Raw genomic sequence first — 288,358 nt, 5'->3', positions numbered from 1 at the left:
GGGGTTTCCCGGTAGGAATGCTCCGATGCTTAAGTTAGTATTGTGTGCAAGAAGCTGAATGAGAATGAACACTAAGAGTGCAGGTTGCGCTAGTCATTCAAGATACCTTGTTCCTTGAGAATAAGCTCCTTATAACTGAATTCCGTTGCTCTAAGCCCTCTGACTTCTGACAGGGCAGGTATAACCACCACTGTCAGCCTGCTACAGCTGTTACAGGAAGAGCTGAGGTGGCACGCGTGGGGCCGTCGTGCAGAGTACGTGTCTGTCAGGTGTGGGACGCCTTTCTAAAGGTGGCAAGCGCGGCAAGGGGACATGCCTGCTGTTCGCAGGTTTGTTGGGTACGGGGGTCGGGCAGGAAGCCCTCCTATGGTATGTTGAGCTGTCCTCCTGCGAATTGCCCTGAGCTGGGCTGTCCTTTAAGTGACGGGCTGCCTGCAGCCGGTTATGCCGAGCTAGCCGACCCGAGGTCTTTGTGCCTCGGGGTGTCCGAAGAAGAATCGGTGCGTTCTTGCTTGGGAGTGGCCCGAGGTCCATTGGGAGGAGCTCGGGTCTTAAAAGGGGTCAGGGGTCCCGAACTCGGGACCCCCCGAAGTGCCTTAACCCCGGGGAGGAGGTGTGGGTGAGGTGGCTTTCGGCGAGTAGTTTACCTGCCGACTTGCCGTGCTGAACTCGGTGGGACTTCCCCCCTGAGTTGTGCCCACGTCCGTTATGCTGTCATACTGAGTCACTGTTTGAGCAAAGTCACACGCACGTGTACCTGAGCTACGAGGTCGGGCCAAATCACCCTCCATCAATTATTATTATTATTATTATTATGCAGAACATGAGCAAATGCATCAGTTACTGAATTGGTTTATACTTTTCCTCTTATGGTTTTCAAACCAGATAAACTTATAAATAAATTTAGGGTTCATGCATCACCAAACCAGAAGATGATTTACCGTTTACGGGCCCCTATTATTATCTATAAACGGGTCGTGATTAATCCAATAATACAGTTAAGCATCAATATTAATGAGGTTGTAGTATTATTGCCGCCTTAGGTCAATAGAGCTTTATTGGTGAGAGAGGTAATTGGATCTGGCCATGCATGTATGTTAATTAAAACAAAAGTTAATAGGTTCTCAACCATCGTTAGATGGATGAAAACTGTCTGAATTATCAACCAATAACCAATCAAGTGGATTCGTCAAACGTGGTGGTCAATGGTCAATCAGGTGTTATATATCAAAACCATGGATGGGTTTTGTTTATACTATATCTTTCTCATATCATAAATTTTCCCTGAAATAATGCTCTAATTAATGTAATGACTTGCATGCATGCATATGCCGAAATTCTCATTGTTGTAATATAAATGGCAAAATTCTAATTAAAATAAACTCCACTGAAACATGTTCGAATTTAATTTTCAAGTAATTAAAACATTAAATACAACACTTGATGCATGACCTCGATCATAGAAAATGTGATTCTGATACAGTAACACTTTCACTGTCCACTTATGATGTAACTTTATTTTAATTTTGTGGGAATATATGTATTAAGTAACTAATTCATGAATAGTACATATGTATGTAGCACGTGGGGCCGGGTTTGATCAGATTGTGATGGGATCAATGAGCAAAAGTTTGATGTGAGTTTTCAACCCTGTAGTGACGTTGGTGAAGGCATCTCCATGCTTGTAGACGACTTCTATAAGGCGTGCAAGGTTGACAACTGGGATTAGCAGAGGCATTGGTGCGGCAGTCGGTGTGATACATTCCTCGTTCAAAACCTTCCATGCCTTTGTGACAATCTTACGTAACTCATTGTTTGCCTCTTCCCTTGACACACCATACTGCTTCATATAACATTCAATGGCAGAGCAGACATGCCCTCTCTCTTGCTCAAACTTCAAAATTTCAAATTTATAGATAGAATCAAATCAATACAAGGTTAATTAGCTTAATTTAAGAGCTCTATTTATTATTAAATTAATGCTAACTAGCTAGAGCTATATATATATATATATATACCTAGATTATATTAGATGGATGCATACCTCGTTAGTCATGATGTCATCCGAGAATCGACCGATGATACATGAACTCTTAACAGCATCAGGTGTCTTTGATAGCCAATCAAACACCTCTTTTGTTGCCATTTCTCCCATGCATGCGAAGATTACATTTGTCATCATAATGTATGTACTGGTAATTAGGCCAAGCTTGCTAAACTCTTCAAATGTAGGAATATGCCCTTCTTTCAACCATGTGGCTTCAATTTGGTAGGCTTCAATCAAATCCTTCATCTGGGGTTGGTAGCCGGGGCAGAATGAAATTAAAATTGAAGTTATTAATTAAAAAGAGTGCGTACGTGCGGTTAACTTGCGAGTTTAATTATGATTTCTTATAAACTATATATATAGAGCATTGCCATCTAATTAATTATATTGATCATCCTTTGAATTTATCAAGATATATATAGAGAATTAATGGAACAAATAAATAAATTAATCACAGCCGGCCATTAATTGCTGCTTAATTATGTGTAACTTACCGCTTCTTTTGCATAAGAGACACAAAAACATCTTCCTTCCTTTCTCATCTCTTCTTCAATTTCATTGTAAATATCTAAGAGTGTAACATATATCACTTTCATGTATTCCGGTAGCTTATCAGTTTCATTGGCATCCCACCTAAATATATAAACATGATGAAACTATATAGAGTGAGAAGGGCAATGAAGACATCTAACTAACTAACTAATAAATAAATCAACTTGTCAAAATTTTGAGATAGATCCATGTTAACTTAAATTGTGGTCTCATCTCAATTCAAACCTTCGGATTGCATCCGTAAGGAGCTGGAGTTCTTCAAAGGTACCATATGCATCGTAAGTATCGTCTAAAATTGTATTGATGGCAACTATTTTGGCGAGAGTCTTTCGTCCAAGAGAGTATTGGGGTTCAGGAAGAGCTCCAGCTGACCAAAAATAGCACTCTGCCAGTCTGTCTCTTGCATAAGGTGTCTTTGATGTAAAATCTATATTCTTCCACCACCTGTAAGTAAGTGTTAGAGATTATATTAGAGCAGATACAAACATATATATATATATATATATATATATATATATAGTTATGAAGGTTATCACCAACTTAAATTCTCAGAGAAAGCTGGGAAGCTTACCTTGATACTTGGCTTAGCTCGTTGAGATATAACAACTGTGTTCTGTTGAAATCTAACTTAGCAAGCTTGAGCAGAACTTGATTTCGTGATTTGTCTTCTTCGTAGAAAGAGATGTAATGTCGTGCCTCTATCTTAGGTATTCCCCTGTGGAGAGGCTGCTCTAGGGCATGCTTCACTTGTTTTACAAGAGTAGGGGAAGTTGTATCCGTAGCCACAGTCGACTTGAGATGAGCAGTGGTAAAAGCAAGGGCTTCATCTAGAACTTCTTCTCCACGTTTCCCAAGGTATGCAGCTTCATACAAACTCAGCATACCTTGTATATCTCTAGCCAAGCTCTCTCTAAGCTTTCCATCTTCATCTTTGAATTTCTTGAACACATCTGCTTGACCAACAGAAATAGGAAATGAGACCAAAAAACATAAGTCATAGATTATGCAGGGATCGATTGAATTGGGTGATGATGGGTCATAATTCCGAACCTGACCCAATTTGACCCACCATCTAAACTCCATCATCCCTTATTCCCATAGCCACGAACCTTCCCCCTTCAATTACAATTACTAGGGTGGGCCATGGGCTCCAAAATGAAGTTACTACAAGTAAGAACCCGTGCCATACTGATACTGCCAGTCAATCATCAGTGTATGTGTATCTATCATATATATGGGTTATTAAACCCACCGAAACACTAAATACGTACTGAGAACTAGAGCTGTTTAATGAATTGAAACATTAATTAATAACCATCCTGATAATTGATATGTTTTTGTGAATTTATCATACTAGGAGTATTTATTAATTGATGGTTTAAAAACTCTGCATATACCAGATTATGTGCATATCTAACAGAAACCTGCAGAGAGAAATATTAATATTGGGACTTACCACATGGTATGTTATAACCATGTTGCCTGAGTAATCGAAACAGAAGGGCAACAGCATTGAGATTATCATCCATATCATTAAAGTAGACAATGTGGGCATCGAATATCTGTTCTAGCATCTTGTTTATCTCTCTCTCAAAATGATACCCCAAGCCAAGACGTTGGACTGCGTCAATCAAACTCAACATTTCCAATGGTTTATTGGCAGAATTCCTTAAAATGCTCCTCACTTCTTCTTTTAGCTCTTCAACTTGTTGATTGTATGACTCAAGTTTCTGCACAAGCAATTCTCATCATGTCAAAAACATTATAAATTGAGAGAGAGAGAGAGAGAGAGAGAGAGAGAGAGAGAGAGAGAGATGCAACGACCATGTTATCACAAGTGTAAGTAATGAAACGATCTCCCCAAATGCTTGGGTGGAAATTGGTGGTGTGACGAATGAGCTCTGTTTTTTCGGCTTCCGAAGAAGAATGCTGGGTGGGGGGGCATGATGAAATTTGGGAAGACATGTTGATACAACCAAACAGATGTGCTTCAAATGAATGAATACTTGTATGATGGAGATTAGGCTTCTATGGTCAGGTATTTATAGATAGATATGTCGACTGGAATATGCTCAACTCAAAGACGATGCTTCAATTGCCATGACAGAAAATTCAACCATTGTAAAGAAAATCACCGACACTCTCACTAAGGACAATAATTGAGCATTAAAAACGTGTTTGAATGAGAGGCACATTAGCTATGACAAGTATCGTACAGCTATTAAGTGGTTCAATCACTCTACTTATCTAACGTGCCTACTAGATCCGGACCCGGCCATACTGCATGCTCCACAATCCCACATGCACATAACTTGTCATTGGGAGATGTTTTCGATGCACGGTCTGGATGTACTGTAGGGCACGTGTAAGGTACTGATGTGCTCTCCAATTCTATTGGAGGTGGAAAGGTAAAAATATCTCATTACCAGTCTGGATCTGCAACATCTCTCCTACTTTAAGTGTTATTATTCATTTCACTGTGGGGTCCCCTATGTCTAATATCCTATTTTATGGTTGGTGGTGAGATGAGTACTGGTTAAGGGGGTGATTTCATTTCATTGGAGGTGAAAAGCTAGAAATATCAGTACTTACCTCATTTGATATTTTTAGTATTGCTTATGGTAATAGTGGAATGGGAATTGCTCCTCATACAGGATCGCCTCACAGGCACATCCACCATGAATTTTTGAAAAGTAATTTACTCATATCCATATTTGTACGAGGGACTTTTAAGATATTCAAGTTTTTTTTTTCTATGGGGACTAGTTCTCGGATCAAATAGTTTGGCCATCTGGTCCGTATCGACAGTTCAACCATCCAGGTTTGTGGTTCGCTGATCAAATCAACGGTTGTTGGCCTAAAGCGGTTCTGGGGTGAAACAGAACCAGTCAAGTTACCGATTCCCAGTTTTCCAATCTAGTTTTGAAAACATTATTGATAGAAGGTTGGATTTTGAGAACCCAAATCCTTTCCATACATAAAAATGTAAAACCCTTCTTTATCTTATCCTCTTCCATATTTAAGGATGAAATGGATTGGATCCAAAAACTGCATCTAATTTCTTATTATTTTTTGTTATAAATAATAAACAATTAAAATGGCATTAATAAACATCAAAATTTTTAATTATTTGATTAAACATATTGAAAACACATAAACGGAAGAAATAAGTGATGCCATGATGCCATCCACTGTTATTGTCTTTGTTAGGAATGTCATTACCACCATTTTCTTGAAAGAGACGTGATGCCAGAGAAAGTAGATTCTATAATATCTTCGACGTTGGTACGAGGTAGAGATGAAGGCAAAGATGAATGTGGAGAAAAGATTCATCCTTTGACAGCTTTTAGGGAAAAAATGTGTAGAATAATCTTGCTATCAAAGATAGAACAAGAAAAAATGACTCCATTAGATTATAAATACCGAATTAAAAATCGGAAGCAAAGTTGAAGTCGCCGTTTACAATTACAGATGGTCTCCAATCACAGATGATCAGGTCGTGACCGTCAGGTTGATTGGCTCCTCTAGACGTCACAAATCAACCAAATATTCTCTCATTCTGTTCAAGATCAAAACAACTTCAAGAGCACGGCACCTAAACCATTTGGGCTGGTTAACATTGACTATGTACGTAGGGCCACCGTTTACAATGGACAAATGGTCAATATGGTTACAAGTGTTGGAGAGGTTAGACCGTACGTTCTTCTGCAACCCCCACATGATTATAGAGCTTTGTCCCAATACATTGATTCCCATCATAGCCTGACCCAACCTCCAAACACACCAAGGCCTTCTCATTTTCCTTTCCTTCCCTTTTGGACGGAACATGAAGACTGTATAGAACCATAACAGCTACCAATTGAGTTTTTCTAACTGGCATTTATATAAACGCCACTATATATTATTTTTAATGGCGCTTATTAAAAGTGCCATTATATCCATATCAAAAAAGCCATTATATATATTTTAAGTGGTAATTATTAAAATGCTATTAAAAATATATTTAAATTGCCGCTAAATATGTGGTTTTTAAGTGGCATTTATTGTTTTGCCATTTAAGTCATCTTTAAAAGCCATTATATCAACAGTTTTTTTAGCCATTGATTTCACTTCTACATCAATGGTGTAGATTTAACTTCATTGGAGAAATTAACAAGAATTGGCGTGCAGATACCAATTTCTTCCCCTGCCCATTCTTCTTCACTCTAGCAACGCACATCTCCTATACCAAAACCGCAAAAAACCCTAATTTTTTCACTTTAGACTAGTTTGTTCTTCGCTCTAGCAACGCACGTCTTTGGGAAACCCCTATTGAAAGATGCTGCTCTTTGTCTTTCTAGTCCAATCCTAGAAAAAATGCCACCAATCGACCTTGTAACTACACTTTGTTTCTTATTTTTCCATGTCACTAGATTTTCTTGTACAAAAGTACAATACCCACTTGTGGACTTTATATCAATCACAACATTTTCCAAGTTAGTATCTATATAGACTTCCATTCACTATAAGAAAAATGACTTTTAACGACAATCAAAATTGCTGATAAAGGTCCATAAAACTGCTATTAGATACTTTACCGACAGCCAACAAACAACCGCTAAAAGAATTGTCGCTATAAGTTCTAGTGGCAGTTTTCATGAAATACAAAACTTCTACTAAAAATATTTTTTGCTAAATTGGCTACTGCTATAAGTCTGATGTGTGATTTTTTAGCGGTAGTCAAGGACATCTTTAGCGGCAATCACAACAACCGCTAAAGCCACACTTTTTTTTTCATATAACCTATTTTTTTAATTTTTTCTAATTTGCTTCAAATAACATATTTTCTCTATATTCATTTAAGTTAAAATGAAATACAAAAATATAAAAAATCAATTATAAATAAAATTTTAAAAACTATTCTCCATTCAAAATATTTGGATCACAAATACATCTTAATTTCAATTGCATCATGCAAGGTCCAGAAATTTTGGTTGTATTGGGTGCACCCATAGGGTTAAGCACCTTTACAGGTATAGAGTATGGCACAATCATCGCAGTAAGTGGTTGGAGAGAAAACGGAATTCCATTGCTCATATTCCCAATCTTGGATTCATTTCCTAGTGGAATGTTAGAATGCTTTTTGCCTTGGACATCTATGGCGCTTGTTGAATTAGTAAGCACATGACCTTCCTTGGGAACCTCACAAGAGCTTACTACCACCCATGTTCAGCTTGGTGCCATCTTCATGGTGCAGGGCCAACCTTGAAGTTGAGTACTAGTGTGTCCAGAAGCGTGTCGTTAACCACTTCGGAACACCAGTTTTAATATTTATAAATTTTTTCTGATTCTCAAACAATTACAAACGCAATAAATGGTGAGAACGAGTTGTTTCCACAGGGAAGCGAGGGAAAAAAACATTATTTATTTAAATTCGGGAAAGAGAACACAATTAAGAGTCACAGAAACATATAATTTAATTAATTAAACCGAAATTCATTAAAATAAAATTCGAATAGTGTTAGAAGTGAAAAGTGCAGAAAAATAAATAAATAAAAGGAATGAAATAAAAAGTCTTTAATCTGATCAGAGGTAGCAGTCTCTAGATCTCTCATTTGACCCTCAAATTTCTCGAGCTAGGCCTTCTATCTTAATTGGCCAAATTCCAGATCTGTAGAAAAGAAAACAAGCATCAAATTGAATGAAAGTAAATTGTAGAAAGAAAAAAAAATGGAACTGGAAGTGAAAGAACAGAAATTAAATCTAAGACTACTAGTTGGGATCCAAATCTAGAGGTGATATTAGTGGCTTAGGTGAACTGCAAACAGGAACCCCTCCTCCTGCTTGGGTGTCCTCTTCTTCCTCTACCCTTGAACTTCTCAAGATTAGCCTTCTGTCTTACTTGTGACCCGGCTCCATGCCATGTTAGTGCACATGCACCTGAATTACGTATGTAGTACTCACAAAAATTTCAAGATTTACAATAACAGCATGCCATTTAGCTAGCTTATTATTTTTTAAAAGCCTAGTATAATTCAAAAGGGGGGAAACTTCACATATGGCATGTCACCTCAGTTGGACGTCCAACCCGATCCAGTCAAATGTGAGTCCACTTATAAATGGATTGGACTCAATTCAGTCTAAATCCAATAAAAACCAAATCCAATCCAATTCATTAAAATGTTAAATCGAATGAAATATAAAAAAAAAATTATATAAAAGCATTTTTAGTATTAAAAAAGCATTTTGATAAAAATATCTTCATAAAATTGCTTTTACAAAAGCACTTTATTGAAAGTATTTCGAAAAGTGCTTCTATAGACTTTTACAAAAGTATTTTTATAGAAGTGCTTTTGTAAAAATGCTTCTATAAAAGTACTTTTGTACAAGTGATTTTCTAAAAGTGCTTCTATAAAAGTGCTTTCGTAAAAGTGCTTTTATAGAAGTATTTCTATAAAAGTGCTTTCGTAAAAGTACTTCCGTAAAAGTTCTTTTGTAAAAGTGATTTCATAAATGTGTTTTCGTGTAAAGTACTTTTGTAAAAGTGCTTTTATTAAAGTGATTTTGTAAAAGTGCTTTTATAAAATTACTTCTGTAAAAGTACTTTCATAGAAGTACTTTTGTAAAAATGCTTTCGTAAAAGTATTTTTATAAAAGTGCTTTCGTAAAAATACTTTTCATAAAATTACTTTTATAAAAGTACTTTCGTAAAAGTGCTTTCATAAAAGTACTTTCGTAAAAGTGATTTTATGTTGTTTTCAATTTTGATTGATTTCAAATTGGACAAGGGTTTTGCCGCATGATCGAATTATTAGAAATTTGGTTTATGTCTAATTCAAACCAATTTATTTTGAATTGACCCAATCCAATAATTATAATGGACCGTCCATATCCGATTTGATAAGGTTTGGAAATTGGACCCAAACCAAAACCAATCGATTGACAACCCTACTTGTGATTGAGAAGATTAGATGGATTAGATTAGAAATATAGATAGTAAGATAGATAGATAGATAGATAGATAGATAGATCGATTTGTATCGTTTGTCCATCGAGTTACTATATATGGATAGATTAGATAGATAGTTAGATAGATAGATAGATAGATCTGTATCGTTTGTTCATTGATTTACTATTTATGGATAAATTAAATAGATACATACATAGATAGATAGATAGATAGATAGATAGATAGATCTATAGGGTCTCCTTATTTTAGAAATACTATTTTTAATAAGGAAAATTCCTTTTAAAAAATTATTGTAGTCTATTTGTCGTCTTATAATTGCGTAACTATGACTGAAGTGTATGTGTGGTTTTAACCAATTTTGTGTTTTTGATATTTATGATAGATTTCAAGTCCATGGTTTGTTGTGTTTCCCCTTTTTGTATGTATCTTCCCTTTCTCAACATTTGCTAGAAGTATTCATCTCAAGTGCCTCCTTAATACACGGTGGAATGAACTTAGGTTATGGGTGATCAAGTTTGTTAGGCCAATTTCTTTGCATTTCTGGATGTTCTTATAAAGCATATGGTTAAGAAAGAGACAAATTTCTTTCTAACAAGTAAAGTTGTTAAAAGGAACAAGTTGAAAGATACACTTCATTGTTTCTTATATTATTGGTCACCCCATTCACCCTAAACATAGTGCTCTTAGACTCCTTATCCTTAGATGACCTGTAGCTAGATTATAGAATCAACACAACTCAGCCTAAGGGAAATGATGCATAGCTAGGTTAAACAACAAAATCAACATAGCTCAGCCTTAAGCTCAAGTACCATGACATTAACCTGGGTCCAATTCACTTTCTATATCATCCTATAACAAGATTACAAGAGAGATCTAAATGACATTCGATTGCAAAGATATATCACCCTAACTATATTCAAATCTCTGGCACATTGTTCATGACATAGTAAAGATATATCACTCATTGTTCTTGACATTTGGTCTAATAGTAATGTAACTACATACACAATAAAAGGAGGACCAACATTTAGTCCACACCCTAACTACATTATAAATCCCCAACCCATCGTTCATGGCATAGCAAAGATATATCATCCATTGTTCATGACATTTGGTCCATTAGTAATTTAACTACAAAAGCACACACAAAAAAAAAAGAGGACCAACATTCAATCAACCATATTAATGGAGAATGCACTATCAACCCACCTATTAGTAAAGTATGAGAAGATATCAAGCCTGAGTGGGTTGAGTTTAAATTATGCATTCTTCAAAGAAAGAGGAATAAAAGAGTACAATATTAACAGTTGTCAAGTTTGGGTGTGAGTAATTATTCAACTATCCAAAATGCTGTGGAACTCAAAAGCAACATGTCGGTGAATGAGGTTTTAAGCCTATGAATATCTGATTTTTTGGTTGCTCTATTCTTCATCCTACATACAAGATTTAAAAGAATGTCAATAAACAACATAACAATCAACAATTACATCATAAGTAAAATGTGAACTTGATAACCCAACTTGTCTGATTAGTGGTGCAATAGGTGGATACTACAACCCTACTCTACCACCTCTCCTTCGTTGACTAGATTGTAAATAGAAAGGGTAGAATTAGTAAAAATATTATAGTTGGCGTAAGAGCCATGTTGGTTAGTTCATCCTAGAAATGAAGTGACAAGCCTACCTAGTTGATGTAGTAGCTTGTATATCTGGGTGCCTCAAACACCTTCTACCACCATTATTTGGATTGACAACCCTTCTTGAAAACAAAGAACCAACTTCATATGTGGAAGGAATATGAGTGGTTGGAAACGAGGAACCCACACCATGTGTACTTGCATTTCCTCTTCTTGCACAAACAACTCCCCCTCTAACTAAGCGGAGGGTTTAGGCTAGTCAAGCACAGGCCTTTAGACTTGTCATGTAATTAAACATATAGTTAGTATGTAGAAGATAAAGTATTGGATATAAGAGTTCATATGAGATGTTTGTATAAGTTTACCTCTTGGGTTCTACTACTGGTATTGGGTGGAGGAGCACGAAAGTTCCTTCTATTGTGTCCAATTGTCAGAAACAATAAGGGGGCTCTAAGAAAATTTATAAATAATAGGGGTACAGCTTAACAATTAGCTAAATAGTAAGGGTAATTTAAGAATTTTCCCTAAAACAAATTACTGTTTTTTAATTTTAATAATAATAATTGTTAAAATTAACAATAACAATAGTATACTTAATTTATAATAACAATTTCTAACATTATTAAAAATTTTAAACACTAATATCATAACTTAAAAATTTATAATATTATAAACTTAGAATAATATTATAACTTAAATTACGCATCAATAACAATTTACTAATTAAATAAAAATTTAATAAAAGTAAAATTTATTAATTTGAATTCAACTTTGAAATAATGAAAAGTAAACACATGAAGCTGGGTTATCCTACACCTACCTAAGCCCCTCATTTTGCCACATCGTTAGGTTCTTAGCCTTTGGCCACATCATCCTACCTCTAGTTTCACCGTTGTAAGAGAAGTGGATACTTCCCAAACATTAAATGTATAGAATAATTAAAATAAATAAAATGATCAATTTATTTTGATATTTTTATTAATATATAAATTTTTGAAAAGTATAATTTATTCAACAATCGATAATTAATGAAACATTAATAACTAATGACATTTGCTGAAAATTTTGGATATTTAAATATTAAATTGATAGTTATTAGTATTATCTAAAATCAATAGTTATTACCTAAAAATCTCAATAATTTTTAGATAATTATTTAATTTGGAAATTTCAGAAAAGTAATTTTTATAGATTGTTAGTAATTTGCTATCATTTTTAGGTAATTTCAGAAAATTAATGATAGGTAATATCAGAAAATTAATGATTTTCGAAATTAATTTTGGTAATAAAATTATTTATTGATATTCTCATTTACATTAGTTTTTGGTAATTGTTTTATAGTATATTGAAACGTTATTTGGGAATTTTAACTATATTTATAATTTCCATAAATATTCAGAAAATTTAATATGTTTTGGAGATTATTAAGTTGAAGAATTTTAATAATTTCCATAATTAATTACTATCAATTTACTTTGGTTTAATTTCCATAATTATTGGTAATTTTCATTGGGTTTTGGTATTTATTGGAAAATTTTAGTTTAGTTATTTCCGTAAACTAATTTTCATGTTTTTGGTAATTTAATTTAGTTAAAGTTAATTTAAAAAATATATAATTTACAGAATTTTATATTTTCATTAATTAATTATTCATAAATTCAAAATTTTTTGAAAATTAATTTATTCATATCAATTAAAAAATTTATTCACAAATTTTTGAAAAGTAATGTACTCATATCAATATTTGTACTAGGGATTTTTAAGATATTAAAGTTTTTTTCTTTCTATGGGGACTAATTCTCGGATCAAATAGTTTGGCCATCCAGTCCAAACTGACAGTTCAACCACCCAGATTTGTGGTTCACTGACCAAATCAACGGTTTTTGGGCTAAATCGGTTTTGGGGTGAAACAGAACTGGTCAAGTTACCGATTCCCAGTTTTCCAGTCCAGTTTTGAAAACATTATTGATAGAAGGTTGGACTGGAAAACCTTTCCTTACCTTATCCTCTTCCATATTTGAGGATGGGGTGGATTGGATTCAAAAGCTGCATCCAACTTCCTATTATTTCTTGTTATATATAAATAATAAACAATTAGAATGACATTAATAAACATCAAAACTTTTAATTATTTGATTAAACATATTAAAAGCAGATAAACAATCAAAGAGAAGAAATAAGTGATGCCATGATGCCATCCACCATTGAGTCGGTGTACTGTTATTTTCTTTGTTAGGAATATGTCATTACCACCATTTTTTGAAAGATACGTGATGCCAGAGAAAGTAGTTCCGGAGAAAAGATTCATCCTTTGACAGCTTTTAGTGAAAAAATGTATATCCCCTTCGAGATTTTGATTCTTCCTTTGAAAATATTGCAGGCGAGTTGAAATATCGCAAGGATAAAAGAAAAAATGACTCCATTAGATGTTTTCGGATAGAATAATCTTTGATAACGAGTTGATTGCAGCAAGGCATGGAGACCAGATTATAAATACCGAATTAGAAATCGGAAGCAATGTTGAAGTCGTCCGCTAACTTCAATGAATATTCAGAAGTTTTGACAAAAACAGCAAAGAGGAACGTAGAGAGTCAAGGTGGTCTCCAATCACAGATGATCAGGTCGTGACCGTCAGGTTGATTGGCTCCTCTAGACGTCACAACCAAAGCAGTCCACATTCAGGCCTCACAAAATATGGTTATAAGGAGACCTCCTGTGGTACCGTAAAGTTGTGATACTGTCACAAATCAATCAAATATTTTCATTTAAATCTGCACGAGGTTTATTGGAGACATCAGCGACCTTCCTTTTTTCATCCTTTGGGCTGCTTAACATTTACTATGTACGTAGGGCCACCGTTCACAATGGACAAACAAATGGTCAATATGGTCTTTCATAAGTGTTAGAGAGGTTAGACAGTACGTTCTTCTGCAACCCCCACATGGTTATAGAGCTTTGTCCCAATACCATAATTCCCTTCATAGCCTCTGACCATGCATGCCCCAATAACTCATGACCCAACCTCCAAACACACTTAGGCGTTCTCATTTTGGTTTCCTTCCCTTCTGGACGGAACCTGAAGACTATAAAACCATAACAGTTACCAATTGGGAACAAACAATGAGAGGCTCCCCTCTTTTTTGTATATAGCACAACAAGAAAGTGAGGATTTACTGGCGTTTTTCTAACTGGTATTTATATAAACGCCACTATATATTATTTTTAACGGCGTTTATTAAAAGTGCCACTATAACCATATCAAAAACGCTATTATATATATTTTAAGTGGCAATTATAAAAATGCCATTAAAAATATATTTAAATTGCCGCTAAATATATGGTTTTTAAGTGGCATTTATTGATTTGCCATTTAAATCATCTTTAAAAGTCATTATATCAACAAATTTTTTAGCCATTGATTTCACTTCTACATCAATGGTGTAGATTTAACTTCATTGGAGAAATTAACAAGAATTGACGTGCCAATACCAATTTCTTCCCATGCCCATTCTTCTTCTCTCTGGCAACACACATCTCCTATACCAAAACCATATTCATCAGAAGCCACCACAGCAAAGAACCCAAATGTGTTTACTTTATATCATCAGAAGCCACCCATGCCCATTCTTCTTCTCTCTTCTCTCTAGCAACGCACGTCTTTGAGAAACCTGAAGGGATGAGAGATCCATCGTATGGACGCCCAAAGATTGCGGAATAAGGGGTGAATTTAAAAAAAAAAAAATTCTCTCCCTTCAACTGGGAATCCCATTCCCTATTTAGAAAATCATATTTTCAAGGATCATTCTTGAACCATAAACTGAACTAGATGTGAACCAAAAGGAGTAGGAGAGGATTATACCTGATACGGAGAAAAAGCATCCCCCAACGAAGGTGTTCATGCCCAAGGAAGGATCCAAACACTGCTCCCACTGAAGATGGCGCAGTGCAGGATGGAGCAGAAACAACAGTGTTCTTCTCCAAGAACTCTGTCCTTCGCAAGAATCAGTAGGATGGCACGTGAGCACAACTTCCTATCAATCCTTTCTCAAAGAACTGATGCCAAAATCGAATCTTGACTTCTCCCACAACTGGAGATCGAACTAGCAAATAGGGCGGCAAGAATAGGGAGGGGGCAAGAAAGAATTCTGCAGGGCTGCTTAATTCTTTCTTCTCTGATTTCAGCACTAAAGAGGATCTGAATCTATGTCTGTTTAGGCTGCCACCCCCTCCTTCTTTTGTTAACCTAAAAGATCAGCTCCTAATCCAATTAGGAGCAGCTTATCCAAAACATATTTGGATAAGACCTCTCTTTAGGAGATAGGGATAAACCCTTATCTTATCTGCAGATTAGATTAGCTTTTTCCTAATCTCATTAGGAGGTTTCTAAATCTGAATCACATTCAAATCTGGACTCTATGAGTGGATAGGGTCAAGACCCTATTCTATCTGCTAATCCATCTCAGAATTCACCCCATAATTAACTAAATAAATAGCCCAGATCGAAATGGGCTTTAGGCCCATTAAGCTTATGTGCTCACTTAACCTTCCTAATTGCTGCCCAATTGGGCTTCCTTGTATGGCGTGGGACCCAAGCATTGATCTTCACATCAGCCACATGGGTTCGGCCCAGCCTTTGTTACAAGGCCTGGCTGAATACACTGTTAAGGACAGTGCACCCCCTGAAACTCATCAAATGGGCTCTATGGGCCCAACACTTACCCTAAGTGGTCCCTGGGCCAAGCCACCTTGTAACACCCAGGGACTGTGGGCAGATGCAAGATTAGCCCATCAGGTATTATCATCAATGGTCTTACACTTAACCTCTCAGCCCATAATGATCATACACTGCCTGACAAGAGAGGACCTCTCCCTCGGCTGCAAGGAACAGTTTTGCACTCTCCAATTAAATGGATCCCGGGAATTAAAACCTTTTGCAAATCATTTCGAAACCATAACATATATATATATATATAAATATATTTTGCAAAAACAAATCTCAACGATTGAAATCGGCTGCCGACAGTCTTGGTTTCCATCAGTGAGAGTGCATCCCCGATCATTACCTTGGTCTGACAAAGGGGATGATCCTGTCACTATGATCACCCACTCAGATGAATTCTCAGACTGTCCCAACATACCCAGGTTTTGACCCCCGCTAAGGATCTCACTGATTGGTATATCAAAGAGCCCAATCCGACACCTAGTGTAGTATCATAATTGAGTCTAGGAGTCGGGTGTAACTTTCCAGTTTTGTCCATCAATCTCCAAGGTCCAGGGCAATACTAAAAATCTGGTCCAGTTCAAAGATTCAATTAATCCTACACTGTATGTGCCTAGGGTCTCTCCCTGGCAGCTGAGACAGGCCTCCCCAACCGACTTGGTGGCACCACAATGTCAGCCTTGTCAGGATAGGTCTCCCCAGACCGACCCACTGGCTGTGAACATTCTAAACTAACACGAGTCTCATTAAGTGTCCAGTTTAAGGGTATTACACAAAAACATACCGAGGGAACATGAATCAAATATGCACTTTTATTCATTTACAATAAACTCATAAAGTACATCATTCTGATTGAAGCTAAGGGCATACAAAACTGTCTAACAGCTCCCACTTGCACTTAGGTCCAATCAGGTACTAGCCGGAGTCCCATGCTTTCCACGTGTTTCTCAAACACTTTCTGTGATAGTGGCTTCGTCAATGGGTCTGCTACATTTTTCGCTGATGCTACCTTCTGAATCAGGACGTCCCCTCTACCAACAATTTCCCACAGTACGTGGTACTTCCTCTCGATGTGCTTCGACTTTGAGTGGGCTCGTGGCTCCTTAGCCTGAGCAATGGCTCCATTGTTGTCACACAACAATGGGATGGGTGATGTGCTAGACGGAACTACTCCCAACTCGTGAACGAATTTCTTCATCTAGACGGCTTCTTTGGTAGACTTTCTATCATCTGGATCCGACTGGAAATCGGCATCTGTATACCCTTGGATCTGTAGTGAGCTACCGTCGAATAGTAGACAAAACTCTTTTGTCCTTCGAAGGTACTTAAGTATGTTTTTCACAGCAGTCCAGTGCTCCTGCCCTGGGTTAGCCTGAAATCTGCTTACTACACTCACTGCCTGAGCAATGTCAGGACGAGTGCAAAGCATGGCATACATGATGCTCCCTATGGCAGAGGCATAGGGAACGTCTTTCATGTCATCAATCTCCTCAGAAGTCTTGGGAGACATCTTCTTGGAGAGAGTGACTCCGTGCCTAAAAGTAACATTTCCTTTCTTGGAGTTTTCCATACTGTATCTTTTGACTATTTTGTCAATGTAAGCAGATTGGGATAATCCTATTATCCGCTTCAATCTGTATCTATAGAGTCGAAGACCCAGTATATAGGAGGCTTCTCCAAGATCTTTCATGGAGAATTGCTGTGAAAGCCATACTTTCATTGTAGTTAGCATTCCTACATCATTCCCAATGAGTAGAATGTCATCTACATACAGAACCAAGAACGTAATCTTGTCACCACTAGTCTTCCTATAAACACAGGGTTCATCCGGATTCTGCTCGAAGTCAAACGATTTGACAGCAGAGTCAAAACGGATGTTCCAACTTCTAGAAGCTTGCTTAAGTCCATAAATGGATCTATTAAGTTTACATATCATGTTTTCCTGACCTGCAGCAATGAAGCCTTGCGGCTGCTGCATATAGATATCTTCAGTAAGATCTCCATTTATGAATGCAGTTTTGACATCCATCTGCCAAATCTCATAATCATGGTATGCTGCTACAGCTAGCAGGATCCTAATGGATTTAAGCATGGCCACAGGCGAAAAGGTTTTCTCATAATCGTTGCCCTCTTTCTGAGTGTACCCTTTCGCCACCAGACGAGCTTTGAAGGTCTCAACCCTACCATCGAGGCCCTTCTTCCTCTTGTAAATCCATTTGCAATCGATTGCTTTTACCCCGGAGGGTGGATCTACTAGAGTCCAGACTCCATTGGTCTCCATTGAGTCCATCTCTGCTCTCATGGCCTCCACCCACTTCTGGGAATCTATGTCCAACATAGCATCCGCGTAAGTCACGGGATCCTCCTCACTAGTCGAGGTTTCCACCAGGTAACTATCCTGGTCATAACCATAACGGACTGGTGGCCTGGATATCCGAGTGGATCTTCTAGGTTGGTCACTACCTGGAACTTGTGGGACATCTCCCACTGCTCCTGAGCTCTCCTCATCAAGAACAACTTCCTGAAATGGGAGTCCAGGATGTAATCGGTTTCCAAGAATTGTGCATTTCGACTGCAGAACACTTTCTACTCACTTGGGTCATAGAATAGGTAACCTACAGAGCCTTTTGGGTAGCCTACAAATAGGCAACGACTGGTCTTGGATTCCAACTTGTCTGCACTCGTTCTTTTAACGTGTGTTGGACAACCCCAAATCTTCAAGTGTCTGACACTTGGTTTCTTTCCGGTCCAAAGTTCATATGGAGTATTCGAAACCGATTTGGTTGGAACCCGATTCAGCACATAAATCGCAGTTTCTAATGCGTAACCCCAAAAGGATGTGGGTAACTCTGAGTGTATGAGAAGCGACCGGACCATATCCAATAAGGTCCTATTCCTCCTCTCTGAAACACCGTTAAGTTGTTGTGTAGCAGAAGGAGCTAATTGTGATACTATCCCATTGTCCTTTAAGTAGTCCCTGAATTCATTAGAGAGATACTCGTCACCTCGATCTGATCGAAGGGCTTTAATTTCTCTCCCTAACTATTTCTCGACCTCTTGTCTAAACTCTTTGAACTTTTCAAAATATTTAGACTTGTGTCTCATTAGATACACGTAACCATATCGTGAAAAATCATCTATGAAGGTGATGAAATACACGTGTTGATTTCGTGTCCTAACACTCAGGGGACCACATACATCAGTATGTATTAGGTCAAGTGTGCCTGTACATCTTTCAGGCTTACCGTTAAATGGTCGTTTCGTCATCTTGCCTTGTAGGCAAGGCTCACAGGTGGGGAGATCTTCTACAGTTAGAAAATCCAAAGGACCATCCTTTACCAACCTTGTAATTCGGTCAACACCGATGTGGCCAAGTCGGTAATGCCATAGACACGTGGGATTAACTGTATCACGGGCTCTCTTCTTGGGGATTTGAGCCGACGTAGTTTCGGTTATGCTAGTTTCTAGAGAATGATGTAGAACATAGAGACCATTCTCCAGTTCCCCATATGCAATGAATCTGTTGTTTCTTTTAATAGTAATCGTATTACTAAAGAAGATAGAATAACCATCTGCACACAGTTTTGAAACAGAAGTCAAATTTCTCAAATTTTGTACATAAAGACAATCTCTTTGTACAATAGTTCATTCTCTAAAAGGTAACTCCACGGTTCCTATGGCCGTGGCTGCAACAGTTGCATTAGTCCCCAAGTAGAGTGTGACTTCTCCTTCACTCAGCCTTCTGCTTACCTTGAACCCCTGCAGTGAGTTACACGCATGAGTTGAAGCCCCGGAGTCAATACACTAGGATGCAGAAGCTACCAATAAATTGGTTTCTATAACAAAAGTTTCGAAATTACCTTTCTTGGATTCCAGGTAGGTAGGACAATTCCTTTTCCAGTGGCCGGTCTTCTTGTAAAAATGATAGGCATCTAATGCCTTGTCCTTCCTCTGTTTCTTGGGTTTGGCAGCCTTCTTCTAGGGCTTTCTCTTTGCCTTCCTTTTCTTGCCATGTTTGTCAGTTTCAACAAGCATGTTAATGGGCTCATCCTTTTTAATCAATTCTTCGACCCTTTGCAACATATTGCTGAGTTCCTGCAAGCTGACGTTCAGCTTGTTCATGTTGTAGTTCATGATGAATGGATTAATGGATGGAGGCAGAGAGTTGAGAATAGCATCGATCTGTGTTACTAGATCCAGTCCGGATCCAAGAGCCTCCAGTTCGTTGATATAGCCCATCATCCGAAGACAATGGTCGTGAACTTGTTGGCCCTTGGACATCTGTGCGGTCATGAACTGTTTCAAGACCTTCTGCCGAGTAGAACAATTCTGCTCTTCGTACATTGTCTTTAGACTGTCTAGTACGTCCTTAGCTAGTTCGATCTGATCGAACTGCCTCTGAATTGGATTGTCTAAAGAGGCAATGATATAGCAGTGGGCAAGGGAGTTTTTCTCCTCCCGTTCTTGGTATTCTCTTCTCTGGGCCTCGGAAGCCCTATCTCCCGGACGATCTGGGGCAGGATTCTTGGCTACCTTATCCAACTTTTCAGAGGTTAAGACCAACATAAGGTTCCTGTACCAGTCAACATAGTTTGGGCCCTTCAACTTGTTGTCATCAAGTAGCTTTGCAAATGATCCGTTTACCATTTTTTGATAAAAGAGCAAACATCAGTCCACTACCTAATTTGATTCATGTTCATTACATAGATATGGATTTTAATCTACGTTCCATTTCCATTTATTCATCTCTGAGATTTCCCTCCTTTCTCAGTGACGGAGACTACATGTTGTCTCTGGAAATGTGGGAAATCACATAGGGTGCATGGAGCCAACTGTTTCAACTGCATAACCCCACCACCTTTCTGTGAAGGATCATATCCACTCATCACATGAGCTTTCCCTTTGGCCTCTGTCAGACAAGGTTCAGAGCCGTTTTCAGGTAAATCTTTCTGACCAGTGAGTGCTTACCCATCATGTTCGTGAACGCCAAGGTACCGTGAGAGAGTTCCCATTTTCTGGTGAAGCCCCTTCCACATCGGTCTATGACGCCCCTATCATCTTATGAAACACTCAGACAAGCCCAACAGCAAATGGATAGCCCATTTTCTGGTGCGTTTCCTCATTACTGAATGACCCATCCTCATGCTAATGATGGAAGGCCTTTAGAGAGTTCATCATATGAATCTCCCTATCACATGCACTTATATTAGCTGGAGGGAACAGTTAGTTACGCCCCAGTTCAAATTTTAGGTCAAACCAAAGTGGCTCCCACTGACTTTCGTAAAGCCAGATTTCGGTGGGCCTAAATCGGCTAGGGTTCCGCATGTAACCTCTTGATGAGGTGTGGGGCCCACCACTGAGGGAGGTCATCCAATGACTAAAAGGGACACCATGACAATGATGTGCATTCAGCCATGGTGTGCGCAAGAGCCATTGTCGATTGAACATGGGCCAAGCACTTATGGCCCATGTACGTAGCACATCACACATTCATACATCACATGCAGGGATAAATTGATCCAATCAATTAATCATCTGTAAGGCCCATTTGAAGCCCGTTTTAAATCCATAATATTATCTAGGTATATGGGTTGAAAGGTTCAGCCCATATAGCTTTATGTGTTAAGTGGGCTTTTATTAGTTTTAAGTATTTAAAACTGGGCCCTTACAAGTTGGACCGAATTAACCATTTAATTAAGTATCAATCCTCAGGCCCATTAGTGGGAAAATTAGGGCTGACTTTCAGCCTTGATTAAACGCTAGATTCGATCCAAACAGTTTGAACCAATCTAGGTTCGAATGGGTCTAGGGTTTGATCTTTAATTAAATCTTTAATTCAAGAAAATAATCTGAAATTAAATACTGATAAAAGAAAATCAAGAATCAGTCAAACAGGGCTGTTCGCACAATCCACCCTACAAAATAGAGGTTAGATCACAGTTTGCAGTTTCATAAACTGCAAATCGCAGATTGCAATTCTCCCATCTGCGAAAACTCCTTCTCTGCGAAATCTCCTTTTCTGCGTCGTGATCTTCGATCCAGGAATAAAATAAATAGAAATCCTATTTCTATTAATAATTACATCAGATCGAATACCTATACATTCAGTCTAAAAAATAAAAAAAAAAAATTATTTACAGACCAAATGTAATGAATAAATCAAGAAACTGCAAATCTTGCAGGTTCCCTGCGCAAACCAAGAATTCGATCTCCTCTTGTACGAACAACCCATAAATCAAGAAAATCATAAAGAACAGTTCTAAATAATAATCAGATTTATGTAAAATTAACTTCAGATTATTCGCCCATTAATTTTGGGAACAAATTTCCCAAAACCCATATCTGCGCAAATCGGGTAGAACACCTTCTGCCCATTTGCGCAGGTTCAAATCTGAAGCAAATTGGTTCAAGATTTGAACCATGGCTCTGATACCACTAAATGGATGAGAGATCCATCGTATGAACGCCCAAAGATTGCGGAATAAGGGGCGAATTTCAAAAAAAAATTCTCTCCCTTCAACTGGGAATCGCATTCCCTATTTAGAAAATCATATTTTTAAAGATCATTCTTGAACCACAAACTGAATCAGATCTGAACCAAAAGGAGTAGGAGAGGATTATACCTAATACGGAGAAAAAGTATCCCCCAACGAAGGTGTTCACGCCCAAGGAAGGATCCAAACACTGCTCCCACTGAAGATGGCGCAATGTCGGATGAAGCAGAATCAACTGTGTTCTTCTCCAAGAATTCTGTCCTTCGCAAGAATCAGTAGGATTGCACGTGAGCACAACTTCCTATCAATCTTTTCTCAAAGAACTGATGCCAAGATCGAATCTTGACTTCTCCCACAACTGGAGATCGAACTGGCAAACAGGGCGGCAAGAACAGGGAGGGGGCAAGAAAGAATTCTACAGGGTTGCTTAATTCATTCTTCTCTGATTTCAGCACTAAAGAGGATCTGAATCTGTGTCTGTTTAGGCTGCCGCCCCCTCCTTCTTTTGTTAACCTAAAAGATCATCTCCTAATCTCATTAGGAGGTTTCTAGATCTGAATCACATTCAGATCTGGACTCTATGAGTGGATAGGGTCAAGACCCTATCCTATCTGCTAATCCATCTCAGAATTCGCCCCATAATTAACTAAATAAATAACCCAGTTCGAAATGGGCTTTAGGCCCATTAAGCTTATGTGCTCACTTAACCTTCCTAACTGTTGCCCAATTGGGCTTCCTTGTATGGCGTGGGACCCAAGCATTGATCTTCACATCAGCCACATGGGTTCGGCCCAACCTTTGTTACAAGGCCTGGCCGAATACACTGTTAAGGACAGTGCACCCCCTGAAACCCATCAAATGGGCTCTATGGGCCCAATACTTACCCTAAGTGGTCCCTGGGCCAAGCCACCTTGTAACACCTAGGGACTATGGGCAGATGCAAGATTAGCCCATCAGGTATTATCCTCAATGGTCTTACACTTAACCTCTCAGCCCATAATGATCATACACTGCCCGACAAGAGAGGACCTCTCCCTCGGCTGCAAGGAACAGTGTTTTACTCTCCAATTATATGGATCCTGGGAATTAAAACCTTTTGCAAATCATTTCGAAACCATAACATATATATATATATATATATATATATATATATATATATATTTTGCTAAAACAAATCTCAACGATTGAAATCGGCTGCCGGCAGTCTTGGTTTCCATCAGTCAGAGAGTGTCCCCGATCATTACCTTTGTCCGACAAAGGGGCTGATCTTGTCACTATGATCACCCACTCAGATGAATTCTCGGACTGTCCCAACATACCCAAGTTTTGACCCCCGCTAAGGATCTCACTGATTGGTATATCAAAGAGCCCAATCCGACACCTAGTGTAGTATCATAATTGAGTTTGTCGGGTGTAACTTTCCAGTTTTGCCCATCAATCTCCAAGGTCCAGGGCAATACTGAAAATCTGGTCCAGTTCAAAGATTCAATTAATCCTACACTGTATGTGCCTAGGGTCTCTCCCTGGCAGCTGAGACAGGCCACCCCAATCGACTTGGTGGCACCACAGTGTCAGCCTTGTCAGGATAGGACTCCCTAGACCGACCCACTGGCTGTGAACATTCTAAACTAACACGAGTCTCATTAAGTGTCCAGTTTAAGGGTATTACATAAAAACATACCGAGGGAACATGAATCAAATATGCACTTTTATTCATTTACAATAAACTCATAAAGTACATCATTCTAATTGAAGCTAAGGGCATACAAAACTGTCTAACAAAACCCCTATCTAAAGATGTTGCTCTTTGTCTTTCTAGTCCAATCCTAGAAAAATGCCACCAATCGACCTTGCAACTACACTTTGTTTCTTACTTCTCCATGTCACTAGTTTTTCTTCTACAATAGTACAATACCCACTTGTGGACTTTATGTCATCCACAACACTTGCCAAGTTGGCATCTATATAGACTTCCATTCACTACAAGAAAAATGACTTTTAGCGACAGTCAAAATTGCTAATAAAGGTCCATAAAACTGCTACTAGATACTTTACCGGCAGCCAACAAACAACCGCTAAAAGAATTGTCGCTATAAGTTCTAGTGGCAGCTTTCGTGACTATCGGTACAAATACAAAACTTCCATTAAAAATATTTTCAGCGGCAGTCATGGCTACCGCTAATAGTAAATTGGCTACTGCTATAAGTCTGATGTGCAATGTTTTAGCGGTAGTCAAGGACATCTTTAGCGACAGTCACGACAACCGCTAAAGCCATACATTTTTTTCACATAACCTATTTTTTTTTTAATTTTTTCTAATTTTCTTCAAATAACATATTTTCTCTATTTTCATTTAAATTAAATTGAAATACAAAAATATAAAAAATCAGTTATAAATAAAATTTTAAAAATTATTCTCCATTCAAAATATTTGGATCACAAATACATCTTAATTTCAATTGCATCATGCAAGGTCCAGAAATTCCTGATGTATTGGGCGCACCCACAGGGTTAGACACCTTTACAGGTATAGAGTATGGCACAATCATCATAGTAAGTGATTGGAGAGAAAATGGAGTTCCATAACTCATATTCCCAATCTTGGATTCATTTCCTAGTGGAACGTTAGAATGGTTTTTGCCTTGGACATCTATGACCCTTGTTGAATTAGTAAGCACATGACCTTCCTTGGGAACCTCAGAAGAGCCACTACTACCACCCATGTTCAGCTCGATGCCATTTTCATGGTGTAGGGCCAACCTTGAAGTTGAGTCCTGGTGTGTCCAGAAGCGTGTCATTAACCACTTCGAAACACCAGTTTTAATATTTTTAATTTTTTTTGATTCTTAAACAATTACAAACGCAGTAAATGGTGAGAATGGGTCGTATCAACAGGTATGCAAGGGAAAAATCATTATTTACTTAAATCTGGGAAAGAGAACAAAATTAAGAGTTGCGGAAACATAGAATTTAATTAATTAAACTGAAATTCATTAAAATAAAATTCGAACAATGCTGGAAGTGAAAAGCGCAGAAATATAAATAAATAAAAGGAACGAAATAAAAAGTTTGTAATCCAATCAGAGGTAGCAGTCTCCGGATATCTCGTTTGACCCTCGAACTTCTCGAGCTAGGCCTTCTGTCTTACCTGGCTGAATTCCAGATCTGCAGAAAAGAAAACAAGAATCAAACTAAATGAAAATAAACTGAAGAAAGGAAAAAATGGAACTGGAAATGAAAGAACATAAATTAAATCTAAGACTAATGGTTGAGATCCCAATCCAGAGGTGGTAGTAGTGGCTTAGGTGAACTGCAAGCAAGAACCCCTCCTCTTGCCTGGGCATCCTCCTCTTCCTCTACCCTTGAACTTCTCAAGATTAGCTTTCTGTCTTACCTAGGGGCAGAATCCAACCCCTTCTCAAGAGCCCTTGGGTCCTTTTTATAAAGAAGGATGGACACAAATGGGATTAGAGAGAAAGAGGGGGGGGGGCAGCAGTTAGGTTTTAGCAAAGATATGGGCGCCCTAGGATTTCTAATGAAGGGTTAGGATGGTTTTGGTTGATCCTAAGGTTGAGAAGAGAAGGAGAGGATGCCCAATATTATGTAGGGCCGAGATCTGGGCGCCCAGAAATGGAGTGTGTGTCGCCCAATATGATGTACATCCGACGATGATGGACCCGCCGATGATCATGTTAATTACCCCGCGGACTAGTCTTTCCTCTGGCAACTATCGTGGTGGTTGCTCATTGTGCCTATTGACCATGGGGCCATTCCTCCTCTGGTCCCCCTGTCGATCTAGCTGCGGGTCTGCTTGTCCCCTCTCTTCTCACAAAACGAAGTTCTTCAGGTACCCATGGTGGATAAGTTCTTCGATTTCATCGCGGAGATTCCTGCAATTCTCCGTGTTGTGTCCATGATCTCAGTGGAAATGGCAGTAGACATTTGGGTTTCTTGTTTTTGGGTCTCCCCTTAACCTAGGAGGTTATTTAACAAAGGAGGAGTCCTTAATAGTCATTAAGGTCTCTCTTCGCTTAGCGTTCCAAGGCGTATAGCGCATTCTCTCCACAGGTGGGGTCCTAGAGCACCGACCTGACTTGTGGGTGTGCGAGGGGGATTGGCTTCTTGAATTGCTTCTTCCCCTGCTCGGAGACTTGCTTTTCTTTCTTTTTTGCCCACCATTGCTCGTTCCTTCATTCCCTCTCTTCCTCTTTTCCGACAGTAGATTGTTGATCTTTTGGTTGATCTCCTCCCCAGTACCGATGAATTGATCTGCTAACCTGAGGAATTCGGTGATATCTTTCGGTTTTTTAGCTACCACGTGCCACTTAAACTCTTTATGGGTGATTCCTTTCTTTGCCACAGTGAGTCGCACCGCTGAATTGAGGTTTGGTATCTGCAAGCAAGTATCGTTGAAGCGCTTTATATAGCTCCGGGTTGATTCCCCTTCCCTCTGAACCATGTTCAGAAGGCTTTCTTACGACTTCGGGCACTTCCTACTGGTAATGAAGTGTGCAGTAAACAGGTCGGCAAATGGGACCAGCTTTTGATGGAGCCCGGTGCAAGGTTCCGATACCATGTTCGGACTACCCTCCTAAGCGTAGTAGAGAAGGCCACAAACATGTAGGACTCATCAGCCCCAGCTAGGTGCATATGAGACTGGGAAGAACCCACATGATCATTGGGGTCGAATGACCCATCATATTGTTAGACAGTTTTGTATGCCCTTAGCTCCAATCAGTTTGTTGTACTTATGACATTTATTGTAAATGAATAGAGTGCATATTTGATTCATGTTATGTGGTGTGTTTCTGCGTAATACCCTTAAAACCGGACACTTATGAGACTTGTGTTGGTTTAGAACGTTCACAACTGGTGGGTCGGTCTGGGGAGACATACCCTGATAAGGCTGACACTGATGTGCCGCCAAGTCGGTTGGGGTGGCCTATCTCTGCCACCAGGATGAGACCTGAGGTACATGCAGTGTGGGATTAGCTTGAAACCTTGAACCGGACTAGAATTCCAGTATTGCCCTGGACCTTGGCGATTAGTGGGCAAAACTGGATTGTTACACCTGACCCCTAGACTCGATTATGATACCGCACTAGGTGGTGGATTGTGCCATCTTTGATATGTCAATCAGTGAGACCCTTAGAGGGGGTCAAAACCTGGGTATGTTGAGATGGTTCATGAACCCATCTGAGTGGGTGATCATAGTGACAGGATCAGCCCCTTTGTCGGACAAAGGTAATGATTGGGGAAATGCACTCTCTCTGATGGAAACCAGAACTGCCGGCAATCGATTTCAATCGTTGAAATTTTGTTTTGCAAAATATATTTATGCGATATAATATATATATTACAGGTTTCCAAAATTGTTTGCAAAAGGTTTTAATCCCCGGGGTCCATGTAAGAGGAGAGTGCAGCATTGTACCTTGCAGTTAGGGGAGAGGTCCTCCCTTGTCGAGCAGTGTTTGATCATTATGGGCTAAGAGGTTAAGTGTAAGGCCTTTGAAGGTTAAACCTGATGGGCTAATCTTGCATCTACCCACAGTCCTTGGGTGTTACAAGGTGGCTTGGCCCAAGGACCACTTAGTGTAAGTGTTGGGCCCATAGAGTCCATATGATGGGCTTAAAGGGTTCACTAGGCTTTCTAGTAAATTCGGCTAGGCCTTGTGACAGAGGCTGGGCCGAACCATTGTGCCTGTTGTGTAGATCAACGTTTGGGTCCCACGCCATACAGAGAAAGCCCAACTAGACAGCAATTTGGAAGGCTTAAGTGAGCACATACTCTTAATGGGCCAAAAGCCTAATACGAGCTGGGCTAATTAGATTGGTTTGAATGGGGCGAATCTGAGATATGGACCAGCCTTGAAGGATAAGGGAAAGTCCCTATCCATTCAGTGAGAGTCCAGATTTGAAGATGATTCAAATCTGGAAACTCCTAATCAAATTAGGAGGGCTGATCATGATCTGCAGATTAGATAAGGACTCTACCTTATCACTTAAAGGGGTCAACATCTCCTAATAGGATTAGGAGCTGATACCTTTAGGATTATAAAAGGAAGAGGGGGCGGCAGCCTCAAGACACACTCATCTGAGATACAGATACAACACAGAAGAGAGAAATCAGCATACAGTGAGACTATGCCAATTTCTCCCTACCGCCATCGCCTTTAGCAGTTCATCTCCACTCACGTGGGAGTCATCAAGAAGGGTTCTTGATTTCAGTTCTTTGTGAAAGAATTGAAAAGAAGTTGTGCTCACCTGCCGTCTAGTGGGTTCTTGCGAAGGATCCAGTTCTTGTGAAGAACATTGCTGATTCTGCTCTGTCCTACACTGCGCCATCTTCAGTGGGAGCAGTCTTTGGTGACTTTTCTGGGCGTGAACACCTTCGTTGGGTGATACTAATTCTCCGTATCAGGTATTTCCTTCTCCTACTATTTTGTTCAGATCTGGTTCGGTTTCTTGATTCAAGATTGATCCTTGAAAATTAGCTTTACAAAATAGGGAATGTGATTCCCAGTTGTAGGAAGGAAAGAAATTTTTGAAATTCGCCCATTCTATTCCTTTTTATCTGGGCGTCCATACTGGATCTTTCCATTCCTTCACATACTTGTCTAACGGGGGCACCTTGAAATCTTTCAGCATTGGAATTGCCAATAGGTGGATACTACAACCCTACTCTACCACCTCTCCTTTGTTGACTAGATTTCAAATAGAAAGGGTAGAATTAGTAAAAATATTATAGTTGGCATAAGAGCCCTATTGTTTAGTTCATCCTAGAAGTAAGGAATTTTAAGATATTCAAGTTTTTTCTTTCTATGGGGACTAGTTCAAGGATCAAATAGTTTGGCCATCCGATCTGAACCGACAGTTCAACCACCCAGGTTTGTGGTTCGCTGACTAAATCAACGATTTTTGGCCTAAATCGGTGTTGGGGTGAAACAGAACCCATCAAGGCACCAATTCCTAGTTTTCCTATCCAATTTTGAAAACAATATTGATAGAAGGTTAGATTTTGAGAACCTAAATCCTTTCCATACATAAAAATGTAAAACCCTTCCATACCTTATCCTTTTCCATATTTGAGGATGGGGTGGATTGGATCCAAAAGCTCATCTAATTTCCTATTATTTATTGTTATATAAATAATAAACAATTAAAATGACATTAATAAACATCAAAACTTTTAATTGTTTGATTAAACATATTAAAAGCACATAAACAATCTGAGGGAAAGCAGTTCCTATAATATCTTTGACGTTGGTACGAGGTAGAGATGAAGGCAAAGATGAATGTGGAGAAAAGATTCATCCTTTGACAGCTTTTAGGGAAAAAATGTATATCCCCTTCGAGGTTTTGATTCTTCCTTTGAAAATATTGTAGGAGAGTTGAAATATTGCAAGGATAAAAGAAAAAATGACTCTGATGAGGGCGGATTTGGCCCTCCAATGACATTATGACACCTGGCACCTCAAGACAACTAGGTGCAGCCTCTTGACAACTAGACAGCTCACCACAGGTAACTCGCCACAGGCAGCTCGTCACTTATAGGCAGCTCGTCATAGGCAGATCTCCACAAGCAGCTCGCCACTAGGAAGCTCACCACCCAAACAGTGCAGCACTAACAGGCAGCTGGCCACTAGGCAGCTCACCACCATACAGCACTTACAGGCAGCTCGCCATTAGGCAACTTGCCACCAAGCAGCTTGGCACCTCACAGACAGCTCGCCACCAAGCAGCTCGGCACCTCACAGGCAACTCGCCACGATGCAGCCTAGCACCTTACAAACAGCTCACTTCCTAGTCAGACTGACCACCACATGACAACCTCGGGGAGCTCACCACCGTACCCCGCATTTTGCGGGATTATGACTTGTAACGGCTATATTAGCTCACCTACTCCCCAATTCAGACGGAAGTGGGCAACCTTACCGGTTGGTGGCGTTATCCCCACCTAACACGAAAACAGGTCCCATCACAGTGGGAATCCAGGAACTGCTCCACCAAACCCACGAGCACTCCAGTATATAAAGGCCTCACCCCCCAAGGAAGAGGAGAGATGAGATGGATGGTAACCCCTGCTCTCTAGCTCTCGCATTCTCTAATATCATTCTCAGCTCACTACTAAGTGCTAACTTAGCCATCGGAATGACCTCGCCAGGTAAACACCCCCGGGTTCTTTGATTCAGTTCTTGCAGGTTCCATAGTTCTCGTCATTCACAAACATGAGAAACTCATCTCCTGCAAGGAGGATGGGTTCCTCAATTCCCGCCGTCTATAGAGATGACCAGATCATCTCCTGCAGGGAGGATGGGCTCCTCAGTTCCCGCTGTCTACAAAGATGAGCAGAACATCTCCTGCAGGGAGCAACCGGGTTGCGCTACGCTAGGGAGCTCCACTTCAGCCTCTAAGTCATCAGCCACCTGGGAGAAGACGAAATGATGAGGTACTTAAACAAAAAAAATGATACGTGACCAAAAATTGTCACATCAATTGGCACCGTCTGTGAGAAATGCTACAAAAAGCTAAGTTCTCATCCTACAAAAAGCTAAGTTCTCATCCTACAAAAAGCTAAGTCCTCCTCCCAAAAAGCTAAGTCCTCACTTTTTAGAAACTAAAGCTCTTGCTTTATAGTTTCCATTTTTTATGAACTCAAAAACTATGCAGAAAGCTAACAGACTAAGCAGCTCTACCAACTTTACTTTCAATTCAGATAAAACCTCACCAGTCCTCTTCACGAGGTCCCCTCTACAAAGACGAGCTCTTCGTGGCTTCCGCGGGACTTGGCGGTCAACAGACTACATGGGTACCCTTGCTGGTCGAGCCTTCCAAGGCTCTCATGCGAGCTGGTGACCTAAAGTTAGTGGTACTGCCCTCGAAGGTTGAGTTCCTAGTAGTTTCTTGTAGGAGTGGGTGACCGGCGTCACGAGGCTGATGCAGCGCAGTCATAGCTCTAAGGCGCCCACCCGGCGGCCTGGCGTTCTAGCCCTGGTGTGACATGGCGACCTGGCCCTGGCGTGACCTGGAAGTCTGGCACAAGTGCGACCTGGCGACCTGGCACATGCGCCGACCTAGCGACTTGCAAGACGTTCTCTTCGATGAATTCAGCATGCATATCCTAACACTCCCACAATCCTTGCAAGTTGGCCCATGTGTCGAACGATCTGGAGGGTGGTTACCTCCAGGAATCTCGAACCACTTAGATGCCCTTGCAGAAATCTCAGATATGGTGCGTGAAGCCTATGCCAAACAATGTCTGTATAAAGGCACCAACCCCAGAAGCAAGTAAGCAAGTTATTGCTCTCAGACTGTGATTTTTAGCTCGCAGTCTACTATGAGAGTACTGACTTAAGCATCAGAGCGACCTCACCAGGTTAGTCACCTTGGGTCCTCTGACATTTAGTTGCTTGTAGGTCTCTAAAGAGCAATGAAGCTCACCAATCCAGCTTGGCACCTGATTAACTCAGTACCTCACAGGCAGCTTGGCACCGGGTCAGCCCAGCACCGCACAGGCAGCTCGGCACCTCATAGGCAGCTCAACACCTCATAGGTAGCTCGACACCTAGGCAGCTTGCCACCAGGCAGCTCGGCACCTGGTCAGCCCAGCACCTCACAGGCAGCTCGACTCCTGGTCAACCTAGCACCTCACAGGCAGCTCAGCACCTAGGAAGCTCCACTCCGACCACTGAGTCATCGATCACTTGGAAGCAGACCAAATGACGAGGCACAGGTGACCCGGCGGCCTGGCCCTGCGCTGACCTGGTGCGGCCTGGCAGCCTGTCCAAGGCGCGAACTGATAAAAGACTTCCTCATCACTTAAGATCCAGTCACCTCTTCGGCATGGGCGAGCTAGTTCCAATCGCCTCCTTGGCATGGGCACTTAAGACCCAGTCGCCTCGCCTCCATGGCATGGGCACGTAAGACACAATCGCCTCTTCGGCATGGACAAATCAACAAGAGTGGACTATAAGTTGCTCCCATAGACTAAGGGCTAAAGTTCTGAACTAGCAAAGACCTCGACACCACATAAGACCCAGTCGCCTCTTCGGCATGGAAAAAATCCAGGAGTGGACTACGAGTTGCTCCCAGAGCCTAAGGAACTGAATCAGCACTTACGAGCTCATCGAATTCCAGGCCAAAAGGAGAAATCTACTCCCTTCACCGAGTTACTTTCAGCTCAGGAGTGGGGGGCAAATGATGAGGGCGGATTTGGCCCTCCAATGACCTTATGACACCTGGCACCTCATGACAACTAGGTGTAGCCTCTTGACAACAAGACAGCTTGCCACAGGCAGCTTGCCACTTACAGGAAGCTCGCCACAGGCAGCTCGTCACTTATAGGCAGCTCGTCATAGGCAGCTCGCCACTTACAAGTAGCTCGTCATAGGCAGCTCGCCACAGGCAGCTTGCCACTAGGAAGCACTTACAAGCAGCTCGCCACCAAGCAGCTCGGCACCTCACAGACAGCTCGCAACCAAGTAGCTCGACACCTCACAAGTAGATCGCCACTATGCAATCTGGCACCTTACAGACAGCTCGCTTCCTAGTCAGACTGACCACCGCATGACAACCCCAAGGAGCTCACCACCATACCCCGCATTTTACGGGATTATGCCTTGTAATGGCTATATTAGCTCACCTACTCCCCAATTCAGACGGAAGTGGTTAACCTTAGCAGTTGGTGGCATTATCCCCACCTAACACGAAAACAAGTCCCACCACAGCAGGAAACTAGGAACTGCTCCACCAAACCCACGAGGACTTCAGTATATAAAAGCCTCACCCCCCAGGGGCGAGGAGAGATGAGATGGATGGCAATCCCTGCTCTCTAGCTCTCTCATTCTCTAATATCATTCTCAGCTCACTACTAAGTGCTAACTTAGCCATCGGAATGAACTCATTGGGTAAACACCCCCGGGTTCTCTGATTCAGTTCTTGCAGGTTCCTCAGTTCCAACCATCCACAAAGATGAGCAGATCATCTCCTGTAGGGAGGATGGGTTCCTAAGTTCCCGCCATCTACAGAGATAGGCAGATCATCTCCTGCAAGGAGGATGGGTTCCTCAGTTCCTGCCATCTACAAAGATGAGCAGATCATCTCCAATAGGGATCAGCCACTTGGGAGCAGACGAAATGACGAGGTACTTAGCCAAAAAAAATGATACATGACCATAAATCGTCACATCTGACTCCATTAGATTTTTTCAGATAGAATAATCTTTGATAACAAGTTGATTGTAGCAAGACATGGAGACCAAATTATAAATACCGAATTAGAAATCGGAAGAAAAGTTGAAGTCGTCCTCTGACAATTACCTTTTTACCCTAGGTGTTAAAAGCCGCTTCGATGAATATTCAGAAGTTTTGACAAAACAACAAAGAGGAACGTAGAGAATCAAGGTGGTCTCCAATCATAGATGATCAAGTCGTGACCGTCAGGTTGATTGGCTCCTCTAGACATCACAACCAAAGCAGTCCACATTCAGGCCTCACAAAATATGGTTATAAGGAGACCTCCTGTGGTATCGTAAAGTTGTGATACCGTCACAAATCAATCAAATATTTTCAGTTAAATCTACGTGACATTCTGACATCTTCTTGGCTATAATGTTTTTTTTTTTACTTATTGGAGACATAAATGACCTTCTTTCATTCTGTTCAAGACCAAAGCAACTTCAAGAGCACGACACCTAAACCATCGAAACACTTGTCACAACTCATCCTTTGGGCTGGTTAACATTGACTACGTACGTAGGGCCAGCATTCACAATGGACAAACAAATGGTCAATATGGTCTTCCATAAGTGTTAGAGAGGTTAGACTGTACGTTCTTCTGCAACCCCTACATGGTTATAGAGCTTTATCCCAATACGTTGATTCTCATCATAGCCTCTGACCATGCATGTATTAGATAGTGTATGCCCTTAACTCCAATCAGAGTAATGTAAATTATGACATTTAATGTAAATGAATAAACTACATATTTGATTCATGTTATTTTGGTGTATTTCTGTGTAATACCCTTAAACTGGACACTTATGAGACTCATGTTAGTTTAGAATCTTCAAAGCCGTTGATAGATCTGGGGAGATTTATCCTGCCAAGGCTGACACTGAGGTGCCGCCAAGTTGGTTGGGGTGGCTTGTCTCAACTGCCAGGGTGAGACCGGAGGTACATGCAGTGTGGATTTTCTTGAAACCCTGAACTGAACCATAATTCCAGTATTGCCCTAGACCTTGGAGATAGATGGGCAAAACTAGAATGTTACACCTGACCCCTTGACTCGATTATGATATTGCACTATGTGTCAGATTGGGCTGTCTTTGATATGCCAATCAGTGAGATCCTTAGAGGGGGTCAAAACCTGGGTATGTTGGGACAGTCCGAGAATTCATCTGAGTGGGTGATCGTAGTGACAGGACCAGCCCCTTTGTCAGACATAGTGAATGATCGGGGATGCACTCTCTCTGATGGAAACCAAAACTGTCGTTAGTCGATTTCAACCATTGAAATTTGTTTTGCAAAATATATTTATATAGAGATATACATATATATATATATATATTATGGTTTCAAAATGTTTGCAAAAGGTTTTAAATCCCGGGATCCATGTGAGTAGAGAGTGCAGCACTGTACCTTGCAACCGAGGGAGAGGTCCTCTCTTGTCGGGCAGTGTTTGATCATTATGGGCTAAGAGGTTAAGTGTAAGACCATTGAGGGTAATACCTGATGGGCTAATCTTGCATCTGCCCATGGTCCTTGGGTTTTTATAAGGTGGCTTGACCCAATGACCATTTAGTGTAAATGTTGGGCCCATTAAGAGCCGATGGTGATGGACTCAAGGGTTCACTGTCTCCTACAGTGAATTGGGCCAGGCCTTGTAACAGAGGTTGGGCTGAACCCATGTGGCTGATGTGTATATCAATGTTTGGGTCCCACACCATACAAGTATATCCAACTGGGCAGTAGTTTGGAGGGTAAGTGAGTAGATGGACTTAAAAGGACCTAAAGCCCAATTCGAGCTGGCTTAATGAGATTAATTAAAAAGTGGCGGTTCTGGGATTTAAATTAGCAGATAGGATAAGGGATTGTTCCTATCCACTAAAAGAGTCCAGATCCAAAAAAAGATTTGGATCAGAAAACTCCTAATTACATTAAGAGGGACGATCTTTATCTGCAGATAAGATAAGGGATTATCCTTATCTCTTAAAGAGACTCTAGATCCAAATACAAGATTTGGATAAGGAAACTCCTAATGGGATTAGGAGAACCTCGCTTTAAAGCTATAAATACAAGAGCAGGGCAAACCCTCAGTACACAACAAAAATCTATTAGATTGTTGAATTCCAGAGAAAGACAACACTGTTCGACTGCATTGTCTCCTTCTCTCTTCCTCTTTCTGCCATACCAGTTTGATCTCCACCTATGGAAGCGATCAAGAAGAGTTCTTGATATTACCTTTTGGCAGAAAGGGTAATCTGAAGTCGTGCTCACTAGCCCTCCATCAGATTTTTGCTGAAGAAACAAGTTCTTGCAAAAGAGCCATCCTATTGATTCTGCTTCATCCTGCACCGTGTCATATTCGGTGGAAGCAGTCTTTGGATCTTTCCTTGGGTGTGAACACCCTCGTTGGGAGTTACTGTTACTCCGTATCAGGTATATCCCTCTCCTACCTTTTGGTTTCAGATCTGATCCGGTTTGGTTTTAAGATTGATCCTTGAAAATGCAGTTTTCTAAAATAAGGAATGTGAATCCCACATGGGAGAGAGAGAAATTTTTGAAATTTCATCCAACCTTCCTGCAGGGTTCGGCTATCCATATGATGGATCTCTCAACCCTTCAGCATGCCCTAATAACTCATGATCCAACCTCCAAACACACCTAGGCCTTCTCATTTTCGTTTCCTTCCCTTCTAGACGGAACATGAAGACTGTATTAAACCAAAACAGCTACCAATTGGGAACACCCAATGAGAGGCTCCCCTCATTTTTGCATAGCTCACAACAAGAAAGTGAGGATTTACTGGCGCTTTTCTAACTGGCATTTATATAAATGCCACTATATATTATTTTTAATGGCAATTATTAAAAGTGCCACTATATCCAAATAAAAAACGCCATTATATATTTTAAGTGGCAATTATTAAAATGCCATTAAAAATATATTTAAATTTACGCTAAATATATGGTTTTTAAGTGGCATTTATTGATGGCCATTTAAATCATCTTTAAAAGCCATTATATCAACAATTTTTTTAGCCATTAATTTCACTTCTACATCAATGGTATAGATTTAACTTCATTGGAGAAATTAACAAGAATTGGCGTGCGGATACCAATTTCTTCGCGTGCCCATTCTTCTTCTCTCTAGCAACATACATTTCCTATACCAAAACCGCATTCATTAGAAGCCACCACAGCAAAGAACCCTAATTTTTTCACTTTAGACTAGTTTGCTCTTCTCTCTAGCAACGCACGTCTTTGGGAAACCCCTATCTGAAGATGTTGCTCTTTGTCTTTCTAGTCCAATCCTAGAAAAATTCCACCAATCGACCTTGCAACTAAACTTTGTTTCTTACTTCTCTATGTCACTAGTTTTCCTCCTACAAAAGTACAATACCACTTGTGGACTTTATATCATCCACAACACTTGTCAAGTTAGCATCTATATAGACTTCCATTCACTACAAGAAAAATGACTTTTAGTGACAGTCAAAATTGCTGATAAAGGTCCATAAAACTGCTACTAGATACTTTACCGGTAGCCAACAAACAACCGCTAAAAGAACTGTTGCTATAAGTTCTAGTGGCAGTTTTCGTGACTATCGGTACAAATACAAAACTTCCACAAAAATATTTTTAGCAGCAGTTGTGGTTGTCGCTAATAGTAAATTGGCTACTGCTATAAGTCTGATGTGCGATTTTTTAGCGGTAGTCATGGACATCTTTAGTGGCAGTCACGACAACTGCTAAAGCCATACTTTTTTTTCATATAAACTATTTTTTTAATTTTTCTAATTTGCTTCAAATAACATATTTTCTCTATATTCATTTAAATTAAAATGAAATACAAAAATATAAAAAATCAATTATAAATAAATTTTAAAAAATTATTCTCCATTCAAAATATTTGGATCAAAAATAAATCTTAATTTCAATTACATCATGCAAGGTCCAGAAATTGCTGATGTATTGGGTGCACCCACAGGGTTAGGCACCTTTACAAGTATAGAGTATGGCACAATCATCATAGTAAGTGGTTGGAGAGAAAACGGAATTCCATAGCTCATATTCCCAATCTTGGATTCATTTCCTCGTGGAACATTAGAATGCCTTTTGCCTTGGACGTCTTTGACCCTTGTTGAATTAGTAAGCACATGACCTTCCTTGGGAACCTCAGAAGAGCCACTACTACCACCCATGTTCAGCTTGGTGCCATCTTCATGGTGCAGGGCCAACCTTGAAGTTGAGTCCTGGTGTGTCCAGAAGCATGTTGTTAACCACTTTAGAACACCAGTTTTAATATTTATAATTTTTTTCTGATTCTCAAACAATTACAAATGCAATAAATGGTGAGAACGGGTCATATCCACAGGAAAGCAAGGGAAAATCGTTATTTACTTAAATCCGGGAAAGAGAACACAATTAAGAGTTGCAGAAACATAGAATTTAATAAATTAAATTGAAATTCATTAAAATAAAATTTGAAAAGTGCTGGAAGTGAAAAGTGTAGAAAAATAAATAAATAATAGATATAAATAATTAAGAGGAACAAAATAAAAAGTCTGTAATCCCATCAGAGGTAGTAGTCTCCAGATCTCTCCTTTGACCCTCAAACTTCTCGAAGTAGGCCTTCCGTCTTACCTGGCCGAATTCCAGATCTGTAGAAAAGAAAACAAGAATCAAACTGAATGAAAGTAAATTGCAGAAAGAAAAAAAAATGGAACTGGAAATAAAAGAACATAAATTAAATCTAAGACTAATGGTTGGGATCTGAATCCAGAGGTGGTAGTAGTGGCTTAGGTGAACTGCAACCCGGAACCCCTCCTCTTGCCTGGGCGTCCTCCTCCTCCTCAACCCTTGAACTTCTCAAGATTAGCCTTCCATCTTACCTAGGGGCAGAATCCAACCCCTTCTCAAGAACCCTTGGGTCCTTTTTATTGAGAATGATGGACACAACTGGGATTAGAGAGAAAGAGGAGGGCGACAACTGGGTTTTAGCAAAGATATGGGCACCCTAGGGTTTCTAATGAAGGGTTAGGATGGTTTTTAGTTGATCCTAAGGCTAAGAGAAGAAGGAGAGGGCACCCAATATTATGTAGGGTTGAGATTTGGGCACCCAGAAATGGCGGGTGGAGATTAAGGCGCCTAGGGTTGAAAAGTGGAGATTAAAAGGAGTGGGTGGCGTCTTAAAGTGGATGGCTGAGATAGAAAATGGAATGGCGGGCTATGATCTAATGTGTAGGTGTTGAATGATGAGGATTAGAAGTTAGGTGGCGCCCTAGGGTTAAAAAGCTAAAAAGAGAGTATCCTAAAATGAATAGTGGAGGTTAGAAGGGATGGAAGGTGGAGATTTAATATCTTGGGGCGGCTAGGGTTTGCTAAGGATGAAAAGAATGAGTTAGAAGGCGTCCTAAGGTTTGCTAATGAGAGGGGAGCATGCTAATATAGTAGGAGGGGTGCCATTCTAGGTTTAGCAAATAGGAAGCGCCCTCCTGTTCTTAGTTTTTCAACAGAAACACCCCTCTTAGTTGGACTTCACACCAGCTTCCCAAAAACAGAATTTAAGCAATGTAACTTCCCTAGTTTTCCACAAAAGTTGTACAGAGACCCTCAGAGGTCACAACATTGAATCTAACTAGGAAAAGGGCACACTTTGGCTATTCTAAGGCCGAAAATACCCCTGAAATGATGCCCTTAAGGAATTAAAATACAGAGTTATCAATTTCTTAGCTTTAGATTTTGCCGCATCTCAATGTTTCAAATATCGGGTCGTCATTTAGGAAAGGTTGGTTATATCCAATTAGATGACATTTCATGGGCCCAATCACATCGATATGTGTTATTCAAGTGTGACAAAGCGATTCCCTATATTGAGTAAGTTTTTGGTTGAATATGATTTTTTAGATTGATAAGTAAACTTTAATCTTAAAAATTTTAAGAATACTAACCTTAGGTTCATGCAAACAACATGTTGCAATTATCAAGCGTCAACATCGACATACCTGTCTAAGAGAAAAATTGATATAACAAATCCAAAATATAAAATGTCATGAATGGTTTAAGACACATGTAAAAAACTTCTTGCACCATGCAACTTCTTACACCTTGTTTGTAAATATAAGTCCATTTCAAACATTTGTTTTTGTGGTGTTCTTTAGGTTGCAAACCTTGAATCAGAAAATAATCTTCAAATTTCAAAAGAGATTAGATGGTTGGCTAACAGTTCATTGTGTGAAGAACGGAGGTTCAAGAGTTTTGTTGTAAATGGTTTTAGATTTCACAACAAGGATTGTGAACGACGACAAAAGACCCAAAATAGTGGGGTTGTTGTCATGGCAAAGACATCATGTTTTGCCAATTCAAGAGATAGAAATTCAATGTCTGGAGATGTCACTTATGGAACATTAACCGACATCATTGAGTTAAATTACTATGAGAAGTTTAGGGTTGTGTTATTTTGATGTGATTGGGTTGATGTGATACAAGGCAAAGGAATAAAACAAGATGAGTATGGCTATACACTAGTTCACCTCTTGCATTTGATGCGTAGTTCACAGTTAGAGGATGAGCCCTTCATTTTATCCTCCCAAGCCTAACAAGTTTTTTTATGTGAAAGACCCTAATGAAGATAATTGGAGTGTTGTTATGAAGATAATCCTAAGAGATTTATTTGATATGCAGGCTGAAGAGGTTGATGGAGATGATGATTTGGAAGTTGGGCCACCTAGAACACATGTAATGGAAGACACTCCTGATGATAACATTGGTTGGGTTTGTGAAGATGTTGTGGAACAACTGTTGAGGCAACCATTTTCGATGATGAAGGTGATGATGTACATGAGCCTACATATGAGGAAAAGTCAGAGGATGATACCCTTTATGACTACATATGATGTTATTTAGTTTGCATGAATTAAAATGTGGTTCCTTACACTTATTTGTACTTTCAAGAGAGATCACACCTCGTGACTCTCTTTGTGGTGTTGTAACTTTGCTTACATTTTGGTAATGAAATAACTTTTTCAATCTTCAAAAAAAGATGTATGTGATAATAGATATGCTATTCTAATATGCTTGTGCAATTTAAATTATTATGCTTGTATTGTTCTATTACGGTAGACATGCAATTTGAAATTAATTCAAAATGTTTGTTTTCTTTCTCGTAGGAAATTATGGTTGAAGATACTGTTGGTTCAGCTGGTATTATTTTATGAATAACTTTTATTTGGGTCTTATTTTTATCATATTCACTTTGAATATTTTAACTTCTTATGTACTATGAAATGGATGCCTCAGTGCAAAGGAGGGGCAGGGGCCCCACAAGAGCTGTCGACATTTGGAACTTGCCAGTAGGAGAAAAAATCCCCATAACATTAAATGAGCTAGGCCATGGAATTGAAGAAAATACGAAGAAATTAGTTAAGTTTATGGGGGCAATTTCAAGGAACGGCGATCTTTGTACTGGTATGATTTTTTTTTTATTTAGGTCTACTTATTTGTTTGAATTCATACATTTATTGCTAATACATTGGTTTAAATGTGTTCTTTGTAGGGTAAATTTGAGATAGACAACAAAGGTAGAAAGTGGGTATTGTCCTCGATTGGAAAAAAAATGAAAAGATTACAAGTCAAATTTGAAAGACATGTACTATGATCTAGTTACCCCTGATGAGGCAATGCAGAATTGCCCAAATAGGGTTCCTAGCGACCAATGGTAGATTCTTGTCACTTTTTGGAACATTGATGAAGGCAAGGTGTTATCTCTTCATTATATTGATTAATCCATATTGTTTGAGTGTCACAATATACATGGCCTTACACTTGTAGTTTTTATAAAACTGTAGAAACGGAGTGCTATAGCTAGAGGAAATCGGTCTCAACAAAAATACGCACACTTTGGGGGGACCAAGAGTAATGCAAGATTGCGTCATGAGATGGTAATACAATCAGTTAATTATACTACTGCTTGAAAATGGTGATAATGTCTAATGCTTAGTATGGATATAGATGTCGGAAACCAGTGATGGGGCACAACCAAGCAAGGGAGTTGTGTGGATCAAAACACATAGAAGGAAAGATGGAGTACCTGTAGATGTAGAATCAGGAAGGGCAATGGTTGTTTATTGAACTAGTGAACACACACACATTATATATATATATATATATATGATGTCAATTATATGATTTAGTATAAAAACCCCATATTAGCCTCACAACAACTGTGTTGTCTTTTGTAGGAACAATTAGAGAACCTGGCATCACAACGAGCCACAACTTTTGGTGGGTCCTTAATCCCTAATAATGACGACTTTTGTCAAATATTTGGAGTGGAATGACATGGGTACGTACGAACGTATGGATTGGGTGTTACTCCTTCCACTATGAGCATGAGTTGTAGAAATAGAGCATTAGAGACTACATCAACAAGAGGAGGTTGTGGGCATGAGGATAGCAATGAACGAATCAAGCGGTAGTGATGTACAACACCGAGTGGGAAGGATAATATCCATACTTCCTCAAAATCTTCAAGACATGCTAAATGATGATTAGGATTTACCTTCAAGAGGTTCAGAGGTAATACGTATCTCAAAGTACAATCCCAAAATTGGCATTCTCGATGTGTTTGCTGATATGCCTTCTTGTTTGCTGTTATTGTTAGGCTCCTAACCAATCGAGTGCACCACGTGAAGCATCGTAACATGAGCCAGCATCCTTGTCTAGGTAATTCATTTTAAGCCTTCCATCTACTTGTGATAGTCTGAGATCACAAGTAGACCTAGCCAACACCCTTGTACATGACTTGGTATTCCCATATATATATGTATGTATGTATGTATGTGTGTGTATCAATAACCATATAGAAAATATTTACCCTTGCTTTTAATGTTAGACAGTGTATGCCCTTATATATATATATATATATGTATGTATGTATGTATGTATGTGTGTGTGTATCAATAACCATATAGAAAATATTTACCCTTGCTTTTAATGTTAGACAGTGTATGCCCTTACTTCCAATCAAAATGATGTACATTACGACATTTATTGTAAATGAATAAAGTACATATTTGATTCATGTTATTATGGTGTGTTTCTGTGTAATACCCTTAAACTGGACACATATGAGACTTGTGTTAGTTTAGAACCTTCATAGTCGTTGGATAGATCTAGGGAGATTTATCCTGCCAAGGCTGACATTGATGTACCGCCAAGTTGGTTGGGGTGGCTTGTCTTAGTTGCTAGGGTGAGACCTGAGGTACATGCAGTGTGGGTTTTCTTGAAACCTTGAACCAGACCAAAATTCTAGAATTGCCCTGGACATTGGTGATTGATGGGCAAAACTGGAATGTTACACCTGACCCCTAAACTTGATTATGATACTGCACTAGGTGTCAGATTGGGCTGTCTTTGATATGCCAATTAGTGAGATCCTTAGAGGGGGTCAAAACCTGACTATGTTGGAACAGTCCGAGAATTCATCTGAGTGGGTGATCATAGTGACAGGATCAGACCCTTTGTCGGACAAAGGTAATGATCGGGGATGCACTCTCTCTAATGGAAACCAAAACTGCCGGCAGTTGATTTCAATCGTTGAAATTTGTTTTGCAAAAATATATTTATATAGAGATATACATATATATTACGGTTTCAAAATGTTTGCAAAAGGTTTTAATTCTCGAGATCCATGTGAGTAGAGAGTGCAGCACTGTTCCTTGTAACTGAGGAAGAGGTCCTCTCTTGTCGGGCAGTGTTTGATCATTATGGGCTGAGAGGTTAAATGTAAGACCATTGAGGGTAATACCTGATGGGCTAATCTTGCGTCTGCCCACAATCCTTGGGTTTTTATAAGGTGGCTTGACCCAGGGACCACTTAGTGTAAGTGTTGGGCCCATTAAGAGCCCATGGTGATGGGCTCAGGGGTTCACTGTTTCCTACAGTGAATTCGGCCAGGCCTTGTAACAGAGGCCGGGCTAAACCCATGTGGCTGATGTGTAGATCAATGTTTGGGTTCCACGCCATACAAGGATACTCAAATGGGCAGCCGTTTGGAGGCTGAATGGGCACATGGACTTAATGGGCCTAAAGCCCAAATCGAACTAGTTTAATTTGATTAATTAAAGATGGACGATTATGGGATTTGGATTAACAGATAGGATAGGGAGTTATCCCTATCCACTCAGAGAGTCTAGATCCAAATAAAGATTTGGATTAGGAAACTCCTAATAAGATTAAGAGCTGATCTTTATCTGCATATAAGATAAGGGTCTATCCTTATCTCTTAAAGAGAGTTCAGATCCAAATGAAATTTGGATTAGGAAACTCCTAATAGGATTAGGAGGAGCTCTCTTTAAGGCTATAAATAGAGGAGGAGGGCGAACCCCAATTCACTCAAATTGATTACAGATTCAAGAGAGAAGACAGCTCCAGTAAGACTGACGTCATCTTCTGTTCTTGCCTCCCTCTATTGTTGCCGCCATTGCCAGTTCGATCTCCACCTGTAGGAGCGATCAAGAAGCGTTCTTGATATCAGTTTTTGGTGAAAAACTGATATGAAGTCGTGCTCACTCACCCTCCAACGAATTCTTGCTGAAGAGTTCGGTTCTTGCTGAAGAACCACCTGTTGATTCTGCTCCACCCTACGTTGTGTCATCTTCAGTGGGAGCAGTTTTTGGTGTTTTCCTTGGGCATGAACACCTTCGTTGGGAGTTACTGTTACTCCGTATCAGGTATATCCCTCTCCTACCTTTTGGTTTCAGATCTGGTCCGGTTTAGGTTCAAGATTGATCCTTGAAAATGTAATTTTCTAAAACAGAGAATGTGATTCCCATATGGGAGAGAGAGAAATTTTTGAAATTTCGCCCTACTTACCTGCAGGGTTCAGCTATCCATAAGATGTACCTCTCATCCCTTCATTTAAATCATCCCAAGGGAAATAAATCCAAAGAAAATGAGAAGGGAAATGTAGAAGAAAAGGATTCATTATTTGGGTTTTGGTTTCTCTAGGATGTCTTTATTGTTTGTTTTGGAAAAAGAGGAAGGAACCAAAACAACCTAGTTTCTGGTTAAACTAGGCTAACATAATTCAAATTTTTAATTTCATGAGCAAAAATCCACTTCATGATTGATGGCAAATTTTAACCAGTAACAGATCTACCCACCAATAATAATTTTGTGAGCTGGAGAGAGGGTTTACAACTCTTTTATTTTATTTTGTTGTTGTTATTTTTAAATTTTTATGTGTTTAGAATTCCATCTATTTTCCTTGGCCAATCTAAGGATCTTAATTCATAGTTTGACTTTTCTTCACTCTTGTCTCTTATCTAAATTCAAGAAGTTGTACATTTAAGTTTTGTAATAGGGTTCTTTATTTCTGAAATTAGTGTCTCAGTCACTATGCAATTTCATTTCATTACATGCCAAAAGTTTATATCATGCTAACTCTATTTCAGGTTTTCTATGGACACCTCATATCTGTTTTAGGGAAAAACTAGTTTTGATGCTCCTTGTTGTATAGGTTGGAATTGGAAAACTTGATTTCAACATGACTGCTATCCAATTAGTAAACTAGTATGCATGCTTTACAAGAGAAATTAGTTAATCATTTTATATTTTGTATGTTGAAATTTGAATTCTCTCCTTATGTTCATGTGTGCAAGATTTGCATATGTGTGACTTCTGTGGCAAGAGGTTTGAGATACTTGCCAAAATATTTCTATTTTAAATTCTCCATTTGCCCCCTCATTAAAACGTAGAGCTGGTGTCCCAGGTAACTCGACTTATTCAAAGCTGATCGACCTATGGCAGTCAAAAAGTGAATTTTGCAATGCATTTGGTGGAGATTCTAGCAATGGATCAATGTGTTTTAATGGTGAACCAATTTCATTAAATAATGCTGAAACTCCAAGTCCTCCAAATGGTCTGTGCCTTGAGAAAATTGGGAATGGATCTTCGTATCTTAACTTGGTTGCTCATCCTGATGGATCCAACCGTATCTTCTTATCTGACCAGCAAGGTAAAATATGGTTGGCAACTGTTCCCGATGAGGATTCTGGGAAAACATTAGAGCTTGATGAATTAAATCCTTTTGTGGATTTAACAAATGAAGTTTATTTCAGTTCTGAGTTTGGTCTGATGGGTATGGCATTTCTTCCAAACTATGCACAAAATGGCCGCTTCTTTGTTTCATTCAATTGTGATAAGATTAAGCGGCCAGGATGTTCCGGAAGATGTTCATGTAACTCAGATGTGAACTGTGATCCTTCAAAGCTGGGTTCTGATAATGGGGCTTCTCCATGCCAGTATCATAGTGTCATCTCAGAATTCACTGCTAATGGTACCACATCAGAAGTTTCCTTAGTACATATCCATATACTTGTTGGCAGTAGTTATTTCAGTTTGACAGAGACCTAATCAAATTGTAAATTTGATGTGTTTTTCAGGCAACAAGAGCCAATCCTATAGAAGTCAAAAGGATATTTACAATGGGCCTGCCATTTACCAGTCACCATGTAGGCCAAATTCTCTTTGCACCATGTTAGCACCCGATTTTTGCTTGGTCCGCCGCTTGAACCTCCAATTCACCCAAACACCCAAAAACCCCCCAATTCTCTTTGCACCATGTAGGCCAAAAACCCTTCCAACCTCTCTGAAACACCCAAAAACCCAGAAAACCTAAATTCCACCCCGATAGCCCTCAGATCCACCGTTGACCTGTCCGACACCAATCTGATAGCCTCAATCGACCCGTACTTACACCTCAACCACTAGATCTGACCCCACCAACAGACCCAATGAAGGGATGGGAGATCCATCATATGGATGGCTGAACCCTGCAGGAAGGTTGGGTGACATTTCAAAAATTTCTTTACCCCCATTCGGGAATCCTATTCCCAATTTAGAAAATCGCATTTTCAAGGTTCATTCTTATAACCAAACCGGATCAAATCTGAAACCAAGATTAGAGAGGGATATACCTAATACGGAATCCACACAAAAAGCTCCTCCTAATGTAGATGTTCACACCCAAAGAGTGTACCAAATCCTCTCTCCACTGAAGATGACACATAGGATGAGGTAGGATCAACAGGGTAGGGTGTTTTTTAGCAAGAATCGAATGGGGCAGTGAGCACATCTTTAGAATTGTTTCTTCTAACAAGAAACAATATCAAGATCCAATCTTGATCAGTTCCAAGAAATGGAGATCGAACAGGGTAGGGTGTCAAGAGCACCAGTTTGGACCAAATTTGGTAGAAATCGGCCCAAGATTTGGTGTCAAATTCAAGATTTAATTCAAGAATGATGATCTGGAAAAATAAATTAAATCTAGACAATCAAATTATCAAGAAAACGGAATCAGAGGGCTGCACTGTGATTTTCTTGGACATCCTGCAAACCTGCAAAGAATCGATATTTGCAAAATCGCAGATCACAAAACTTCTTTCTGCACAATCTTCTTCTCCTCTGTTGCACACTCCAACAATCCCCAGATGGAAATAAAATAGAAAAACCTAATTTTTCTATTATTACATCACATCGAATTCCTATACAATTTGTCTAAAGATAAAAAATAAAAAAATTATTTACAGACCAGATTGAATAGAAAAGAAATAGCAGGGTGCACCAATATTGGCACCAAAAAGATTCGATCTCCATCACATGTGCAGCCCAAATATTCAAGAAACATTCATAGAACAGTTCTGTAAATATAACAAAATAATAAATATTTATTTTATAGATCATCCGCCCATAATCTAGGAACCAATTCCCAGAAAAAACACTAACTGTGCAAATCGGGTAGAACACCTTCTGCCCATTTGCGTAGATCCAGGTCTGATCTAATTTGGTTCAAGACTTGAACCTGGCTCTGATACCACTGAAGGGATGGGAGATCCATCATATGGATGGCTGAACCCTGTAGAAAGGTTGGGTGAAATTTCAAAAATTTCTTTACCCCCACCCGGGAATCCTATTCCCAATTTAAAAAACTGCATTTTCAAGGCTCGTTCTTGTAACCAAATCGGACCAAATCTGAAACCAAGATTAGGGAGGGATATACCTGATATGGAATCCACACAAAAATCTCCTCCATATGTAAGTGCTCACGCCCAATGAGTGTACCAAATCTTCCCTCCACTGAAGATGACACAACTTAGGATGAGGCATGATCAACAGGTAGTTCTTCACCAAGAACTTGTGATTTTTCAGCAAGAATCGAATGGGGCAGTGAGCACAACCTCAAAATTGTTTCTTCTAACAAGAAACAATATCAAGATGCAATCTTGATTAGTTCCAAGAAATGGAGATCGAACAGGGTAGGGCAGCAAGATCAGGGAGAAAAAGAACTTAAGGCAAAAACAATCAAACTGAGCTGTCTTTTGTTTTGTGTGTCTTTTTTAGGTCCGCCCTGCTCTCTATTTATAGCTTTAAAGAAACAACCTCCTAATCTAAATAGTTGTCTCCTGATCCAAATTTGGACTATTTAATTGATAAGGATAATCCCTTATCTTATCTACAGATAAAGATCAGTTATTCCTAATCAAATTAGGTGATCCTTGATCCAAATCTCTATTTGGATCTGGATTCTTTAAATGGATAAGAGTTAACTTTTTATCCTTATCTACTTATCCATACCCAGATTTGCCCTTATTTAATTAATCCAATTAACCCAGTTCGAAATGGGCTTTAGGCCTATTAAGCTTTCAAGCTCACTTCCTTTTAATGTTGGCTAGCTTAGCTCTCTTTGTATGGTGTGGGACCCTAGCATTGATCTACACACCAACCACATGGGTTCAACCCAACCTTTGTTACAAGGCATGGCCGAATTCACTGTTAAATGCAGTGAACCCCTGAGTCCATCACCAAGGGCTCTTAATGGGCCCAACATTTACACTAAATGGTTCTTGGGTCCAACCATCTTATGAAGGCCTAAGGACTATGGGAAGATGCAAGATTAGCCCATCAGGTATAACCCTCAATGGTCTTACACTTAACATCTCAGTCCATAATGATCAAACAATACTCGACAAGAGAAGACCTCTCCCTCAGCTGCAAGGTACAATGTTGCACTTTTTACTCGCATGGATATCGGAAATCAGAACATTTTGCAAACAATTTGTGAAAACATAATATATAAGTATATCTCTATATAAATATATTTTGCAAAACCCAATTTCAAGCACATTTGAAATCCACTACTGGAAGTTTAGGTTTCCATAAGAGATAGTGCATTTCCCTAATCATTCACTTTGTCCGACAAAGGAGCTGATCATATCACTATGATCACCCACTCAAGTGAATTCTCAAACTACCCCAACATACGTAGGTTTTGACCCCCGCTAAGGATCTCACTGATTGGCATATCAAAGACAACCCAATGACACCTAGTGCAGTACTATAATCGAGTCTAGGGGTCAGGTGTAACATTCCAGTTTTGCCCATCTGTCTCCAAGGTCCAGGGCAATACTGGAATTTGGTCCGGTTCAGGGTTTCTAGAAAACCCACACTACATCTGACTCAAGTCTCACCCTAGTAGCTGAGACAAGCCACCCCAACCAACTTGGCAGCACATCAGTGTCAGCCTTGGCAAGATAAATCTCCCCAGATCTATCCAACGGGTGTGAAGTTTCTAAACTAAACGAGTCTCATACGTGTCCAGTTTAAGGGTATTACACAGAAACACACCATAATAACATGAATCAAATATGTACTTTATTCATTTACAATAAATATCATAATGTACATCATGTTGATTGGAGCTAAGGGCATACACTATCTAACACCCAAGACCTCCCAAAACACCCACCTGTAAAATTTCATCCCAAAACACCTTTTCTTACCCCTCCATTGCACCAAGATTCCATTTTATGGCTCCAAATTGACTGGCTTCTAAATCTACCCGATCCACCCAATTGCACCAAGATTCCATCACATCAGACTACCCAAAAATCCTACATTGTGAAATTTCACCCGAAACTACCTTCATTTACCCCTTCATTGAACAAAGATTCCATTTTGAGGTCACAGATTAATCGAATGGAACCCCTTTCAGATCTGTCCAATCTAGGCCAATTGGGCCAATCCAACCCTACCAATCAATCTAAAATCTCTAAAAACCCCACCTTGCAAAATTTTAGCCAAAAATACCTACATTTACCCATTCATCTAAAAAGATTCCATTTCGACCAATCTCACACTAGCCCATAGACACAACCCCTCTTCAGCACTCAAACCCATCTCAACCCTCCATTTCTGACCCAAAAAATCCCCACCATTGAACCAAAACCCGGCCTGACCCCTTTAGACCCGGTTTGACCCAACTTTTTGAAAATTACCAAAACACACCTGAATTTACAAAACTGCCCCTTAACCTTAATATAAATAATATCCTATCTTCTTCATTCAGACTATTCGGTTCTCTCTTCTCTCCCCGGTTTGAGTGGCACAGAGCAGCGAAGAAACTAGCGACAGCGAGCTCTTCCCCGTCTCCGGCCTCTGTCTCCCTCTTTTCTTCCTTCTTCCTCTTCTTCCCCATTGTTGCTTCACCCCCCCCCCCCCCCCCTTTTTCTTTCTTTCCTCTGTTCTGCTAGTTGCAGCAGCGGATCCTGGCAATAACCTCTCTCCTCTCTCTCCTCCTCTCCTTTTCTTCTCCTTCTTTCTTCTTCTTCTTCTTCTTCTTCTTCTTCTTTGAAATCCCACTGTTACCCACCGTTCATTCTCTCCCTCCTTCGAGTCAAACCAGCAACAACTGAATAGCAGCAATCTGGCGGCAAATCTCTTCCTCCGGCAATTCTTCCATCCATTTCTTTCCCTCTCCATTGCTTTCTCCTTATTCTCCATCAATTTCTCCTTTGTTTTACCAGTTGTTCATTGTACATTCCAGCGAGAACAAGGGAGTTATGTTGCAGAGGTGAAGCTCGCTTTCTATCTGCACTCGAACCCGGCGAACTCGAACAGGGGATTTGAGCCTCCAGTAACCAATGGCCATTCCCTTCCTATTTTACCCTCTGTTCTCACCATTGAACGACTATTCGACTGTTCGACACTCTCCCCAACAAGGACAGAGCAGCGGCAGCAACATTTGTCCAAGAATTTCCTTCAGGCCAAAGCCATACTGAAACCGATTACAGCAGTGGCCGTTCTCAAGGCTGAAGCAGTCCCTGATGAAAACAGAACAGCAATAGTGGCATTGTCAATGATACCGAACTGAGATCTCCCCCGTCGCATCATTCTAACACTGGATGACATCCAAATCCAAATCTAGTAACATCTTTTCGTATTTTTTTATTATTTCTTTAATTTCTCTTTTTTATTGTTCTTAGATTTTCTCTTGTTCTTATCCATTCTATCTCTCATATCTCTCAGATGACTTGTTTATTGTGCTTAATCATGTCAGATTATTGAATTAATTTTGAATTAGAATTACGATCTCAACACTGTATTCTTGTTTTTTCTTTTAATCGCTCCATTATCTCTTTCTTTCTAGTTTGTTCATCTTATCTGTTTATAGACCTCGGTTTGCTCATTATTACTAATTTCATTCATCTTGATGTTTGCCTAAATCGGACCAAGAAGTTTGAATTTCCTCCTTCTCCCAACCATTCCACCGAGTCCGAATGTGGGGTTCTGATAGAAAAGAGGTGAGGGAGTAATCTTTCACTCTTTTGCTCAAGCCCCTGCATCTAAAAGGGGATTGGTCTGTAAGTATGGAAGGGAACACTTTGGACCTGATGGAAATTTGTTATTTTCTTTATTATTGTTGTTTTTTATCATCTGTTTGCAATTATGCTTATTTTGGAATCACCATGTGGGCCCCACCTATTGGCCCTGGGAGAGGAGTGCCTAACCCCCTCCCTCTCCCATCCGAGACCTATCTAGTCTGGTGTAGCTAGTGCCTGGGATTTAGAGTCACTATTAAACCGAACATGTTTTTCGATGTTGATTTTGTAGGTCCCATCACCTCTAATTCCGTATCTGATGGGTGGTAATTCCATTTCTAGCCCAAGTGATAAAATGAGCGATTTTCTGATGCTCACAAACCCATAGGTGGATATTTATACTTTATGATGGGGATGGTGGAAGTACAGGCAATCCTTACAATTTTTCTCAAAATAAGAAATCCTTGCTGGGAAAGATTATGAAGCTTGGCGTAGATAACATTATAACATACCAAGTGAGTGTCAGGACAGAATAGTTTGTCTTCCCCCACCAAAAAAAATATCTTGAGGAGATTGCTATGTTATGTTTTATATTTCATGCATAATTCTTAATTTTTCAATCCTTAAGACTATGTTTTGTTTTCTGAGAACGCCAGTTCTTTTAATGTATGTATGTATTTATATTATTCTTTAAGTATTGGATGATGAGTGGAAAACAGTTCAGTTAGTTGCCAAGCCCAGGTCTGGAACAAGCCTCACCAAATTCAGCTATTATAATATAGCTAGTGTCTTCATGAAAAGAAATTATTTATAATAAAACAAATGACAAGCAAGAGATGCAGTGAAACCTTGAAATTAGTGGTTATATTTCTTGTGCCAAAGTATGGATGAAAAACTTACACTTAAATCTTAACTCATATGTACTTTTTTTATTCTTTATGGGCAGGAACCAAAGATATCATAATGGGTCCTCATTTAGTTCAATCTATTTCACTTTTTCTTTCTTTCTTTCTTTTTTATCAATAACTAGCTTTTTCTAATAATACACATGTGCTTAGATGAGTAAGTATGAATCTGATCCATAGATGCTAAGGGCTGCTTTTCAGTTTTAGAGCCCAGTATATCTACATTATTTCCAGGTTATTTCACTACTATTCCTTTTTGTTTTTGTAAAGCATTTTCCAAGTATACCTTATTTTCCATCTTCATGTGAATGGTTTGCTGTTTATGTGAATGCGTTGGAAACTGTTAAATTTTTTCACATAAATTACATTATTTCGACTATTTTCCATTTTTGTTCTGTCATTGATCCTAGACTACTCCCTCTTTTGTTGGTTGTTCATTTTCCTTAAGAGGAACACATGGACCTTTCATCTATTTTAGCTTTGTGGCATCCCTTAAAGTCTCCTACTATTTATATTGTCAATTACACTGTGCATTATGTAAATACAAAGTCAAGCAATTTCTTGTAAGCCCGAAGTTTGAAGACATTCAGGCAGCTGCTTCTTTTGATATCAGTACCAAGCTTCCTGATGATGCAATTTCTTTATTTGATTTGTCATCTCTCCAGCAGTTTGAAGACTCATTTGGTGCAATGGCTGATAGACCTCTTGTTGGAGAGACATTGTCTGATGGTTATAGAAGGAATACACTTAACTCCAATTTACATCAAGATGCATTTGAGGCTCGTCACTTGGTGCAAATGGAAAAAGAACCAAACCACTATGATCCAGCCGGACATTTAATGACACTGCAGTTGCAAAATCAACAGTTACGACAACAAAATCTATTGTCTCCTCATCACCATTTGCATTTGAATGGGTCAGTTCTAGAGCAATTGCCGGGTTCTGCTCTTTCTCAGAGCCGGAATCCTGTACACCATCAGCAGTCAATGAGTCAACCTCTGACTGATTTAGATCTTCTGAAATTTCAGCTACAACACCACAGGCAGTTTCAGCTCCAACAGTAGAATCAGTTGTAACAGCAGCAACTTCATCATCAGCAGCAAATGCAGTTGCAGCAGCAGCAGTCACAAGTTCGGCAGTTGCTGCATCACCAGATGCAGGATGCTGGCTTTGTGCAGTCACATCTTGATCCAGTTAGAGCTAATAGCATGCTTCATCAGGTTCTTTTCAGGCAACACCTTCTACATGATTTGCAGCAAAAATCTCTTCCTCCAGGACATCCTGATCCATCTTTAGAGCAGCTTATCCAAGCAAAATTTGGTCAGAGCCTACAGAGGGAACATCACAATGATCTGCTGGAGAGCCTATCATGAGCGAAGCATGGACAGATGCTTACTTTGGAACAGCAACTTCTTCGACAAGAAAGGGAATCTAAAATTCAGAAAAAACGGAGTCCAAAATTCAAAAGAAGAGAAAAATACAAAATGCAAAAAAAAAAGGTAAAATCTAAAATGCAAAAAAGAGCAAAAAATCCAAAATACCAAAAAAGGTAAAAAAACCAAAATTCAAAAAAAAACGAGAGAAGTGGAAGAAGAATCCAAAATATCAAAAAAAATTTAAAATAAAAAAGGAGAGAAATTCCAAAAATAAAAAAAAAAGAAAAGAGAAAATCCAGAAAAAAGATGAAAATTACAAAAAATAGAAAATTATAATGGAAAAAATCCAAAAATCCAAAAAAATGAGAAAGAGAAAGGAAGTCCAAAGGATATATAAAATCAAAATGGGAAAAATACAAAATCAAAAAGGAAGAAAAGGAAGAAAAATCCAAAATTTCAAAAAAAAAGAGAAAAACAAAAAAGGGAAAAAATAATAAAAAATCAAAAATACAAAAAGGAAAATAAAAAAGAAGAAATAAAAAATAAGAAAAAAATCCAAACTAAAATGGGAAAGTTCAAAATCTGGATAATATAACCAAAAAGAAATATACAATCCATAAAAAAGGAAAATAAGTCAAGGAAAATTCAAAAAAAAATCCAAAATTCAAAAAAAAAAAAAGGGGAGGAAGAATCCAAAATATCAAAAAAAAGGGGGAAAATCCAAATTTCAGAAAAAGAAAAGAAATATGAGGAAAGAAAACCCAAATCATTTAAATGGGAAAATTAACTATTAAATGCAAAAAAATCAGAAACTAATTAAAAAGAAAAAAAATCATAAATCCAAAAATCAAATAAATGATAAAAAATGTTAAGTCAATTAAGAATTAAAAATCCAAAAACAAAAATAATAATAATAAAAAATAATAAAAAACTAAATAGTAAAAAATCATCTAAAAGGGATAAAAATAATAAAAATGATAAAAAATAAATGAAGGAAAAGAAAGAGAAACAACAAGAAGAGGAAAATTTAAAAACGGATAAAAAGGAAAAAGGAAAAAGGGAAAAGGATAAAAAAAAAGAAGAGAAGGGAAATATCAACAAATAAAAAAATTCAAATTCAAAAATTTTTCAAAACTTTCAAAGAATAATAAAAAGGAGAAAGAATGAGAGAGTGAGAACAAAATAAAGAAAGAAGTAGTTGCTAACTAGGTTATATTAACAAGAAAGCACCATTGAGAGTCCTTGGCCAAATCCTCATCAGATAGTGACCAGATCAGTTACCGAGTCGTGGCTCAAAATCATTTCCAAATTCTTGCAATCATTTCTTAGCTAGCAAATTTGATTGCTTTCCTCCTTAATAGAGCCAAGGGTGTCGGTCTTAGTTCCATTTTGAACTACGTCCAACCTAATCCCTTGCAAAGGGGTACGTAGAGCAGCATATCTCCTGGATCCGGTCACTTCCATAAATAGAATATTATTTTCCCAATTTCTCTTTCCCTTACCCGAGATGCTTACACATAGGAGAGTGATTAGTCCATTTAGGGTTGTCTATTCGTAGAAGGCAGATTCTGCCTCCTCTCAAAGTCCCAAAAGCATGCCTGAAGAAAAGTCAGTTGTTGATCAAGAGCTTTTTAGTTGAACTTCCTAGTAACCTCCCAGCCCGTAGTGAAGTCGTCATCTTTGTCCAAACTGGGGCAAAATTGCAACCGCCAAAAAATGCTACATTCCCTTTGAATAATGCCTGAGTCGGCACAAAATAAAGGCACCATCCTAACCTAGTGCTTTGTCGATTAATCAAAGAAAGGATTGGAGGCCATCCTCGGCCATTCTTCTTTCCTAAGTAATCCGTTGAATTCATAAAAGTCGCTAGTTAACCAGTTGAGTTTATGCATTAAACATTTTTCTGGCAAGCTAGCCAAACCCACAGGATATACCTCAGGGATCATCAAAGGGCTAAAAAAACAAAAAGAAAAAAGGAAAAATAGAGAGAAGAAACAAAAAACAAAAAAAAGAGAAAGAAGAAGGAGAATATCCAAGGAGGCTTTGCTCGACATATACTATGCTCAACATATGCTTCTTCAATATATGATGTGCAGTCAATAATGAAATGAAGGGAGGCCATCCTTGACCGCTTGTTTGACCATGTGTAATAAAATCCCCTAGTTGGCCCTTTGAGCCTTCTATCAGCCTTTTCTTCACAATAAACACTTTCCAACGAGTGGGTGTCAAAACAAGTAGAATGCAATTAGAGCAATCGAGCAAGAGCTCAAAGAAAAGGAGAAAGAAAAAAAAGAAGGGGAGAAAAAATTAAAATAAATGGAAGAGAAGTGCAGAAAAGGATAAAAAAAAAAAAAAAAAAGAAAGTGAACTTTTGGTAGCTTTGCTGAGGATAAAATGCTCAAGTAAAGTAGGGCAATTATCAAGGAAGATCAATGCAAAAGTTGAATTGACAAACGAAAAATCCAGAAATAGTCAGAAGAAACTGGGGCAGTTAATATGATTTTATCACTACGGGAGCTTTTATGATAACACCCACATGTAGTTCTGATTTTCCTTACCCATTTACATTTCGTTCCAAAATGAAGTCCTCCCTAATCAATAAGAAGACACGATTCATGTTGAAGAAGAATATGAAGATCAATCTCCATCCATATGGCTAGTAAGAAAAGCATTGATAAAAAATCAAGAAAAAAAGAGAAAAAAAAAAAAGAATGATGATGAGACGAGACCCTGAATCAAATTTCCCAAGAGGTGATCCATGCATTTGATACCTCCCATTAATTGTTTTTAGGCCTTTTAACCCATCATTTGTAACCTCTATCCTAGACCGCGTTTTGTCCTAATAAGCAAGACATCCTTGATCTTTGAAAAATTGACAAATCAGCACTTGGTAGATCTATTTGGCCGGTGATGAAGGGTCATAGTTGTCACTCACTCCATTTAAGTATTAGCTTCATAGCCCACCATTGTTGTTAACCAAAAAAAAAATAAAAACAAAAAAAGAGAGAAAAAAAGAAAAAAAGAAAACTGGGGCAGACCCCCTCTGGTAAAGTCTTTCTTATAGTGAATTCATTGTTCAATAATTTATAATTCCATTGTGCATGCCTTTGAATTCAATGAGTTTTGAGTAATGACCTTAAAGAGAGGAGACACACTCTTATTTGATGCGAACCGGGCATAGCCCATTTGGACGTAATTACTCTCATATGAGTTGAGTTTGAAAGCACTTTTGCCCTTGAATTTTGAAACCCTTCCTTCTTGCCATTTCATTATTTCATGACCCTTCTGCATTGCTTGATATTTGAATACTCTTTGTACCATAGTTTGAAGAGATGTTTTGACCTTTTCATTACACACTGAGTTTCTATATTGGCTCTACCATCACGTCATATCCTATTGCTTATATGTTGTCTACTCTGATCTCTTTTGTGCAAATCATTGCCTTATCTTTCAAAAATCCCTTCAAGTGTTTATCTCACACCTTGGTGTTCTACTTCTTGAGTCTGTAATTTGATTGAAGATATATCAGTTAAAGTATCTGAATTCCAATTTCATTGATGATATTCACATTAAAATTTCGTTGGTCATGTCAGCCTCTATGCTTTGACCCGCATTAGAAATTTTCGTTGGTTATGTCAGCATCTATGCTTTGGCCCGCGTTAGAAAATTCCGTTGGCCATGTCAGCATCTCTTGACTCGTGTCTGTCTTCCGTTGGTCATGTTATCCTCTATGTTTTGACCCGCGTCAGAAAATTCCATTGGTCATGTCAGCCTCTATGCTTTGACCCGCGTCAGAAATTCCTTTGGTCATTCTTCTGTGAAATTTGAACCAAAGTGATGGGTTATGCAATGGAACAAGGCTGATTGTTACTCATTTAGCAAGAAGAGTAATTGAAGCTGAAATAATTACAGAAAATAATATGGGTAAAAAGGTTTTCATTCCAAGGATAGTGATGACTCCAACTTATTTGAATTGGTCGTTTCTTCTTAGACGAAGGCAATTTCCTATGAAGATCTGTTTTGCAATGACAATCAATAAAAGTCAATGACAAACTTTGAATTATATTGGAATTTACTTATCGCGACCTCTATTTACTCATGGACAATTATATGTGGCAATCTCCCATGTAACAAACAATTATATGTGGCAATCACCTGTGTAACATCAAAATAGGGTTTAAGAATTTTAATTGAAAATAAGGACAATGAACCAGAAGGATATACACAAAACATTGTATATCATGAAGTTTTTAATAATTTGTATTCAGGTATATTGATTATTAATAGTTATTTTTTACTATTTTTTATATATTTTGTATCTAATATATTTCTCAAATTAATGAATAGGTAAGTGACAATGCCTTCAAGAGATTATCAACATCTTAATGAAATAAAATTGGATTCTGATTCTTGGAAGATTAAAGTACGGCTATTACGCTTATGTAAGGCATTGGATTTTAAAAATAATGATGAGCCACAAAGTTTGAACATGTTATTAATTGATGAAAATGTAAATATACATATTTTGTTATATTTTTATTAAATTTAAAATTATTAATATATTTTTATTTGTTTAGTTATTTTGCAGTGAGAACAAATACATGATGTTATATAGAAGAGTTTGTTTTATAAATTTGAAAAATTATTGTACGAGAGTTCTCTATATTTTTTCAAAATTTTTAATGTTGTTCAAAATAAAGAGTTCTACAGAACTGTAAAGCATGCATTTATCATATATTTTAAGTGGACTATTCTGGTTGAACCGGTTCCTAAAGAAATTGTAAAAATTTCAAGACACATATTTGATCTCATTGATTTTGATAACATCAACATAAATGAAGATAATAGATATCTTACTAGTTAGTAAATTTTTAACATTTTTTTCACATATATATGTATATATTAATTTTATATTTGCTGATATTGTACATGTAATTGATAAATTATATGACATATCTGATGAAGAATCTTTTCGTAAACAAAACGGACAAACAATGAAGCAAAGAGAATTGTTTTGGAAAATAACAGGTAATCATCAACTCCTTATCTTTTGTTATTAGAATTACTAATATTGAACTAAATTATTACAGGGAAAAATGTATCAAGATCTCTTTATGGGGTGAGACATGGAGTTTAATTGGCAAAGATTTAATTGGAAATATATCAAGTGCAAATATTATGTTTGTCACTTCAACAGTGGTAAAAAATTTAAAGGTGAATTTAATCATAGTCTCTTAAATTTTTTCCTTATCATTATGTTGAATGTTAAATATGTTTATAGGTGTTATATATCTCTCATCAACAAGTGCAACAAAGTTATACATAAATTTGCAAAATGAATGTGTCAATAATTTCTTAACAATGTATGATTTGTATATATTGTAAAATAAATTTATTATATTTATTGTTCAAATTAACTCATATTTTTGAAAATTTTTTGAACTATTTGATAGTGTTGAATCAAATTCATTGTCAATAATTGGAGAAATACATACAACTGGGAATTATTCTTTATTGTTAAATGAGAGAATTTTAAAAAATAGAAGAACCATTTCAAAATTATTTGAATTAAAGACAGGTAGCACGTCTAAGGTTTGCACGAATGTTTATTAACATAAATGAATTAGAACATATAAATATTTATTATATTATTTATTAATATATTATATTTATTGTCATAGGGCAGTATTTATACTTGCAAAGTATCTATAAATAAGGTTTTACGCAAATGTAGATGGTATTATATTGCATGTATTAAATGTGCAAAAAAATTATAAGACTCTACATCTCATTGATGTTCCTAATTCTTAAGCAAGGTAAATATTTAATTTTTTAACTCTAATAATATATTTTTCAAATCTTAATCATTTGTTTTAAGTTATTAGATTGAGAATCAAGGTGGAGGCGAAAGATGACACAGGTGTTACTACATTTGTTCTATTTAATAAAGAAGCTGAATTTTTAATCAAATATCCAGTATCACATTTTCCTGTAATAATTTTAATTCATTATAGGAAAATGGGTATGAATTATTGACTGCAATTTTTGATGAAGTGATTGGATCGATTATCGTAATTCAAATCAAAATTTCAATCATTTGATTTACAATATCAAAATGTAAACCTCATAATTTCCAAAGTTTTCGTAATTGACAATAGTATTGAAATGAAACACAGTATAAGTGAATCTTCGATTAATGGATCAACTACTACAATTAAAAGTCATCCGAAAAAAAACAATTGTGTAGGATTAGACTTTGAGGTAAGATCTTATATGCTAATGATATTGCATGCAAATAACTTTTACATGTTAAAGGAATATTAACATATTACACACCTATTATAACTAGGATATTGGAAACAACCAAAACTTTGAAAGTGCAGAGAGGATTGATCATTATGCCGAGATTGTGAATGGATATGAAGATTATTACCATTGTTAAAATAGCTAAAAGAAGACAATTTCATGAAAGCACAATCATATTTGTTAGTAGAAATATGATAATGTAGATGATATTTATTTTCTTTCATTATATGACAATTATTTTTCTTTTTTATATATTGTGATTGTATTATTTTTAATATAGCTTTCATTAGACTATTTCATGTATAAAATGTTCAACATTGTATATAAAGTTATTATTTCTGTAATGAAGACTACGAATTTTGATAACTAGCATTATCAAATAGTTTCAAAATTGAAAACTAATTCTCTTCAATATATATATATATATATATATATATATATAACCCCACCATTCAGCCATGTGACTTCTTCAAATTTAAACATATGGCAATTTTTGAGAAGATGTTAAAGTCCATAACCCACTACCACCATTCATATGTGGTAATTTCAGAGAAATTCAATAGTGCAAATGAAGGTGAAGACATGCAAGTGAGACGTGGAAGCCATGCATGGCACTCTCCGTTCCATTGCAAAGTGTCTCGCAATGAAAACTTCTTGAAGCCAGCCAAATGGTTGCACAGATCCAATGTTGATGGATAAATCTGGGCTCTTTATATCACTAAGAAAGGAAGCATTAAATCTCCATACAGGTAAAAAGAAGAGGGGTCACCCTTTCATGAAACTACCAGCTCCTTATGTAAATTTGAAAAACACTATCATTACATACTACATATAATGGAAATCTTTACTATTTTGCTGATAAGCCTTCCATAAGAATTACCAACCCAACCCCTCATTGAGCAATGTCAACTAGCACCAAGTGCATGGAGCTTAAATTATCTCCTAAATCTTAGTGATACAGAACACTCACTCCCATCAATATGGGAATTTGTTTGGTAACTAATGGAGGGAATCATTACAATTATGCTATGTTTGATTTGAAGGAAAAGGTAAGGAAAGGAAGGGAAGGTTTTCCTACCTTTCCCTTTCTTTCTTTACGTTTTCCTTCAAACCAAACATACCCTTAATTCAAACGTAGGCCATGGGAATCTGATGCTAGGCAACCAACTCACTACGAAATTTGGAAGACATTAGTAGTCCATATCTCACCCCTCAATATATAACTACCTTTTTTATCATTGCGGCATATAATCTCTCTTATTTACTTGTAGCATTTCAATATCATACATAAACACGAATATCCTTTCATGGAACATTAGAGGAGCAAACAGCTAGCCCCACTAAGTTCAGATATAAGACATCTGAAAAGCTTATGTAGGCAGACAGACAAAACCAAATGACAGTTACAAATTCCTTAAACCTTGCAAAAAGATACATTACCACCATTTTGCAATACTACAAAGAAGCTCAAGGACTACTTTGTTGCTTGCCAAATCACAGGTCCACCGAAACTTTATCATTCTACATATAAACAACCTTCCCAATAATAACCCTTGGCTTTAATTAGTACTCTTCTATGGACATCCACAAAAAGCATCCAAGAAGAGGAGTCTTGAATCAATTGTCAAACACACATTATAGCACCTACTCGGCTACCATGGTTACTTATTGGAGACATAAACGACCTACTCTCAATTCAGGATCAAAACAACTTCAAGAGCATGTCACCTAAACCATCGAAATACTTGTTGCAATTCATCCTTTGGGCTGGTTAACATTGACTATGTAGGGCCACCATTCACGATGGACAAATGGTCAATATGGTCTTTCATAAGTGTTAGAGAGGTTAGACCGTGCTTCTACAACCCCCACATGGCTAGAGCTTTATCCTAATACCATGATTCCCATCATAGCCTTTTACCGTGCCCCAATAACTCATGACCCAACCTCCAAACACACCTAAGCCTTCCCATTTTCGTTTCCTTCCCTTTTGGACGGAGCATGAAGACTGCATAAAACCATAAGAGCTACCAATTGGGAACAAACAATGAGAGGCTCCCCTCATTTTTGCATAGCTAGTAAACTAAGGCTCAGTTTGGAAAGAGTACAAATGCAAATATGTACAGCGTAAATGCATACAAGATAATATAAAATATAAGGTTTTGCACTCTACATATTTGCATTTGTACTCCTTCCAAACTCAGCATAAGCGAAAGAAGCCCTTCTGGAGTGGAACCATACCACTATTGGGAAAATACAAACATGTCTCCAAAAACTCTCAACAAAAATCTCCTCCCACCATATAACAGATAAAGATTCCCAACTGGTTACAAAAGGAGGAAGAACTTTGGAGATTGAAATCAAAAGGACTTTTGCTACATGAAGGGAATAAGAATACAAAATTTTTTCACAGTATGTCACGCACAAAGGTATCAAAAGTAATGGGTTATAGCTTAGGTTTCCCATAGGAGAATAGACCTCCAATAAGGAAAGGATTGTTGAGCTCTTCATCAAAACAGCACATGATGTAGGCGGAATCCCATAAATTGTAAATATAAACATCATTTTTCAAATGCATATCCCTCAAATTTCTGAATATATCTATCATGCCCAACTTGTCACACAGTTCATTGTGCCGCAAGTATGGAAGCCTTTTTGTGAGAACATCAGCAAGTTGCTCCTTAGATTTGATATAAGGAGTACAAATTTTTCCCTTTTCCAATTTTTTCCTTATAAAGTGCATGTCCACTTCAATGTGCTTAGTTCTATCATGTAGGACAGGATTGCTAGCAATGTTGATAGCTGCCTTATTGTCACAGTAAATGGACATAGGATTGTGAGCAGTAACCCCAAGTTCCCCTAAAAGGTTCTTCAACCGAAGAACTTCAGCCACCCCATGTGCCATATTCCTATACTTTGCTTCAACACTTGACCTTGCAACTACACTTTGTTTCTTATTTCTCCTTGTCACTAGATTTCTTCTTACAAAAGTACAATAGTCACTTGTGGACTTTCTATCATCCACAACACCTGCCAAATTAGCATCTATATAGACTTCCATTCACAACAAGAAAAATGACTTTTAGTGGCAGTCAAAATTGCCGCTAAAGGTCCCTAAAACTACTACTAGATACTTTACCAGCAACTAACAAACAGCCGCTAAAAGAACTATCGCTATAGGTTCTAGTGGCAGTTTTCATGACTATCGGTATAAATACAAAACTTCCGCTAATACTAAATTGACTGGCACTATAAGTCCGATGTGCGATTTTTTAGCGGTAGTCAAGGACATCTTTAGTGGCAGTCACGGTAACCGCTAAAGCCATACTTTCTTTTCATATAACCTTTTTTTTTAACTTTTTTTCTAATTTGCTTCAAATAACATGTTTTCTCTATATTCATTTAAATTAAAATGAAATACAAAAATATAAAAAATCAATTACAAATAAAATTTAAAAAACTATTCTCCATTCATAGTATTTGGATCACAAATACATCTTAATTTCAATTGCATCATGCAAGGTCCAGAAATTCCTGATGTGTTGGGTGCATCAACAGGGTTAGGCACCTTTATAGGTACAGAGTATGGCAAAGTCATCATAGTAAGTGGTTGGAGAGAAAACGGAATTCCATAGCTCATATTCCCAATCTTGGATTCATTTCCTAGTGGAACATTAGAATGCTTTTTGCCTTGCACATCTATGATACTAGTTGAATTAGTAAGCACATGACCTTTCTTGGGAACGTCAGAAGAGCCACTACTACCACCCATGCATGTACAGCTTGGTGCCATCTTCATGGTGCGGGGCCAACCTTAAAGTTGAGTCCTCAGCTTTAGATTTTGCCACATCTTCATTTTCAGCAGTTGAACCATCTTCTGTTGTTAGTACTGAAACTTGTAAAGTTCTCACCGGAGTAAGAACGGCCTTGGGAGGATTCTTTCCATGTGCATCAGCATATTGAACTTCATTCTCATGTTTCTTTTGGTGGTTTATGTTCCCAAACAACATTTTATGTTTATTACCTGCCTCCGCCCACAACTTGCCCCTTGTCTCACGATGATCTGACTTTTCTTCTTCAGTTTTTGTTGTCTTGTTACAAATTATGGGGCAAACAAAAAATGCAAATTATGCCTTGGTTGTTGGATCATCGACATCCAAAAAATGCAAAAGCTCATTTTTTGCCTTTGATCTTGAAGTGCTAACTGAGTTAGCCAAAATTAAGAACCCTTGTCTAAAGTCTAATTCCAAAAGAACTACCATTCTTAAAAACCAAATGACAGTTGCTTACATAAAAAATAACATTGTTGATTAATTTTGCTTGCAACTTTTGGGCCAACAAACCTATTTTTAAATTGGTTTGGAATCCACATACATCACAAGGTTCTTTCACCTTTAATGCAATCAACTTTGAAATGAAAAGAAAGTACTATTCTTGTACCTACGCTGCAAGATGGATCAAAGGATTGAGAACCTATGTGAATGGAATTCAAAACATTTCAAGCAACTCTCAGTATACAGTTATGTTCATCTATATAAATGGAAGACTGTTCTTTCTTAAAATTGTTTTGGTGGGCTTGGTTTCAGGTTGATTGATCAAACGAATGAAGCCATTCTTTCTAAACTTGTTTATAGATTTTTATCGCCAGGTCAAGGCTTATGGAAACTGGGAAGCAATGCTCCTGGTCAAATATCTTAAAAATAATAAGTTGGTGTGTCTTGAGCCTAAGGACAATAGTTGGATCATTGGTCCCAACTTTACTTGACCTTCCATGATTTGCTTCTTCTATTGGTTTTGTTTATTCTCCAACTTCACCATCTTCATTGTTTACGATTTAAATATGCCAGATTTTTCAATTGCATCAAAATCCCTCCCAGTCCCACAAGAACTAGAGTTTATTTCTGCATCTAAGAAAACTGCATTTTGTTTCTGCATAGATGCTTAGCATTTAAGCATGCATACCCACCTAAACGTGGCACTTCCTAATAATAATAACAAAGTCATTATAAAAAACACCACTCATACTGCTACATAGTCTAGTGGAAAGCATCAAAATAGAACTGATCACCACTAGAAAGACTTAAAGGTTTTACATTCAATGATGGGTTAGGAGAGGCCATAACTGGCACAAGCCATTAAATTGGAACCCTTTTTTAAACATGGCATAGGCCATAACTGGCCACATCCTACTTCACCATGGCAATGTCAGACCCACAGTATATATCAAGCATTAATGAAGCGAATGCTTTTTTAACAGGCTGTTCTGGGTTTCATAGTGACCACATGTTTGGTAAAGCTGTGGAAAATCCAAGTCTGTCTCAAAAGTGAAGTCAGATCTTACCTTAAAAACTCATAAGCCATATCCAAGTCCACCTAAGGGTTAAATTCGAGCCTTGACAGACTACAGGGAAAAAAGAAAAGAAGTGATACACCCCCAACACTCCAAACGGATCTCAATTTGACTAATAAACACTATATTCCTCTTCTAAACTCATCCTTTTGCTTCCAACCACAATTCTAATTCAAAATGCTTCTCCATGTCTAAATACATCAGTTCAATCCAAGACCATAGCCTTTTTTGTGCTGAATAATAAATGCTTTTATTAAAGATTAATTAGAAAACATAAAAGAAGCACGAAGAAAGCTTCCCACAAAGAGGCACGAGATGTAGCCTCAAATCAACACAAGAGTAACAGTTTAGCCCAAAAAAAAATCGGATGCATCCCTTGTTTAGCCGAAAACCATAGCCTTAGACCTTTTGGCTTCAATTTTTCCTTTATTTTTCATGATTTTTTACCATAATCAACCCATAATTGGTGAGAATTCTAAATAAGCTTTACATTACATAAAAAATCAACTAAATATATCAAAAAGGATGAACATAAATTTCAACACATTTTATACTGGTACAGGAAGCACCGAAAATTTTCTGGCAAGCTACAAATCAATGGATCAATAATCCCAGAGAGTATTTTTTTCTTTTGAATATATTTTGACATAGACAAAATGGTTTAACACACTGGCATACTTTCTTTGATGAATAACAAAAGCTGATTGCATTCCATAAGTATGAATGACAGAATTAGCTGCCAATATCCACAATGCTTGAATAGTAATCAAGATATAATGACAATACCTGATTGTGGGAGGTGACTGTTAGGTAGTTTTTGCTTGGATGGACTCAAGAGATGTGGCCAAGGTTTAAAATGTTGGTGTTGGTGGAAAGAAAGTAAGGTTAATAGACAAAATCATAAGCTACATAGTCATCCAGTAAACATTAGGAGTCAAAATTACATAATAGAGTGAGTCCAAGTAAAATTTAAACTCATAAAAAGTGCAAGTCATTTTAATAGATCATCCAAGTGATCTATTACACAAACAAAAACCAAGTTTTAACTTCATCTTTGAAGAGAATTTCAAAGTTTGAACTAACACAAATTAAGTGGTAATCATACCCATTAGGCAGGCAACAATATTTCTACTCAACAGATCTATAATATCGTCAAATTATGTTATAATACCATCTCATATACTCCACATAGTACCAGTAGTTTTCACCGAAGAATATATCAATTATAGACAATTATGTACGACTCAAACTGGACAAAAACCGGAATGCTCCATGGGTCCCAGTTTTACTGGTTAATCGGGCAGTTAACCTGTTCAGCCTATAAACCCCCATGAAAGCCATCATTTAACTGGGATCTAGAAAGGCCACTGGTTCCCAGTTTTCACAATCTGAACCAAGTCTTATAACATTAATTATAGTAATATTTTGTGCCAGTACCCATGGAAATAGAAATATGTCATGAAAATATTAGTAAACATGTAGATATTTTAAACCATTGATCTACTAATTTCTAGTTAGGGAAGCCAAATCCTTGGGCAGAATCCTGAATTGCTCATTCAAATGGTTTCCGAGGAGTGAAAATGGGTTGTTGAAAGACTTGCCAAGTCTGCAACTTCAAGGTAATCTTTACAATGGGGATGTCCAGGTCCTGTGATCAATCTGTAGCTGTCGGTTCATGTAATATGTCAGTGAGATCAGACAGTTATTTGTCATTTTCTTGTTCTAATCCTGTTACACACCCATTACCCATTTGGGACATGTATTCTTTTATGTGAATGAAATCCAAGACTTACCTACCTCCAAACTAAAAATAAAACATTATATAATACAAACCAGGCCCTGGTATTCCACAAACAAGACTTTCCCTTATTGCCCCTACTTTTCTAAGGCATCAGCCAAAAACAATGGCATACTTCCCATAAAAAATAAGCAATTCTCTAGAACATGAGAAAGCTTTGTATGCATCATAAATGAAAAGGAGTAAGGACCCGAAATAGGAACATTAAAAATAAAATTAGATTTAATATTCTTGTTTAAGATTTTAACTCCATAGTGTTATAGAAATCCTAAAAGCAATATTAGCCTCACGCATACAATTAAGTTTCAATCACCCAAAATTAACTTTTATTGATCTGTCATTTAATAAGTAAATAAAATATCATACTTTTTGATAGCAAATCAAAATAAAATCTTATGAAAAATAAAAAAGAAGAGTCGATAGGGGGGTAATGCGGTAACGCACTACCAACCAAATCCAGAACGAAAAGGAATAGATTACAGTTGACAAAGCCAAACAAATAAAACCTTTGTGAAGAAACCCAATTCAACGCCCACCCAAAGACTCAATCTATTTTCAAGAGAGTCCAAGAAAAGATTAGCTAGATCCATAAATATTTTCTTGGGATTACAACTAATAAAATAAAAACTGAAGTAAACAAGCAGATAATGTCTTGAAGTTCCTGTAATTCTTTAAACCTAAAATGCATACATTTGTAAAACGCTTGGAACTTTCAACAAACAATAATTAAAATAAGAATTCAGAATCAAAAAGGAAAAGAACATACCTTTTGATTAGTTAGAAAAATAGTATGTTTTCTTATTTTCTTATTGCTTCAGAACAGTTAATCAATTACCTTCTTTGTAGAAGAAAAATTAATTGTAGCGAGAAACAAAACAAATTAGATAGACAAAAGACACGACCAACTTCTCGGATCAAACATAGTCTGTTTCTTTTCAAATTTCTTAGAATAGAAATTACAGAATCCATTCCATTAGAGATCGGATCAGAGAGAGATTTTTACCCACAAGATGTCTTTGCCAATGCCATCATCGATTGGATGCTGCTTAGTGGTGTGGGAAGACTGTGAGAGAAGTTAGCAAAGGTCGACTGTGAGAGAGAGAGAGAGAGAGAGAGGAAAGAAGGAATATAAAATAATCAGCGAAGAGAAGAGTAGGAGGGAAAACTCTGTTTTTTGGCGGGTATTAGTATAGCCACAGTCCATCAGTCTTTAGTGGAAGTTTTAAATGGTTGTCGATGTTGGACAGTTTTTGTATGCCCTTAGTTTCAATCAGTTTTTGATGTACTTTTGATATTTAATGTAAATAAATGAAGTACATGTTTGATTCATGTTGTGTGGTATACTTCTGTGTAAGACCCTAAAACTAGACACTTAATGAGGCTTGTTTTGGTTTTGAATGTTCACAACCGTTGGATATGTCTGGGGAGATTTATCCTGCCAAGGCTGACACTGGTGTACTGCCAACTGTTGGGTGGCTTGTCTCAACCGCTAGGGTGAGACCCAAGGCACATGCAGTGTAAGATTAATTGAACCCTTGAATCGGACCAGATTTTCAGTATTGCCCTGGACCTTGGAGATTAATGGGCAAAACTGGAAAGTTACACCCGACCCCTAGACCTGATTATGGTATTGCACTAGGTGTCGGATTAGGCTGTCTTTGATATGCCAATCAGTGAGATCCTTAGCGGGGGTCAAAACCTGGGTATGTTGGGACAGTCTGAGAATTCATTTGAGTGGGTGATCATAGTGACGGGATCAGCCCCTTTGTCGACAAAGGTAATGATCGGGAATGCACTCTCTCTGATGGAAACCAAACTGTCGGCAGTTGATTTCAATTGTTGGAATTTTGTTTTGCAAAATTTATATATGATATATAGATATGTACGATTTCAAAATGTTTGCAAATGGTTTTAATTCCCGGAATCCATGTAAGTAGAGAGTGTAGCATTGTTCCTTGCAATCGAGAGAGAGGTCCTCTTTTGTCGGGCAGTGCTTGATCATTAAGGGCTAAGAGGTTAAGTGTAAAGCCATTTGAGATAATACCTGATGGGCTAATCTTGCACCTGCCCACAGTCCCTGGGTTTTTATAAGATGGCTTGGCCCAGGGACCACTTAGTGTAAGTGTTGGGCCCATAGGGTCCATATGATGGGCTCAGGGGTTCACTGGGCTTTCCAGTGAATTCGGCTAGGCCTTGTAATAAAGATTGGGCCGAACCCATGTGGCTGGCGTGTAGATCAATGCTTGGGTCCCACGCCATACAAAGAAGCCCAACTGGGCAGCAGATTGGAAACTAATTGAGCATTGATTACTTAATGGACCAAAAGCCCATTTCGAACTGGGCTGATATGATCACCCACCTATGGGGCGGATCTGAGAGTAGGGTTAGCTGATAGGATGGGGTTTTAACCCTATCCACTCTTAGAGACCAGTCTGGTAACCTCCTGATAAGATCAGGAGTGAGTAAACCTAATCTACAAATAAGATTAAGATTATCCCCATCCAAATACAGATTTGGATTAGGATAACTCCTAATAGGATTAGGGGATTCTTAATCAACAAGAAAGGAGGAAACCCAATCAAGAATTATTAGAATTCAAACCTAGGGTTTTTCAGAATTATTCTTCTGAAAAACAGAGATAGGATCTCACTCTCTCTAAGATGAAAACTGCTTCTACGCCAATTCAGCATTAAGGAGCTCCTCCAGCCACCACCACCTGCTGCATAGTTCGATCTTCACTGAGAAGGGAATCAAGAAGTGAGTTCTTGATATCAGTTTTTTATGAAAAACTGATCGAGTTCGGTGCTCATTGTTTCTAGAGGATTCTTCTGAAGAATTCGGTGTGTAGGACGCACTCTACTGGTTCCGTTCCACAGTTGTTGTGGCATCTTCAGTAGGAGGGGATCTTGGTGTCTTCTCTGGGCGTGAACACCAACTTTGGGAGATATTATTTCTCTGGATCAGGTATAATCCATCCCTTGTCTTTTGGTTCAGATCTGGTTCGGTTATGGTTCAAGTAGGATCCTTGAATTTTGATTCTAAAATTAGGGAATATGATTCCCAGTTGAAAGAAAGTGGAAATTTTTGAAATTCGCCCTACCCTATTCCGCAATATTTGGCGTCCATACGATGGATCCCACCATTCTTTCAGTCGATACAAACTTGTATTTTTAGCGGAAGTCATCCATATGTCGGTTAGAAAACTGCCACTAATGCCCAATTTCCTTGTAGTGATTCTCAAATGATTATGTTTGTTGAATAGCAACCTTGTTCTTGGATACTTTTTCAAATACCTAAGAATCCTCTCTACTGCTTCCATGTGTGGTCTCTTAGGGGAATGCATGAATTGGCTCAAGACCCCAACTAAATAAGCAATGTCTGGACATGTCATGGACAAATAAAGCAACATTCCCACTAACCTTTAAAACTGTTTCATATCTTTCAATGGTTCACCATCACAATCTCCCAATTTGTGATCAACATCCATAAGGGTATCTATTGGTTTTACACCTAACTTGCCTGTGTCCTGTAATAGGTCTTGCACATACTTCCACTAAGAAATGAAGATGCCCTTTTTTGAGTAGGCAACTTCAATTCCTAGAAAGTACTTTAGGGGACCCAGACCTTTCACTTCAAATTGAGAGGAAAAGAATTCCTTTAACTTTTGTATTTTTGTGCTCCAGTTTCCTGTAATGATGATATCATCCATGTACACTATCAATACAGCCACTTGTTTTTAATATTTCTTTACAAAAAAGAGTGTGATCAGATTGACATTGTTTGAACCCTACTTGTTGAAATGCCATATAAAATTTATTAAACCATGATCTAGGAGACTGTTTTAAGCCATAGAGGGACTTTCTTAGTTTGCACACCTTTTTTTTTCACTTCCTTTGGCATGGAAACCTGGGGGTTGAACCATGTACACCTCCTCCCTCATCCATATCACCATTTAATAAGGCATTCTTTATATCTAGTTGATGCAATTCCCAATCAAGGTTTGCAACTAATGATAAAAGAGCTCGAACTGAGTTCATCTTAGCTACTAGAGCAAACATTTCATCATAGTCAACACCATAGGCTTAAGTGTATATTTTAGCTATCAACTTTGCTTTGTACCATTCAACTGTCCCATCTGCCTTGTGTTTCATTATAAACACCCACTTATACCCCATTGGGTCTTTCCCTTTTGGAAGATCCACCAACTCCCATGTTTGATTCTTATGGAAAGCATTAATCTCTTCCTTCATAGCATATTTTCATTCAATATATTTTAAAGCCTCTGCCACATTTCTAGGTATGGAGATGCTATCAACTACAAATAAGAAGGCACAGTGAGAGGGGGAAATGTGGTCATAGGAAACACACCTTTGTTACTGATGGGAGCCAGGGTATCAATAGGTAAATAAAAGGTGTTGGGCTTACCTCTTGGGAATCTTTCGGTGTTGGTTGCTCAGTGTTTGGTAGCTCCACACCTTTGTTACTGATGGTGCACAATTTGAATGCTCTTAACTGGAGGGCAGCTCGGACGCTGGTTGCTTTGCTGATCGGTCAAACTGCAAGGAAACAATGCTCAGAGAACCCAAGATACCTTACCCGGTGTGGGCACTCTAATGCTTAAGTTAGTAATCTGGTATGCGAGCTGAAAGCTTAATTGCAAGTAGGCTAGTGAGCAATAAATCGCATGTACCTTACACTGTTGGGGTTGGTGCCCTGATATAGGTGAGCTACCATATACCTTACAAAACACCTCCGAGATCCCCGACCTGTGCTATTAGGAATCCGTTCTGCTCCAGGAGGTGGACTTCGTGTAAGCTGATAAGGCTTATCGAGTCCGTCCGATCCGGGCGAGATGAGGATAAGGCTTGTAGACATGCAGCGTGATTCTGAAGAGGTCAGAGATAACTGGCTAGCTTCTAGAAGTTGGCTACATGTCACCTCGGCAAGTCGGGCCTTCGCGAGCTGCTTGGGCCTCGGTCTTGGACGAGGTGCTCGAGGTACCTAAGATGACTTGGCTCGTTGAGGTGGCAAGAGATGCCAAGTTGTCATCCAGTCAGCAAGTCGCTTCCACGTGTCTAGGTGTTGGTAGGTCGGACCAAGTTACCCTTCATCAGTTACATTGTTGATCTCTACGACGTTTACATTGGAAGACACTAAAAGGAGTAGGATCTGAAATAAAAGGTAGAGAGACGTGATGGACCTGGACACGGACATGCTTTTCCTCTTCTACATTACTCTTCCCTTAAAGAAAAGTAGGGAAGAATGATTCAGACTTAAAGAATGAGACACCCATGGAGACATAAAACTTATGACCCACAGGATCAAAGCACCAGTAACCCTCTTGTGAGGAGGGATACCCAAAAAGATACAAGGAATAGACCGAAGATCCAACTTACCACGGGATAGAGATAAATCATGGACAAAAGCACGACATTGGAATACCCTAATGGCAATGGAAAATAAAGGAGACTAAGGGAACAATAATTGATGAGGGGCCTTATAGTTTAATGCTCTGGAGGGCATGAGCAGCAGCAAGTACAACCTCAACCCAAAAACGTTTGGGAGCATTCATATGTAGCATCATTCCTCGGGCTACCTTAAGGAGGTGTCTATTATTTCTTTCTACAATACCATTTTGTTGTAGTGTCTAGAACACGAGCTCCTATGAATGGCTCCATGAGAAACAAAGAACTTATTGAGCTCTCCATGGAAATATTTCTTTGTATTGTCTTATTAAAAGATTTGAATTTCAACATGAAGCCGTGTAAACACCATCCTCTAGAAATCTCTCATGATCTTTGGGACTTCATCTCTGCTACGCATGGGAAATACCCATGTATAACAGAAGAAATCATCAATCAATGTGATAAAGTTTTTATACCCGCCCTCTAAAGTTATTGTAGTAGACACCCATACATTAGAATACACAATATGGAAAGGAAAACTAGATCTTATATTACTTGAATGAAATATAGTTCCACATTACTTAACTAACACATTTGACAATAGAAATCTAACACTGAACATCACTTAAATAAAAAAGGAAACAAAAACTTCACTATTTCAAAAGACACATGACCTAACCGATTATGCCACAAAAAAAATTGACTATTATTTAATTGACCATGCAACTCTAAGGATGACATCGAGAAACCAACCTTGTTGTTGAGAGTGTAGAGACCATCCATTAAGCTTCCTCTACCAATCGTCTTCCCAAAAGTTAGATCCTAGAAAACATATGAATCAAAAAAAAATGTTACACTACAGTTTAATGAGTTTGTGATGCTACTAGCAAAAAGAAGATTGATGGGAAGTTGAGAAACATGCAAAACATTATTTAGGTTAAGTCCATGAGGGAGGGATATTGATCATTCACTTGAAATGGAGGAGAATGGTCCATTTGCAAGTCCTACCTTATCCCTTCTTGACAAAAGGTTATAAGACTGGAATAGGTATGAGTTACTGGTCATGTGATTAGGTGCCCTTGAGTCAATGATCCAAGGGGAATCAATGGTAGTAGAGACATGAAAGGTAGAGGGCATTACCTGATATAGATGCAAGTGAAGTAGAAGGGTTACCAGTAGATAAATTGTCCATCTGGTGCAAGGGCCTACCATATGATTCCAAATGACTACGGAATGAGTTCATTATATCTTCATTGGGGTCTAAACCAATGAAGTTCTCTTGAGTAGTATTTGTTGACACCTCAACAAATTAAGTTTCTTGGGTTGCCACATTTGTTGTATTATGTGCTATATTAGGCTTCTTTTGACCTTGTGCCTTACCCTATTCTTGGTTCTTTATAGCCCACTTTGGCCTCCTATGGATCTCCCAGCATGTGCCACATGTATGTTTTGAACGCCAGCAGTGGGTACAGAATAACTTGTCCTTATTATCAACTTTCTTTGAGTCATTTTTCTTTCTCATATTATTACCACCCATTGTAGCTAATTCTACCTGTTGCTCCCCTTCAATTGTAACTATCACACTCCGCCTACTTTCCTCAGACTGAATAAGGGCATGCACCTCTTGGACTGAAGGCAACTCTTTACTTTCTAAGATCTGAACTCTAAGTGGTTCTTATACAGGGTTTAGTCCCAACAAGAAGGCAAAAACTTGCTACTGAAAAACCAACTTCTTATAGGCTCTAGCATCATCATCATGTTTCCATTCTATAGCCTGATAATGGTCAAATTCCTTCCATACTAAGGTAATGGTTGAATAATAGGCTGGCAAGCTATGGTTCCCCTATTTACAGGTCGAGGATTCAACTTGTAACTAGTAGATCTTGGCATAGTGCCTTTGCTTAGAATATGTGGTTTTGGTTAGTTCCCATATCTCACTTGAAGTGTCTGTCCACATAAAGTTCTTCTTCACATCAGATTCATGGCTGCAAGAAGCTAGGATATCACCATATTGTTTTCTTGGTTCCACCGATCATGTTCAACAATCTCACTCTTTGGTTTTCACTCTTCCATTTATGTAACCAGCTTTTCCCCTTATTGTTACATAAAGTTTTACACTTTTAGCCCACTCCATGCAGTTCAGGCCATTTAAAGGAGTGATTGGCATAGGAAACATCATACTTTCTGCCCCATACGAGTTGTACTATGGGTTGACGTAACCCTAGATGAGGTATAGTCATCATTCGACATTGGCAAGAACAAGTCTATAAGTCAAAACCAAATTTTACAGGTGAACAAAACCAGTCCTCACACAAGTACTACCTCTCACAGTCACACTTAAGGCACAAAACCTCATAAATTACTTCTGAAATAAAGTGGACATCTTTGAGGTCTACTGGCAACAACTAAACAGTTTAGAACCAGTTCATATAAAAGGAGAACACCGCTGCAATCTACTACCAGTCTAGAAAATTTGAAAATAGTCACCATTGGACTACACACTTCACACACCAATCAATCACAACACATACCTGTGACAAAGGGGATCACACACCCCTGTGCAGGAAATCAATCACAAGAAGTAGTCCTGATCAGACAATTAGGATTTCTTGCCCTTACTATTCAGGAAATCAAAAATCTGGGTTGAATGAATATGATTTAGAAGAAAAAATGACTCCTATTGCCTAAATTTACGCTCTGATACCATGTTTTCTCACAAGAATAGAGAGAGAAGAGAGAGGAGAGAAGAGAGGAGAAGAGAAGGGAAAGAAAGATGCGTGAGAGTCAAAATTTTAGGCTGGCAATGCCCAGTTTCTCTTTTTTAATAATATGATGTAATAAAATAAAATTACAAGTAAATCCCTGACAGAAATAAAACACTTCAATCTAATTAACCATTTGTTTCCACTTTTTAAAATTCCAAATGTTGTCATAAGTGTTAAAAAAATCAAAAGATAGAACTCAACCTTGTTTATTTGGCAATGAAATCCTGAGAGGATCTCTCTCAAGATTAACCAATCACCAACTCTTAATATTAGAAATACACTGTATGGTTTCCCTCTTGATCTATCAATTGTGCATGACCACGTTCTAGTATGTTGTATATATCCGAAGGTTGCCATGTAAATAATCAATCCTATAATTTTATCTTTGTTTTGACCATCAATTGATCAGGTCACCAATCTTCACTACAGAGGAGCAAGGCTGAAGGGAATGAAAAATGAAGTCCTAGCAGCCATTTTTTATGCAAAATACTCTTCAACAAGGTTTTTAAAACTAAATTGGACATTAAACTGGTCAGGGCTCTGATTGCCGGGTAGAATGATCCATTGTTTGAATCGAATAAATGGTCCGTTCTGACAAAAAATAAAAAATAAAAAAACAGCGGAACCCACTACTAGAATTCTTATATTTAGAGGCACTTGATCGGAGGCGGTCAGGGAAAAATGCCTCTAACATATTAATTGAGGCAGACTTATTGAGTTACTTTAGAGGCACTTTTTGATGCCTTTGAAGTTATAATTTTGCGCATTTTTGGCGGACGGATAAAATTAGTCGCCGATTTAGTTTGCCGCCCAAACACCGTTGCGCGCACATCTCCTTTTTTTCCTTTTCCTCTCGTCTTCTCTTCCTACTAATATGTCCTAATCGAAGTCAAATGGGTAATAGGATTCTTGTCAGTGACCTACATTGATTTACCTACATTGGAACTGAAACGGAAGCAGTCAGGGATACGACACCTATTCATCGTCTTAATAGGTTGGCGATACGGATTAAATCTTCTATACCTATTTGCAGGTATGTACATCCTTCAACGCCCTTCGGATTATTTACAGGTTTTTTTTTTTTTTTGCAACTGGTTGGTTATTTGTGCTTGTGGTGTTCGGTCAACTCCTTCCTCTCTTCTCTATCTCTCGTTCTTTCTCATTTGCTATCTTTCAAAAAATCAAAGTAAAATTTATTATCTTTCACATCCGAAGTAAATAGAGCATAGTTTTGCATCCATTCTCACTTTCAGATCGCAAAACCCTCAAAGAGAGAAATAGAGGAGAAGGGTTCTGAACTACGAGAAAAAAGGTAAGTGTAGTGATCCCTACCTTCGATTTCTAAAAAGTGAGAGAGGTAACTCTATTATTTCAATACCCGGTATCTCATTTTGGTATTTTTTTCGTCTTTAGGTCACCTATCTTTTTGGAAGATCTACCTTTGTTTTTAGGTAGATTTGCAAAGGCCACTTTGATCTACCTTCGTTTTTAGGTAGATCTACATTCATTTTCAGAGAGGCAACTCTAATATACCTTTGTTTTTAGGTAACTAATCAACCTCATTTTCAGAGTAGATCTCAGGGGAACACCCATAGTTGAGTTTAATGGACAATATCCAGCAAACCTAGCTAAATGTTGGCTGATTATCAAGTGAAACTTTCATTAGTTTGTTTACTTGGTTCATGCAGCACATCTTTGTAAAGTCCAAGTTTTTGAACTTTACTCTTAAAGCATCTTATAAGCTAATGCTGGTTCTAAATATAAACTTCAAGATAGAAACAGTCTCTAGGCCATAGTACTTGACACTAAACCGGTCCATATATGAGATATGAATATGATTAAAGCATGTAAACATCATAAAAACATATACAAATTCAAAAATACACTGCTATAAAATCACTGTCAACAGTTGTACCATGATTCAAATCACTCCTAAAAGAAAGAAAAGCAATCATGCATATTAGAGAATTACTAAACACCAACTATTGACCCCACCGTCATACCAAAATATAATCTAATTTAATAGATAGGGTAGCAAAAAAATGAAGTTTCCTTTTTTTTTTTTGATTAGCAGAAAGTATATTTCATTTTATTAGATTTGATTAAATAAGTAGGTAGTACAACTTGAGGACAGAAATTTCATTCCCTACTTTGAAACCCAAATTTCATAGCGGCCCAGAATAAATGCTCACTCATAACCCCTTGTTTAATGAGGGAATCAACTACCCATTTTATTACATAGCAAGGGAAGCAATTTGACTTTATTACCTAAAACTGAAGTTTTCTGTATAAAGGAAATTCTATGGACAAACAATAGATCAAGTAAACTGAGAAACATATTAGCATTCCAAGGACCATTTTACCTTCACTTGCTTCAACCTATCTTCTTTGTGCTTTCTTAGGCTAATTATTGCCTTAACCCAATAACCATATTTAACCCTTCCTAATTATCTGTTGAGTTACTGCTCAACTCAGGAGTCAGCTTTGAGGGTGACTCAACCTCCTTAAAGAAGAAGAAGAAGAATATCTCATGCACATTCCATTCCTCAACTGATACTTATAGGCTTAACATGTGAAGCCATGTGTAGTTAGATATTCTCTGGCCTGATGTGGCCTTCTCAGGTAAACATACTGAACAATAGGTTTAGTTGGAGAGGTCAAGTGTGGTTGTGTGGGCCCCAGAGTGTTTCTAGGTTTGCTTGGGTTCAGGCCTGGAATATACCCAACAGGTGTAGTAGGCTGAGTTCTATCAGTACCCCTTGTTGAATTAGTGCATACAGTTTAACATGAATCTGCCACAGTTTTTCCTGCTCCTATACAATCAGAAATAACTACAAGCTAGCATAATAATCATAAATATATGTATGCCCCTTCACTAAAAGCACAAAACATTAATCAGTGGTTATGAATTATGATAAGAAACTGGTATATTAAAAAGAGAGGACATGAGAATCTATAAAGGTTCAGAGTTGCAGCACTTTAAAATTATAGGCCTACAATTTAACTTTTGGTCCTTTGAAACAATGGAATGAGAAGAATTTATGGGGTCATAATACTGAACATGTGACTTGACTCCCATGAAGTTCAAGCTCTCCTCTATCAACTTCAATTGTTTTTCAAATGCTTCCTAGCTACCAACCTATCTCAGACATTCTATTAGCATTTTATGAGCCAATTCAATAATGATGGGGGTGTTGATTCATCTTGAATATAAAGTTGTTGCCACTGTTTTTTTCTTGTCTTTCATTAGAAGCAACTAGCATAGATGAATTGTGGTATCTTTAGCTTTTTTCGGGTCAAACTTTAATGAATCAACATGTTATTTCATGTTGCATCAGAATTAACATATTTATTTTTATCAATAGAAAAAAAAACTAGGAAACAAACTGTAACTTGAGTGATTATATTCTAGATGGAGATTTTCTCATGATCTCATGACTTCAATTTCATCTTTAATTCTTTTAGTTATTTTCAGTTGGGGCATCTCAGACATTCTATTAGCATTTTATGAGCCAATTCAATAATGATGGGGGTGTTGATTCATCTTGAATATAAAGTTGTTGCCACTGTTTTTTTCTTGTCTTTCATTAGAAGCAACTAGCATAGATGAATTGTGGTATCTTTAGCTTTTTTCGGGTCAAACTTTAATGAATCAACATGTTATTTCATGTTGCATCAGAATTAACATATTTATTTTTATCAATAGAAAAAAAAACTAGGAAACAAACTGTAACTTGAGTGATTATATTCTAGATGGAGATTTTCTCATGATCTCATGACTTCAATTTCATCTTTAATTCTTTTAGTTATTTTCAGTTGGGGCCTTTCATGGGACATAAATGAAATATGCAATAGAGCCTGCTAAGGGTTGTTGTTTGCTTTAAATTTGTCTGAGTTTTGAGGAGACAATAAGGGTAGATAGAATAAAGAGTTTAGTTTATTGTGACTCTATCTTTGCTTTTTCAGAACTCCTATTATTGAATTATTAAGGTAGTTCTTACAATCTTGCTTGTCCTTCATTCCAAAGATAATTAGGCTAGTTCTTTTTATTTTTTTCCAGTTAAGTAGTTTGCCCAAATTTCTTTTCTGTTTATTGTTAATGAGGTTGCTAAGGTGAATAGGTCTGGCTTCACGACAAGTGCAACCCAGGTGCTATGGATTTTGGATAGAGCTAGATTCATAGACATGTCTGATTTTTGGGATTGGGATGCATAGGTATGGTGTTTTGGGTTTGAAACTTGTATGAGTGTGGCTTACGTTTTGTGTTCATGGGAGCACATGGGCTAGGTTTTAAGTATGATGTTTTGGGTTCATGGAAGTACTTTGGCTAGGTTTATGGTGTTTTGAGTTCACCAGAGGACATTGTCTGTGTTTAATTAATATTAATATATATGTAGACAAACTTCTATACACATAGGTGTTTTGGGTTCAACTGAGGATTTGAAATAATAATCATGTTTACCTTGAGATAGAAAGAAAGTCCTGTTAGAAAACAGCCCAGGGATATCTTAATTAATGAAAATTTTCAGAGTTACTGATAAAAAAAAAGAGAGAGAAAAGAAAACAGCCCAGGGATGTCCCTGTTGCTGAAACCTGAAATTAAGATCTCCATTGTTCATAAAGAACAACTTTAATGCTACTGAATGAATATATTTATTTTGAAATAAATCCAATATTCTAGCTTTGGGCAAGTGTTGAAGAATGTCTACATAATCCTGTTAAGAAACAAACCAGTTAGTACTTAATCATTTTTATTTGTTTATGAAATGTTCATAGAAACCACAAACTTGAATTTCAGTAGCTTCATCAGAAACATCAGCATCATTCACATACAAACACAGACAAGGATATGAAGCTTGTGTCATTATTTACCCTGTTTTCCATACAACCTGATCACATTTTCAATTATATCTGCTTACCAGCCATCTAGGAGACTCAGGAACAAAAAAGAGACCTAGGAGCAGGAAAAAACATGGAATAAGTCCTTCAAACAAGATACCCCCCAATCAATTAATCCCCTATTAGTATACCAATTTAATCTTTAGGTGTTAGAACTTGCCAGTTAGAGCCAGTGTTCGCCATGATACAACTGTCCCTATTAATAAGGTAACTGGTAATCTAGTGACAATCATGAGCTGCAGAACGCAATGGGTTATTATCATCAGTGCCTCAAAAAGCCTGTTCGATGCTAACAGCTACATGTAGAGATAGATAAACAACCCAAGTGGGTTTCTGTTAGTGTTTGCATAAGACTGCAAGACGCAATAAGGTAACTGTCCCTATTAGTGTTTGCATAAGACTGCAGGACGCAATAAGGTAACTGTCCCTATTAGTGTTTGCATAAGACAGATAAACAACCCAAGTGGGTTCCTATTCGATGCTAGCAGTTACATGTAGAGAGGTTCAAGATCCTGAAAATAGATTTGAGCCTTAGTAAGTGGAAGTGACTTCTTTTTATTGAATCCACAGTTGAATTGCTTAGTGGAAGAAGCTTGGCTTTGTACATCTATCAATTTATCTATAATTACAAAAGGTTCCATAAACTTTCAGGGGCACGTGGTGCCTTAGTCATTATGAGCTTGAACAGTATTATTGGATACTTCTTTTTCTGACTTCGGGAACATCATGGGCATGTTCAAATGCTGTACCAAGTTGAGCACCACATCCAATTATAGTCATGGCCAAATCAATTGATGTTTAGGTGTCTTGGAGGTCTCCAAACATTATGTAATGGCTTCTTTACATTGATTTTGATGGGTGGGTACTTCACATTAAATCTTAAGAGTGGGATAGGAAATCCTTAAATCTCCATTGAATTCCAAAAGAAAGACATGGACAGCCAAACGCAGTCTTTTCCCCAAATGGAGCTCTATTCTCAGTAGCTCTATTATCATCTGTATATTGGGAATTCTTATACTGTTAATAACAGTATTGCTGAACCTAGAATTCAACAAGAGATTAAAAGAAAGCCAAAGACAAAAAAGTTGCTATGCGATAGAGAAAATTAAACTAATAGAGAAAGATTAGAAAAAAAAAACATAATTGTCATAGAAGTGAGATACTTGCAGCAAGCTCCCACAGTGACAATTCACTAAAACACTACTTTTCTATCAATAACAACCATAAACTCCATTAATTGTGAAGAAAGAATGGTAGAGGTACAAATTTAATCGGCAACAGAAAACAGAATTCATTAATAAGTATTGAAGCAGGTAGAATTGGTTGTGAATTTACAATTCAGTTATTGTTTCAATTGGTCAACATTCAGAGCATTTTTAGTTTCCATTTTGTACTTCATTATGGTACCTTGGATTATGCCATTGGTTTCCTTATACCTTTCTTTGAAACTAAGTATTACTGTATCAATTAACATCTAAATTAATTTGATAGCAGAGATGGCTGACTTAAATTTGACAATTATGATATGATTTTCAGAAATTATTGGCATCTGGAAGCCTTGGCTTTAAACACAAATTTTCTAGTGTCAGGTAAAATCCTTGTCTTTAGTTCATTCCTACCGTCTTATGATGAAGTTTGTCATGAATATGGTGCTCTTATGATTTTTGTGTTGAATGGTGGTCTTGGAATGGATGGATGATGAGAGGGAGGTACTCTCAGACATTAGGGGTGAAATGGATGAATGAATGCATACATTGGAGTGTTTTTTTTTCTTTTCAGGTGACCTTACTCCTAAACCTATTCCCTGTAACCATTGCAACCCACCACTGAAAGTGTTGCACTTAAAACATACCAGACCCTAACATGTCTCCCGGCTTTCCCTCAATCTCTTTCTTTTATTTCACTAGCCACAAACAGTATTCCAGTGACTGGGATAGCATCATGTAAAAGGACTAAAATATTCTTTATGACATGGGTAATGCCCTGCTCTCCATGAGGATGAGTCCCTCCTTAGGTCCTTCGAGTTGGGCTTTATTTGGAATTGGCAAGGTGTGGACTTTGAGAAGCATCTTTTGCTATAAACCTAAGGAGAACACCATTATAAGTTCTTCTGGGGATCAGGTTTGAATGCTTAGTTCAACTGTTGACATTTTGCATCCCAACAAGCATGAATTTGTTGTTGGGTAGCCTTTCATAAGACAGAAGGAAAACAACAATACTAGCTGGTATCCTAGTTAGGGTTCTTTTAGTAGAAGCACTCTTGACTTTTCATAGGTTCTTATCCTTTCAAAATAATAATAGTAATAATAATAATAATAATAATAATAATAATAATAATAAGAATAATAATAATAATAATAATAATAATAATAATAATAATAATAATAACCGTTGAAGTTTCCGAGCTAAGGGGCTGTTTGATAACTGTTGAAGTTTCCGAGCTGAAAGACTTGTAGCTTTGTCCTTTGATGGATAAAATGATATTAAATAATAAAATATTCTAAGAGTATAGTAGTCTATTCAACTTCAGCTTCAGCCACTAGGGAGCCCACAAAACCTCTTTAAAAACTACTTCACTAAAAGACAAAGCAATAGGATTTCACTTCAGCTGTTATCAAATGGTCCCTTATAGCTCCAAGCCCAACTTCAGGGTAGACATTTTGGACACCTTGAAGGTAGGTCAATTTATTATTTCCATATTTTATTTTCTTGGTAAACTAAACCACATTTGAGGGGGTAGTTCAGCATTTCTACTTGTTTTAGAAAAGCACTTCATGATACAATTATTATGAATTTCTTCTGTTTTACGAGCCAACAAGTGAAGATCATTCTCATCTACTCATCCATATATCTTTTTAATTTATAGTCATTTGAAAGGCAACAGTTCAAAATTTCTGATTGATCTTGCATTGTGTACTTGAGACAAAGGGAAAGGGTGTAGATGACAATCTTTCTTTTTCCCCTATAACAATGTATTGAATGTATTATTGCATGCCTTTTGGAGGCTTAATAGGAGCCCTAGACATGCAACAGTAGTGTAGCACAATTAACACAAGTATAATCAAGATTCAATAAAAACAGTAGTGTCGCCCATGTTATCATTAACTGAACTCCAGCTTGATTATAACCAGCTGAAACCAGATGTTCCCCCATTCATTTTTGAATGTTCAAAGCTCATTTTTCTAGACCTGTCAAATAATCAAATTGCAGGTCCGATACCTATTCAACTTATGACTAGTCTTAATAATCTTAAAATCTTGAACCTCACCAACAATCAATTTGAAGGACCAATTCCCATGGAAATCATGAAGCTAGCTGAACTTCAAGAGCTGAGGGTAGGAAAAAATAAACTAAATGGTACAATTCCAATAGATATTGGCCTTTTGTCCAACCTCAGAATTCTTGAACAGTAGGAAAATCAATTTCATGGGCCAATACCATCTTCTATAGGAAAGCTCACCATGCTTCAGGAACTAAATCTACAGAAAGCAGGCTTGAATTCTAGTATACTAGATGAGCTTGGCTTTTGCACCAACCTTACTTTCCTTGAACTGTCAGAAAATAACCTTTTCATTTGTCAAGCTAGATGGAGAGAAAATTTGTTAAAGTAAAGAATGTCTAGAACATCATGCATTCTTAACAATATGAACTAAAATTTGACTATGATGTCATTATCCTTAGTAAAATGACTTAAATTTTAACTTCCAGAAAACTTCCTAACACACTCAAATGCTCAATAAAACATACACCTACTAAATCTGACTTGCTAGTGAACATTATCAGCTTTATTAGATATATGTATATACACAATGATATTATCAGATTTGGGTCTTGATTGGATTGGGCTGGACTCAATTCTGATTCAATTATAAATGGATCTTATAATTGGACATGGGTGATGTTTCATCAGATCAATCCTCTAATAGCTACTACCTACCGGGTTCAGGTTGTAGAAGTGCCAAAACGATTTAGGACTTCTATGACGAGGTGGTGGTGAAGCCCAGTGGCAGAGGAGCTTGTAGTACTAGAGGTAGGGGTAGAAGAGGTAGAAGAAGATCAGTGACTACTGGCTAGTCATTTTTTGGCTGAAATGTTTTCAGAGTATACTATTGAGCTTTTGGCTACTCACTTATTGGGCTTCAGTGTGCTTGATGTTATCTTGAGGAGCTGTGTACTCTAGTTCTGGTTTTGGCCGTTCATTCTCTTAGTCTGGATGGTTGTTTTAGTGCCTAGTTCTATTCTATGTTGGAGTGGGTTTAGGCCCTTTTATGGAGTTTTGGTTTTGGTCTTTTTCGGTTTGAGGCCTCGAGCCTCTCTTTGTATACACTTTTTTCAATAAATAATACCTTACATTTTTTAGAGAAAAAGGATCTTATATTTGAGATTTGACTTAGTCTGGCTTAATCAGATCAGATTTTGGATTTGGACTTGGACAATCAAATACAATTGACATCCTTAATGGGCACCTAGGGATGATTGGACACCTTGAAGCAAGACTAATGTTGATGAGAAAATATTTTCTTTTTTATGTTTTAGTGAATTATGCAATAAGTTACTTATACTAAATCATTCTACATATACATGAAGGGAGATGTAATGTGGGACTAAAATTACACCCCTTCCCAACCCAAAAGAAAAAAGAAGAAAATAAAAGACCAGGGCACAAGATGCTAGGATTTTGAAGGAGAAAATAGTAGAAAAGGGGACAAGATGTTAGGATTTTATGTATAATTATTTTTATTTCATTTTTTGTTGCTATATGTGATTAGATAGTCAATGGCTATTAATTTACAAAAATTATACTTATTTACTTTGTTTTTTTTTTCTTTTTGTTGCTTTTCTTTGCAAGTTGTAGAGAAAGAAAGGATTGGATGAAGACTACAAAGAGCATTTTTTTTTGAGATGTTAAAAGGAATTTCTTTTGGACTACTCTATATTTGATTTGTAGGTTAAAAAAAGAAGACATGTACTCAAGGAAGAATGAATATAATGAGGGCTGAATGTTGTGTTTTTTTTTTTTTGTTCTTAAAATGATTATGGAAGTCAATTGGAATTTTATGGATAATGTGTATCTTTTTGGATTTTATATATATTTTCATACAGGTTTTATGTTTTGATTGAATAAATTTTCATGTAGGTGTATTAATTGGACTTATGTAGCAATATTCATAATATATTGCACTTTTTTTAAAAAACTTGTAACCGTTTTAGAAGCAGTCAAAAGTGCCTCTAAATATTAAAGCATACAAATTTTTCTTTTTCTTAGATTTCTTTTAGAGGCACATAAAATTATCGCAAAATCCTTTAGAGGCGTTCAAATTCGCCTCTAAATTGAACTTTTAGAGGCACTTTTAACTGCCTCTAAATAGAATTTTTAGCGTTAGTGCAATAAAGGCAGTCGTATGTGCCTCTAAAAGTCCAATTTAGAGGCGGATTATAAATCCGATTCTAATGCTCAACCAAGCGCCTCTAAAACATTTAGCGATAAGGCTTTTAGATGCATTTACCTGGCTGCCTCCTATAACCTTTAGAGGCATTTTTTACTCTTTTAGAGATAGTTATGACCGTCTCTATAGATGAATTTTCCAGTAGTGATCGTTGAACGGTTCGATCACCCGAGTCAGCAGTTTGTTGACCAAATCAACAATTTTTGGTGAAATAAGGGTTCTAGGGTAAAACGGAACTGGTCATTCCTAGTTTTTCTGATCCAGCCATTTGTTTCAGTCCGGTTTTGAAAACCATGCTCTTCAACACATTTCATTTACCTAGGCAATACACTAATAGAACATCCAATAGCCTCAAGCTTCTCCTTTGCTGATTTTTTTTCTCCAAAGCATTTTAATTAGGGAACATGCAAATGCAAATCTTGTTACATGATTTGTCACTATTCTCACGGTGGCTGAAATGTGGTGATAAGGACCAATTGGAATGTGAAACCAGTCTCGGTCAACAATTTGTCCATTTCATCCTGAAGAGAAGGCTAATTTAGGTTGTACATGTACAAGTTAACAAACAACTCTAGATGGTCTAGGTTCATGAGAGAAATTTGAATAGGAAAAATTGTTACTTTCCCACTAAGAAGTAGGAATGCAACTTTAAGCAAAATAAATTGATAAAAGAAACAAAAAATTGTTACTTTCCCACTAAGAAGTAGGAATGTAGCTTTTAACCAAGATAAATTGATAAAAGAAACCACTGAAATATATACTAACAATCTAAATTGAACCTACTAGTATAAATTATTAAATTAGCAAAGAATTTCTTTAAACGATGACACATCACCAGGAGATAAATTAGCAAAGAATGATTTGGTGGATCAGTTTGGAAGGAGTACAAATACAAATTTGTAGAGTGCAAAACTTTACAATTTCTATTATTTTGTATGCATTTGTTGTTAGACAGTGTATGCCCTTACTTTCAATCAGATGTACATTTTGACATTTATTGTAAATGGATAAAGTACATAATTTATTCATGTTATCTATACTGTGATTTTGTGTAATACCCTTAAACTGAACACTTATGAGACTCGTGCTAGTTTATAATCTTCATAACTGTTGGATAAACCTGGGGAGGTTTATCTTGTCAAGGTTGACACTAATGTGTTGTCAAGTCGGTTGAGGTGGTTTGTCTCAACTGCTAAGGTGAGATCTGAAGCACATGTAGTGTGGGTTTGCTTAAAACCCTGAACCGGATCATTTTCTAGTTATGCCCTAAACCTTGAAGACAGATTGACAAAACTGGAAAGTTACACCTAACCCCTAGACTCGATTATGGTACTACACTAAGTGTTGAATTGTGTTATATTTGATATGCAATCAGTGAGATCCTTAGCGGGGGTCAAAACTTGGTTATGTTGGGGCAGTTTGAGAATTCACCTAAGTGGGTGATCATAGTGATATAATCAACCCCTTTGTTAGATAAAGTGAATGATCGGGGACTGCACTCTCTCTAATGGAAATCTAAACTACTGATAGTTGATTTTAAACTTGTTGAGATTTGGTTTTGCAAAATATATTTATATAGAGATATACATATATTTTATGGTTTCACAAAATGTTTGCAAAAAATGTTTTAATTCCCATGATCCAAGTGAGCGGAGAGTGCTACACTGTACCTTGTAGCCGAGGGAGAGGTCATCCCTTGTCGGACAGTGTTTGATCATTATGGTTTAATCTCACGTAAGTCCATATTCCTTAGGCCTTCATAAGGTGGTTGGACCCAATGATCATTTAGTGTAAATGTTGGGCATGTTAAGAGCCCATACTGATGGACCAGGGGTTCACTGTCTTCAGTAGTGAATTCGGCCAGACCTTATAAAAGAGGCTAAGCTGAACCCATATGGTTTTTGTGGAGATCAATGATAGTGTTCCATACCATACAAAGAGAGTTAAGCTAGCCAACAATTAAAAGAAAGTGAGCCTGAAAGTTTAATGGGCCTAATGTCCAATTTGAACTAGGGTTTAATGAGATTAATTAAAAGAGGCGACTTTGGGTTTATATTTGGATAGGGATCAATAAGAGGATAAGATAAGTTTTATCCACTTAAGAGTCTAGATCCAAATAAAGATTTGGATTGAAGAACCCTTTCCTAATTTGATTAGGAAGCTGATCTTGAAAGGATATGAGTTAGGAGATGAATTCTACAAAAAGAACTATTCTTTTCTATAATTTGCTTTCTTCCTTTGCTCTTGCCACCCTATCTTGTTTGATCTCCAGTTCTTGGAGTGATCAAGATTGGATCTTGATATTGTTTCTTACTAGAAGAAACAATCTTGAAGTTCTGCTCACATCCTTATTTGATTCTTGTTAAAAAATTGGGGTTTTTGTTGAAAAATATCTTTGTTGATCCTACATCACCTTAAGTTGTGTCATCGTTAGTGGAGGAAGGATTTGGTGAAATCTTTGGGTGTGAACACCTACGTTTGGGAACTACTGTTGATTCCATATTATGTATATCCCTCCCTTAATTTTGGTTTCAAATTTAGTGTACTTTATTTCAAGAATGAATCTTGAAAAATGTAGTTTTTCTAAATCAGGGAAAAGGATTTTCGGAAGGGAGAAATAAAATTTTTGAAATTTCACCCAACCACCCTACATGGTTCGGCCATCCATATGATGGATCTCCCTTCCCTTCATTTGTGCCCTACATATTTGCATTTGCACTCCTTCCAAATTGAGCTTAGTAAAAATGATGACAACCTGAGTTAGATAGTGTGTCATGCACAAGAAGTTGAAAAGCAACTTGTCTATTTTTTCAAACAGCCACAGTTTTTCCAAAGCAAGGCACATCTAAACCCCCACCTATATATCTAGCTTGAGAACCATACTAACCAACCATGGCAGGACGAAATATTAAAAGAAAGGTGACCACTTTTAACAATATACAAGAAATTTATAAATTAAGAAAAACTACATAGAAAGAACAATAACAGAAAAACATATTTGGAAACATAGTTGGGATCCATTTATAGTCATAGATTACTTTAGACAAGATAATGGTACAAGGAGAGTCCATGATATATGAACAATGTCCTAATGTTATGATAGGAAAGCTCAAAACTTTCTGATATTTCATATTGATTGATTGAGACAAGATGGTAATGCAAATATAGGAATATTTATTTCACTACATGACTCCACCTTTATTTCTTTTTCTTTTGCTCTTTCTTTGATGGATACATGACTTCACCCCTTTCTGCTTCATGGAGGGACCATATGAACGGTCCAGATAATCAGTTGGATTGGGGGCTGACTGGATTGGCCATGTGCTCAATTCCCCAGTCCATTTTTTATTTGATCATCAGTTGCAATGTTTGGATTCTATTAAATGATTAAACAAAATAAACTTTGTTCCAAGAAAAATAGAATGAAGGAAATATAAAACACAACTAATTAGAGCAGGCCCCATGCCAATACAATTGCTTTAAGAGAAAATTGTCACACTGTTTACAAACCCCTGCCTAGACCAGGTAATTAGTTATTTCCATCTCTTGAGAATGGCAAGGGTCCCCCATCTCTTGAGGGTCTCAAGAGTGTAAGAGTCTAGGGTCGCTCATCTCTTGATATCAAACCTTTCCATTGCATCTGTAAAGAGCTGTAGTTCTTCAAATGTACCATATGCATCGTAAGTATCATCTAGAATTGAAGTCATGGCTATTACTTTGGTTAGGATCATCCAACCAAGAGAGTACTGAGGTTCTGGATACACTCCCATCATCCAAAAATAACACTCTACCACTATGTTTCTAGCATATGGTATCTTTGATGCAAAATCTAAATCTTTCCACCACCTTTAATAAAGATAGATATAAACAAGCCTGAATTAGCTAGAACTTAATTACCTTGAGGGAGTGTATTGTGGAGGGGAGAATAGTGAAAGAAACTCACTCACTCACCTTGATATTTGGCTTAGCTTCTTGAGATGTAATGACTGTAATCGATTAAAATCCAGTTTTGCGAGCTTTAGCAAAACTTCATTCCGGGTTTCATTCTGTTGATAGAAAGAGATGTAATGTCGTTTCTTTAACTTAAGCATGCCTTTGTGGAAGGGCTGCTCTAGGGCATGCATTACTTGTTGTTTTACAAGAGTAGGGGAACTTGTATCGGTACCCACATATAACTTGAGATGAGCAGTGGTAAAATCAAGGGCTTCATCTACAAGTTCTTTGCATATCCCAATATGTGCAGCTTCATACAAACTTAGCATGCCTCGTATGTCTCTAGTTAAGCTATCATTAAATTTTTCATGTTCATCTTGGAATTTGTTGAACACATCTACTTGACCAACAAAAAAAAGAAAAGTAGAGGTATAAAGTTGGATGGAATAGGGCCAGGTTTTAAGCCAACCTAATGCCAATCCTAAATATTGGGTCAAGGGATTGAGCTCAAACCAAACTAGGGCCAGATTTCATTCATTTATTGTAAATGAATAAAAGTACATTATTGTTTCATGTTGATATTGGTATATTTATATGAAATTACCCCTTAAACTGAATACTTATGAGATTCGTATTAGTTTACAACATTCTTAGCCATTGAATAGACTTGGAGAGTTTATCCTACTAAGGATGACAATGACACTGATGTGCTGCCAATAAAGTTGGGGTAGTTTGTTTCAACTACTAGGATTAGACTCAAAGCACACGCAATGTATGTTTGGTTGAAACACTAAATCTGGATCATTTTCCAATTATGCCCTAGACCTTGGAGATTGATGGGCAAAATCGGAAAGTTACAGATAACCCTTAGACTTGTTTATGGTATTGTACTAGGTGTTGGATTGGACTGTCTTTGATATGCCAATCAGTGAGATCCATTGTAGGTCAAAACCTGGGTATGTTGGGGTAGTTTGAGAATTCACTTAAGTAGGTGATCATAGTGATAGGATCGGCCTCTTTGTCAAACAAAGTGAATGATAGGGTTTATCTTCTCTCTGATGGAAACCTAAACTGTCGGTAGTGGATTTCAACTGTATTTGAGATTTGGTTTTGCAAAATATATTTATGTTTTATGAAAAAAATGTTTACAAAATGTTTTAATTCGTAGGATCCATCCGAGCAGAGAGTGTGACACTGTACTTTGTAGCCAAAGGAGAGGTCATTCCCTGTTGGGCAGTGTTTAATCATTATGGGCCGAGAGGTTAAGTATAAGAGACCATTAATGGCTAATTACCTGATTGGTTTTATCTTACTTAAATTCATTATACTTGGGTTTTCATAGGATGGTTGAATTCAATGATCATTTAAGTGTAATTGTTAGGCTCATTTTGAGCCCATAGTGATGTGGTCAAGGGTTTACTGCATTTAGTAGTGAATTCGGCCAGGCTTTTTCACAGAGGCTAGGCCAAACTTATGTGAAGTCATTGTGGGGTCTCACGCCATACAAATCAGGCATAAGTTAGCCATGCAACACCCTTGGGTCGTGAGCCATATAGCTGATGGGCCTAAAACCTATAATTAATATGTTTAATTAAATTGTGGCATGGGGTGAATATGGGCTTGGAAATGGTTATGGAGCATATATGAGGATAAGGCTTATCTCGTAATAGAGTTTAGATCTAAATTAGATTTGGATAATCTCCTAATTTGATTAGGAGAAGTGCTCCATAAAGAGATAAAAGAAAAAGAGGGCAAACTAATCAAGAAGAGTTCGGATCTCTTATCCACAGCTTCCTACCTACATCCTTGCCCATGCTATAAATTTTGGACACATGTCCACTAACATGTGCCTCTTCTTCACATGTGCAGAATTGCATGTGAATTCAAAGGGATGTAATGTTGTCAAAATTCACCCATTAACCCAATTAATTTTTAACCTAAAAATAAATACTTTCCCCTTCCCAAGAATCCTAATAGTCTCATTCTCTCCATTCCTTTCTCTATAGTGTACTATTTCAAGAAACTTCACCAGCAACCGGCAACGGGCAACCAGCAACTGGTGATGTGCTCACCGACATCTTATTTTTTCTATACTCCATCAGTTAACTTTCTTCTTCTATTCTCCATAACACCATGTTCCAAGAGATTCCACCGACATACTGTGACGGTCTGACATAGGCTTAGCCTTGCCTACGCTTGGTTGGCTTACGTTAGGGACATGATCGTCATTTTTGCCTGTAAGATTTTTGGGGTAGAACTACCCTGTGACAATACGACATCCGGAAGTCGACAACTGAGGACATGCTCACTGATACACCGGTTGTTAAGTAACCTCAACCAATACAAGAAAAAATTGAGCATTATTTTCTTATAGTTCTTCTAACTAGGTTCTTCTCAGTGGTAGTTATGTTCTGTTTTATTTGATTCACTTATTTTTTGTTTTCTTCTGGCCAGGCACAATAATCTCCTTAATTTATTCTCACATTATTTTTTCCCATATTGATGGTTTTCTTGTACTATTGCATGGTATTCCAAAGCTTATGACGGGAAAACCCTCAATTTTTTATGTATTGGTTGAGGTTACTTAACCACTAGTGTATCGGTGAGCACGTCCTCGGTTGTCGGCTTCCGGATGTCGGATGTCAGTGGAATCTCTTGGAACAAGACGTTATGGAGAATAGAAGAAGGTTAACCAATGGAGTATGGGGAGAATAAGATGTTGGTGATCGCGTTGCCGGTTTCTGGTTGTCGGTTGCCAGTGAAGTTTCTTGGAACAATATGCTATAGAGAATAGAATGGAGATAATGAGACTATTAGAGTTATTGGGAAGGGGAAAGTAATTACTTTTAGGTTAAAAAATTAATTGGGTTAATGGGTGAATTCTGATGGGATGGACTTAATTTCCATCCCATTACATCCCTTTGAATTCACATGCAATTCTGCACATGTGAAGAAGAGGCACAAGTTAGTGGACGTGTCCAAAATTTATGGCGTGGGTAGGGATGTTTGTAGGAAGTTGTGGGCAGGAGATCCGGACTTGATCAAGAAGACCTCTTAATTTTGCTCTCTCTCTCTCTTCTTCTTTTGTCTTCTAAGAAACCCTAGTTCAACTACAGTTTATTTGGGATTGATAGGGATAAATTTTCCTCTAGTTTTAGTATTGGTTTGGGTGTGAACTTCCACCTTGGGATCTGCATTTGTAGAACCCGTATCAAGTATACATCTTCCTCTTTGTTTGGTTTTAAATCTGGTTCGGTTCAGTGCAAGACCGATCCTTAAAAATATAGTTTTTCAAAACATAGGGAATTCAATTCGCGGAAGGATTGGGAAATTTTTGAAATTTCACTCAGCCATATAGCATGGTTTGGCCATCCATATGATGGATCCTAACCCTTCCTTTAGTCCAACTCAAAATTGAAAATTGCATACAAACATCTCTGCATGTATGTGTATGTATGTATATATAGGGGTGAGCAAAAAAAAAAAAAAAAGAGCAAACCAAAAAATTGATTAACCGAACCGGTCGGTTTGGTGTTTTACAAAAGCCAAAGGTATTGGTTTGGTTTTGATTAACCAATATAGAAAATTGGCAGTTAACGAAACCAACTGGTATACATATATTTCTATATATTTTATATATATATATATATATATATATGTATATTATATATATTATATTTAATATTTTTTATATATTATAAATTAATAAATATGCATTATATATTTATAACATATGATATATTATTTATTATTTAAAATATAATATTATATATATTTATAATTTTTTATTATATATTTATATATATATTTTATAATACATATTGTAAAAATAAAAAACCGACAGTTAACCAAATCGATCAACTAATTGGTTTCAGTTCGATTTTGATTATCGGTTTTCCAAAAATCGATAATACCACTTTAATTACAAAAAAAAATACACGATTCAGTTAACCGAATACCACATTTCTTTCTATCAAGATATGTACGCATGCACGTTAGGCTGGGCAGAGCACTAGAAGCTATACCCAAGCCTAGTCCTAAAAATAAAAATAAAAACCCAGGGTTTTGGACACCAGCTTAACTTGTGCAAAAATGCCGGCTAAATCCAGTCTGGCTTAGGTTGAGACATACAACCAAATTGCATCCTAGAAATGTTGATAGATGAAAACATTATCACATAAGCTGTCGTGCATATTTTCCTTTATAGAGGATCGGGGATTAACCTGATCCCCCGAGTTGGCCACATAACCCATTTGAAACTTGTCCAGTTGTCTGAAACTATGAATAAAGTGGACTGACCCGGGTTGTTTTGGGGTGAGATAAAAGATAAAATATTAGTTAAAATAAATTAAAAATAAGAAATAATAGATGACAAGTGAAAGCCTGATATATTATTATCATAAACCATTATCCAAATTCATGATGGATTGACAGTTGTCAATCCCAACCCAACCCTAACATGATTAGATTCATGCCATACCCTTGCCAATGAGATGAGGTATGGCATCTACTGATTAATCACCCCATTAATCAGGTGTGCAAACAAATCAAACTAAATCAGATACAGGTTGATCCAAATTTGATTCATTTAATTTACACTTGAACTCGAATTGTTCTTATCCATTAGATTTTCATCAGATTCCAATCAATTCCAGATTGCAATCAGATATTGAATAGTATGACATTGTATTTCGTTTATAAAAATTACTTCTATGAAAGTTAAACCTACGGCAATTTAATAAAAACACAACACTTATATCAACTTTATTAATAGATATAATATAAATCCTAAATATATATAACCATATAAACATAGATATTTAAATCAAATTGAATTGATTTGAATTATATATATCAGATCACATAAGTCTATAGATCCATATTCGGCCCAGCTATAAATGGTTCAAATTCAGACAACTCTTAATGGGAGCAAATTCAAATTCGAATTTGAACAATGAAATACTAAATGCACTCCTACCACTAACATCACTAATATTATTTTCAACATTTGGTTTATATGTAGCATAATTATATGCATTATAAATCTAAAAATGAAACCCGAAGAAAAATGAGGCCTTGTCTTAATTACCAAATGGTATATTATAGCCATGTTGTCTGAATAATCGAAACCAAAGAGCAGCAATATGGAGATCATCATCAACCCCGTCATTGAAATAACCAACTTGGGCGTTAGACGACAAATGTTCTAGGATCTCATCGATCTCTTTTTTTGAAGTGATATGCCAATCCAAGGCGTTGGAGTGTGTCAATCAAGTTCAATATTTGGGATGGTTTATTAGCAGAAGTCAGTAGCATGCTCCTCACTTGTTTCTTTAGCTATCTGTATAAACAAAGTATCATACATGTCAAAAACATCCATGTCTGTGTTTATGAGCGAGAACCACACATCCATGTCTATGTGTTTATGAGCGAGAAAGAGAGAGAGATTAATAACCATGGCATCACAGGTGTATGTAATGAAGCGATCACCCCAAATATAGCTGGATCATCCTCTGGTTTTTTAATTTCAGGAGAACGTAGGGTGGGAGAGAACATGGTGAAGCTGGATGAAGCATGTTGATCCCCCCTTCCCCAAGGGATGTGCTTACCGCTGAGGATGTATGAGGGTGTGAGTTGTAAGGCCTCTACGATAAGGTATTTATAGGCCACTACCATCTTGATGTCCAGTGATTACAAGATTAATGTTAGCAAAGAGGGTGTTGTTGGTCAATACATTGTCAGCAAAAAGCAAATGTGTACTCCTATAGTACTTCTCAGCAAAAGGCAAAACAGTAGGGACGGAGCCTAAGGGAAACCTAGGGAAGCCCCCAGAAGATTTGACAATGTGGCAATCCTGTACTTTTGGGCCTAGTGCCACTTTGGTCCCTAAACTTTAAAATGTTATAATTTAGTATTTGAATTTTTAAAATGTGTCAATCTAGTATTTATCCTTAAAAAGACATAAATGCCCTCTGAGTGTATTAATCATTTAAATGTTGACAAAAATTTAAGTCTTAAATCCTTGCCTCTTTTATTTAAGAAAGTTGGGGTGTACAATGCCCAGTGAGACATGACCCTAAATTTCTTAAATAGAAGAGGCAAGGATTTGAGATTATTAATTTTTCTGTCAACGTTTAAATGGTTGATAAAGAAAGTTAGATAAAACTCAAAGGGCATTTGTGTATTTTTCAAATGCCACTTAACAGTTGATTAACAACTATAACAATAGGTATTGGATTGACACATTTTGAAAGTTCGGATAGTGAATTATCGCATTTTAATGTTCAGGAAGCGAGAAAAAAAAACCATTATGCATTTGGGTCTTTTCCCTATTGTTATCCACCACTAAAACCATTATGCATTTGTAATTATTATATATGTACCATTATGCTTGGGCCTACCCTCCCATGTGTAGCCTCCATGAAGCGGGAAGAAAAAGAGCCATTATGCATTCTATTAAACAAAATGAATGGTAAAAGGAACAGGTTTCCTAGTTGGATTTATAAAAGTAGAAGTTCAAATAACCCATTAATATTTGCGGTGAAAAATCAAAGCCTTAGGCTCAGTTTGAAAGGAGAGTATAAAGGAAAATATGTTAAGTGCAAAACTTTATACTTTATGCTATTTTGTATGTTTTGTACTGTACATATTTGTATTTGTATTCTTCCCAAGCTGTGAAAGGAATACAAATGCAAATATATAGAGTAAAAAAATCTTGTATTTTGTATGTATTTATATTTATACTCTTTCCAAACTGAGCCTTAGGATCCTTTTGGTTGTAGTGCAAATTTAGGAGTGCAAACAAAATAAGTGTGAGTCCTGTTTTAGCCTTTTTTTCTCAGATTTGACCTTGTTTTGTTTGTAAGAAGTAAAATGATGTGAATCCCATTTTATACAAAAGATAAATGAGGCGGGAGTAAGGTTATTCATTTAGGGGGAAGGTAGGTAGCAAATTGATATGATCCCCACTTTATATGAGAGAGAATGAAGGTTGGAGTAATTGGCAATTTTAGAGGAAGAATAAACAAAGATTGAATAGAAACAAAGAATGAAACGAAGAAAAAGAAAAAAATCAAAACAAGTCCTAAATAGAGGAAGAAGAGGGAATTTTCGAAAAACATTCTAAAGAATGGGTTAATGGACCAACCCATCTTGACCTTAATGTGTCACTCGACTCATATTAATCTGAGCTTACAGTTATAACAACAATTACTAACCTGCACAGATTTTCACCACCCATGACTCGATGTCGTGCTCTATGCCTCAATTTGCTAAGGGAAAATTACTTAAACCCCCTAGATTATCAAATAATTACCTAAAGCCCCCTTATGTTTTGATTATTTCTAAAACATCATTTGACTTTTCAAATATATATGCAAACACACCCCTTCCACTAAATTTTCTAATAAAAAATAAAACATAATGCTTTAACCTTTTCTTTTTTTTAAATCCCAGTTTGAATGGCAGACACCTTAAAAGAGGGCATAATTACAAATCCTTATATTCAACGTAATATTGCATGCGAGTGATATAATGTAAACATGCGAATAATCCATGATTAGATTCAAGATAATCACTTTATTTACCACATTGTAATTTGATATCAAAAAATTAATGACATCCTATTAATGTGGCTATAAGTAGAGGTGTCAATTGGACTTGATTTGGTTTAACCCAATTCAGTCTGATGTGAGCCCACTTACAGATGGATTAGATCCAATTCAGTCCAAATCTAATACAAACCAAATCTAATCCAATTTATTAATATGTAAATGGATTGGATTGGATCCAATCCAAACCGAATGAAATATCAAAATTTATATAAAAGTACTTTGGCATTGAAAAAACACTTTTGTAAAAGTACTTTGATAAAGTATTTTCATAAAAGTGTTTTTACAAAAGCACTTTATTACTTCGTAAAAACACTTTTAGAAAAGTACTTCCATAGACTTTTATAAAAGTATTTTTGTATAAGTATTTTGTAAAAGTACTTTTATAAAAGTACTTTCGTAAAAGTGTTTTTGTAAAAATGCTTTTGTAAAAGTAATTCTATAAATATAAAAGTACTTTTGTACTTTTATAAAAGTGCTTTCATAAAAGTACCTTTGTAAAAATACTTTTGTAGTTCTTTCATAAAAGTGCTTTTATAAAAGTGCTTTCATAAAAGTGCTTTTATAAAAGTGCTTTCATAAAAGTGCTTTTATAAAAGTGCTTTCATAAAAGTGCTTTTATAAAAGTGCTTCCATAAAATTGCTTTCATGAAAGTGCTTTTATAAAAGTACTCCTATAAAAGTGCTTTTGTAAAAGTACTTTCATAAGTTTTTTTTTGTAAAAGTAATTTCATAAAAGTACTTTTGTAAAAGTGCTTTCATAAAACTACTGTAAAAGTGCTTTCATAAAAGTACTTTTTGTAAAAATGCTTTCATAAAAGTATTTATAAAAAGTGCTTTCATAAAAATACTTTTATAAAAGTGCTTGTGTAAAAGTGTTTTCATAGAAGTGTTTTTGTAAAAGTACTTTCGTAAAAGTGATTTTATGCTGGTTTTAGCTTTGATTGATTTCAAATGAACAAGGGTTTGGCCTCATGATCAGTACTGAAAATTTGGTTTAGGTCCAATTCAAACCAATAAGAATATGAACCAATTTATTTAAGATTGGTTCAATCCAATAATTATAATAGATGTCCAAATCTGATTTGATAAGATTTGGATCGGATTGAGACTCTTAGCTATAAAATCATTGTTTGGTGTAAAAATAAAATCTGAAACTAACAAATGTAAAAATATAAATTCAAGAAAAACATTTCTACCTAGTCTACCTCTCCTTGGACCTTGGAGAGTTGGGACCATCATCGAGTAATGGCCCAAAGGAGAATGCAAATGGGCCTGGATGTTGTATTTCATATTTCAGTACCATTAAAAAATATATTGACCCATTGGTAAGACAACCTGGCAAAAATGAGAATGTGTATATTGTGTCCTACCAAAAAGATAAACAAAAAAAAATGTGTAAATTGTAGGATACAACATTCAAAATCTGTTGAACTCATACCTCCTACGCACAAACTCTTCCAAAGATATTCTCATCAATACACAGCTGGAGTGTCGGGTATGGCTATGGGAACAGTTTGTGGGTTGGAGGTATGAGTTCAAGTCATCATAAAGGTTGAATTCCTGTCGAGGCTGAGTATTCACTCCCCATTGGGTATGGGGAATCCCTGAAAATAATCTAAGTGGTGGGTATTTTACAAATAGGATTATGAGAATTTGGGGGTATTTTAGGATTTGAATTATGATAACTTGGGAGTATTTCAGAAATAGAATAATGGGATCCTAAGATTTTAAGAAATTGGGAAAAACTTAGAAATATTTTTAAGATAATATTAAATCTAGGACCATCGGGTTCAGGGCAGGTTCAGGGAATTATATGCAAATCCTATCCCCACCCTATCCCCGGTTCAGGGAAAAAATATTTTCCCCATCCTGTTTAAGATTAGAGAAAACCCGCCCCATTTGGGGCAGGAGACCGGCTTTACAGGGAAAATTGCCATCCCTATGTTTAGCAAATTTGGTTATGAAAGAAAAAGGATTTATTGTCTTAGAGAAAAAAATCCTTCCCTACTACTAAATTATTGAATTTGATTAGAGAAAATCATGTGTATTCCTTGTCTCCAAATTGATTAGTATCCTCTAAGGAATGTTTAGTGACTAAGTATCTTCTTGTAGTTTTAATTGCTTTTGGATTTTCATTATAAGGGGTATAGTTGAGTTTATAATGGAGAGCCATTTATGTCTTGGGCTTGGAGCAAGGTAGGTTACATCCTCCCTTGTAATCTTTTTTCTTCCCTTTGATAATGGTTAATAAAATTTAAGGTGGCTGCCCCTCCACCTGAAGTAAAATTTGGGGATAAAAAATATTATTACAAAAAAAAAACAAATTTGCTAACCATAAAATGCTACAACTATACGTCCCAAGTATGACCCAATCAATTACAATCTACGAAACATGTTTTAGATATGTGACTGTTGTGTTAGTGCCTTGAATTCCAGTTGCGACCTTTCCTTGACATGAACCAAACAAAATTGAGAAAAACTTGAGAGATTCCATAATGGTCTGTGGTGGAGAAGAACTTGGGCCTACTATATGAACTTATAGAGACAAGTGGAGATCACTAGTATCTAGTCTTGAAGTATATTGGATCTTGTAGATAGGTGGGTCTTGTAGCATAGTCAATCTTGTGGCTTATCCAATCTTGTGGTTAATCTAGATCATGCAGGATTTCGAACTCAATAGTTTTCTAAACTCGTGATCCTTTGTCCCCCTATCTTTTTATCCTTGCCATGGAATGCCTAACTAGGTTGATTCAAAAAGCTAAACTTAAAAACCAACTCCAAGGACTTCAGTTATCTTCCAGATCTCCTTCTATCTCTCACCTCCTTTTTGCTGATGATATTCTGTTATTCATTCAAAATCATCGAGAAGAATTAGATAATTTGAAAATCATCCTAGATCATTTTCAAAACTATTCAGGACAACTAATCAATCTGGAAAAATTTGGAGTTTATTTTAGAAAAAATATCCACTCTTGTCACCAAAGAATGATTAGGAGACAACTCCAAATGAAGAATCTCCATGATAATTCTAAATATTTAGGACTTCCTTTTCTTTGGGGACGAAATAAACATAATCAACTCTCTTTCCTTTTAGAAAATCTCAAGAATAAACTCAATGCTTGGAAGGCTTCTTTGATTAGTCAAGCGGGTAAGAGAATTCTTATCCAATCTATGCTTTATTCTATTCCCAATCATGCTATGACTCTAATTTAGTTACCAAAAAAACAATTTCTGCCATGGATTCTATTATCAGAAATTTCTAGTGGGGTAAATCAAATTCTAAACCATATCCTTGCTACTAGTGTTCTTGGTCTAAGTTCAATTTACCTAAAACCCATGGGGGTCTGGGATTTTGAGATATCAAGCTAGTCAACTTAATTTTTCTTAAAAAACTTGCTTGACGATATCTAAATGAACAACATAAATGGTGGGTTCAAATATGGAAATCAAAGTATCTCCCTGTTAATGAAAATTTCCCCCAGAGAATCCCATAAACTAGTTCTTTTTTCTAGAAATCCACTGCTCCTAAAATTCAAAGTCTTTTTCATGAGGTAGGTTATTTGGTTTTAGTAAGTTCAACAGATTCCATCTCCCAAGTACCTTGTATCCAGAACAATCACTCCTTTCATATGATCCATCATCCTTTAAATACTAAAATCCTTAACTTGGCTTTTAATGATCTCATCCAAAATAGAGAATGGAACTCTTCACTAACCAATTCTCTTTTTGATACCATTCAAGTATCTCACATTTTACAAACTCCTATTCTCCCAATTAACACTCCTACCTCTTGGATTTGGACCAAACATTTTACTGGTAAACTTTCAACTTCAACTGCCTATAAAATCTTAATCCATGATACTTTACCTCAGTTGAATAATTCTATTAAATCATGTATTCAATGGATATAGCAACTATCTTGTCTTCTTTGTTATCAGCTTCTTTTATTGCACATCATTTTCAATTATCTTCCAATAAATATAAAAATTTTTGGGCCAGACCAAGATCAACTTTGTGTTTTTTGTCAAACTCATCCAAAATCCACCAACCATTTATTCCTTGATTGCTCCTTTACTTAATCTATTCTTTTTGCCTCCCCTTGGAATATTATCTTGAATACTACTTCTATACACCACAATTGGATTGACTGCATAATCAGTTTGGCACAAAAATTTACTCATAAACCTGATTTTTACAAAGTTCTTAACTGATATGTTGTTGCATTATATTATATCTGGTTTGCTAGAAATGAAAAAATTTTAAAAAATTCAGATGTTTCCAATTTATGGGTTGTTCACAAAACAAACTCCATTTCTAATCAAAATTTGACCAAATCATATGATTTCAATACAATACAAAATTCTCCTTCCCAGCTGCATCTTCATCTTAAGTAGAATATTGACTGTATTATTTTTAGAGATGCAGAGAAAATTAATTCTTCTTTCTCCTTCGGAATTATTTTTCTAACTATGCAATTGGAGTGTTTACAAGTTGTAGGTGGTAGAAAGGTTTTGACATCAGTGGAAGAAGTAGAACTTTTTGCAATATATCAAGGACGTATATATATGCTCGCCAACTAAGAAAATCCAATTTGATAATCTACTCAGACTCACAGATGGTGATCAATGCACTTAAATGACGACCTGAATTCATAGGAGTGTTCTCACAAGAGGTGTGAGAACACTTAGTTAACAGCTTGTGGGGATCATTCCAGTTAGGAGAAATCTCATATAAATAGCCTTGTGAGACAAGGGTGTGTGATTGTAAATTTTAGGTGCATTGGGAGCTAGGGTTTTGGTGAGAGTTTGGAACATTGTAATTGTAAATCTCCATTGCTGATTAGTGGATTTATTCTCCTCTATCCCCATGGACAGATGCTATAAGCCAAATAACATAAATGTATAAATGTGTTTTGTGTGCTTTGTTTTCCCTTTTTTTTATGTTCATCTCTACTTGCCAATCGTTTTATCATTCTCTTGGGTTTGTTAGAATCCCAACAGTGGCTATAGAATCTAGTGGGTAGCACTAGATCATATTATGGTAATGGGCTACAGAATGGGTAGCACATCCATGCCCTGGCTTTTCAAATTCTTATTTAGCAACTTATGGTTTACAACACCAATTTCTAACTACTTCATATGTTCGTGAACAATAAACAATAACAACATCATATTATGTGCCAAAATGGTTTTTTTTTCTCAATTTTCATTAAACTTAGGACAAACAATGCTTCACATCTGCTATGGTATGCTAGCTTTTTTATTAAAATCCAAATCATCATGTGGTTTATTTTCTTATCTATACTATATAAAGTAGATATTTGCCATATATTACATACAAGTCATAAAAGTTAAATTCAAATACCATTATCAAATCCAAGTTAGTTGTCTTGGGTTACATGCACATGATCAAACTCGTGTAACTACAAACTCTGGGACAAGGTTGGTGGACCTCATGTACACCATATTCTATCCTTACCCCTTGATCCCTTGTAATATAATTCATAATACTAGAAAAAAAGAAAATACCATATATCATATATGGCCAACCTACAAATCTTGACATGTGGCATTGGCCAGATACATCCTGGCCATCCATCATCAATTACTATCAACCACTCCCAATTGCTCATCTTCTAAGGCAACTCCAATTATAAAAAGGGCTTCCACATTGAGGAAAAGACATACAGACTTAAGCTATGAGTTTCCTCACTTGTTTGGTCCAACCCCTCACAATCTCAACTAACTTGACCATCAGAGTCTTCACCCCTGGGATAACTCCTAGGGCTTCTAACGTCTTCTTTATCTTAGCAGGTTGGACCCATTGGCCTCAGACACCAGAAATTACATTGTTACCCTCGGCTCCATATTTGGCAACAACAATTGGCACCGCTTGTGGGAAATGTCTTCAAGACTTTCTCCTATGAAAACAAATTTAACCTAATCAACTAGTGTTTCTGAAATGGGTGACAAGAAAGACACCATTCCTAAAGTTCAGAACTTAATAATGATTGACCAATTTGAGCTAGTCCTGAATAAGTTAGACATCCTAGCCCAACGGTTGGACAATATATGGTGTTCGGTAGGAGGCCACCACAGGGTGGCCGCCTCGTCGGAATCCATAGACAACGGAAAGCGGTCCACTCATATCCCACTAAACCACCACTTGGGAGGCCTGAAGGAGGCTAACCCTTCAAAATCTGACAACAGCAGCTGAGGGGGTGACCCCATGGGGTCCCTCGCTAAGTGCAGGAACCACAATCGTCAGCACCGTCACGTGGCAACCAATTGGGACAATGACGGGTACTCGGGACACTATAGTCCCCCTCCAAGGGTGAAAGGTTAGCGCCACACCTCTCCCCACTGGTTTTCGACCTTCGGGACCTCCTTAATGATTTTCGACCCATCCCATATGAGAGAAAACCAAGACTAGGATGAAGCAATGATGCTATACATCGACCAACGCCTCAAAGATATTCAGGCATAGATTGGCACCATTCAGGATCAGCTTCAGCAAGTAAAGGAGGGCCGGGGTAACACCTCCATCAGCAGCCATGCCTCATTCAGTCGGATGGAGGCCTTCGTGGATTCCATCATCTCCGAGCCCCTCCTGTTGAATTTCAAGGCCCCGACGCTAGAGACCTATGATAGGAGTACAAACCCTGAGGACCACCTAGAAAGCTTTCAGGCCCTTATGCTCCTACACGTATACTTCGACAACCTCAAGTGTCGAGCCTTCCAGGCCACATTCAAGAGAGTAGCACGCTGATGGTTCTCAACACCGACTCCATACTCCATCAGTTCTTGGGATCAGTTCACGGACCTCTTCCTAGGTTACTTTGTAAGCAGTCGATAATGTAAGAAAATTGTCATCTCCCTAATGTCCGTCAAGCAAAAGCGTAGGGAAAGTCTTTAGGCATATATAAAGAGATTCAACCAGGAGGAACTCAAGGTCAAGGACCTAGACACCTCGGTCTCCATGCACACAACCATCAGCGGCCTTTGACCCAGACCCCTCATCTAGTCCATTTCCAAGACTTCGCCCAAGACTAAAGCCAAGTTCTTGAAGAAGGTCCAAAAATACATCACCGCCGAGGAGGCCGAAGCTAACAAATGCCTCCAAGATCCGGAAGCAGGGCCTAGTGACAAGAAGAGGAAGGAAAGGGGTGGCCGCAACGATGGCCCCACCAACAAGGGCGGTAAGAAGAGGTTGCCGGCCCCTTTTATTTGACAAGTACATGCCACTAAACTCCTCCTGAACGCACATACTGATGCAAGTAGGGAAGGAAGAATTCATGAAATGACCATCCAAGTTGAAAAGGAACCCGAGGGGAAATCCCAAGAAGTACTACAAGTACGACCACGGCACCGACCATAACACCAAGGACTGTTACAAGCTCAAGAATGAGATCGAGTCCCTCATCTGCCACAGGCATTTAAAAGATTATGTTGAGGGCAATGCCCCAGCATCATCCTCGCAATAGCCACAAGCCAGGCCTCACACTCATCGCCCACTAGCCAGAGTCATTGAAGACATAACTGGGGGCTCAGCCTCGAGGGAAGCATCTGCCTTGTCTCAAAAGGCATATGCTATGTAGTGTAACATTCAAAGCCCATCACTAAAGAGGCTGAGGCCGGAGGACCTCATCTCCTTCTCAAATGATGACCTATAGGGGGTATTTGTGCCCTATGATGATGCGTTGGTGGTGTTAATGAACATCACCAACTACATGGTGAAATGGATCCTCATAGACAACGGCTCATCGACCAATATCCTATTCTATGAGACATTTGAGAAGATGCAATTGACACCAAACTGAATGCAGCCAATTGAAATGCCTCTTGTTGGGTTTTCCAAAGAAACTGTTAGATTTGATGGAAAGATAACCTTGCCAATCACTATAAGGACCGAATCCCGGCACGTCACTCGAATGATTGAGTTCTTATTCGTGAAAATAGGCTCACCTTACAATGCCATCACAGGGAAGCCAACCCTTTACACACTTAAGGCAGTCATCTCGTCTTACCACCTCACCATGAAGTTCCCCACAGAGCATGGTGTAGGGGTAGTTAGGGGAAATCAACAAGTTTTTAAACAGTGCTACGTTACAGCGTTAAAAGGCAAGAACAAGGAAGCCCTACCACTAGAGGGGCTTAACCTCAGGGACGAATAAGGCAGTCATCTCATCTTACCACCTCACCATGAAGTTCCCCACAGAGCATGGTGTAGGGGTAGTTAGGGGAAATCAACAAGTTTTTAAACAGTGCTATGTTACGGCGTTAAAAGGCAAGAACAAGGAAGCCCTACCACTAGAGGGGCTTAACCTCAGGGGCGAACTGTCCAGTTGATGCCAATTGGCCGAGAACCTTATCTCGGTTCCCCTAAACGAGGCTAAGCTCGAGAAAATGGTATGAGTTATGTCTCACCTCCCTCAAGACACTTTCCGAATTGGTAAGCTTCCTCAAAGTCAATACCGACATGTTTGCTTGGTCCGCTGCTGATAGCCAAGACTTGACCCCTCGATCATTACTCACAGGATGAACATATACCCAAGCTATAGGCCGGTTCAACAAAAGAAGAGGAACTTTGCACTGGAGCATTGGAAAGCCATCGGAGAGGAGGTAGACAAACTACTTGGTGTTGGCTTCATAAGAGAGATACACTACCCTAAACAGCTACCTAATGTGGTCATGGTGAAGAAAGCTAATGGAAAATGGCGCATATGCGTTAACTTCACAAATCATAACAAGGTCTGTCCCAAAGACAACTTTCCTTTGCCAAGAATTGATCACCCTATCGATGCCACCATAGGGTATTAGCTACTAAGCTTCATGGACGCCTTCTCTAGTTACAATCAGATAAAAGTGCATCCCGATGACGAAGAGAATACCTCATTCATCACCAAGCATGACACCTATTGCAACAAGGTGATGCTTTTTGGTTTAAAGAATGCTGAGCCCACTTACCAAAGACTGGTGAACAAGATTTTCAAAGAGCAGATGGGGAGGAACGTCTGGGCCTATGCCAATGACATGGTTGTGAAGAGTCTTAAGGGCTAGCCAGCATACATCGGACCCTGGCGAGAAATTTGGGATAATGAGGAAATACAACGTGAAGCTAAACCCCACTAGGTGTGCCTTTGGGGTCACCTCAAAAAAATTCCTAAGCTTTATAGTCACCCAACGGATCATAGAGGCCAATCCTAAGAAGATACAAGCCCTACTAGACATGGAGCCCCCTCGGTCAATTAAAGAAACCCAAAGCTGGTGCATACCCTTCTTCCGGCCATCAAGAAGTTGAAGGAGTTCTAGTGGATAGAATATTTCTATAAAGCCTTCAAAGAGTTATAGTCCTACCTCGCGTCACCACCATTGCTCACGCGACCCATCTTGAGAGAAACCTTATTATTGTACCTCTTGGTTAGGGACGAGGCAATCAACTCGATGCTAGTTCGGGAAGACAAGGGAACTCAAAGGCCGGTGTATTATGTCAGCAAGGTCCTCAATGAGGCCGAGACTAGATACCCATAAGTAGAGAAAATAGCCTTTGTGCTAGTGGTCTCAACTAGGAAATTGAGGCCTTATTTTCAAGCCCAATAACATCTCGGTGTTCACCAACCAACCCCTCAAGTAATGCTCTCGAAGCCTGAGGCTTCAAGTCAGATAAAAAGAAGTGGAATGCACCTTCATCCATGGCCATTTCCTTGGGTCTTCATAGTGGCTGAATCCAAGGATCATTTATGTGTAAATGTTGGGCCCAGATCGAGTCCATGTTGATTGGCTCAGGGGTTCACTGCTCTGAACAATGAATTTGGGTGAGGCCTTTGTGGAGTCCCACGCTATACAATACCAGGCCTAAAGTGGCCATGCAACACCTAGGGTCGTGAGCCTTTGAAGAAAATGGGACAAAGGCCTAATATTAATTGTCATGTGATTTGGGTCAAACTGGGTTTGATATTGGGTATGGAGCACTCATCCTTTCATTCTCAAGAGGATAATGTTTAATTTTTAAAAGAGTCTAGATCCAATTCAGATCTAGATATCTCCTAATTAGATTAGGAGTATGTTCCATTAAGAAATAAAAGGAGAAGATGGCAAACAAGACAAGACTACCTCTATCTCTAGTTCTTTCTTCTTCTCTTTTGTCTCCCAGGAAACCCTAAAATGACCTAGGCTTTCAAGAATTGATTTAGATCAGTTTTCTTCTTTATTTTTGCAAGGAAAACATAGAAGAATAGCATACTCAATTACCCTGCTCGATCCAAGCATGTTGAATAGCAAATTTGCTAAAATCAAGTGTTGCTAAATTAGTTCTCTGTACACTGTGCCATCTTCAGTTGGAAGTCGGTTTTAGGGCTGATATTGAGCATGAACTTACCACCTTGGGAGCTGTGACTTGTGCTCTCCGTATCAAGTATAATCTCCCTATTCCTTGGTTTCAAATATGGTCTGGTTCAATGCAAGAATGATCCTGAAATTTTAGATTTCAAATTTACTAGGGAATTGGTTCCCTAAAAGGATAGAAAAAAATTTGAAATTTCAGCCAACCATCTAGCATGGTTCGGCCATCCATGTGATGAATTCTAACTCTACCTCAACACTTATATGTAATCAAGGTACTTTAACAAATTCTCATATCAAACCAAATTGTTTTAAGGCCAAACCAAACCAGACTAAATTTGGGAGTGACCATATAATGAAAAACCCCTACGAGCAAGCCATTGTAGCCATACATCTTGAAAGACCTTATATCCTACCTAAAGGGTAAAGATGTGTGGTACTCAATTTGGGTGATTTAGAGCTAAACGGACACACAACACCTATTGATTTGTTGTTTTCATTTACAATGCAATTTTTTACAACTGTTTCACCTCAAACAGTGGTTACCAATTACCATATGTGATTTATATCTGTTTAGTTTGAGTCGTCTAAACCTAGCACTAAGGTGACCCCTAAATCAAAACACAACACCACTATACCAAACACCCCTATGTCCTATTTGTCTAAAGTTGGACTTGGGTTGGGAAACTTAGGCCTTGTTATCAGGTTGGGTTGGGCCCAAATCCAAGGTCCATGATTTATGTTACGCCTCGGTTTGCCACTTTGCCCTGTGTCTAACCCAGCTTCCCAAATTATACTCTAACTAGCGGGGACCCATGAGATACACGGGCTTTACTAAATGAAAATTAAACAATAGAAACACATAAGAATAGACCATTATTTTATATTTTAATTTTTTAAATGGTTAATAATTATTTATATTTTATATACTATTTTTAATATTTTTTGCAATACAACAACAACAACAACAACAACAACAATAATAATAATACTAATAATAATAATAATAATAATAATAATAATAATAATAATAATAATTAATTTTAGCTAGCGTTGTTCATCAAACCGATGAAATTGACCAAACTGAATAACCTGAACCAACTCGACCTGAGTTGGTTGGTTTTCTAGTATTTTTGGTTGGCTTTGGTTCAACCACTCCCCAACCTAACCAGGTTGTGTCAGTTTTGGTTTGGCCATTTGTAAAGAAATCAAAATCAAACCAACCCGACCATAAATATATATTAATATTTTATATTTTAAATATAATTTTTAATATGGGGAAGTGGGAAAATTCCCATATTTCTTAGTCTAAAATATTTTATATTATAAATTTAAAATTTTCAATGTATTTTTTAATAATAACACTATATTTTTTTAAACTTAACTTTAATTTTTTTTAGTTTAAGTCTCTTGAACCAACCAACTAAACCAAAAATCGACCCAAATTGATATAACTAGAGTTGGCCAGTTTTAACTAATGGTCAATTGGTTCGAGTGACCAACAAACTCGATCCATGAACACTCTTAATTCAACTAAATTAATAAACTAATCTCCAATAAATAATAATAGTTTAATCTCCAAAATTTTGTATTGATGAATAATTAATTACTGAAAAGTTAGAACCAATTGATATTTTAACTATTGTAATTGAAATAATTTTCTAAAAATAATTATAGTCAATTTTAGATAATAATAGTAATATTTAATTAATTTCATATAAAAATTTAAAATTAATATTGAAATATTGAAAAATTTCATTAATATCAGTAAATTATTGATATCAATAATTTTATTAGTAATTTTTACTTCTTTATGCCTTTTTAGTGTTTTTTAATAGTTTTAAATTCATTTTTAAAATTATTTTGCATTTTTGGTATTTTTCAGTATTTTTTTGGATAATTTATAGTAATTGTTTTTCATTTTCAGTAATTATTCAACAATTTTCATTTATATTTCAATAAATTTCACATAAAAAGTTAATCAATTTTTTAATAATTCCCAGTTTATTTTTAGTAATTACGGAAAATTAATTAAAACTACTTGTTAGTATTTTTTATTAATTCCAAAATATCTTTCAGAATTAATTTGCAATTAATGTTCATTTTCATAATTATTGTGGGTTTTCCTATTTTTAATTATTATTAATTTTAATAATAGTTATTAACATTTAAGTAATCAGTTAACCAAATTTATTTAATTAATAAAAATTAATTACTAGTTACTGATTACTAATTATTAATAGGGATTTTTATTTATAATAACAACAATTAATTAATTAATTAGTAAATCGAATTGATTTAATTGATATATATTAATAATTAGTAAGTTGTAACCTAAATAAAATTAATTGATGAATACTAATTATTAATTAATAATGAGTACACTAATTATAAAAACAGTAACTGTTAAATAAAATCGGGTTCGATTGGAAACCAAATCGGCAGCACAACTGAACCGGGTTCTGTTAGAAACTTAACCCAACTCGGCAACACAGACCGACCCGACTGCATACGATTGTCTTCTTAACCCGACTGCCATCACGTCGTTCGCTCGACAGGGTGATGACAACAACATATTAGGGATGGTAGGAATGCTTGAAATGAGTGGTAGGTCGCCAAAACGACGCCGGCGACCAATATTTCTAGCAAAGCAGACCCTTTTAGGCTTGAATGGTCGGTTGTCTTTAACGTTTTGAGGTAAGAAAACCTCCCTTGTTTTGTCGGAACAACTCCTACAACCATTTTTTTAAGGGTAACTTTTTGTCTTGAATATCAATAAAAGATAATATTTTTATAAAATAACAAAAATAAGGTAACATTTTTTGAAAAAGATCAGAGAAAGGCAATGACACTGTTCATCGTCTTCCTCTTCCCAAGTGCCCCGCATTTGCATCGGATTCTCGCTACAGAGTCTTCAGCGATCTGGTGGACTCTCAAGTCGCAGCAATGCCAATCAACCCGATCGCGTTTTCTCCAACTCTGTCGAGCAGCCCTGTGATACAGAGTAGAGGAAAAAGACCCAGGAGTGGGAGTGACTTCTTCCAACTACCTAGCTCCAACCCAAGTACGACGACGATGCAGCTTCCTCTAGTTCCAACACCCGGAATGCATGTTAAAGGTAAGATTGATTGATCTAGGTATAACTTTTCTTTCCTTCTTATTTTTTATTTTACTTTTTTTTTTGTCATTAATTAAAAGCAAATGCAAAACTAATAAAGTAAGAACGAAGGAAACAGGGGACAGTAGTTGGAATGCTCTACCATATGAAGACACTTGACAGAAAGACAGACAGATGTTTAGAGGATTTTAACGCTCGGCCCTTTCAGGGCTCAGCTAATCTGGACAAACATTCGCATTTAGAAAAAATAAATTCTAAGAGATTGTATTTGCAGGTGATGGATCTCAGGCTGAGTCTCATGCTGGTGATCCTCAACATCAACATCCTCCAGTCGCGGCAGGGGTTTATGAGACTGATGAGTTAACAACCACTGTGGATGCATTGCAGAACGCCCTTCTAATACTAATCCACAATATGTCAGCCCTTCAAGAGAACGGTGTCACCGCCTGTGCCCCTGGTGAGAGCTCTCAAGACCGGAACAGCAACCGCGAAGGAGAACGCCGCCTGTGCCCTGCTCCGCCTGGACTCACCATCATGATCCCTGCTTGAGCTGTTTATCATCATGAACAGTGTCAACTCATCATGAACAAAGTTAGAGCTATTCAACCAGCAACCAGCAACCGCCTGGATTCACCGAGGCTTTAAATCCAATGTATTCGGATGAATACGGAGGCAGAGGAAGAAGGAGACGATGAACAGTAGTGTCATTGTCCTTCCTAGATATTTTTCAAAAAAGGTAACCTTATTGTTGTTATTTTATAAAAATATTATCTTTTATTGATATTCAGGGCAACAAGTTGCCCTTATCTGCTAAAAACCCTTTTTTTTTTTATGCAAAGCAGACCCTTTTGGACTTAAATGGTTAGTTGACTTTAATGTTCAAAGGTAAAAATCGTCCCCTGTTTTGGTCTGTAACGATTGGTGGTATCTAATGGTATGTTGTTAACAAGTTAGAAGCAATGAAATCGTGTGGGTTCAATTAGATACCGAACCGTGTTCCATAGACAACAAAAATAGGTACTATTTAAACCGGCCCGTTAAAGCGACCTAACCTGACTTGGGTGTCTTCTTAACCCAAAGTGGTTCACGTCGTTCGCTGGACAAAGCGACGATGGCAACATATCAAGGGCGATCGAGAAACCAAAAAATAAACTGGTTTCTACCCCATCTGAATGAATACAGAGGTGAAACAATAGTTAAGTTTCAAATAAATGAAAAACAAAGAAACATACCTGGTTAGCGGATCAGAACTGTCAATAGGTGGAGTTCAGTGGAGTTGAGCGACGGAGCGTGTGTCCAAGCATGATTAGAGCGGAGAGTTCACTTAAAGTAGTAGTCCACACACCTTCAAACCGGCGATGAGACAAAAACACAACTGATCAAAAGAAAAAACAGAGGAACCAATAAACGCCACGAGCAGAATGAGAAAAAAAAAACAAAGAAAAATAGGAGAGAAAAAAATAAATATAATGAGCACCAAGAGAAAAAAAAAATAAAGGGAGAAGTACAAATCAGCCCAGCTCAGAATTTACTAGGCCTAAAGTACAGGGGGATTGCATCCTGACCGTGAATTGATGCCAAATTCACGGGCAAGATGTGGTTTATAGGGGGGACAGGGCTAGTTGTAGGGAGGCTGGAATTCAGAATTCTGCATTGTGTCTCCGTACTTTTCCCAAAAATAAATCGCTAAGAAATGAACCTGTATGAACTTTGTCTACGTCTCTCTCGATCTCTCTATGATTCTGACTACCCCTCTCTCAATCTCTCTATAAAAATATGGTTACTATATGAGCTCTGTCTACACCTCTCTCGATCTCTCTGTAGTTTCTGACTGTTTTAAGTTAATGGTCGTAGGAAGACCTCATTGCAAAGCAAGAGTTCATGGCTGTTGAGGTTGAGAAGTGTGAACAAACAAATAACCGAGAGTTTAGTACCGTGAATGGGTGGGAGAGGAATGAGAAGGCAAAGCCATGATGATGTGGCTTAATAGGAGGCCGGAGGAAAGAGTGAGAATGAATGAAAGAGCTGGAAAGGGGTAAGGGAGAAAGAAGAGAGGTTTGAGGAGAAAAGAGAGATGGGGGAATGGGAGAAGGAGGCGGGTGCTAATGTGGAACCTAATCTCTTTATAATATAGTATAAATATGTGTTTCCTTTTATTCTGTTTCTAAATCTTGTATTTGTATTTGCACTCTACATATTTCTACTTGTACTTTTCCAAACTGAGCCTATATATAGAGGAGAATAATAGAACGTTAGATGTGAAGCATCTCAACCTCTCTTGGCTTAATTCACTCCTCTTATTTGAGACAAGTGTCATTATGGAAAGGATTTCTCTATTTAGAAAGAACCTTTCCATAACAACCTACGTCTCTATGTGTGATCTAATAAATACGAATCTTGCAAAACAAAAACAGATTTCTTTTTAACAAAAGTAACTAGCATGGATCCGTGTGATGTACAGGATTTATTAAGCAAAAGATAAATAATATAAAGGGTTATTTACTAAAATACTCTTATAGTTTCATGGTTTTACTAAAATCTATCCTATAGTTAGCATTTTACTAAAACACCACTTATAATTTGTAACTGATTTAATCAATTTTCCATTAAATGATAGTGTTGACCCTAATGTTCATTTAAATAAATTTAATAAAAAAAAAGAAAATTTAATAAGACACGGACAACCACTCTATTGGCTATATTTGGCCAATTTTGTTTTCTATATAAAAAAGTGTTAAGGGTATTTTTGGAATAAAAAATCATGAGCCTAATGGCAAAACAAACACTCCTTAATGAAAAAGTTGATTAAGTAAATAAGTTGTAAAATATATGGGATATTTTAGTAAAATGAAAATTATAAGGTAGGTTTAAGTAAATATGTAAAACTATAAGGTGTGTTCTAGTAAATGACCCTAATAGAAACACATAAGAGTATACAATTGTTTTATATTTTCAACTTTTTAAATAATTAATAATTATTCATATTTTATATACTACTTTTAATAAATTTTTTATAATAAAAAATAACAATAATTAATTTCAGTTAGGTTTATTCGTCAAACTTATGAAATCGACCAACCCGATTAACTTGACCCGAATTGGTTGGTTTTCTAGTATTTTATATTGGCTTTGGTTCAAAAAATTCCCAATTCGACTAAGTTGGATCAGTTTCACTTTAGCCATTTGTAAAACAACCAAAATCAAACGACCTAACCATGGATATGTATTTGTATTTTATATTTTAAATATAATTTTAATATGAAAAAGTGAGAAATTTCCCATAGTTTATAGTCTAAAATGTTTTATTTCATAAATCTAATTTTTAATATTTGCATTGTAATTTTTAAAATTAAATTAAATTTTTAAGTTTAAATCTTTTGAATCGATTGACCTTTTGTGAAATCCGACCAAAACCGGTACAACTTGAGTGGGTCAATTTTCATAAAAGGTCAATCGGTTTCAGTTGACCAACTCCCCAACTTGACTAGGTCAATTTGGTTGGCCAAATAGCCTATGGCCAGACCCAACCAACTCATGAACACTCATAATTTTAGTTAAATTAATAGTCTTATCTCCGATAAATAACAATAGTTTAATCTCCAATAATTATTGAAAATTTATAGTGAAAATACACAATTATTGAAAATATATTGATAATGAAAATATTACAATAATTATAAAAATACAATAAGTACTAAAAATATATTAACTTAGTCAATAAACAGTATAATCTCAAATAATAGTTTAATCTCTAATAAATATTAATTAATCAATAAGTTATAACAAAAATACAATAAATACAATAAGTACAATAATTCAATAATAGTAGTTTAATCTCCAATAATTGTTGAAAGTTTTCTATTAAATAACAAAACAAAATAAATTTATATATAATCATTGAAAATACATTTATCAGAAAAAACAATAAATAATTACTAAAGCACAATAAATATTAATTTTAGTATATATAATTATATAATAAATACAGATTAAGAGTTTAAAATTACTATTAATAAAGTGAAATTAGTTACTTATAATATTATGTAAAATATTAAATTATTATTAATTTCAATATTATGTTATAATTATTTTTCTACTTTTCAAAATTTTATTAAATTTATTACATAATCTATTTTTTTAAACTATTTAAAATTTAGTTATGTTAAATATTTTGTTATTTAAAATATTTAGTTATTTAAATACTTAAATAATATGTAAAATATTTAAACTCTAAACTATTAATTATTTATTAAATTTAATTATCTACAAAATCATAATTTATACTATTATTACATAATTTGATTATTAATCTTGTAACATATTAAGTTCTTATTAATTTCAATATTATGTTATAATTATTTTTCTACTTTGAAGAAATTTTTTAAATTTATTACATAATTCCATTATTTTAACTATTTAAAATCTAGTTATGATAAATATTTAAATAATCTATAAAATCTTTAATTTGTTTGTTATTTAAATTTTATTTATTTAAAGCTATTACATATTATTAAGTATTTTAAAAACATTTAAATTGATAATCCGAAAAATATAATTTAAATTGTTAGTACATAATTTCATGATATATTTTGTAAAAATATAAAATTATTTTTTGTGTTTTTAATAAATATTTTAAAGCTATTATATAATTTTATTAGAATATTTAGATAATTCTTAAATTTTTTTAATCCAAACTTTCTTTAGATAGATATAGATAAGAAGTAGGGGAGAGGGTAAATAGGAATTAGAGATAATTTAAAAGATAAATAGGAATTAGAGATAATTTTGGAGAAAGTGGGGGATATTAGGGGTGATAGTTTAGGAGAAATTTTAGGAGAAGAGATTATTTAAGCAACTGTTTGGCATTGTTGTCGTTTCCTAGAGAAAAGATGCCACATCAGTGCCACATAGGAAAAAACAGTGCTCTAGGAAATAGCCATCTGTTTGGAACCATCTTTTCATAGAAAACGGTGCTCCAAACCACGCCTTGAAAATCAAGAAGGCATGGCTTGGAGCAACGCCAAATTTGGCGTTTGTTAGAGCTACAGCTTGTTGCTGCTAACAGGGTAGTGAAGTGGCACTAGATAATGGGTAGAAGTGCAGAAAATGTTTCTTGGAACAATGGTACCAAACAGAAAAAGTTGTTGTTTCTCCATGAAATGTCCTACCTAACAGCAACGATTCCAAACAAAAAAAGGCATCGTTTTTTCAGAAAACGGTGCTTCCAACCCACACATCAGAAAACGGTGCTACAACTGCAGCATCGTTGTCAAAACATATACTAAGTGATGGGGAAGTGCATCTCATTGTTTGTTTCAATAGATACTAATGATAATAATGCAAAGGGTAAATTACTGAAACATCCCCTAAAATTTCTAACCATTGATGAAACCTCTCTTTAAGTTTGGTAATTGCAATCACCTCCCTTGAACTTTCTAACATAATTGCAAATAGACTACCTTTGTTAGAATCCTCTAACAAAAGACACAAAAATATCCAAAATACCCATGCAATTACTATTGAGGCTTGTTTCCACAGAAAAACAATAACACTACAAAAAAGAGGATTTAAAATTGCAGCTTAACTTTTGAGAAATTAATATGAAGGGGAGTTTTGAAAAATAAATCAATTTCAGAAAAAAAAATTGGAAAGGTTTAGACTAGCCATTCACACGAAGAGAAAAATTTTAAAATAAATACCTTAAAAAGTAAATGCTTGAGTATTTTGGACATTTCCATGCCTCCTTTTAGAGGATTTTAACAAAAAATGGTCTACTTACAACTATCTCACAAGTTTCATGGGAGGTGATTGCAATTATCAAACTTCAAGAGAGGTTTCAACAATTTACCCTAATGGAATATTGCTCATCATACCATGGATTAGGAATTATCAAACTACGGTTGAGGCTATACCTCTGGCCATGTGAACTTGCTCATCATACCATGGATTAGGAAGGCCTAATCAACACAATTACATTCAGATTTGTGACAAAACTCTAGAGTTTAAAGAGCCCATTGCTTACTCCCTCACCCGAAACAAAAAAGGAAGAACCGGTTTAGTTTGAACAAATTCTGCCTTTCTCGTGAGGAATTTAGATTATTCTTCTTAAATTCCCTCCCAAAGTTTCCGGCATCGGGAATCCAAGTTTGGAACTTGGAAAAAACCATCAAAGCTGTCGAGTTTCAGAAACTCAGCCAAAGCTTAAACCCTCATGAAAGGGGCCTAAAAGTTTTGCAACTTTCAAATTTACCTTTTATTTGACAATTGATATAAAACTTGAATTCATGGAAACATTTTGATGCTTGTAATCTTATAGTTAGTAGTGTGGTATGCAAAATAAGGATTGAAGTAATCTAAACTTATGATCTTTAAGCCTTTGTAAAACATTCCAATCCCTTTAATGGACTTTGCTATTCGTGAAAAGAAATACCATGTTTGGATTAAGTTTTTAATGTTTTGAAATTCCGCGGCCCTGTTTAATATTGGCCCATTTCACACTTTCCAAATTGACTTAAGTGATGGTTAATAAAGTTGACCCCGGATCCAACCCAACAAAAAAAATAGGGTTAGGGTCTCATATTTAACTACTTAAATTTGAGAATGACCCGACCCAACCCAACCAGAAAAACTGGGTTGGGTTGGGTTGGATTGGGTCATGGGTCAACCCGTTGATTTGATTGTCAGGTCTAATTGGGATTTGGGACTCTTTATGCATTGTTAGAAGCTTCCATACTTTAATTTTTAATATTTAGTTTTTATTCTTTATTGTTTACTCTTTGAATTGTTAAATGTTCAAGATTTTTTACTTTATTTTTAGAATTTTAAGGTTAATTCCTTTAATTTTAGCATTTTTCATGTATTTTTCTTTATTTTTCAAAATTTCAGTTATTTTTTTGGGATGACCCGAATTGACCCATGGGTCAACCCTAACCCGAAAATTTTGAGGTTAGGTTATAGCATTTGACAACCTAACACAAAATTCCTCCCGACCTGAAATCAACCCAAACCCAACCCAATTGCCAGATTTATACCATCTTAGCGTTAGTACGACGTCTAATCATCAAAATATTCAGGAATCAGATCTCTTTTCCAACACTATCCCAACAAGCCATTACAATGGAAACCGGATTCAGTCAATGCAAGGCCTGTCCAAACAGCTTTTATAACCTTGCATTGGGAATATCTCTCCATGAAATAAATTACAGAAGTACGGAGATGTTCCCAATGCAAGGCTGTAAATGTCGTTTGAACGGTGTTCGAACGGGTCTTGCATTCACCAAAGCAGATCTCATTATAGTGGCATATGGGGAGTGTCTCCGCATAATGACAAGGGAGATGTTCCCAATACGTGGCTGCAATGATTTGTTGGGACAGTGTTGGCAGCGTTTTATTGGTAATAGATCTTTATCCTCCCAATTTATTAGAATTAAAGTTTTCAAATTGATTAAGGTTGTGTTTGATACCATTGTTGTTTTTACTTGAAACATTTTGAGTTTGTTAATATAAATTAGAATACAATTGTGATTTGAAGTTATTTATAATTAAAATAAGCATATACCTTAAAAATACAGGTGCGAGAGGTTGTTCCCAGAAACATCAACATCTTGCTCAAGAAGTGAAGTCTAATCATTCTAGTTAAAGTAATTCTTACATGTGATGTGACAACAAATATTAGTTACCAATTTGTATCCATCAATCCAAAACAGTCCAATTAGAAACAGTAATAGTACCAAACACAACCTAAGTTGGTCTTCTATATTTTGTAATCTTTGCATAAGAAAAACTGTCTAGTTACATTTTAAGATTTACTCGCCAATGCGAATAATTTTATTTTGTAAACAAATACAACTGCCACATCAGCAAAAACAACATTATTTTGCTGATGTGGCAATTGTTTTTGTTGAAGATAAGAAAAGCACACATATTACCACAATCTCTTTGCTTAGGGGATGTATGGTGCGGAGATAATTTTGTGACTGTTTGGGGTCCATATTAGAGGTGCAAGTACAACTTGGGCTGGTTTCGTTGGGCTTAGTCTAAACCCAAGCCCAACCCTAAGATTGTGGCCCTTAGCCTGAGGCCTGGCCCAACCCTAGCTTCAACCCGAAATTGTCAGCCCAGCCCCAATCCGAGGTGAAACCTAACATACTCGTGTTGGGTCTGATTGGTTTCTTGCTTTGGTAATTAAATAAAAGGTTTTGAAAACCAAATTGGACTGGGCGGTTGGACCTAGGAACTGGTTAGGTTTCTAGGTCCAATTTTGCTCTGGACTATTAATTATGAAAAAATTGTTGAATTGGTCAGAGGACCACTAACTCGGGCAATCGGCTAGCTAAACCATTCAACCCGGGCAACAGTTCATAGGCTTTATGTTTTTTCTACAATTAAAAAAAAATAAAAATAAAAATAAAAATTCCCTTTGAATCCCAAACCGAATTTGGGTTAGAGTTTTATCGAACAAAAATACCATTTTTGAATTTTCATTCTTTCTTTCTCCGTTTCTCTCATCTCACTTGCTTTGATCTTAGATGACTTCTGGTGACCCACGACGACCGGCGGCTAGTGGTTTTGCAATGGTGACATACTATTCTCTCTCATTCTCTATTGCTCAATCAAGCTATCGAGCGGTTGAGCCCATCTACCTCCGAATTCTAACAACGAGACCGGATCTGCTTCTCACACGCACATCCTACCATGCACTGGAAACGTCTTCCATACTTAATAGTTATTTTTCACGGGAAATGTTCCCAATGCACGGTGGATATGCCTGTGAGGCACCCATGTGTGAGGAGCAGATCCGCTTCTCCAACAACATCCAAAGACGTATTACAACCTATAGTGACCTACGACAACCGGCGATTTTGCAACGGCGACCTACAGAGGCATTTCCTTTCTTAGCTTTTGGATTTGCTCTCCTCTACTAGAGAGTCTTTAGTTGCAGTGGCAGTTTTAATCAACCGCGACCAGACTACAACAATATTAACCGGTAGTTTCATTCTCCTCTCTGTGACAGTGACACCACCCACAATCGATGGCGGTGAATGTATAAATGTACTCAATATTTTTTTTATTAGTAAAAAAAGATTGAAAGAATGAAATTCATGAATAATTTCCATTTTGGTTGGATATTTCATTTTTTAGGGATAGGGGGTTGAATGCATGAGATATCTTCGAGAAACTGGGTATTTCCAGTTTGCAGTTTCGAACTGCAACTAGGAATTGAGTATAGCCAAATTGTTGATTGGTTTAAAGGTATAATGAACACCAATCTAGATGTTGATCCTTTTTTAGTCTGGAGTCTCATTTTCATGCAGGGATGGTATAAAGGCTCATCTGTATTTTCTGCATTTTTTACAAATATTTGTATTTTTTGGTATTTTCTGCATTTTATTATTTTTTATATTTATATATTTGTAGTTTTCTATATGATGTTTTTTCCTGCATTTTTTCTTTATATTTATTTAATTTTTTTTGATATTTTTCATTATCTATAAATATATTTTTTGATCTGAATGATTGAACTGTTGAACCGGAAAATGGTGGCCAGAACGGTTTCATCTCCGATTCAGCTTTTAAAACCTTGATTAAACATCTGCATCTAAAAGAACACAGTATAGAGGCTAAAACCAAGCTCTCAAAGTTCCTTTTTTTTTTTTTTTATTCCCACATGTTTTTGATAACATTCCAGACTTCTAGTTCAGTCAAGTATCATGTTTTTGATTTATTATCTCTTTTTCTAATCAATACATACACATCGTTCTGATATATGATGAAACACATTCTTTCTTTTGATCTTTATTGCTACTGAAGATAAAAGGTTAAAAAAACACTATTCCACCATTACAACTAAAAATATAATCAGAATGTACCAAGGCAATAGACAACAGATGGAGAATGAGGGATTAATGGATTTATATCTACATGGCTGTTTGGACTTCAGAGAACAAAGTGAGAGTGGAGGCCGTCAGTGAGAAGAGGTATCGGTAAGATTAACGGCAAGTCAGCGGTTAGAGAGACCTCAAGACTATCGGCAACAGGTCCGTAGTGATTGTTTTTGGCTTCTTCCTGGTGTTGTAGTTCGTGTTTCCTCTTTTCTACGTTTGGATGGTTATTCAAGATTCCAATCCAAGCAAAGTTCGATAAATAGAAAAGTCGACATTTTAATCTCAGAATCAGCTCGAGGTCCAAAAAACCCAACTTAACCTATTGCAAAATTTCGGGGTTGGATTGGGTTGGACCGGGCTTAGGTTGAACGGTTGAGCTTGCCCAAATTTCACTCCTAGTCCACATTTATGTCACATCTGTGTCAAGTAAAATACAAATAAAACATGTTTGGTTAGTGATGTAGGGTGATTTGGCCCGACCTCGTAGCACGGGGACACGTGTATATGACCTGGCATAAGCGACTACTCAGCGCGATAGCCTGGCCACAACTCGGCGTAACAAGTTCGTCGAGGCCCGACCAAACGACTCGGCGGGTGTGACAACCCACCGAGAAGCAAGGCCCAGTTCACCCCAAGCCTGAAGGTGGAGCTCCCTAAGCTCCCCCCGTGCAAGGGGACCCGAGCTCCCCTCGAGACCCGAGCTCCTTCTAAGGGGCCTCGAGCTCCCCCTTCCTAAGAAGGGAGCACCCCAGCTTTCGGCTAAGTGTCCCGAGGGAGAAACACCTCGAGGCAGCACTGACAAAACTCCTGTTCGTACTTGCTTAAGGCTCGCCTCCGGTGCGAGCACCTCGGCGTACCTCGGTACCTCGGTGCAGGGCAAACCTGCTCCAGGTGGTTCGGTGTACAACAGCTCGGCAGACTGCAGGAGAGATCCGCCTGACAACCGTACCTGCCAGATCCGGTGGCAGTGCCTGCATCCTTTGCTAGGCGGCGTTCTGCCTACCATCTCTGAAAAGCATGGCACACCTGACGAGTCCGTACCCTGCAGTAGCAGCCTGCGCCTGCCACCCCAGCCCTGGCAGTAACGGCTAGGGCAGTGGTGGTTACGCCTGATGTGACCGAACTCCGGTATAAGAAGACCCCAACCCTCACGAAACAAAGGTATTGAAGCTAGCACTTTCAGCACTCTTAACTCTCTGTCTTCTTTGAGTTTCCTCAGAGTTCTAACTTAGCCATCGGAGTGTTCCTGCTAAGAGAGCTCCCCGGGAACCCTTCACCTTCCTCTTCCTCTCAAGTGCCGTCCGTCACAGCTAAGAGCCAAGTCTCAGCCAGCTAGGAGTGCCCAGATTGTGCTGCATCATTTGGCGTCGTCTGTGGAAACGCTTCAAAAAGCCTTCCTTTAACTTCTGTGCAACTCTCTTCAAAGAACTCATCAGTTTTACCAACACCTATGGCTTCCTCCAGCAACACCGGACGCTGGAACACCTCTGAGGATCAACCCCAACTACCCACCGTCTGCATCGGGCAGTTCACTATCCCCCTCTCTATGGACGGGGTTCCAAGTCTGAATATGCCTCAGACGGTAGCACCCGTGACTGTCCCACTACCTTCTACAATCGGAACAACCTTCGCTGAACCCACCATCCTCTCTCCGGTGGCCAGCCAAGGTCAGCTTGAGGATCTGATGCAGTGCATGCGAGCCATGCAGGCTCAGATGCAACAGTTCCAGCAACTCCAGTTCCACCAGCAGCAAGTGCTGCACCAAGTTTCCCAGTATCAGTATCAGCAACAGTTTCCTTCACTCTCTCCTCGGCATCCAGCTGCGCAGCCAACCAACCCTCACCACCGAAGTGAACTTCCTTCCCGCCGAGGAGAGACCTCGGTATCATCCCATGGAAGGAAGGAAAGACCCCCTACCCCCGCCTCGCGGCCTGTAGTTCGGTCGGGGGCCTCCTAGCCGGTTAGGCTGGTATCACCTCAGCGCTCGCAATTCGAACCTCCGCTTGCCAAAAATCGGTTCGAAGTACTGGCCGACGACCTGGAACAAGGTCCCTTTGTTCGTAGCTACCGACAGTCGTCCGAACATTTCCCTGGGCCCATTGAACTCAGTAATACCGAGGCCAGCAGCACCAACGCCGAGCCGGCTAAGCAGCGAAGGTGTCACCGAGCTCGTCGAGTTGTCACTCGCGATCTGCCCGAGCTCAGAGGCAAGGTAGAGGTGAGTTCGAGCGAGGTAAAAGCTACACCACTTCTTTCAGTTCCCTCCCCTCTGTCACCAGAGCTCCTTGTTGTCCCCATGCCAAGGGACTTCAAACTCCCCCCACTGGACAAGTACGATGGGTCCTCCGATCCCAATGACCACGTGGATGCCTTTTAGTCCCAGAGCGAGCGAGTCTTGAATGTGTGTGGCCTTCTCCACCACTTTCAAAGGAGTAGCCCGCACTTGGTACCGAAACCTCACGCCAGGTTCAATAAGGAGCTGGGCGCAGTTTGTGCAGGTCTTCACCTCCCACTTCGTCACCAGTAAAAGGTGTCCGAGGACCCAAGAAAGCCTCCTCAGCATAGTCCAGAGGGAATGAAAGTCCATCCGGAACTACATCAAGCGGTTTAGTGATGCTTGCCTGCAGATACCCGACCTAGACCCTGCAGTTCGGCTCACTGCGGCCAAGCGGGGCATCACCCACAAGGAGTTCAGATGGCACGTGGTAGTCAACCAACCCAAGACCGTACCGAGTTCCTCGAACTGGCAAATTGGTTCATAGGGACAGAGGAGGAGATTAACCAAAAGGGCGAGCAGGCCCTTGAAAAGAGAAAAAGGAAACCGGAGCCCCCGGCTCCAAGTGACAGCAAGAAGAAGAAGGACCAAGCTTGGGGGGCAAAGCCAACTCAGCCTTTCCGAGCTCCGACGACAGAAAGGGATTATACGCCCCTCAACACAAAGCGGGCCAAGATCCTCATGGCGATCAAGGATGCCCCATATGTGAAGTGGCCACCTCGACTTAAGGCTGATTCCAATGTTAGGAATAAAAACTTGTATTGTAGTTTTCATAAAGATCACAGTCATAGTACCGAAAATTGTAAAAGCCTCCGCGACTCGATAGAAGAACTTATCCGTCGTGGATATCTGAGAAATTTTGTACAGCATAATAATAATAATAAAGCAGGTCGGCATGGGGAGTAGAGCAAAGAGGCTCCCGAGTCCGGCAGACAAGCAGAACAGCCGCAGAGGCAGCCTCCCGACGAGAGACTAGTCTAGGGGACCATCCATGTAATTGTCGGAGGATCAATTGTTGCGGTCTACACTTCGGCAGCAGCTCGGTCATCAGCCCGCGAGGCCACCAGGGAAGAGCTTAACCCCCCAAAGCGACCAAGGATGGAGGAACCGATCTTCTTCACTGAAGACGATGCGCGGGGGGTCCATTACCCCCATGATGACACGCTCATCATAAAGATTAAGATCAACGACTTCGAGGTTAGGCGCGTCCTAGTCGACTCGGGTAGCTCGACAGATATACTCTTCAAGGCAGCCTTTGATCAGCTTCAGCTCCAGGAAAGCGACCTGAAGTCTGCAAACACTCCACTTGTAGGATTCAGCGGCGAGGAGGTCATGCCTTTAGGGAGAGTCATTGTACTGGTGGAGGTCGGCACCTGGCCTAGTGTGGTAAGACTCATCCACGAGTTCCTGGTGGTCGCGACCCCCTCCCCGTACAACGTAATAGTAGGTCGGCCCATCACCCACGCCTTACGAGCAGTAGTCTCCACCTATCATCTGGCGATGAAGTTCCCTACAGACTTTGGAGTTGGAGTGACGCAAGGTTATCAGCTCGAGTCCCACAAGTGCTACGTAGCCGCCCTCAAAGGAAAGGCCAAGGTAGCAGACGACCTCAAGCTAGAGCAACCCACGGAGCAGTTCGCGGAGCGAGCCACGCCTACTGAAGAGACCATCCCCATCCCGGCTTCGGCAGAGGACCTAGCTCGGGTACTTCTGATCGGCTCTTCTATTGAGGAACCCCTGCGGTCTCAACTGGTAATTTTCTTACTCGAAAGTTTAGATGTTTTTGCATGGTTAGCGGCAGAAATGCTCGGCATAGACCCCAACATTATAACTCATAGGCTCAACACTGATCCTGTAGTTAGGCCCATTAGACAGAAGAAACGCAACCTAGCCCCAGAGCGATGGAGGGCAGTCGACGAGGAGGTCGGGAAGCTCCTTGCAGCCGATTTTATCAGGGAGGTTCATTACCCGAGCTGGGTGGCCAACCCCGTTCTGGTGAAAAATGCCAATGGTAAATGGCACATGTGCGTCGACTACACCGACTTGAACCATGCTTGCCCAAAGGACTGATTCCCACTTCCCCGGATCGACCATCTAGTGGACACGACCTCGGGGCACGAGTTGCTGAGCTTCCTAGACGCCTATTCGGGCTACAATCAAATCAGGATGGACCCAGCTGATGAAGAGAAAACTGCTTTCATAACCGAGTTCGGCCTGTACTATTACAAGGTCATGCCCTTTGGGTTGAAAAACGCTGGGGCCACTTTTCAAAGATTTGTAAACAAACTCTTTGAGCCACTAATTGGCAAAAAAGTAGAGTGTTATGTAGACGACATGGTCGTCAAAACCCAATTTTCACATGATTTAATACAAGATTTACATTCAGTTTTTGAAATTTTGCGTAGATTTAATATGAAATTAAATCCAAACAAGTGTGTCTTCGGTGTCACCTCGGGTAAATTCCTAGGGTACCTCGTTAACCAGCGAGGCATTGAGGCCAACCCAGACAAAATCAAAGTCATCCTAGAAATGAGACCACCCCGGAAATTAAAGGAGGTTCAGAAGCTGAACGGCCGGTTAGCCGCCTTGAGCCGCTTCATTTCCAAGTCAGCAGATCGCTGCTTGCCCTTCTTTAAGGCCATAAAGAGCCAAGGTTTCGAATGGACCGAAGAGTGCCAGCTCGCGTTCAACGAGCTCAAAAGGCACCTTGCTAGCATCCCAGTCTTAACTCAACCTGAAGAGGGTGATGTTTTAGAGATATACCTCTCGGCAAGTGATGAGGTGGTCAGCTCGGTACTAATAAGAGAAGTAGATCGGGTCCAATGACCCGTCTATTATGTTAGTAAAGTGTTGCAGGGAGCTGAGACAAGGTACTCAGAGATAGAAAAGTTAGCCTATGCACTGGCCATAGCAGCCCGAAAGCTCCGCCCGTACTTCCAAGCTCACACCACCGTTGTCCTTACCAACAAACCTCTGAGGCAAGTATTGCTCAAGCTCGAGGTCTCGGGAAGGCTGACAAAGTGGTCCATCGAGCTTAGTGAATCCGAACTCCAGTACAAGCCGCGAACTACTATCAAGGCCCAGGCCTTAGCAGATTTCATCGCAGAATGCACCTTTAGTTCCAAAGTCCCCAAGCCGGTGGAACACGAGGCCCCCAGTGCGGGTGAGCCCAGTGTTCCCGGGCTGGTTGAGCTCGAGCGCCGTGAAGTAGCAACCAACGCGGCATCCCTCCTAGTTAGGCCAAGCGCGAACTGGGACGAGGAACCCTGGATCCTTCACGTAGATGGCTCGTCAAACCGGCAGGGCAGCGGAGCTGGGATCGTTCTGTATGGGCCAAGTGGTGTGAAATTGGAGTACGCACTATGCTTTGAGTTCGCGGCATCCAACAACGAAGCAGAGTATGAGGCGCTACTAGCTGGGCTGGATCTGCCAAAGGAAGTGAAAGCCAAACACATTGTCGTCTGCAGCGATTCACAACTCGTGGTCAATCAGGTTATGGGTGAGTACGAAGCTCACGAGCCAACCATGGTAGCATACTTAGCCAAAGTAAGAGGAGCTCTTCTCAACTTCCGGTCACACTTCATCCAGCAAATCCCGAGGTCAGAGAACGTTGAGGCCGATGCCCTATCCCGATTAGCCAGCACTGGTGATAACACCATGAGGACTGTGTATATAGAGAACTTACCTCGGCCTAGCATTCTCAAGGGGGCAGAGGAGATCGCTCCTGTCGTTCAAGCAGAGCCGAGCTGGATTGATCCACTCACAAGCTTCCTGCTACACAGGACCCTCCCGGCAGATCGTAATGCCTCTAGGAGGGTAGAGCGTCAGGCAGCCAAATACGTCATGATAGACGGACGGTTGTATCGAAGATCCTACACGCTCCCCTACCTGCGCTGCCTGCGACCCTCTGAAGCCGAGCTCGTCCTTTGCGATACTCATGAGGGTCTGTGCGGTGGACACTTGGGGGGTAGAGCCCTCACTCAGAAAGCGCTACGACAGGGGTATTATTGGCCAACGATGAAGGTAGATGCGACTGAGCTTGTCAAAAAATGAGATAAGTGTTAGAAGCACGCCAACAACCACCACCGACCTAAATACCTCACTAGCCTATGGCCATTTGCACAATGGGGGATTGACTTACTCGGGCCATTCCCACCAGCTACAAGACAAAGGAGGTTCCTGGTGGTAGCAGACTATTTCACAAAGTGGGTCGAAGCTGAACCTCTCGTAACAATCACAACCTGAAAATGTGCAGAACTTCTTTTGGAAGAACATAGTGTGTCATTTCGGATTACCTCCGATACTGATCTCAGACAATGGTAAGCAGTTCGAAGACATCAAATTCCAAAACTAGTGCCGAGACATGGGAATTCAGCAAAACTTCACCTCAGTGGCGCACCCTCAGGCAAATGGTCAGACGGAAGTCACGAACAGAGCTATTCTCTGCGAACTAAAGGCGCGACTAGACCGAGCTAAGGGACTATGGGAAGACGAGCTACCCAGTGTATTATGGGCCTATCGTACCACAGAAAAGACCGCCACAGGAGAAACCCCCTTTAACCTCACCTACGGCACCGAAGCAGTCATTCCAGCTGAGATCGAATTTCCCTCGCTGAGAGTAGAAGCGCATGATGACAGGGCGAATGAAGATGAGCTATGCACCAACCTTGGCTTGCTTGAAGAAGTACAAGACCTCACATACATTAGGACCGCGGCATACCAGCAAAGGGTAGCTCGGTACTATAACACCAGGGTCAAAAAGTGGACTCTCCGTGTTGGCGACCTGGTTCTCCGTAAGGTTATGGTGCCTAAGCCCGGTGTTGGCAAACTCGGTTCGAACTAGGAAGGACCCTACCGAGTAAAGCGAGTACTCGGGGAAAGAACGTACGAGTTCAAAACCCTGGAAGGGGAACAAGTACCTCGGGCATGGAATATTGTCAACATAAGGCAGTATTACCTATAAATAACTGAGTAGACCACAAGTCACTCTCAAGGCTTAAGGGCCAGAATGCCGAGCTAACAAAGACCTCGGTGCAATAAAACCCAATCGCTTCTATGCCATGGGCGAACTCCGAGAGTAGACCACAAGTCTCTTGGGGCTCAAGGGCCAAAATGCCGAACTAACAGACTCCGGCATAATAACCTAGCCACCTCTATGATGCGAACAAATTCTAAGGGGCTAAAACACCGAGCTGACCAAGGAGCTCGACACCATAGTACATGATGTATCGAGGGCGCAAGTAGACCAGCAGATTCTGCGATGCTTAGCTCACCTCGGCATACAGCCAGAAGACAGTTCGAGCATATGCCTTACTATGCCTTACTGTGCCTTGCTATGTCAATCACCTCGGTGTACGCCACAAGACAGTTCGGGCATATGCTTCACTATGCCCTACTACGTCAAATCACTTTGCACAATCAACCATGATAGCTCAGATCAAACAACACTTGGAAAAGAAAGATCGCTTGGAAAAGAAAGATCACTTGGAAAAGGAAGATCACTTGGAAAAGAAAGATCAATTTCATTAACAAGTTTTGTACAATGAGCTCGACAAAAAGAAAAACAACCACAAAGACTGAGCTCGCAGGCTCGAAATACAAGGACAATCACTTCAGGGTCTCTTCATCTCTGTGTGAAATCTCCTCAGGAGCTTTGGGTTGGTCAGGGGCGTCCGCTTCTTCGTCACCATCCTCCTCCTCTGAGTCCGGATCCTTTGTGTTTTGACAAGCTATTTCATCCGTGATTTGCGAGGTGGTGATGGCACTTGTGTCAAGCTCAAGGTACGTGTGCCTTATTAGCCACCTGCTGAGCTTAAACCCCTTGCAGTAGGCCTTCCCCAGAACGGCATCGAATTTATCAGATTGGATGTACTCTGCGACAGCCTTGATCTTCGTCTCCTCTACCGCTTGAGTGAAGATCTCGGTCTTCTCTTTGATGTCCGCCTTAAGGAACTCCACCTCATGCAGGAGGGCCTTCTTATTCTCCTTAAGGCCTTCCGCCTCCACCCTGACGGCGTCCAGCTCGCCCCTCAGCGCACCCTTCTCACGTGCCAGCTCCGCTTTGAGGGCCTCCACCTCGCGTGCCTGCTCCGCTATGAGGGCCTCCACCTCTCCCCTCAGCACGTCCTTCTCGCGTGCTAGCTCGTCCTTCTCCTGTGTCAGCGCCGTGATAATGTCCCTCTGGGCCCTGGCGCCACTCTCCAACCGGTGGATTTTCTCGTGAGCTGCCCGCAGATCGGTATGGGCAGTGCAGGAAGACTCCTCGGCGGTCAAAGCCCACTTCAGGTTCCTCTCGAACTGAAGAGCAAGGGCGTGCTCGGCAGAGTTCGCCTGACAAAAGAAGTTAGTTAGTACTGAAGAAACATATACATAAAAGAAAAGGAAAGGAAAAAGAAGAGAACTTACCAGCATAGTGTGGGTGGCAGCTCGGGCTCCGAGCTGAGCAGGGTTGAGCATATCCGGCCAGACCGAGATTTCCTCGTTGTAAATGGCTCCTTTGCTTTTTCGAAGGCCGCATTGGGGGACCAAGATACCTCAGCCCCCATTCGGGCTCCCCGAGCTGGAGACCGCCATCTCGGCTGTATGAATGGGCTCGGCGGAGAGTTCGGCTGCTACGTCAGTAGCCCCGGTGGCAACCTTTGGCTCAGCTGCTTCCCTCATAGCGGGCTCAGCCGAGTTCTCAGGCTCCCTAAATGGTATGGACTCCTCCAAGTCAATAATCGGAGGAGCCCCAGGGAGCTCGGGCTCGGAAGTTGGAGCCGAGGGAAGCTTGGGCTCGGGAGTGGGGGCTGGCGGTGACTCGATACGGGCTCTCTTAGCAGCCCGCTTCTTCCTCCCCTTCATGTGCTTGAAGAGCCGATCTCCCTTGAGTTTGTCTGCCTCCATGGGACCTGCAACAGAGCTCGGCATTAGTACTCGAGTAAAAGAAAGGAACAGGCCAGACAACTAAGGTACTAACTACCTACTCGGATCCAAGCCGGCCTGGATGAGCATACTCTCGATGATGTAATCCTTGAAACTACAACCAAACTCAGCCCACGATTGGAATGTCTCCCTGGTCTTCTTGTCGAGGATGATGCCAGGGTCTTGGATAGCCGCCCTCCAGTGAGTAGGGAAAGGCCACCCCGCAGGGTTCCGGACTATGAAGTAGTCCTGCTTCCAGGCCGAGATTTTGCTAGGAAGCTTATGCATCAACTTGAACCCTGGGTGAGGGGATAAGTAGTAAGCCCTCCTGTGCTTGGGGAGAATGCATAAAGCACTCTTCTTGATGGTGAGGATAGAACTATGTCCAATTTAGGGGGAAGGACATACTCGTAGTAGAGGGAGATGGTCCCGACCACATTACGGACCGAGCTTGGGTGAAGCTGGTCTATCGTAACATTGAAGTGGTTCAGGACCTCCACTATGAGTGGATGGAATGGAAGGCGCAGCCCGACTATGAGCTGCTCCCGGAAGATCACGACCTCATCAGGGCCGTGCTCCCATGGGAAGTTACCTGCAGGTATACTGTAGGTGTACTCCCTAGGCAGGTTGTACTGCTGAATAAGGTGGCGGAGCCTCTCTAGGGTCATGGTGGAGGGTCCGAACCTGTCTGACATCCAACCTCGATGAGAGGTGGATGCCAAGTTACCCGAGGCCTACCGCACCTCGGGGGATTGGACTCCGATAGGGTTACCTTGAGCCGAGGTACCCACCTCAGGCACCTCGGGCTCATCTAATTGGCTATCAAAGGAAGACATAGCAACAAAACCAAAGAAGAGCTAGGGTGACTCACCGAAAAGAGATGGACCGGACTGGGAAGAACTGACCCGAGCTGGAGGCTTTAGACGCGAGCTCAAGACTACGGTTGAGAATTTGTGGCGAAGGAAAATGGTCAGGACCCTCACTATTTATAGCCACTATACGCGGGCATCAACGGTTGAGATCGAAACGATATGACGGTCCTCATGAAAACCGGTTGTGCGACCTTCGAGGCAAAATCAGTTTAGCGCATTTTTTGACATCCGCAAAGTCCATAAGTCGCGTGACGTCCGTGCGTAGACCGTATGTGACCCGAGCTGCGCCTGGTAGAACCGAACAAAGAACCGGTTCAACCGATGAGCTGGCAGATATGAGAGCTTAGGACCCGAGCCAAATCCACTCGGCAGACCGGCAGACTCCCCACGCTGGTTCAGAACCCCTAGCACGGGGAGTGGGGGGCAATTGATGTAGGGTAATTTGGCCCAACCTCGAAGCACGGGGACACGTGCATATGACCTGGCATAAGCGACAACTCAGCGTGACAGCCTAGCCACAACTCGGTGTAACAAGCTCGCCTCGAGACCCAAGCTCCTCCTAAGGGGCCCCGAGCTCTCCCTTCCTAAGAAGGGAGCACCCCAGCTTTTGTCTAAGTGTCCCGAGTGAGAAACACCTCGGGGCAGCACCGCCAAAACTCCTGTTCGTACTTGCTTAAGGCTCGCCTCCAATGCGAGCACCTTGGCACCAAGGTGCAGGGCAAACCTGCCCCAAGTGGTTTGGTGTACAGTAGCTCGGCAGACTGCAGGGGAGATCCACCTAACAACCGTACCTGCCTAACATCTGTACCTACCGGATCCGGTGGCAATGCCCGCATCCCTTGCTAGGCGGCGTTCTGCCTGCCGTCTCTGAAAAGCATGGCACGCCTGACGAGTCCGTACCCTATAGTAGCAGCCTGCAGCAGCAGCCTGCGCCTGCCACCCCAGCCCTGGCAGTAATGGCTAGGGTAGTGGCGGTTATGCCTGATGTGACCGAGCTCCGATATAAGAAGACCCCGACCCTCATGAAACAAAGGTATTGAAGCTAGCACTTTCAACACTCTTAACTCTCTGTCTTCTTTGAGTTTCCTCAGAGTTCTAACTTAGCCATCGGAGTGTTCCCACCGGAAGAGCTCCCCGGGAACCCTTCACCTTCCTCTTCCTCTCAGGTGCCATTTGTCACAGCTAGGAACCAAGTCTCAACCAGCTAGGAGTGCCCAGATTGTGTTGCATCAGTTAGACCGTTTGAATTTACAATGGTCATGCCTCACAATGCAATCAGCTGAAACATCAGATAATGTTTCCTCCAACAGCTACTGGAGTTGTGGTTCAAGCAAAGATTTTCCCATCATGCCTAATCAGCATCCAAACATACCAAATGTGCCACACTACGCGTAGGATGCGGTGTGTGTTTTACAAGCTTTTAAAAACTGGACCAGGCACAGAACCGTTTTAGAGACCGTTTTAGAGACCAGGCACAGAACAGTCCAATCACCCAGTTTGAACGAACAGCCCATTTTAAATTAAAAAGATAATTAAAATAAAAAAATGGCCAAAAGCCATTGTTCAGGTCAATGGATCAACAGTTTGACCACCCAAATCAACAAGTGGTTGATCAAATCAGAACGGTTTTATAATGAAACAGAACCGGTTGCCTGACCATTCTCAGGTCAACCAAGTCCAGCCATTCAGTCTAATCCGGTTTTAAAAACCATGGTGTTTCATCCTCAATCCTATCACCACGATACCAACCATCCACTTTACTCACTAGGCAAAATACTAATACATCACCTCTAATTTTCTCCGGTCCGCAATGTAGGCCAAGTTTGTTTGATTTAGTTTTAAGACCCGAATAGCGCCATAAGCTTTTCATTCTGTGTTTGTTTTGAAAGAAAAAGTAGGGGATAGGTTTCTCTACGTTTTCTTTAAAATCAAACACAGCATTAAGGTTTGCAATGGGTAATAGCTTCATAGCGCACAATTTATTTTCTGTAGTAACTGTTTAATTATCAGTTTATAACCAATCTTTCTACGTGAATTACATTATAGTTATGGCTTGTGCCATGCATCCATGCTTGGGTTGTTGTCTTTACAAAAGACCAAAGACCCGACCCAACTGTTTCCCACACATGAACTGAGACAGTCCAGCGGCGCATCGCCCACACGGCTTTTACATACTGGGATGGACTCAGACAAAATGGGCTGTAATGAGAGCCAAACCAAGCCCATATATTGGGTTGGATCAGATCCAGTTTATACAGTATCAAAACTGTTACTTGGCATTCTTATAGCTAATAATGACAACATTACGTAGTTACAAGGTGGGCAGTTGTCACATTGCTCCTGATGATGGGGAAAAGTACTGTGTTTAATATATTCCGTCAAATCAAATAACAAAAATAATTAAACGTTTCTTAATAACGGTGGACTTTCATCTAAAATAATCTTTGCATATATATAGCATATCCCTGAAAATTAAACAAAGTTTGTTTGGCAGCAAGCATGGTGGTTGGATTTATTATAATAATATATATACAAATTTCTTATGAAAACTATCACCCAAATGCCCTTTCAACTATTTCTTCTCCCCTTCTACTTCATCTTTATTTTTTTATTTAATGCCTAATAGAAATACCAGCTGAAAAACTAAACTGATGTAATGTCCAACGACATCGGAGCTAGCTAGGTGAGTCAAGCTAATTTGCCGTGACCTCATGAGTACTCCATATCCATCCAAACCAAAACCTCTTGTGTTTACTACTTTTAAAATCAGTGATTTAGTGCATAGATAAAAATCACTTCATGTCTACTATTGTGGCATCAAGCATGAGCCAAACTTGTATGTAAGGGTGTTAATGGACTGGTTTTGGATTGGATTCCGTCCAGTCTAAAATTAATTTAGACGGATAGGATGGATTAACAAGATATATTGGATCGGATCAACCTGGTCCAAAATATTTATGAGATTGGATTGGACCTGGTCCGTCTGTAATAAATTTATATTGGATTGGATTGGATTAAGCCAATATCTGGTCCATTGATATAAGATAAGAATATACGTGTCAATAGATCAGGTTTGAATTAAAACCAATCTAAATCAAAATGAATTTGAACAGATTAAACAGTCCAGACGTTGAATTGGACTGGTCCAAATTGGTCCAAAACATTCATTGAATTGGAATGAATCTGATCCATTTATAATGGACTCACATTGGACTGGATCGGATTGGACCAAATCCAATCCAATTGACACCACTAATTGTATGCTTTATTTTCTATTACTACTTTTTAGACCCTATATGGCTATATTTATTGCATTATCAGTTAAGTAGTGTATCAAAGTTTCAAAGTCTTGATGAATCAAAACTAGCTTTAACCTTTTAGCTACTATTATATATTTCCTAACAATCTTGCTAATAAAGATTTTTTTTTTATTGTCAAACATCGATATGGGCATCAGGCAAGAGTGATTGTTTCATACGTAATTTCAAAATAACTAGTGAAGGAAGCAATGACAGCAGGGCGTGATCACTACGTCCTAACAGCCAACTAGTCAATGATGGGAGGAGGATTGAATTTGGGGTTTAACAAATATATGTTGATGGATTGATGGATGATGGGTTCGCTCTTTGCTGAGCCTCCATCTTTGTTTACGAAGCTTATAAAATAGGGATATGGATAATGGGTCCAAGCCTAACGTGGTCAAGCTGTCAAGAAATATGCTACATATGTGAGGACATAAGCCCATATCAATGGACCCAATATAAGATAATAATAAGAATCCAAGATTCAAATCAAATCATGTGGAATCTGATTGCTATATACAATAGAACATAATATAATATTAACTTGGGTTTAGCGGGTAAGCCTGATGGGACTGGGACCCCTCTCCTTCGACCCCTGATGAACTGAAATGTATGTGTTACCAAACACACCTTTATAATAAAGGCGCTGCCTCGGACAAAAATAGTGTGTGTTGGCCATATTTTACACATTCAGTTAAACTTGCCTCGTACCTGCACACCAAAATGGGCACCGGTCATATGGGCTGCTTGGCTGGGTCCTTTCAATTTGTTACTTTTCTTATAGACCACAAACAAACATCATGATGGTAGTCTTGGTCCGACCATATAAAATCTGTCGCGAAACCCTCCGCACTCTTTTTACTGGCCTTTCGTCTTTTATTCTGAATCCGGTTTAAAGTCAGTCTGGTTTTAGGTTTTTCTTGGAAGAAAAAAAAAAAAGGCATGCCCACTAGACCTCTCTTGAACGGGGTGTGGGCCCCAATCATATTGAGCATCAACCCGGTTCAGATGAGCCCGGACCCCGAATCTTCTCCTCACACCAACCTCACAACGCCTGCGAACCACACATCGGTCCCAATACACGGTGCCACGGTGGGATAGGGATGTGAGGTTGGTGTAGGGTGCGGTCTGTCCAAATCCCAATTAGGTTCAGATATGGTTTCCGAACCAGATCCATTTTGACTCTAATTAATTACAGTTTACAGATACACAGTTGTTGATGTTCTCCCAAGGTATGAGACAATCTGAACAAACACAGACCGTATGTGACGTGACGACAAAGAGTGGGACCCACCATCGGATGGTTTCGAATAAGTATAAAGAAGAAGATCTCTTCTTCCAATAATTGATCCGACCGGTCATCAAAATGTCATTTTGATTCTGGAGGAGTGGGAGTGGTAGGCCACCTCGTTTACTTTTTTTATAATTCCCAATTCCAAACGCACTTGGTTTTATATTTATATATAAATATATATGCGGACTGTACTCATTAAGAGCATTAACTATAGTCGCCTGCCTCATTAACTAATGGCTGTTGACACTTGACAGGAGGCCGTTGGATTTTCGGTCATAACTCATAATAACGTCATGGAACCACGTTTCCATTCAGGTTCAACCACTCCGATCCTCGGTCAACTTGGCCATTTGGCCCTTGGGTGGAGTGGTCTGGTCGCAACTCGCTAGTCGCGTTGAGTGAGAATTGGTCACAAAAGGATCCCCCTGCTCACGAGAATCCTGTCCACGCCTACCCACTTTACACCACCCCTGTGAATTGGGAATATCTCCCCCTGCATAATTTTATACAGAGGATGAGATGTTTTCAATGTGTGGCTACGATAATATGGGTCAATTTTCAAGTTCAAACTTGGAAGTTCGAACCCATGTTCATGTATGGTTTCTTCAATGGCCCGATCCTCGTACAAGATCAATGATCTCTTCCAATATCTGTTTCTCAATCTCTTTACCGAACTGTCATGTTCCACAGTAGAAAATTGTGGCAACCAGTAATTGCGCGGGTGCACGGTGCAACCATAAACCTGAATATATCACAGTTTCTAAGTGGGTAGAGAGAAGCTCACGCTCATGGAATAGAAGAGTGAGTGTTAAGAGGACTAATTAATTAGGAGCGCTTTTGGATTTACCACACCTCCTAACTCCTAATTAAGAAGCCAATTGTATACTTCTTCTATGACTGCACCATCCATTTGAGTTCCCAGCTGTGACATTGCTTCTCTCCTATTTAATTTGCAGGGCGTTGCTTGATCAGCACTCAGCAGAAGGAAACAAATTAATGTACGTATGTCGTCAAAGCTATGGCCCAGCCGCCCAGGCCAGTCAGTATTAGTAATGCATGTTATGCATCTTCTGCATACTAGCTACCTTCATTGGACTCGCAAATTTATAATATATCAACCAAACAATTAATTAATGGGGGATGTTAGACAGTTTTGTATGTCCTTAGCTTCAATCCGATTTGATGTACTTTTGTTATTTAGTGGAAATAAATAAAGTGTATGTTTGATTCATGTTGTTTGGTTTAATTCTGTGTAAGACCCTAAAACTGGACACTTATAGAGATTCGTGTTAGTTTTAAATGTTCATAGCCATTGGATAAGTCTGGGGAGATTTATCCTACCAAGGCTGATACTGGTATGCCACCAAGTGTTGGGATGGCCTGTCTCAGCCACCAGGGTAAGACCCAAGGCACATGCAGTATGGGATTACTTGAATCATTGAACCAGATCAGATTTCCAGTATTGCCCTGTACCTTGGAGACAGATGGGCAAAACAGGAAAGTTACACCTGACCCCTAGACTCGATTATGACATTTCACTAGGTGTCGGATCGGGCTATCTTTGATATGCCAATCAGTGAGATCCTTAGATGGGGGTCAAAACCTGGGTATGTTGGGACAGTTTGAGAATTCATCTGAGTGGGTGATCATAGTGACGGGATCAGCCCCTTTGTCGGACAAAGGATAATGATCGGAAAAGGCACTCTCTCTAATGGAAACCAAACTGCCGGCAGTTGTTTTCAATCATTGGAATTTTGTTTTGCAAAATTAATATATTTATATATATTTATGTACGGTTTCAAAATGTTTACAAATGGTTTTAATTCCCGGGATCCATGTGAGTGGAGAGTGTGGCACTGTTCCTTGCAGCCGAGGGAGAGGTCCTCTCTTGTCGGGCAGTGCTTGATCATTAAGGGCTGAGAGGTTAAGTGTAAGACCATTTAGGATAGTACCTGATGGGCTAATCTTTCACCTGCCCACAGTCCCTGTGTAAGTGTTGGACCTACCAAGTATGGCAAACAATGTTGGGAACTGATTAAATTATTAATGTTGAAACCAAATGTTAATTAGGGCTGTTTTCTTATGCAGCTCTTTAATGGCTGAAAAACCCCCATTATGCCATTCAGCCGTTAAATAGGGAAAGGAGCTTGCCCCCCCTCTCTCTCCTCCCTACTTCAATAACTGATTCACTAAAAGTCAAAGCAATAAACCAGTTGGTTCGACCAATTCTACTGTTATCGAATGGTTCCTGCCTTAGGGTAGTTGAATTCACCAGCCAACCTCCGAATAATGAATTTTGAAACTAATTACACATACTATGAACTTGCCAACTTACGTATACCGGCATGGCACGTAATGATAGATTGGATTTCCTAATGGAAATTTTAATGACCAGACAACGATATTGGGACGTGGTAGTTAAGAAAGGGCTATCGATCAGTCTAACGATTGACCAACAAAAAAACTATGTAATATCCGGCCCCACATGGTGGTTACAGCTTACAGGTCAATGGTCATCCTACCACAGTGTGTTTCTCTCCTGCCCCCCAGTACTCTTCCTCCCAATTCCAAACTTCCCTACTAAATGAACACTGTGCTTTGCTTGGGCCAACCTGGTCTGGTACTAGTTGGTATGTTTGGGCACAGCTTACATATGACATAATAGTGTGTGGGTGTGGCTCATCTTGTATGTCCAGAAATTACACCTTCATCTTTTTTATGTATCTAAATTGGGTTTGTAACTGATGATGCATAATTCGGCCGGTCTTAGCTATCAATGATCTTATCTCTGAACTGAGTGGCGGGGGACCTGAAACGGAGGGGGTGAAGAAGCTCCGGGGAGAACCCGGCGTAAGGGCTCCGAAGTTCAAGTTAGAATCTTTCAAAGGCAAGATAAGCCAAATAGCGCAAAGTTAGCATACCTCGTTCTTGGGGGTAGGGAGCCTTTTATAACCACCTCGCGCATTCACTTCCAGGCTTCTGTCAGATCGGGCATAATTATCTCTGAGCTCCTGCCAGTTCGGATGTCATCCCCTCTGGCCGGACAGAACCGCCACTGCTCCTTTTGTCGGAGCCGTCTCTGCGGCTGGTGACGACGGTGGCAGGTGGCGGTGGCAGGAGGCCGTTTGAAGTGCGGCTGTCAGGCGTCAGATCCCAAATCAGTCAGGTGCGTCGCCCTTGGATACGGACGTCCTCGGTGTCAGGTACGTTTGGTCAGTCTGGTGTTTCGGAAGCGAAGTGCTGGAGTGGCGAGCGAGATGTCTTGAGTTCGGTTTGGGGAGTGTTTCGAGCTGCCATGGGCCAGCTCGGGTCACGGCTTTGTGAGGCTTAGGACCCGAGATAGTTCGGGCTCCTTGCAGGGAGCTCGGGTTCTTAGTGGGGAGCTCGGGTTCTTAGTGGGGAGCTCGGGTTCTTAATAGGGAGCTTGGACTCCCAGTAGGGAGCTCAGGTCTTGGTGGAGTTCGGACTCGGTAGTGAGCTTGGACTTTCGGTGCTCGTTTTGGGCGCTCTGCTGCCCCGAGTTGCTTGCTTTTGCCACGTGTCGGGTGATTGCGAAGTCGGGCCAAATTTCCCTTCATCAGTAATCACTAACATTATATCAAAGATCAAGCTGCTGATTACAAGGCTTTATAGCTAGTTCCAAATTTTCTTTTTTTTTTTTTTTTCAATTATTTTGTATAGCTAGTTCCAAATTCCGGATGATACGCTTCTTGGATTTATGTACCAATTGTTGTCCCCACTAACAAGAAGATGGGGAATTGAACGATTTGAACGTGGGTAGTGTGGACAAGCTAAGAAGTAAGAAGTCGTCGTGGGCAAATTTTTATGAAAGCAACAAGCTGAGAGCGTGGATCGGAAATGGTTGAGGTGAGGTTAGGTCGATGCCATTATCATTTCAATAGCTAGCGTAAAACCAGGCTCATTTATATCTATCAAGGCCGTTAATGTAATCAGCTTGTTGCCATGAATGACTGTCTAAGGTTGACGTTAAGGTCAGTGCTAGGAGATTGCAACAGCAGATGCGAGCTTAGTGTTGAGTATCAAGCTATCAAGCTATCAATCGGGTTAACTTCTATTGTTCCGATCCTTTGGAACCCGGCCATTTCATCACTACCAACTAGCTAGGCTAACCTGTTTTCTTCGCCTTGCATTAAGAATTGCTGTGCAGAGTGGGTCCCTATTTTGCTTGGAGAAACAAACGAGGACACCCCCATAACGTAGGTAACAAGGCGATAAACACGTATTGTACGGTTCTACTCACACACACACATAATATGATAATTCAAAAAATAATTTATGATCCTTATCATATAATGATCATCTCTCTCTCTGGTGGTTGATCAGACCAGAATCAGATAAGCGTCTTAAATTAAAGTTTCTGTGCCCCTATGTTTTTAATTTTAAGCTTTTTCAGGGGAGATTGTCTCAAAAATTGTCTTCATCTCTTTTTCTGGGTCTCACTCAATCTCTTACACGAGCAAACATGATACTGAGAATTTATAAAATAATGCTTCTTTTGCTTCTTCGCTGAAGAGCAACAGGGGAACAGTTTCTGATCCAATTATTTCCACTTTGTCTGCTCTTTACTTAAAAGAAACCTTCTGCTCATTTGGCAGTTCTGGTCGGGTCATCGGAATTAACGCAAGAATGCGGCGACTTTTCCGTTCCGGCGAGAAGAATAAGTGGCCGGAAAAGTAGAGATGACCAGTTTTTCTCTAAGGAAAAAGCTTTCGTATAAAAACCACCTTAAACTTGTTAAATATAGTAAGACATTCTCTTTGTGATTGTTGATGCTTTAGTTAATTATATGGTAAAAGTTGGTCCGCTTTTCAGTATTCCCTGTGAATATAAAAATAAGGATTATGCTTATTGCTTAAGGGGGTTGTATACTTGTATTTGAAATTTTGTATTTCAGAAGAGTTTGCTGGGCAGGATTCCTGGCTGGAAAGAAGAAAAAAAATCCAATAAAACAAAAGAAAATGTTAGATTAGATAAATTTTAAAAAGAAGGAAAAAAGGCTTCCTTAGAACTGGAACTGTTTTGTACACTGCTAAATTAAAAACAGTCAAAAGAAAAAGAAAAGAAGAAAGAAAAAAGGATCAGTTAATCTAAGGGAAAGGGCGCGGGGGGGGGGGGGGGGGTTCTACTTTCTAAGGGAGACTTCTTTTTCTTAGATCATGGAAACAGCTCCGTTCATGCTCTTTCATCACTATCACTACCAAAGTAATAGTTGAGGACATCAGTTCTGCTTCTGCGTGCACCATTGCTTATGGCCTGGGACCCACTTCGGGCATTTTGGGCTGAAGTAATTCGAAAGAACCCTTGAGTTCAGAAGCTCAACAATGGGAGCAAACTTTACACACCGTGGTGTCTTGTACTGGTTTATTGAAGCACCTCTGCTGATAGCGTAGTCCATGAGCTTGTCGAAGGTCCCGGTCTCTACGATCTTAATCTCTAGAGGTCCAATAGACTTGTCCGAGACACGACCTTGGCGATACACACTGTTGAGGGATTCTTCAATTGTAAGGCAACAATCCTCGAAAACCGAAGGAGGAATTGGGGTTGTGCTATCGTGACGAAGCTCCCAGTATAGGACGTAATGGCCGGGGATGGTCGTTGTATCCGCATAGCTTGTGTACTCGATGAGCGATGCGTCGAACGGCACTAAATGGTTGATAGCATCCTTCACTGCAGCTTGCAGCTCAACCTCGTCCGTCTTATCAGAGTCTATGCTTAGAACCACGTTCTTGCGGCAAACGAAGTTGAATTGAGGAGCCTTGTTCTTGAACCCGGCAACTCGAAGCACGTCCCCAACTCTGTAGCGATAGAGTCCTGTTTAAGATCAAAATCCATGCTTGAATGTCATGTTGGATTTACGAGAATATATAGTATTCAAATAGACTGAACCCGGCCAGCTTACCTGCATAAGTGGTTACAACAAGCTCATACTCTTGCCCGAGCTTGACGTCAACCAGATCGACCAAGTCTTGCTGCTCCTTCTCGTTCAGAGATTTGGGTACTGAGATGGAAGTGGTGAAGCCATTGTTCCTGTGCACTGGCAAGAACTCGAAGTAGGCCATTGTTGGAATGAGGGTGTAGGAGACTTCGTTTGGTTTGCAGAGAGGATTGAGGTTTAGGCCAAAGTAGCACTCTGAAGATGCGTACATGGTGCACACGAGGGGGAGGCCATTGCTGTAGTAATCCAGGGTAGGAATATACTGAGACATGGTCCCAGTCACTATGACATCAATATATTTGGTGTTGGGCCATAACCTAGTTATGATCCCCTGCCATGCCTCCCTAGTACATTCGGACTCAATGAAGTCTGCAAGCTCGGGGTCGGGTTTGAGAATTCTAAGGACGGCGTCTCTCACCGATGGGTCTGTGATCTGGGGGTTTATAGCTCCAGTTCGGATGTCGTTGCAGAGAAGGGACCAATGTTTCTCAAGGAATCGGATAGCTCGAATGAAGCCGGAAGCAAAGACGGCTCCTACTCGTAGAACTTGCTTATTTTGACAGAGGCCACAAAGCAACTGGGAGTACATGCTCTGGTATGAATCTGGACAGAGAATGGTCTCATTTGGACTGGTGTAGTTGGTGTATGGATCATAAGGTCTATGCTTAAAGTGTAAACTCTTGTAGTAGCTCGTGAGGACCGGCCGAGCTACTAGTCCTCCCGGCGTCTTGGCCTCAGATTTTATGAACAAGAAGTACATTCCCTTGCCTTTGTCCAAACCAGGAACAAACTGGTCCATGACAGGCATCAGAAGGCTGTACAGCAAAGATCGCCTCTCGAGCTCTTCTTCAATTGTGGGCATCAGTTTCCTCTCTCCAGCAGATGTTCCCGAACTAGATATATATATATATATATATATATATTATAAAGAAAAACAAAGCCACCACTCATGTCAAATAACAAATAATTGGTTATCTCCGAAACCCACAACAACACAACAGAACCGTTTAATTAGCCTGTACAAGCAGTCAAACAGTAGTAGTAAGTCATAATGAAGAGAGTGGACACGACACGTCAAAAAACGCACCTAGTCAAGAACTCAGAGATGGGGAGTCCACAGAGGATTGGTGAAGTATCTCCATTAGCGATGCGGTTGATATCGGACTGCAGATCCTCATAAGTAACAACGGGCATGACCTTCTTGAAGGTCTCACGATCTGTACGCCCATTAAGCCCATGTCGCTGTAAGTATTCAACATGGGCACTGCGAGAGAGAATCTCAGCAAGGACCCGTTTCTGAATTTCATCGGCGTTGGTGGTGACATCTTCAATGAACTCAAGTGCGTTCTGGTTCACATCAGGCCTGTTATGGTCGATCACGTAGTCATGGGTTGCCGACGCGGCTATAGGAACTTTGGGAGCTTCTGGCATGGTTTGAATTTCCAAGTTGGAACACTATGGAGAAGGGTAAATAATTGAATAAATGGGTGGGCCGGGGAAGGAAGAGAGACTCGGAGTCTGATGAGATATGAGAAGAGAGAAAGGCAATTGCAGTAGGAGAAGAGCTAGAGCCTAGAGGTGAGATGGTTTGGTGGGCAAGGGAGGAGGGCGAGAGGGGGATATATATAGAAATAGAATAGAGCTAGCGAGAGTGGCTGTATGCCCTATCTATATATTATACAGAGTGTATACTCGTCCGAACACCAGAACAAAGGGTTCTAAGCTCTTCTCTAACTTGGAACTTGGAAGGAACAGTAGTGATGAAGGGAAGGGCTATATGGTAAATATGCTGTATGTAGTTATTTTTTTTTTTCTGTTTTATAATATAATATTGACTTTTCTTACGCTGCAACCTACACTATATAAAATTTATTTATTTAGTTGTGTAGTATCGGGGGAGATGCTGTCTCCTGACTTTCCTGTACACGCGCGTGTGAGTGGGCGTGTGGTTGTCGTATAAGGAAGGAAGGAAACCGTTTGGAGTTTTATCCTCTGGCTCTGGGGATGTCTAAAGGGCAGAGAGAGGAGAGGGGGAGGGGGAATTGGAATTGATGGGCAATATCCAGTAAACCCGCCGCGGTAAAGTACACCGGGTACATGGCGGTTGTTCCACAAGGAAGGGGCAGTGGTAAACAACCAAGCCATAACCTCCGTAATATGTGATTATGTGTCGTGCCAAGGTTTGAGTATAGGAGCTTGTGCTGTTGCTTATTGTGAGTTGTATTGTAACTTGTGTGGGTTGGCCATTGCAAAATAATGGGATGATTATGGTGAGATTAAAATTTTTTATATCATATTATGAGGTGTGCCGGCACCAGTAGTCAGTAGAGGTTCATTCATGGCTTTCTGTGGGCCATATTGTAAGGACAGATGAGTGATGATCCTTTTCGTTAGTAGAAAAGAGTTGTGGACAATTGTGTAGTTGGACAAGTGGATCGGCCCAACCCAGATGTGTGAGGTTCACGGTGAGAGAGATCGAAGATTAATATAAGTCAAAGAATTAGTGCCCGTGGGACTGATAGTTTCCTAATGTGATTCCTTTAAAAAAAAGAAGATAATAGTTTTTTTCTGCAAAAAACCAATAAATATATATATATATAGAGAGAGAGAGGTTGAAAGAGGGAGGGGGGATTGGTGATCAGCATTTAGCGTCAGAACAAATGTGGTCGAAAAAGTGGTTAAAGTTTGATATATAAATTGAAGTAAGAAGGTGCACTTTTTTATCATTATTTTTTGATGGATTAGTTGTATACTTGAAGCGTAAATGCATAAAATAGCAGTACAGGCATCCGATCCATATCCATGTTCCATCATCAACGTCAAATCTATGGTGTAGAAAAAATGTCAGTGACTAATCTAATCTGATCTGATGGGGTCCAATCCAATCCATATTCATATGGCATATTCCATCACCATCGTCAAACCGATGGTGTGGGAAAATGTCAGTGATTGATCTGATCTGATGGAGTAGAGTTAATACGTAGGAAGGGCCCATAAATTTGAATTTGCAGTACTTCTTGTCAATAATCAATGTGACGGGACATTGCATTTTGCACGGGAGATTTCAAATATTTTGGAGTAGTTTTTCATGAAATTATAATTACTTTGGGTTTGGGACGGGGAGGGGGCAAAGACGAAAGTTAGTGAGACTTTTTGCTGTGGCACTTGCACAGCTTGCCTTCCAAAAATTGATTTTTGCTGTGGCACTTGCACAGCTTGCCTTCCAAAAATTGATTTTTGGGCATACATACTAATCCTGCGTCTTGACCGTTGGGTTTTCTTTGCCTGATCATGGATGAATAGTATGCGTATGCGGGCCGGGTCCCACAAGAGATAAATGGTGGGACCGGGGAGTAGTATAGGACGGGCGAGGGAAACAGGGAGAGAGGGATGCGAAAGGCCAACTCAGCCAGAGCCAGCAATTGCTTTGATGTCAGCGGTACGTCAGCCACAGCCACCACGAGAGAAGAGGATCACTGCCTCACTGGATCAAGACTAAGGAGTAAGGAGGCTTCTATTGTTAATTGTACACACTTTACTTTGGGGTTTGGACTTTGGACTTTGGAGGGGGAATGTCTCAGACTCGGACCGTCCAACTCCACACGTGGTCCCTCCGCCCGGTGCTGTCGCCTCTTGTCGTCTCACTTTAACCATTGTCTGGTCCCTCTCTCTCTCAAGTGCGTCACGTGTCACCCATTCATTGGTGTTCTCTCCACCCTTATTTCAGCTGCTCGCTATCACCCAGCCCTGACACAGTCAAAGCGTATATCTATCAGAATCGTAGTTGTACAAATCGATTTTTCTTTTTTTTTTTTTTTTTGGTAATGTGGTAGAAATAGATTAACGATAAGATTTAAAAGAGGGGTGGCGGGTGGACGGGTGGGCGGGTGGGTAATGAGTAATAGCAATGGGCAATGTCTCTCTCTCTCTCTCTCTCTCCTCAAAATTAAAAGCTTCAAGTGGGAGACTTTTTGAGTGCCTTGTGCTTGGTGAAGAGGGAGTGGGCGAGTGCGTTTGGGAATGTCTACATTAGAATGTGTCTACTCCGTGGAACATTTCACAGACTTGCATATATTTGACCTTTGACTTTAACTACCATTTTAACCTCTCGAGCCAAGTAAAAATGAAAACAACATATAGTCCCAGTACGATCAACTTCCTCTCTCTCTCAGAGTACAAATCCCTGCTCCTCTCCTGTTCCCCAGAATCCCAACTTACTCTAATTCCCTTCCTTATTGAAATAATTTAGTTTTGTACTATAAATATAATAATAAACAGTAGTCCAAGTCCAACCCTCTTAGTCTCTTACTCCATATATAACGTACGCCAACTCCCTCATCCTGCTTCTTTTACCACCATCCCCTTTAGTCTCTTACTTGCAAAACTAGCTTTTCGATACTGAAATCCTACAACTTGTTGTGTCCTTTCATATATAGTAGATGGTCACATTAGGTAGGTTGTGATTGACCCAGTTCCCTGTCAATCTGGACTTTTGTAAGTTTATAGCCCAGCATGGAGCTTAGAGCTTAGGATCTATGTATGCATGCATCTTGGAAATGTAGGAGTCAAATTTAGGCAGAAACGTACTGTTCAGTAATTCAATATGGGCTGGCATTGACCCGATCCATGTGCAGTTGTGCATCCCTCCTTTCAATCTATCTATCTATCTAGGTCCTAGAAAGGTGGGTATGGACCTGTAATTCATTCATTCATTCATTCATTCATTATTCATGTAGGTATGGTACCAACATACATAGCCCACTGTGTATGCATACTTGGGGTTTGGGTCTGCCCAGGCAATCAGGACTCATACCTCCATTTTGTTGTTATTAATCAAGGAACAACCAGATAGATAAATAAACCCAAGAAAGGAGGGGGGGGGGGGGGTTGGTCATGGAGCAATTAATAACCTGAAATGTTGACTAGTGGTGGTGCAAAATACAAAATAATACAGAGAGAGGCAAGGATAATATATATTATGCGAATGCAGTGTTTGCAGCGCCAGACTGGCGAAATGTGGGCTAATAAGGGTACAAGATATATATAAATATGGGGAAGGGGTTGCAGAAGCTACTCTAATATGATAACATATGAGCTAGGTAGGTATGGGTGAAACGTTAAAACTGCACTATGTGCATGAGTACTACTGTTCTTTTACATGTCCCAGATCACATGGACTATATATACTTATATATATATAGCCATTCAACAATTAAACCAGATGACGAGATTGAGATTTATTCTAGTAAGCAAAGGTTTTGGTTTGACCAACTACTAGCTATAGTACTGTTGATCTTTTCGATTTTTATTTGTTTACTCAAAATCCTTCTGATGGGCCCTAATCCCAGGTCGCCATTAGCTAGAGAGTACTACTGTACCATGGAAACTGGAAAGTAATATATGCCTCTGATAATGCTACCATAGTACCACTTTTATTCAATTAATTTGTGATTTATTACTAGTACTGGATCGACAGATTTCGATACTGATCGATGGGGGGCAGGAGCAGGACTTTTCATTAATTTTGGTGGTCATGACCATGATTAATTATAACCTCATTAATCACATCGCCTGCCAAACATTGTTCCAGTTGCCTCCTGGCTTTAAACATCTGAATTCTGAATCAGTTAATATAAAATTTCTCAACTATTCCTTCATCACATGCCACTTTTTGCTTTCAAATTATTATTTTTTTCAAACTTTGATGTGTTAAGACTACTTTCCTTGACACTTCAAAAGGCCTCGGAGCTCGTTGTGTGTGTGTGTGGGTTTTCTACTTCTCATCTTTTTCAATCAAGAATCATGGTTTCTTTCAGATGCTGCTGCTTTGCTTCAACCATTGCCCACCCCAGAGACAAGAAATATTAAATAGTAACAATGGGAAAACAAGAAAAAGGAGAGACCCAATTCATGCAATCATGGAGTTAGAATAGCTCAATTCGATCTATTCTAACATAAATTGCACCAAGCAGCAACTAATGCTTTTGCTTTAAGAGTAAAAAGCAAACATCTGTGTGTAGTGCACATATACGTGCGAGCTTCTGCATAAGCGATTGCTGCATGCATGGAGCCATGGAGCCATGGAGGGGAAGAAGCCATTAGCTAGGGATTAGGCATCTCGCTGGCACGTGGGCGAAAGCAACATCCGACACATGCAAGCCGATACATGAACATGGACGCGTATCGGGACGTAACAGGGTGAGGTGGGTACTTGATTTGCCCGGACTTGACCATGCATGCTCTCCACCACAACATATCAAAGCCCAAAGTGTCACTCAGCTTTTATTAAAGCTATCATGTCATGTCCTCCACTTCATGCACTATACAGATCACAGTTGCCAATACTACAAAAACTCAAATCGCTTTCAGTTTTTTATTGCACCCATCGATCAAACAAATTCACCAGAACCCACCCACTATGATGCAACTTCTTCGCAGATGACAATTTCTGTAGTTGCCATGTACATGCTTTCAGCTGCTGCTGCTGCATTTCATTTGGTTTGCTTGGGTTACAGTAATGAATGTTCATCCCTTAATTAATTATCTAACCATTTTATATACTTACTTATTTTTCTGTCTCGTCAGGGTAAAATTTAATTATTCACTCTCCTTTTGCCCCCTCTCACTTTCATGGATAATGATTTTAACCCTATTTTAGCTTTCCTGGTCTGGTACTTTTTTTTTTTTTTTTTCTTTTCTTTCTCCTGGTTGATGACTATACGTGTTGGTACAGTGTCTCCATCTACTTACTGTGATCTCTCTCACTCATGTCGGTCAAGTGCCCCCTAAGGTTAGGGAACTGTTCATAAAATCAACCTCTCCTTGTGAAGAATCCAGAATTATTTCAACTGTCTTTGCGTGTATACTTTTCCTTGTCTTACAAAGACAAGATTTAATGAGAGAAACAAGGGTACCTTGCTAGATCTAAGGTTTGGTTTTTCTGCTGGTTTGGTTGAACAGATAGATATTAGCAGTGATTTTTTGTTTTTTTTTTTTAGTTTCCTTTTTAAGAGAGGTTAGGATTAGTGGTAGTATTGAATACAAACTTCAATTTTTATTTTCATAAAAGAGTAATAACATGGAAAGGTTATCTAGAGATTTCATGATTATAGTAACTTCTCATCCACAGTTCCCAACTGAGATGGTATATATAAAATCAAAAGCCATCTTTATACCGGTTACTATTCTTTATGCACGACACGGTCCAGGGAATGCAACTAACAATATTCCACTAAGAAATTCTGAACATTTCAGTTCTTTTTGCCATGGAGGTTGGGCTTTACATATCAGACACTCAGATTATATCACTTCACAGTGTGAAAACATGATTAAGAATCCAAAGTATGATGAAGTATTGTGTTGGGGTAGACCTAATTAATTAATGTCATAAATTAATCATCAGAAAGTTCATGTATGCAACTACAAACCATTTTGTAATTGCAATTGGCATCCTTTGAGAAAGAATATATATATATATATATATAAGATAGGTAAAGCGATATGTTGCATGCTTTATTCTAAAACCCAACATGATTCATGGGAAATCTAGTTAAACTAGGTGCATGCTCAGTTTCATATATGCACTTTTCTATCTGTATGTGGAGAAAGCCATAAATCAGAAATGCAACTTTTTGGAAGATTCTCAACATTTGAATCTTCAATCTTGGATCGAGTTGGCTTAGGTTTTCATTTGTATTTGTTTTCTGTCTATCAAGCATATGGCAATGTATCAAGTAAACTACAAAGTAAGATACAAGATATAGGACATCGGATCCCATTAGGGAGGGTATCCCGTTTTGGGCAAATTTCGTACAAGCAGAGTGGCTACAAGGCCTACTTAGGAAGTCCTTGCAAGGTACACTTTCCTTAATTAAGAAGACAAAATGATACAAAATTAAGATTACCACCTCACCAAACCAATTATTCTTTTGAGACTAGACTCTGGCACTCTGCAGACTGCACCAGCACCAGAGGAAAGAAAGAAAGAGCAAATAGAAAAGGGAAATTAGAGGAATGACCACAAACCACAAGGTGGAGTGGAACCAATACTAGCTGTCTTGTCGGCACACTTTCCCGAGGCCAGTATTGGAATGGAAGGAACTGATGACCATACTTGGGTAGATAACCTAACATCGATTATGGTCGTTTGGTGAAAGAAGAGATATCATTAATCTAAAGTTGACAACCTGACATGGTGGATTATATTAAATTAAAATGAAAGGGTTACTATGAAGTCTTGTGATTCTTATGCCAATCTTTCATCTTTCTGCAATCAGCACTAAGCACAAGCTAAGATTCCTTTTTTTTCTTTCAAGCTGTTTTTGGTTACCCTAATAAAAAAACAGCAGCTCTCGGTAACTTAGGGCAAGGAGTTCATACTTCATAGCCAATCCAAGAGGGTGGGTGTATGACAAGGACCTTTCTGCCCATCGTTTCATGTCGCCAGTTCGGCCAACAGGTGGGACCTCGGGCGCAAACACCCGCTTGACCACAAAGTACCCCACAGTAACATCCTCTTTTGGAAGATGATTGCAGTCATATGGAGAGGGGGCAGTCTTCAGCTAACTTTTTGTAGGGGATTTTCTTTGCTTTTGCCTTTGAACTTTCCATTTGTTCTTTGAAGAGACGTGTGTGAGAGAGATAGAAAACAGGGGGACCATAAGACCATGTAAGGTGGGAGGCACATTTATTCAGAAGTAGAGGAAAAGAAAACATAGGCAAATAGGTTATCTAACTGTGTCTTGGCTTTAGATGGGTGTTAGGATGACAACAGCTTCCAATAGAAACAGTTGAGAGGGGGCCTGTGGACCATGGTCCCCTGTAAGAACCGCTGGCTTGTCTGGTTATGCTTAATTGGATTATTTTTTACATGGGGAGATGCGTTTTCTGTATGAGTTTGGGTATATATGTGTGAGGTATTGTTGAAATCTCTCTCACCCCTTTCAAACGCATGTAAAAATGGGGAGGTGGTGTGGTATCTTGTGTCACACTGCAATTGAACTCCAAGAGAAATGGCAGGGGGTATGTATGTATGATTGTGTCTTGTGTAGTATTATTCTTTGTTACCACCGTTTTCTCAAATCTCAACTTCAACAAGTCATTTCAGAGAGAGGAGGATAAACATTGCCTCTCCGAGCTGTTAACCTCCGCCACCCCTCCTGAATCTTAAAACATGACCCCCAACCCACCAAACCTCTCTCTCTCTCTCTCTCCCTCTAAGTGAAAATCACGTGCCTATTACGTGGCTATGATGGTTGACTACATGCTTAGTCATAGAAATCTTCCCAGCAGACCAGACAATAGTATTAGTTTAGAAATCGTTTCGTACCTCTATATTAGACCTGGCAAAAAGTTGACCCAACCCGTGAATCCGACCCAACCCAACCCAACCCAACCCAATCCAAAAAAATAGGGTTAGGGTCTCATATTTAGCAACCCGAATGTGAAAATGACCCAACTCGAAAAAATCTGGATTGGGTTGGGTTGGGTCATGGGTCAACCCGCTGACCCGATTGTCAAGTCTAATTGTGATTATTTATGCATTGTTAGAAGTTTCCACTCTATTTTTTTTCTATTTAGTCTTTACTTTTTATTGTTTACTCTTTAAATTGTTAAATATTCAAGCTTTTATTTTATATTTGAAATTTTAAGGTTAATTCTTTTAATTTTGATATTTTTCATGTAAATTTTTATTTTTTTAAATTTCAATTAATTTTTGGGATGACCCAAATTGATCCATGAGTCAACCCTAACCCAAACATTTAGAGTTAGGGTCTAGCATTTGACAACCCAACCCGAAATACCTTGACCCGAACCGAACTCGACCCACCCAACCCGATTGCCAGGTCTACTCTATATCTAGCAACATGGGATGGTGAAATTTTGGATATTGTAATACGTCCTTGTGGGTTATAGAGTAGCTGACCGTCCACCCTCTAGAGTTAAAACCAATAAAAATGATTTCATTTCTGATATTACAGAAAATGACTTCGTTTTCAAATTATTATTAAGATTTTTTTTGTTGAAAATAATTAGATAATAACTATCGCATCCGAGTGCCAGGAAGAACTAAAACGAAATGATTTCACACCACGTGGCTTCCACACCTCCCACTAAATTATTAGGATGAACAAATGTTTTCTCTGCAGAGGGTGTTGGTGTTGGTCCCGTCCTCCAATATGCAAAGCCATCATGGAAGGCGGAGGCAAAGCCAAAATCAAAATCAAATCAAGAAAGGCAACAGACATCAACATAAACACACTTTAGAACCATCCCTGTTTTAGATAGTAATCATGGTTAAGAGTACCTGGACTTGGGTTTGGACTGTAGACTCCCCCTTCCTCGTTTAAAACTCTCATGTGGCCATAAGTAATTTGGACCCACGAATGTTGGCATAGAGTAGACTAAGAACGTGTGTTTTGGGCCCTGAGACCGAGTAATCATGGAAAGAGGGAATCGATATTTCAGATTCTCCCTATCCACTTTCCCTGTTACTGTAGGACTCCCAACGTGCCTCACTAGTCACTAGTAGTAGACATTAAGAGCAATAAAAGAAGACCTTTCCACGACCAACCCAACACCAGAAAGGGATTTTGAAATGACATATTTGCCCCCATACATTTGGAGAGAAGATTTGCATTTCACATCACCAATGTTCTGAGGTTACGACTCAAAACTGACTTTTTGGTCCTACACTCCGCCGTGGAACCATGTTGGATGTAGAACAGTAACCCACCGACAACTATGTTGAACCAACTTCCGGATAAGTGAATTTCTCGGATGACAAACGAGCCCCAGCTGAAATTGACATTGAGCAAAGCTATGAAGCTGTAGAGCCAGCTGATTATTAAGGCCATTCTTTTTTTACAAGATTCTTGTGAAATGAAATTGATACATAGAGCAGATGCTTACCTTATATCCAAGCAGATTTCTGCTAATACGGCGCAGGTATGGATGTCTGTAGATTCCTATCAGATAGTTCATATTTCATGAAGCAAAAAGAAACCCCTCTCCCGAGAATAGCTGGAAAAGCCACTAATCATGGAAAGGATTTTTCTTCTCAATAAGTGCAGGTTAGACAATGCAACCAAAAAAAACAAAAAAAAAAAGAAACAAAGGTTGCTTAGACAAAACGATTCCCCCACCCCGTCCCTAAGAAATAAAATAAAAAAACAAATAAATACAACACAGACCAAGATGATTATGAGATATTTCACTCAAACACTGAAATTTCTCCATTCCAACCGCATGAAGCAATCACATTAGGTACGTGGGGATGGAAAGCAACATCTAAACAAGCCTGCTCATATGCTTTTATTTTCCTGATAAGGTCAGAGGATCTATAGCTGTAGAAGTATATACAACCATCAGAAGAGCCTGAGGCAAGTGTCTCACCATCCAAACTGAAATTGCATTTGATGGGGAACCCTGATACTCCATGACTCTCGTACCTCTTGTACTTGTCTAACTTGAAAGGAGGATTGGACGAGAAGATGGCAATATAGTTCCCATGTGACTGTGCAATGAAGACTGGATCAAAAGGGTGATATCTCACACATGGACAGGTATAGGCTTCCACATAAACCTGATACAGAGGAAAATATCAACTTTGATGGTCATTCTCAGTTAATATCTAGATCCAAACACAATTGCCATCTGCTAAAGACAAAAATGAGAAATGAATTACTGCAATTTATTCTGGACTGATGTTCGGAACTCATTTCACACGATTGGGCAATAAAAGCTAGCATGAACCATACTTGGGAGTCAATTAGATAATGAAACAAGGGAAAATCTATGATACGGAAAGGTATCATATTGGTAGACTTTAACCAATCAATAGCCGATTTATCACTTTTGGTGAATATGGGTTATCTCAGGTAACTGGTTTCAGAAACAACCGATTATTAATTTAGAAAGGAAAAATAGTATCCCTTTCAAAACAGAAAGACGTTAAGGTTTTCGGTCGTTAAGATGCTATTAGCTGTTTGTCTCCCCCATCTCTCTCCAAGTTCCAACCCCCATTGGTCACAACGAACCCGACAAAGGTAATATCATTTCCTATGTTGGTATATTTTTTGGGAGGAAGGAGCTCCCTCGAAGAAGCTCCGTCAAGCGAGAGTCTATCACAAACTCATACGAAACAGTGACATGGTTTAGATGAAGGGCCCAAGTGGGTCAATCAAATCAAACCTGCAGAACATAGGGGATCAAACCATGGGCCTATTTTTGAAACCGAACTGGTATTACCAGTTTCTAGAAAACTGTTAATCAAAACCAAACCAAAGCCGATTGGTCAACTGGTTGATCAGTTCGTTTCATCAGTTATTCGGTTTTTTTATATTAACAATATATATTATAAAAAATATATAAATATATAATAAAAAACTAGAAATATATAAAATATTACATTTTAAATAATAAATAATATATTATTATAAATATATATTTATATATAATGCATATTTATTAATTTATAACATATAGAAAATATAAAATGTATAAAAAATATATATAATATACATAAATATACATAAAATATATAGAAATATATGAAATATATGTATACTAGTTGGTTCAGTTAAGTGCCAGTTTTCTATACTGGTTAACCGGAAGCGAACCAGTACCTTTGGTTTTTAAAAATACCAAAATGAAACCGAACTGACTGGTTTGGTTAACGGATTTTCGGTTCAGTTCGTTTTTTCAATTTTTCTTGCTAACCCCTAGCAGAACATGTGCAGAAACAGTCCCCATACTTGAGCTACAACTTCTGTGTAACCTCTCTCTAGGCTGTCCCTGAGAGCAGAAGTTCAGATCTTCAAGGACTTGGAGTCATTGCAGTACAATTGGCCCAAGAAAATTAAACCAACACAGTTGCAAAGATTAAGAATTTGTTAGAGAATGAAGATGATTAATGCACCATAGCAAGCTTAAATGACTATTTGGAACTATACTCTGATGCAAATTCTACACTGCGAAATTTGATCAGGTACTTCAAGTCTGAGGATTACAATAGTGCTGATGTATACGCAAGTGCAGTCATGGAATCGGCTTCAACATGTAACTCCTAGTTTGAGGAAGGTGTAATGACTCCATTAACGAAGGAGAGCAACAATTTCATTTAGTTGTGTGAGATTGCCATGGCCATCAGCAATTTGCCTCCTGTGTTTCCATTTGCCTCACGGGTGATCTCAATCATTAGTCATCTGTTTATAGACAAGTGATCCACATTTGTGTGCATTGGTGTCCAAGTAGTAGTTTATATCTATACTTATATATAACCCATCTACTTTGTGTGATGGACGTCAGGAGGTGCTCCATAGAATTCACGGAGGCTGTTCACATGTTCGACTAGGAGACGGAGATTGGAAGAAGACGAGCACAGGAGTGGGTAACACGGGTAACGGATAGGTTAAAAAGTCTTTGAGTTTTTGGGTTTTTAAAATATTTTTTAACTGAAGTAAATGAAAAAATAGTTACCTGTTACTTAAGTATATCCAGTACCAATATATATGTGGCACTAATACGGGTTTTAGATATGATATTGTTTCCGGTATCATAGTCAGACCCAAGAAATAATGCCCAACCACCAAAGTATGAACTTGCTCCAGTCACCACCCTTTATATATTCAACCACCACCCAAATGTAAAGCAATATAAACAATGCCAACCAGCCTTGTTTGTCTTTTTTATAGTAAAAATAAAATTTCATTAGAAAGAAAAAAAATATGATACAACCTAGCCAGGTGTCAAGGCAACACCTGCATACAAACTAAAATATCACAATCAACTCAATTACAAGTCAAAATATATTATCCAGATGACATATTTGGAACCCCAGAACTTCACCAAACTTATCCCCAAGGTCCTCTTTGGTAACCTGTCTAAATTCAGGTAATACCAGGACCCATTCTGCAACAGATTTGCCAACAGCCGCCACCATCCCATCCAGATTCCAAGCTTTGTCTTCAATAACTTTACTGTTTTTTTCCTTCCAGATGTTCCAGCAAATTGCAAACAGAATGCAACTCCAAATCAACCTTGCTTTCTCTTATCTTTGGCTATGATGAAAAAATCTCCGAAGGGAGCCTTGACTGAAAGTCTCTTACCCTGAATACAAATGAATCCAAATATTTTGCAAGAAATAAACAGATGGTGAACAGTTTCCTCCTGTTGTTTGCATAGCAAACATATATTAGCCATATTGAAGCCCCTACATTTCAAGTGATCCACCATCAAGATGCTATCCATGGCCACAAGCCATGCAAAGGCTTCAACCCTAGGGGGAACCAGATTTCCCCACACACCTTCAGCTTGATTTAAACTTAAACGGTCCCTACGGAGAGCTAAATAGCAGGACTTCACAGAGAATTTCCCATTTGAGCAATTGTCCTCCCTTCTCTCATAACAGTGAAGAATAGTCACCTTAGCCTCAGCCCGCCTATACAGCCTTGGGCACAAGTCACTCAAATTTCCAACCCCACACCAATCATCTTCCCAAAACCAGATTCTTTCTCCATCCCCATTGCACATGGTCATAATTTTCAATATCAATCTTACAAACCAGCCCCGCTCTTCCACTCCTCAATCTTGAGTCAATACACTCACTTCCACTAAAACTTCATCCAAAATATGTCTACTTCCACAAAAGCCGTATGGGTCTCTCCCTCCGCCTCATGCAACATTTTCTGAGTCTTTTTGATAAAACCTTTGGTAACCATTTATATGGGCTGCTGATTAAGCTCATTGACCTAAAATCTCTCGACTCCACAGCACCATCCTTCTTTGGATTTAAAGAAACAATATTGCATTAGCCATCCTCTCCAGCACCTTCCCCTATGGAATTCCTTAAACATCAAGACAAGCTCTTCTTGTAGCAATTTCCAGCAAGCCTTGATAAAAAAGAAATGGAACCTGTCTGGTCCCAGCACCTTATCCCGATTTATATCTTTTAAGGCTTCCTTAATTTCACCCATCTCGAACTCCCTCTCAATATAATTTGTTGAGAACTCATTCAATTTCTTGGGAAGCATCTGCCCAAGGGACATCAAACTCCACACTCTCAAAGTATACAAGTTTTTCTAGTACCCCACCACCTTCTCCTGAATTTCATTCCATGACTCCACCATTTCCTCCCCCACTTTTATTCTTGAGATAAAGTTCCTCCTTCTAGCATTAGCACTAGCATAGACATGAAAGAAGGCAATGTTTTTGTCACCTACTTTCAGCCATGTAACTCTCGGCTTTTGCCTCCAGCTCTCCTCTTCTCCATGAATTATCCTTTTCCAACTCAGCTTCCAATCTTTCTATCCCCAGCTTTTCCTCCCTAGAAACAGTTCCTCCCCCAGTCTGTCCAAATGAACCATTCCAGAAAGTTTGGGTTGTCAAGCCACATATTTTCAAACTTAAATGGTTTTGGACCAAAACTCACCACAAACATTCTAAGAATTATTGGCTTATGATCTAACATACAAAATGGTAATGCTTCTTGTACCATCTCCTCCACATGCTCCTCCCAATCTCCTAAGAAAAGAAACTTATCCAATCTTCTTAATATAGGTGGGCATTTCCCATTTGTCCAGGTGAACCTACAACCACTTTGTAAAGGATCTATTAGGCCATTCCCCCATTTGCCTTGCTACATAAAAATCACCCCCTAAACATCAACGGCCCCCATTCCTAAATTAAAATCACTCTTCATTTTCCCCATAAATATTTGTAAGCCCCCACCCTTCACTCACCTTCCACCATTTGGAAACAGAATGAAATTGAAAACACTCCCTACTTCTCTCTAATCTTTCCAAGGATCCTTGGGTCCCAAATGACAACCAATCCACCCAATAGACCTACTGCATTCACATCCACCCACTCCCCATTATCAGACCCCTAAATTTCATTATTCATTCTTAGATCAAATGTCTCCAGCTTCATCTCTTGGAGCATCATCACATTTTGATTATGAATTCTAAAAACATTCCTTACTAACACTCTTCTTTTTCTTCTCTCAATCCCCTAATATTCCATGATACCAACTTCATCTTTGGATTCCAATTTCAACCCCCTCCCTCTAAATTTACAACAACCTACCTCTACTCTTCATCGACTATTCCTTCTTCCCTCCCTTCTCCTTCCTCACACACCTTACCCCCTTCCCCAATAGCTTTCTTTTTTATTATATTGTTCTCTTATTCTTTTCTCAAGATGTTCAATTGCCTTCCTCACTACCCCCACCCCAGAAAGAATAAGCCGAGTGACTTCATAATCTTCACTTAACTGTCCACTAGTTGATCAATAACTACCATCCCCTTCTTAGTGTTATCTTCCCCTATAACCTCTTCAGCTTCGACCCCCCTTTGTCTCCTCTTCTCCCTCCCTTGAATCCCCTGTGCACTCCTATTCTTCCGTTTCTCTCCTTTCAACCCTTGCACTATTTTCTATTATAAACCCTATGTTGATCCTCCCTAGGTTTTTCCTCTTCAATCTGCTTCCCCCTATGTCCGCTCCTTCAAACGCAGACCCCTCTTATCTCCCTCCCAATCAAGATCTCCCAATCTCAATGGATAAGCTGGAGAAGATAGATAGCCCAAACTTATATCATTGTTCAGTTGAGCAATGATTTTTAGAGTTTTTGCTTCTGTCTTTCTATGCTCTCTACCATCACTTCAATTGTCCCCTACCCACCATTCACCAAGGTTCAAAGCTTTGATATGTATCAAGTCGTATCTGCCGATACGATACGTATTAGTGGCCTCCCAATACGCCCCTACAAGGGGTGTTTCGGGGTCTGACCTGGTTCAGGGGGTAGATGGGCCTTAAACTGACCCCTCTCAACCAGTTTGAAAAAAAAAAGAAAACTAAAAAAAAACCAAAAAGTGAGCAAAGATACAAGCCTATACGCCTCAACAGATACCGATGTATCGGCCTGTATCAATATTTTGAACCTTTCCATTCACTACTTTTTTATCAGTTTTTTTTTATTATTATTATTTTTTTATTAGTCCTTTCCATTCACTATGTCTCCATCAACATATTCTACTTCCCCCTAAACTCTCTTCACATCCTCGGCTTCGGCTATGTTGTTTATTGATTGAACTCCAACTAATGAAACTTTATGATGTTACGAAAGTTTCTCTTGGTTTATGTCCTTGCTTCAATCCCACCTTGGTGTTAGTTCTTCATCTTACAATACTTTCAGATTGCTACAAGTCTTCCTTTCAACCAAAAATAGATGGGGGATATCTCATCTTCTTTTCTTTTGTAGCAACTATTTTCACGCCATTCTCATACCTTATTGCTGTTAGACAGCGTATGCCCTTAGCTCCAATCAGATTGATGTGCTGATACATTTATTGTAAATGAGTAAAAGTACATAATTGTTTCATGTTGTGATTGGTATGTTTCTGTGTAATTACCCCTTAAACTGGACACTTTTGAGACTCGTGTTAGTTTAGAATGTTCTCAGTCGTTGGATAGACTTGGGGAGTTTATCCTACCAAGGCTAACACTGATGTGCTGCCAAAGAAGTTGGGGTAGCTTGTCTCAACTGCTAGGGTTGGACCCGAAGCACATGTAGTGTGTGTTTGTTGGAAGCACTGAACTCAGACCATTTTTCAGTCATGCCCTAGACCTTGGAGACTGGTAGGAAAAACTGGAAAGTTACACATAACCCCTACACTCGATTATGGTACTGCACTGGGTGTCGGGTCGGGCTATCTTTGATATGCCAATCAATGAGATCCTTTGGGGGTCAAAACTTGGGTATGTTGAGGCAATCTGAAAATTCACTCGAGTGGGTGATCATAGTGACAGGATCAGCCCCTTTGTCAGACAAAGTGAATGATCGAGACTGCACTCTCTCTAATGGAAACCAAAACTACCGGTAATCGATTTCAACCATGTTTGAGATTTGTTTTGCAAAATATATTTATATGATAATATATATTATATTTTAAGAAAAAGGTTTGCAAAAGGTTTTTACTTCCCGGGACCCATCTGAGCAGAGAGTGCAACACTGCACCTTGTAGCCGGAGGAGAGGTCCTTCCTTGTCGGGCAATGTTTGATCATTGTGGGCTGAGAGGTTAAGTGTAAGAGACCATTAAGGGTTGTTTACCTAATGGGCTATATCTTACTTAAGTCCATTGTCCTTGGGCCTTTATAGGATGGCTAGACTCAAGGATCATTTAACTGTAAATGTTGGGCCCATTAAGAGCCAATACTGATGGACTCAAGGGTTCATTGACAGTGAATTTGCTTAGGCCTTTTCTCAAAGGCCGGGCTGAACCCATGTGGGCTTATGTAAGGTCATTGTTGGGGTCCCATGCCATACAAAGTGAACCTAAATGGGATAGCTGTTAGACAGTGTATGCCCTTAGCTCCAATCAAAATGATGTACACTATGACATTTATTATAAATGAATAAAGTACATATTTGATTCATGTTATTATGGTGTGTTTCTCTGTAATACCCTAAAACTTGACACATATGAGACTCGTGTTAGTTTAGAATCTTCACAGCCGTTGATAGATCTGGGGAGATTTATCCTGCCAAGGCTGACACTGATGTGCTGCCAAGTTGGTTGGAGTGGCTTGTCTCAACTGCCAGGGTGAGACTTGAGGTACATGTAGTGAGGGTTTTCTTGAAACCCTGAACCGGACCAAAATTCCCATATTGCCCTGGACCTTGGAGATAGATGGGCAAAACTGGAATGTTACAGCTAACCCCTAAACTCGATTATGGTACTGCACTGGGTGTCGGATTGGGTTGTCTTTGATATGCCAATCAATGAGATCCTTAGAGGGGGTCAGAACCTGGGTATGTTGGGACAGTCTGAGAGTTCATCTGAGTGGGTGATCACAGTGGCAGGATCAGCCCCTTTGTCGGACAAAGTGAATGATCGAGGATGCACTCTCTCTGATGGAAACCAAAACTGCCGGCAATCGATTTCAACCGTTGAAATTTGTTTTGCAAAATATATTTATATAGAGATATACATATATATATTATGGTTTCAACATATTTGCAAAAGGTTTTAATTCACAGGATCCATGTGAGTAGAGAGTGCAACACTGTTCTTTGCAGCCGAGGGAGAGGTCCTCTCTTGTCGGACAGTATTTGATCATTATGGGCTGAGAGGTGAAGTGTAAGACCATTGAGGGTAATACCTGATGGGCTAATCTTGCATCTGCAGTCCTTGGGTTTTTATAAGGTAGCTTGACCCAAGGACCATTTAGTGTAAATGTTGGGCCCATTAAGAGCCCATGGTGATGGACTCAGGGGTTTACTATCTCCTACAGTGAATTCGGCCAGGCCTTGTAACAGAGGTTGGGCTGAACCCATGTGGCTGATGTGTAGATCAATGTTTAGGTCCCACGCCATACAAGGATAGCCAACTGGGCAGCAGATTAAGAGGTTAAGTGAGCACATAGACTTAATGGGCCTAAAGCCCAATTCGAACTAGCTTATTAAGATTAATTAAATGAGGGCGGTTCTGGAATTTGGATCAGTAGATAGGATAAAGGATTATCCCTATCCACTCAAAGAATCTAGATCCAAATAAAGATTTGGATAAGGAAACTCCTAATTTGATTAGGAAGGCTGATCTTTATTTGCAGATAAGATAAGGGATTATCCTTATCTCTTAAAGAGAGTCCAGATCCAAACAAAAGATTTGGATTAGGAAACTCCTAATAGGATTAGGAGAACCTCTCTTTAAGGCTATAAATAGGAGCAGGGCAAACCCTCAAGACATAATAGATAATCTGCTGAATTAAGAGAGAAGACAATATACAGTTCGACTGCTTCTGTCATCTGCTCTTGTTCCTGCTCTTGCTGCCCTACCCAGTTCGATCTCCACCAGTGGGAGTGATCAAGAACGATTCTTGATATTTCCTTTTGCTAGAAGAGGCATTCTGAAGTCGTGCTCACCAGCCCTCCATCATATTCTTGTTGAAGAATTCGGTGCTTGCTGAAGAACTGTCTTGCTGATTCTGCTTCACCTCGCACCGTTTCATCTTCGGTGGAAGCAGTCTTTGGTTTACTCCTTGGGCGTGAACACCTTCATTGGGGGTTTACTATTACTCCGTTTCAGGTATATTCCTCCACTCCCTTTTGGTTTCAGATCTGATCCAGTTTGGTTTCAAGATTGATCCTTGAAAATGCAGTTTTTGAAATTTCACCCAACCCTCCTACTAGGTTCGGCCATCCATATGATGGATCTCTCATCCCTTCAGTGGTATCAGAGCCAGGTTCAAATCTTGAACCAAATTAAACCAGATCTGGATCTGCGCAAATGGGCAGAAGGCGTTCTACCCGATTAGCGTAGTTAGCGTTTTCTGGGAAATTGGTTCCTAGTTTTTGGGCGATTGATCTGAAATTAAATCTTTATAGGTCTGATTTATAGTTAGAATTGTTTTATATTTTTTTCTTGATTTTTGGGTTGTTCGTATGGTGGAGGTCGAATTCTTTAATGGCACAAGAAATCTGCGCACCTGCTGTTCTATTCATTCTTGGTCTGTAATTACTTTTTTTTTTTATTTTAGACGGAAGGTATAGGAATTCAATTCTGATGTAATATTAATAAAAAATAGGTTTTCTATTTTATTTCATTTGAAGATGAAGGAAAGCGCAAAGGAGAAATTTTCGCAGATATGGGTTCAGCCATCTGCGATTTGCAGTTTTGGAAATTGCATACTGCGATCTAATTTTTGTTTTGCAGGGAAGCAGTACTACGAGCAACCCTCCTACTGATTCTTGATTGTCTTGTATCAATTATTTAATTTCATATCATCATTCTTGAATTAAATCTTGAATTAAAAATCAAACCCTAGACCCATTCGAACCAGATTGGACCAAACTGGTTGGACCGAATCTGTGGTTCAATGGGGGCTGTTCTCAGCCCTAAAATTTCATATTTGGGTCAAGGAGTTGATGATTAATTGCAAGATGCAATTCAGCCCACATCTGTAAAACCCAATTTTAATCTGTTAAAACTGCTTTAGCCCAATTCAGCATAAAAGCTATATGGGCCGAACTGCTCTTTGTCGTTCAGCCCATATACCTAGATAATATTAATTAGTAATATTATGAATTTATATGGGCTTTAATTATGGGTTTTACAGTTATTAAATTGATTGGATCAATTATGGTTTTCATGCATGTGATGTATGGATGTGTGATGTGCAACGTTCATGGGCCTTAAGTACTTGGCCCATGCTGATTCGATAAGTGGCTCTTACGCACACCATGGATGAATGGACATCATTGCCATAGTGTCCTTAAGATCATTGGATGATCTCCCTTCGTGGTGAGCCCCACACCAGCTTCCTCCCCAAGAGGAACCGCACGAAACCCTAGCCGTTTAGGGCTCATCTAAATCTGGCTTTATGAAAGACAGTGGGAACCACTTTGGTTTGACCTAAATTAAACTAGGGCGTAATATTTCATTTACTCCGTTGAAATATGAGTGCATGTGATAGGGAGATTCATGTGATGAACTTTCTAAAGGCCTTCTATCATTAACATGAAGATGGGTCCTTCAGTAATGAGGAGATGCACCGTAAAATTGGGCTATCTATTTGCTGCTGGATCTATTGGATTGTTTCATATGATAGGGGCGTCATAGACCGATGTGGGAGAGGTCTATCCTAAAATGGAACTCTCTCACGGTACCTTGGCGTTCACGAATATGATGGGTGAGCACTCACTGGACAGAAAGGTTTAACCTAAAATGGCAATGAACCTTGTCTGACAGAGGCCAAAAGGGAAAACTCATAAGATGAGCGGATGTGATCCTTCACAGAAGGTGATGGGTTATGCAGCTGAAACAATTGGCTCCATGCACCCTATGTGATTTCCCACATTTCCAGAGACATAATTCGCAGTCTCCGTCACTGAGATAGGAGGGAAATCTCGGAGATGAATAAATGGAAATGGAACATAGATTAAAAGCCATATCTATGTAGATAACATGAATCAAATAAGGTTGTGGACTAATATTTGCTTTGCCCTTTATCAGAAATGGCAAACGGTCAATTCGCTAAACTGTTGGACGACAACAAGTTTAGGGGCCCAAATTATGCTGACTGGTATCGTAACCTTATGATGGTCCTAACGTCCGAGAAATTGGACAAGGTAGCTAAGAACCCAGCTCCGGAACGTCCGGGTGATAGGGCTTCTGAGGCCCGCAGGAGGGACTATCAAGAATGGGAGGAGAAAAATTCTCTTGCCCGGTGCTATATCATAGCCTCCTTAGATAATCAGATACAACGACAATTCGATCGAGGAGAAAAATTCTCTTGCCCGGTGCTATATCATAGCCTCCTTAGATAATCAGATACAGCGACAATTCGATCAGATAGAATTGTCTAAGGATATCTTGGATAGTCTAAGGCCAATGTATAAGGAGAAGAATCGTTCTACTCGTCAAAAGGTCCTGAAACAGTTCATGACCGCACAAATGTCCAAGAACCAGCTAGTTCATGACCATTGTCTTAAGATGATGGGATACATCAATGAACTGGAGGCTCTTGGATCTGGGCAAGATCATGTCACCAAAGTTAATGCCATCTTGAACTCTTTGCCTCCTTCCTTCAATCAGTTCATCATGAACTATAACATGAACAAGCTAAATGTTAGCATCCAGAAACTCAGCAATATGTTGTAGAGGGCCGAAGAACTGATAAAGAAGGATGAACCCATTGCCATGCTTGTTGAAGGTGGCAAATCGGGCAAGAAGAAGAGGAAGGCAAAGAATAAGCCTTAGAAGAAAATTAGCAAGCCCAAAAGGCAGAGGAAGGACAAAGCATCAGATGCTTGTCACTTCTGCAAGCAAGCCGACCACTGGAAGAGGAACTGTCCTCAGTACCTGGAGACCAAGAAACAAGGTAATTTCGAATCCTTTGTCATAAAAAACCAATATGTTGTATTAACTCCGGGGCTTCTACTCATGCATGTAATACATTGCAGGGGTTCAGGACAAGTAGAAGACTGAGTGACAGAGAGGTGATTCTTTACTTGGGGACTTCTACAAGTATTGCAGCTACAACCATAGGAAATGTAGAATTGTATTTCAGAGAATGATCACTTACATTAAAAGATTGTCTTTATATACCCAATTTGAGAAGAAATTTGAATTCTGTTTCAAAACTGTGTGGGGATGGATATTCTGTTATCTTTAGTAATATGATTACTATTAAAAGAAATAACAAATTCCTCGCATATGGAGAACTTGAGAATGGCCTCTATGTTCTTCATCCTTCTCTGAAAACAAATATAACCGAAACTACGTCGGATAATAACCCCAAGAAAAGAACCCGTGATACAGTTAATCCCACGTGCCTGTGGCATTACCAACTTGGCCACATTAACATAGATCACATCGCAAGGTTGGTAAAGGATGGTCCTTTGGATTTTCTAACTGTAGAAGATCTTTCAACCTGTGAACCTTGCCTTCAGGGTAAGATGACAAAACGACCATTTAACGATAAACCTGAAAGATCGACAGGAACACTTGACCTTATACATATTGATGTATGTGGTCCCATGAATGTTAGGACACGTAACTAGCACGTTTATTTCATAACCTTTACCGATGATTACTCACAGTATGGTTACGTGTACCTAATGAGACATAAGTTTGAATCTTTTGAAAAGTTCAAAGAATTCAGACAAGAAGTCAAGAAACAGTTAGGGAGAGAAATTAAGACCCTTCGATCAGATCGAGGTGGCGAGTATCTCTCTAACGAATTCAGGGACTACTTAAAGGACAATGGGATAGTATCACAACTAGCTCCTCTTGCTACACCACAGCTAAACGGTGTGTTAGAAAGAAGGAACCGGACTTTATTGGATATGGTCCGATCACTTCTCGTACACTCAGAGCTACCCACATCCTTTTGGGGGTACACATTAAAGACTGCGATATACGTGCTGAACCGAGTTCCAACCAAATCCGTTCCGAAGACTCCCTATGAACTTTGGACCGGTAAGAAACCAAGTGTGGGACACTGGAAAATTTGGAGTTGTCCGACACATGTTAAAAGAATGAGTGTTGACAAATTGGAATCCAAGACCAGTCGTTGCCTATTTGTAGGTTACCCAAGAGGCTCTATAGGGTATTTGTTCTATGACCCAGGAGAACAGAAGTTGTTCCGTAGTCGAAATGCCCATTTCTTAAAAGATGATTACATCTTGAACAATCATTGTCAAGAAGTTGTTCTTGATGAGGAGAGCTTAGGGGTAGTGGGAGATGTCCCACAAACTCCAGTTAATAACAAACCTAGGAGATCTACCCGGGATTCCAGGCCTCCAGTTCGTTACGGCTATGACCAAGAAAGTTACTTGGTGGAAGCCACGACTAGTGAGGAGGACCCCGCGACTTATAAGGAAACTATGTTGGACATTGATTCCTTGAAGTGGGTAGATGCCATAAGAGCAAAAATGAACTCAATGGAGACCAATGGAGTCTGGACTCTGGTAGATCCGCCCCCTGGGGTAAAAGCAATTGGTTGCAAATGGATCTATAAGAGGAAGGGCCTCGATGATAAGGTTGAGACCTACAAGGCTCGTCTTGTGGCGAAAGGGTACACTCAGAAAGAAAGAAACGATTATGAGGAAACCTTTTCGCCCGTGGCCATGCTTAAATTTATTAGGATCCTGCTACCTGTAGCAGCATACCATGACTATGAAATTTGGCAAATGGATGTCAAAACCACGCTCCTGAATGGAGATCTTACTGAAAATATCTATATGCAGCAACCGTAAGGTTTCATACCTGCAGGTCAGAAGCACATGGTATGTAAACTTAATCGATCCATATATGGACTTAAGCAAGCTTCTAGGAGTTGGAACATCCGGTTTAACTCTACTGTCAAACAATTTGACTTTGAGCAAAATCCGGATGAGCCCTGTGTTTATAGGAAAAACAATGGCGATAAGGTTACGTTCTTGGTTCTGTATGTAGATGACATTCTACTCATTGGGAATGATGTAGGAATGTTAACTACGGTGAAAGTATGGCTTTCACAACAATTCTCCATGAAAGATCTTGGAGAAGCCTCCTACATATTAGGTCTTTGACTCTATGGAGATAGATCGAAGAGGATAACAGAATTATCCCAGTCTTCTTACATTGACAAAATAGTCAAGAGATACAGCATGGAGAACTCCAAGAAAGGAAACGTTCCTTTCAGGCATGGAGTCACTCTCTCTAGGGGTATGCCTCCCGAAGAGATTGAGGGCATGAAAGATGTTCCCTATGCCTCAACCATAGGGAGCATCATGTATGCCATGTTGTGCACTCGTCCCGACATTCCTTAGGCAGTGAGTGTGGTAAGCAGATATCAATCTAACCCAGGGCAAGAGCACTGGACCGCTGTGAAAAACATACTAAAATACCTTCAAAGGACAAAAGAGTTTTGTCTGGTATTCGATGGTAGTTTACTACAGATCTAGGGGTATACTGATGCCGATTTCCAGTCAGATCCAGATGATAGAAAGTCCACATCTGGTTATATCTTCACTAAAGGATTGTTGACAGGTGTATTATATGTACTGTACACAGGTTTAGTACCCGCAAGGGTATTTTTGTAATTTTACAATCCTATTGTGTTGTACGGCCAGTATAGTATAAATACAATGCTTCACTCGACTAAAGTAGAACTTTTGAGGCCTCAACTCAGTTGCCTCTTCTTCTTCTTCTTCTTCTTCCTTCCTCCTTTCCTCTTCTCCTTCTTCTCCTGCTCAACATGGTATCAAAGCAGGACCATCCATGCCTGGAAAACAACCAGCCGAGGTCTCTCTCCACTGCTGTGTAGAAGCTTAGTCCTGATGCTCGAAGACAAGGAAGAGGAAGTATTCTCTAGTGCTACTGCTAGTCTCCACTACCGAGTAGGGTTCTGCTACAAGAAAGCTGACTGTTCAACTTCCTAGCGCAGAAAAGGGTTCTGCTACAAGTTTTTTTCTTCTTCTTCCTTCATCCTTCAGCCTTAGGTGCTAGTAACTGGAGTTGCTCGGCTAAGAAGATTGTAGAAAACCATCCCAGATGTACGAAGGAAGGTTCTGATTTGAAGAGAAGTTCGAGTCCTTGACTGTACTGCCTATTTACAGTTCGGGTGACCTAGGTACTGAACTGTTTTTTTCTGTTTATGGTTCTCTTCTTGTACGACTGTTGATGTCCCAAAATCTGAGTAGGGACTGTTGAACCCTAGACCCTAAGTGACTGTTTGGCTGCCCTGGAAAGTGGATATCAGCCGATTAGGTGTGGTGAACCACCACTCATATTGCTGTTCCTACTGAGTTTTTTTTTTTTTTTTTTTTTTTTTTTTTTTTTTTTTTTTTTTCAGCTGAGAAGCTGTATTAAAGTTGTAAAACTGTAGGTCATTCAGACCTGGTTACACTGCAAGTGTAGTTCATATATTGTTCTGTGGACTCCTACACAGTGTAGGTCATACAACCTAGTACTGCTACTGCAGTGTTTGTGCTTGGTTCCCTGTGAAACTGAAAATCTGCAAGTGCCTAGTTGTGAATTGTTGCAGCTCTGTAAGGCAGTGTGCCTTTGGTTTTGTGTACTTCTAAACCTAGAATCATGAATAGTGAAGATTCAGCTACATCCGGAATCTCCACAATGCTGAATGGAATGAGTGGGAATAGTGACCTATCCTTCCCTATGGTTATTGTTCTTCTTGATGGGTTAAACTACCTAGAGTGGTCAAAGGGGGATCAAGCTATACATAACTGCAAGGGGAAAAATAGGCTACATAAATGGAAGAATCAAAGAACCAACTTCTAGAAATGCAGAACATGATAGATGGGATCAGGAGAACAACATGGTTATGTCTTGGCTTTTGATCTCCATGCAACCGCAAATAAGGAAGAACTTCATGTGGGCTGAAACTGCAAATGAGATTTGGGAACAGGCAAAATCCACATATTCAGAACTTCGACACTATGCCAAGATTTATCAACTGCAAGCAGCTTCATCTACTTGTAAACAGGGGGAGAGGAGTTTATCAGTTTATTACTCTGACTTGACAACTGTTTGGAAGGAGTTGGACCATTACCAGAATATTGAAAGGAAGTGTGATGAAGATGCAAAATTGTACAAGAAACTTGTCTCACAGCAAAGGGTGTTTGCCTTTTTACATGGTCTCAATCCTATCTATGAATCCATCAGAGTACAAATTCTAAGTTCTAAGGATTTTCCTTCAATTTAGGAGGTCTATGCTCTTGTCCAGTCTGAAGAGAGCAGAAGAAACTTGATGAACAGCACCGAAGGGGATGCAATTGTGTTGGCGGCAAAGGGGGGTTCCTCTACTAGTGGTGGCCCTTCTTCCAAGAGAGGGGATCTCCAGAAGAAAGCAGAAGATAAGGAAAAATTGTGGTGCACTAATTGTCAAAAGCCCCGGCACACCAAAGATACTTATTGGGATCTCCATGGGAAACCAAAGTGGGCTCAAGATATACCTAAGAAGCAAGGCTCAGATGTAATTAGAAGACTCGGGCAACAAGGTACCAAGAAACACCACATGGCCAATATGGTTACTCGAGAGAATCAGCCCTCCACTTCTACTGTGACTCAAACACCACATGGCCAACATAGCTACTCTGGATCTGACCCAAGGGAGGATATTGTAAACTCCTTCCGTGACCATTTGGACCTTTATGGTAGAGCTATTCACCAGATGGATGCTCCTCCCACCACCTCTTTTGCATCCACATCAGGTAATTCTGCCATAGCTTTCCATGTTGCCTCTCACGACCTTGACTCTCCATGGATCATTGATTCTGGAGCGTCAAAACACATGACTGGTATGTCTTCTTACTTTCAAACTTATCACCCTCTTTCCGGAAGAGATAAAGTGAGACTAGCTGATGGATCATACACTTCCATAGCTGGTCAAGGAACTCTCTCTCTTCCCCTCGGCCTTACTCTTTCTAATGTTCTTCATGTTCCAAAATTCCCTATGAATTTGTTTTCAGTCAGTAGTGTTACAAATTCCTTAAACTGTTTTGTGACCTTTTTCCCTTCCTATTGTGTGATTCAGGATCTAGCCTCGGGGAAGATGATTGGTAGGGGACGTATGGTTGATGGACTCTATATGCTGGAGAATACGGCTGGCCTTCGTGTTACAGAGTCTATGAGTCAGTTCAGAAAGAGTAAAATGTATTTGTGGCATTGTCGTCTGGGTCATTTGTCTTTTGAGTCCTTGAAAGTTGTTTTCCCAGAACTGTGCAAGTCTGTGTCTGTTTCTAATTTTTCTTGTCAAATGTGTCAGTTAGGCAAGCATTGTAGAACTCAATTTCCTCAAAGAAATAGTAAATATGAGTTTCCTTTCACATTGTGCATTCTGATGTGTGGGGCCCTGTTACTTTACCTTCTGAGAGTGGCTACAAGTACTTCATTACCTTCATTGACGATTATTCCAGATACACTTGGGTATATCCAATGTGAACCCGTGAGGAAGTACCAAAAATTATCCAAGATTTTCAGCGGATGGTCTTCACCCAATTTCAGACCGAAATTCAAATATTTCAATCAGACAATGCAAAAGAATTTTTTCATAGTGACCTCACGGAGTTCTTTGCTTCACATGGCTCGCTTCATCGGAGCTCTTGTGCCCGCACGCCACAACAAAATGGTGTGGCTGAACGGAAGAACCGACACCTTCTTGAAGTGGCACGAGGTTTACTACTCCACATGAATGTTCCCAAACGATTTTGGCTTGAGGTTGTCCTTTGTTCTACATACCTCATTAACCGAATGCCCTCTCGTTGGTTAGAGTACAAAGCCCCACATCAGCTTCTCTTTCCTAAGGCCCCTCTTCTTTCTATTCCTCCTCGTGTTTTTGATTGTCGGTGCTTTGTCCAAAACCTATCTCCCACCCGGGGGAAATTTGACTCTCGTGCTATCCCGTGCATATTTCTTGGCTACTCATTCTCTCAAAAAGGGTATCGTTGCTTTGATCCTGTTTCTCGGAAATTCTATGTCTCCATGGATGTTACCTTTTTTGAGGATGAGCCCTTCTTTCATGTTTCTCCTCGGGGGGAGTGTAGGCATGAGGAGAAACTGGTTCAACTGCCTCCTTTTCCTACTCCTTCTCCTCCTTCTCCCCCTTCTCCTTCGGATCCTCCACCTTTCTGTGTTTTTTCTCATCGTCATAAAGGCCAACCTGGTTCAAGTGCTGTGGAGAATCCAGAAGCCGTACCTCAAATGCCATCAAATTCCTTGGGGGAAGATCATACTCACTCAAGTAACTTGACTCCCAACCTCCCTATTGCTAATGATCTTGACCTTCTCATTACCCACAGGAAAGGTGTTAGGTCGTGCACCACTTAACACCCCATTTCCAACTTTGTTTCCTATGAGAAAATCTCACCTTCATTTCATGCTTTTCTTACCTCCATTGATAGTATCCGTATTCCCAAGAATGTGGCAGAAGCTCTCTCAATACCAGAATGGACGAAGGCCATGAAGGAAGAAATTGATGCTCTTCATAAGAATGGCACGTGGGAACTTGTTGATCTCCCTAAGGGAAAGGATCCAGTTGGATGTAAATGGGTGTTCACTGTTAAGCATGGGGCTGATGGAACCGTGGAGAGGTATAAAGCTCGTTTAGTGGCAAAGGGTTTTACTCAAGTGTATGGGGTTGATTATGCTGAAACCTTTGCCCCTGTTGCCAAAATGAACTCTATTAGAGTCATTTTTTCTCTTGCTGCTAATCTGAATTGGGATCTACATCAGCTTGACATCAATAATGCCTTCTTGAATGGTGACCTTGAAGAGGAAGTTTATATGGTTCAACCCCCCGGTTTTTTGGCTCAAGGAAGTTCAAGTTGAAGAAGTCTTTATATGAGCTTAAGCAATCTCCAAGAGCTTGGTTCAGCAAATTTCATACTGCAGTTCAGCAGAGGGGATACAAGCAATGTCAATCAAATCACACACTGTTTGTAAAAAGAGTAGAAGGTAAAATGGCTGCCCTAATAGTATATGTGGATGACATAATTGTTACTAGTGACTGGAAGGATGAAATTCAAAGTTTGAAGGACTTCCTTGCCACTCAGTTCGAAGTGAAAGATCTAGGACCCGCAAAATACTTCCTTGGAATTGAGGTTGCCCGATCAAAAAAGGGTATCTTCATCTCCCAAAGGAAATATGTCCTAGATTTGCTTAAGGACACTGGAAAGATTGGGGCTAAACCAGTTGACTCTCCCATTGACCCCAACCACAAGTTAAGTGACAACCAAGGTGAACCTCTAAAGAATGTGAAGCAATTTCAGAGGCTTGTAAGGAGACTGTTGTACCTTGCTATGACTCGTCCAGACATAGCATATGTTGTTGGTGTCCTCAGCCAGTTCATGCATGCACCTAGGTCCACTCATCTTGAAGCAGCGGAGAGAATACTACGGTATCTTAAGAAGTTCCCGGGTGCTGGCTTATTATTCTAGAAACATGGACATTTGAGAGTTGAAATTTACACAGATGCGGATTGGATTGGATCTCAAAGTGACAGAAGGTCTACTAGTGGTTACTGCACCTTTGTAGGAGGGAACCTTGTTATTTGGAGGAGTAAGAAGCAAACCGTTGTAGCTATATCCAGTGCTGAAGCTGAGTATCGTGCAATGACACACAGAGTAGCCGAAGGTATGTGGATAAGGAATTTATTGGGAGAGTTGGGTTTTCCAGTTGGTAAACCCATGACTCTGCTCTGTGACAACAAGGCAGCTTATAAGTATCGTTGCCAACCCGGTACTACATGATAGAACAAAGCACATTGATGTTGACAAGCACTTTATCAGAGAGAAAATCATCACAAGCGATGCACTCCATACATCAGCTCTGAAGACCAACTAGCAGACATCTTTACAAAAGGGCTAAACCATTCCAGACACCAAGGTCTCTGTGACAAGTTGGGCATGATTGATATCTATGCCCCAACTTGAGGGGGAGTGTTGACAGGTGTATTATAAGTATTGTACAGAGGTTTAGTACCCATAGGGGTATTTTTGTAATTTTACAATCCTATTGTGTTGTACGGCCAATATAATATAAATACAATGCTTCACTCGACTGGAGTAGAACTTTTGAGGCCTCAACTCAGTTGCCTCTTCTTCTTCCTTCCACCTTTCCTCTTCTCCTTCTCCTGCTCAACAAGGATCGTGTGCTGCAGCAAACAGGGGTCCATGGCGGATTCCACAACCGAATCCGAATACATTGCCACAAGTGAAGCTGCCAAAAAAGTCGTATGGATGAAGAAGTTCATTCAAGAATTGGGAGTAGTTCCATCCAGTACATCACCCATTCCATTGTTGTGTGACAACACTGGAGCCACTCGAAGTCGAAGCACATCGAGAGGAAGTACCATGTACTGCGGGAGATAGTTGGTAGAGGGGACATCCTGATTTAGAAGGTAGCATCAATGGAAAATGTAGCAGACCCATTGACTAAGCCACTGACACAAAAAGTGTTTGAGAAACACGTGGAAATCATGAGACTCCGGCTTATACCCGATTGGACATATTTGATTAGAAAACTGTTAGACAGTGTATGCCCTTAGCTCCAATCAGAATGATGTACAATTTATTGTCAATGAATAAAGTACATATTTGATTCATGTTATTATGGTGTGTTTCTATGTAATACCCTTAAACTGGACACATATGAGACTCGTGTTAGTTTAGAATCTTTACAGCCGTTGGATAGATCTAGAGAGATTTATCCTGCCAAGGTTGACACTGATGTGCCGCCAAGTTGGTTGGGGTTGCTTGTCTCAACTGCCAGGGTGAGACCTGAGGTACATGTAGTGTGGGTTTTCTTGAAACCCTGAACCGGACCAAAATTCCCGTATTGCCCTGGACCTTGGAGATAGATGGGCAAAACTGGAATGTTACACCTAACCCCTAAACTCGATTATGGTACTGCACTGGGTGTCGGATTGGACTGTCTTTGATATGCCAATCAATGAGATCCTTAGAGGGGGTCAGAACTTGGGTATGTTGGGACAGTCCGAGAGTTCATCTGAGTGGGTGATCACAGTGACAGGATCAGCCCCTCTGTCGGACAAAGTGAATGATCGGGGATGCACTCTCTCTGATGGAAACCAAAACTGCCGGCAATCGATTTCAACCGTTGAAATTTGTTTTGCAAAATATATTTATACAGAGATATACATATATATATTATGGTTTCAACATGTTTGCAAAAGGTTTCAATTCCCGGGATCCATGTGAGTAGAGAGTGCAGCACTGTTCCTTGTAGCCGAAGGAGAGGTCCTCTCTTATCGGGCAGTATTTGATCATTATGGGCTGAGAGGTCAAGTGTAAGATCATTGAGAGTAATACCTGATGGGCTAATCTTGCATCTGCCCACAGTCCTTGGATTTTTATAAGGTGGCTTGACCCAATGACCATTTAATGTAAATGTTGGGCCCATTAAGAGCCCATGGTGATGGACTCAGGGGTTCACTGTCTCCTACAATGAATTCGGCCAGGCCTTGTAACAGAGGTTGGGTTGAACCCATGTGGCTGATGTGTAGATCAATGTTTGGGTCCCACGCCATACAAGGATTGCCAACTGGGCAGCAAATTAAGAGGTTAAGTGAGCACATAGACTTAATGGGCCTAAAGCCCAATTCGAACTGGCTTAATAAGATTAATTAAATGAGGGTGGTTTTGGGATTTGGATCAGCAGATAGGATAAAGGATTATCCCTATCCACTCAAAGAATCCAGATCCAAATAAAAGTTTGGATCTAATTTGGATCAGGAAACTCCTAATTTGATTAGGAAGGTTGATCTTTATCTGCAGATAAGATAAGGGATTATCCTTATCTCTTAAAGAGAGTCTAGATCCAAATAAAAGATTTGGATTAGGAAACTCCTAATAGGATTAGGAGAACCTCTCTTTAAGGCTATAAATAGGAGAGCAGGGCGAACCCTCAAGACATAACAGATAGTCTGTTGAATTAAGAGAGAAGACAATATATAGTTCGACTGCTTCTGTCTTCTACTCTTGTTCCTACTCTTGCTACCCTACCCAGTTCGATCTCCACCAGTGGGAGTGATCAAGAACAGTTCTTGATATTGCCTTTCGCTAGAAGAGGCAATCTGAAGTCGTGCTCACCAGCCCTCCATCATATTCTTGTTGAAGAATTCGGTTCTTGCTGAAAAACCATCCTGCTGATTCTGCTTCACCTCGCAACGTGTCATCTTCGGTGGAAGTAGTCTTTGGTTTTCTCCTTCGGCGTGAACACCTTCATTGGGGGTTTACTATTACTCCGTTTCAGGTATATCCCTCCACTCCCTTTTGGTTTCAGATTTGGTCCGGTTTGGTTTCAAGATTGATCCTTGAAAATGCTGTTTTCTAAAATAGGGAATGTGATTCCCACATGGGAGAGAAATTTTTGAAATTTTGCCCAACCTTCCTGTAGGGTTCGGCCATCCATTTGATGGATCTCTCATCCCTTCACCAGCAACTACCTAGGGACGTAAGCCACTTGCTAAATGTGCCTAAAGCCCATGATTAATTAGATTAATCAAGTGATTAAGCGGTCATGTGACATGGGCTGTTGAAGTCATTTTTTTAATCAAATAATATATAATAAGTGGCTTAACTAGCCTACTAGCCAAATCATTAAAATTATAAAAAAGTATCCCATATGGGAGTTCCCCCTCATTAAGTGGGGAGTTGCCTCTCTTTAAGTGGGAGGGACAGGTGTCCTTCACCTAGAAGGAGGAGGTAGTTACATAACTACCCCACTCCCTATTTAAGCTCCTTAAGAGACACACAGAGAGACTCTTCGGAGAAAATTTTCACAAGAGATTCTTAAGAAAAGCAAAGATAAGGAGAGAAGAAAAGAGGAAGTACTCAAGGGAAGGGAAGGAAGGAAAAGTCTCACTAATACAGGTAGAAAAAAAGGAAAGTCCTCTCTGTGAATACTTCCTATTTATGTCTTCTTCTACGTATCCTTTCTGTCTCTTGTTTTTTACTTTTGAGAAAGGAAATAGAGGGGAATAAACCATCTACAACCAGGTGCCTCTACTTAGTTGATTATGATCCCTCTTTCAAGTCAAAGTTAGGGATTATGTTAGACAGTGTATGCCCTTAGCTCCAATTAGAATGATGTACATTATGACATTTATTGTAAATGAATAAAGTACATATTTGATTCATGTTATATCGGTGTGTTTCTGTGTAATACCCTTAAACTGGACACTTATGAGACTCGTGTTAGTTTAGAATCTTCACAGCCGTTGGATAGATCTGGGGAGATTTATCCTACCAAGGCTAACACTGATGTGCCACCAAGTTGGTTGGGGTGGCTTGTCTCAGCTGCCAGGGTGAGACCTGAGGTACATGCAGTGTGGGTTTTCTTGAAACCCTGAACCAGACCAAAATTCCCATATTACCCTGGACCTTAGAGATAGATGGGCAAAACTGGAATGTTACACCTAACCACTAGACTCGATTATGGTACTGCACTGGGTGTCGGATTGGGCTGTCTTTGATATGCCAATCAGTGAGATCCTTAGAGGGGGTCAAAACCTGGGTATGTTGGGACAATCCGAGAATTCATCTGAATGGGTGATTATAGTGACAGGATCAGCCCCTTTGTCGGACAAAGTGAATGATCGGGAATGCACTCTCTCTGATGGAAACCAAAACTGTCAATAGTCGATTTCAACCATTGAAATTTGTTTTGCAAAATATATTTATATGGATATATATATATATGTATATATTACGGTTTCACAAAATGTTTGCAAAAGGTTTTAATTCTTGGGATCCATGTAAGTAGAGAGTGCAACACTATAACTTGCAGCCGAGGGAGAGGTCCTCTCTTGTCGGGCAGTGTTTGATGATTAAGGGTTGAGAGGTTAAGTGTAAGACCATTTAGGGATACTAAACCTAATGGGCTAATCTCACATCTGCCCACAATCCTTGGGCCTTCATAAGATGGCTGGACCCAATGACCATTTAGTGTAAATGTTGGGCCCAATAAGGGCCCATGGTGATGGACTCAGGGGTTCACTGTATTCAGCAGTGAATTTGGCCAGGCCTTATAACAGAGGCTAGGCTGAACCCATGTATCTGATGTGGAGATCAATGATAGGGTCCCACGCCATACAAAGAGAGCCAAGCTAGCCAGCATTAAAAAAGAAGTGAGCCTGAAAGCCTAATGGGCCTAAAGCCCATTTCGAGCTGGGTTAATTGGATTAATTAAATAGGGAACAAATCTGGGTATGGATCAGCAGATAAGGGTAAGAGGATAACTCTTATCCACTTAAAGAATCTAGATCCAAATAAAGATTTGGATTAGGAAACTTCTAATTGGATTAGGAGAAGTTGATCCTGACCTGCAGATAAGATAAGGGATAAGCCTTATCACTTAAAGAGTCCAGATCCAAATAAAGATTTGGATCAAAAAACTCCTAATCAGATTAGGAGATTGACTCTTTAAGGTCTATATAAAGGGGGCAAACTGGAAAAGAGTTACACAATTTGATTGTTTTCTTCTTCCAATTCTCTCTCTCTCTGCTCTTGCCGCACCACCCTGTTCGATCTCCACCTCTTGAAGTGATCAAGATTCGATCTTGATATTGATTCTTGGTGGAAGAAACAATTTTGAAGTTGTGCTCACTACCCCATTCGATTATTGCTAAAGAATCTGAGGTTCTTGGTGAAGAACCACTTGCTGATCCTGCCTCATCCTAAGTTGTGTCATCTTCAGTAGAGGGAGGATTTGGTACTCTCTTTGGGCGTGAACACCTATGTTGGGAGGAGCTTTTTGCGTGGATTCCGTATCAAGTATTCATTTCCCTAATCTTGGTTTCAGATTTGGTCTGGTTTGTTTCAAGAACAAACCTTGAAAAATGCAATTTTTCTAAATCAGGGAATAGGATTCCCGGATGGGAGAAAGAAATTTTTGAAATTTCTCCCAGCCACCCTGCATGGTTCGGCCATCCATATGATGGATCTCCCATCCCTTCAAATTAAACCATTTATAGTCTAATTCTCGAAGGTTGATTATGGTTCCCTTCAAATGAAAATGAAGAGCAGAGGGATGAAAATCGTCTACAATCAAATATTCAATTTGATTGACTACGGTTCCCTTTTTGTATGCAAAATTCCAAGGATCAAGGCTGTCTACAATCAAAGTTTCATCTGATTGATTACAGTTTATTGTGAAGAAAGGAGTGAGAAGGAAATTTTCTTTGTATTAAAAAGAAAAGAGGAATGTATTGCTATAGAGTTTCTCAATTGTATTTTCTTTTTCTTTCTTCTCATTCTTGTACACTTGATGTAAAAGAAAAGCAAATGAAAAGTTCTTTTTAAGTACCCTATTGTTCTTTCGTTTTGTTCTATGCGTTCATTTCTTCAAGTCAGAATCAAAAGGTGTTATCTACTTTCTTGTGGGATGTAATTAAGGGGAACAATCCGTATGATTCCCTGAATGGGCCTTACCCAAAATAATAAAAACTTAATCACTTGATTGAGTGAATTATGTTGCATGAGAATTTATTAAAAATTTCACACCAACATGGACGAATATGGGTTTGGATACGGGTCTGCAGAATCCACTCTGATAAGAGGATTAGTCTTATCCACTAAGAGAGTCCAAATCCAAATAAAGATTTGGATTAGGAACCTCCTAATTCAATTAGGAGAGGTGCTCCTTAAGGTTTAAGAAAAAAGAGTTTGATCTGCTCCAAATCACTATGCTATCAGCTCTTTCTCTCTGCTCTTGCCGCCCCAAAAACCCTAATTCGTTCTCCCCTTTGGTGACTGATCTCGATCAGTTTAGTTTCTGATTTTTGCAAGAAAATATCAGAAAATTTTCATACTCACCTCCCTTGTACGATCCAAAGAGTTGGATTGCAGTTTTGCTGAAAACTGTGTTGCTGAACCGACTTCTTTGGCCTTTCTTAGTGAAATGAAGCCCCACCCCCTTTGAAATGAAACCCCCTTTCCAAGAATACCCTTTGCCATTCAGAACCGTTTACTCCAATTTCCCCCCCTTGAATTCTTTGGTTAGTTTTTTAAAAAAGTGATCCCACTCCCTTTCTTAGACTTAAGTTTACCATTTAATGCATGTTTCTTATCTCACCCCTCCCCACCCACTCATCTGACTTTTGGCCTTCCATCTATTTGTCTACCTCACCTACCAACTATCTTCCATGAGAAAAGCCACTTATTCCATCTACCTTTGGCCATGTTTTTGTCCCTATTCATTGAATCTACCACCTCATCTCCTCTTTCCAAGCATCCCTTTGACTCCCCATCCCCGTTTACCTCCTCTATTCTGCAACCAGGCGGCTCTCTAGTTCCATCTACCTGAACCCCTCCTTTGCCAATCATTTCTTCTTCACCAATCTTTTTTCCTTTGGATCTTGTTCCTCCACCTTCACAAACATCATGTTTGCTCCTTCAACTATTATTCTCAACGCATACCACTCCATTGCAAATTCGAGATTTGTCTTATTTGAAAATGCAGAGGCATCCCTAACTTTGACTAGTATTCCCACCATATCAAACTTCTCCCAAGTTCTGTTTTTGTCATCAAACTTCAGAAATCTGATGCAACATTTGTCAATCTCTTTGAAGGTTAGGGTGCTCTAAGCATGCAACAGGATGCCTGCCACTCCGATCCACATTGCACATTTTCTTCTGCCTACAACTCTCTCTCCATCTACCAAGAACCACCAATCCAACCTCAAGTCAAACTCTTCTTTTTTATTTTTGTTTCCAGAACCCACTTTGTGTGTTGTCCACCGTGAAACATCAAGAGCAATAGTCCTACATTCAACTTTCTCAATGTTTTGAAAATCGTAATCATATCATAAATCATAGAGAAAGTTGAATCGAATTGAATCGTGAATTGTATCATAAATCGTAAGATTATTTCTATCTTTTATAAACTTGTCAAAAAATGAAATATAGATATATTAAAAGGTTAAATATATATAGGAAAGTGACTTTACCCTATTTTTAATCTATATCTACCATATATGTACTTAAAACAATAGAATTTACCACTTATACAATAGAAGCCTAAGATGATATAATCAAGTGTGACTTAAAAATCAAACAAATTTACATACAATGGCCCTTTAACTTACATATGATAGAAAATAAACTCAATTTCTAGTCTCTTTTTGTTTTTGATAATTAACTCAATTTCTAGTCTTGAATAATGTAAATAAATCATTTTCTACTAAGGGCTTTAAAAAAAATCTCCCATGGGAAAACTAAACATAATCAAACAAAAAAAAAAAAAAACAAAGTAGGGAGCAAATTCTTAATTGGATTTATTTGAATCGTAAAAAGTGTATAAATCGTAAGATTTATGAATCATATTGTAGGATTCAAACAAAAAATGTAAGATTTTTGCAGAAAAGGATTCAAACATAAGATTCGAAATGAAACCCTTTGGATTCATGATTCAAATTGTAACATATCGTAAATCGTAAGATTTTGACAACACTGACCCCCATGACTTTCTCCCTTCCCCATTCCAAAACCACCCACACTTCAATTTTCTCCACCTCCATTTCCTTTCCCACAACTCTGCCTTCTAGGCTCACCTATAATACTCATAGTCTCTCCTCCATCTTCCCTACCTTTGAATACCTATACCTGTATCGAAATCCTGGATTTTAGGATACTATATATGTGTCCAGGGTGAACATCTCATTCAGATTCTCAGGTGGGCCAACCAGTAGCTTACTATAGCAAATCACTTTCACGGTTTCACCTACAGCCCAATTGAAGTTAACTTATGAGATGGAGTTGATGGCAGCAGTGACTAGCAGTTTTAAAGTGAAGAAAGAAAGCGGTTTAGGGCATACAATTAGGAATCACTTCCTTACTTTTCTTTTCAATTTTATCTATGTAGGCAGTTCAAGATTCAAGTGACCATTTCATGGTGTAATGGTAAAATCTCAAGCTGACAAGCATCAAAATGTGGGTTCGAGTCTGCGAGTGCTCACTTAAAAAATGCCAAGGATTAGGTGTGTATTTAGTCCACCCTTCATAAGACCCCAGACAGCTGGGAGCCTGGGATCAACGTTGGGTAATGGGCTTTTAGGCATTTCAGGATCCAGGAAAATGCCAATTGGCAACGGTTCATCCAATCTAGTTCTTGAAATTAAGTGGGATACAAGGAATACCTTGCATACAATACTTTCATACTAAAAGGTGATACCAGAAGAAACACAACATTAAAGGATATAAAAGTAGTATAACAAAATGCTGATAGAAACAGATTTAGTATGATTGTTTCCATTGAAGGACCAGCAACACCAAACTGAGAAGTACAAATGTAGGTCTCAAGTAAACCAATTGTTACTACATAGCAAAATTTCAATATTACCACTTTATAAACGGAGGACTTCTTAAAACAGTGTTTTACTCACAGATCTCAAAGAAACTAGTGGGCTTCCCAAGTGATAGTGTTAGGTACTGCCTAACTCAGAGACAGTTCAAGGTGTCTAGCCTCCTGATGATGTAAGAGGGAGAAGAAGAAAGGGAGAGAGAGAGAGAGAGAGAATAGGTAACTTCTGTTATTGACATCTATAGCAGCATGCCTCATATAGGCTTACACTGAATCAAATCTTGGATTCTTGGGATCTTGGTTGTTACACTTTAGTTATGCCCACGTGGCTCTCTTGGCTTCCTTCTTGAATAAACCCTGATACAACTCAGGTCTATTGCCTTTGTGGTTACTCCCATGGGTCTAACAGTACCTCCCCCCTCAAGATCAACCTTGTCCTCAAGGTAGAGATGAGGAAACTCTTCTTGCAGTGAATCATATGGTTCCCATGTACCATCTTCTGCTGGTAGGTTCCTCCACAGGACTTTTCTTCTTTAAAAATGTGCTGGCTCCATTTAACCCGACTTTTCTTCTTTAAAAATGTGCTGGCTCCATTTAACCCGACTTTTCTTCTTTAAAAATGTGCTGGCTCCATTTAACCCATCTGAAGTCAGTAATTTTGTGTGTCTCTGTTTGCAGGATGCATCTGGAGAAAAAACTGGTAATGTGGAGCTGTGAACTACATCTGGAGAAAAAACTGGTCAGTAATTTTGAGGCAAGATACATGGAATATTGGATGCAATCTAGATGGAGGGAGGTCTAATTTGTATGCCACAGGACCAATTTTTTCTAGGATTGCAAATGATCCAAAGAAGCATGGAGCCAGCTTGTGCCAGGAGTGTCGTGCTAGTGAAACTTGTTTGTAGGGCTGAAGTCTAAGATAAACCAGGTCGCCCGCTTGATATGAAACATCACGATGCTTTCAGTCATAGCCGGTTTTCATGAGTTGCTGCACCTGGAACAGGTTAGTTTTGAGCTCCTGCAAAATATGATCTCATTGTGTGAGGTGATCATCCACTGCTGCTACTTTTGTTGATCCCTTCTCATATGGTAAAATAGCCAGGGGTTCTCTTCCATATAAGACGCAGAAGGGAGTCATGCATGCTGATACATGGTATGTAGTATTATACATAATTCTGCCCAAGGCAGCCATTTGAGCCATTGTCTGGGGTGATCACCAATGAAGAAACGGAGGTATGTTTCTAGACAGAGTTTTACCACCTCAGTTTGTCCATCTGATTGAGGGTGATATGCTGACGATCTAGGCAAGTTAGTACCCTGAAGCTGAAAGAAAGCCTCCCAAAACTGACTCATGAAAACTGGGTCTCTGTCAGAGACAATAGAGCGAGGGACGCCATTTAATCTAGTTACCTCCTTAATGAAAATTTCTGCAACCATAGCTACTGAATAGGTATATGACAGTGCCATGAAGTGGGCATATTTAGTGAGACGATCCACTATGACCATAATGACTGACTTACCAAAGGAAGACAGTAGTCCAGAAATGAAGTTCATAGAAAGGTCCTCCCATACTTGAGAGGGAATTGGCAATGGTTGAAGCACTCCAGCTGGTGACTGCGCTAGATACTTCTGTTGTTGACAAACTCCGCATGCTGAAACAAAGTCTCGGATGACTTTTCTCATTCCTAATCAATAATAATGGCTTAAAATACATTTATAAGTCCTGAATATGCTTGAATGTCCTCCTAGTGCTGAAAAATGGAAGAGACGAATGAGTTCAGGTAGAAGGGTTGATGATGCTGGAAGGACCGTCGACCTTTATAGAACAGCATGGAATCCACCAATGTATCCAGGTGTTGTAGCTGGATCATGGTTATACGAATTTCACAGCTTTTGCAAGCTAGGATGGGCCTGGGTTTCTTGTTTCAGTACTTCCAACAGTGGGTAGACTGGTTTAAAAATGATCATAGGTTGCAATTCTGGACTTCTTGAAAGGGCATCAACTGCCACATTGGAGACCCCTGTCTTGTATTCAATTGCATAATCAAAACCCCAAGAGCTTGGAGACCCATTTTTGTTGTTCTAAGTTGAGCACCTGTTGCTCGAAGAGAAATTTCAGACTTCTATGATCTGATCAAATAATGAATTTGCATCCTAATAGGTAAGAATGCCAACGCTGTACCACCATCACAATTGCCATCAAATCTTTTTCATAGACTGATTCAACATGTGCTTGCATAGACAATGCCTTGCTGAAGTATGCTATAGGCTTCCCATCTTGCATCAACACAGCCCCAACCCCAACTCCTGAAGCATCACACTCTACCACAAATTCCTTAAGAGAATTAAATGCTGATTGAGCCCGAATGTTCCAGACAAATGCATCTTTCTTCAGTAATTGTGTTAAGGGATCAGCGATCAATCCATACCCTTTTATGAATCTGCGGTAGTATCCAAAGAGGCCCAAAAAACCGCTTAATTCTTTGACATTCTTAGGTATGGGCCACTGTAATATGCATCTGATTTTGTCAGGGTAAGCTGAAACACTACCATTCTTGACCACATAACCGAGGTAGTGAACCCTAGTCTGACTAAACTCGCACTTAGATCGTTTGGCAAAACGTTGGTGTGTTGGAGAATTTCTATGGTGATCCACAAATGTTCCAAATGTTGTGGCCAGTCAAGGCTATATATTAGGATGTCATCGAAGAAAACAAGTATGAATTTGCAAAAATAGGGCCTAAAGACATCGTTCATCAAGGCTTGGAATATGGAAGGGGAGTTAGTTAAGAGTGTTAGACCAAATGGCATGACTAGAAACTCAAAATGCTCATCATGAGTTCAAAAGGATGTCTTGGATATATCAGTTGAATGCACTCTGATTTGATGGGATCCGACACATAGGTCCAACTTGGAGAATATGGATGCATGCCTTAACTCGTCTAATAGTTCATTTATTACCGGAATAGGGAATTTGTCATGAACTGTGATTTTTTTAAGTGCCCGGTAGTTGATGTAGAAATGCCATTACCCATCCTTCTTTACCAAGAGAACAAGTGAGGAGAAAGGACCGGTGCTAGGTTGAATCATGTTTTTATCCAAGAGTTCTTGAGCTTATTTCTCTATCTCCTGCTTCTGAAAATAAGGGTACTGATAGGGCCTGTCGTTGGGTGGTGTGGCTCCCAGTAACAGTGGTATGCGATGGTCATGCACACGGGTTGGGATAAAGTGGTGGGTTCTTGAAAGACACCTTGAAACTCCAACAACAATTGTTGTAGGGTTGCTTGATGTTCAATAGATCTATTCGCCTCTTCTGTTGTGGTTAAATTAGGCCATGAGGAGAGGGTACCCATGTGCATAAGCATAGTGTGACAACATTTCTGAAGGGATGTTAGGTTGGTTTGGGTGAGAACCGAGGGAGCCAACCCTTGAATTTCAAAGTCCATTGTTAAATTGACCTAATCACAAAGCACCAGACCCAATAGTCTTAACCACTGTGTACCTAGGACTATGTCAGCCCCACTAACTTCTAGTGGGTATGGATCATCTGGGAAAATATGGACTAGATTCTGAGGTCAACCCTTGTGCAAACTCCACATCTCAAGTTATTGCCATCGGCTACATGTACCATAAATGGTATGGTGGGCTGAACCGGCAGTCCAAATTGCTTAACCAAAATACATGTGATAAAATTTAAGATGCTAGTGTGCTACCTCTATCCACTAGCACCATTACAGGGCGGCCCTGCAAGATGCCAAGAACTCTCATGGTCTGTACAAAAGAAAGACTTGTTAAGGCTTGATGGAAAATCTTGACTGATTCTCGAACCGGATCCCAAGTGGTATCTGTTTCCATGGGTACTGGCTCGGATCATCTATGACTTCAAGAGGGTCAAGTCCATCAGTTTGTAACATGAAAGCTTGTTGGACCTTACATTTATGTCCAGGTCCGAATTTTTTTTTGCAGTTGAAGCAGATACTCGCTCTCGTCGGGCTTGCATTTCAGCCCAAGAGTCTTTTTTATGGGTATCTGGGTCAAGTTCTTAGTAGTTGGCCCATTACATTCTTGGACCAGTGATTTCCCAAGATACCTTCAGTTCTATTGGTCTGTAAATTGGGTCTAAGGGTCTGTCTGCTTGACGTAATTGGTTAAGCTTTTCTTCATGAAGTTTTGCTAAGCCTACAACTGCCAATACAGTAGAAGGTTGCAAAGCTTTTACCTCGAGGTGTACTTCTTCCTACAGAACGCCGACAAAGCATCTAACGAGTGTTTTCTCTAGCCAACTATGCACTCGCATCGCTATTCTTTCAAACTGGATCTGGAAACCACTTACCGTCCTTGTCTGTTTTAATCTTGATAAGGCTTCGTCAAAGTCCTCAAAGCTTGATGGACAAAAGCAAATGCAAAGGGCCTCGATGAAATCCACCCAGGTCAGTTGGGTATGCGACCATCAGCACCATTGGTACCACTGGATAGCCTTGCCTTCGAGGTAGATGGCAAAAATTTGGCGTGTTGTCGTAGGCACTCAAAAACAAAACCTATACTCGTAAAAGTCCTCAATTCAGACTTTGAATATTCATCGTAGGAATTATTTTCCTGCATCTTCCTAATATCAGTTAATCGGAAAACAAACGATCCTCTTAACCCTTACTACTGAACAACCCCTAAACAAGCGTTAAAGTTTTAATCCAGCAATAGCATTAAGCATTAGAGATTGATGAAGCTAAATAACACAAGCACAAACGGTTGCATTTAATTCAGTCGAGTGTTCTTCCTAGGATCTAACGATTTCTGACGCAACAAATCTGTTGGAAAGTAGAAGATTGACTCTCTGATTGATTCTCCATAATTTTAGGTCCATCAGTTTAGGAAACGTAATTTCCTAGAATCATGGGATATCCTAGAATCATGGGATATTAATTGGAGAATCCCACTGATATAGAAATTAGTTTTTTAGGAAAAGTTAGTTTCCTATTTTATCACCCTATAAATTAGCTTTGTAATTCTATATAAAGTTGTGTATATGCTCCTTCCAAGATAATACAATCAATTCATTTTTTCTCTCAAATTTTCACATGGTATCAGAGCTGGTCACGACTTAATCCACACATAGTATCTCTTTGGTCATCTCTGCTGCTGGTTCAAGAACTCTCTAACAGTATTTGGGAGGTTCTTGAGTGTCCTTGATTCTTCTTCGAGATCGACTACAGATCTGAACTCTACATTTTTGCTTCTTCTGGACTACTGCGCCATCGGATTCATCCTTTTTCTTGGATCTCTTTGTAGAGACATCAGATCAGTCTGAAATCTTAGATCTGGTGTTGCCCAGAGCAGATTTATTAAATCCCTTTGGCTTGGTTTGGATCAGTTTTGATTTTAAGGGGTTTCGATCCACTCTTCACTTTGGTGGAGCATTACAGTTACCTTTTTTTTTTACATTGGCTGAAAGATTCTTTAGGCCTTCATCGCCAACCCTTACTATGTTTTTCAGACCTTCATTGTCTGTTTTTCTCTCTTTCTTGAAGCCCACCCAATATGTCAGAAACCACTGTATCAAATACCACTGCACAATCGGAAGAAGTTTCCTCACATCAAGCACCTGGCGACCTGCAAAACATTCAGGCAGCATATAGGTTGAACGGGAAAAATTATTTGAAGTGGTCTCAGTTTGTTCGAACATATTTAAAGGGAAAAGGAAAGCTTAGCCATCTCTTAGGGATGGGACCGAAGGAAGGAGATCCAAGATTTGATGCATGGGACGAAGCTGACTCCATGATCATGTCATGGTTATGGAATTCAATGAACCCTGAAATCAGCGGCACGTGTATGTTTTTATCCACGGTTAAAGAGATCTGGGATGCCGTCCGACAAACATATTCAAAAGCACGTGATGCAACACAAGTGTACGAAATCAAAGTCAAGACTGGAGCAACTAAACAAGGCAGCAAGACAGTTACCGAGTATGCAAATTTACTACAGAACCTGTGGCAAGAACTCGATCATTATCGGTGCATTGAGACTAAATGTGCAACGGATGCAGCAATCCTAAAGAGTTTTATCGAAAAAGATCGCGTTTATGACTTTCTTGCAGAACTCAACGCAGAATTTGATCAAGTTAGGGTCCAGATTCTCGGCAAACAAGAGGTACCATCTCTAAATGAGACTATTTCTCTGATTTGTGCTGAAGAAAGCCGTAGGGGGGTTATGCTTGAACCCCAAGTACTAGAAGGTTCAGCCATGACTACAAGGATGGAACAACCGAAAATACTGGAAGGAATGAAGACAGATTTGTTCTCTGCACGGGACAACAATGAGTCTCTTTGGTGTACCTATTGCAAGAAACCAAGGCACACCAAAGAGAAGTGTTGGAAGCTGAATGGTAAACCATCGAATAGGGAATGGGGCTACCGAGGAGGACAACAGAAGAGTCGAAGTCAAGCTAACTTCACCACAAATCAGCCGAGCCAAGAAAAGCCTCCAGACAAGACTGAGTTCAATAAGGAGGAGATTGAAAAGTTAAGGGGGCTTCTGGGATTGTTGGAGAAACCTAGTGGTACAGGCTCTCTTGCAATCTCAGGTAAGTTTTGTATTCCTCACGGACTAAATGTCTCAGATGAACCTATTAGGGATTTATGGGTTATTGACTCGGGAGCCAGATCACATGACTCACTCCTCACTACATTTTAGCACTTATACCCCCTGCCCAAGCAATCGAAAAATAGCCATTGCAGACGGTTCCCTTACTACCGTAGGTGGCCTTGGGGATATCCATATTAATCCATCACTTACACTAAAAAGTATCTTTCATGTTCCAAAATTGTCCACTAACCTGATATCCATCCAAAAACTCACTCATGACATGAACTGTAATGTGCTTTTCTATCCTTCTTACTGTATATTTCAAGACCAGGATTCGGGGAAGAGGATTGGACTTGCTAAGGAAAAGAATGGACTCTACTATCTTGAAGAATCATGCAAATCAAATATTGTCCAGGATAAGTTATCTCTGTCATTCCTTTCATCATCCAACAAAGACACCATTTGGCTTCATCACTTTAGACTAGGACATCCATCTTTTGGAATTCTGAAAACTATGTTTCCCTCCTTGTTTAAAGGATTGAGTGTTGAATATTTTCATTGTGATGTGTGTGAATTTGCAAAACACAAGTGTGTGCCCTTTCCAATCAGTAACAAGAGAAGTTCAGTCCCATTCTTTTTGATCCATAGTGATATATGGGGACCCTCCACAGTTCCAAATGTGTCTGGCTCACGATGGTTCGTCTCTTTTATTGATGATTGCACTAGGGTCTCTTGGATCTTTCTTCTTAAATCTAAATCAGATGTAAGTAGTGTACTCCCAAATTTCCATAACATGATCCAAAATCAGTTTGGGTTCAGAATCAAAAGATTTAGATCGGATAATGCACGGGATTATTTCAACCAAACTTTATCCCCATATTTTCAAAAAGAAGGGATTATCCATGAATCCTCCTGCATTAATACTCCACAACAAAACGGAGTAACAGAAAAGAAGAATGGTCATCTACTAACTGCAACCCGAGCCTTACTTTTCCACCAGCATATTCCAAAAACCTATTGGGGGGAAGCTGTGCTTACAGCTGCATACATTATAAATCAATTACCTTCAAGGGTGTTGGGATTTAAAACACCAATGGAAACACTTTCTCAATTTTATCCCGATCTACGTACAACAAATAATCTCACCCCAAGAATCTTTGGATGCATTGCTTTTGTCCATGTTCATACCCATAATAGAGGGAAGTTAGATCCAAGAGCCATCACGTGTATTTTTGTGGGTTATTCGTCCACCCAAAAGGGTTATAAGTGTTACCACCCACCTACTAAAAAATTATTTGTCTCTATTGATGTCACTTTTGAAGAAAAAACACCATATTTCACTCAACCTTATCTTCAGGGGGAGTCTTTGTCATTCATTGAAGATAAGGAGAGAGAATTATTCCCGCTTGGTCTACCTACAGTTTCTCAACACCCAAACTCAGCATTTATACCAGTTCAATCCGTATCTGCACCTATCGAACCACCTCAAACCAAACCAACTTCTTCACCCATTCATACCAGACCCATGATAGAGAATGATGAACTTTGTGACTCTATGAGATTGCAGGTATATTCAAGAAGAAGAAACCAGGATCCTAATCTTGTGCAGGTTCAAGATTCAACTCCTAATCCTGAGAATGAGGTAAATACAGTTCCAGAAATTTCTTCTGAATTAGCATCTGACCAAGATCTTCCTATTGCCCTTAGGAAAGGCACAAGAGAATGGACTAAACATCCCTTATATCCCTTAGAAAATTTTGTGTCCTTTAAAAAATTCTCACCATCACATAGGAGTTTCCTAGTTAGTCTAAACACCATTCATATTCCTAATACTTTATCTGAGGCATTATCTGATGAGAAATGGAAAGATGCTATGAGAGAAGAGATGCAGGCTCTAAATAAGAATCAAACATGGGAAATTGTTGACCTACCACCAGGAAAGAAACCCGTGGGCTGCAAGTGGGTTTTCACAGTAAAGTACAAGTCAGACGGCTCTCTAGAAAGATACAAGGCAAGACTCGTGGCAAAAGGATATACACAAAACTATGGTGTTGACTATCAGGAGACATTCGCTCTAGTGGCTAAGATGAATACGGTAAGAATTTTGTTGTCACTAGCAGCTAACTTCAACTGGTACTTGGAGCAATTTGATGTAAAGAATGCTTTTCTTCACGGTAATTTAGGGGAGGAGATATACAAGGATATTCCTCCGGGCTTCAAAGGAAATCTAAAAGAAAATAAAGTTTGCAGGTTGAAGAAAGCACTATATGGTCTCAAGCAATCACCTAGGGCATGGTTTGGAAGATTTACTAAAGTTATGCTTGCCATCGGATACAAACAAAGTCAGGGAGATCATACACTCTTTATAAAGCATTCGGATGCAGGGGGAGTCACGGCGCTTCTGGTATATGTCGATGACATAATTGTGACAGGAAATGATGAAAAGGAGAAGGAAGCCTTGAGAAGATGCCTAGTCAGAGAATTCGAAATAAAAGAACTTGGGAGATTGAAGTATTTTCTAGGGATTGAAGTAGCCCATTCTAGAGAAGGCATCTTTATCTCACAACGGAAATATGTAACAGATCTTTTAAGAGAGACAGGAAAGATAGCATGCAAACCATCCTCCACACCGATTGAGCCAAATCACAAATTGGGAAAAGCAAATGAAGATCCAGCCGTGAATAGGAAAATGTACCAAAGATTAGTAGGAAAACTTATATATCTTGCCCACACAAGGCCAGACATAGCATATGCCGTGAGCGTGGCTAGCCAGTTTATGCACAACCCGAAAGAGGTTCACCTACAGGCGGTCTATAGGATATTACATTACCTAAAGGCTAATCCTGGCAAAGGAATCTTGTTTAAAAGAAACACTGGATTAACCCTAGAGGCATACACCGATGCAGATTATGCAAGCTCTCCCATGGATAGGCGGTCCACTATAGGTTACTGTACGTTCCCTGAGGAAATCTTGTGACATGGAGGAGTAAGAAGCAGAATGTGGTAACTAGATCAAGTGCGGAGGCAGAATTCAGGGCAATGGCTCAGGGAGTATGTGAATTACTATGGCTCAAGATAATTTTGGAAGACCTAAAGATCAGATGGGAAGGTCCAATGAGATTATTCTGTGACAACAAGTCAGCTATTAACATTGCTCACAATCCCGTCCAACATGACAGGACAAAGCACATTGAGATAGATAGGCATTTCATAAAGAAAAAGCTGGATAGCGGATTAATTTGCACTCCATACGTCTCAACGAATGGTCAACTGGCAGATGTGTTGACAAAAGGGCTTTGCAGTGTGGCATTCCAAGGACTTATCTCCAAGCTGGGAATAAAAGATGCATATTCACCAGCTTGAGGGGGAGTGTTGGAAAGTAGAAGATTGACTCTCTGATTGATTCTCCATAATTTTAGGTCCATCAGTTTAGGAAACTTAATTTCCTAGAATCATGGGATATCCTAGAATCATGGGATATTAATTGGAGAATCCCACTGATATAGAAATTAGTTTTTTAGGAAAAGTTAGTTTCCTATTTTATCACCCTGTAAATTAGCTCTGTAATTCTATATAAAGTTGTGTATATGCTCCTTCCAAGATAATACGATCAATTCATTTTTTCTCTTAAATTTTCACAAAATCATTAAATTCTAGTTGCTTCGCAGATTAGAGGGATCAAACAATTACGGATTTGATATCTAATCTAGCAATATATTGTAACGAATAATAAACTAGTAGGCCTCCTAGTAATCAAACGAAACAATCATAGACATAAACATAGAAGAACATTCGATATTCAAAGCATGAATGAAACAATAAAAATCAAGTTAGATCTCACGGTTTTGGTGGATTCTGAGGCTTTTGCTTCCTTCGACCAAGTATGAGAGTTTAGCCACGCATGGTCATGGTGAAAACTCACGAAAATCCGAGAATAGAGAAGAGAGGGGAAGAGAAGAGAAGAGAGGTTTGACTGCTCCCAATCTGCTTTCTTTTTGATTTTCTTCCTCTTCTTTTCTATCTCTCTACTTCCGCCAAAAGAAGTTTACAAAATCGCATAAAATTTCTCTAGGTAATCAATCTACAAGTCTGACTTATCCAAAAAAGACTCAAAAATAGGATAAAGCAAAGTTCTTGTGTGAATGGGAGAGTGGTTAATTCACGGATGAAAGCTTCATGCCTAAGGAATGTCTCCAACACGTCACCAGTGCAGTTTCAAAGAATTCGGGCCCAATTTTGACTTTGATGCAGTCCGAATCTATCAAAACTCAAAACAGGAAAGTTGTAGAACTTTTCCTTATCTTTCCAACGCATCTTGAATCATTTCAATCGGAGTCCGGATGAGAGAGTTATGCTCAATCTAGCACACGGCACCAAAATTGTGTGAAATTACCCTATTAGCCTTGTTTTTCACTTAACGCCTCCCTCCATGCCCTAAACCAAAATATAAGAATAATGAGCATTGGGGCATAAAATATATATAAAAGACTAAATATTAAGGGCGAAAAATATGATCTTTTTCGTTATCATCAAATCCCCCCACACTTAGACCTTGCCCGTCCTCGGGCAAGACAGAACTTAAGCAAACTAAGCAAACTATTCCACCAAAGTTTAAACTCAATCTTGCTTCATCTTTTTCCACAAATATTCTAGGTTAACTATTGCAAACCGTTAAATCAACACGATCAACTCATACAAGACTCATCCATCAACCAATCCAATTTTTTTTTTTTTGCTACTACAAACCATGTAGTAAACTAGAGAAGACAATTTTTTTACCCCCTCTTTCTTTTTCCTTTTTCTCTTCTTGGTGGAAGTGAGTGCATTTTATGCTCCATCTCACATTTAGGATTACTTGGTCAGTAAGTGCATTTTATGCTCCATCCTACTGTTTGAATTGCTGGCTAATAGGTGCATTTTATGCTCCATCCTACTATTGAATTGCTTGGTTGGTAGGTGCATTTTATACTCTGTCCTACCAATTGTAGCAATGGTAAAATATTTACCCTATATACTTAAACCTGGATTTAGGACTAGCTTAAAAAGAAGGGATGGCTTCAGGTGAATCATGTATTCCCTAATCATATTTCTTTACTAAGTTCACAAGAGTTGTCCAGAACAATGTTTCAATTGATTCCAAAAGATATGAGTTTTTTTTTTTTTTGACATAAACATATGCAGAAAAACACAACCTACATTAAATTTTAAAACGCAACCTAAATCCCCTATTGATGAGAACGAAAAATATCATATTTTTCGCCCTTAATATTTAACCATTTGTATATATTTTATGCCCAAATGCACTCATTATTCTTATATTTTGGTTTAGGGCACGGAGGGAGGCATAAAGTGAAAAACAATGCTAATCGGGTAATTTTACACAGTTTTGGCGCTGTGTGCTAGATTGAGCATAACTCTCTCATCCGGACTCCGATTGAGATGATTCAAGACGCGTTGGAAAGATAAGGAAAAGCTCTACAACTTTCCTATTTTGAGTTTTGATAGATTCGGACTGCATCAAGGTCAAAATCAGTCCTGAATTCTCTCTAACTGCATTGGTGACGTGTTGGAGACATTCCTTAGCCTTGAAGCTTTCATCCGTGAATTAACCACTCTCCCACTCACACAAGAACTTTGTTTTATCCTATTTTTTAGTCTTTTCTGGATAAGTCAAACTTGTAGATTGATTACCTAGAGAAATTTTAGGAGATTTTGTAGGCTTCTTTTGGGGGAAGTAGAGAGATAAAAGAAGAGGAAGAAAATCAAAAAGAAAACAGATTGGGAGCAGTCGAACTTCTCTTCTCTTCTCTTCCCCTCTCTTCTCTATTCTCGGATTTTCTTGAGTTTACACCATGACCATGCGTGACTAAACTCTCATACATGGTTGAAGGAAGCAGAAGCCTCAGAATCCACCAAAACCGTGAGATCTAACTTGATTTTTATTGTTTCATTCATGCTTTGAATATCGAATGTTCTTCTATGTTTATGTCTATGATTGTTTCGTTTGATTACTAGGAGGCCTACTAGTTTATTATTCGTTACAATATATTGCTAGATTAGATATCAAATCCGTAATTGTTTGATCCCTCTAATTTGCGAAGCAACTAGAATTTAATGATTTGTTGCGTCAGAAATCGTTAGATCCTAGGAAGAACACTCGACTGAATTAAATGCAACCGTTTGTGCTTGTGTTATTTAGCTTCATCAATCTCTAATGCTTAATGCTATTGCTGGATTAAAACTTTAACGCTTGTTTAGGGGTTGTTCAGTAATAAGGGTTAAGAGGATCGTTTGTTTTCCGATTAACTGATATTAGGAAGATGCAGGAAAATAATTCCTACAATGAATATTCAAAGTCTGAATTGATTTATCTTTGCATCGATGAGCAGTAGTGAAATTCTGATGTTGGATGTTATCCTAGACCAAGATCCGTTCTTTTGGTTAATTTCAGCATTCTAAATTGCCTTGCTTCCCATTTAAATTTTGTTCTCTTTAATTCTCGCACCACTGCATATAACTTTTACGACTATAGGTTTTATTTTTAGGTGCCTACGACAGCACGCCAAATTTTGGCACCGCTGCCGAGGAGTATTCCAATCAGTTTTGTGCTTCTCGTGATCATTGTTTAGTTCTTGAAATTTTCGAAAAAAAAAAATTTCCTTGTCTATAGATCACTTTGATTGTTTGTGTTTTAGCATAGATTATTTTTTGTTTTATTCATTTATTTATTTATTTAATCGTTCTAGATTTTTATTTTTATTTTTTTTAATATTTTTTATTTGTTTTATGGTATGTCGTTTATGGTTTATTAGGTTTTTCTTAATTTATGCCTATAACCCAATTCTCTAAGAAAGGTAATTTGCAGTTCGATCCGGAAATAGAAGGGACTTTGCGCAGGTTAAGGAGGGAAGCTCGAAGTCATTCTGAAGATAACGAGCCAGCTCTTGATTCCCTATCTATTAACGGTTCTGATTTGAGAGAAGAGGACATCATGGCAGTATTCAAGATAACGAACCTTGAAAGAGCTTGCCGCAACTTATTGGAATCAGCAATCCCTATGCATAACTTCTCCTGCTTTAGATGCTGATGCTAATTTTGTATTGAAATCTGGACTGATACATCTCTTGCCCACTTTTCACGGTCTTGCAGGTGAAGATCCTCACAAGCACTTGAAGGAGCTGCATGTGGTATGCACGAGTATGAAACCCATGGGGGGGGGGGGGGGGGGACTGAAGAACAAATCAAACTGAAAGCCTTTTCGTTTTCTTTGAAGGATTCAGTTGAGGATTGGCTCTATTATCTACCCTCCGGAAGTGTTACCACATGGAACGAGATGAAGAGGCTATTCTTAGAGAAGTACTTCCCAGCTTCAAGAGCAGCCAACATCAGAAAAGAAATCTACAGTATAAGGCAATACAACGGGGAGTCCCTACATGAATATTGGGAACGCTTTAAGAAGTTATGTGCAAGCTGTCCCCATCATCAAATCAGCGAGCATCTACTTATTTAGTATTTTTATGAGGGACTTCAACCTATTGATAGGAGCATGATCGATGCTGCTAGTGGAGGGGCTTTAGTAGATAAAACTCCCGAGGCCGCGAGAAATCTGATTGCAAATATGGCGGCCAATTCTCAGCAGTTCGGATATAGGCTTAACCCTCCAGCAAAGCATGCTAATGAGGTAAATATCTCTTCTCTAGAACAATAAACGATGAAGGCTTGTGGGATATGTTCGACACTAGGGCATCCAACGAATATATGCCCAACTCTTCAAGAGGAGCCCGTCGAGCAAGTAAATGCGGCAGGTGGTTTTCCAGGGCAACCGCAAAGGAAATATGATCCCTATTCGAGCACGTATAATCCGGGATGGAGGGATCACCCCAATCCCAGCTATGGGAATCCACAAAACCGCCAAACTTTTCAGCCATATCAGCTGCACCTCCCTAAACAACAGCCAGCCCAAACTTCGAATTCAGGTATGTCTTTAAAGGATATTGTCAAATCTCTTGCCACTAACACTTTGCAATTTCAGCAGGAGACAAGGGCCAGTATCCAACGTTTGGACAATCAGATGGGCCAGATGGCAACTGCAATTAATCGGTTAGAGGCGCTAAGTTCGGAGAAATTACCCTCTCAAACGATTGTGAATCCAAAAGAAAATTTAAGTGCAATCATTTTGAGAAGTGGTAAAGAGGTTAAGGCACCAGCAAGGGCAGCCCCTGCATTGCCGAACCAAGAAAAGGAGAAAGACATCATTCCCGATGATGAAGTACCTAAGCGTAAGTTTCCACCTCTTTCTGATTATAAACCAGTACCTCCTTTTCCTAATGCTTTAGCAGGTTCTAGACTAAGATGAGCAGTATAATGATTTTTATGAGACTTTTCGTAGATGCGAGGCAAATATTCCCCTTTTTAATGCTCTTAAACAAGTACCTCATTATGCTAAATTCCTGAAAGAATTGTGTACACATAAAAGGAAACAAAAACTGAAAGGACGTGAGAAGGTGAGAGTAGGGGAGAATGTTTCTCCTGTCATTAAAAAACTCCCTACAAAGTGCGAAGATCTAGGTATGTTCACTATCCCTTACATGATAGGTAACACTAGAATTGAGAAGGCCATGTTAGACTTTGGAGCTTCTATCAATGTCATGCCATATTCTATATATGCTTCTTTGAAACTTGGACCTTTAAATAAAACTGGTGTTGTGATTCAATTAGCTGATAGATCTTATGCCTATCCTAAGGGTGTAGTTGAGGATGTTATTGTGAAAGTAAATGATTTGGTTTTTCCTACTGATTTCTATGTGCTAGATATGGAAAATGGTGATCAAACCACTCCTATTTTGCTAGGAAGACCATTTTTAAAAACATCCAAAACTAAGATAGATGTTCATAATGGCACACTCACCATGGAATTTGATGGTGAAATTGTTAAGTTTAATATTTATGATGCCATGAAATATCCTACTGATGATAATCCTATTTGTTCTATTGATGCGATTGATTCTTTGGCACAGGAAGTCTTCGAACTTAATGGAAAGAATGGATTAGAACTGTTGCAGCATTGGATGATTCTCCAGAGTTACAACAGTCGGGTAATACTCCCGTTCCAGAATGGAAGCCTCTCCCTAATCACATCAAGTACGTATCCCTTGGAGACGGAGAGACATTACCGGTGATCATCTCTGGTAGCCTTAGCGCACCACAAGAAGAGAAACTTGTGCAGGTTCTCAAGGAGCATAAGACGGCTATCGGTTGGACGATTGCAGATATCAAAGGAAGCAGCCCGTCTACATGCATGCATCGCCTCTTACTTGAAGAAGAAGCAAAACCTTCCTGTCAACCACAAAGAAGGCAGAACCAACCCATGATGGATGGAAGGGGAAAGCACCGGAAGTTGCAACCACAAGAGTTAGAGGATCCAGTTTATGATGATTAAAAACAGGGAAGTTTGTTTTTCTTTTTTCTTCTTATTTTTGCATTTATAGTTTAGTTATTTCCATCTTTTCTTTGTATTTCACCTTACAATGGGGACAATGTACGTTTTAAGTGTGGGGGAGGGGATTTAGGTTGGAATTTAGGTTGCATTTTAAAATTTATGTAGGTTGTGTTTTTCTGCATATGTTTATGTCAAAAAATAAATAAATAAATAAAAAATAAAAAACTCAACTCTTTTGGAATCAAATGAAACAATGTTCTGGGACAACTCTTGTGAACTTAGTAAAGAAATATGATTAGGGAATACAGGATTCACCTGAAGCCATCCCTTCTTTTTAAGCTAGTCCTAAATCCAGGTTTAAGTATATAGGGTAAATATTTTACCATTGCTACAATTGGTAGGACGGAGCATAAAATGCACCTACCAACCAAGCAATTCAATAGTAGGATGGAGCATAAAATGCACCTACTAGCCAACAATTCAAACAGTAGGATGGAGCATAAAATGCACCTACTGACCAAGTAATCCTAAAAGTGAGATGGAGCATAAAATGCACTCACTTCCACCAAGAAGAGAAAAAGGAAAAAGAAAGAGGAGATAAAAAAATTGTCTTCCCTAGTTTACTACCTAGTTTGTAGTAGCAAAAAAAAAAAAAAAAATGGATTGGTTGATGGATGAGTCGTGTATGAATTGGTCGTGTTGATTTAACGGTTTGCAATAGTTAACCTAGAATATTTGTAGAAAACGATGAAGGAAGATTGAGTTTAAACTTTGGTAGAATAGTTTGCTTAGTTTGCTTAAGTTCTGTCTTGCCCAATGATGGGCAAGGTCTAAGTGTAGGGGGATTTGATGAGAACAAAAATATCATATTTTTCGCCCTTAATATTTAGTCTTTTATATATATTTTATGCCCAAATGCACTCGTTATTCTTATATTTTGGTTTAGGGCATGGAGGGAGACGTTAAGTGAAAAACAAGGCTAATCGGGTAATTTTACACAGTTTTGGCGCCATGTGGTAGATTGAGCATAACTCTCATCCGGACTCCAATTGAGATGATTCAAGATGCGTTGGAAAGATAAGGAAAAGTTCTACAACTTTCCTGTTTTGAGTTTTGATAGATTCGGACTGCATCGAGGTCAAAATCGGGCCCGAATTCTCTACAACTGCATTGGTGACGTGTTGGAGACATTCCTTAGTCTTGAAGCTTTCATCCGCGAATTAACCACTTTCCCACTCACACAAGAACATTGTTTTATCCTATTTTTGAGTCTTTTCTGGATAAGTCAGACTTGTAGATTGATTACCTAGAGAAATTTTAGGAGATTTTGTAGGCTTCTTTAGGGGGAAGTAGAGAGAAAGAAAAGAAGAAGAAAATCAAAAAGAAAGCAGATTGGGAGCAGTTGAACCTCTCTTCTCTTCTCTTCCCCTCTCTTCCCTATTCTCAAATTTTCTTGAGTTTTCACCATGACCATGCGTGGCTAAACTCTCATACTTGGTCGAAGGAAGCAGAAGCATCAGAATCCACCAAAACCGTGAGATCTAACTTGATTTTTATTGTTTCATTCATGCTTTGAATATCGAATGTTCTTCTATGTTTATGTCTATGATTGTTTCATTTGATTACTAGGAGGCCTACTAGTTTATTATTCGTTACAATCTATTGCTAGATTAGATATCAAATCCGTAATTGTTTGATCCCTCTAATCTGCGAAGCAACTAGAATTTAATGATTTGCTGCGTCAGCAATCGTTAGATCCTAGGGAGAACACTCGACTGAATTAAATGCAACCGCTTGTGCTTGTGTTGTTTAGCTTCATCGATCTCTAATGCTTAATGCTATTGCTGAATTAAAACTTTAACGCTTGTTTAGGGGTTGTTCAGTAGTAAGGGTTAAGAGGATCGTTTGTTTTCCGATTAACTGATATTAGGAAGATGCAGGAAAATAATTCCTACGATGAATATTCAAAGTCTGAATTGATTTATCTTTGCATCGATGAGCAGTAGTGAAATTCTTATGGTGGATGTTATCCTAGACCAAGATCCGTTCTTTTGGTTAATTTCAGCATTCTAAATTGCCTTGCTTCCCATTTAAATTTTGTTCTCTTTAATTCTGATTATCTTTCTTTTGAATCTGGTTTTCGTTACATACCCCCCCTCCATCTTTGATTCACGTAGCACATAATTCAGGTTAGATACTCTCTGTGGGAACGATCCTTACTCGCACTACTGCATATAACTTTTACGAGTATAGGTTTTATTTTTGGGTGCCTACGACAGCACGCCAATAGCCTTGCCTTCGAGGTAGATGGCAGCAATTGCTACCCTTTGAGATGTCGTCTTTTCCTGGACCTCGAAATACCACTCGGATCTGAAGATCCAAGAGATCGGGTCTTCTCTAGCATATGACGAGACAATCAAGCTTCCCTGGTCTCCAGTTATGGCCACCTAATATCTGCTACTATTGTGGTTGGAACTTTCTTCGTCACTTTCCTTTCCCCTGTTCTGGTTTGTCTGCTCGCATCTAGTGGCAACCATTGCTATGGCCTCCTTCATTTCCTTCAGGTCATTTACAACTTTGTCCATGGTCGAGGCTCTTGTTGTTGGCAATGCTCTGATACCAAACTTGTTAAGTACTACCTAACTCAGAGACAGTTCGAGGTGTCTAGCCTCCTAATGACGTAAGAGGGAGAAGAAGAGAGAGAGAGAGAGAAAGAGAGAGAGAGTAGGTAACTTCTGTTATTGATGTCTATAGCAGTATACCCTATATAGGCTTACATTGAATTAGATCTTGGATTCTTGGGATCTTGGTTGTTACACTTTAGTTATGCCCACGTGGCTCTCTTGGCTTCCTTCTTGAAAAAACCTTGATACAACTCAGGTCTATTGCCTTTGTAGTTATTATAGATATCTCTCCTCATTCTCTTTTAATCTTCATTTATCTTTTATGTGGGACAACAAAGTGGATATCTTGTACCTGATGGCAAGAAACCATCTAACTCCTCAGTGCTGAAGAAAACAAGTAGAAGTAATGCCAACAGAAAAGAAGGAAGAAAAAAAGGATAGGACAAGAAGTTAACCACACATTACAAAGGTAACCAAGAATGATATACATTTCTGATTCCAAGGCACCCTTCCCAAGACCCCAAACAGCTAGGACCAACGTTGGATAATGGACTTTTAAGGCCCCATTACTTTCAAAGGAATCTGCTAACGAGTTTGCAAATCTTGGTGTCCATCAGAACTATGTGCTCAGCTTGGATGATAAGATACAAGCCCCTAAAAATTACACAGGAGGAATCTGTGTAAACAGTAAACAAACAGGGGTCAGCCTCTAAGGATTTCCCATCAATCTTCTTAGTTAACATTGGCAAAATCAACCTCAATAACCAATCTCTGTTTTTTTTTGGTGAATCCTCAATAACAAATCTCTTGCACACAGGGATTTAAATAGCTTGAGAAATTTTACAAGGGAATGAATCTATGCTGTAGTGTTCTCACCTTTCTAACAGTACCAGAGAAAACATGTAATCTCATGCTAGTGCAGTCCTTAAGTGCATCTAGAATACTCGATGACCTTTGATATCTCAGGCAGTGGCTATCATTGTTGAGACCAAGGTTCAAAATATCAGTAGTGTATTGTATGATATGTATTAGTTTTTTGACCTGGTGAAACATTAAATACTGGGAACTAGAACATATGGCCATGTTCAAAACTTGACACCCGGAAGCATTCTTATCAGGTTCAATACTTTGATGTTTGAACCTTGGTTGAGACCATGGGTCAAAATTTCAATACAATCGCCCCATATCGAGCATATCGTATTGTATCGGGAGCTGCCCGAAACCCCAAATAAGGGGTGTTTCAGACTTTGACCATTTTCAGGGGGTAGGCATGCTTAAAACTGATCCCCTGATGCAAATTTGAAAAAAAAAACTAAAAAAAAGTTATTAAGTAGTGAAATACCTGGTACACCTTTTCATGCGTATTGGGTGTATCGATACTTTAAACCTTGGTGGAGACCAATGAAACTCCATTCCAGGAGAGACCACCAACAGCAAACCTGGTACAACAGATTATTCTCACTATGTTATACCAACATAAAAGAGAGTGGAAATATCTGGAAACCTCAACAGTGAAAGCTCAATGACCAAATGCAGTCAATGACATCCTACAAGGGGTCCTGGAACAAGGCCAAGTTCTAGAGGGAAGCTAATGTGGAAATGCATCAGGCCGCTACCTTGTGGACATTATGGGAGGAGAGAAATGCTAGAATATTTCAAGAAAAGGAAAGAAGTCTTGCTGAAATCAAGGAATGCATAATAACAAGGACAGTCTCGTGGCTGAAATCTTCACACTTGTTGGCAGATTACTCCTTTGACTTAAGGAGAAACTGGGCAGCAGTGGCTTCTACAGTCTCCACAAAGAACAAATCACAAGCTGAATGGAAAGCCCCACCGGATGGAGTGGTAAAATTGAATTTTGATGGTAGCTGCCAAGGTAACCCAGGGCCATCTAGAATAGAAGGGCTTCTGAGAGACAAAGACAGCAACATGTTGTCTTTATTTTCAAGACCAGTGGCTGTCGGTGATTCTGTAAGGGCAGAGATACTAGCAGCGGTACAAGGTATACAGACAGCCAGTCAACTTGGAGTAAACAATTTGATAGAAGGGGAATCCAAGGTAGTAGTGGGCTGGCTGACAAGTCCAGAAACAGCTTGTTGGGGCTACAGGAATCTGTTAAAGAAAGCTAAATGGCTGACAAGAAATATGACTGTCTGGTTTCAGTTGGTCGGCAGATCAGCAAATGCAATGACTGATTCTCTGGCCAAGCAACGGGTGTCAAGGCGAGATCTGTTTTGGGCTACTTTATAATTGTGTTTCAGGCTTGTGTATGTTTAGTACAAGGTTCAAAAAATCGTTACGTATCGGCCGATACGTATCGTATCGGGAGCACCCCGATACGCCCCTACAGAGGGTGTATCGGGGTTTTGACCGGTTCAGGGGGTGGAGGAACCTTAAACTGCCCCCCCTGAACCGGATTTGAAAAAAAAATTAAAAATAAAATAAAAAAAACAGTACCGATACACCCCTACCAGTGCATCGGGCGTATCGATATTTAGAACCTCCAAGGCTGACTGTACTTTCGTTATTTGAATTAATAAAACTACTCTCATTTATCAAAAAACAGACAAGGCCGAGTTATAGAGCTATAATATTGGACGAGACAAGAACAAATAGGATGGTTAGAAGGTATTGACAAGAAAGCTAAGCTTAATTCCTAAGCTATATTTTTCCTACACTACGTTGAATAAAATCCTTAGAAAGACAACTAAAGTAGAATATAATGCAAGAATGAGAAAATGTAAATCCCAAATATTCACATCTCTAGTTGCACATATGCTTGTGCAGATTGGTATTTGACAATGCACTGTGAAAGAAATCATATAGTCTAATTGTAACCTTCATCTAAAATTCAATGCATATTGCATACCATAATTATAAATTTCAATTGTTGTAAACAAGAGAAACTGCAAATATTTCCATGTACCAAAACAAAGTGAAATTGCACTCAGAGCAAGAATAGCAAGTAAATCAGGGAAAATAAATGCAAATCATGAAATGCACCCCTGATTTTCTAGCAAGAAAATGCAGAACTCTTTAATGATGTTATAGAAATCTCAAACATTAAAAGGAAAAATGAGAAGTAATAAAAAGGAAGAAACAATGGTTGGATCTAGTACCTGGTTAGAAAGAGGTACTTGACGTGAGACATCCCAAACAATAATAGAGTTTTCACTGACATTGCTTCTTGAGATATCGCTGGAAGAGATGAAATGTTTGGCATCATAACTGAAATCAACATCCAGGACTGGGCCAAGATTCCGATTGTAGTTGCACATTGCCTTTCCAACTCTTATATCCCAGAGTTTGAGATGGCCCTTTGAACCTCCAGAAAGGAAGAGATTGGAGTTTTCTGGATGGAATTTTATGACCCCAACAACTTGATCTTCCTTAAAAATCTGAGTTTCTATTCCCTTCTCAATGTCAACTAGCCTCGAAGAACAATCATATCCACAAGAAAGCAGAGAGAACCCTTGTGGTAACCACCTGACATCTTTGACTGCAGCATTGTGATAATTGAATATACGTGCTTTCTGCTGACTTTTGCTCCATACATTCCATATACAGACCATGTGATCCATTCCAGCAGAGGCAAGAAGATGATCTGTACAATAATTTCTATCAGCAGATAAAAAAAAAAAAAATCTACATCTGCTACAATCTCATAACTACTTTTTTCTTCACACATTAGATATTTTTTCTCTTTTCTTTTTTCCCTTTTGTTCTTCTATCCAAATCCTGTGTCTGATCCAATTGAAACACCAAGTCAAATATATCAAAATGAAAGTAAACAACAATGTAATTTACATATTAGAGATGCTTTTCAAATAAGCACTTTTTGCAATAAGCTACAAATAAATATGGTAAACCCATGATTAGGGGTGGATTCGAGCCGAGCCAAGCCGAATAGTACCAAGCTCAAGCTCGGCTTAAGACTATTCTACAAGGCTCGAGCTCTAGCTCGAGCTCGGTTCGATCCAAAACCTTGAGCTCGACCTTGGCTCGAGTCAAAAATTCATAAGCTCGAGCTCGATTTTGAGAATAAATATTTTATAAAAATAAAAATATATATATAAAAATATTTTTTTTATTTATAATAATTAATAATTATAATATTTTTATTATATTACATATATATATACATATATATATATATTAAATCTCAAATATATATATATATATACTCAAGCCGGTTGGAAGTTTTAGAGTCTTTTGGTTTTGGGCGGGGTATTAGGCAAGGGGACCCTCTCTCCCCTTTCCTCTTTACCCTAATTGCTGAAGTGTTAGGGAGGCTTATTGCGAGGGTAGACTCTAGAAATCTGATTAGTGGATAGAGAGTGGGGAGGGATAGAGTTCCGATCACTCACCTACAATTTGCAGATGACACAATTATGTTTTGTGATGGAGAGGAGATTAGATGGGTGAGCAATCTGAAGCTGGTGATTAGGGTGTTTGAACAAATGACAAACCTGTTGGACAGTTTTTGTATGCCCTTAGCTTCAATCATTTCTGATGTACTTTTGATATTTAATGTAAATAAAAGTACATGTTTGATTCATGTTGTGTGGTATGCTTCTGTGTAAGACCTTAAAACTAGACACTTAATGAGACTTGTGTTGGTTTTAAATGTTCACAGCCATTGGATAAGTCTGGGGAGATTTATCCTGTCAAGGCTGACACTGTTGTGCTGCCAACTGTTGGGGTGGCTCGTCTCAGCCGTAGGATTACTTGAACCCTTGAACTGGACCAGATTTCCAGTATTGTCTAGGATTACTTGACCCCTAGACCCGATTATGGTACTGCACTAGGTGTCGGATTGAGCGGTCTTTGATATGCCAATCAGTGAGATCCTTAGCGGGGGTCAAAACCTAGGTATGTTGGGACAATCTGAGAATTCATCTAAGTGGGTGATCGTAGTGACGGGATCAGCCCCTTTGTCGGACAAAGGTAATGGCCGGGGATGCACTCTCTCTGATGGAAACCAAACTGCCGGCAGTTGATTTCAATCGTTGGAATTTTGTTTTGCAAAATTTATATATATGATATATACTTATATATGGTTTCGAAATGTTTGCAAATGGTTTTAATTCTCGGGATCCATGTGAGTAGAGAGTGCAGCATTGTTCCTTGCAGCCGAGGGAGAGGTCCTCTCTTGTCGGGCAGTGCTTGATCATTATGGGTTGAGAGGTTAATGTAAGGCCATTTAGGATAATACCTGATGGGCTAATCTTGCACCTGCCCACAGTTCCTGAGTTTTTGTAAGATGGCTTGGCTCAGGGACCACTTAGTGTAAGTGTTGGGCCCATAGTGAAGGGGATGAGAGATCCATCCCATGGACGCCCAAAGATTACGGAATTAAGGGGGCGAATTTCAAAAATTTTTCAATGATCATTCTTGAACCTTAAACTGAACCAGATCTGAACCAAAATGAGTAGGGGAGGATTATACCTGATACGGAGAAATAATATCTCCCAATGAAGGTGTTCACGCCCAAGGAAGGATCCAAAGACTGCTCCCACTGAAGATGGCGCAGTGTAGGATGGAGCAGAATCAGTAGTGTTCTTCTCCAAGAACTCTGTCCTTCACAAGAAACAGCAGGATGGCACGTGAGCACAACTTCCTATCAATTCTTCCTCCAAGAATTGATGTCAAGATCCAATCTTGACTTCTCCCACAACTGGAGATCGAACTGGCAAACAGGGCGGCAAGAACAGGGAGGCGGCAAGAGAGTATTCGCAAGGTGCAGAAATCTCCCTTCTTTTTGTTAACCTAAAAGATCAGCTCCTAATCCAATTAGGAGCAGCTGATTTGGATAAGACCTCTCTTTAGGTGATAGGGATAAACCCTTATCTTATCTGCAGATTAGATTAGCTTTCTCCTAATCTCATTAGGAGGTTTCTAGATCTGAATCACATTCAGATCTGGACTCTCTGAGTGGATAGGGTCAAGACCCTATCCTATCTACTAATTCTATCTCAGAATTCGCCCCTTTAATTAACTAAAAAAATAGCCCAGTTCGAAATGGGCTTTAGGCCCATTAAGCTTATGTGCTCACTTAACCGTCCTAACTGCTGCCTAGTTGGGCTTCCTTGTATGGCGTGGGACCCAAGCATTGATCTACACATCAGCCACATGGGTTCGGCCCAGCCTTTGTTACAAGGCCTGGCCGAATACACTGTTAAAGACAGTGCACCCCCTGAAACCCATCGAATGGGCTCTATGGGCCCAACACTTACCCTAAGTGGTCCCTGGGCCAAGCCACCTTGTAACACCCAGGGACTGTGGGCAGATGCAAGATTAGCCCATCAGGTATTATCCTCAATGGTCTTACACTCAACCTCTCAGCCCATAATGATCATACACTGCCCGACAAGAGAGGACCTCTCCCTCGGCTGCAAGAAACAGTGTTGCACTCTCCACTTACATAGATCCCGGGAATTAAAACCTTTTTGCAAACATTTGAGAAACCATAATATATATACTTTTATATCTCATATAAAATATACTTTGCAAAACAAATCTCAACGGTTGAAATCGGCTGCCGGCAGTCTTGGTTTCCATCAATGAGAGTGCATCCCCAATCCGACACCTAGTGCAGTATCATAATCGAGTCTAGGGGTCGGGTGTAACTTTCCAGTTTTGCCCATCAATCTCCAAGGTCCAAGGCAATACTGAAAATCTGGTGCAGTTCAAAGATTCAATTAATCCTACACTGTATGTGCCTAGGGTCTCACCCTGGTAGATGAGACAGGCCACCCCAACCGACTTGGTGGCACCACAGTGTCAGCCTTGTCAGGATAGATCTCCCCAGACCGACCCACTAGCTGTGAACATTCTAAACTAACACGAGTCTCATTAAGTGTCCAGTTTAAGGGTATTACACAGAAACATACCAAGGGAACATGAATCAAATATGCACTTTTATTCATCTACAATAAACTCATAAAGTACATCATTCTGATTGAAGCTAAGGGCATACAAAACTGTCTAACACATAGGGTCCATGTGATGGGCTCAAGGGGTTCATTGGGCTCTCCATTGAATTCGGCTAGGCCTTGTAATAGAGGTTGGGCCGAACCCATGTGGCTGGTGTGTAGATCAATGCTTGGGTCCCACGCCATACAAAGAAGCCCAACTGGGCAGCAATTTGGAAGACTATTGAGCACTTGGTTCTTATTGGGCCTAAAGCCCATTTCGAACTGGGCTGATTTGATCAGTCACAAAAAAGGGGCGGATCTGAGATTAGGATGAGCCCAAAAACTTATCTAATCTGCAGATAAGATTAAGAAGAGTCCTAATCCAAATATAGATTTGGATAAGGGCAACTCCTGATATGATTAGGAGGTTTTTCTTAATCATTAAGAAAGTGGAGGAAACCCTAATTTCGAATGACTTGAATTCCAACCCTAGGTTTTTCCAAGAGAACACGTCTGCATTCTGAAGATCAGATCTCAGAAAACCCAAGAGGAGAAAAGCAGTTCGTGTTAGACAGTTTTGTATGCCCTTAGCTTCAATCAGAATGATGTACTTTATGAGTTTATTGTAAATGAATAAAGATACATATTTGATTCATGTTCCCTTGGTATGTTTCTGTGTAATACCCTTAAACTGGACACTTAATGAGACTCGTGTTAGTTTAGAATGTTCACAGCCAGTGGGTCGGTCTGGGGAGACCTATCCTGACAAGGCTGACACTGTGGTGCCACCAAGTCGGTTGGAGTGGCCTGTCTCAGCTGCCAGGGTGAGACCCTAGGCACATACAGTGTAGGATTAATTGAATCTTTGAACTGGACTAGATTTCCAGTATTGCCCTGGACCTTGGAGATTGATGGGCAAAACTGGAAAGTTACACCCGACCCCTAGACTCGATTATGATACTGCACTAGGTGTCGGATTGGGCTATCTTTGATGTACCAATCAGTGAGATCCTTAGCGGGGGTCAAAACCTGGGTATGTTGGGGCAGTCCGAGAATTCATCTGAGTGGGTGATCATAGTGACAGGATCAGCCCCTTTGTCGGACAAAGGTAATGATCAGGGATGCACTCTCACTGATGGAAGCCAAGACTGCCGACAGCCGATTTCAATCGTTGAGATTTGTTTTTTGCAAAGTATATTTTATATGAGATATAAAAGTATATATATTATGGTTTCTAAAAGGTATGCAAAAGGTTTCAATTCCCGGGATCCATATAAGTGGAGAGTGCAACACTGTTCCTTGCAGCCGAGGGAGAGGTCCTCTCTTGTCGGGCAGTGTATGATCATTATGGGCTGAGAGGTTAAGTGTAAGACCATTGAGGATAACACCTGATGGGCTAATCTTGCATCTACCCACAGTCCCTGGGTGTTACAAGGTGGCTTGGCCCAAGGACCACTTGGTGTAAGTGTTGGGCCCATAGAGCCCATTTGATGGGTTTCAGGGGGTACACTGTCTTCAGCAGTGCATTCGGCCAGGCCTTGTAACAAAGGCTGGGCTGAACCCATGTGGCTGATGTGTAGATCAATGCTTGGGTCCCATGCCATACAAGGAAGCCCAACTGGGCAACAGTTTGGAAGGCTTTTTGAGTACATAACCTTAAATGGGCCTTAAGCCCATTTCGAACTGGGCTGATTTGATCAGTCATTTAAAGGGGGCGAATTCTGAAGTGGGTCAGCTAAAAGGGTTGGGCTTAGACCCTATCCACTCAGAGAGTCCAAGATCTAAATGAGATTTAGATCTGGAAACCTCCTAATTATATTAGGAGATAGCTGATCTGATCTGCAGATAAGATAAGGATTATCCACTATCACTAAGGGACTTCTAACCCAAATATGATTTGGATTAGCAACTCCTAATCTGATTAGGAGCTGATCCCTTTGAGATTATAAAAGGGGAAGGGGGCGGCAGCCTTTTAGATCATCAACAGCATTCTTCTCTTAAAGAAAGAGAGATTGAGAGATTTCCTGCATACTGCGAATTCTCTCCTGCCGCCACCTTCCTGCCATTGCCATTCCTTCAGTTCGATCTCCAGTTCTTGGGAGCAATCAAGATTTGATCTTGATCTCAATATTTTTGGAAAAGATTGGTTGGAGCTGTACTCACAAGCCATCCAGTTGATTCTTGCGAAGGGTCAAGTTCTTTTGAAGAACGTTGTTGATTCTGCTCCATCCTTCACTGCGCCATCTTCAGTGGGAGCAGATTTTGGATCCTTCCTTGGGCGTGAACACCTCCATTGGGAGATAGTATTTCTCCGTATCAGGTATAATCCTCTCCCACTCCTTTTGGTTCAGATCTGGTTCAGTTTATGGTTCAAGATTGATCCTTGAAAATATGATTTTCTAAATAGGGAATACGATTCCCAGTTGAAGGGAGAGATAAAATTTTTGAAATTCGCCCCTTATTCCGCAATCTTTGGGCGTCCATAGGATGGATCTCTCATCCCTTCAGTTCGCCACTTTCTTTAGCTCTCTTCTCCTTCAGCCGCCACCAACCACCAACAGTTCGATTTCTCTATGAGGGAAAGATCAAGAAAGAGTTCTTGATATCAGTCTTTGCTGAAAGGCTGATTCAGTTCGGTACTCATTGTTTCCAAAGGATTCTTGTGAAAGATTCAGTGTGTAGGACGCACTCTGCTGGTTCTGTTCCACAGTTGTTGTGTCATCTTCAGCAGGAGCAGATCTTGGTGTCTTCTTTGGGCGTGAACACCAACTTTGGGAGATATTATTTCTTTGGATCAGGTATAATCACTCCCTTCTTTTTGGTTCAGATTTGGTTCGGTTTTGGTTCAAGTAGGATCCTTGAATCTTGATTCTAAAATCAAGGAATGTGATTCCTAGTTGGAAGGAAGGTAGGAAATTTTTGAAATTCGCCCACCCATTCCGCAACAGTTTTGGCGTCCATACGATGGATCCTACCATCCCTTTCAAAACCTCAAAGTAAATCAGGGTAAGAGATGTGCGATTGGTATTAATATGAGTGAAGGAGAGGTAGAGGAAAGGGCCCGAGTGTTAGGTTGTGAGATAGCTCAATGGCCACTAAAGTATTTAGGGCTTCCTTTAGGAGATAATCCTAGAAAAAAGAGTCTTTGGAATCCAGTGATTGACAAGTTCACTAAAAGGCTAGCTTCCTGGAAGAAGAACTACTTGTCTCTAGGGGGCAGGATAACCCTGATTAAGTCAACATTGGCAAACCTTCCAACCTATTTCCTGTCTGTGTTCAGAATCCCTAAAGGAGTTAGTAGGGAGTTGGAAAAACTAATGAGGGACTTTTTATGGGAACCCGGGGAGGAGAGAAGGGACCATAGAGTTAGGTGGAATCTAGTTACAAGATCCAAAAGTGAAGGGAGACTGGGGCTGGGAAATCTGCAGAAGAAGAATGAAGTTCTTTTAGGGAAATGGTTATGGAGATGGTCCAAAGAAAGGGAGAACTTGTGGGCTAAAATAATCCCAAGTATTCATGGGTAAGAGGCAGCTGTCTGGGATCCGAGACTATCATCTAGGGCTTCAAGAGCCTCTCCTTGGAAGTCGATTCATGCCATCCTGCAGTCATTTCTTCCATTCATCAGGTATGATCTTGGTTCTGGCTTGTTTGTAAATTTTTGGGAACATACTTGGGTGGGGGATCTTCCCTTGAAAGAGTAGTTTCCCTCTTTGTTTGCTCTATCTAGGTTTAAAAATGAACCAGTAGCAACTTTTGCTACCTTGTCCAATTCTGCAATTGGTTGGAACTTGAGTCTTAGAAGGACTCTTAGAGATTTTGAGTTGGAACCCAATTCGAATTTGCTTAAAATCTTGGATGAGGTAGTTCTTGAACCTTCTTCCAGTGTGGACTCCAGGGTTTGGTCTCTTGTTCCTTTGGGTATCTTCTCCTGCTCCTTCCTTTTTCAAAGCATTGGCACAGTCTAGCCCAGTACCGGGAAGTTTAGGGTAGCCCCATCCCTCCTAGAAAAGTGTAACACTTGTGACCTACTTCAAAAGAAAAGGCCTAATTGGTGCTTATCCCCGCACTGGTGCATCTTATGTAAGAGAGGTAAAATCTTATGGAGATGTGCTAATAGCTGTTGTTTGCTAGATGGTCTGGGAAGAAAGAAATCAAAGATTATTTCATGGAAAAGAAAAAAGCAAGGAAGCCCTCGTAGAACTTGTATATGTTAGGATGGCCCACTGGGTCAAGTCTTTGAAGCTTTTTGAAGCCTATTCAGTAGGAGAAATCATTAGAAACTGGGAAGAAGTGGCTCGGTCAGCTCCTATGTCTAGTGATATTAGACCTGTTTGGACTCCACCAGACTTGAGTTTCATCAAATTGAACTTCGATGGTAGTAGTGAAGGAATTCAGGCCTTTCAGGCATAGGTGGTATTTTCAGGAACAAAGGTCGAATTATTGCTATGTTCTTAGGACCTATAGGCTAGGGGGATTCACTAAGAGCTGAAATCCTGACAGTTCTAGAAGGAGTTAAAAGAGCTAAACAGTTGAATATTAGTAAGTTGCTGGTGGAAGGAGATTCTCAACTGATTGTTAGATGGTTGTAGAAGGAAGAGTCCAGCCTGTGGAAGTTCTCAAATGAAAGAAAGAAAATCAAGCAGCTAACTTAAAACATAATTATAAGGGTTCAATGGGCTAAGAGGAGTACCAACTCCATGGATGACACCTTGGCTAAACAAGGGGTGGGAAGAACTAATTTCTTTTGGGCTATCTTGTAATATGTGTTTTCAGGTTTGAAAGGGAGGGTTAAGACATTTTACCCCTCCAATCTGGTTGTAACTTCCATATCTATTTTAATAAAAGTGTTGTTATTGATCAATATATATATATATATTCTCGAGCCGGCTCGCGAGCCAAGCTCTAGTATGCTCGAGCTCAGCTCGTTTAATAATCGAGCCAATGAATTGGGTTCGAATTCGAGCTCTCGAGCAGCTTGTGAAAAGCTTGGCTCATTGCCACCCCTACCCATGATTAATAATTTTAAACTAGGATGAGAACAGAATTAGCATTTTTCCGTGTAAGCCTCTGCTTAGGCAATGGAGAAATAATTTATTTTGGCGACTGAAGAAATAAATTTTACACAATATAATGGAGTTCAGCAATGTACTTGACCATGTTCTTTCCTCTCATCACACAAAAAGCAGCAGAAAACTAAACAAATTTGCACTTTCATGTAATATTCACATTGATGCAGGACTCAAGAAGCAGCATTACCAGCACCTGAAGGTAGAGACACAAGTATAAAATTGTGGACCAGCTGTTAAACATGCCACAAGTTGGAATTTCTTTGGGTCTTTCTGTGGGTTGCTAATCCATTCCAAGCCCATACCAGGCCCGTATCCAAACAGAAGGCCATACCAAAAAAAAACACCCCAATATTACACTCTTTCCCAGACCCAAACCTCATTATCAAATTGAAATCCGAGACCTTTTGCAAACCCAAATACTGTGCAAATATAAAACAGGTAGTAGGCTATAGGGGATATCATTGAGTTGGTCCCACTATTGGCTGGGCTTAACATGAACCCAACACATCCCGACTACACCACAATCCAAACCCAATCCATGAATAGAGCAGACAGGAAGTAAGTCAAGTGACTGCACACAAGGAGAAGCAAGGCAGGGAAAGATAAGAGGTAGGAAAACACTAATAGAAAAGGAGAATGAGTAAAAAAATTAATATGAAAAAAACGAGACAAAAATGCAAAATCCATATAGCATAATACCAATTTACTAACTTGACACAAGATGAATTGAACCTATCCCAATTGGCATTTCAAAATCCAAACGCAACCCTAACCAAATTAGGGGCATATCAGACAATCCAATATGAGCAGAGCAGGGTAGCTACCCAATTAATCTACTCCATTGACATTCCTAGAGGTTACACGGAAGCAATTGGTAATTTGTGATCACCAAATCAGAGAACCAGGAGAAAGAATTAAATGGGAATTGGGAGTGGAAATTTCTCTAGGCTCACATGCATGATAATTAGTGATATGTTTTTGTAAGATTGTTATAAGTAGTAGCCTTTCAGCATTCCCAAAACTCTTAAGGTAATTATAATGTCTACTTGTTTATTTTGAGAAAAGTAAACTGATTCAGCATTTTGTGCCTTCTGGTGTGGTCCAATCAACCCATTTTTAGATATCTGGGATCTCTGGTTATTTGGTGTGCCTTTGGTCCTGATTGTTCTAAGATGAAAGATCAAAGACAGATTGAATTGAATTCTTTCAACTCAACCAATTATTCTTTGCTTCTTTATTTGTTTTACTTGAAATTCTTTGTTCCATAATTTGAACACGCTTTCTTATTTCCCTTTCTACCAATAACTTCAATTACACCCATCTTTACTAAATTTATACTACCAGATCGAGTCTCAAGTATGACTACATCCATTGTGAACAGCTGTCACATGTCCCCTCATGTCTTAAGTGAAGCACTTCCAACTCAATACAACAGAGAATTGTACCAACTATTATAAGGACTTCCAAATTTCTCCCCCCCCCAAGCCAATTGGGAAGCCAGTGACCTCATTCAGACGGCTTACCAATTACCACCTCAGAAGTGCAACTAATAAAAAATAGGGTAAATTACCAATAGGTACCCTGAACTCTCAAAAATAGACATATAGGTCCATCCGTTCGTATTCTGTCAGTTAAACATTACATAATGCCAAAAATACCCTTCTCATGTAATTCTGAGATCATTCTCAGGTAACCAACACCACAATGAAGTTCTCACATGGACAGCAAATAACATATTCAAATTTTCTGATGATGGCATTCTCTGGTGATGATTTTATTTTGTAGAATGATCTCAAAATACATGAGACGGGTATTTTTGACATTATGTAATGTTTAAATGACAGAATACAAACGGATGGACCCAAGTGTCTATTTGTTAAGTTTAGGGTACTCAAGTGTTGCAATTGAAAGTTCAGGGTACCTATCTGTAACTTACCATAAACAATAATAACCTTACCACATAAAGCTGCGAAGAATGGTGCTAAAACACAACTTGTATTTGAGACCACTTTTTTTGAAGAGAAAAAGAAAAAAAGAAATTTCATTAATCATAAGAAAAACTGCAATCCAAGAGGTGACATGATGGCACCTCACCATACATAACAGATTTAGAACTACAAACGGAAAACTGAGAAGCATTACAAATGAAATTCAAGAACATTCTAAAAATTCTCCCCCAGTTCTGATTTACTGATTTGAGCCCAGTCTACCACTAGTTTCCCCACCACAGCCACAAGTGTTTTGGTATTTTTAGATTTATCTTCAAAAACTCTCCTGTTCCTTTCATTCTAGAGGACCCAGGAAACAGCGAAAGGTATGCAACTCCATATTATCTTTGCTTTCCTGCTACCTCTGATTCATGACCAGGCTAAGAAAAATTCTGCTGCTGATCTTGGATTAAAAACCCTGACCCCAAATAGTAAAAAGTAGAATTTCCAAATAAAGTTTGCAATCTTGCAAGTGTAGAACAGGTGTAGTACAGTCTCTTCATCTGAGCAGTACAAAAACACAGTAATTGGCCAAGCTGAAACCTCTAGGAGGAACAGGACTCCTCCAAACCCCTTCCACTTGAACATTCCATTTCTGCACTCTTTCCACCATAGTCCATCTCTCGAGGAAGTTGAAACCGTTGACTGCTGTAACTTTTTCCAGTAAACTAGTGCACTCCTCTTATCTCCTGGTCCAGTAAAGGTCTTCTAAATTTGGGGCATCAAACAACCTGATCACCCCTCGTCTCAAAGCACTCATCCACCTTGACATCATGATCAGTCAGCCTATATAACTTTGGGCATATCTCACACAATTTCCGTGCTTCACACCACTCATCTTCCCAAAATCTTATTCTTGACCCATCTCCTAGCTTACAAAAGCTTTGAAATCATGGTTGAACTGCATTATTCCTTTCCAGACAATCACCCCATAAGACTTTGAAACCTTCCACGGTTGCCACCCAAACCTCACCAACCCATACTTTCCCACTATAACCCTCCTCGAAAGGGATTCCCTCTCCCTATCCAACCCAAACCTCCACAGCCACTTACCAAGCAAGGCCTTATTGAAAATTCCAACCCTTCTAAACCCCAAACCGCCCTTTCCTTTTGGCCTACACACCTTGCCCCATCTTACCAGATGAATTTTCTTGTCTCCCCCTACCCCTTCCCACAGAAAATCCCTCTGTAATTTCTTAATTCATTCAGCTACCCTTGCTGGAATCTTCAACAGAGAAAGATAGTGTATGTCGGTAGACTTGACAGTACACTCCTAATCAGTGTGATTCTGCCCTCCAGAGAAAGGTATTTTGCCTTCCAGCTCTCCAACCTTTTCTGCACTCTCTCAATTATTGGCCTCCATATCCCAACTTCAGAGGATTTAGACCCCACCGGTAGACCCAAAATTCAAATAAAGGAAATGCAACTCCCAGTTTGGCATTCAAACACCACAGCAAATTGATCCAGTTTCTCCCTCCCTACCTCCCCCACCCCAATTAGCATATGCTTATCCAGATTAACTTTCAACCCTATGAGAATTTCAAAATTACCCAAAATGGCCCTAAGGTTTAACACCTATTCCACTGAAGCATTCAGGAAGATAAGAGTATCATCAGCACACTGAAGATGACAAATGCAAGGACCTTCTAAGCCCACCTTAAAGCCTTCAACCCAGCTGAGTTGCCTTAACCATAAGCATATTCAGAACTTCCATACTAGGACAAATAGCAGCGGGGAACTTGGGTCTCCCTGCTGGAGTCCCCTAGAGGCCAAGAAAAAACTCCAATGAAACTCCATTAATCAGCAAGGAGAACGAAATAGATAAAACACAAGCATACATCCAGTTTCTCCATCTCTCCCCAAACCCCACCACTCTTTGCATCTAGTTGAAAATTAGACCTACAGTAATTCAGATAATGAAAGAAAAGAAGAAAAAAGAGAAAGAAGAAGAAAGAAGTTTCAGCAATAGGATGTGGTAGGGGTGAGCAAAAAAAACCAAAAAACTAAACCAACCGAAAAAACAGACCGAAACCGAACCAAAAAATCGGTTAACCGAACTGGTCGGTTCGGTTTCGGTTCGATATTCTTAAAAAACCGATAATTTCGGTTCAGTTTCGGTTAACCATTTAAAAAAAAAAACAGCAGTTAACCGAACCGACCGATATATACAGTAATATATATTTATATAATATTATATATATTATATTATATTTTTTATTTATTTTTGAAAATCGAATAACAATTTTGGCAGTCTGAGAGACTTTCAAACTTAAAGTTTCAATTTGAAAATTGAAAGTTCGGCCAGAGTGCCTCTCCTAAAGTGCTAGCTGCCTCTACCAGAGTGCCAGACTGAAGACTGCAGTCTCTCAGTCTCGAAAGTCAAAAATTTTAAAGCTTTTCTTCTCTTTTGTCTTTTCAGAAAGTTTCAAGCATTTATTTTCTTTTGTCTCTTCTGTCTCTTTTATCTCTTTTACAATGTAGACCAGAATCCAAATCTTTACCTTTAGTTAGAACTTAGAAGCATTGAACGATCTCTTACAATGAAGAATAACGCTACCTTTAGTCTTTAAAAGCATGGAACGATCTCTTGCAATGAAGAATAGCGCTCTGGATCCCGTCCTACTACTGTAACAGTGAACTCCTTCACTGAAACGCCACTGGCTTTATGGCAGCGACCACCGAAGACGCTGGCCGGCTTTTTCCTAAGAGCTTACGAACCACTCGCAAGCCCGCCGGTATATTCACCTATTTATGAAACAGGGCCTTGGCATTATTACTCGTGGGTGTCTCAGTCTCCTTTGCTTCTCCCTCCGTGATTGTTGTTTGCCGTCGTGGGAGACGACATTGGTGTTTCTAGCTTCGTTTCCGCTACCGCCGGCGACAATGCCGCCTTTCCCGAGCCCAAGCTTAGATGTTCAAAAAATCTAATATTCTCTATGTACCTCCTCAATCTCTCTCTTTCATCTCTCTCACTCTCAGTCTCAATTCTTGTTCATGTTCACTCTCTCCAGACCGTCAGCAAGGAAGGATTTTCACCTTTTTTTTAATATTGAAGGCAAAAAAAACCGAAAATCCAAACTGCAATTAACTGTTCCACCGGTTAACCAGTCGACCGATTGCATCGGTTCGGTTTCGGTTTGGTTAAATTGAAAAACCGAACAGTTCGGTTCGGTCCAAAAAATTACCCCACGGTTCGTTTAACCAAACCGTGAGCACCCCTAGGTTGTGGAAGAAGAAAAGAAGGCTCATAAGACCCATAACTAAGGCCCATAGCTAAGAAACATAACTTTTAAATGCTACTTAAAAATATAAAGAACACTAAGGCCCATTCGGCCCATTCTCACTACACTCCCCCTCAAGCTAAGCATAGATGTCAATCATGCCCAGTTTGCTTACATAATGTTGAAGCTTTGCCTTTCAGACTCCCCTTAGTTAGAAAATCTGTTAGCCGCTCTTCTAATGCAATGAAAGGTAGGCACACCTCTCCTAAAGCCACTCTCTCCCGTATAAAGTGTTTGTCTACCTCAATGTGCTTAGTTCTATCATGCTGAATTGGGTTGTGAGCAATGTTAATAGCAGCTTGGTTATCACAAAACAACACCAGTGGCTCATCACATGAAACACCCATCTCATTAAGGAGAGATCTAAGCCATAACTCAAAAACACCATGAGCCATAGCTCTATACTCTGCCTCAGCTGAAGATCAAGCAACCATTGATTATTTTTTGCTTCTCTAGGAAACAATATTTTCGGCTACTATAGCACAATATCCTAATGCGGATCTCCTATCATCCACATTTCCTACCCAATCAGCATCTGTATATGTTTCTACCTTCATGTGTCCATGTTTAGCAAATAATATACCCTTCACGGGGGTTCCCTTAAGGTAGCATAACACCCTTTCTGCAAAAGCCATATGTGTGTCTCTAGGAGCATACATGAACTGGCTAATGACACTCACAGCACATGAAATGTCTGGACGAGTCATACATAGATAAAGAAGTTTCCCCAGTAATCTATGAAACACTCCCCTATCAGCTAAGAGTTCTCCACCATTAGCTGTGAGTCTATGATTCACATCAATAAGGGTAGAGGCAAGTTTAGCACCAAGTTTTCCAGTCTCAATAAGAAGGTCTAGCACATACCATTGAGTAATAAAGATACCTTCCTTGGACCTAGCAACCTCAATGCCCAAAAAATATTACAACTCCCCTAAATCTTTAATTTCAAATTCAAAACTAAGAAACTTCTTGAGTTCTTTTATATCACTGCCAGTAACCACAATATCATCTACATAAAGTATAAGAAATGTCACCAAAGTGCCTTTTTCTCTTAGCAAAGAGAGTATAATCTGATTGAATCTGAGTGTAGCCAAACTGAACAAGAGCAGCCCTAAACCTGTCAAACCAAGCACGTGGAGAAAATTTTTAGGCCATAAAGTGATTTCTTCAATCTACACACCTTACCCTACATTTCCTTGTCATATATAACAGGAGGGACATATATACCTCTTCAGTGAGATCACCATTCAAGAATACATTCTTAACATCAAATTGATGCAGAGGGCAATCAGATCTCATTGCTAAGGATAAAAGAACTCTCACTGAAGTCATCTTAGCAACTAGAGAAAAGGTCTCAATGTAATCTATCCCATATACCCGAGTATATCCCTTGAAAACAAACCAAGCCTTATACCTCTCAATTAACCCATCTGCATGATACTTGATAGTGAAAACCCACTTGCACCCAATAGGTTCCTTCCCAACTGGCAAGTCAATGATATCCCACGTATTGTTTTTATGAAGGACTTCTATTTCAATACTCAGCATTCGTCCAATCTGGTGTGGCTAAGGCTTCTGAAACAGACTTTGGGATGGATTGAGAGGAAATGGAGGCTAGAAAGGCATAATAGGATGGGGACAACAAGTTGTAGGAAAGGTGTTTGGAAATACAATGAGTTGTACATTTCCTCTTATCTTTTCAAAGCAATGGGTAGGTCAAGGTCCAGAAACAAGGGTGCTGGTGGAAGAGGTGATGGACATGTCCTCTCTTCAGTAACCAAGAGCGCCTAAGACTCAATTGGAGGTGTGAGATCAACTTGTGTTTGCCTTAGCCTTTGCCGCTGGTACCACCTCTGAAGAATAGGATGAGTGGAAACAATTGAAGGACTGGCAGGAGGAGGGGGAGCAGCAGGAGTGGAAGACCTCAAAGGAGAGGATCCCTCCACGGGAATGGGAGTAACTGTGGAAGGCTCAACACAAGACTCAACTAGAGTTGGCAAAGGAAGGGATGAAGAAAACAACTCAAGAGATCTCTCCCCCTCATAAGGATAGCTATAAAAAGGAACCGACTCCACAAAGGTGACATCCATGGAAACAAACTGGGTGTCACTAATGGGATCAAAACAACAATACCCTTCCTATGTGGAGGCACAACCAAGGAAGATACACTTCTAAGCCTTGGGGTCAAACTTGTGTCTTTTGGAACTGGGAATGTGGACACAACAAGTGCAACCAAAGACCTTCAGAGGAATAAAGAAAATCTCAACATCAGGAAAGAGGACTCTAAAAGGAGATTTTAACCCCAAGACTTGAGAGGGCATGCGGTTAATAAGGTACGTAGCTGTTAAAACTGCATCACCCCAAAACTTCACAGGAACATGGGTAGCAAAAAGAATGTTCCTTGCAACTTCCACAATATGTCTGTTTTTCCTCTCCGCTACTCCATTTTGTTGTGGAATGCGGGCACAAGAACTCTGATGAATAACCCCAAACTTCTCAAAATAGGAGGTAAGGTCCTTCTCAAAGTACTCCTTAGCATTGTCTGACCGGAATATTTTGATGCGGGTATTAAACTGAGTATGTGTTCATGGAACTGTTGCACAAGTTTAGGCACTTCAGCCTGGGAGCGCATAAGGTAAATCCAAGTATATCATGAAAAATCAACAATAAACAGAATGAAATATTTATACCCACCCATACATGGTAAATGGTAGGGCCCCCACACCACACATCAGAGTGAACAATATTAAAAGGAATAGTTGATCTTCTATTATTTGAAGGATAAGTGTTCTTACAATGCTTTGAGAACTCACAAGACTCACAATGAAGACTCGATAGACTAATTCCTTTAAATAAATCCGGAAACAACTGACTCAATGAAGAAAAGGACAAATGACCCAAACGACTATGACATAACATAATACGACTAGTGGACTCTGAAACAAATGCAGTTCTCTTAGGTTGTACTAGGTTCTGCTCAAGCAAGTTTAACAAATAGATCCCAATCACCTTCTAAGATTTTATGTCATGAAAAACACAATATGAAGGAAAAAAGGTCACACTACAAATCAGAGATTTAGTCAAATTACTAACTGAAAGCAAATTGGTATTAAGTTTAGGTACATGAAGAACAGATGATAAGGTTAGGGCATTAGAGGTCTTAATGTCTCCCTTTCCCATGATAGGGGCTTAGAGAGCCATCACCAAGGGATATCTTATCCTAGCCAGAAAGAAGTTGGTAAGAGGTGAATAATTGTGAAACACTTGTCATATGGTCAAAAGCACCAGAATCAATTATCCATGGGGTTTTATGAGTATTTGAGATAGAAGCATGATGTGTAGTGGCGTGAATACCTAAGTGAGCATATGCAGAGGAAAGAACAATCTTTAAAGGAGCCGGAGCAGTGGACTCCAAGTGACTGATGATTCGGCCGTACTTCTCATATTCAGCCTTGGCAGCTGCAAGCTGTTCTCCCACTGACTTCTCTCCACCCTATCCTTGTTCACCTTGTGAAGAGGTGGCTACATTTGCATTTCCTCCTTTTCTAGTTTCAACCCTTTTTCCACCATTTTCTTTCTTGAATCTGGCAGGAACGAGCTCTGGATGCAGCTTCCAACATGTATCTTTAGTGTGTTTAGGCTTTTTGCAGTATTCACAGATAACATCTTTCTTCCTAGTGCTAACCTTCAGCTTCATCCCAACATTAGCATAGTGATCAACCTGCGTCTCAACAGTCTGAACCACCTGTCTTCTACTCTCCTCACTGCTCACCATAGCATATGCTTGAGACAAAGTCACCTCATCCTTTGCTAAAACATTTTGCCTCACAGTATCATACTCCGAGTTAAGTCTGATGAGAAACTCAAAAACCTGATTTCTCTCCACCACCCTCCTATATGTTTCTGCATCCTTTGTGCAACCCCAAACAACAGTCTCCATCAGACCAGTCTCTTGCCAAAGAGATTTCAGCATAGAGAAGTAGACTGCTAAGGGCTTCTTCCCCTATCTTAGATTATTCACATCATGCTCCAATTTGTAGGCCAGAACAACATTAAGCTTTTGGGAATAGGTCTTTGTGATACTATCCCACACTTCTTTTGCAATTTCCATCCACAGGTAATGCTAACTAATGTGTGGTTGCATAGAATTCACTAACCAACCCACTACTGTGTAGTTTTCCTGCATCCACCTTTCATAGGTAGAATCATCTTCCTCCGATTTCTTCTTGCTCCTGGTAATATAACCCCATTTTCCTCTACTATACACATGTATCCTAATAGATTGAGACCAAACTAAATAATTGGTCCCATTCTAGCTTCATAGTAGTCACAGCCCCAAAAAGATTCTCCACTGACCCCCCATGTCCAAACCCGGAATCTGTGGAATATTTGGTCTCTCCTCCAGTCTGATTCCCAAGCGCCTGGTTCAAACTGTCTCTACAACTTCTAACAAGGTTTCTCCAGTTATCTAGGGTTTTCGGGAAAAATCTCCAAGAACCTGCCCTAGGCTTCAACTAAGGATGAAAAACCTCCACAAAACTCTCTAAAAACCTTCCTAAATGAGCTGCATAAGTAGCTGATTGATCAACTGACAGTTCTCCATACACACTATGTATGGACAAAGAAAGGAGAAAAAGTCGAAAGTGAGAACCCGCTCTGATACCAAGTTGAAAATTACATCTACAGTAATTCAGATAATGCAAGAAAAGAAAAAAAGAAAAAGAAAAAGAAGAAGAAAGAAGTTTCAGCAATAGGTTGTGGAAGAAGAAAAGAAGGGAAGAAAGAAAAGAAGAATTCGAACCTCTCTCTAGCCCCTTTTGTCACTTTTATTAATAATTTTAAGTCTGAGTACAATTACTTGGATGCTCTTAATGGGGCAGCCAACACTAAAGAAATAATTAAAGAAAATAAAAGAAGGCCCATAACTAAGAAGCATAACATTTAAATACTACTTAAAAGAAATAAAGAACACTAAGGCCCATTCAGCCCATTCTCACTACACGTTTCTTCCAAGAAACCCCACTCCACATGGTCATGAGCTTTCTCAATATCAATTTTACACACAGAACCAAGTCTCCCACTCCTTAACCTAGAGTCAATACATTCGCCAGCCACCAACACCCCATCCAAAATCTGCCTACCTTCCACAAATGCCATTTGAGTTTCACCCACCACCTCATGGATTACTCCTCTCAATCTCTTTTAAATTCACTGCTCCGTCTTTCTTTTGAATCGAAGTAATAAAAGTAGCATTAGTTCTTTTATCAAGCTCTTTCAAATCACAAAACTCCTTGATCATATTTGCAGAGCCTTTTTCCAGGAAGCTCCAACCAGCCTTGATAAAATTGAAATTAAACCCATCTGGCCCTAGGCCTTTATCCCCCAGTTGTGGATCCCACCTGCAATCATCTGAAATAAAGAAAAGAAAAACAGAAGAGAAGAAGAAGATTGAAGAAGATGAAGGAGAGAAAAGTAATGGAGGAAGATGGAAGAAAGGAAAGAAAGAAGAGAGAGAGTTCAAACCCCTCTTCAGCCCCCAATAATCTCTTTTGTTCTCTAGTTGTAAAAAATGAAGACAATTACATGAGTGCCCTTAGTAGGGCAGCCAGCACTAAAGACAACAATAAAAAAAGAGTAACAGGCCGATAACTAAGGCCCACTACCTACTAAGATAAGTCATAAACATAACGTAAAGAAATAAAAAAATTAAGGCTCATTCAGCCCATAATATCTACAATCCCCATTTATCTTCTTCAAGGTTTCTCTTATTTCCTTAATCCCAATCTCCTTTTCCAGCCAATTTGCAGAAAAGTTGCTCAGTTTCCTACGCTCCAAACCTCCTAGGGCCACCCAACTCCAGCCCCTCCCTCTCTATAAGTCCTTTGTATAATTCCACAATCTTCCTTTGTATCTCATCCTAAGTATCTACCAAATCCTCCCATCCTGAATCATTGAAATGAGGTTTCCCCTCCCAGCACTTGCAAAAGCATGGAAGTATGCTCAATTTTTATCCCTCTCTTTTAGCCAAATAGCCCTAGACTTCTGCCTCCAACTTATTTGTTCTTTTAAAATAATCCTTTCCAGCTCTCCTTTCAGCCCTTCCCTTTCCAATTGAGCTTCCCTCGTCGGCACCCTTCTTCTTCCACCCTGTCCAGCCTAGCCATCTTTTCCAACACCTTTTTTCTACTCTCTGCTCTCCCAAACACCTCCACCCTCCTACTTCTGATTTCTTCTTTCAATAACTGCAACTTCTTATCAACATAAACCCAGCTAAGCCCTCAACCTGCATATTTCTCCACTTTCCTCTACCCACTCCAAAATGTTTGGCTCATGCAACCAAACATTTTCGAATCTGAAAGGCCTAGCACCATTCACATCACAGCAACAAAATTCCTTAGAAAAATTGATTTAAGGTCCGACATGCTTGATATCAGGGTCTCTTGCACCACTTCCTGCACATACTCCACCCAGACCCTGAAATAGCAATCTGTCCAGCCTTCTAAGGATTGCTGGAACCTGACCATTTGACCAGGTAAACCTCCCACCACACGGGTGGATCAATAAGCTCACATATGCTGATAAATTCTCCAAACCTTCTCATGCCCCCATTTGTCCTCCTGCCCCTCCCCCTTTTCATTTCCCCCCTCATATTTGGGACCACAAGAAATGCTCCATACCATTTCTATATGAATATATTCAAGTTTAGACCCTGAACCATAAAGTCTCACTTTTCTAATCATGCCCAAAATTTTAACTTGCTACTACTTTTCAACTCACTTGCATAATTAACTATAATTCTCTTATCTTAGTTCCAAACTGAAAATATAAATAAATATATAAATCTTCTAGTCATGTTATTCTATTCTTAAAATCCTTTTTTCACCTTTCCTCAGTCAACTAGACAAGCCCTAACAAGGGCTATAATCTCCTTAAAACCCTTTAAGGTTAGTCCAAACCCTAGCAGTTGCATTTCAAAATTCAAAACCTTACTGAGAATTTCTAGTTCTTTCAAGATTTCCTCAAGTTATGTACTTCCCAGAGAAGGCAGCCAGTAGAGAACTTATTTGTGTGTTTCCTTACATCAGAGTTTGTCCCTAAAGGATTGCTCTTTAATCCCTAAAACTACCCATCCCTTGAAATCTGCATTTATGGAGTCCTAGATTCTTAAACTTTCCCCAACAGATTTTAATATGTTACCATCAGGTTCATCAATCAGAGAACCAGCTTTAACCTGGTCGTAATACTTATATTTATTCATATCCAAAAATATATAAGATCACAATTAGTCAATATCTCCAACTTGACAAAAATGACCAGCGGAGAAGCTTGGAGTAGGGTGCTTCACTTTTCTCTACAACCATTCTAGCCTCCTATATTTCTCCATGGCCGGCGGTAAGGTGTGATGACTGGCAGCTAGCATGCGTCCCCGCTGTGGTTGCGGCAGGGTAACCATGCTCGCAATAATCGTAAGTCGTTCGTTTCAGCCGTTCAGGGTCTCAGGAAGGACGGAAAATCCTTTGCCAAGGTTGCTGGTTTCTCCAACTGGCCTCTTGACGGCACTTCTAAAGTTCTTAGGAGGAAAAAACAAACTATATCGTTGTTGAGGAAGAAGACAACGACTTTTGGCTACAAATTCTAAGACAATGCTTAAGCGGAAAGTTCGAAGGCAATCCACCGTTCTCGCTTGGGCACGTAGCCCTGAAATTGCGTAGGAAGTGGGGAGTTCTGGTGCCGATCAAAGTTAAACGCCTGAACTCTAGGGCCCTACCTTTGATCCTCCCGTCAGACTAGGAAGTGTGTAAGGTGTTGCGAGAATGGTATCGGGGCGTGGAGCTCGACCGCTTCAAGTTGTGGATCGGGAGATGGTATCCAGGGGTGGGGTGTACGATAGAAGAATAATGGAGGATAGATTACTGTTGGTTAAGGATTTTTGGGAAAAACATTCTTGTGAGTGGGTGAGAATGAAGGTGAAGTGGAAAGGTACCTTGCCTTCGACAGTCAATATTTTGTGGGGTAATATAGTTTACGTTGTGGCAATCTGGCCGGAGTTCTTACTAGGGGTAATCTCGTTAGGGGAGAATCAGTGTGACCTTGTAGAAATTCCAGGGGAGGATGTGGCAAACTTGGTGGCCTAAGGGGGTAATGGTGTGGATGGGAATCTGTCCTTATCAGTCGTTCTAAATGACTCTGGTGGCCCTAGGGACAGGGCTGCCTCATCGAAGTTGGGCGAGCCAGTGAAGTCAGGGGAGCGGCGAGGGATGAATCTTCTATCAGGGGAGGAGAGGCAAGGGAGGCAGGACGGAAAGAAGCTTTGGAGACGTGTTGTTCTAGGGAGAGTGTTGCGGAAGGGGAGTTTCGCCAGCAACCGGGAAAGGAGGTGGTGGTGGTGGAGAGCTCAAGGGTCTCAGGGAAGCGAGGACGGGAAGAAACAGCACGGGTGGAGTCAGTGGAGGGGACTTCTAATTGGCTCCTCCGCTAGCATGTGGAGGTAGGCAAGGACAACCTATTAGAAAGGGCAAAGGTGTCTCTTTTAATTTTCAAACACCTCAAGGTGTTGGTGGGCCTCAGGTGGACCCAGCGATTTTGAGAGACTTGGTCCAAAAAACTGTGTTGGACACAATTGCCCCTCTTATCCAGAAGAATAAAAGGAGGTGGGGCCAAACACGTAAATTTGCAGCTATTGAAGGTGGTCAGGGCCGATCTGACCCAGGCCCAAGTGTTCCACTCGAGACCCAAGGGCCCAAGCAAGGGGACATCGCCATGACAGTCTCCTCTACTGATATTGTTGTGTGTACCTAGCAGACAAGGGGCATTAGAGGTTCCTATCTCTGATTCTCAGAAGGGTGGGGTGATCTATGTGGAGTTTGTGGTGCCTCAATCGCCTCCCTTGGAGAGTAGTGGTGTCGAGAGGTTAACGATAGTGGGCCAAGACTCTCAGTCCATACCCATGGGGGCTGAGTCGGTGATTCCACTGGCAGTGGTTGAAGAGAGGCCTATGGAGGAGTCTGGCAGGAGACTACGGTGGGCTGATGATGAGACTGTTGAGGAAACCCATTCTTTGGGAAGTGGTGGTGTGAGCATGAGTGAATGGGTTCAAGACCATATTCTTGACATAGGAAGGTTTCTCAGTGTGACTTTTGAAGGGAGGAAGAAGTTTTAGCCCTGTTCTTGGCAATTAAGAAGAGGAACGCTGGCGATGAGGAGGATGATCTCAAAGCCCTAATTAAGAAGAAACCTAAATTTGTTCATGAGCAAAGGCGGTTAGATTGGACTTTGAATGATATAACTCATTGTAGGGGGGGCTCGGTGAGGGGAGGAAGAGGTGCAAAGGGTGTGCCGAGGGGTACTCTTAATCGTTGATGGTGAGAATCGTGTCTTGGCCGATTACCAAAGTTATAGGAGTCAGACCATTATCTATGAAGAAGTTACGGTTTCAAAGGAGAATGATGCAAATGTTCGAACTGTGCATCATGTGGTCGAGCATGATTTTCAGAATCTGCATGGGGATCGACATCAATCTGGGGAATTGAGGCAGAGAAGTGTGGGTGGAAGTGGTCTATGTAATGAATCAGTACCGCAAACTGACGAGCCTGCTAAGGAGGAGAACAGTGTTGGATTGAAGTCATCGTCATCAGGGCAATGGTGGCCTGATCCTAATGGGAGTGTTGTTACAACTATATTAGAAACAGAATCGTCACTGGACTGGAAGCAGCTAATGGCTGAAGATCCAATTTGATTAGACCATAAAAACCTGTAGGTCATAACTCTCACACAAGTGTCTCATTAAAATATGGAGAGAAGGTTCGTGGAGGCAGGATGGTGGAGAAGAAATCTGAAGGTTGAAGCTAAGGATTTCCTGTTTGAGGAAGAGAAAGGTAGAGGAAAGTTGAGTCTGAAGATAAGGGAAGCAAGGAGGGCTATGGTTCTGTTCACTGGGATAAAAGTAGTAAAATGGCTGCAGAAGTTTGTGGAAGGGGCTAGTTCGAAAGGTAAGCAAAATAACAGCCAAGAGATTGCAGCTGATGAAGGTAAGAAACATATAATTGAAAGCAGAAAGAATGTGAAGGGTTGTTACATAGCTCTGGCTGAGTTTTCGGTGGAGGAAAGAAACAGCTGGTTTGTTTCCCAGCAGGAAAACAAAATCAAGGGTGGAGGGATGTGAATAAGGTGCTCCAGGAATTTTTGCTCCGTGGAGTAACAGCAACAAAGGAGAGTTTAGGAAGGGAAGAAGGGATGTATGAGAGAGCTACTATGACTGGAAACATGGAGCAGGGAACTGTGATCTTAGCAAAAGCCAATGGTCAATGCAAGGTTATGGAATATTCAAAGAAGGAAAAATGGGATAACAAATTCATAATAGAGGCAGGGATACAGAATATTGACTGGAGGAGAATTGCAGATTACCTAATATTGAACCTGAAGCTGAAAAGTGAGTTTATTGTAACTCCCTTTGATAAATGTAAAGCTGTAGTTGATTTTGGGGAGAACAAGGTAGACTTCTCGGCTGTCAACTTCCAGACTGATCTGGGGGCTGTCACAATCTTCAAATGGAATCCTCTCTCTAATGCCAAGAACTTCTCGATTGAAGATGGAGTTCTAGTACGGATAATAGGTTTGCCTTTCCATATGTGGAGGCAAGAAGTAGCAGGATAGTGCTTACGGGGGAGACCTCCACTCTGCGGCTATTCTTCTGAGCGAAGTGAGGCCTGAAGATATACCAAGGAAGGTGGAGATTAGAGTGGAGGGAGTTTTAGTGTGAGTCTGGCTGGCTTCCTCCATTGAAGCAGGCTTGTGGAAGGAAGCAAGAACGGAGGGAGGAGAACAGGTTGAGGAAGAAGCTGTATGTGGAAGAAACAGATTGGAGGATTCAAAAACGATTGGGAGTTATACTAAAATGGGCCAACAGCTTTTGAGGAGCCATAAAGACATGGGGTTTTTGGAAGGTCAGAGGCTTAAAACGCAAGAAATCCCCCTGACACGTAGCAAAACTTTTGCACAGGTGGTTGAGAACAATGCCACGACAAACCTTAATGTTGGAGAGGGGATTAAAGAAGATGCAAGTGTTAAAAAGCAAGATGGTGGGCCAAGGAATAAGGTGGGTGAACCAGGGGTGGGTCGAGGTGGTGGGCCAAGTATTCAGGTGAGGTCGGACAAGAGCACTAAGCCCATGGACCTTCTTATTTCTCCTAGGCCAAGGGTGAGAGGAGAACTTATTTCAGTTGAGCCCATTTTTGAGTCCATGTCTAAGAAGGACAGGTCACATGCTCACTTAAAACAGCACGTGACTGAAGGGAGGGAACAATTGATAGATGATGCTAATCGTCTATCATCTTCCTCCTCGAGTTCCACCGCTCGATCTCAAAAGGGAGGCAGAGTGTGCAGTCAAGTTGTTCCTTTCAGTGGATCCCAGCGAAGAGCCTGAATCGGTTGTCGCCTGAGAGGTGGAATCCAAGATGCATCAAGCGCTCTGATTTAGAAAAGCTAGAATCAGGAGATTGGCCTGGAGAAGAAAGCAGTAGTGACAATGGCTATGAGTCAGATGGAGCCTCGAGTCTGGGTAGCTTCGATCTGTGCGCAAAACAAAATTTGATCGAAACAGGGAGCTTGAATACGGAGGTTCTGTTCTTAGAAGAAGATGGGACTATTGCAGACTGTCCCAAAGAAGAACGAAGGTTAGGAGGTGCTGTGAATGCTGGACAAATTTCACTATCTCAAGATGAGGAAGCCAACGAAAACTCTCAGGGCATACGGGATTTAAATGCTAAAGCACAACCCTCTCTCGTGAGCATGGATAAGGATGAACTAGAAAGGGGAGTACTGGATTTGGGTCTTCAAGGGGGTAGGTTAGGCATTGCTGTTAGGTTTACCACGAACACTCCACAAAAGTCCCCTTGTAAGGAAACAACACCAGACTCAATCGTTATTGGCAAACAGTCCAGTCCTAGCATTCCGTGTGCTTTCCCTATCCAATCAGGTATGGATGTCAATTTTCTTGTGGTTACTAACCAGTGTGTTATGCCTGAAACAGAGGTACCAGCATCCCATCCAGAAGGTACAACAAGAGTACGATTAGAGGTGGAAGAAGGTGGGAGAGATGGGGAAGGGTCATTTGAAAGGAAGAGTGGAGAGGTAGATGAAATTTGGAGACTGATTTGCACAGAGTTTGAGTTACTCAAACAAAAGGAAGGATATGTGGATGGGCTCAACGAAGTAGTGATGGGTAGGGGAAAGGAAGGGGTTGACTCTGTTAGAGGAGAATTTCAGACCTCAGTTGTGGAGGTTATTAGTGAGGGGGATCAGGTTGATGCAAGGGCTGAAAGGAGAGAACAGGTGAAAACATATAATAAAAAGAGGGAGGCAAAAAAGAATAAGGAAAAGAAAAAAAGATCTGAGGTGGAAAGATTAATTTGTGACATAGAAAGGAATCTAGAGTTTAGTGATAGAGGAGATAGGAGAAAGGGTATGAAGTAAGGAGTTGTGGTCTACGGTTGAGGGTGCTTTCTTGATCTGTGCCTATGAGGATAGTTAGCTAGAATGTTAGGGGTCTAGGGAGTGCAAGGAAAAGGAGGGTGATTAAGGATTTACTTAGAAGGGAAAGGCCCGACATTGTTATGTTGCAAGAAACAAAGTTGTTGGAACTGGACAGAAGATGGGTGAGGAGCGTGTGGAGGTCTAGAGAAGTAGGGTGGACTTCAGCCCCATCTTAGGGAGCATCAGGGGGGATTGTCACACTCTGTAAAGATGATGTAGTAGAGGCAGTGGAGGAGTTAATAGGGAGGTTCTCAATTTCCATCAAATTTAAGAATGTAGAAGATGACTTCACTTGGGTGTTAACTAATGTCTATGGTCCCAATAACTATAGAGAAAGGAATGACATGTGGGAGGAATTGTATGCAATTCAGGGTCTATGGGAAGGTCCATGGTGCTTGGGAGGGGATTTCAATGTGATAAGATTTCTGAAGAAACTAATAACTCCCAACAAACCATCACAACTAGCATGAGAAAGTTTAATAGCTTTATTGCTGATTGTGAGTTAAAGGAGATCCCATTATTGCAAGCTCGATTTACTTGGTCTAACCTACAGGAAATTCCCTTGTGGTCGAAATTGGATAGATTTATCTTTAGTGTTGGTTGGAAGAACTATTGGGGAAAGTTGGTGTCTAGAGCTTTGCCTAGGGTAACCTCGGATCATTGTCCTATAAGAATAGGTGTAGAAAAAATAAGTTGGAGGCAGAAATCGAGGCATAGGTGGATTAGGGAAGGTGATGGAAATACTAAGTTTTTTCATGATGTGGCAAATGGGAGGAGGAGAAAGAACTTTGTGTCTAAGTTAGAGGTAGGGGGGAGGCATTCACTAATCAGGGTGATATTGCTAGGAAGTTTGTGGATCATTTCAAATCGATTTATGGAAGACCCTTAGAAGAGAGGATGAAAACAAAAGAGGTAGATTGGCCAAGATTGGATGAAGATCAGGTTAGGTGGCTGGAAAGAAATTTTGAGGAAGAAGAGATTAGGAAGGCGGTGTTTTTGATGGATAGATCCAAAGCTCCAGGCCCAGATGGTTTTACAATGGCCTTTTACCAAGATTGTTGGGAGGTGATAAAACTTGATCTTTGTGAGGTTTTTAATGAGTTTGCAAAGAAGCATATAGTCAATCGAGGCATTAATGCTACCTTCTTGGCCCTTATTCCAAAGAAAGCTGATGCTATCCATCCTAAAGATTTTAGGCCAATTAGTTTGGTGACTAGTATCTATAAAATCCTGACCAAGGTCCAGTATTTGAGGATTAAAGAAATCCTTCCCTCCATTATTAGTCAGGCTCAAGGGGCTTTCATCCAAGGACGTCAGATAATTGATCAGGTCCTGATTGCCAGTGAATGTGTGGAAGAGATGAAGAGATCCAAGCAAAGAGGCTTTGTTTGTAAGCTTGATCTTGAGAAAGCCTATGACTTGGTGGATTGGCAATTCCTACTAAAGGTTTAGAGGAAGTGTGGGTTTGGGGAAAGACGGTGTAGGTGGGTGTTTGGTTGTATCAGCTCTTGTCACTATTTCATCCAAGTAAATGGGGTGGTGAGGGATTTTTTTTCTAGCTAGCAGGGTTTTTTTTTTTTTTTGATAAATAGCAAGGGTATTAGACAAGGGGACCCACATTCACCTTTTCTCTTTACCTTGGTAGCTGAGGTGTTCAGTCGAATTATCACTAGGGATGATAGGGAAGATGTTATAAGGGGCTAGAGAGTAGGCATAAATGAAATTCTAATAACTCACCTTCAGTTTGCAAATGACTTGATGATCTTCTGTGATGGAGGCTTCGGTGAAAAGGTGGAAAACCTAAAAGAATTGATTAGAGCTTTTGAAGGAGTTTCCAATTTGAAAATCAATCTAAGAAAAAGCTGCATGGCCGGAGTCAATCTAGACTTTGAGGAGGTTGAAGTGGTTGCAGATTGTCTTGAGTGTTCCATTTCTTCCTGGTCTTTGTCCTACTTAGGGCTTCCGTTAGGGGCAAACCCTAGGGAAAGTAGGTTTTGGACCCCAATCTTGGAGAAGATCGAAAAGAGATTAGCTGTGTGGAAGAAAAATTATATCTCTTTGGGTGAGAGGATCACTTTGATAAAAACTACCCTCATAAATCTACCTACCTATTACCTCTCTGTCTTTAGGATACCGTCTAGGGAAGCGAAGAAATTGGAAAAATTGATGAGAGATTTTCTTTGGAAACCAGAGAAGGTAAAAAAGATCACTTAATTAGTTGGGGGTTGTGGGTAGAAGCATAGAGGAAGGAGGATTAGGGCTCGAGAATGTGCTTAAAAAAGAACAACTTTGTTAGGGAAGTAGCTGTGGAGGTGGCCTTTGGAGCAAGATAGACTCTAGCATGAAGTGGTGAAGAGTATTCATGGATGTTCAAAGAGTGGTTGAGATGCTAGCACATCGAGGGCTAACCTAGCTACACCATGGAAAGCAATTCACAAAATTCTTTCGCAGTTCCTTAGTTGTGTTAAGTATGATGCTTGTTCTGGTAATTCTATTCGGTTTTGGGAGGACACTTGGGCTGGAGATCTCCCTCTAAAAGACCTTTTTTCCATCCTTGTACTCTATTTCTTTGTATAAAAAAGAGGTGATCTCAAAATTCCTTCCGTCGATTTTAAATTTGTCAATGTTGTCTTGAGATTTTGGTTATCGTAGAGGGTTAAGGGATGAAGAAATTGAGTGTTTGTCTACTCTTCTTTGTCTCCTTGATAAGGTTTGGTTGGATCCTTCGAAGCCTGATAAAAGGATTTGGGCCATTCACCCCAATGGGTCTTTTTCTTGTGATTCTTTTCTCAATTTCCTCTGCCAAACATCCTCTCAACAAAGTTTCCCTTCAAAAGAAGTCTGGTGTAGGCCAGTCCCCCCCAAGGTTATGGCTTTGTGTTGGGAAGTGTGGCATGGTAAAGTAAACACGATGGATAACTTACAAAAGAGAAGACTCATCCTTTGTATTTCACCAAACTAGTGCATTCTTTGCAAATCTCATGGTGAGGATTGTAATCATCTATTTTTATCTTATAGTGTAACTGCAGAGCTCTAGGTTTGGCTTCTATCTTTGTTTGGGTGTAGTTGGGATATGACAGCAGAAGTAAGTACAATCTTTAACCCTTCTTTTTTCTCTTGGCCCCATAAAAGAGGAAAGAAAATGTGGAGGTGCACGCGAGCAGCATTGTTATGGACAATATGAGAAGAAAGGAATGCCAAGATCTTCCAAGAAAAAGGAAGGAGCAACCAAGCATTAAAGGACTGCATTATGTATAGGTCAATACATTGGTTAAAGACTCTAGAATTATTTAACCATTTCTCTTTTACTGATTTTTGGAAGGATTGGATGTTGGTAGCAAGTTGTTCCTCCTCCAAGGTAAGGGTATTGACTAGCTGGGTGCCCCCTCCTTGTGGTTCTTTGAAGCTGAATTTTGATGGGAGTAGCCAGGGTAACCCGGGTCCCTCTAGGATGGGAGATGTACTGAGGAATGAGGGTAGAGAGGTTGTCTTACTCTACTCTGGCCCTCTAGGAGTTGGGAACTCTATCCGGGCAGAGCTGTTAGTTGCAATACAAGGAATACTTCTTGCAAAAGAAGTGGGCATGGAGCAGCTTCTGATTGAAAGGGATTCTAAGACAGTGGTGGATTGGTTAAATAATCCGGAGGATGTCACTTGGGGCTACAAAAATGAGTTAAAGAAATTCAAATGGCTGACAAAAAGTATGTCTATAATAGTACAGTGGGTTGGGAGATCAGCTAATGCATTTGCCAATGTCTTGGCAAAACAAGGGACAAATAGGGAGACATTGTTCTGGGCGCAACTGTAACTCTTGTTTAACATCAACATTCATGTAATCTCTATTGTAGTTTTATGTATTTGCTGTTTGGAGAGGCGGCACCTCGCGCCTCTAAGGGGATTTTCATGTAACCAATCTTTGAATTAATGGAAGATGATTTTATTAATCAAAAAAAAAAAAAGATGAGAATCATGTCCTGGAATGTTAGGAGGTTGGGGGCACCCAAAAAGAGGAGCTCCGTGAAGGCAATGGTTTCAAAATGGCATCCAGATGTGGTTACTTTCCAAGAATCCAAGAAGGAAGAGTGGTCCAGAGATCTGTGTAGATAAGTCTGGGGTGGTGGTGATGTTCAGTGTGCGGAAAGACCGGCGGTAGGGACCTCTGGAAGCATTCTAATTTTGTGGAATCCAGGTGTGGTTGTTGCTCATGACATTTCTTTAGGGGTCTTCTTCCTGTCAGTGGTATTTAGTAATATTGAAGAAGGTTTGGAGTGGCTCTTTACAGGGGTCTATGGTCCTATGGACAGCAGCCAACGGGGTGTTTTCTGGGAAGAATTGGAGGCCATTTTTACAAGATGGAATCTTCCTTGGTGCCTAGCCGGTGATTTCAACATTGTGAGGTTCTCATTTGAAAAGAGGGGTGGAACGGCGGTTTCAACAAACATGGCAGTGTTCGGGGATTTTGTAAACAGGTTGGGGATGATTGATTTGCCACTTCAGGGTACTATTTTCACTTGGAGCAACTTCCGCTCAAACCCCTCTTTGCCAAGGTTGGATTGTTTTCTTGTTAATTCTGATTGGGAACAAGCTTTCTCAAACATTGTGCAGCGTGTTTTGCCTAGACCCACCTCCAACCACGTCCCGCTGTTGTTACAATCTGGGGAGGTATGTCGAAAGCCCCTTTTTGTTTAGAACTGATGTTCTTTGAAATTCATGGCTTCATTGACAGGGTGAGAGTGGTGGGATGGATTCGATGAATCCCTTCATTTTGAACAAAAGCTTAAGGCCCTTAAAGCTAAGATCAAGGTGAGGAATGCTGAAGATTTTGGTTGCTTGAACCAGCATAAGGAATCCATGTTGGCCTTTATTTCAGATTTTGATAAAAAGGAAGCCTCTGGCACTTTGTTGGAAGAGGAGCGAAGGAAGAGAGACTTGGCAAGGAATGAGTTTGGAAGGTTGTGTCGAATGGAGGAGGTATCTTGGTATCAGAAATCCAGGGTCTTGTGGCTCAAGGAAGGAGATAAGAACACACACTTCTTTCACCAAATGGCCAATAGTCGAAAAAGACAAAACACGATTAAGACAATCTCTGTGGAGGGCAGATCTTTGGAAGAAGACCAGGAGGTAATTGATGGCATTTTAGATTTTTACAAATCTGAAGGAAGCTTGATTAGGCCTTCACTGGACAGAGTAGAGTTAAACCTTTTAGGGGAGGCAGATAGGGCCTGGCTGGAAAGGGAGTTTGAGGAGAATGAGGTCTGGCAAGCTGTGAAAGATCTTGAAGGGGATAAGGCCTCTGGATCAGACGGTTTTCCGATGGGGTTCTACCAAAGGTGTTGGGACATTATTAGGGTGGAACTGATGTTGGCAATCAATGATTTCTAGGTTAATGGGAAGCTTTCTCGAGGTGCTAGATCAACCTTTATCTCCCTAATCCCAAATGACTCGGGCGCCTATGACATCAGGGATTTTCGACCTATAAGCTTAATAAACAGTTTCTACAAGGTGATTTCTAAGGTGCTGGCCAATCAGCTCAAAAAGGTGTTTGGTAAGCTGGCCCTTCCTTCTCAGGGGGCCTTTGAAGACAAATCTTGGATGGTCCTCTTATCACAAATGAATGCATTGACTCCCACCTATGGCAAGGGGAACCTGGTTTGGTTTGCAAACTGGACCTCGAGAAAGCTTACGATCATGTAGTGGCCTTTTGTTGACTATGTGCTAAGAAGAATGGGATTTGGGGTTGTGTGGAGGAAGTGGATTTCTGGCTGTATCTCAACTCCTTGATTTTCAGTGCTCATTAATGGGGCGTCAGAAGGTTTTTTCGAAGGAGAAAGGGGTCTCTGGCAGGGAGACCCGTTATCCCCTTTTCTTTTTACTTTAGTAGTGGAGCCATTAGGCAGGCTAGTGAACAAGGCTGTCGAGAGAGGCTTTATTGAAGGTTTTTCAGTAGGCTCTTGCCCCACAACAGGCCTACGGCACTAGTGTTTGGAAAGGAATTATGGTTCGGCTCACTCTGTTTCAGCAACATGTCTCCTTTAAGGTGGGGGATGGGAGCAGAATATCTTTTTGGAATGATACTTGGTGTTCAGATCTTCCTCTGGCAGATTTGTTCCACCCTCTTTTCTTGCTATCCGTGAATAGGGGCGGTGCTGTTAAGTATTTCTATGAACTGATTAGTGGGCAGGTGGTGTGGGTTCCCAGATTTCGTAGGAATTTAAACGACTGGGAAGTGGATCTCTTAGGAGGGATGTTAAGCAGCTTGAGTGCTATCCAACCTAATCCCAACTCCAGGGAGGCTGTGGACAACCGGGAAGGAGGGTCAATTCTCAGTTAGTTGCTGCTACAAAGCTTCTGCTGATAGAGGTGGTCAGGTTCCATTGTTCTGGCTTTGGAAAGTTCAGGTCCCTTCGAAGATCAAATTCTTTGTTTGGCTGGCTATTAAGGACAAGCTCAGTCTACTGAATATCTGTTGAGGCGCAGAATGGAGCTGGATTCCACTTGCAGCCTTTGTGGAGTAGCCTCTGAGTCCATCCATCATCTCTTGATTCACTGCCCCTACACCTACCAAGTCTGGTGCCATTTCTTCAGGCTGGAGGGTAAATTGCTTCTCAGACAAAGGCCAGTTCTTGTGGAAGTGCCTGCCTTTTGCAATTTTCTGGGTGGTTGGAAAGAGCACAACCAAAGGATTTTTTAGTCTAAATCCATTGAAGTGGAGGTGGTTCTAGGAAAAGTGGAAAGGCTGCTTGTGAGTTGGGCTAGGTGCTCGAAACTTTTTGTGGATGTGCCTGCTAGTTCCTTTTCTGATCAGTGGTGGTCCATCATTTTTTGAGTTCTCTTCTTTTGGTTTTTTTGAGCTCTCTTTGTGCATGATCTGTGCATTTCAAAGGCACTCTCCTTTTGTATATGATTGAGGGCTTCTTGCCCTCCTTTTCATTAATACAAATATTTAGAAGTTCAAACCTGGATAAGAATCCAATTAATTTTAAAGAGAAAAATATTTAGTACTGCACATGGAGATGAGTTCTCAATCAGATGAATTTTCAATACTCTGAGTCAAATCTTTTCAGAAATCCCAGTAGCATCAGAACCTAAGTCCTCAGGACTGCTGATTTTCAAGATATAAATATGAAGGGGTAAGGATAGAACAAGATTCTCTGAGTTAATCAATAATATCAAGCAAAATCTGGATCTAGACTCTACATCTTTCTACCAATTTCTAAGTTAAATGTAACCATGATTATGCTTTAGTTGTATCTTAGAAGTTAGAACAAAGAACATATAGAAATTATTCTTTTATTTTCTCTTTTTATCGGTGCACGTAAAAACCACTCCCAAAATCTTTTCCTTCACAAGGATTGTCCTTTATGTATTTTTGTCTACTATTGTGAAGTACAAATGACAATGACAATCACCACAACAAGTTGATGCACGGGTAATATTGACAACACCAAAAACAGAAATATGCAAGTTATCCATTCCTTCACCATGCAGATTAGAAACAACCCCTCCAACCAAAAGAGAAGAACTTCAAAGAATATAGGGAAGGATGAAAGCAACAAGCAGAATCATGTTGTCTATAGTTGGTCAACCAGGATTACTCACCATGAGTTGGCGACCATTGAATAGAATTGACAGGCTTTGTGTGGCAAGTTAGTACTTTGGACAGCCTTTCTGGAGTTTGACCGTGCTGTGCATGGCCCTTTCCTTTACATCTCAGTGATGACAAAATACCAAATGGTACATCTGACTCAGAAATACTTCCAATAACTGAAAGCATGACAAACATTTCAGACAAGTGAGGCAGCATTTGTTAAGCATTTAGAAATTGCAGATCAATCAGGATGTATATGTATACTACAGAAGTATTAATCCAGACAAGAAAAACTTTCATACAGGTAGTAGATTCTTGGTAATTGGAACAAGGAACATATCAGTCAAATTTGCATGTTTTGAGAACCATAGCACAATCTACAGAATAGTTTATCAATGGGAAAATAGGGCTGCAAACACATTGGATTCAAAACCAGATATACATAGATCTAGATTCAATGATTCATTAATATTTGAATCAAGATTGAATCTTCCATGAAATCTCAGACTTGGAACGTATTCAGACATTATATTACATTAAATGATTAATTAGTCGAATAGGACTACAATCTGTCCTAGGTTTAATGAGAAATTAACAAACAAAGATTGAAAAGAGAGAAGAAGATAAGAGAAGAGAAGAGGAGAAGAACTAGAAGAAGGGAATTCAGAAAAGAGAGAGAGTCAGTCAACAGCCACCCCACTCCTACAATTTATATTAATATTCGAATGAAAGTAAAAGGGCTGAATTGCCCTTACTGCTTACATGGCAAAATAATAAAAGAAAACTAATAACTATAAACTGAAATAAACTACCAACTAACAAACTGAAATAACTAACTGCTAACTACAGTCTAACTACAGTCATATGAACACAGTGGGGACCACATCAGTGTTCTCTACACTCCCCCTCAAGTTGGGAATAGATGTTTATCATTCCCAACTTGCATAGATATACTGGCTAACAACACTGACTGCATAACTGATGTCCAATCATGTGAGACAAAGATAGAGGAGTTTTCCAACTAACTGTTGGAACATAGCTTTATCTTCAAGGGGCTCTCCACACTCTGCACTGATCTTGTGATTCTGTTCAATAGGTGTATCAGCAAGCTTAACACCCAACTTTCCAATTTCTTCCAACAAATCAAGAACATACTTTCTTTGAGAAACAAAAATCCCATGCTTGGACCTAGCTACCTCAATACCCAAGAAGTGCTTAAGAAACTCAATCTCACTGTTATCACTTTTTTTTATCAATAATAGTGAATTTTATTAAAGATTGAGAAAGTACATAGTAAAGGAGCTAAAAAATCTCATTGTTATCACTCCCTGTCACTACAATATCATCTACATATACAACAAGCAGGGTTAAGGAAGAATTCACTTTCTTAATAAACAAAGTGTGATCTAACTAGGTCTACACATAGCCAAACTTTTCAAGAGCTTGTCTAAATCTATCAAGTCAAGCTCTGGGGGACTATTTTACTCCATACAAGCTTTGTTCAGCCGGCAAACCTTCTTTCCTGTTTCTGCACTATAAAATCCAGGAGGCAACTGCATGTAAACTTCTTCTTGCAAGTCTCTGTTGAGGAAGGCATTTTTAACATCCATCTGAAACCAAGGCTAGGAGTAACTGGCTACAAGAAGTAATAAAACTCTGATAGTGGTCATCTTTGTTACTAATGCAAAAGTCTCCAAGTAGCCTATACAATATGTCTGAGTAAATCCCTTTGCAATTAATCGGGCCTTATACCTTCAAACTGATATTTGAACCCTAATCTTCAGGATTCGAACTTGCTTTTGATTCTTCCTGATCACTGGATCTCTCCAAGACTCTACAATCTCTTTAGTAGCAGCCTCACACTGCCAGCAAACTCCAAGAATCATCCAATGACCTTCTTTCTGCTAAAACTTCCAAACCTAGGAGGTTCTCATGTAGTCGGCCTGATTAGACTAGCATAAGAACTCCTAGGTTGGCTCTAATACCAAGTAGTCGAATAGGACTACAATTTGTCCTAGGTTTAATGAGAAATTAACAAACAAAGATTGAAAAGAGAGAAGAAGAGAAGAGAAGAGAAGAGGAGAAAAAGAACTCGAAGAAGAGAATTCAGAAAAGAGAGAGAGTCAGTCAACAGCCGCCCCACTCCTACAATTTATATTAATATTCGAATGAAAGTAAAAGGGCTGAATTACCCTTACTGCTTACATGGCAAAATAATAAAAGAAAATTAATAGCTATAAACTGAAATAAACAACCAACTAACAAACTGAAATAACTAACTGCTAACTACAGTCTAACTATAGTCATACGAACATAGTGGGGACCACATCAATGTTCTCTACAGATTAAACTAAAAAAAAGTACCAGAATATTATATACTATTAATAAAATGAACTAGAAATCAATTTTATTTGAAAAAAAAAATAACTTATATGAACTTTTAAGGAAAACAAAACTTAAAGTATTAAACCAACTTTTACACATAGACACCTATATAATTAGGGTAAACGCATACTTGATCTGATTATAAATGGATCAAGTTTGGATCACCTTAATTCAATAATTACAACCACTACAAATGTTCTTTATTGATAAAAATAATAGAAATTAATTAGTAATATGCAAAGAACCAAGTAAAACACATATGGTAAAATGAAGATCACATGAACTTCAAGGGGGAAAACCTATCCATGTAAACAGTAATGTGCATACACAAATATTTTAGGTATGCTGTAAAATAAATGGATTCCTTTTGTAAGAAAATAATCTATAAATAAACTAGAAGGCTTGTTCCTTTTGTATACCATGGAATTAGACAGCCTCAACCATTCCAGAACCCAGATATGTATTGAACTGTTAAGTACCTGTAACTACTAAATCCTTAATTTCAAGAACTTTACCAAAGAAGATAAGCAGATGCATCAAAAATGAAATCAAAATTGGAAGTGGTTGGGAATGAGTTAAACAGAGAAAAAAGAAAAGAATCTTAAGTAAGAAATCAAGTTTCTATCAGTATCTATTTATCTAATGTAAGTTTTATAATTTTTGAGCTTTTCAATTCTGGGACAAGTGTTGTTTGTAAGCTTATGTTCCAGTTTCTACTTGCATCCAGAATGGGTTTAATCAGATTAAAGAGGCTCCATAGAGTTAAAAGAGTCACTAGTTTTACAGAATTCCCAGGTTCATCACTTTTTTCTGACTTTTAGGGGCCAAAACAAGTCTATTAGCCTTCCAAGTTCAATGGATCAAATGATTGAGAAGTAGAGAACCTCAATGAATTAAACCAGCCCACCATCGATGATAGGAACTGGGAAGGGAATATAAGTGTTTAGACAACCAAGCCAGGTGGGTAATTCATCAGTAGGTATTTATATATACCTCTATTTTGGGCTCAGATTATAAATCATTTTCCTTAAATTGGATATGATTATTCAATATATCTCCTTGATGATCAACTTTTTCATGTGAACTGCAGTTCTTGATAAGAGCTTGAAGGTGGAGCACATAATCCCAAGAATAATGATATTAATAGAAGAATGTTTTAAGAAAGTGACAGGCTGAAAAGGTGCCCAACAGTTTGATACGATGCAAGCTCTCCTTGAAGGCAAGGCAACAATGAATTACTCCTAAAGCCCTCCTTTTTTTTGGCATTGCTCTTAGTCATCAATATGGAAGTATTTCAAGAACTTTAGAATTATTTGTTTTATAAAAGGCCATGGGAATCCATACATGAATTCTTTTTTTTTTTTTTGAGTGGATAGTTTGATACAAAATTTTCACCCAGTCAAAACTTATGACCATGTAGATATTTGTAAAAGGGGGATGCTCCTTTCTTTAATATTATAGCAATATAATAATTTTATGACCACTTATTCAAAAATATATAACTATGTAAGATATATGATCAAGTCCCCAAAGAGATAACAAAGTGGATCTTGGAAAAGAAAGAAGTTTCAAATAGGTGTATAGACCTAATTAAGGATAATGGATATGTATGAGGTCGCAATGAGCCAACAGCCAATGTTACACCTGTGGGAGAGACATCAGATTTTATAGTTATGATGGGTATTCACCAAGGTTCAGCACTTGGCCCTAATTTACTTGCACAAATCATAGATGAATTGACTAAACATATTCAGGGGAAGATCCCATGGTGCATGTTGTTTTGATGACATTGTTTTAATTTATTGAACTAATGAAGGATTAAATGCAAAGTTAAGTTTATGGACAAATACCTTAGAAACAAGAGGTTTTAAGATAAGTAGGACTGAAACAGAATATATGATTGGTAATTTTAACAATAAGAAAAGTGCAAATCAAGGTGCACTTATGATTGGAGACCAAGAGATAATTCAATGTGACCTTTTTCCAGTACCTTGGTTTGATAATTCATAAAAAGGGAGAGATTGAGGAGGATGCCGCCCCTAGAATTAGAGTAGGACGGGAAAATGGAGTGGTGCATCCGGAATCTTATGTGATAGGCGAATACCACTTAGACTAAAAGGAAAATTCTATAAAATAATTGTAAGGCCAGCCATGTTCTATGGAGTAGAGAATTGGGCACTTGGGCAGTTAAGAAACAACATGTCCAAAATATGACTGTGGTAGAAATGTGTATGCTGAGATGGATGAATGGAAAAACTAGAAAGGATACGGTAAGAAATGAAGTCATTCCTAGGAGTAGCACCAATAGGTGATAAAATAAGAGAAAGTAGACTAACATGGTTTGGCCACAGTCATGGAAGACCTTTGTCAACACATACAAGAAGAAAGTGATCTATTGCAAGTTGAAGGGGCTAGAGAGGGTAGAGGTAAACCAAAAAAGATATAGGCCAAAGTAGTAAGAAATAATTTAAGAACAAATAACCTAACAATGGGTATGGCATTAAATAGAACAGAATGGTGAAACAAGATTCATGCAGTTGACCCCATATTGTTGGGACAAGGCCATCGTTTTCAAGGTGCCAAGGCGAGGCTAAGCGACAAGGGGGTGCCTGGTCGCCTAGGCGATGGATTTTTTTATGTAGAAAGCATAGATCCTAGGGTAGTTCCCTAGGTACCATAACCATATTTCCTTAATAATTATTCATAATTTTCGTAAGAAAAGTATAGAGTTCATGTTAAAGTATAGAAAACCAACAAATTAATGAGAAGAAAAAGAAAATTCAAAAAATATAGGGGCTGAACCCTTATTTTTGTTATAGGGAAAGAAGAAAAGAAAAAGTAGTAGTAGTAGAAAATGTGTTGATTAGACAAAATTTTAAGTTCTTCCTTACTTATTGATTCAGGTTTTGAAGCCTTTGAGGATTCAATACAGCATTTAGCAATGTTTGTATTGATTAAACCCTAACAAATAAGAAAATAATAAAAAGAAATTAGTATATAAACACACAAAATGAATATTTTAGTTTAATAGTGCCTATTTTATAATTATAATGTCAAAAAATAAAGAATAAAAAAGTATTTTATAATACATAGTACAAAACTGCTTGGCGATTAGGCGAGGCCATAGTTGTCAAGACGACGCTTAGGCGACTAGGCAGTTTTCAAACTTCACCTCGCCCAGACGCCATGCAAAGTTTGTATAAGGCGCACGCCTAGGCGACTAGGCAGGCGCTTAACTCCAAGGCGCACGCCTAGACTAGACGCAAGACACATTAATACATGATATACATCCCTTAATACATTGATCCTTTAATATTTTTATATTGTTTTTTACTTTTCTTTTGCTGCAAATAGTTTTTATTATTACAATAGAACCTATCACACATTATCACTCTTTTTATTAAAAGAGTGCTGTCTTTTTAGGATTTTATTTTCATGGCATAACTGAATAGAAGAGGGAGAGCTGTCCCATCAGGTATGTTTCACACACAGTCCAACTCCAACTGTTGCTGCAATGCTGCATAACCAACTAGAAGTCTAAACAACTTCGAATATGCCAGGTAGTCAAATGAATCATCTTCTTCTTCTCAGTTTTCAGTCAGCCTATTCTTCCTCCTACCCTCTTTGTTTTCAGCCTTTTTTTTCTTCCTTTTTGTTGGTTCTTCCTGTTTTTTTTTTGTCTTTTCCATACGTTTTTTGCATGATTTTTTTTGGAATCAAACAGGGGCTCCGCCCCCTTCGTTTCTTCTTCATTTTCCTGCAAACTTTTCACCCTTTTACCTGCACTTTTGTCCTGCTCGATGGTAATCTGGAACAGGGGTTCCACCCCCTTTTCTTCTTCATTTCTCTGAGTTTCTTCATCATTTTTTCCTCTTCACTGGTGATCTGAAACAGGGGCTCTGCCCCCTTCTTTTCATTTTCTTCTTTTATTTAGTGTTTCCCTAGTTTTTCTTGGTCTAAAACAGTAGTGGAGCCCCTTGTTTATTTTCTTTTTTTGGTCTAAAACAGGGCTCTGCCTCCCTGTTTTCTCCTTAAGTTCTTTTTCTTTTCTTGGTCAAACACAAGGGCTACGCTCTCTTCAGTTCTTCTTTTAAGTCCAAATTTCTATTTCTAATATTCTGTGTTGCATGCTTTAAACACGACTACAAGAATCATAAGTAGAAAATTTAGTTTGGAGATTTGTAGGTTAATGTATAAAACCAAGTAACTAGCTCATGAAGGGTAGAAACACGTAGGCTTACTATTTTCTGATTTCGCACGCCTAGGTACCTAGGCGCCTAGGCGCCCCTTGGCAACCTAGCCTCACCTTGGCGCCTTGAAAACTACAGGCGAGGCGAGCCTCAAAGGGTGCCTTGTTGCCTAGGAGCCCGCCTAGGCGTCGCCTTGACAACTATGGACAAGGCTTTTCTTAAGAAAAATAAAAAAGAAAACCTCAACCCAAATCTTCCTCAAAGCCTCAATCTAACACTCCCAAAAGACAAAGAGCAAAAACAAAACTCACAAGCCTGAGAAAAACATTGAACAAACTCCCCCTCCACTCAACAAGAGACTCCCAAACCACCCAATCTTCCAACCTCACCCCTGAAAGCAAGACCCTACACACAAAGGAACAGATTAGATTCCCCCAAGTCAATTACACAATCTTTAAATCTGAAAGCTCAACTCTAATGACTGGGGGATAAGGCTTGGATGATGACTATGTAATTAGGTGTAATATAATTTGGTGCATGACTATGTAATTATATTGAGATATTACTTATTATAGTTGATACAATTAAGTAATTATTCTAGGCCTCTTGCTATAAAAGAAGTGTTATTAATAATTCAAGTTTGACCGAGAAGAAGAATTAAGAGGGAAGGAATAGAGAGAAGGTAAAAAAGATGCAAAAAATGGAAATAAATTTATTTTTAAAAATTTCAATACTTGTTTTACCATTTATATCTGCAACAATTTAGTAGCTTTATATGTTGATTTTGTGAAATTTAACATACTTCCATTGCCAATTGCCCATAAGCCATAAGACTTTCCTCAATGGGCCAAAATGCATAGTTGTTGCCTAGCTGCCTTTTCAGGCAAAAATATTTGTCACCTAGACAACTAGAGTACACAAGGTGGCTAGTGGTTAGGAGTTTCAGATTTTGCTTGAGTTATAAAATATGGCAAAAACAAATACCGCCATAAGAACAAAAGTGTCCCCATAATTTTATTTTATTTTACCAGGATTTAGAACATGCATACAAGCAATCCATCCCTAGTCACCATGATCCAAGTACAAATAAGTTGTTTGGCCATTCTCAAATTCTACATATTCAAACACTATCCTATAGAGAAGATAAGTGGTCCAAATAGGATTGAACATGTGATTTATTTCTAGGTTGTTTGCTGCTCCATTATAGGCTCTTCCCTCTATTGAGGGGTGTCTTTGTATTTTTCTTATGGAATTTAAGAAGTTCTTCCCATAGAGGTAGGCTTTCAACTGTTTATAACAGAACATAAGAATGTTATCAACCAAAACCGTATTTGTTCATCTAAACTATCAAGCATAGCATTGTTTCAATATATATATATATACATATATATATATATATATATATATATATATATATGTATATATACATATATACAAAACAAAGCATAATTCATAATTTAGAAAAGGAAAAACCTAGTACTTTTCATATCATTTACAATTGAGAAATAAACAAAAAAATATCAAATGCATCCTAGTTTTAACCTCTTCAGCGGTAAAAAATTCGAAATTTAGATTTTTGCAAGTTATTTCAGAGAAGGATAGAAGAAAAGCAAAAAACCAGGCGATGTGATGACCATGGATGATGGATCCGGTTCAGAAACCCTAGAAGCCACAGCCGAGATGGCCCGCTCTCTCTTGGAGATGTACCTCCCTGGAATTGAAGCTTCCTGTCGCTGATTAGAATAGTTATTGGGACAATATTCCGGCAATGATTGAAGCTGTAAGGTTGGATTTTCGCGCCTTATTCGTTTTAAAGGAGGCCTTACGAGTTTCTTCTCATCATCGTCTTCCTCGTCTGAAGCAGCTGAGTAGGCGTTGAAGAGAAGATCCATGGCCTCGAAGCTGAAGATTTCTGAAGGGGAAGACGAGCGGGATACCTTTTACTTGAGCGACTCCGCTCCGGACGCTGTTTGGCCATGGATCCGAAGTCCGCTGTTCGTGGATGTGGATCGGATTAAGTAGTAAACCAGACTAATCGACCATATCGGGCAGCGGGTCAGTCTTAATCAAGTTTCGGGTCAAGGGAGACCTGCATCAAACCCGAACACTTTTTTGGTAAATTACAAAACCCCCTATTTTGCAACAAAGACCCCTGTACTATGATCGTGAGATAAAGACTCCTTCCTTTAGCTTTCCGTTGAAATCGATGCACAGGATTTGTTTCTTTGCACACAAGCCCAAAGAGCTACGCCCTTTATATGCCTCAACTGGCTCAGCTGTTCCAATCTCTCTACCCAGTCCAGCTAGACCTTGGCCACTGCTGTAGCCCTTGCTACCTCATCTGGTGGTTGAACAGGGGAGTACAGTCAGCTTGGTTATTATCATATTTTCACAGCAAATAAAGGTATAAAAGCGAAGCAATGGTCTTGTTCGGTGAGATTTTTTTTTTCTTTCTTCAGCTTCCCTTCCACTCGATCATTCAATGAAATTTCAGGACATCTTGCAACATCAATGGTTGTGCAAACCCTAGATTTTGTTAACAGGATTTTGTTCACATATCTAAGCATTTTTAAGAGCGGGTTCAGCTTTACTGGCTTTTAAATTCGGACTACTTAATCTCCTATATGCTTTGATCTAAATATTCTCTGGTTCATTGAGGATAAGCTCTTAAATTGTAATGCAGCAGTGGTTTAATGGAGGAAGAGTAGGTTAGCTTTGAAACTCTTTGGTTTCCTGCTGATTAGTGATTCTGTGACGTTAAGCTTGATATGTATTTCTTCGTTTTCTCCTTGCTTTCCGTGTAGAGATCTCTGTTTGGCAGAGCCTTCTCTACGAAGGTGCTCGCAGTGGCATCGACGCCGGTTGTTGGAACTCCGAACATGGTACTGGTAATGGTGGTTGTCAGTGCTACCCTTCTAGTACTAGCCTGAGATCGGCTCCGACCGACAACGAATGATGGCGGAACCACCACGGCTATAGTCGATGCTGCTACCTTGATCACTTCTTTGTTATCTCCTTCAGATTTCTTCTTTTGTTACCGTTGGCGCTACCGTTGTTTAGTTCTTCGTCAACCAACAAAGTTTTCAGCATTTTCGATTTTCACCACTCAACTGCTCCTCTTGTGGCCGAGCTGTAATGAATTTATCCTCGACAAGGTCCAACAATGTCAAAAGGAGGATACACTTTCTCATTTGGCTCAGATCATTCACCTGCAACCAACGGAAAACAGAGGAAACCAGAAAGAAGAAAGGAGAGGAGATAAAGGGGAAGGGGAAGAAGAGAGATCGGGGGAGAGAGAGGGACAGAGAGAACTTTTGAAATCCGTCCTGTTGTTAATGTATCGTGAGGTCGGAGAACATGAACAATGTCTTTCTCCGAATAATTATTACAAAGATAGTATAGGAGTTAAAAAAAATATTATAACATATATTTTAACAGAAGACCAAGGGAATGTCATAGTATGGGAGTTTTTGTCACAAAACAAAATACAGGGGATCTTTATCACAGACCCTATAGTACAAGGGGGAGTCATTGTAATTTAGAAATGAGTCATTGTAATTTAGAAATGCACGGTGCACCCTTTAGTGCCTTTGAAAAACTATAAATACAGGCATCGCCATTTGTCAAAAACAGTGATACTACTGTTGGGTAATCCTATTCCACTTAGTCGGATCACATCGGATTCAGGTTCGAGTGACTTTATTTTGGGTTAGGCTGTGAAAAAACAATTCAACCAACCTATTGAAATGTTAAGCGTGCCGATTAGGGCTCTAATGGGTCGACTTAAGCTAAAGTTAGCATAAACCTGGTCCCAATAAGGAATTAGATAGTCACAGACCTAATCCTGACACGAATTCTATAGTTTTGTTTGAGTTTATTTATTTTTTAGTTGTTAAGCTAAAAGGCTGGAAGGCAATGCATGGTATGGGAAGAGCGCCCTGATCGAACCCTCATAAATTTTGACCAATAACAAATTAGGATCTGTTTGCTTCGTAGTTGCATGGAATCGGAACCAAAAATCAGAATTAAAATCAAAATCTTTTGAAATTTTAATCAGAATGATTTATTCTTAGAGGGAATGTCATTCTAATAGAAATAAGAGTGGAATTTCAATTCCATCCAATCAAACAATTGAAATTCTAGACCCCTATTCCCGTGAACCAAACGGGCTCTTACTTTTCCAAACGATTTAAAATAAATAGATCAAGAGGTGGCAAATCTTATTAAACAAACTATGAACCTCCAAATTACAACTTTTGGGTTGTAACAAATCACACAATAATCATGTATCAAATGCTCTAAGTCGGTATATTAACATATCAAATTTGTTCTATTTTTAATATTCAAAAAAAATTCCTTTTTATCACATTTGCACCTGCTAGCAATGTAAATTTTGCACCACATTTGCACCACCTTTCTCCTAACTCAGTTCTCTCAAAATATATAACATGGGGACCACATTATCTTGCTTCCTACCTCACTCGCAAAAGCCCGCCTCCTTCCCTCCATTCTCTTGCACATAAGGTAAGAAAAACACCATTTTGCTTCCTATTTTACTTTACACAACCAAACATAAGGTACAAATTAGAAAAGTTTTAGGGACATGGCTGAGCTGGCCCAGAGGCCCGTGGCCATTTGTCACAACTCAGCCATGTCGGTACAGTCCGGCCGAGCTACGGCATTACCATTATCCTGCCGATCACGTCAGCTACGCCCCTTACGGATAAGCCCGCCTAGAGGATAGGGATGGGAAGACAACCCTATCGGGGATGCGTATGAGGCAGGACACGACCCGAAGGCCCGCCGTCACTGCCAGTTCCCGTGGACGGGACTACCATAGCCAGACACACCAGTAAGTGCGCATCCCCGCCAAAGAAAGGCTCGACAAAAGGACACCGCCCTTCGTAGTCTCTGTCGCTGAGTCAAGTTTGGTCAAGGATCACCCCACACGACCCAAGAGGGAGGCCATACACACTGCAGCCCCGGACATCAGAGATGTCGAAATTAAAGAGCTCTGGCAACGTTTGGAAGAGTTAGAGCGCACTTCCACCCATAAGAGCGCAATTCCCGCCGTAGACCAACCTGTGCAGGTCACCGCACATATCACCAAGGAGCCACCCTTCATCCAGGACATCGTGGACGAGATACCCCATGTTGGATGGCGAGCCCCCTAATTCGACAAGTACGATGGGAACTCTGACCCTTTCGACCATATCACGGCGCTCAAAGCCCAGATGATGCTACATGGTGCGTTGGAGGGACTAATGTGCAAAGCCGTAGTAACCACGTTGCGGGGCCCAGCCTTGGCATGGTACTCCTCCTTGCCACCGAGGTCTATAGCATCATGGGCCCAACTAGAGACCCAGTTCCTGAACAGTTCACAGCTAGTCAGAAGCATTGGAAAACTTCGGCCAGCCTTATGCAGGTTTGACAAAGGAAGGCAGAATCCCTTAGAGATTACCTAGCAAGGTTCAACAAAGAAGCACTCCAAACCAGGGACTTAAATCAATCAGTTGCGGTGACGGCCATACAACACAGATTCCACTCTTCCCCATTCAACTTCTCCATCTCCAAGAATCTTCCTCAGACGTTAGTCGCGCTAATGAGCCACGCGCAGAAGTATATCAACGCTAAAAAAGCCCAAGTGCAGCTCAAAGACGAAGATGATAAGCCCGACAAAAAAAGGAGAGAGATCAACGAACGGAAGTCCAAGAGGTTGAACAAAGACCATAAGAGACAAGATCGCCGGACCGACTATAGATCCCGCACCCCTTCGCCGATCTATCAGAATTTCATTCCACTTAATATTCCGTGGTCTGAAATTCTGATGCAAATCCGCGACCGCAACAATGTCAGGTGGCCCGAGAAGATGAAGATGCAATGTAACAAGAGGAACCAAGACAAATATTGCGAGTTCCACAAGGACCACGACCACGATACGAAGAACTATTTTGACCTGTGCAACCATATCGAATATCTGATTAGGCGCGGTTATCTCAACGACTTCATAGACAGAAAGGAGAAGTCAGCCCAAGAGGAACGAAGAGCGGACAAAGCTTGGCAACCCTCGCCCCGAGGCCCCCCAGCCGACGTCATCCACGTGATATCGGGAGGAACCGCTGCCAGAGGGGAAAGCAGCTCGGGATGAAAAAGATATGCTCGACTATGCGAGATCGACGACCGAGGTCATGGAAGGAGGTGCGACACACCTATCACCTTCACTAATGACGACCTCCGAAGGGTCCAGACACCACACAATGACGCCTTGGTCATCACAGCCGAAGTGGCCAACTTTGAGTTGCGGCGGATCCTAGTCGACATAGGGATTTCTACCGACGTATTGTTTGAAGATGCATTCGAAAAGCTCGGCATTGACAAAGAACGGCTTACACCAGTTAGCACTCCCTTGATAGGATTTTTGGGAAAGTTCCTCCAGCCCACTGGGAGGATAACTCTTCCCCTCTTGATCGGAGACGATGATGTGACTGCGATGACCATGGTAGATTTCATCGTGGTGCGTTGCCCCTCATCTTACAACGTGATCCTCGGCAGGCTGACCCTCAACACCTTGTAGGCCGTAGTCTCAATGTACCACCTTGCCATGAAATTTCCAACCAAGTGTGGCATAGGGGTGGCGTGCGGAGACCAGAAAACAACATGACACTGCTATCAATTATCATACCGAGGACCATGTCCAACGACCAATACATTGATGGCAGAATCATATGACCTGCGTGACGAAATAAAGGCACAGTGCAGTCGACCTGTGGAAGACCTCGTCCAGGTCCTCCTATTTGAGGATGATCCCGAAAAGACAATCCAAGTTGGCTCCCTACTAGGCGACCACCTCTGAGAGGAACTTGTGCGACTACTGAGGAATAATGCTGATGTATTTGCTTGGTCGGTAGAAGACATGCCTAGGGTCAATCCAAAAGTTATCACACATCGACTGAACGTCGACCCCCGTTACCAACCTGTGAAGCAGAAGAAGAGAAACTTCGCCACAGAGCGATGGAAAGTAATCGCTGATGAAGTACAGAAGTTGCTCGACGCCGGCTTCATTAGGGAAGCCAAATACCCTGATTGATTGGCTAGCATAGTGATGGTGAAGAAGGCCAACGGGAAGTGGAGAATCTGCATCGACTTCACCGACCTGAATAAGGCATGTCCCAAAGACAACTTTTCCCTGCCAAGGATCGACTAGCTCGTCGACGCACTAGCAGGACATGAGCTCCTAAGCTTCATGGACTCCTTCTCAGGAAAAAACCAGATCCAGATGGACCTGGATGACCAGGAGCGAACAGCCTTTATCACTGACTACGCCCTGTACTACTACAAGGTAATGTCCTTTGGCCTCAAAAACGCCAGCGCCACCTATTAGTGACTGGTGAATGAGGTATTCAAAGAACAAGATGAGGTTAAACTCAACCAAGTGCGCCTTCGGGGTTGGCTCCAACAAGTTTCTGGGGTTTATGGTAACACAGAGAGGAATCGAAGCAAATCCAGAGAAGATAAAAGCCATCATTGACATGCCATCCCCCCGGACGCACAAAGAAGTGCAACGGCTCACCGGGAGAATAGCTGCCCTTGGCAGGTTTATGTCTAAGTCCGCGAACCGGTGCCTCCCCTTTTTCAAAGCCCTCAAATGACCAAAGGACTTCCACTGGACAGAAAAGTGTAAGTAGTCTTTTCAAGGGACGAGCTATTGCTCTACCTTTCGGTCGGGGATGAGGTCGTCAGCTCAGTACTAGTCAAAGAAGAGGACCGGGTACAGAGGCCAATCTACTACACCAGCAAGGTCCTCAACGGCACAGAGACCCGATACTCTAATCTCGAAAAGTTGGCTCTGGCCCTCGTCACTGCAGTCAGAAAACTCAGACCCTACTTCTAGGCCCACATCGTTCGAGTACTCACCAGCCAGCCCCTTAAGCAGGTGCTACAAAGATCGGAAGTGTCGGGCTGCCTAGTCAAGTGAAGCGTGGAGCTGAGTGAATTCAACATTGAGTACGCACCCCAGCCGGTGATCAAAGCCTATGCCTTGGCAGATTTCATCGCAGAATGTACATTTACCATTGAGGAACCGGCCCCACTGCCCCCAACATGGACCCTCCATGTAGATGGCTCATCAAACCAGCAAGGCAGCGGCGCCGGCCTTATCCTCCTTGGCCCGGACGACGTAGTGTTGGAACACACCCTCAAGTTTGACTTCAAAGCATCCAATAATGAGGCCGAATATGATACCCTGATTGTTGGGCTCTGCCTTGCTTTGGACCTCGAGGCACGATGAATTGAGGCCTTCAACAACTCTCAACTCGTGGTCAACCAAATCCACGGCCAATTTGAGGCTCAGCCTCTGTCTATGGTGAGTTACCTACAGAAGGTGCAAGAGCTCATTCAGTAGCTCAAGAATTTCAACATCCAACAAATCCCTCGAGCCGAGAATGCCTAAGTCGACGCCCTTTCAAAGCTCGCTAGCTCGCCGCAGACTGACCTTGACTCAATTGTCCAGTTAGACACGCTGGCCCAGCCGAGCATCGCACCATCAGTCATCCTCATCCTTCCAGTGAAACATGGCTCATCTTGGATGGATCCCATAATCGAGTATCTTCGAGAGGGCACTTCCCCGGAGGATCGAGTAGAAGCGAAAAGACTCCAACACAGAACAACCAGGTACTGCCTAATACAGGGTCAACTCTACCACCGTTCCCACACGCTTCCATACTTGAAGTGCCTCCCCCAAACCGAAGCAGACTTCGTCCTTAGGGAGATACATGAGGACATTTGCAGAGATCACCCCGGCGCCCGCATACTAGCCCATAAGGCGCTCCGACAGGGGTATTTCTAGCCGATGATGAAGCAGGATGCCGCCCAGTTAGTGTGGAAGTGCGATAGTTGCCAACGTCACTCTAATCTCCATCACCAGCTTGCGGCCCCTTTGAAGTCGATCACCAGTGGCCGTTTGCCCAATGGGGAATGGACATCCTCAACCCCTTCCCCACCATGATTGCACAGAAGAAGTTCCTTCTGGTAGCAGTGGACAAGTATGAAGTGGGTAGAAGCCGAAGCTCTAGCATGCATCACCGCCCACAATGCCTAAAACTTCCTTTGGTAGGGAATTGTCTACCGCTTCGGTATCCCGCACGTGTTTATCACAGACAATGGAACACAGTTCACCGATAAGAAGTTCGAGGCCCTCTGTGCCGACCTAAGGATTGATCACTGGACTACCACAGTACACCGACCTCAGAGCAATGGGTGGACCGAGGTAACCAACCACATCCTGCTACACGGCCTGGAAACACACCTAGATCAGGCCAAGGTAAGGTGGGTTGAGGAGCTGCCGAGCATTCTCTAGGCCTACAGGATGACCCCACTAACTGCCACTGGAGAGACCCCTTTCAGTCTGACCTACGGGGCCAAAGCCATGATCCCCATGGAAATAGGTTCCTCAAGCAGAAGATGGCATGGCATTACGATTCTAAGGTAAGAAGACGCGAATTCAAAACATGCGACTTCGTTCTACACAGAGTCATAGTCCCCACACTAGGAGAAGGAAAGCTCGGACCGAACTAGGAAGGGTCGTACAAGGTCACCAGAGTCCTCGGACTGAGTACTTATAGACTTGAAGACCTCGAAGGCCGACCAATACCAAGGAGTTGGAACTCGGGAAACCTCAGGATGTACTACCATTAGACCAACAAGCAATAAAAGTCTCCTTTTAAGCTACTTTTTCGACCCAAAGGTGCGCCCACACCCACTACACACACCACACACGTACATGCCAAGTCGCACTGCCAACTAAGCTGACTCCGCTGATCGCTAAACGACTGAGCCCATTATGCCCAGTTCGGCAGCGCATTGCCGACCAAGCTACCCGATTCAGATGCCAAGGGCTAAGCCTAAACGTGGAGGAAGAACGCCCCCGCCCACCAAGGCCTGAGGGCGGTCGAGGAACTCCGCACAACTGCCGGATTAATGGCTGAGCTAGCTGGGAAATGGCTAGCCCTAGAAGGGCCCCAAAGGCTCCCGAGACCAGAAACTGAGCATCCCATGGCTGAGAGCTCGGGAACCGAAAGATCTCGGACAATGACACCTCAGTCAACACAAGATTGGGGACGTCAAGGCATAGCCCAGCCGGCTACACCTCGACCAAGTACACCTCGGCCGACACAAGACTACTGATGCCAAGGCATAGCCCAACCAGCTACACCTCGGCCAACTACACCTCGGACAACGACACCTCAGTCAGCACAGGACTGGGGATGCCGAGGCATAGCCCTACCGACACAAAACTGGGGACGTCAAAGCATAGCCCGATCGGCTACACCTCGGCCAACTATACCTCAGTCGACTATACCTCGGCTGACGAACTAAAATCACGAAGTACAAAGAGGCCGCCCAAGGCACAACCGACCCCGGCCCACGCAATAGCACGGCCAGCCACACTCCGACCAACAGAATCGCACAAGATAGGAGCATAACCCATTCCGACACACACAACAACCCAGCCAAATAGGCTTCGACTTGAAAAAGAGACACAAGTGTAGCAACACGTGATCAAATAAAGAAACATTAACATTTAACTAAATTGTTCATTACATCACTTAAAGCTCGGCATACCGAGCCAAAAGTAAACATGGAAGGCAGCCTATCAATCATCAGCGGTAGAGTCAGCAGCACCGACAATGGCTTTGGCCTCATCTTCAGCTCCCTCAGCGGACCCTTGCGGAGAATTTGGATCAAAGGCATCCCAGTCTTACGACTCAACGACCAACTCCGGGTGGCAGTGAAGGATCCTTCGTCGGAAGAGATTGAACCCATCCGCGAAGGAAGCCTCGGCGTACTCATCCATATGTAGCTGCATCTCCTCCGATGCCTTGTACTCATTGACGACTTCCTCAGTAGCCTCCTGCCTCAACCTATCTCGCTCAGCCTTAAGCTCAGCGTGAAGGGATGAGAGATCCATCATATGGATAGCCGAACCCTGCAAATAGGTAGGGCGAAATTTCAAAAATTTCTCTCTCTCCCATGTGGGAATCACATTCCCTGTTTTAGAACATTTGCATTTTCAATGATTAATCTTGAATCTAAACTGAACCAGATCTGAAACCAAATAGTAGGAGAGGGATGTACCTGATACGAAGTAGCAGTAACTCCCAACGAAAGTGTTCACACCCAAGAAAAACTCTAAACACTGCTCCCACTGAAAATGACACAGCGTAGGGTGACTAGAATCAGCAGGTTCTTCACAAGAACCAAATCCTTTAGCAAGAATTCGATGGAGGGTATGTGAGCATGACTTCAAATACGTTTTTCTCCAAAAACTGATATCAAGAACACTTCTTGATCGCTCCTACAGTGGAGATCGAACTAGCAATGGCGGCAGTAGGAGGAGGGCACAAGAGCAGAAGTTGGTGCAGTCTTAATGTAGTTGTCTTCTCTCTTTCTGTGATCTAAAATCAGTTGTGATGAGAGATTGTGTTGAATGGTCCACCCCTCCTCCTTTTAAATTAAAGAGATCAGCTCCTAAATATATTTTGCAAAACAAATTTCAATGATTGAAATCGACTGCCGACAGCTTTGGTTTCCATCAGAGAGAGTGCATCCCTGATCATTCACTTTGTCCGACAAAGGGGCTGATCCTGTCACTATGATCACCCACTCAGGTGAATTCTCGGACTGTCCCAACATTCCCAAGTTTTGACCCCCTCTAAGGATCTCACTGATTGGCATATCAAAGATAGCCCAATCCGACACCTACTGCAGTATCATAATCGAGTCTAGGGGTCAGGTGTATCATTTCAGTTTTGTCCACTAGTCACCAAGGTCCAGGGCAATACTGGAATTCTGGTCCAGTTCAGGGTTTCAAGCAAACCCACACTGCATGTACCTCAGGTATCACCTTGGCAGATGAGACAAGCCACCCCAACCAACTTGGCGGCACATCAGTGTCAGCCTTGGCAGGATAAATCTCCCCAGATCTATCCAACGGTTGTGAAGATTCTAAACTAACACAAGTCTCATATGTGTCCAGTTTAAGGGTATTACAGAGAAACACACCATAATAACATGAATCAAATATGTACTTTATTCATTTACATTAAATGTCATAAGGTACATCATTCTGATTGGAGCTAAGGGCATACATTGTCTAATACGGCGATCTCTCGCTTCAGCTCCCAGACAAGACTAGTCTGCTCGGTCAGCTGCACCTTTAGCTTGGCCACCTCCCTCTCCAGCGTGGCCAACCACTCCCTAGGGCCTAAAGCTCGGCCAACTGGGCCTTCTACCATAGGTACTTGGAGTGTTCCCACTCGTACGATGATCGAAGGTCTCGGAGACGATCAACCGGTGCAACCGCTACACAAGCATCCTGCAGACGAACATGATAAGTGTATCGAAAAGGAGAGCAAAACACAAGGAATAAGAAGAAGAAGACTTACTTGGGCAGCAGACCGTAGTAGTGCACACTCCAAGGCTCTGCTACCGACCCGACCGATTTCTGAGCTATTAACATTGTCATGATTCCCCGCAGTAACTTCTCGGGAACCCTAGGTGTCTCCAGATTATCATCCACGCGAATTGACCACCTTGGCACGTGCAGACCCGAGCAACTGCCTGCCTCAGTTACCGACACACCTGCGGGACGACGGACCCCTTCAGGGTCAACCACAACAAAGTCATCCTCCTCGACCTCCCGCTATCGGACTCTTCTTCGTCGATGAGCCACCCTGTTTGTGGATTATGGCCGCTCTTCTGCCTCGGGATGAACCTCCAGTTGCACACCAACTCGTTCCTGCCTTTGTTGAAGCGCCTTCATCCAACGAACAATCTCTTCCTCGCTGGCCATACGTACACCTGCAAGACAGGATACCCAAGGTAAGTACAAAGCAGGCAAGGCAAATTTAACTCGACAAACAAAAGTAAAGGAAATAGACCGGCCACCCTTTCCATCAGCCCGATGAGCACCAACATCTCCAAGCATGTGTACGCGATAACGTTGATTTCGTGGATCATGCTCAGGGCCGACCTCTCCTCCCAAGTAAGCACCGACCATTGGGGCTACGATAGAGTTGTTCTCGGCCCCCACAACTTGGCAAGAAAAGGGAGACCCCTGGGGATGCGCACAAAGAAGAATGACTCATTACAGTGCTTCACAGAAGAAGGGGCCCCTACCAACGACCGAATATTCCGTCGGGTGGAGAAGTAATAGTACCCCTGCTGGTGGTGTTTTAGTTGGAGCATAAAACTCACCATCCCCAGGGTTAGTTCTATATCGTGGATGGCACAGTAGGACATAAGGCTGAGCAAAAACCTAAAGGAGTTTGGCATCAGTTGCACTGGCAACACCCTGTACCAATTTAGCACATCGACGAACCCCTCGCTCAATGGGAACCTCAACCCAGTCTCCAAGCTGTGCTCATAAACACACAACTCACCGGGCTGAGCATCAGTGGCCATCTCCCCGGGCAGCGGACACCTCATTTGGTATTCCGCAGGAATGACGTACGTAGCTCGGATCCGAGCCATATCCCTGGGTGCCAAGACGCAGAGAGTGGTACCTGATGAGGGTGGATTTGGCCCTCCAATGACAATGTGACACCTGGCACCTCGTGACAAATAGGTGCAACATCATGACAACTAAGTGCTAACTACACCAGGCAACTGGCCACATACAAGCAACTCGCCACCTTGTAGCACCTACAGGTAGCTCATAGGCAGTAGGCAACTCGCCACCATGCAAGCACTCGCAAGCAGTAGGCAACTCGCCACCATGTAGCACTCGCAGGCACTAGGCAGCTCACCACCATGCGCCACTTACAGGCAGCTCGCCACCATGCAGCACTTACAAGCAGCTCGCCACCATGCAGCCTGACACCTTACAGACAACTCGCTTCCTAGTCAGACCGACCATCGCGTGACAACTCCGAGGAGCTCACCACCGTACCCTACATTTTACGGGATTGTGACTTGTAACGGCTATATTAGCGCACCCACTCCCTGATTTAGGCAGAAATGGGCAACCTTACCGGTTGGTGGCTTTATCCCCACCTAACACGAAAACAGGTCCCATCACAGCAGGAATCTAGGAACTGCTCCACCAAACCCACGAGGACTCCAGTATATAAAGGCCTCACCCCCCAGGGGTGAAGGGAGGGAAAATGATGCGTAATCTCTGCTCTCAACTCTCCCATTCTCAAAATATCGTTTTCATTTCACTATTAAGTGCTGACTTAGCCATCAAAGTGACCTCGCCGGGTAAACACCCCCGGGTTCTCAGATTCAGTTCATGCAGGTCCCTCAGTTCCCACCATCTACGAAGATGAGAAGATCATCTCCAACAAGAAGTATCCGGTTCAGTTCCCGTCGTTGCTGGTAGCCAGATCACCTCCTATAGGGAGCAACTGGGATGTGCTACGCTAGGGAGCTCCACTTCAGCCTCTAAGTCATCGACCACCTGGGAGCAGACGGGATGACGAGGTACTTAGCAAAAAAAAATGATACGTGACCAGAAACGATTACATCAATTGGCGTCGACTGTGGGAACACACTACAAAAAGCTAAGTTCTCATCCTACAAAAGCTAGGTCCTCTTCTCCCATAAAACTAAATCCTCACTTTTTAGAAACTAAAACTCTCGCATTACAAGGCGGATGCAACGTAATGATAGCTCTAAGGCGCCCACCTAGCGGCCTGGCGGTCTGGCGTGGCCTACGCGCGGCCTGGCGGCCTTGCAGCCTGGCACATGCACCGGCCTGGTGCCTTGGCACGGGCGCCGACCTGGCGACCTGGCCCAGGCACGAACTGACAAACTGATAAATGACTTCCTCATCGCATAAGACCCAGTTGCCTCTTCGGCATGGGCAAAATCAAGGAGTGGACTACGAGTCGCTCCCAGAGCCTAAGGGCTAAAGTACCAAACTGGCAGAGACCTCGGCACCTGGTCAGCCCAACTCCTCACAGGCAGCTCGGCACCTGGTCAACCCGGCACCTCACAAGCAGCTCGGCACCTGGTCAGCTCGACACCTGGTCAGCTCGGCACCTCACAGGCAGCTCGGCACCTGGTCAGCCCGGCACCTCACAAGCAACTCGACACCTGGTTAGCCTGACACCTCATAGGCAGCTCGACACCTGGTCAGCCCCACACCTCACAGGTAGCTCGGCACCTGGTCAGCCCAGCACCTCACAGGCAGCTCGGCACCTGGTCAGCCCGACACCTCACAGGCAGCTCGGCATCTGGTCAGCTCGGCACCTCACAGGCAGCTCGACACTTCACAAGTCCCAGTCACCTCTTCGGCATGGGCGAGCTAAGACCTAGTCGCCTCTTCGGCATGGGAAAAGTCCAGGAGTGGATTACGAGTCGCTCCCAAAGCCTAAGGGCTACAATACTGCATAAGACCTAATCGCCTCTTCGGCATGGGCAAGCAAGTCCCAGTCGCCTCCTTGGCATGGACACTTAAGACCTAGTCGCCTCTTCAGCATGGCCAAGCAAGTCCCAGTCGCTTCCTTGGCATGGACACTCAAGGCCCAGTCACCTCTTCGGCATGGGCGAGCTAGTCCCAGTCGTCTCCTTGGCATGGGCACTTGAGGCACAATCGCCTCTTCGGCATGGAAAAAATCAACAAGAGTGGACTATAAGTCGCTCCTAGAACCTAAGGGCTAAAGTACCGAACTGACAGAGACCGCGACACCCCTTAAGACAATCACCCCTTCGGCATGGGCAAAATCTAGGAGTGGACTGCGAGTCAATCTCAGAGCCTAAGAAACTGAATCAACGCTTACGAGCTCGTCGAATTATGGGCCAAAAGGAGAAATCTACTCCCTTTGCCGAGCTATCTTCAGCTTGGGAGTGGGGGGCAAATGATGAGGGCGGATTTGGCCCTCCAATGACAATGTGACACCTAGCACCTCGTGACAACTAGGTGCAACCTCATGACAACTAAGTGCTAACTTACAGGCAACTCGCCACCATGCAGCCTGGCACCTTACAGATAGCTCGCTTCCTAGTCAGACCGACCACCACGTGACAACCCCGAGGAGGTCACCACCGTACCCCGCATTTTATAAGATTGTGACTTGTAACGGCTATATTAGCTCACCCACTCCCTGATTTAGGCGGAAATGGGCAACCTTACCGGTTGGTGGCTTTATCCCCACCTAACACAAAAACAGGTCCCATCACAATGGGAATCCAGGAACTGCACCACCAAACCCACGAGGACTCCAGTATATAAAGGCCTCACCCCCTAGGGGCGAAGGGAGGGAAAATGATGCGTAATCTCTGCTCTCAGCTCTCCCATTCTCAAAATATCATTTTTAGCTCACTATTAAGTGCTGACTTAGCCCTCGGAGTGACCTCACTGGGTAAACACCCCTGAGTTCTCTAATTTAGTTCATGCAGGTCCCTTAGTTCCCGCCGTCTACGAAGATGAGTAGATCATCTCCAGCAGGAAGTAGCCGATTCAGTTCTCGTCGCTGCTGGTAGCCAGATCACCTCTTGCAAGGAGCAGCTGGGTTGCGCTACGCTAGGGAGCTCCACGTCAGCCTCTGAGTCATCGGCCACCTGGGAGCAGACGGGATGACGAGGTACTTAGACAAAAAAATGATACGTGACCAGAAACAGTTACATTAATACCGAACTGGCAACCTGCCCGAAGTGGAAACTCCACTTCCATCCTGGAGGGACCAGCCTCGACTTCCTCAACTTCAGCAGCCACGAAATCTCTCAGCTCAGGCTCATAGGTCAAGCCGCGAAAAGAGCTAGAACCAGAACTATTGGAGGACCCGGATGAGGAAGATGACCAACCAGATGAAGAGGACATACCAGAAAATTTACGAAGCTGAAGAGCAAAAGCTACTGAGCTATCTATTGAGCTATCCGTCGAGCTATCTACCGAGCTATCTACTGAACTACATGACCAATGAATATGTCGAGCAGTGAATGCCAAACACACTCTTGCAAGCAATACTGAGGATAGGGGCCCCCCCCCTCTTCCCTTTTATAAACCATCAGGGGCACATACCGAGGAGAGATCAACGGTGCAGATGAAGCACCTTTGACAACGCCTTGGAAGGCCAATCGACGCGACCAATAACGTACGACAGGAAGCCTCGGATATCGAAGCGACACCTTCGGCAGGCATCGGTTGTGCCCATTAATTGTGCCGGTTCAACTATAGTACCGGTCCAACCTTCGACGCGGAGACCCGCAGTGCCGGTTTACCTTTCGACACGGATCTTTGGCTAAGCCACTCAAATCCCCAGCTAGGTAGCTTACGGCCATAAGGCTGCGTAGTAGTATGGACGAGCACTCCCCCTCCTCAACAACAGAACTGGGGGAGTGGTTCGGGAACCAAAATTTTGATTCTTCTTTAAGTTCTGCAGCCAACAATCGGAGGACTCATCGGCAACGACCAACACAACGCGGATGATACACATGCTCGGAAGTTCCTTAGCCGGGCAGCGAACCTAGGGAACCTCGTCCCTCGGCTTCGGAACTGGGGGAGTGATGTTAGGGACAAGGCTGAGCTGGCCCAGAGGCCTGTGGCCATCTGTCACAACTCGGCCACGTCGGCACAGTCTGGTCGAGCTATGGCATTACCATGATCCCGCCGACCACGTCAGCTAAGCCCTTCACGGAAAAGCCTGCCTAGCGGATAGGGATGGGAAGACAACTCCGCCGAGGAGTAGGACTCTACCCCGTGTAACCTCGGCAGGGAACTCTGCCCCAATTTCCCTGGAAATCTACTCCGATCAGGATACGAACCCTCTGTCTATAAAAAAGTACTCCATGCTCGAGGTAAGGGACACTCTCAACTTCTAACACCCATACTATTAATTAACCCGGACCAACATCCCTATAGCTCGGCCCGGCCATCCACCACCTCCTACTGACTTGAGCGTCGGAGTACTTACCCCGGAATAATTCCTCGGGCCTCTGACTTCTTCCTTGATCGCAGGTCTTGAAGCACGGCTTTGTCCTTGAAGCTCGATCCCGACCTGCCAGGAAAGACTATCTGATTGCCATTCTCAATTCATGCACTACCTCAGATTGAGTGACATCAAAAAAGTATAAAATCTAGTTTACTTTTGCTGTGGGTTTTGCTTTAGTTTCCTTGAAGTTTTATTTTACTTCATTTTCATCGAAAAAAAACAAAACAAAGTTAAATTTAAAACAAAAATAAATCAGGATTTGCATTCCCATACTTAGGTACCAATGCAAATGAAATTGCATTGCAAAAAAAGTAAACCTAAATTACAACCTTTAATATTTTTGTTCGTTAATCACTTTGGGAACTACATACAAAAATACTGTTCAAATAAAATTTTTAGTTTATAGTTAAAGAATGAATAAAGGGTAAAGAGTTTAGCGGAATCAAGTACAAAACAATGTTTAATATGAATAGAGTTCTCCCTGTTCTTTAAATTCATACCAACCTTTTCTTATGTATATCATTTATTTCGTTGATGAGAAAAGCTGGGAAGAATATCGGGATGGTCCTTGATTTTCCCATGTTACTCTTGTTGGTGGTTGAAAACTCTATATAAATAGAGCTTTGGTCAACTCACTGATAGACTACAACAACAATATTATGTTGTTCTTTGTTCATCAAAATTGAGCATCTTCCATTAGTACTTTACGAAGGGCTAGTAAGTGAGTGCATGTCTATTAGAAGTTTATGGGTAGCTGTGGCAATTGGGCGATTTAGGTTGAGCAACCCCATCTAACTCACTAATCCATTAATGACTCAGTTATATAAAATTAAATGGGTTGAGTTCAATCCAAACCCTCTTTGACCTTATCCAACCTGCCCAAACCCATTAATCTTATATTTATGTACTTAAAACAAATAACTAACTCCCACTTGACAAATAAGTTGGTCATAGCTTGGTGGTAATAGTAGTTGCTATTTACATAAGTGGTGAATGTTCAAATCACATTTCATGCATGTTTACACAAGCGACAAAGCCATTTTCTATATTCGAGTTTCAGGTTTGACCAAACCACTTAGGTTCAAACTGGTTAGACCAACTTGAACTATTTAATTGGATTGTCTTCAAGCTAATCACATCAAGAGTGGTTGAACCGTTTGGATTCAGATCAATCTTGTCGAACCAGACTGGACCAGTTCAATCAATGGCGGATTGACATGGACCAGTCCATATCAAGTTTGTGCACGGGTTTGGGCCGAACCTGGCTTGAAGCGGGTCAATGGAAGTAAATCAGACCGATTCAAGTTTGGGTTGGGTTGTACATATACGAGTCGAGTTGGGCAATCAAGTCAAAAAGGCAAGCGAGCTGGATTTTGGGTCAAGCTGGGCAAGTGTCCATTTCAGGTTTGGGTCAACTCGGACCAACCTACCCTAGGTCGGATTGGGTCCAGACTGGCTGACTGACCCAAACGAACCGAATTGAGGTGACTAGGCCTATTCATATTTAGACCAAGTTGAGCTGGTCTGGATTTGGGTCAAGTTGAATTGGATTTATGTCGATTTGGGTGAAGTGTGTTAATTCGAGACAAAACTAATTTGAATGAATAATTAATAGAAAATTAATGCATTAATTATATATTATTTCATTCAAATGAAGAAAATTAAAAAAAGGCTAAGGAATTAATACTTATATCTTTAGTGGTTAACCTAGTGGTTATCCACAACCCAACCCAACCCAACCCATTTAAATTGACCCAATGGGTGATCAACCCATTTCTAACCCGCCAAGTAAATGGGCGGGTTGGGTGGGTTAGATACTGGGTGTGTTGTGTGAAAAATTGCCACCCTTACCTGTGGGATGTTTCATCTTGGAAACCGATTTACAGAAACCCAATTACATTATAGGGGGCAAATGCAGTTTTAAGGAGAGTGATTAAGTGAACAACTCAGCCAATTGCAGTTTTAAGGAGACCCAATTACATTGTAAGGATCAAATGCCCGTTCCATATTCCATTCAAAGTTCAATTTTACATTTTGTAATTCATAGAATGTCAACTTTAAAGGTGATTTTGCACCACTATCTAAGGATGTCAATCGACCGGTTTTGGATTGGATCCAATTTGATCCAAACCTCATCAAATTGGATTTGGATGGTCCATTATAATTATTGGATTGGGCTAGTCTAAAGTAAATTGGTCCATATTCTTATTGGTTTGAATTGGACCTAAACCAAATTTCTAATAATCAAATCATGAGGCCAAACCCTTGTCAAATTTGAAACCAATCAAAACTGAAGCCGACATAAAATCACTTGAAAGTACTTTTATGAAAGCGCTTTTATGAAAATACTTTTATAAAGTAATTTTAGGAAAATTACTTTTACAAAAATACTTTTACGAAAGCACATTTACAAAAGTATTTTTATGAAAACACTTTTATAGAAGCAATTTTATAAAAACACTTTTATGAAAGCACTTTAATAAAAACACTTTTATAAAAATACATTTATACGAAAACAGTTTTATAGAAGTACTTTTATGAAAGCACTTTTATGGAAGTACTTTTAAAAAAGCACTTTATGAAAGTACTTTTATAAAAGCACTTCTATAAAAGTACTTTTATAAAAGCACTATTATGAAAGTACTTTTACAAAAACACTTTTACAAAACACATAAAATCACTTCTATGAAAGTACTTTTATAAAAGCACTTCTATGAAAGTACTTTTATAAAAGCACTTCTACGAAAGTAATTTTATAAAGGTACTTTTACAAGTACTTTTACAAAAGCACTTATACGAAAGTACTTTCATAAAAGTGCTTTTTATATGAAAATACTTTTATCAAACTACTTTTATGAAATCACTTTTATCGAACTACTTTTCTCAATGCCAAAAGGGTATATTTTGTAATTTTTATATGGTTTGTTTTTTATATAATTTTTGATATTTCATTCGGGTTGGATTGGATCTAATCCAGTCCATTTACATTTTAGTGGATTGGATTGGACAGGATCCAATCTATTTGTAAGTGGACTCACATTGGACTGGATCGGGTTGAACCAAATACAGTTCAATTGACACCTCTACCATTATCAAACCTCAAAGTATCATTTTGCAACTTTAGAAGCCATCTTGCAACACTCTCCTTTTACTATGATACTTTTAACAAACCTAAACACAACTTGTACATCAGCACGGCAGCACCTTAATATCCAGTGCTTAATTTCACATGTAAAGAAATTTCAATCATCCCCATCGATTCACTTGATAAATAAACTATTATTTTTACTTTCTAGTTATAAGTTCTTTTAACTAAAAAAAGCTTTTGTATTGCATATGTGTAATATTTCATGGTATTTTTTGGTCATCAGTTTTTTGTATTCAACAATTCAATGCAAAACTTCATACTAGGATATAGACTAATCAAACCACTAGAGGGATGAAGTATAAATTTTGAACCATAAATTGAAAACAGAACTTGAGGCATAGCAAGATACATTTGGGGTTGCCACATAAACTGTTGTACTTAATTAGAGGCGGATGTTAGAACAAAAACATGTTAAGTCTTCAAATTAGATTCGTTGAATATAATAAGAAATGAACCATCATAGAAAGTAAAACCAATTTGTTGGGTGGCTCATCCAAGTAGTCTTTAACCAATTGGACAACACTTCTATAATAAAAAAACAATTGGAAAACTGTTGAACACGGGTTATTCATGGAAGAATCAAACTTTGTTAATGCCTTTGTCAATATCAGCTTATGTACTTCCAACTAGGGGTGTCCATAAAAAACCGAAAAATTGAACCGAACTGAGAAAACTGAACTGCAAAATGCAATTAACCGAACCGATCGGTTCGATTTCGGTTTGGATTTTTTGAAAAACTGAAGAACTGGTTGGGTTTTCGGTTAACCTACAAAAAAATTGGCGGTTAACCGAACCAACCGGTATATATATTTATATGTATATATTATATATTCTTAATATATGTCACATACATTCTATATATATAAATATATATTCATTATATATAAATATATACTTATATTATATTTATAATAATCTATTTATAAATATATTATTTATTTTTAAAATATTTATAATATATAATATATCATTTATTATTTATAATATAATAGTATACATATATTTATATAATATATATTATAAATATAAAAAACTGAAAAACTGAAGAACCGAATCGGTAAAAAATTGAAACCAGCAGACTGGTTAATTGGTGGTACCGGTTTGGTTTCAGTTTGGAGAAATGAAAAAACCGGTACCTTTGGTTCGGTTTACAAAATATGCCCATGGTTCAGTTAACTAAATCGTGGACACCCCTATTCCAACAAGACTAATCAAAATATAAATAAATAAAGGAAAACATACAACACCAACACTTCTCATTATTGGTATGGCCTATAGGAATAGGCCATGATACGTCATACGTATGTTAAAAAACAATTTAAAATCCTAATTTTTCCTCCTATACTCCTTACTAGATTGGACTTGTTTTGAAAGTCCAAAACTATAGTTTCAAATTAGAAATGACATGAGCAAAGTATCATAGTACTATTCATAATTCAAATGGTTTCTAGGTGAAAGCATCTTCTTTGAATTACAAAGTTCAAGCTCAAAATTATCAAACAATTAATATCTCTACATCAACAATAAAAAATAATATGACAAAAAGTCACAATAAATAAGAAACAAACAATACATATGAATCAAAGATCACAAAATCCTTTGTTCATTGTTATTGGCCAGAGAAGAAAAGAGTAGTGGAGACAAAGGCTCGAACTTTATGTTCAATTTATTTGGGATGGGAAGTTTGAATAATTAGTTGGGATACAACCTGAAAATTTTCTATTCAAACTGGATAATTTGAATAATTTTATATGACACTAGTGTCTGTTAAGCCTGTTATGCTGAATTGCTGATACATCAATTAAGCCTTCTACAAGGGGTGCATTCACTTGCAAGTTAAAAATTTTTCCTTTATTTTGATAAACAGATGAGTGCAGGTGCCGTAAAGCTCACTGATTGTGCCTTTTGGCTCATCATTGTTCCATTTCTAACCATGAAAGACTATAGTCTGAATTTTGTAAGTATCAAATACAATGAATGGTTCAATTTGATGTGCTTGTTATCTCCTTTCCAGAATTGTTTTTGCTCTACCTATATGTGCATATGCTTCTAGTGCCAAATGGATGCAGAGAACTCGTCATTTTTCATATACATTTAAGCCACCACTGTGAAAGAAGGTTTTTTGGCTTGAAATTGTAGCTCCATTGAAATGTTAAAATTTACATACAGAGATTATGTTTTTTTCCCTAAATCTTCAATTATTAGTCTAAGATGAGCTTTGTGATAGTTAACCAACCCAAAAGAGCTAATTGACATGCTATAGCAAGTGCTGAGTGGGTAGCTTTTGAAATCCGTTATGGAGACAAGGAGACATATCAATAGTCTTATTGATGAATATTAAAAGACATTAAGAAATGATTCACTTGTATACAAAATTCGTATTATTTCACTTCACTATGTCAAAGTACTTAGAGGCATTAAAACCTCGCCCTTTTGGCTCACAAGTGAGTTTTAGTGGAGTATTCCTCTTGTATATTTAAAATAACACATCAATGTAGGATTAAGTGAATGAGTGATTTATTTACTTGGAAGATATCATATCATGAAATTGGTGGCTAGACAATTGTTATGATTGACTTTTTAATTGATAACAAACTTAAGATGTAGAAAACAAAAGATAGAGAACCACTAGTCAAATGATGGGAGCAAACCAAAGGCCACAGTAAAAAAAAGATTGCCGGCGCTGTTGTTATGGAGTGGGAGAACGGTTGTTAGAAGAAAGAAGGGTTTGTGTGGGTTTGGGATGTTTTAAGGTGTAGGGTAATTTTGGGGTTTTTGAGTTCATACAAGGGCACCGTTGGAACAAAAAATTTGTGTACTACCTCCGAACACGTTTGGAGGTAGCTCGAACTCTGAATAAATTGGAGGAGTTTTCAGATTTCAGTTCCTCTATTTAGAATTGCAATCGAACACCATTGAACGCTGAAAAATGTGTATTTAGTGCTACCGAACACGACCTTAATTGGGAGGAAATGATGATTTTTTTTTTTTTTTTTTTTTTTTTAAGTTTGGCATTCTTGTAGAGGCTGTTTTGGATAGAGTCTATTTTCTTTTTCATCAACTTGTTTGTTAGAGAACGAAGTTTTGGATTTTCTAAAGGTGCCAGGTAGCTTGTTGGTCTAGGAGAGTTGCTTCCAATTGTGTAGCCCATTTTTGTAGGAATTTTATAGGATGCATTAAAAAATAAGAGAACTCTTAAAATAGGAAAAATATGAAGAACCATAAAATTTTTGTGGACATTCAGGTTGCATTCGATAATAAGGCTTTGTTTCAATCCAAAGAAGGCAAATGTTTTTCAATTTGAAATATTTTGTTTATATTTCAATAGAAACAAAAAGATCTTTACCCTCCATACCTTGAAATCTTAAATATGTATTAGGCCACAAAATAAAGTAGTGTTTTGATGCAAAATTAGGAATAGGCTACCCTCCTAAAGCTGTTTTTAAGGTAAGAATCAAGCAACATGTAATTAAATGGTCAAAGATCTTTTGTTTTAGAAAAATTATAGTTACTAATTTGACTAACTTTTTTTGCTTTTTGTTGTATTATTTTTTTCTTGTAGGTTGTGGAAGAAAAATAATGCAGATGATGCTGAAATGAACTACTTTTTTTCTTTTTTTAGAGTAGGAAGTGAATTATTTTTTGTATTTTTTACTCCATATGTTTTTGTAGATGGATTGTTCTTTTCTTTTTGAATTTGTATCAATTAATATGAAACAATATTAAAAAATAATTGTTACTTTTAATAAATATGTCAATGAATTGTTTTAAATAGCAAATTAAATGCTTTTATATAGGTTTACATAAGCTTTACAAATGATAAAATAGTTTTTTAAAATAGAAATAAATGATCTTTAGAGGCAGTCACCTCTAAATAAGCGCAACCAATACTTTTAATGGTAATTACAAGTGCTACTATAAAGCATAACTAGGATTCTTAAAATTACTTTTAGAGACAAATAAATTTGACTCAAATTTAATTAAAATGCCTCTTAAAAACGTACATTTAGTGGCATTCGTACATGTCTCTATATAATGCTTTTTAGTGACAATGCTTTTGAAGCATGATTATGTGCCTTAATATCGTATTTTTGGAGGCATTTATCAGATGCGCCTCTAATTATCAATCAAATGCCTCTATAACATTTAGAGGCAATCACCTGAGTGCCTCTAATTCTTTTTAGAGGCATTTTTTGTTGCCTCTGAAGGTGATTTTTTTAGTAGTGTAGAAAAAAGCACTTATTTCTTATTATGATTGAAAAATATAATTTAGAAGAGAAATAGAGGCCAGTGTAAATCGGGCTGTGCTAAGCCGGCATGGCACAACTCATGGGTGGCCCGTGCTTTTGGCGGGTCGTGCTTCCATCCCCTGGGATACTTTGGGGGGTCAGCCTGGCACGACCCTTGGCCTGAGCCCATGTGGGCCCATGTTGTATCGTGCCATGTTGCGGGTTGGGTTGGTTCGTGGTTTGAGCCCTAGGCCAAGCCAGGCTATGAATCGAGCCAAGCCATGAGAGGTATAGCTTTTTAAAAAATTGAAAAAAGTAATAAAAATTAAAGTAAATTAACAAAATAGACAAAAAATTAAAAAAAGTCTTAAAATTTTATTTTATATGAATTTGATGTATACAATTGTTTATATATGTGCAATAATAAAATGAAATAGTATAATAAAATTGAAAATTAAATTACACACACGCACACACACTCACACACACACACACATATATATATATATAGGTCGTGTCCCATATACAATAATTTTATATGGGTCGTGTTGCAGGTTGGGCTGGCATGGCCGGCCCTGGACCTAAAACCCCAGGCCTGACACGACCCATACAATCATGTCATGCTCGGGACGGCTTGCATTCCACCATGTCAGGCCAACCCAAAATCGTACCGGGCTGCGGGCGACATGACCCGATTTACATCTCTAAAGAGAAACACCATTTTCTACAAAACATTTATCTTTGATGAATAAATCAATTTTATTAAATGAAATTAATAAATTAATTTAAAATTATTAAATTAACGCAATAACATACTTAAGCTAAGTAATTAATTCATTAACTTAATCGACTAAAATTAATTAGTTTCAGTCACTTTAGATATTAATTTAAGTCAAAAGGCATAAATAATTTAAATTCCATGTAAACATTACTGTCAATGGATCGGGTTTGATTTTGGACATTGTACCACTCCTGAATCGATTATTTACTTTGGACAAAGTATAGTTCTGTTTTTTTTTTTATGAATTTTGTTAATTTTATAAATTTTGCCTCATTTTTGTTTGACAATGCCCGTGCATCGCACAGGGCCTTATTAGTGCAAATATATAGAATGCAAAAACCAAATTGAGTCCAAGAAACAAAACTGAATTTATATATTTCGGTATCATTAATGCTGTGTTTGGTTTGAAGGAAGATGTAAGAAAAGGAAGAGAAAAATAGTAAAACCTTTACAAACCTTTATAGATTTTCCTACCTTTCCCTTTCTTTTTATACCTTTTCCTTCAAAGCAAGCATTATATAAATGGAGCAACTCAGATGATCGATTAGTTCAGTTTCGTTTTAATGTCCGCAAAACAAATCTGTATTTCTTGCGCGCCCTTGGTCGTTGTTGGCAGAGATTATTTCAATAGGCTTAATCCCTTCTAGGTTCATAGTTAGACTCAATCTCCACATGTTTTATTTTTTATGTTTTGATTAATTTATTACCTCTTTCTCTCTCTCCTGCTCCCCCTTATTCTTTCTTCTCCTCTGCTGGTTTCTAAGTCACAAGTTCACCGGAATGTCATTGCAAAACTACACAACCTTATGGTTCGTGGGGATGAAGAAGAAGAAAAGAGAGTATGACACATTTTGAAGTTTTAATGAACATTTGAGGACATTTTTATCTTTTATATTTTATCTGTTAGGTTTAATCTTAAATATCAATATGGTATATAGCAATGTTCAGAGAATCGGACTGAGCATTGACCCAAAAGAGGGAGAGGTTCATGGGTCAAAGATTCAACCAGGGTCCAACCGAAGGTCGAACCGTGATGATGTCATATATATGTAGTGTGTATAATTTATATGTAATATATTATAAATTATATATTAGATTATAATATATTTAAAATATATAATTTTATTCTGTTATAATATACTTTTTATTTTGTTTTATATTATAATGTAATCTAATATAATTTATACAATATATATTATATATTATATAATATGCACAGTTATATGATATATAATTATATATATAATAATATAATATTAATTATATGCATACTTTAAAAATATATAATTATATTCATCTATAACATATACATTTTATTTTAGTTTCAATTTTTTATATTAAAAATTAATATTTGAAGCAAAAAAGCGTTTCTTAGCCAAAACAGTGGGGCAAAGCGCCTTCTTCACCTTAGAAACATGTAGATCTCAAAAAATTACCCCCAGAAAAAAAAACACCCCAATCGGGCATCCGAACACAAAGTTTTGGCTTTATAAGTTTACATTTATGTGCAAAAAAATTGTCGAAAAACTGACCAGTTTTCTAAAACGGCGACTGAATCACCAATTTTCCAATTCGACCATTTAAGTCACTGATTTTGAGCAGTTTTTTGCCAACTACGATTTTGAAGGTATGACTGAACCAGCCAAGGGTTCGGGTTACAGTTCAATCAGTCCAACCGGCTGGTCCGGTCCAATTTTCTTGACACTGTATGTAAATTTAAAAAATACAGATTTAATTTAGTAATGTCCCAACTATACATATTATATATAAATATTTATCCATTTTTTATTTTTATCTAGTACTAGTCCTTCTCCTCTTAGCTGGTCAATACTGCTAAGTGAAATGTATAAAAATGGAACAAGGATTAATCCGAATAGGTGAGTCTTTGTTTCTGGGGAGAGTCAAGATAGGATAAGATATATTTCCCATATTGGAGGGGAGAGGATGTTGATGGTTCTTTTCTTTTCTTTTTTCTTTTTTTGGTCAGAGAGTTGATCAGAAGAGATATTTGATGACAATCCTTGAAAATATATATTTATGAAAGGGATACTTTGATAGCTGTTTGGTCAATGTTGTCTCAAGTCAAATATTAGAATTTAGAGGAGAAGACAGCACAAAATGTGTAGGGAAAACAGTTTAGATTCCTTTCTTAATTTGACTTACTGAACCACAAGAGAAGGAAGCATACATAAATCTGCAAGGTCGAAAGTCGAAACTATGGATGCCAACTAATGGGGAAATTTGAGTCTGCTGTGGACTGTCACTGCGGTCCCTTACGGCTGCCCAATTTCCCACCCTTACAGGCGGGCGTCGGCTGTTAATCAGGTCTCGGCTGAAACATGGTGTCGGGTCATTGTACTAACGTATCTATTTGCCTTCACCAAAACCAAACTTCCCTCGCTTCTCAATTATTTTTCCGTTTTAACTGGAAGCGACCTAAGAAATCAGTGTGTTATGGTCGTTTTCATGGCAAAAACTGTGAGGCAACAGAAATCAACAAATTTTGGGTGAATTACAAGGACCCCTGTACAGGGGTGGTTGGCTCGAGCTCGGTTCGTCAAAGTTGCATATGGCTCGAGCTCGAGCTCGAGATCAGTTTGAGCTAGAATATTGAGTTCGGTTCAAGGTAGAATATTTAGCTTGAATTCGGCTCGAGTAAAAAACTCATAAAAAATACTTTTTATATATAAATAATATTTTTATTCGATATTTAAAAAATAAGAATTATAATATTTTTATTATATATATTATTTTCTATAATTTTATTATATATATATTCGAGCTCGACTCGTTTATTAATCAAGCCTTTAAATTGGGCTTGAGGTCGGCTCGAAGCTCAATTAAAACTGAGCTGAGCTCAAGCAGCTCGTGAAAAACTCGTCTTGTTGCCACCCCTACCTGTATTATAGGGTAAGACAGTAAGTGAGAAAGACCCCTTGCACTTTTTTTTAAGACAAAAATCCCCATGAACTTTGGCCATTGGACAAAGACTCACTTTCTTAGCATTCCGTTGGTTAAATTCCAAAAAGATTCTTATATGATTGTTTAAAATTTTCTGAATGTCTAAACTACTATTTTCTAATTTATTATCTTTTTCTTTAATTTATGAAATCATCTTATTTTCTGTAACTCTTTGTACTGTTCATACTTGAATGCTTACCTTGTGGCCAAAGTGACGATGCTGGTTGACTTGGTTGCATGGAATGGGATTAGAAGAGGAACAGATGAAAGGAGGGAAGAAGAGAGTGGGAGGTAGAGAAAAATGGGAGGAGAGAGAGAGAGAGAGAGGTCGTCACCAATGGACTTATTGGAGATTTATTGGGGTATTTTGGTAATTTAACACCTTTCATCATCCGATTCAAGAGCCGAGGGGATATTTATCACAACGTAAAAGTTTAGAGGGGTCTTTGTTGCAAATTGAAGTATGTGGGGTCTTTGTCACTTACCCCATAGTATGGGAGTTTTTGTAATTTACCCTTTTTTTCAATTAAAGCGATTAGAAAAAATTTACGGGTAACTTATGTACAAAATATTCTATTTCTTTTATTTTTTCTGAATATTTTTACTCCTTATTTGCCCTGCTTGAATCATTTTTCAAATTAAATTGTGTACCTTAATGTCAGCACCACACGGTCCACACCAAGCCCAATGGATTAAGGTGTGATTCAAAATTAACTAGTTAGCAACTATGAAGTTTGGTTGTCCATTCTTTTCTGTTTTACTTTACCTCCTATGTGAATAGTAGATATTAGATAAGGAATGGGTTTAGGGTCCCTTTGTAATAGGGGTTTGGAATCAGAATTGAAATAGTTCATTTTGATTTTAATTATTTGGTTGGATAGAATGAGATTCTAATTCCTATATTCATGATAGAATGACCTTCCCTCCTTCCCTCCTTGGGCAGGGGTGGCAGAGGAGAGCCCCCCCCCCCCACCCATGTCTTAAAGATCCTCATAATACCCAGTTCAATCTCTCTTAGATTTTGGCCCCCCCTACTTATATTTATTATCTTTTGGCCCCCCTATTCATACTTGTTAGCTTTGACCCCCTTTAATGAAAAATCCTAGGAGTTTATATTTTAGAGAATTCGTTTCAGATTTCTATTTGAACCAAATAAACGAAAAAAAGTATAGGTGATCGTAAACCAAATATATCATTGGGAATTTATTGTTGAACGTTTACTTAGGTTTTGGGGATGAGGATGTTGGAATACATGAATAGGTTGGTCAAATGGGAAGAGGATTCCATCAACAACGTAAACAATGACTTGCTTTGAAATTGAAATGCTTACATGATTAGATCAGACCAAGATTTCAAGTTTTAACTGTTTTATTCTTTAATCCTAGCTGTTGGCATCTACAACATTTCTGCTCTCGTCTCCTCGCACTTCTTAAATCACGCCTTTTGTATGGTAGGCTCAGTCTGAAAAGTGTATATTTAAATATATATATATATATATATATATATATATATATATATACAAGATTTTATATTCTATATATTTGTATTTATACTCCTTCAAAATTGAGCGGCATATAATTTCATATGTATTTGATGCAAAAGTAAGTACAAATTCTAATTTATTTAACTAGCGATTAGATTCGGAGTAATTAACCATGGTTTTTAAAATCGAACCATAATCGAACTGGTCAGGGGTCTGGTTATCAGTTCGACCCGAATGGTCAATTCATTCTGACAAAAAATTAAAAAAATTAAAAAGAAATTGAAAAACGGTCAAAACCATTCAAACGGTTTGAATGATTAATCGGCCGGTTCAGCGGTTTACTGACTTACTTATGAAAATTGGGGTAGAAAGAAAATATTGTTTATTCTCTGTTAAGTACTACTATATACTACAGATCTATTTGGTCCTTGACTCACGCCTTATACAAAGGATATTATTAACATTTTAAATTAAAGCAACGAAACAAATCAGATGTTTTACTGCAGGATGGCCCACGGGCTGAATAGTAATTGTCTTCATTAATTAAATAAGCATCATAAAGCATACAAATGGAAAATTGGGGTAGAAAGATGTACTATTCTCCCCTTAACTTGGGATATTATTAGATATGCATCCTATCAATTATATTCTTTTTGAACAAAAAATCTACAAAGATTTGATACGAAATGAATTATTAGTCAACTACAGTGACACCCACCTAGGCTTATACGAGTTGGTTAGTCTAATTGAAGGTTGAAAATCTAAAAAGAGCACGAGCTAATAGTAATGCATTTCATATTTAATTTTCCAAAGATACATACAAGATTAGGTGCCTATTATATCACCGAAACTATTATCTAGTTTGACAAAATTACTGCAAAAGCTTACTTTATATGATATATGTCATTGGTAATTCAACCTCTTACGGCAATTAATCAAAGAGGACAAAGCGGTCCCAGGTCCTAACTACTAACCTGGACTTTCAACAGAAAAACGATGGATTCAGTTTTATGTATTATATATTAATTTGACCACTTGTTATATATAAAGGCAATGGTGTTTGATATGGCTTTCGCTTATTGCTAAATTAGCATTTATTCCATTATGTTGATTCGATCGTATAGTATCAATAAAAGTTGGTCTTGATTTATATGTGCATTAATTATTGTGGGAAGTTTTATTTTAACGTTTCTATCAACCGTTAAGCATTTATTCATTGTTCTGTTGATATGGTGCCTAATGGCACCTAATTGTCAAAAAATGATTTATTAATTACTTTTTCTCAATTTAAAACATAAATCAAATACAAATATTTATCTAATAAATAGAAGATACACCAAATACATAGAAAAACAGTATTATAGTTTCATGTTTCAACAAACATCCATCTTTATTTTAAATAACTAATCAACACGAATTAGGAAGAAGAAACACAAGGTAAGGAAATTGGCCAACTTGAAAAAAAGATCGAACCAACTTAATTTGTCCATTTCTGATGATGATCCAGCAGAAAAAGAAAATGTTAACATGAAAATTACATTACAATACCAATATATAGCATAGTTAGAAATATAAAAATATAACTTAGATAGTAAAATGGTTTACTGCGAGTCAAATCATAACTTTAATCAGTCCCGTCAATTTTGCTATGAAGTAGGCGCTTTTCTAAGTTATCCTAATCATCCGGGTCAAAAGTGGGCAGCCATAGTACTGGAAAAATATTTGTACATTGTAACACAAATCAGGAGAGGATACTGTTTAGTCAAGTGGCACCACTTTCCCCCACTTCCTCCTAAATTGTCTTTAATTCTTATTTATCTCTTAAATTATCTCTAACTCTCATTTAACTCTTAAATTATCTCTAATTTAGTAGAGAAATTCTCTCCTAAACTATCTCTAATTCCTATTTATCCTCTCCTCCACCTTTTATCTCTATCTATATAAAGAAATTTCAATTAATAAATTTCAGAATTATTTAAATATTAGAACAAAATTATCTATTAACTTTAAAGTATTTATTCAAAATACAAAAATTAATTATAATAGATTTAATAATATTCATATTATTGGCATCATGAAATTATGTGGCAACAATATAAATTATAATTTTAGGAATTATTCAATTTAAATTTTATTCAAATAATAAAAAATTAACATTAAAAAATAAAACATTATTTCAATCTTTCAATAACTAAATATCTTAAATAACAAAACATTAAAATAGCTAAATAATTGTATAAAAATATTTAATATTACATAAATATCATTAAAATAAATAAAATTCAAATAATGAACAAGTTTAAATATTTTACTTATTATTTAAATATTTAAATAATGAAATATTTAACATAACCAAATTTTAAATAGTTAAGATAAGGAAATTATGTAATAAATTTAAGAAATTTCTTAAAAGTAAAAAAATATAATAGATTTTATAATATTTATATTAGTAATAATTTAATATTTTACAAAATTAATAATGAATTATGTAATATTAGTACAATTATAATTTTATGGATTATTATATTCAATAAATAATTATTATTTTAAAAGTTTAAATAACAATATTATTTCAATAACTTAATAATACTGTAAATAACTAATTTCACTTATATCAATTAATAATAATACAAAATAACTTTCAAAAAAATTATATTTATTAGTAATAATTTTACAATAATAGTGTATATACGTTATATATTTATATACACTAAAACTAATATTTATTTTATTTTTTAGTAACTATTTATTGTATTTTTTGATAAATATGTTTTCAATAATTATTTATAAATCTATTTTTTTGTTATTTAATATAAAATTGTCAATAATTATTGGAGATTAAACAACTATTATTTAACTTTTGAAAGTTAATTTATCAAATTTATTGTGTTTTTGTTATAAATTTATTTTTAGTAATTATATATTTTTTATAATTTATAGATTAATATTTATTAGAGATTAAGGGGGTGTTACATAGTATAGATGAGAAATTGGGTAGTGTATTTTCATCCACACCATGGGTGTGGTGTGGATGAAAACAAGCCACACCTACACCCCAATAAGGTAGTTGTTCAGAAAAATGTGTGGATCGATCCACACCACACCTCCATGGGCATTCTACAAGGTGTGGCATATTTCAGTCAACACATTGTATTTTTTATTCCATTCATCTCAACTACAACATTTGAGATAATATATGTTGTTAATCATTAAAAAAAATATATTATTTTTTGTAATATACATAATAGAAAAATATTAGTAAATTGTTAAGAATTTTAATAGTTAATAAAAATAACATTAGTAATAATTAATAATATTAAATAACAAATAATGATATTGATATTAATTAAAAATGAGTAGTAATATTAATGATAATTGATAACATTAACAACAATTTTAAAAATAGTTAATAATAATTAATAATATCAATAACAATTAATACTAATTATTAATATTAATAAAAGTAATATTTGAAACTTAATAATTACTAAAATAATATTAATATTAATTAATAAACATGAGTAGCAGTGGCAAGTGGTTCAAACAGAGAAGTGTAATATAGCATGAGAATAAACGAAGGATGAATACTTACTAGTAACCATTGACGACCCAATGCAGCAGTGGTCGGAGGAGTAGTGAGTGGTTCAAACTAGGTTTGTCAATGATACCCGAAAACCCAAGGTCTAATCTAACATCCAATCCAATTATCTTGGATTCAGATTTGACCCCAATCGATCTGATTAAAATATGAAACCAATTATTATAATATTTATTAATTTTAATATATAAAATTTATATAATTATATTTAAAATTATAAAATTATATTCTATATATATATTATATTATATATGAATTTACATACAATAATTTAGTATGTTATATTTATATTAATTTATTATATATAAAAGTTGAAAAATAAATAAATTTTCATTTTCTGGTATTTTAGAAAATTTATGGCAGAGTTGGATTAAATTTGAATCCGATTGGAGTTCGTTAGGATTTGAACTCGAATCCAATCCGATCGGATTCAAATGTAGGTTCTCAATAATCAGATTGAATGTGGTCTTTGTTGCATCCAATTCGATTATAGCCATAGTTCAAATAGAGAAAAGTAGCAATGACGAGTAGAGAAGAATAACAATGACGAGCTTACAAAGAAGTATTGCAATGGTAAAAAGAAAAGAGGTCATATATTAGGGTTAAACATCCATGCAAAGTATGAGATCGTTATTCTATATGCAAAACGGTGTGGTGTAGATGCTTCCATGAGATAAACCCGTGGATGAGAAAATGGATTGTGGTGTGTAACAATCTTACGAGATAGCGTGGATCAATCCACATCACAGCCAAACGAATGCATGGCACAGAGGTAGTGTGGATTGAAATTGAATATATCATGGCCAATCCACACCACCTAAACTATTATTTGAGATTACACTATTTATTAACTAATTTAGTATATTTCCAGTATTTGTTATATTTTTGTAATTATTGTATTCTTATTAGATATCTATTATATTTTCATTAAATTTTTATTTTCAATGATTGTGTACTTTGCTATAAAATTTCAATAATTATTGGAGATTAAACTATTGTTATTTATTAGAGATTAGACTATAAGTTTAGCTGAAATTAGAAGTGTTCAAGGATTGGTTTAGTTCAATTGCAGGTTGTTTTGCCAACCAAATCGATCTGGTCAAGTTGGGAGTTTGTCACCTGAAACTGATTGATCATTAGTTTAAATTTGCCAACTTGGGTTGTATCGGTTTGGGTCTATTTTCAGTTTGGTTTGTTTGTTCAAAAGATTTAAACTTAAAAGTTAAATTTAAATTTCATAAATTACAATGGTGTTATTAAAAAATAAAATTAAAATATTAAATTTATGATATAAAATATTTTAGACTAAGAAATATGGAAAATTTCCTACTTTCTCATATTAAAAGAATTAAATTTAAAATATATATATATATATATATATATATATATATATATATATATATATATATATATATTGGTCGGTTTACAAATGGCCAAACCGAAACTAACCTATCTTGGTCAGGTTGGAAAATTGCTAAACTAAAGCCGCTCGAAAATACTAGTAAATTGACTAACTCGGGTTGAGTTTGATCAGATTGGTTATTAAAAGGTTAAAATATAAAACAATTATACACTCTTATGTATTTCTGTTGTTTAACTTTTGCTTAACAAAGCCCGTGCATCGCAGGGTCCCGCTAATATCTATCTATCTATCTATCTATCTATCTATCTATATATATATATATATATATTAAAGTAGAAGGATGCCATGTCATGGCTTGAACTTTCTCCCTTGTCCCAACCGAGAACCCTTTTCATTTTAGCCTTCCTTGCTTCCTCATGAAGCCACCTCATCACTCCCTTATCCCTCTCTCATTTTGACATCTCAGCATGCTTGGCCCATCCCTCTTTCCTCTATGTTTAGCCCTTTGGGTATCCCTTCCTAAAACTATTCTTAAAATCTTTCTCATTCTTAATTATCTCCTAAATTATCTCTAATTTAATATAGATTTTCTCTCCTAAATTATCTGTAATTCCTATTTATCCTATCCCCCACTTTTGATTTATATCTATCAAAAGAAAGTTTGAATTAAAATATTTAAGAACTATTTACATATTATAATGAAATTATGTAATAACTTTAAATGATTTATTAAAAACACAAAAAGAAATTATCTATTAAAGTAGAAGGATACCATGTCATGGCCTAAGCTTTCTCCCTTGTCCCAAAGAACCTTTTTCATTTTAGCCTTCCTTGCTTCCTCATGAAGCCATCTCATCACCCCCTTCTCCCTCTCTCATTTTGACATCTTAGCATGCCTGGCCCATCCCTCTTTCCTCTATGTTTAACCCTTTGGATATCCCTTCCTAAAACTATTCCTAAAAGCTCTCTTATTCTTAATTATCTCCTAAATTATCTCTAATTTAATATATATTTTCTCTCCTAAATTATCTGCAATTCCTATTTATCCTATCCCCCACTTTTGATTTATATCTATCAAAAGAAAGTTTGAAATAAAATATTTAAGAACTATTTAAATATTATAATGAAATTATGTAATAACTTTAAATGATTTATTAAAAACACAAAAAAAACATTATCATAGATTTAATAATATTATTCATATTATTAATAATTTTCATAAATTATGTTTTCATGAATTATTCAATTTAAATGTTATTCAAATAGTAAAAATTTAAAATTAAAAAATATTATTTGAAATAGTTAAAATTTAAATAACGAATATTATTATTACAGATTGGCCTATCAATTTAGCTGAAATTAGGGGTGTTCATTAAGCGGTTTAATTCAGTTGAAGATTGTTTGTCTAGTGAAACTGATATGATCGACTTGGGGAGTTGGTCACTTGAAACTACCAACTATTAGTGAAAACCGACAAACTCAAGTTGTATTGGTCAACATTTTAAAAACCAACTCAAAGATCGACCCGCTTTTGCATCTAGGTCGTAGTCACCGGTTCATCAATCATCCCAGTCGAACAAGTTAGGTCATTCTACGTCATCACTCTATATATTTAAATAAATATATATTTACATACATATATAAATGTGCATATATGTATATAATTATGTTTTACATATATTATATGTATTATTTTATATTTTTAATTCAATTTTATTTTTTGTGTATAAAAAATGTTAAAAATTTGCAATTTGAGGACTAAAAAGGTTTTTTTTTTTTTTTAAAAAAAAATAGTAGAGTAAAGCACCCACGACACCTTAGGATGCATAGATCTTGAGAACTTACCCAAAATCAAAAGATTACATGAATCGGACATCGGAGTGCAAAAGTTATGGCCTTCTCAATTTTATATATAATTAATGAATCCACAGTTGAACGCTCCAAATTGGGTGGTCTTTTACCAAGTCAACGGTTTTTGACTGAAGGGTGGGTTTCAATAGAAATAGATACGAAATTAAGGTAGGGTGACAGTTTAAATGGTTCAACCGGTCAGGTCAATGACGGGATGAAAACAATGGTATCGGTTTGGGTCGGCTCAAAAGATTTAAACTTAAAAAAATTAAATTATATTTAAAAAATACAATGATATTATTAAAAGAATAAATATAACAACTTAAATTTATAATATAAAATATTTTAGACTAAGAAATATGGAATTTTTCCACTTTCATGTATTAAAAAAATATATTTAAAATATAAAATATTAATATATATATATATATATTTATAATCAGATTGGTTTAATTTTAGTCGATTTACAAATGGCTAAACCAAAACTAACCTGACTTGGTCGGGTTGAGAAATTACTGAACTGAAGCCGACTCGAAATACTAGAAAGTGACCAACTTGGGTCGAGTTGGGTGATTAGTTTGGTTAGTTTCATTAGTTTGATGAACATCCCTAGATGAAATTAATTATTGTTATTTTTGTATTGCAAAAAATTATTAAACATAGTATATAAAATATAAATAATTATTAATTATTTAAAAATTAAATTATAAAACAATTGCCTATTCTTATTTATTTCTATTATTTAACTTTTACTTAACAAAGTTTGTGTATCGCATGGGTCCCTGCTAGTTATTAATTAAACAAACAAAACTCTGAGTCAAAGGTTATAGCTTAGAATTGGCATGAAACAACAATGGACGCTTTACTATGGGAAGAAGCTGAAGCTATTGCTATTCTCAAGGATCAATTTAAAGCTAGTTCACTCCCAATCCTCTCAACGCCTTATCATCGAAAGTGACGCTAAAATTGTTATCCCATGCTCAGTTTGGAAAGACTACAAATACAAATATGTAGAGTACAAATACATACAAAATACAAGCTTTTGCATTCTACAAATTTATAGTTGTACTATTGTAAGCTACTAGCCTTCTCCATTGGCGTCTCCACTTAGGCGGTGTTTGGAACAATGGTTGAATAAATGCTACGACATAGAAGCCACTTCAGCATTTCCCTCATTATGTGGATCCGTACGCATAGAGACTTGCAAAAGCAAGCATTAATTTATGTGCACGCCTGTCATTTGGGGAAGCTTCATTTTAACATTTCCCCCAATGGGTAGGCGTTTATTCACTGTTTTGGTGGTGATGTGGTACTAGGTGCCTAAGTGTCAATAAATAGATTCATTATTGTTTTTCTCGGTTTTGCAAACAAATCAAGTATAAATGTTTAGTGAATAACGCCCACGGTTCCAAACACATACTTAGTAAATTAATTGCCTTGTGCACATGAGTCTCTTCTCTCATTTTGCTGATGACTAGATTGTTTTATCTAAAAGGGTTGGAAACAAAGTGGGCCACTACCTTGCTTTTTTGCTTAACATCCCTTAGGCCATAATCTAGAGCAGTGACTTTCCTGACTGCATCTCTTTCTCCCTTTGGGATGACTCCCCTTGTATCTCGACACTTTAATAATTTGATAATTGTTGTATCGAGACGTTAATTGAATGAATGAACTTTGGCTTTGGCCTCGTAAAGAAAAGGATAGAACTTAGGCCATTTTTGGGAGTGCTTATGTTAAAAATAAGAGCTTAAAACAAGTGCTTATTCGAATAAGCACTTATTTGCATTTGGCACTTAGGCTTAGTTTGGAAGGAGTACAAATGCAAATATGTAGAGTGCAAAACCTTAAATTTTGTATTATTTTGTATGTATTTGCACTGTACATATCTGCATTTGTACTCTTTCCAAACTGAGCCTTAGCTTTTTCAAGTGCTTATTTTAAAAAAATAAGCACTTATTTTATCTTGGATGTTTGGTGGTCTTTTTTCTCCAATAAGCACTTAAATAAACAATTGTAACTCTTTTGTCCTTCATTTTCTTTCAAATTTTCAAAACATCCAATCCAAAGTGAATGAATAAAAATACTTTGATAGAAGTGCTTTTATAAAAGTGCTTTCATAAAAGTACTTTGATAAAATTAGTTCCATAAAATTACTTTTATAAGTGCTTTTGTAGAAGTGCTTTTATAAAATCACTTCTGTAAAAGTGCCTTTATAGTGTTTTCGTAAAAGTGCTTTTATAAATGTACTTTCATAGTGCTTTCGTAAAAGTGCTTTCATAAAAGTTCTTTTATAAATGTACTTTCATAAAAGTGCTCTTATAAAAGTACTTTTATTGACGTGCTTTCATAAAAGTACTTTTCTAAAAGTGCTTTCATAAAAATGCTTTTGTAAAAGTACTTTCATAAAAAATACTTTACTTTCGTAAAAGTATTTTTCATAAAATTACTTTTATAAAAGTGCCTTTGTAAAATTACTTTTGTAAAGGGATATAATTGGTATTCTAAAAATTTACCATGGATAATTTTGGGAGTAAAAATTTGAACAAGTTCTTATTGTATGAGCACTTAAAAAAAGCTGAAAATTTGGGTTTATGATATAAACCCTTATTTTTAAAATAAGCACTTATTTCATATTTATTTCTCAAACACCAATAAGTGATTAATGGTGTGATCCCTGCCAGCACTTATTTCGAATAAGCACTCTCAAACATGGACTTAGAATAGTTATAATATTCTTGCGAAAAATGGTGATTATGTTTATGAAAACTCGGTTAGAGATGCTATAATTAAAGAGAACAATAATTCAAATCAAAATTACGTGATAGCGAAAAACAAAAGAAAGAAGAATAATTCTAAGTTCAATAAGGTTATCACCCCGATATTCTTCTTAATTTTTTGATTTTCTGATTTTTTTTTATTGTAAGATTTCATACCCCTCTCATTTTGGATCATTAATTAATAAATTTCCCCTTTCTTATTTTTGAAGAAAAAGGCTAACGTGGAATGCAGTACTCAACACATGGTCAACCCAGTCCAGAAGGTATGGATTAACCACAAGTTTCCTTGAATCTTGTGCCCTAAATCCTACAAGGTCTTGATTAACGTGGAATACGTGATTATCATAGTAGATTAGCTAGGGCTTGGCGGCTTGCTGTTGGAGGGAGATTCAAAATTTCAAGAATCTCTCTCCTCCCTCTCTTGTTTTTGTCTTTTTCTCTTCCCATTGTTGCAGAATCTCGAAACTATGAATCGTAGAGAGAAGGAGGTTTGAGTTGTACCACTTGGTCACTCTCCTTAAAACTACATTTGTCCCCTACTTTATTTATCATTTTACAACAATCTTAAAACCACATTTATGGAACCTATCCCTGCTATTCTGCTAACCCCTTCATGAGGAGTCAGATACTATCAGCAGTTCTCGACTTCTCCAAGATTGAACTTTTCAATGGAATCAACTACAAGCATTGGAGACAACACTTAGAAGTTAGGGGTAGATTTTACTTTGACCGAATCGAACCCACTAAACATGGAGGAACCAACCCATTTTGTTGTTGTAGAACACTGGACTACAACCGACCACCTCTGTACCAACCATATCCTCAATTGCCTGTCCAATGAGCTTTATAATGTCTACTCTTCCTACAATTATGCCTATGAACTTTGGAATGCTTTGGATAATAAGTATGCTCTAGAAAATGCTAGAAATAAGAAATATGTAATTGCCAACTTCCTGCACTTCACTATGAAAGAAGACATGGACGTGTTTGCCCAAATAGATGAGTTCCAAGTTCTTGTGGGAGAACTAGCAAAATAAGGCATGATACTGCCAAATGAATTTATTGCCGGTTCTCTCATAGAGAAATTGCCACATACATAGAATGATTTTAAGACTAGTATGAAGCATAGGAGGAAGGACACTACTTTGGACCAAGTAGTGGTCTGAATTAAGATAGAAGAAAAGTACATAAAGAAAGATGATAACAGTTTTCCAAAACCAATCTGGTTGAGGAAAAGATTGCAAAATTAAAAGAGAACTTAAATGTGAAAAATGATTAGAAATTCAAGAAGCAACAAAAGAAAGGAAATTGCTATATATGTGGCAAACCTGAACATTACAAGGACTTCCGGTACCGAAAGAAGAAGGACTCTGGGAAACTGAAAGTCAATTTGACTGAGGATGTTATCGTAGCCATGGTAACTGAGGTAAACTTAGTTGATAAACCGAAAGAGTGAGTACTGGACACTGGTACTACCAAGCACATATATGGGGACTACAGTTCCTTCTATGAGTATACAACTTAGTTTGAAGGAGAGCAAGTCTTCATGGGAAACTCACAAACTTTGACGGTCATCAGCAAAGGAAAGATTCTCCTGAAACCAACTTCAAGAAAAATTCTAATGCTAAATGATGTGCTACATATGCTAGAGATCCGACGAAACTTGGTATCAGGAGCAATCCTCAACAAAGTAGGACTGAAGCTCACATTTGAAGCAGACGAGGCCATGTTAATTAAAAATAATGTTTTTGTTGGAAAATGATACAATGCTGGAGGACTGTTTGTACCGAATATTTCTGATATTGTTATGAACAAAGCTGCTTCTTCTTCTGCTTATATTGTTGAATCTTTTGATATTTGGCATACTAGAGTAGGACATCATAGAGCTCCTTATTTAAAACAGTTATGTAAATTAAGCGTCTTGAATGTTCCTATTATTTTTACAAATGAAAAATGCCAAGTATGTGTAGAAACGAAGTTCACTAAGAAACCTCATAAAAGTGTACAAAGAGAAATTGAATTGTTACAACTTATACATAGTGATATAGGAGACTTTAAATGTCATGAAGCTAGAGGAGGAAATAAATATTATATAACATTTACAGATGACTTCTCTAGATATGCAAAAGTAGTTCTACTTAGATCAAAAGATGAGGCTGATCAAGCTTTCATAAACTACAGAACTGAAGTGGAAAACCAGTTAGGAAAGAAAATAAAAAGACTTAGAACAGATAGAGGGACTGAATATGATGGACAAATCATTAGAAAATTATTTGAAGAAAATGAAATTATACATGAAACCACAACTACCTATCAACTAGAATCTAATGGAGTTGCAAAAAGATTGAACAAAACACTAAAAGAAATGATGAATGCAATGATAATTAGTTTAGGTGTACCTCTGAATTTGTGGGGGCAAACAATCCTAACGACTTGTCACCTATATAATAGAATACCACCTAAGAAGAAAATGACAAATACCTTTTGAGCTTTGGCATAATAGAAAATATAGTTTGAACTATCTAAAAGTTTGGGGCTGCCTAGCAAAGGTTGGAATACCCGAACCTAAAAGAAAGAAATTAGGACCGAAAACCTGTGATTGTGTATTCATTGGATATGTACAAAACAATGTGGCTTATCGGTTCCTTGTAATTAAAACAATTGATAATGTTGTTGAAAACAATACAATAATAGAGTTCTGAGATGCATAGTTTTTTGAGCACATCTTTTCTTGGAGAAAAAAAACAATAAATAGGGAACCTTACCAAAACAAAACCAGATACCAAGAATAATTGAGTGCTCAAGGAGTTGGTACTTCACTTAGGCAATAACTAGACTTAAGGAGAAGTAAAAGACAAAGAAGAGAAACAAACTTGGGTAACGGAATGTTCACATTTCTTGTGGACAAGGACCCAGTAACTTATTAAGAAGCCGTAACTTCATCTGATGCAGTATTTTGGAAAGAAGTCATAAAAAAGTAAAATAGACTCTTTAGTTACTAACCACACCTACGAACTTGTAGATCTCCCACCTAGAACTAAGGCTTTGGATTGTAAATAAAATTTTAAGAAAAAACTAAATCCAGATGGTAAAATAGATAAATTCTAGGCCCGATTAGTTGCTAAAGGAATTAGACAAAAGAAAGATGTAGACTTCTTTGACACCTACTCCCCAATTGCAAGGTTAACTGCTATTAGAGTCTTGTTTGCCATAGCATCCATTTACAAACTAGTAGTTCATCAAATGGATGTAAAAACAACTTTCTTAAATGGGGAGTTAGAGGAAGAAATATATATTAAGCAACCTGAAGGCTTCATAATGCCAAGACAAGAAAATAAATGATGTAAATTAATTAAGTCTCTATATGGCTTAAAACAAGCTTCCAAACAATGACATGAAAAATTTGATAACGTGTTGGTAACTAATGGATATAGCAGAAATGATTCTAAAAGATGTGTCTATAACAAATTTGAAAATGATAAAGGAGTCATGATCTGTTTATATGTTGATGATATGCTAATAATGGGAACAAGTCTAGAGGTAGTAAAAGAAACAAAACAATTTCTAGTGTCCAAATTTGATACCAAGGATTTAGGTGAGGCTGATGTAATCTTGGGGATTAAAATCCATAAACAACAAGGAAGCTTTATCTCTCCTAATCACACTATGTAGAAAGTATTTTTAAAAAATTTGGACACTATGATTGTAAACCAGTTAAAACACCTATTGATTGTAGTATTCACTTAAGGAAAGATGTAGGAGAACCTGTTTCACAAAAGGAATATGCAAGTATAATTGGATCTGTGTCTTATTTAATGAACTGTACAAGACCAAACATAGCTATAGTTGTGGAAAAATTAAGTCAGCATACTCATAATCCCGAAAATGAACATTGGGAAGCTCTAATAAGATTATTAAAATATTTAAAATGAACCATAAATTACTGATGCGAATTGGATTTTAGATTCAAAGGATAGTACTTCTACCAATGGATATGTGTTTGCTTTAGGTGGAGGAGCAGTATCATGGAAATCGGTAAAGTAGTCATGCAACACAAGTTCAACAATAAAAGTTGAGTTTATTGCACTAGAATTGGTGGGGTCTAAGGCAGAGTGCCTAACGAACTTATTGACAGATATACCACTTTGGCCACGGCCAGTTCCGTCTATATCTCTCCATTGTGATAGCCAAGTAGCAATAGCTAGAGCTAAGAACCAGACGTACAACGGTAAAAGAAGGCACATTCGCTTAAGGCATAACCTGGTAAGACAATACCTCAGCGAAGGTACAATCGCTCTGGATTTCGTAAGGTCTGAAAAGAACCTTATAGATTTGTTAACCAAACCATGGACTTTTAAGGTAGTTTATGAGACATCGTTAGGAATGGGGCTAAAGCCCATTATATAAGTCATTAGTGATGGACACTCAACCTATGTGAAAGGAGATCCCTGGAATTAGGTTGAATGGATAAAAATGAGTTGGTAGATGATTTTGGAAAGTACTATCATTTGTATCCCATTTCATATGCCGTGGTAAGATAGTGCTTATTGCAGTTTTAGAAGGTTGAGCATGAGGCTCTTAATCAGTTAAGAATGGTATGTGCAGTGCACGCTAATAACTGACATAAGTGAGTGTGAAGTGTGGCCATTTCTAAGAGAGATCTAAATCTGACTCTCTAAAACACTCATGATTCCAAGAGGGGAACAAGACCGAAATGTTCCAAAACAAAATAACCACTAAAGAACTAATGAGTTGAGTTGGTTGACTAGTTAGCTAGTTATGATAAAGAGGAAATGTTGAAGGAGTCTGACTCCACCCGTACTCTGTGACATAGCCCGTCATACCTAAGTTTTGATTGAAGTCCAAAAGACATTACCATGATTACTTTTTTTACTGCGATGCTCACATTGTTCGATTTTCTTGTAATTTTGAATTTTGTGGGGGATTGTTGGAGGGAGATTCAAAATCTCAAGAATCTCTCTCCTCCTTCTCTTGTTTTTGTCTTTTCCTCTTTCCACTCTTGAGTGCATGGGAAGACTCCTTGTCCCACATTGCTTGAGAAAGGAGTGGAAGTAGAGTATATTTGTAGTTTTGCTCTCTCTATGGGTAGGGACCCATAGTAAGAGAGCACTATATATATTCCATGCATGTGAGGAGGGGGGGGGGGGGGGGGGGGGCTTTCCACATGCGCACGCTGAGCCGAGTCGGGTTGGGGCATGGGTGAGGGCGAGGGCAAGGGTGCATGTACGCACATGCGATACACCGAATCACTTTTACTTTTTAACCGGATTTGAAT

General features: G+C 39.2%; 5 protein-coding genes, 1 long non-coding RNA gene and 1 pseudogene across 11 annotated transcripts; 3 read left to right on the top strand and 4 right to left on the bottom strand.

Annotated features, from left to right (window-relative positions):
• Window positions 1-1,372: 1,372 nt before the first annotated feature.
• Window positions 1,373-4,625, bottom strand: LOC104585729 ((-)-germacrene D synthase-like). The gene is made up of 7 exons (XM_010242699.3): window positions 4,424-4,625; window positions 4,056-4,329; window positions 3,171-3,549; window positions 2,825-3,043; window positions 2,542-2,680; window positions 2,045-2,293; window positions 1,373-1,894 (listed from the first exon to the last, which is right to left on the bottom strand). The coding sequence occupies exons 1-7, from the start codon at window positions 4,562-4,564 to the stop codon at window positions 1,601-1,603; spliced, it is 1,695 nt and encodes a 564-aa protein (XP_010241001.1). The 5' UTR covers window positions 4,565-4,625; the 3' UTR covers window positions 1,373-1,600.
• Window positions 4,626-50,046: 45,421 nt separating this feature from the next.
• On the top strand, window positions 50,047-54,251 carry LOC104585728 (uncharacterized). The gene is made up of 2 exons (XR_016080262.1): window positions 50,047-53,100; window positions 53,213-54,251. It is a non-coding gene; the product is annotated as an uncharacterized LOC104585728 (long non-coding RNA).
• Window positions 54,252-76,048: 21,797 nt separating this feature from the next.
• Window positions 76,049-111,428, top strand: LOC104585727 (uncharacterized). 5 transcript variants are annotated; one of them, XM_088894467.1, is made up of 6 exons: window positions 76,076-76,217; window positions 76,438-76,496; window positions 81,620-81,672; window positions 94,995-95,118; window positions 110,335-110,534; window positions 110,809-111,428. In XM_088894467.1, the coding sequence occupies exons 4-6, from the start codon at window positions 95,063-95,065 to the stop codon at window positions 111,081-111,083; spliced, it is 531 nt and encodes a 176-aa protein (XP_088750593.1). In that variant the 5' UTR covers window positions 76,076-76,217; window positions 76,438-76,496; window positions 81,620-81,672; window positions 94,995-95,062; the 3' UTR covers window positions 111,084-111,428. The 5 variants fall into 5 exon arrangements, 3 of the variants coding, with proteins under 3 accessions (XP_088750593.1, XP_088750592.1, XP_088750594.1); XM_088894466.1 differs by lacking the exon at window positions 76,438-76,496; XM_088894468.1 differs by lacking the exon at window positions 76,438-76,496 and having other exon boundaries at window positions 110,294-110,534.
• Window positions 89,139-89,792, bottom strand: LOC148803902 ((-)-germacrene D synthase-like). The gene is made up of 2 exons (XM_088898395.1): window positions 89,482-89,792; window positions 89,139-89,376 (listed from the first exon to the last, which is right to left on the bottom strand). Exons 1-2 carry the CDS (start codon window positions 89,790-89,792, stop codon window positions 89,139-89,141), a joined length of 549 nt encoding a protein of 182 aa, XP_088754521.1.
• A 28,632-nt stretch (window positions 111,429-140,060) lies between the features above and the next one.
• DFL1 (Auxin-responsive GH3 family protein) lies at window positions 140,061-142,685 on the bottom strand. The gene is made up of 3 exons (XM_010242694.3): window positions 142,108-142,685; window positions 140,985-141,913; window positions 140,061-140,896 (listed from the first exon to the last, which is right to left on the bottom strand). The coding sequence occupies exons 1-3, from the start codon at window positions 142,449-142,451 to the stop codon at window positions 140,304-140,306; spliced, it is 1,866 nt and encodes a 621-aa protein (XP_010240996.1). The 5' UTR covers window positions 142,452-142,685; the 3' UTR covers window positions 140,061-140,303.
• A 9,373-nt stretch (window positions 142,686-152,058) lies between these two features.
• Window positions 152,059-245,046, bottom strand: LOC104585723 (Transducin/WD40 repeat-like superfamily protein). Of its 2 annotated transcripts, XM_010242693.3 has the most exons (4): window positions 244,557-245,000; window positions 236,375-236,539; window positions 202,109-202,593; window positions 152,059-152,604 (listed from the first exon to the last, which is right to left on the bottom strand). In XM_010242693.3, the coding sequence occupies exons 1-4, from the start codon at window positions 244,828-244,830 to the stop codon at window positions 152,233-152,235; spliced, it is 1,296 nt and encodes a 431-aa protein (XP_010240995.1). In that variant the 5' UTR covers window positions 244,831-245,000; the 3' UTR covers window positions 152,059-152,232. The 2 variants fall into 2 exon arrangements, with proteins under 2 accessions (XP_010240995.1, XP_088750591.1); XM_088894465.1 differs by lacking the exon at window positions 236,375-236,539 and having other exon boundaries at window positions 244,557-245,046.
• LOC148803901 (putative invertase inhibitor pseudogene) lies at window positions 152,994-154,243 on the top strand (annotated as a pseudogene).
• Window positions 245,047-288,358: the final 43,312 nt, after the last annotated feature.

The sequence above is a fragment of the Nelumbo nucifera genome, chromosome 1 (assembly GCF_055504915.1).
Source record: "Nelumbo nucifera cultivar China Antique chromosome 1, China Antique-T2T, whole genome shotgun sequence".
In the NCBI taxonomy this organism is placed as follows: domain Eukaryota; kingdom Viridiplantae; phylum Streptophyta; class Magnoliopsida; order Proteales; family Nelumbonaceae; genus Nelumbo; species Nelumbo nucifera.
Note: the sequence above shows the minus strand (reverse complement) of the source record. Positions and strands in the feature narration are given on the sequence as shown.

What these genes read in the sequence shown, in the direction of transcription:
- LOC104585729 (XM_010242699.3), bottom strand. Translation starts at nt 4,564, where the DNA reads ATGTCTTCCCAAATTTCATCATGCCCCCCCACCCAGCATTCTTCTTCG. An exon ending in TGGTTATAACATACCATGTG is followed by an intron (nt 3,550 to 4,055) that starts GTAAGTCCCAAT and finishes TTGGTCAAGCAG; the next exon opens with ATGTGTTCAAGAAATTCAAA. An exon ending in CTTACGGATGCAATCCGAAG is followed by an intron (nt 2,681 to 2,824) that starts GTTTGAATTGAG and finishes TTATATATTTAG; the next exon opens with GTGGGATGCCAATGAAACTG.
- LOC148803902 (XM_088898395.1), bottom strand. Translation starts at nt 89,792, where the DNA reads ATGCTAAGTTTGTATGAAGCTGCACATATTGGGATATGCAAAGAACTT. An exon ending in AAGCTAAGCCAAATATCAAG is followed by an intron (nt 89,377 to 89,481) that starts GTGAGTGAGTGA and finishes TCTTTATTAAAG; the next exon opens with GTGGTGGAAAGATTTAGATT.
- LOC104585723 (XM_010242693.3), bottom strand. Translation starts at nt 244,830, where the DNA reads ATGGATCTTCTCTTCAACGCCTACTCAGCTGCTTCAGACGAGGAAGAC. An exon ending in TCAATGGTCGCCAACTCATG is followed by an intron (nt 202,594 to 236,374) that starts GTGAGTAATCCT and finishes ATTATTGTACAG; the next exon opens with ATCATCTTCTTGCCTCTGCT. An exon ending in AAGTACCTCTTTCTAACCAG is followed by an intron (nt 152,605 to 202,108) that starts GTACTAGATCCA and finishes CCTCTGTATCAG; the next exon opens with GTTTATGTGGAAGCCTATAC.
- DFL1 (XM_010242694.3), bottom strand. Translation starts at nt 142,451, where the DNA reads ATGCCAGAAGCTCCCAAAGTTCCTATAGCCGCGTCGGCAACCCATGAC. An exon ending in ATCTCTGAGTTCTTGACTAG is followed by an intron (nt 141,914 to 142,107) that starts GTGCGTTTTTTG and finishes ATATATATCTAG; the next exon opens with TTCGGGAACATCTGCTGGAG. An exon ending in TGTTGTAACCACTTATGCAG is followed by an intron (nt 140,897 to 140,984) that starts GTAAGCTGGCCG and finishes GATCTTAAACAG; the next exon opens with GACTCTATCGCTACAGAGTT.
- LOC104585727 (XM_088894466.1), top strand. Translation starts at nt 95,063, where the DNA reads ATGTGCTTACCGCTGAGGATGTATGAGGGTGTGAGTTGTAAGGCCTCT. An exon ending in TGTAAGGCCTCTACGATAAG is followed by an intron (nt 95,119 to 110,334) that starts GTATTTATAGGC and finishes CAGAGTCTTCAG; the next exon opens with CGATCTGGTGGACTCTCAAG. An exon ending in ACCCGGAATGCATGTTAAAG is followed by an intron (nt 110,535 to 110,808) that starts GTAAGATTGATT and finishes TTGTATTTGCAG; the next exon opens with GTGATGGATCTCAGGCTGAG.